The sequence below is a fragment of the Panthera leo genome, chromosome B2, assembly GCF_018350215.1.
Source record: "Panthera leo isolate Ple1 chromosome B2, P.leo_Ple1_pat1.1, whole genome shotgun sequence".
NCBI lineage: Eukaryota > Metazoa > Chordata > Mammalia > Carnivora > Felidae > Panthera > Panthera leo.
Genome location: NC_056683.1, coordinates 88,926,523 through 89,207,619, shown reverse-complemented (window position 1 = coordinate 89,207,619; position 281,097 = coordinate 88,926,523). Strand labels below are relative to the sequence as shown.

The window sequence follows — 281,097 nt, the reverse complement described above, 5'->3', positions numbered from 1 at the left end:
TTTATACATTATAACTCTTAACCATAAAAAAGGAAAAAAAATCCTTTCTGCCTACTGTATTTAAAAAGATATGATAATCTTATAAATATTTTTATATTTAACAATAGCTTCCATTTGTCTACATATTTGACCAATATTTAATAATTCATTAATTTCCCACAACACCTTTAGGAAATAGATACTATTACCACCTTTCCCATTTTGTAGGTAAGGAAACTGGGGTTGAGAGAGGTTAAGTAATTCCTCAAGGTTATGTATATTTACTAGGGTATTCTATTTTCTGTCTCAAAATCATTTTCTAATATTCACAAATATGTGTGCTTCACATATATAGTGCTGTTCTCCTCTATCTTTGAATACTGTCCTCTTCAATGGAGCCCTTGGCCTGGAAAAATTCAGCCAAATCAACCCTGGGGATGAAAGTTCTGCCAGATGTCACATGTATACCTCTATCAGTTTTTCAAACATTATCAAATAAAATCCTGCTGATGGAGGATTTATGAGGAGATTTGCTGATAAAGTCATCTTCTTCATTTCTGGTTAAGAGTTACTGTAATTTCTAAAATTCTCTATGGTTCTTCTATACAGTGAATAATATCCTAGCAAGGACTTAACAATAATACATGAAACCATAAACATGACAATATTTTTATTTCATTCCCATGATAATATATGAAAAGGAAATATAAATATTATAACTTTTTTTTTTAGATAAGTAGAAATTATCCTCAATTCTGTGGCCTCTTCAATGTGTGAAACGTTTCACAAGGGGCACCTGGGTGGCTCAGTCAGTTGAGCATCATCTGACTCTTGATTTCGGCTCAGGTCATGATCCTAAGATTGTGGGATGGAGTCCCATGTCTGGCTCCGCACTGAGCTTAAGATTCTCTCTCTCTCTCTCTGTCTCTGTCTCTCTCTCTCTCTCTCTCTCTCTCTCTCTCTGTCTCTCTCTCACTCGCTTCCTCTGCTCTTCCCCCACTCCCAGCTTGCACCCTCACTCGCTCTCTCTTTCTCTCTCTAAAAAAGAAAAAAAATGTTTCACAAGATAAAAGTTTAGTGAGAAGAGTAAGATGAGCTAGGACACCTAAAAAGATGAAAGGTTGATTGAGAATAAAGAGGATGAGAATTAAGAAGGTTAAATAATTAAGCAAACAGGTTGAATGAAGAAAATCAAGGGATCAAAAAGCAAAGGCTACAGAAAGATCAAAAGATTTAAACCTTGTGTGAAATACAAGGGAAGAGAAACTGAGCAGCTTAATAAGGCACTCATTTAGAGGAAGAATAGGAACATACATTTGAGAAAATGGAGCACTTTTTAAGCATAAGAGTTAACTAACATAATAGCACACGATGTTTAATACACTATGTGCAACAGCTTAGTTTCTCCATTTTTCATCCATTGCCTTGTTTTTTCCTCTTTGATGATTTTTTATTTTTCTAAATAAAAACAAATTAATACACTCTAAGTCCAAGTATTATAATTTCAATTCATGGAAAATTAAGCAAATAGAATCTGATTCTTAGTTTTCTTAAAAGGAAAATCAGAGGATCATCTCTTATTAAGCCATTATCTGCTTTTAACCGATTTTGTTAATACGAGGAGTGATAACAACTATTCAAAAGGTTTGTGGACTACAGAATATCCAGGATTCTATAAATGCTGACCACTGTTCTCCCTTTCTCTGTGAGTGCCTTGGAAAACATTAACCTATATACCTTTAATTTTCTTCTGGTAGCTTCAGGACTGTGCAGACAGACTTTCCCAGAACCTGTTCAGTGATTTTTATTTGCTGTATTTTTCCAAACAAGAAACACAAAGGGAAAGAGCACTGGTAGCCTGTCAATTCTGGACACTTCACCAAAAGGTCTGGCTGTCATCACAAGGATTTACCCAGCTTCCTTTCCAGGGCACCTAATCTGACCCAGAGTCACTAAAGAACCAATACCTGAGAGCCTACCAAACACCAGGGAGCAAGATCAAATATGACCAGCAGTCTGTCCTGTTACCAGAGACATTGACACAAAGGCTGGAGTCAGAAAGGATTACTTTATGGATAATTTAATGTAGAGTCTTCTCTTGAAATGGTACCTTTCAGGGCACCTGGGTGGCTCAGTCAGTTGAGTGACCGACTTCGGCTCAGGTCATGATCTCACAGTCTGTGAGTTCGAGCCCCGCGTCGGGCTCTGTGCTGACAGCTCAGAGCCTGGAGCCTGCTTCGGATTCTGTGTCTCCCTCTCTCTCTGACCCTCCCCCACTCATGCTCTGTCCCTCTCTGTCTCAGAAATAAATAAACATTAAAAAAAATTTTTTTTAATTTAAAAAGAAATGGTACCTTTCTTCAGATTCTTTTTCTTACATAACTTTCACAGATCTCCTTATGCTTTTGTCCCTTAGAAAACAGCATATATCTTTAATATTACATTATTTTTTCCAATCCATTGTGTTTAAATCCTAACAAGTTATTAAAGAGTCATGAAAGCAAATGCAATTCCAAACAACCTCAACAAACAAAATCCACATATAGAGATGTGTTTGCATACGATTTATTTTTTAATGCATATAAATATTCTAACTCCTTTTTATCTTGCATCTTTTAAATAAGCTTTTGGACCTTCGAAAAGAATATACTCTTTTTTGCATTCATTTGAACATCTTTTCTGGTTTAGAACTTGTCTCAAGGGGAAACCTTGAAAGAAAATTAAAACTTCTTTTTTAAAGCCCACAGCAATTTATTAATATTTTAAAGCTTTTCAATATAGTTGTATTCACAAATTGGATTTGTACTGTTTGATATAAAACAATTGTTTTATTCCCACTTCAAGTGCTCCACTGTTTTCAAGCTTGTTAATTAAATGTTTTATTTTTTAAAAATACTGCATAAGTTTCTCAAAACTTCATCTGCACCTGCTCCATAAATGAAAAGATGTCCTTGGAACAACTCCAGTTTATTAAGTAGAAAGCCATTATTTCACACAAGAATTCAGTCTTTTACCTGTAAGCTTTAACATGAGTTACTATGCATTGTATTCTTTCACCTTTTATCTGCTGTCAATTAATACGTGCATTTTTAGTGTGTGGAGAGGGAAAAAAGACATGTCATTTGGAATGTCACTTCCATTGCCTGACGTTCCCATGTGTATGCTCAACTGACATCTCTGTAAAGCTATTTGGTGGTTTTATCTTTCAGCCTGGCCCTTTTGGTCCTTCCCCACCATCCTTTCTCCTAACAAGATTGTGTAGTGTGATCTGATGAGATATAGGGATTGTAAGGAACAGTAAAACTGCTACAACTTCTCAGAAACATCCATAGCAGAGCCCAAATTTGTAAAATGCTTTCTAGGCATAGAAAAGAAAGGAATACACTGAATCTTATGAGACCAAAAGGACCTTATTCACTCCTGCCAGAAACATTTGAAATTGGTAAGATTAAACACCACTAAAAACAAGTCTTTGGTAATAAATGAATTATGGTCACAGATCAATTTAAGATGTCCAAATGTCACAACTACAGGATCCATCTACCCTTGCTTAGGAAAGAAAGCTTATAGTTCTTGCTGAAAGAATTGCTAGGACTCAAAAATATCAGTGATATTTTGTTAAGTGAAAAAAAAAGAGGTAGATTACAAAATCATGTAAGGTAAAGTTTCACTTGTATAAAAACCACATATGTCCATATACATGACAGAGCAGAGTCTGGGATATAATAGACCAAAGCACTGACATTGTTTTCATCAGGTAAGTAAATTTGTTAATGTGTCTTCTTTTTACCAATTTGAACTTTCTGATATTTCTGCAATAAGTACTTCTTTTCTGATTTAAAAGAGTAAGCTTTTTAAAAACATTTTTTGAAGATATGTTGGATCGGGTTATATCAAATATGAGGAGTGAATAGCACAAAAACAGCTCTTTAATCATCAACTGAATCAATAAAGTAAATCAAGAAAATTCATTTTTGGAAGATATGCATATTATTTAGCAGCTTTAAGGGACAAGCATAAGAAATTGTGTTACAAAGTTTTTAAGAGTATGAAAATATCTATGTCCACATATATTGTCTTTTTTTTTCGTGATGTCATAGGCAACTGATATTTTATAAACTGGCTTTTTTTTTAACCTGCTAACCCAGAAATCTGTAGCCAGACTGGACTTCCTATTATTTCTTAATTTCCTCCACCTCCATACAATCCACAGAAAATTGGGCCTTCTTTTTAAATATTCTATCTCAAAAGCAGATGAATATTTTTTTATCAATAAAGGGAGAGAAGATTTTCTTAAAATAAAGAAAAGAAAAATTACATGTGGTCCCCTGAACTACAATTGATAATATAGTATTCAAGGAGGTACTCTAGTACAAGGTGGGTCCAGATCCCAAGAACATACTACCCAGAAAGAGATAGGGGTTTGTTCAGTGTTGTTTTAACATGGGGTTTTTTTTGTTGTTGTTTAAAAAAAAAACCCATTAAATGAAATTTACTATATAACCAGTTTTTACTGGACTGTTCAGGAGGGTGATGTATGTTCTCATTGTTATGCAATAGATCCTCCAGAACCTTTCCATCTTGTAAAGCAGAACTCCATACCCTTTAAACAATGACTCCCCATTTTCCCTACCCCAGTCACTGGAAACCACCACTTTACTTTGTTTTTCTATGAATTTGACTACTTTACATAGCACATATATGTGGAATCATAAAGGGTTTTCCCATTTGTGCCTCGCTTATTATCTTACTTAACATATTATCCTGAACATTCAGCCATGTTATCACATGCTACAATACTTCCTTTCCTTTAAAGGCTGAATAATATTCCATTGTGTAAATATACCATATTTTATTTATGCAATCATCTGAAGATTAACACTTGTCTTCCTTCCACCTTTTTACTGTTGTGAATAATGCTGCTATAAACATGGGTTTGTAAATATCTCTTAGAGATTTTACTTTCTGTCACTTTGGCTCTGTAGATAGAATTTACGTTACCAGGTCATATGGTAGTTCCTTTTTCAATTTTTTGAAGAAATGGTTCCATAAGGGGTTGTTCCATTTTATAATCCCAGCAACATCGCAACAGGGTTTGAATTTCTGAACATCCTCGCCAATGGTTGTTATTTTCTGAGCTTTTTGATGGTAGCTATCTTAATGTGTAGAAGATGATCATGTTGGTTTTTATTTGCATTTCTCTAAAGATTAGTAATGTTGAACATCCTTTCAGATGTTTATTGGCTATTTGTACATCATCTTTAGAGAAATATCTATTCAAGTCCTTCGCTCATTTCTTAATAAGTTTATTTGGTTTTTGATGTTGTAAGAGTTCGTCATATATTCTAGATATCAAAGGAAATGTGATATCATCAGATATGTGATTTGCAAACATTTTCTCCCATTCTGTAGGTTATCTTTTAACAGTGTTGATAGTGTCCTTTGATGCACAGCAGTTTTTAGGTTTGATGTAATCTGATTTATCTATATTTGTTTTTATTGCCTATACTTTCTGTGTCATCTCTAAGAAATCATTCCCAAATCCAAAGTCAAGAAATTTTCACCTATGTTCTTCTCTAGCTTTATAGTTTTGTATCCTTAAATTTAGGTTTTTAATACATTTTGAGTTAATTTTTGTATATGATGTAACATAAGCATCCAACTTCTTCCTTTTGTATGTGGATACCCAATTGGCCAAACACTGTCTGTTGAAAGACAACACCATTCAACACTGTTAAAGAGACAGTCCTTTCACCATTGAGAGGGTTGGCACCCTTGTTGAAAATCATTTGATCACATATGCAATGGTTTATTTCTGGGCTCTCTACTCTTCTCCATTGGTATATATGTCTGTCTCTCTGTGTGGCAGTACCACACTGTTTTGAAAACTATAGTAACTTTTTATAGTATGTTTTGAAACCAGGAAGTCTGATACCTCCAACTTTGTTCTTTTTCAAGATTTTTTGAGTATTCAGGGTTCCCTTGAAGTTCCTTATGAATTTTAGGATGCATTTTTCTATTTCTGCAAAAACTGTCATTGGGATTTTGACAGGGATTGCACTGAAATGGCTTTGGGTAGTATTGACATCTTAACAATATTAAGTCCTCTAATCCATTAATTCAGCTGTCTTTCCAAATATCTGTGCCTTCTTTAATGTTTTTCATCAATGTTATCTAGTCTTCGGTGCACAAGTCTTTCACTTCTTCGGTTAGGTTTAATTCTTAGTATTGAGGGGAGAAGGTTTGATGATATCGTAAATGAAATTATTTTCCTAATCCTTTACAGATTATTCACTCAACCTAAATTTTTGTTTCTTTAAAAAGCTTCATTGTTGGTCTTGAGGGCAGGGTATGCTCCGAGCTCTCAGCCTCCCCCACAACCACCAGCCCTAGAAGGCACCTCAAGCAGCACCATGGCAGGTGGAACCACTATATCCACCACCTGAGGGCAGACCTGACTTTTCAGGACATTGGGCTATAAGGACTCCCCCTCTATCTGGGCCACTACCTCTGGGGAAACCTTTGTCAACATCATGCCAGCTAACATTGGTGTCCTTGTTGGCAAAGACCAGTCTTTTTGTTTTTATGAACGGGCTGACACTTGGGGGCCAGAAATGTTCTGTTATCCCAGACTCACTGTTGCAGGACAAGGAATTTACCAAGGATCTTCATACCAAGAGCACGGGCAGAGCTCCCACTTTGAACATCACGGTCACCATGACTGCCAAAACGCTAGCCCTGATGATGGGCAAAGGTGTCCATGGTGGCATGGTGGTGTGATCAACAAGAAATATTATGAAATGGCCACCCACCCACCTGCAGTGTTCCCAGCACTAACCTTGTCTGCCCCTTTCCCCCACCACTCCCCACTGCTTTTGCACCCCTCTTCTTCCCAGACACAACATACCACATTTTCACTTGAGGGGCCATTACCTCATACCTCTTATTGCTGCCAAAACTACATGGGCTGGGGGCTGGGGCTGGATGGACAGACACCTCCCCTTACCCATACCCAACCTGTGTGTGCTTGGAAAAATTTTTTGTTTGGGAGCTGCTGTTCGTTCTCTTTCTGAATACAAAAGATTCTACTAGCCAAAAAATAAAATAAAAAATAAAAAACTTCATCGTTTCATTAATTTATAAAATGCATCCACATTTCAGATCCTCCTGTTTCACAGATAGTTCTGGAGGCTGGCAAGTCCTAGATTATGGCACCAGCATATCTGGTGTTTGAAAGGACCCACTTCCTTGTTCATAGATGGCACCATCTCACACCTTCAAGAAATGGTGAAAGGGAAGAGAAAGGTTTTGAGACATCTGTTTATACCACCCCTACCTCCTCTTTCCCCTTAGCCACAATTTACACTAGCTGCCTCTAGAACCCTCTCTCCTCTTGTTAAGAGCAGAAACCAAGCATACATTTTGTGAATTAGTTGCTGTCCCACTTTGCAAGGCTGGCAGAAAGTCAGGAGCCAGGATGATGCATTCTATGGCCTTAATCCCACCACATTGCCTGTGGACTCCCACCCCAGAAATACCATGAATGGTAAAAATGTATGAAAGAAATGAAAAAGATCCATGTAAAGAACTTCTCTTTTTCCTCTTCAGTGAAGGCAGTATTTTGCCATATACAGTTGGCACTGATTTTTTTTTCTTTTTTTTTTTTTAATTTTTTTTGCCTTTTTCTTTTTTTTTTTATTTTATTTTTTTTTTATTTTTTAATATATGAAATTTACTGTCAAATTGGTTTCCATACAACACCCAGTGCTCATCCCAAAAGGTGCCCTCCTCAATACCCATCACCCACCCTGCCCTCCCTCCCACCCCCCATCAACCCTCAGTTTGTTCTCAGTTTTTAACAGTCTCTTATGCTTTGGCTCTCTCCCACTCTAACCTCTTTTTTTTTTTTTTCTTCCCCTCCCCCATGGGTTTCTGTTATGTTTCTCAGGATCCACATAAGAGTGAAACCATATGGTATCTGTCTTTCTCTGTATGGCTTATTTCACTTAGCATCACACTCTCCAGTTCCATCCATGTTGCTACAAAAGGCCATATTTCATTTTTTCTCATTCAGTTGGCACTGATTTTAATAAATAATAAAATATATGCTTCTCTATCTGCCCAACAGAGCCTATCTGGATGACTTCCAGGATGTAAAATAAGGCATGTGTGTAAAATAAGGCATTAAGTTGGTCATGATGATTGGTTATTGATTGGCAATAGACTACCAATATCATAAATTGATATTGCTGTATGACTGATTTTAATATATTTCTTAAAATAACTTTTATTTAAATGCTATTTAATAATTCTTTTTGTTTAATGTAATGTTGAATATTTTTCACTTTGATCACATCGTAAAATCCAATCTGCAAATTTAAAGCATTTGTTTTATCTGTCAATTTAGAGATTTGCTTTCTCTCTCACTAAATATAAAGAGATAGAGAAATATTAATATAGAGTGATAAAAAGATATAGGTTTTATAGGTATATAGATGTTGCTGAATCATGTGACAGTCGAGTGCATACATTACAACACTTCACCCCTAAACACTTTAACATGCAACTCCTAAAGAAGAGGACATCTTCCTTCATTACCTTAATACAATTAACACACTTAAACAATAACCCAACACTATTGGGGTTTTTTATATGAATAATCCATATTCAGATTCTCCTAGTCCTTTCAAAGTAGGTTTGGGGATTTTTGTGGTATGTGTGTTTGTTTCCAACCCAGGATCCAGTCAAGGATCACACATTGCTTTTAACTGTTATCTCTTTAATGCCCTTTAATCTAAAACAGGTCTTCAGCTTTTTAGTCCTTTTTAGTCTTTCATAATATTGACATTGGGAAAAACCTAAGGCAATTATTTTGAAGAATACCCCCTCAGTTTAAATTGACCTGTTTCTCGTGATCAGATTTAGACTGAACATTTTGGGCAGGAGTACCATGTGGTTGCTGTTAAGTCATTCTAAGTTTATTAAATCAGGGGACACAAGTCAGTTTGTCCCATTACTGGTATGCTAAATTGGTTATATTGGTTACAATGTCTCTGATAGATTGAAAAGACACCTAATACGTAATCTGTGGTGTGGAATTACGATTTTAACACTACCAAGTTGTAACAAACAAATCTGCCCCAAAGTTTTATAGTTTTATGCAGATACTGTGTGGCTCTTCTACTGCCCCAAGTGCCAGACTCTCAGGTAGTGTATCCTCTCCTGCCTTGTTCTGAGCCCCTCCCTGCAGTCCTCTTCCCCCTCTCCAACCCTTGGCCCATAGCTTATTCTGCTGCCTTCCTACCTCTCAGTCTTTCCTAGTTTTCCTTTTGAGCCCACATTCCTTTATCAGCAAGTCCTGAGCCTTTCAAAAGCCTTTCAAAGAGTCCCCCCCTGTACCTCCAGAGTTAACTGGCACCTAGACTTCCCACCACCCCAAGACCTAGCTCTCCTGTGGGCTCGTTCTAGTGAAGAACTCTATCCCTTCCCTTTTCTGAGGGATCCAACAACAGCATTCTCCTACCTTCTCTTGCATCCAGACAACTCCACAGCCACACAAGTCTCTGAAAGCCATGCTATATTTCTGTACCACCTTCTAAATCTCCTCATGAGTGTCATCTGTCAATCTCCAGATCTCTCCTCCCATGATCATGGCAGCTGGTTACTTTTTTTCCCCCTCTGTCTCGGATCCTTTCATCCTTCTTTGGGACCTCAATATCCTTTATGTTTAAAGTTTTCAAACCACACTTCTTTAACATTTTAAACCCTAAAGAGTTTACTTCCATTATGCAGCTGTCCACACCCATGACCACATTTTAGATCTTATCATCACCCAGAAAAGTTTCACATCTAAAATCTCAAACTCCAATATCCCCTCATCCTTCAAGCTCTGTCCCACCTGACTGTACATGCAATCTTTGACTGCATCATGCTGAGGCACTCAAATCTTTCTTCCTCTCCAAGTATACAACCTATTCAAACTCCTTCTTGAACTAGAATAACCCCTCACTCACATTCTCTTACTTGTACAGTTGCTAAGCCCGTCAGGGAAAATCAAAATCATGAAAAGCTCCTGCTTCCCTATTTCCCCAACTGCTCCTCCCCAAACCTTCCACAATTCAGCCAAAGTACTACCAGCCACCCCAGTTTGCACACCTAAAATCTAAAAGTTAACATCGATTCATCTCCTTCCTTAACCTCCAGCATGAAATCCATCTGCAAGTGCTTTAGGCCCTGTCTCTAAAACATATGTCAGCATCCAACCTCTTGTCATCATCACACTCACTGGTAACACTAGAGTCCAAGTCACCACCATCTCTCCCTTGAAATGCTCCCATCACCTCCCACATAGCTTTTCTGATTTCACTTTTGCCCCACTCCACAACAACTTCCCCACCCAATAGCCAACACAATCTTTGTATAAACCTCACTGCCCAGCCTAAAACCTACTGGCTTCCTACTGCAGTTAGAACTAAAATCACTGTCCTTACCTTCACTTGCAGAGCTATGACTAACCTCACCTCTCCCTGCTTCAGGTGCCTTGGCTCATTCCACTCTTCCCCTCATCACACTGGCCCCTTTCTTGAGAAAACCAGACTCATTGCTGGCATAAGGCATTTGCATTAGCTTTGTCCTGTGCCCTGGAGGACTTCCCTTCGATAGCCAGTGCCTGGTTCCTCTGGTCATTCAGACCTCATCTTAAATGTCACTTCCTTAGAAAGGCCCCTCTGACAATCTGATCCACAGGAGCTCCCCAGTCCCTCCCTGTCACAGCACTCAATTTTACCTGCACAGCACTTGGCCCTGGTATCATGGTCACTCATGAATTTGTTCCTGTTTGTCTGCTGCCTCCAGAATGTAAGCTCTGTGAGAGGAGGGACTTTGCTCACCACTATACTCCCTAGCACCTAAAATGTTGCCTGGCAAAAAGGCAGGGACTCAAAAGTGTTTGTTGAAAAGAAATATAGATTGGAAACAAATACAAATTTATGGCTTGCTATGTTTTCTTATAGTAAAGAATAATCTTACCTAATGTATAGGATAATTATGAGGATCAAAGTGGTTAATATGTATAAAGGGCTTAGAACAGTGTCTGGCACACTATTTGCTATAATTGTTAAATGAATGAAATAACAAAAACAAAAAGGGTTACCACTCAATAGAAAAAACTCTGCCAGAATAACAACACACTGATTCATTAATTTCATTAAAAAATATGTATTAATTGCCTACAGTCTTCCTATTGGTATGAGTGGCACTGCAGATTAAAAAGAAAACAATATGTAATTACAGTCTTTGTAGAGCTCATATTTTAGCAAAGTTCATGGATTCATAAACAAAGATTTAAAATGTGTTATGAGGCTCCTGCTTGGCTCACTGTTAGATGTCCAACTCTTGATTTCAGCTCAGGTCATGATCTCATAGTCATGAGATCAAGCCCTGCATCCAGCTCCATGCTGAGCATGGGGCCTGCTTGGAATTCTCTCTCCCTCAGCCACTCCCCCACTCGCACATGCACACTCTGTCTGTCTCTGTCTCTCTCTCTCTCTCAAAATAAATAAAAATTTTTTGAATAAAATTTTTAAAAATACAATGTGTTATAAATATTATACAGTTAGTACTGCAAGGAAAATCCAGGACATCTTCACCAAAAAGAGGACATTTGAGCTGGACCTTTCCTCCACACTGAGGAAAGAAACAATATTCTAAGCAGAAGTAACAGCATTACCAAACATCCACCCAGGCCTCAGTTCCCCTGTACCCTCACCAACCCCATTCATCTTCCCACCTATAAACCCAGTCCTACCCCTGCTCCAGTGATGAGGTGGCTCAGTGACATCATGATGTATCCAAGGTCACAATAGACCAAGTGGAACTAAGGCTACTCTCTCCGGTCACCTAGTCATTTCATGCTTAGTCAGCTGTATACATGCATGTCCTGCCTCCCAAACACTGTCTACACAAGCATGCTGAATCTCTGGGATCCCTGTGTCCTACCTTCTCACACACATGAAACAAATGAAAGCCTCCTCTATCCTACTTCGATAATAAATCTACATCGGTCACTGAGTTATAAACAGGTCACTCCTTCTTTTGCACTCCCATGGGATACTTCTGAAATCCTTATTTACCTGCCTGGGTCCTCTCCCAAACTGTATACTCTTTAACAGCTCCTGGATAGCCTTTCTGATTCCACTCTTGCCTCATTCCACAATGCCTTCTCCACTCAGCAGCGCATGTGAGCTTTTGAACATCCCTCTTTTAGCTTTTATGATTACACAGTGCCTGGCATGAACCAGGCATTCAGCAAATGTTTCAGGAATGAGTTACTGAATGAACAAAATAACCCACAAATTAATGAAAGTACACACCCCTTTTATTACTATAATACTGTATTCACATTTGCAAAAATATTGCCATCTATATATTATGCTACACGTCAATATTATTTCATGTGAAACATTGGAAAATATTAAGACAATTTAAAAAATATACTATGGTATATGATATCTGAACATACTAAATACAAAAATAAAATATTTTAGCTACCTAGCTGTAGATAGATAATACATCTATGGAAGGAGAAAAGCTAAGTGTTCCTTTTTCATTAAAAGGAAAATTATTATTCTATTATTGCTCTTGCAATGTATAGACAGTGCACATATCACCACTCGGTGCTATCACTAAATGGGAAAGGAAGCTCTGTTTTATTTTGTTCTCTTCAATTTCCTGCCTTGTTTTCAAAGGACATTTCATAAAGGAGTAAATAACCACTAAAGCCAAAGTTAATGGGGAAAAAAACATACGTGTTTATGTATCGTGTGTTATTATCTACCAATCAGAAGAGTTGCGAGTAATTAGAAATTGTTGGCTTAAAGTGACCATGTTTTTTGATCAAGAGCCACTTCTCCCTATACTGGCGGATTTCCACTTGTTTGCCTAAATTCTGTTTGCTTCCAGTGGGTCTGACAGGCAAAGAACATGGCCAGCTGGTTTCCAGAGCAATTCACTCCCTGGTCTGAGGAAGGCCTGTGAGACATGTCATAAAACAGCTGCCTCTATCTCCCCAACCAGTCAGAAATAAGCTGAGCAGAACAAAACCTTGAATAAAAAAAAAAAAAAACTCGACTTTTCATACAAGGACAAAAGGTGGTTATTAGGCATACCAGGGAGGTTCTTTTATAGCTGGTAATTACATATAAATTCAGGACATATAATAAGAAAAATCATTTCCCTCTTCATTTACTTAAAAATGTGATTTCTGCAGTCATTATATAATTACTGGTATTTTTCAGCAACATTATTAGGAATAAATGGGCTACTGTTTCTGAAATTATAAAGATAAAAATACTGAAACTTCCTTATTAGAACTGGTTGTAGAGTAGGTGGAAAAGGGAAAATGGTTTGCTTCTCTAAAATGCCAAACTGAATTTCTTCTGTGGCAAAAGGGATCAGTCTGCCATTTTTCACCTTTAAAAGTGATTTCTCCTATCTGTCACATATTTTTAAGCCTTCCTTCCACTTGCTTAATTTCTACCTTTAAACTTCTGTATCACTGCTGACCTGTATGGAAAATTCACCTAGAACCAGAATCCCACTGTTCCATGCTTCCCAGCTAACATGGTAGTGAAGAAAAGAATAGGAAGCAGAATCCTATTTTTACTTTCTAAGCTACTTTGAGGGCTTAAGCAGAGTCATCCTCAATAGAAGTAGAAAGCAGTAATTTCTCACATCTTTCAATATTTTCCTCCTCTGCCTTCTACACCCTCAACAGTCTGCATTCTTGGGAATCCCCACATAAAACCGGAACCAAGTCCCAAGTATGCATACTATCAGTACCAGTGGAAACTACCTTACCTCATCCAAGCTAACAACCTCAAGCTCTATTCCCAGCTACATCTTCCAGACCCAACTACGGAGACAAGAGGTGGTAGGCAGCCAATGATAAGATAAAATTTCTTCTAATACAATCATTCATGTGCCGGCCGTCGCTTCTCCCATTCTCACTCCCAGATAACATCGTATCTTAACCTGGTTACAATTCATAAGTCTGCACAAGGTCCTTAAGGGAGAACACCACTGTTGGGGGTGTCACCCACGATAGCCAGAAAAGATGGAAATACTTTCATCGGGCCAACCTTTCAGCTACTCTCAAATCATACTACACAAACATCAAAACTATGCCAGGGCATAAAACTGACACTGTTTATCACTGTCATTACCTTGAAAGTTTACGGCTGAGGAAGGGACAAATCTCCCTCTGAAATCCTGGTTCCAGGCTATTTCTCAAAGCGGCAGCAGAATTAGAGCAGGCAAGTTACAGCTGTGCCAAGAACTTAGCCACAGCCTGCTCCTCAGGGAAGTGTGACTGAACTGGCTAATGCAACCAGCTGCAGAGACCTAAAGGTTAAAAGATAACAGAAGAAATAACAAACGCAGACGGAATGGTAGAATTAGAAAACCATTATTTTGCACCCCTAATAAAAGAATGGATCTAAGCAGATTTCATCAGTGGCTGCCAAAACCATTCACTGAAGAGATGATGACTACATCTGAATCCAATAAGCAATCTTAGTATCACTAAAAATGGGACATGCATACATTACACGCCTCCTGATGTGATACAGTAAGATACAGCATCACCTATGAAGTATTCTTGCCCCCTCCTCCAAACAAAAACACTGAACCCAAATCTAATCAATCCACTAGATATAACTGTCAGTTTACAGAAAATAAAGGGGGTGGGGAATAGAGGAATGTGTTGAATAACACTTTGAGGAAACAATCATGCAGGAAGCAGAGCCAGAATGTGGGAAATTATAAAGAACAAATGACCTGGTTTCCTCAACAAATAAAAGTGGTGGTGGGTGGAGAGGGTGAAAGGAAGAGAACTATTATAAATGTGAAAGGACTTTAGAAACATAAATCAGTGCAATCAGTGGACCTTGTTTAGATCCCAATTCAAGCAAATGTAACTGTAAAAAGATATTTTTATGACAACTGGAGAAATTTCAACATGGACTGGGTATTAGATGATATCAAAGAATAACTGTCAATTGTGTCAAGTATAAAGAGAAGAACTGATAAAATGCTTGGAATTTAAAATACCTCTTTTGTTTAACGTCCATTTACTTTTGAAGGAGAGAGAGAGAGAGAGAGAGAGAGCGAGCACAAGTGGGAGAAGAGCATAGACAGAGGGAAACAGGGAGAGCTGTCAGCACAGAGCCCAATGTGGGGCTCGAACCCACGAGCCTTAAGATCATAACCTGAGCTGAAGTCGGACACTAAACCGATGAGCCACCCAAGAGACCCCATAAAATACATAAGCAAAAGGAAATGAAACAAGATTGGTAAAACATCAGGAGACTCATTTTTATCATTCTCTCTACTTTAGGAAATTCCAGAAATTTTCCATAGTAAAACTTTCGTGCTTGTTTTTTGTTTTGGGGGGGGGGGGGGCGGGTTTCTTCGTTTTATAAAAGTTATGGGACAGCCTTGATAACTTTATTCGGCATCTCAGCCAGGTGTTTAGGAACTGGCAGCACCAAGCAGAGGAGGGGAGGCTTGTGTGAAATCTTGGGACCTTCCACAACTGGCATGACAAAGACACCGACCCAAAGTTCCTCACCCGAAGCACAGACCTGCTGGCTGGTTTCCCACTCCTCCTTGCCAGCTGGCTGCAAGGGTCTAAAAGCCTCTGCCCTCAGCTCCCGGGAGCAGAGGACAGGAAAAAAGAAACAGCTCTACTTGCAGATGGAGCCCACCATCTCTGAGCCAGCTGTCCTCCTCCTCGGGCTCCATGCCGAGAGACCCAGAAGGCTGAGACTCACTGCCATGGCACCAGGGGCCTGGGATCCGGTCACTCTCAACAGGGAGCAATTTCACTGGACTGGGCAGACTCCTCAAGTTATTTCAGCTTTGAAAAGAAAAATGTAAATTGGAAAAATCTATGGACTGTGAACCGGACATGAGGAATTGTTAACTTTGATTATGGTTATGGAGGAAAATGTTCTTGATGCACACTAAATTATTAAAGGGTAATATGTCCTGATAACTATAATGTACTCCAAAATATATAAGCAATGAAAAATAACAAAATGTTAACAATTACTAACTAATGTCAGAGAACTACACTTGCTAAAGTGCGAGTGGGGGAGAGGGGAAACTGGGTGTTGGCCATTGAGGAGGGCACTTGTTGGGATGAGCACTGGGTGTTATATGGAAACCAATTTGACAATAAATTATAGTTTTTTAAAAAGGGCAATGTAGGGGCACCTGGGTGGCTCAGTCGGTTAAGCATGGACTTCGGCTCAGGTCATCATGGTTGGTGGGTTCAGAGCCCACGTCAGGCTCTGTGCTGACAGCTCAAAGCCTGGAGCCTGCTTCAGATTCTGGGTCTCTGGCTCTCTCTGCCCCTCCCCCACTCGTGCTCTGTCTCTCTCTCTCTCTCTCTCTCTCTCTCTCTCTCTCTCTCTCCCCCAAAAATAAACACTTAAAAAGGCAACGTAGTGCGTGTAAGAATATGTGTAAGTGCTGCACAACCACTTTCATGTTTTGCATATTACTTTCCAGTCTTTAAACAAATACATGTTTTTAAATAACTTACAATTATAATAGACAATCATTTTCATTCAAATTTTCTCACTTAATATTTTCACAAAGACTTTTCCACTGTTTTATCTTAGTAATTATTTTTAACATTGCTTCATAATATACCATAATATTGATGTTCCCTAAATAACCATGCCTTGATTTTTAGTACTTAGGTTGCTTTCTTTTAATTTCCCTTTTTTTCTTTGTTTTAAGACTTAATGCCACCGTGAAAACCCATGTGCATATAACTTTATGCTTTTGTTAATTTGCTAAATTGTTTCTCTAGAATAAATCCTCAGAAATGTGAGCTCTGAACACAAATTTATATATATAGCCCTAGCAAATTTTTCCACATTGCTGGACAAATGGTTTTAGTGACATCAGCAAACTGTACTTGCAGTGATTTCAGAATATTACTGGCATTATCTTAAATTTTTATCTAGTTTTTATATTTAAGGATATTTAACGTGCACATCTTTAATTTCTATGAGAAAGAACATGCTTGCACACCTTTGTTTACCAGCAACTTGGTTAATTCTTACCGTCTGCCATTTGGTTACTGAAATCTTGAAGACTTCTCACAAATCTTAATGAGCTATTTTTTTTTTATTTTTTATTTTTTAAGTCATCTATATGCCCAATGTGGGGCTTGACCTCACAACCCCAAGATCAAGAGTTCCATACTCTACTGACTAAGCCAGCCTGGTGGCCAATAGCCCCATGAACTACTGATATATTGCTATTATGTTGTATTAGTGGCAAAACTGGTATTTTCCTTAGACTATTATTATCTTTTGTTTTTGTGAGGGGCTAACATAAGCTTGTGTTATTTATATATGTAAATGTGTCTGACGTTTTCTTTTTTACGTTCTATTTCTCAATAAAACAGAACACCTCTAAGATCATCCTGACTTGAAGTGCATTTGCCAATAGCCCATTGACAGTGTAATACTACTGAACACGTTGTAACTGTCCTGTCATTAATACATTTAACTCCTTCCTCTTGCTCACACTCCCCTACCGGGTCACCAAATCCTATGGAAATTACCTCAAATTTAACTCTATCCTCCCTTCTCCTCTCCATCCCTATTACCACTGTCCCTAACCATCTGTCAACTGAAATGCTAAATGCAACTGACTCTTAACTGGTCTCCCTGCCTCCAGAACAGTCCTCTTACAATAAAAACTGCCTGTTAGTACCAGCTTAGCTTTCCAGGGGCCCTCCCTTTATGGCCCCTGCACAACTCTCCAGGCTCTCAAAAACAAATAGCCAGGGGGCACCTGGGTGGCTAAGTTGGTTGAGCATCAGATCCTTGATTGCAGCTCAGGTCATGATCTCATGTTGGTGAGATGGAGCCCCGAGTCAGGCTCTGCACTGATGGTGTGGAGCCCACTTGGGATTCCCACCCCCACTCTACCCCTACCCCGCTCGTTTGTGCTCTTTCTCACTCCTGCTCAAAACAAATGAATAAACTTTAAAAAATAGCCAACATGCTTTGAATGTTTTACTCTGTGCTATGCACTTTGCAAACATAACTTCAATTAACCCTCACAAGAACCTTTTAATTTAAATATAATGCCATTGTTGTTCCCATTTTACAGATGAGTACATCGAGGCATATAGTGGTTAAGTAATTCGGCCAAGTTTCCACAGCTAGGAAGATGCAGAGGCAGCATACAGACTTGGCTCTGCCTAATTCCCAAGCCCATATGCTCTTAATCACTGTACCACACTTCCTCACAGATGGTTCCTCAACTCTCAGCAACACTGCCTCCCTTCCACTCTGCCCACCAGCAACACTGTCCTGCCTAGAATTTCTCTCAAACATCCATGCTGCTTCTCTACTCAGTCTCTTCATTCGTGCTATTCTGTCTCCTGGAAATGTCCTTCCGTCTCTCTTTACCCTTGACCTACATGATTCCTACCCATCTTTTGAGACAGTGCAGGTGTCACCTTCTCTGGGAAGTGTTTTCCTATTTAACTTCCTCCCTATGCTCACTCTCCTCTCTCTGACTGAGGAGGTATCCTTCTTCTGTGCTCATCTCCATCACCCTACACAGCACATCATGCCATCAGTTTCTGTTCCTGTGTTTGCCTCTCTCCCTGGACCATGAGTAGCTTGAGACTATATTAATCATCCCACATCCTCAGCCAGTGAAATGCCTGGTATGTAGCAGGTCCTCAGTGCTTCACCATAACTTTCAGAAGAATCAGAAATTCAGAGTGTTTAATCAATTAATTCTGGAATATTTTTTAGTATCTCCATGTAAAGCATGCCAGGGATTTTTTTTTTAAGCAAATGACAACACCCAATATATGTGTTAGACAAAATAAGTGACTAATGAGTATCACAGATCACTGTGGAAGTACAGAAGAAGAAAAGACCACCTTGGACTGGGACAGTCAGGGAAGGCTACAGAGAAGAGCGGAAATTTTAAAGGGGATTGAAAGATGAATAAGGCTCAGAAAGCAAAGCTACATATCAATCATCTAAGTCTAGTGTTTAAGCAAATATCCAGACTGGGGACCTACAGCTAGCAATGGAAGGCAAAGCCAAGAAGTTGATATTCTTTCTCTTGATCTTGAGCTCTATCAGATCAGCTGTGCACTTATCTGACTGCAAAGTGCCAGATTCAAGTTTTATTCCAGAGCATTTAAGTTGTCAGTAATGAGCATCTCACCTTACCTCTGAGACGATTTCCTAGGACAAAAAATCATGGAAATGCTTCTAAATAAAAGCCTAGAGATTGTTAGATCATGAGATACACTAATAATAATAAAATGTCAGAAACATGTGCAGCCCTATGTAATGAATTCAACAACTATCCTAAGGTCAGGGAGGTCTTCCTGCAAAATACACGTCATTCTGTTTACATCAAACACAGAAAACTCATTTACAAGTGAATGTCATTTTCATCTTTGTTCCATGGCCAAGTGCATCTCATTTGCATTCGTTTGTTTCCCTACTGGAGTGCTTGCTACTGTTCTACAGCTGGTGTGGGTTATGCTCTGTACCTACTACTTACTACCATAGACCCACACCCCAGCCATCCAGTTATAATTCTGAATTATAATCCCAAAGATGATTTTACAGAAGGTACTTTAAAATTTTTTTAATGTTTATTTATTTATTTTGAGAACGAGTGTGCGAGCTGGGGCGGGGCAGAGAGAGAGACAGAGAGAGAGAGAGAGAGAGAATCCCAAGCAGGCTCCATGCTGTCATTGCAGAGCCAGATATGGGGCTCAATCTCACAAACCATGAGATAAAAAAATTACTAAAGTACTTTTATTTTTTTTTTTTTTTTTTAATTTTTTTTTTTCAACGTTTATTTATTTTTGGGACAGAGAGAGACAGAGCATGAACGGGGGAGGGACAGAGAGAGAGGGAGACACAGAATCGGAAAGAGGCTCCAGGCTCTGAGCCATCAGCCCAGAGCCTGACGCGGGGCTCGAACTCACGGACCGTGAGATCGTGACCTGGCTGAAGTCGGACGCTTAACCGACTGCGCCACCCAGGCGCCCCTAAAGTACTTTTAAATAATACACATCACAGGGAAATCAAAATTTGATGGTAATGTTCATAGAAGAGAACTTTAAAAGTTCAAATGCATGTGTACGCAAACATACATTTTCCATGTTAGCCTAACATTAGGATTTCCATGTTGTCTGACATGGAGAAGTACAGGTCTATAGCTCAGGTCTCCCAAGGATTCTCTACCAAATTCCCCACAAAACAAAAACATGGGATGAGGCCCCCAGTGTTGCCTCCCTATTGCAGAATATGGTCAAGAGCTAAGGGTGACTGAGCCTTGCAATCACAGAGGGAAGAAATGAGTTGAGCTGTCAGCCAATCATCCATCTTCTAGACATTGGCCTGATTCTGACATGATGCAGGCCAGCTCAGAGTTTTCACTGACCCCAATCCCACCTGCACCTCATCTACAAAATACCTGCACCACACCTACAAAATTCACTTAACATAAGCTATTCATTGAAGCATTATTTATAGAAAATAACCCAAGTGCCATCACCAGGAGAATTAAATAACATATGTTTGTATGCTATGCAGCTGTAAAAGAAAAAAAAAGGAGGAAGTTCTTTTTGGGCTGCTCTGGAAAGACCTTCAGATTATATGATTAAAAAAAAAAAAAAGTAAAACATGGGGCTCTGGGTGGCTCTGTCAGCTGAATGTCTGACTCTTGATTTCTGCTCCGGTCATGATCCCAGGGTCCTGGGATCAAGAGCGTGTGGGACCCCATGCTGAGCATGGAGCCTACTTGGGATTCTCTCTCTCTCTGCCCCCTCCCCCCACCTCTCTAAAAAAAATTAAAAATTAAAAACGTTTTAAATTAAAAAAATAAAACAGAAGATACAGGAAAAAAATCTTCAGCTTAAGTATATTCATTCTTGAGTGTTTATACTTAACAAAAAGAAACACCAGACTTAACAAAAAGAAACTACAATGACTGGTTACAAAGTACAGGTCCACATTTTGTAAGTTCTGAAACTCCTAGGATTTGGGAAAACTGCTTTAAGAAAAACAAGACAAAATTAGGATTAGGTCTTGGAAGAAACTTGTGCCAGTGAGCTTCAAAATAAATCTACCCCTAGCAATTACCTCTGAGTAGATAGGAGTATACAGAAATGAGAATTTAAGACTCCTAAATATAAACCTATTTATACAGTTGTTATCTTTGAACATGTGAGTATATCACCTATTTAAAAACAAAATTACATTTTTAAAAAATGCCTGTCTCCAGGCTCCAGCTGCTGAAGGTCTCATTCCTTCTCCACCTCCTTCATTCTATCAATCCCAACCCTCCTGTTCTAGTTTGATTTCATTCCTGCTGCCTTATAACTACTGGGATTCTGCCTCAGCCTGGCTCTTTCCAGATGATGTTGTGCCTGGCATTCTATTTTGATTTGGGCCCCATATTTCTCTCTTTCGGTCACCCTTGGGTGCACCATCAGCAAAGCAGTTTCAGGCCAACCCAGCCCCACCCCTGACCTTGCCTGCCTGGCCCGGACTCCCAGGAATCCAGCCTGCTACATGTGAAAAGAGTTTGGAAACTGACAACTATATCATTGGTCATCAGTCCCAAGGGATGCTAGGATCCTGGAAAATTTTTAGGTCCTAACTTGGGAATTGGGTGATTCTCTGGCAGGACCCAAATAGTCTTGAAGTTCTCAACAGAATCAAACTATCACACCTTTATTCCTGGGATCCGCAGGACCACAGGTGGAACACTTTAGACTCACCCCTATACACACGTCTTTGTGTTTAATAAGACTAAGTCAGGCTAAACTGAACCCAACCTTATAGGAATTTACCAGAATTCAAATAATTTCGAGTACATAACAGGTCAAACATGGTCTCTAATTTAACTCTGATTCCAGCTGGAAAAACCTGGGAACCCATTAATCTTTCAGCTCACCTCATCTTTCTCCTATGACAATAGGAATCAAAGTTGAATTTCTAGACACTTCCTATGTCAGTCAGATGACAGTACTTTAAAGAGGACATACAGCATGTTGAGAATGATGCTGAAGAGTCAACAGGCCTAGGGATGAATCCTGGCAATATTTCTAGCTAGCTGTGCAACACAAACCTTATTTCCCTTATCTGTAAAATAGGTTGTTACAAAGACCACATGAGATAATGAAGGTTTAATGAAATGAGTGCTATCCAGGAAACTTTAAGGCAAAGCTATTTTTTCCCTCACTTTATGAGGAGAATATTGGCCATTATGAATATCATGAAGTCCCAAACTACTAATTCAAGACAATAACACATAAACTGATTTGGGAAAGAAATGAAGGGCACAATATATGTACAAACACCTATAAATAGCAAAGACAGTACCTAGACCGCATTTCAGTGATTTAGCTTTAAATAATTCGGAAAGCCTATTCTATAAACCCCCTAATGTATTTTCTTTTCTCTACATCTTCTTGGTTGCTAAGGCATTTCTTTCTCCAGCTTGCCGAAAATCACAAATAAGCTTATAAAATGCGACATCTTCCATTGACTCATTTCTCATTGGGTTGACTTTTGGCATACCTGAAAGCATTTTGTTGCTCACACATGTGTTCTGCCACGGTCCAATGCGCTCAAGTGAGTTTAAACCTGACCTGGTCATGTCTCCATTTACCTTAAGGTGATAATTCGGGAATCGACTGCTCAGTGTCAACTATAGAATCTTATCTTTCTGCCGGTTGTCAGGCATTAAAAAAAAAAAAAAAAAAAAAAAAAACTATCTTTGACCTTCACTCTGTTCTTATGGACAGCCATCTGCTATTGCATTGCATCTCTCTTCACTATATCTCCTGTCGCATAAGACATTTCCACCTAAGGCTCTCTACACAAATCTCTGGAATTGAATGTCTCCCCGTTCAAACACAACTTGCCATGGAACGTTGAATTTTCAGTCAGTCTCAACTTACAGGAACATTACTCTACTGCCAACATTAAGAATAGGAAGTATGTGTTTGCAGCCACTTCCCACAATACCAAACTATGCAGAAGCGTGTGTGAATAGGGGGGAGAAAAATAAAAGGTAGAGAATACTCACATTTGGATATCTAACGTATTTCATTTTTAATAAAGTTTCCTTACTCTACATGAAAATGTTCCTGAATCTGTTTAATTGTAATTACAAAAATCTGTCTTTTATGCTCTCGCTTCCATAGTTTTAATACGTTCTGGTTTAGTTTTTATGTACTTACATGAAATGTTAAAACTTAAACAATTAAAAGCATATTGTCCTTGAAATAAAATCAGTGTCCTTAAAGGGCTTACATGCGTACATACAGCCCTCCCCCACCCCTCCCCCGCCGCAGCGTCGGTCCCTTTTTAGCGCCCTGGGACGGTTCGCAAGCCAAAGGCATTAACAAGTTGTCTGCCGTACAACCGGTTACACCTAATTTGAATTAAACCACAGTCGCAGATGACAGAAGCGCTCCTTTCATCTTTTGTAGGAAGGTCACCCAGCCCAGAGCGAGCGCCACGCTCCTTCTGGAACTAAACACGTTGGCCCCGCCGTCTGTTGAGTCCTCCCCTTCACAACTCACACCTGGGTGGCCAAGGGTCAAGTCTGACCTCCCGACGGCGCCAGCGCCTATGCCGCCTTCCCTTTGGGGAAGCAGCAGATGGCGAGGGCGCCGCAGCGCTGGTGCCGCTACTCCCCGCCACAGCAGGGCAGCAGCACTTAAAAATGACTCGTTAGGCGCCCGGAACTCCCTCCGCCTCCCGCCGTCCGCCGCGGCGGGGGCGGGAGGAGTCACCGCGTCTCTTTCCCCAGCCAGAGCTCCCGGACACTACACCTAAAAGCGGCGAGACTCCACACCTCTGCCCCCACTCAGAACCCGAAAACCTCTGTTCCCAGGGAGAGCGAAGCCGTGAGTCGCAAGAGCGCCGCACTCACTACCTGGCACTGCAGCACCCACGCAGGAGACGACACCGCCAGCCGGCCACGGGTTCCTGGGAGACCGCTCCTGCCCAAACCTTCGCGCGCGGCCAACCCGCCACCAATAGCAACCCTGGCTCCAAGGGGTGAGCCAATGGGAGCGCTCGGGCTAAAGCGGAGCAGCCAATCATCGCCCTCTCGTCTCCTGGGCCCAGGCACCAACACCAGCCCCCGCTCTCCTGGCGTTCCCCTGAACTGCATGCGGTTCTAACCTGGAGACGCACCGCTACTCACCTCATCCGCAGAGTCCAGCCAGTAAATGAATTTTCCCCAGAGCAGGATTTTGAGGAACTGCAGCTTTTACTGTGCCCCGTTCTCTACCCGACTCAGGAGGGGAGATGTTCATGCGCTCACCTCCGCGGCATGCTTCTGCGTAAACTCACCGCGCAGCCCAGCGTTTCAAAAATTAGCGAAAGCATGAGAGCGTTCTTCCCGTTCACTTAATCGCTATGAACCATTTGAACGGGTCAACGTCTGAGCTTAAAATAGAAGGATGACTTGATAAGGGGTCTGAGGAAGTTTCTCTTTGGCAAAAGTGTGAAAGGCCTTTACTTACCGAAGTTGGGGCATGTTTGTTGGGGGCTAGAAGTGAACCAAGGGGAGAACAGCGCTAACACTTGTAAAAGGGCGTCAACACTTACCTCGTTAGTTGGTGTCTTCAAAATAAAACCACGGAGTTGGTAGGGTTATTTTACTATTGTTTGAGAGCTTACTATGCATCAGGCTTTATGCTAAGCAGTTTACCTGCATTAACCCATTCAATCCTCACAACCTCCCTATTGCATAATTCAACTTGTTTTACAGATGAGGAAATCGAGGCAGTAGACCCTTCATAGTTACTTGTGGTCATCAGGATGAGAAGGAAGGAGGGTTGGGGGTGGGAATGGAGACAGAGATAGGAAACTGAAAGAAGTCATCTGAGAAACACTAACTCAACTGAGCCATTTAAATAAGTAGTATTAGGGGCGGCAGGGGTGGCTCAGTTAAGCATGGACTTCGGCTCAGGTCATGGTCTGGTCGTGAGTTCAAGCCCCGCATTGGGCTCTGTGCTGACAGCTCAGAGCCTGGAGCCTGCTTCGGATACCGTGTGTGTCTCTCTCTCCCTCTCTGCCCCTCCTCCGCTCATGCTCTCTCAAAAAATAAATAAATGTTTAAAATTTCTTAAATAAGTAGTAGTAATGTTACTGATTGTACATCACTGATTTGACTTCACAACTAAAATGAATAACCACATTAATTATATATGATAGTGTGCACATCCATGGACAAATATACAGGTTATGTGAGGCAACCTATGGAGAATTACAAATGACCTGCTATTAAGGACATTTTAAGTCTATATTCAACTTTCATTTTTCATATTGGAATTTATTCGAATAACCTAGTCAATATCAAAGAGGAAAAGGCAGCTAGGGAGTTTTCTGTTTTATTAAATTTTTATCAATTTAAAATGTATTTCTTTGACCAAACTGTTTTTATTTCTTGAAAACAATAAGAGTTATAGGACTAAGTAGTGAGCTAGGAAATGAAAGAAGGAAACAAAACTTTTACAACTGATAAAACTTTTTTTGTTTTAAATCTGGGCAGCCTTTCTCACTTTCCCTGAGGACTCACACAGTCTGTTTTCAGGAAAGTTTTCCAATATTTCTCTATAAGGGTGGATTTTGTTTCAAGCAATAATTGCTTCAAAGGGCAAGACTCTGATACTATGAAGGCAGTGAGAAGCCCTGGATGTCTAGAGCCCAAGCTGAATAGGCAGCTGTGTGGGTTTGCTTCCAGTTCTGTTGTCAGGGCCATCACTGAACCTCGTGGGGCAAGCCCATGGTCATCCTCTGTGGGGAGGAAAGAAGTGAAAATAGCAGTAACATAAGGATTTGGCAGAGAATAGGCTCTCAATAAATGGTAGTATCATTGTCACCATATATACATGCTACTTCACACATATTTTTTATTTCTCTTTGGGTTTTCTTTTACAAAGCAAAACATCTTCTGGTTAGCAGACACCAAAAACCTGTAATCCCCAGGATCAGTTTTCTCATAGAAAAAATCTTTTTTGCTGATCCAGCCCCCGTAAAAGTCAGATATCCTCCTCACCTCACCCCCATGCCTCTTGCTCTGATGGATTACAAAAAGTCTCTGCCAGTCATCCAGTGACATCTGCAATGTTCCCAACTGGGAGACAGCTGTGTGGGAACTGCTGCAGTACTCAGGATTCAGAAAATAAAGGTCATTTTTAACTGAGTTAAAATCATCAGGATCATATCCAGATCTTTTGGTGCCCTATAAGAATCTTCCCACCAACCTCTGGGAAGAGTACTAGAGACCTGGGCTCTTTGGGTACCTGCCCTTAGTTGAGGAGATGGCTCATCCTCCACTTCTACATAACTTCAGTGAAATGCTCCCCTGAGTACGGGGTTGGGGAGTGGCATAGGAAGGGGAGAGGGTGCTTTCCAATTTTAGCCCACAGAAATATATTCTTTACGATAGTCTTCCATTCACTAGTATTAATTTTTTATACCCATAAATGAAGTCATTGCTTCTAACTTTGTCCTTCTCATTATGGGCCTCCCAGTGACCTTGAAGTGTATATTTTCTCTTCAGGAAAATGGGACACACATCAACAGCACGAGATTATTGGAAAGAGTACATGGAGAAAAGAAAACTACACAGACGAGTAGATCAGCACCTCCAATAATATCAATCCTCTTTTAGCATTTGTTAAATGAAAACTAAAGTGTATGAATCATAAAAAGCACGGAGCAATTTTCCTTTGTTTGCTTCCCAAGGAAACCCCTGTCAAAATGGTACATAGCAAGAAACAGTGATTCTACAGTTCCATAATTCTTTTTGATGAGGAATATGCATTTTTTCTTGAAACTCATTAGCTTCTTTCCTAAACATGAAAACTCTTAGCATAATTAACACGATTTCAGAAAACAGTTACTTTGCCCGCTATCTGGGAGCATGTGAAGTACACATATTGGAAATAGTATATTTCCCTATTACAACACCACTTAACATTTACCTTATGAATAGTCAAAGTCTTCAAGTGTCCTGTGATTCATTTTATTATGGAGTCTTCTTGAAAATTGTTTTCGAATTAAACTCTTTCTTTAAAGGATCTGCTGAAATCGCTAAGTGAAGAAACTGTCATGTGTATCTTTATTTTTATTAAAGATTGCACAAACTGGAACCAAGACCAAAATACTGAATCCACTGTACATCATTCATTGTAAAACAACATACATCACATCTGTACTCTACCAAATAAGACATTTTCTTTAAAATTATATATTGCGTGCTTTTAGATTCATGCTTTAGATATTTTACATTTGTCATTACTCTTTTATAAATAATTGCAACTTGACCAATTTGCACACCTGCTACCACTATATAGTCAATGCGGGAAGGCATAGTCTTTGACACGAGAACAGATGAAATGAAAATATTTGGATAGATGGATGGATGTCACGTCTACCGAACTTTGACTACTGTTTTGCCTATTTAGTGAAATGCTAATGTAAACACACACACACACACACACACACACACACACACACACACACACACACACACAACATCGTTTCAAAAGGCACAATTTCCTCCACGTTAAAGAACAATTTAAAAATACATGGCAGTTAAAATCGACGCCCTCAAGGGCGCTGTGAAGTTCACATTAATGCGATCCTAAACCTTGAGAGCAGACCTCCTGGGTGGTTCATGGGAGAGACTACCCGCGGAGTCCAAGCGTCCACAGGGACCCGACGCGCTCCGGCTACGCAAAAAGCCAGATTTCTTTGAGCCATTTCTAAACCTTAGCTCTGAATTTCACTATAGGACCTGGGACCTCTCACTGTTCCAAATCTGGCGCACAACCAAAATAAAAACGGTTTTGTCAACCGGTTCACTCTCCAGGAGCTCCTCTCTTCTCCCAAAACAGAACCACTCGCCCCTCCCCAACTTCTTATCTCCGTTCCCGCCCCCCAAATCCACCCTTTCCCGAGAAGACTCGTTATGAGTCGCGCTCGCCGCCGCCTCCAGCCTCAGGATCGCTCTGGTCGTCCGTGAAGCAGACGTCCACATCGCTGTCGTTGTCGCTCTTGGGCTCCCCAGGCTCCGGCGGGTAGTCAGGCTCCGCGCCGGGGCCATCGCCCGCCTTGGCGAGCAGGTTTTGGCCGGGGTGGCGGGACTTGACGTGGCGCTCCAGGTCCCGGCGGCGCACCAGCACCTTGCCGCAGAACTCGCAGCGGTAGGGCGTGTTGCCCTCGGCGTGCAGCCGGATGTGCTTGTTCAGATTGCTGGGGTCGCCGAAGGGCCGCAGGCACACTTTGCACTTGAGCGGCTTGTAGCCGGTGTGCGTCCGCATGTGAATCTTGAGCCCGTACTTGCGCGAGTACAACTTGCCGCAGTAGAGACACAGGTGGCCGGTCTTGGACTTGCCGGCGCCGCCACCTACGCTGCCGCCACCCCCAGCGCCTCCCGCCGCCACGACGGCGGGTGGCAGCGTCCCCGCGTCTAGGCGGCCTCGGCTTTTCCCGGCTGCCATCTCGGACAGCTGCTGCGTGTGCATAGCGATCTCTCGGTCGATGCTAGCCAGGGAGCCGAGCTCCGCAGGGCTTAGAGCGGCAGCTGCCGCTGCTGCTGCTGCCGCCGCAGGCCCGCTGAAGTAGGAGATGGACTCCGGATACTTGAGCAGCCCGCCGAAGTGCAGTTTGAGCGGGTAATAAGCGGCGGCGGCCGGTGAGCCGTAGAGTAGCTCCCCGTTGTAGACGGTAAAAGCCGGCATGACGGCAGGTAGGTGGCTGCACTCGCCACCCGGGTAGGCTTTGAGCCCGCCCGCGTCGAGGGCCGGCAGCGCGCAGCGCTCGACGGGCAGCCCGGTCGCCGAGGGCAACTGGGCGAAACGCGCTCCCGGCAGCGCAGGCGCCGCTGGCTGGGCGCGTTCCACATGCTTGAAGGCTGACGCCTCTTCCGGGGCCCCGGGGAGCAGAGGGAAGCTGCGCAGGCCCCCCGAGCAGGGTAGGCCAGGCGGCGGCGGCGGCGGGTCCCCCGAGAGCAGGCACTTGGAATGGTGATGGTGGTGGTGCGCATGGTGGTGATGGTGGTGGCCGGCGCCGCCCGCCGCGGGGTTCTCCCCGCTTACCGGGCGTCCGCCCGCCCGGCCCCCGCCCAGCAACCTGCCTAAGGCCAAGCCGGACCCAGGCTTGCCGCCGCCCTCCTCCCGGTAGGGGTCGCCATGCGCGGCCGCAGCCGCCCTGGCCAAGCCGGCAGGCTTGAAAGCCGAGCGCACTCCGGGGTAGAAGGCCAGGCCACCGCCCCCAGCTGGGGAGCCGCCTACGATGCCGAGGAAGTGGCCGTGTCCCCGGGAGGCCCCGCTCATGTCTAGGGCGCGGTCCGGCTGCTCCTTGCTCTTCTTGGACTGCCCCCACTTGGCCGCGGGTGGCGACGTGGCCGAGGGCGCAGAGGAGGCCTCGCGCTTGATACTCTCCCGCGCTCCGCAGGCCTGGAGAGGCGGCGGGGCCTGCGAGTGGGGCCGCAGAGTGCCAGCCGGGGCGGCCGCGGCAAAGTCGGGCGCTGGGGGTTTCGGAGAGAAGGGAAGGCCATCCGCGCCCGGGGCAGCGCTTTGGCGAGCAGCGTGCTCGTGGTGCAGGTAGGTTCGGCCCCCGCCGCTGCTGAGCACGCAGTGGAAACGTAGGTGGGCCTTAAGGCTGTTGGGGTATCTAAACGTCCTCCAGCAGTACCAGCAAATGTAGCGCTCCTCCCCTGGGCGAGAAAGAGTGGGAAAGCGACCCCGTCAGAGGCGAACAAGCGAAAGAGAAAGAAAGCGCACCCAAGGCAAAGCCCAGATTTATGACCAGAGGTATGAGCGAGAGTGTTCTTGGGGCCCAGAGAGTGAGTTAGTTCGGTGGCCCCACTGTAGCAAGGACTCCGAGAAGCCCCAAATGGCCAACTTTGTCACCATCTCCATCCTCTGCGATTACTCAGAGGCCAAAGGGGTGACCTGGGCCTTTCCAACGAAGACTTCCTCCGGGCCATCCGAGCAAATCTTCCTTGGGAGGGCAGCACTCAGGCAGGCTGGCCGGGGGAAGAAACGAGCAGAGAGAGCAGCTGTTGCTTTAAATCAAGTGTTGAGGCTGTGCTGTGCCCGGGCCCATCTGTTGGCGTTTGCAGAATAGGTGGCGTATGTCAAGGAGTTTGGATAAACTGAACAAAGACCAATCTAATGGTCGTGAGCGCCTCATTACCAGGGGAGACAATATCTTGTATGTATGGGCCATATGTAATCATTCCTTTTCATACAACAATGCCTTTTATGTCCATTACCCACCCTTCCCACTGCCTCCCAGCCTTAAAACATTTTGCCTGAGGTTTCCCTGGAGCGTGACCAACTGAAGGACCACATAGGGACTATAATCTGCTATTCTTCAAAATTATTTGTATCTTTATTTCCTCTTTAACCCCATTTAATTTGATGAGAAAAAAAGAAAACGCCCTATGTCCTTATAGTCTAAAAATTGAAGGATGATGTCGTATCATGTTCTCAGTTGTTCCACCTGGTAATTAATTAACTCCTAGAAAGCTGCACCAGTCCAGGCGTAATAATAAAGTCCTTGGAAAAGATAGTTTAGTTTTTATGAAATGAATATATAGATAGATATGATAAAGATACTCAGCTTTTAGTAAGCATACAATTCTCTACGAGGAACTATATACATGTTTTTGCTGTCAAGCCTTTTTTTGTGTTTAATATTATTAACATTAGTTGTTTTTAATTTGGCCAAGGTCTGGGAACACAATCGAGGGACACAGGTATGAAACAGATTGTGATCACATGGTGGAAGTTAATTTTCACTTTAAAACGGTCTTGTTATCTCTGGACAGAAAACAGCGATCTTGCAGTTGGGTTTCTTTTTTTGGTGTTATGGTTGCTTGATAATACTGAAGAATGTCTGTGAGAAAGAAGTTAGTTGAGCCACAAGGAAGTACCCAAAGTTTGTCTTATTAAATTCAATGGAAAAATTAAATTCCTTCCCCCTTGCACACAAGCAGCTCAAACTTCTAAAGCATTACTACAAAAACAACTGAAAAAAGTTCTATATCTTCTTCCCTTCGTGTGTTTTACTTTCAGCTTTGCATAAAGCAAGTAGTCCCTCTAGATAACTAAGATGCAAGGATCAGTTCGTTCCAGCTGACGCCAAGGTAGGGCAGAAAGCAGAGTGGGGGGGCGAGGATTTACCTCCGAGAGCCTACCCTAATTGTTCATGGAAAACTTAAATAAAATCATTTCAGTATTTCTGTTAACTTGTATTGAACATCCCTGTAAAATAAATCTGGAAAAAAAGAAGAGACTTCCTGGGTTCTCTTGCTGGGTATGCTGATGTAACATCTTAAATAACCTCCCTTCTCCTAAGTTCAGAACCTCCCTCTCTGCCCCTTTTTAAAGAAGGAATTTTCAAAGGCTGCCCTGGAATGACTCTAGTCAATCAAAAAGCCAAGTAAGCTTCCTTCCTAAAACAAAGGGTCCATATTTTCCTTAAAATTACTATGGAATTGAAACCCACTGGAGTTACTCAATGGTGGAAGAATAGCAGCCTTCCCTACTTATTTTTTCATCTTTTCAAGAGTTAAGCAAATTCTCTGTTTCATTATGTTCCTTTTTCAATTTATTCTAACCAACTGATATTTTCTCCGGACTCTGAAATCCAAGTCATGCCAAAAGTGTCAAACACACTTCATGAGTGACTTTGCCTCCTCATCTTGGTGTAACCCTGAGGTTGCCAAGATTTCAAGTATATCAAAGGTGGGGCAGTCAGGGTTCAGAATAGCCCATGCATTCCCAAAAGGAAAATGGTGTTTATTCTGACATCTGTTCATAAGCTTAATTGGCTGAAATGAAAACACGAGGGCCACCACTCAAACAGGTTGCTTTTGTATGATTTGAGAGTGCCTAAGGAGGGTGTTCTGTGTAGAAATGTCTGGCCCCTAAAGGTCAGCAGCTGTTGGAATTGTCCTGTAGTGGCAGATTACAGAGTTCTCCACTACAGATCTTTTATCATGCTTCTCTTTTACTGGGAGAAGTTGACAAAAGAATTTAATATAATGTAGTATAAGGAATAAGCTACTTTAGGATAATGTTTTATGAATACTGTACACACAAGTCTACCCACAAGACAGTGATACTTTGAAGTGAAGTGATTCGTCATTCTAAATAAGCTTCATTCTGTCTTATTCATGGTTTCTTAATTCCCACATTTGTATTAATTTCTTTAACCCTATTTCTAGACAGATGAGATTTGAGCAGGCAATCTGGGAGGACAGCGTGTTAAAATGTTTCACAACATTCATTATATTGACTTTAAATATAACTGTGTCTTTAGGAGAAATTACAAACCTTAACAATTGACAAGGAAAAAAGAAAGTCATGGAAGCTTTGTGAATTAAAAGGGAGGTCTCAAGATCTGAACTCTTGTAGCACCACCCAGATTTTTTTTTCACAGACAGTGTTCTTCAGTGTTCTAGGGGAGGTTTGAAAATGTTCTTCTCTTTAGTTACTGCCCCTTATTTGCATAAATCCACTCTTGGCTTTGGAAGGGATCAAATAAATCTAAGAAGAAACTGGGATACAACCCAGATTCAATTTAAGTAGGGAGGGGGAGATGAATAAATACCATTTAAATGGAAGGGCTTCAGTACCTGCCAACAGACCAGCTGTAAGTACCGTAATGCTTCTAAAATCCCGTGGAAATACATTACTGTCCTTCAAACCAGTGAAGAGAAGCCCTTCCACCTTCTAAAAACGTTCCAGGTTTGAGTTATGCTTTTTGGAGCTCATGATGTGATTAATTATATGTTAAGGTTTCTTTATGGATTCTTAATTGAGTAAATAATTGTCTCTGGGTATGCAATAGGAAAGGATAGCCCCCATGTTCATAAAGTATTTTTTCGGTGTCGTCGCGAGCCAGATTATTGTCGCTATTGTCATTTACTGTTGATTGTAAGGTGGTAGTGGTGACGTCGTCTCTCTGCTCACACAGACAGGGAGCATGAATTCAGTTTTACATAGCTCGAGAGAAAGGCCCTGGGGTCGCGTCCAAAGAACGGAGAAGGGCTGGACTCTCACCCACCCGCGCTGGCCCGGAGGCCCTCTCGGACTCGGTACCTTTCTCGTCGTGCGTCGGAGTTGCAATTGTGGGGATGTCGAACCACTGAGCCAAGGAGTTGGAATACCACACGGTCAGCTCCTCCCCTGGCTGGACGTCTCGAAGAGCTCGGTAGAAGATCTGGGACACAAGGAACGGGACAGCTTGCTGTCATTTCCCTGGGTAATCGGTCTAAAAGCAACTAAAAGGAAAGGTTCAAATCCCCGCTCTGACGCTGTGTGACCCTGAAAAAACTATTGGACCTCTCTGAACCTCACTTCCCTCATTCTTCAAACGGGGGAAATAATAGTGTATGCCTTAGAGGGTTGTTGAGACGTTTAAATGAAACCTCCAGCTAAAGCGCTTTGTTCTTAATATTGATGGCCACCTCAGTAACGGTTAGGTAGGTAGAATTGGCAGTGGTGGGGGAAGCCCACAGTACCTGTCCTCCGGGTAAGTCTGCAATAGCTTCGAGAGTCTGTTCCTGGGGGTTCCTGGCTGCCCGGATTAACCCTATCCATTCCAGAGGGGAGCCCCCCGACTCGTCCACCAGCTCCCCTCTCACCATGCGCACCTGCAACACAAGCAGTGGTCGTTCTTCCTCGCGCCACGGCCAGGCCCACAATCCAGAGGGAAAGTTTATCCAACACCCCACCCGACTCTGAAAAATGGTTGAGTTCGCTTTGGCCAGACCTCTGTGGGCTGCTGGGAGGAAGGTAATTCCTAGGACCCTTGCTTAAGGAAGGGAGGAAGACAGGAGGCTGGCTACTATAACAATCCCCTCTCTCGTCCCACCTTGGCAACACCAAGAGCGAAAGCACCCTCCGTGAGAGGCTGGGGGGTGGTCTTGTACCAAGATGTCCGGCACCCCCGCCCCCGCTCAGTTCCTATTCTTGCGGTTCTGAGATCGGTCGTTAATATAAGAGAGACGTCAGCCCCAGAACCCAGAGTTTCCTTCACCTCCCTCTCGTGCCTCCCCAGGCTCACTGCACAGCGCCAAGATGCGGAGGTGCCTAGGAGTCCGGCAGCGAAAGTGTGTGAACGAACAACGCGGCCGCAGCATGGCCGGCTATTTAAAAGCAATTAAATCGCGTGTAAAGAAGACTTTAGACCGCGGGGAAGAGGGTGATCGCGTAGGGAGTCACATGCGGGTCCCGCTGGCCCTGCGCGGGAGCAATTTCTTACAAGAAAGCTCAAGGCAGCGACTAGGCAAAGCTAAGGTCCTCTCCCCCCCTCCCCCACCACCCCCTACCGGACTCCTGCCTTTTTTTCCCGGTAGCTGTTGGAGAACCTTTGCCGGCTGGGACGCCTCAGGGCGGAAGGGAGCCTTTAAAACGCGACTCTGCTCGGGGGTCTATACGAAGTTCGGAGAGTTAGAACTGGCGGGTCGGCCCCGACGCCTCCCAGTTGCGACCCTGGAGTCTCAAAGCCTGGCTGCAGACGCGCGGACCCGGTGCCCCAGGCGGGTGGGCACTCCTCGCCCTCAGTCGGGGCCCCAGGGGGAGCCACTACCTGGATCACTCGCCCTCCATCTACCCCAAACCCCCAGCAGACATCCGCGGGGGTGGGGATGGGGGTACGTGCTAAGAACTGAGAGTTTCCGAAAGATTGTTTTTTTCGGAGCACATGAGATTAAATTATTTTAAGGCGAATTTAAGCCTTAAATTAGCGCGTTGAAGGGAAGAAGGTAAGAAAAGTCTTCAACGCCCTGCGCGCTGTGTAACAGAGAAAGGGCGCATTTGCGGGGAGACCCGGCTCCCCCCCTCAACACACACACGCCTCTCCGAACGAGACTCGGGAGCTTCAGGGAAACCGCGGATTCTGAGTGGTCCCCTCACGTAAACAGCCCCATGCACCCCGCCCCGGCGCTGTCCCCTCTCAGCCACGTCCTTTCCCCAAAGCTCGGCCCACGTCCAGCTCTCAGTTAATGCGACTTGCGAGAAGTTACTGGAGTCCCCGGGCCACCTGGCAGCATTGGCAGGTAACGACTCAATCGCCCCTTTCTTCCGCTTGCCCTACCACTGCCAGGGCCAGGGCAAAGGGAGGCGAATGGCTGGAGGCGGAGGTCGGAATGGCTAATACCTTTTTCTTGGGCCCGGGTTCCCTGCGGTCTGACAGGTACTTGCCCAGCTTGAAGGTTCCAGGCACGGGCCCCAGGCGCAGACCGGCCGGGATGCAGCAGTCGGCGCTCACGCTCGTGGCCGGAGCGCGGGCTGTTCCGTGCATTGCTGCCGCCGCCGCCGCCAGGCAGGCGCGTGGGCGCGCTGGGTGCAGCACAGGGCTCGGGTGACAGAGCCCGAGCGGCGCTCGAGCCAGAGAGCCGCACCCCGACGTGCGTCCTCCGCCCGCGCAGTGACGCGGGCGGGCATGCACTGCGCCTTTTCAATCAGGGCGGGCGCCTTTTGGCACCGCGAGCGCAAGGGCGCGGAGTTTGGTGAGAGAGTTGCTCTGCGCAGCAGCTGCAGAGTCCCACCCGAGAGGGTCACATGGAGTAGTTCCCTCAGCCCTCTGCATAATCGAGGCCTCTGAATGGCTGGCGCACAATGGTCCAGGCGACCTTCCCATTCCTAAAAATCCAATTTGTCAAGGGCGAAGAAAAGGCGCTGGTGAATCAAAGGTCCGGCGGGACCATTAATCCTCAGCATGGGGTATTGTCCTCGAGACAGTTACGATATTTTAAGTGACAAATCCACTGTATAATTTCTCCATAAATTTTACTTCCTTTTATTGTTCGCCGACAAACCAGTTTTGGGAAATAAGTGACTACTTTAAGTCTACTTGGCTGATTCCTTTGAGCCTTGGTCTACTTCAAAGATTTTTAATTCTCTCCCCTTGGCTTTATTGTAAAGGAGATTAAACAAAGAGATGGGGACTGTTTGGAGGACTTGTTAACTTCTATTGATTTCTGGCGTGTGCCATACAGAAATTAGGCAGGTACTTGATGGGAAAACACCAGAAAATACCTACACTTTTTAAATAACGACCATATTACCATTTCAGGGGATTGGGTCCAGGCCAGTCGTCTATTTAGAACCGCTTTTTCCTTCCTTCTGTCCAGTTTCGCCCCGAAATATGAAGCGTCCCGACTAGTTTTGGTAGACGTAGGAAGTTGTACACCACCGTCCTCGGGTGCACCCCGGACCCGCACTTTCTCTAGGAAAGGGAAGCGGCCTCGGGGCCCTGGCTTTGCCGTCAATCCTGTGCCTTGTCCTCACCAGAGGGTTGAAGAGGGATGCTCAAGACTGGGTCTTTCTTATCAGGTCCCCCTCACATGCCAACCGATCGACTCAAGCCCGGATTTGCTTTTACATTTTAAAACGGGAGGGAATCCTTGGGGCTAACTTTAAAAAGAAAAAAAAAAAGAGAGACAGTCTATCAAAGGTTGCGGGAAAGAGGATGAGGCGGGCATTAGCAACACCTGCCTTTAGTCCAACTCATGAACTAGGAGAACGCGCGTGCTCCGGAATGTTAAACCAGAGTACCAGAGTGCTCCTCAGTCTTTTTTCTTTTTCTTTTTCTTTTTTTTTTTAAGGGAAGTCTCTGATTTGTGCGGAGACAGTTCTTTTCATAACATAGCGGAGTGACTGAGCTCCTCAGATGTTTGTGACAATTCTGCCTGCGCCTGCCACGCGCTGCCCATCCTGGGCGCCGCTCCCCAAATCCTATGGACCAGGATGCGGGCCATCGCGGTATTCCAGGAAAGGCCCGAGAGGCGGTGGTTTTCCGGCCTGTGTTGGAAGCCCAAACACCGTACACTCGAGCAGAGGACTCCCAACAGCCACTACACCGAATTCTCCACCCGTCTCTGCCCGCGGAAGGTGTGGTTCTGAGGTCCCTGGCAGAGGTGACTGTGGTTAACAACGGCGGCCCGACGCAAGGTGGCGACACCTGTAACTCAGCGGTTTGTCCCACCAGGCCCTCAAGAAAGCCCCGTAGCAGCCCTCGACGGAGACCTGCGTTGGCCGTACTGGACACTGCCAGGAAACTTGGGGTCCTTCAGTCTGTGCTCTGGCATTCAAGACTCAGGGAGACTTCGGTGAACCACTTCAGAACCTCATTCTTCTAATCCATAACATGGGAATGATGATGTACTCAGCTTCCACTCCGCAGTTCACTGGGGTGTGTTACGAAAGGTAACAGCAGTGATCTGTGGGTAGAGCGAATGGCGCTCCAAAACTCGAGGTTATAGGATAACGGGGGATCCAGGCCCGGTCAAGGGTCTCAGGTCCAAGCATCTCGAGTCAAACGGTGCGGCGACACATGGACGGCGGGTCTCAGGGCTAACTCCAAAGCCTGTGTAGGCGCGGCTGCTGAGGCGGAGAACAGAGACAGACACCTGGCAGGTCCTCACGGCCGCACGCTGCGGCCCCTCTGGCCGCGCAGCCACGCCGTGACCAGAACCACTTCCTGAGGGAGCTACCACCAATCTTTCCTCTTAATCCTCCAATTGCCCCTCTTAGGGCTTCGAAGGCTGCCGGCGAGGGAGAGGGAGCCTTTGATCAGGCGGCCCATGAATGGCAAAAGCCGGGGGAGGGGAGGAGGAGAGGAAGCCGCTCCGAAGTCGAGGGCAATAAATTTAAGCCATGAACATGTCCCTCTAACCTCTGGCCTGGCGACTCCGGGATGACACCCAGTTTAAATTACCAGCACCATGAGCGGGAAGGGGCGAGCTCCGGGCCTGGGTTCGGGGCTCCTCCCCGGCCCTCCTTAATGAGTGAAAAAGCGTGAACGACACGCGAACAATTTTATCAATAGGACCATGTAAAGGCCGACTGTGAGGAAAGTTATTTATTAATATAGCCAATTGTGGCTGGTTCCCAGCCCCTCGAGAAGAAAGGGACTGCGCCAGAGGCATTCACACCAGCTCGCCGAGTTTTATTCTGTCCTGTGGCTCAGAGTTGAAGTTCCCCAAGTGAAATAAATTGTCCACAAAGGAGGAAAGGAACACATTTTCTTTTATTTTTTCTCCCCTAAAAAGCAAGGGTGAAACCAATCTAATGTGCCCAGTGGAGCAAGATGGGCCGTGAAAGGCTGGGTGTTAAAAGTAAAAGCGGGCTGTGCAGCAAATGGGATGGAAAATTAAATGAAATTAAATAGCTTGAACGGCCGTATTGTCCCTTATTAAAAAGACACATTAATTACATGGTCTCAGCCTTATTCAAAGACAATGTTGAGACTCAATCAAAACATTCCACTCGGCTTTTTTATGGACTTAAAATGGGCGTCCAGGGGCCCCGTTAAGGAGAAATCCCCCCTGTACCGAGGTGCGGGACGAGGAGGGTTTGGGGGCGGCCCTGCTCGCTCCCCACAGCGGAACTGCACGGGCACCACTCCCGCCCCATAACAGGTTGCCCCTAACGAGGCCTGGGTGCTGCGAGCCAGCCGGAGCTGCTGGCTGCGGAGACCTAGTAGCTCCGCTCCCGGCGCTGCTCCAGACCCGGCAGCGTTAGGGGGGCGGTCCCCGCGCGCGCAGCGCAGCGTCCGAGTGCCGGGCTGGAAATGCTGCCGGCGCCGAGCACGTGTGACCCGGCTGGGCTCCGCCTAGAAAAAGGGGCCCCGCCGGCCGTAGGTGCCGAGTTGAGCGGCTCCTTCCGGAATATCCTTCTGCAGAGCTGCGGGTCGCCGGGGCGCAGAGCCCTTGGGCTTCGGGTCCCCGGGGGACGAGGGGGGGTGGGGAGGGCCGAGTTGGCTGCATCCGGAGACCCTCTGTCTTGAGGACCCGCGTGTTTGAGGAGTCACCAACCCCACCCCCCTCCAACCCCGGCAGAGTATCGAACCCCAGGATGGAGGGAGCTGCGCGAGGTCAGGGATCGCTGGCGAAGACGCAGGGGAGGGAGCGAGACTCGGCGGAGTTGGGGCCTGAGGTGACCAGGGCCGCGCCCCCCGAGGGTGTCCGCCCCGGCCAGGACGGCGGGTCAGCGCGGACCAGCTGCGCGGCCCCCGAGGCGCGGGTGGGACATTAAGGCCGGGTCTGAATAGGGCGGCGGCGACGGGCTCTGGGAACGCCACCAGATGACACGCAGGCGACGGGGCCATTTTCCCCTTAATTGCGAGGCCGGTGGGTGCGCCGCGGCCGGTAGGCTCCAAACGTGCGGCCAGGACGCAGCCCGGACGCTGCTGGTGGGTTTTGTGGTGCCTTTTTTGTTGTTTTTTAAGTCCCTCATTGGAAGCGGCTCAATAAAAGTATTCAGAGTGCCTCTCAAGTTGCCTTTTAACCGGAGTTCCCCCAACTTATTTCTTGGTTCTTTCGGTTGACATGGTGCAAAGAAAAGTCAGCGAGCGTGTTGCTGAATTGCAATGTCTCGGGGCACCTCCACATTCAACGCTCCTCTGCCGGCCGCTGCCGAATGAGCCCGCACTCAATTCGATTTTCCTTGCTGTTGGGCACATTTAGGAGAGCCTCTATTTGTGAAGTTCATTTCTAGGCAAATGTATTCAAGAGCTGATGGGAATGAATAGGACCGTGTGTCAGCCGCCCCTAATTGGGATTAAAGCACTTAGGAGCATATGCAGAGAGTGACAGAAATTCTCAGGTTGCATTGTGCTCAGACTTCCACCCGCTTGGATACTCCTCCTCCAGGGGAGATTTATAAAGCTTGCAGGGAGAAACTGAGGAAAGAAAAGCAAAACGGAACAGAACCGGGCTAATGGCTCACGATGGGGCTGTGGTTCAGCAAGTGGTGGTGACAGCTTCTGAGAAAAGATGCTGAGGGATAATTGAACGGAGGCGGGGGAGCTGGTCTGAACTCTTTAATCAGAAAGGCGGGGTGTTAAAAGGCGAAATAAAGATGTTCTTGAGATTCCCAGACCGGGTGTTTTTTTTTCCTTTCCTCCTCCCCCCCCCCCCCCCCCCCCCCCCCCCGCTTCTTGAAGAGTTTGGCTTTCTTCGTCTTTATCTCTGCCTCCCATCCCCACCCCTAAAGAACATACCCTCTCTTGGGGCAATCACGAGAATAATTTGGTAGTATTTGAATTAGAAAAAAAAAAGAAGTCAAAAGAAACAAAAGTATGGGGTTGTTTTTATGTTAAAGAGAACATCACACTCAAATCAGTCAATGAAAATATTTCCTGATGTGTGAAAGTGTATGTGAAATATATACCCCCTATGATAAAACACAAGCAGAATGATAAGTATTCACCTAAGTTCAGACTGTGTATGTAGATATATGGTCTCTTGTAAATCTTCACTATGAAGTGGCTGTTGGCTTTCTGAGCTGAAGCTACAAGGCCTTATAGAAGCTAGAAATTAGCCTGGAGCTCAGGCTGAGACAATTGTCTACGCAGAGAGCAGTGACAACTTCTTTCAGCTCCTGAGAGCAGAGAAGCCAGAAATGACAGATGAATACTGAACAAAAGAACGGTGAGGGAGAGAATAGATATTTCCAGAATTATCTAGGTTTCCTTGTTTATCTCTTAATTTGTTGAAATACACCTGGAAACATTGGTTCCCTGGAGGGGTGAGAGACTCCCGGTGTCTAAGCTTGGGATGGGCAGAGAATTTTTACTGCATACCTTTTGCTGTTGTTTTGGATTTGATAACATAAGAATGAATTTCCAATTAAAGTTACTTTGGAGATTTATGGGGCGCCTGGGTGGCTTGTCGGTTGGGCGTCCGACTTCGGCTCAGGTCATGATCTCACAGTCTGTGGGTTCGCGCCCTGCATCGGGCTCTGTGCTGACAGCTCAGAGCCTGGAGCCTGCTTCCGATTCTGTGTCTCCCTCTCTCTCTGGCCCTCCCCTGCCCATGTTCTGTCTCTCTCTGTCGCAAAAATAAATAAAAAATTTAAAAAATAAAGTTACTTTGGAGATTTAATTCACTTTAAAAACATGCATGGGGCAAAGGAAAAAGAGGAAAAAAAGAAAAGGAAGGTGATGTGTGGATCTGAAGAAAGCAAAATAGTGGCTTTCGTACTAGATCTCTACTCAGAGTTAGGCTCCCAAATCCAGTTATCTCTAGTGATACCTGTTGACACCACCCAATCCAGGTCCCCCACCCGCCTACCTGAGCCCCGGTGGGAAGATAGGCTCTCCAACTTCTACAAAGGAGGTTCTGGGCAGAGAAGATGATCACGTGACAGAGAGACAGTGATGAGCCAAACATTTTTTCTCTCTTTCAGTTCCTCAACAGACCTAAAAACCTTCCTCTTCAGCCTGTTCCACCTCGTGAAGAAAGAGTTTTTAAATCTGTGTTTAGGAGGCACAGAATTTTCCTTCAACCAATGACCCAGTTTTCAACTCTTGCGGAAGGTGGTACATAATGGGAGGAAGCTGTCCTGGCAGGTACCTTTATTGCCCCTAAGACAACCTGTGAGCAAAGGAAATTCATTGTATGGTCATTATGATAGCAATAGGAAACAATAAAAATATCCAGCTTATGTCAGAACTAAAACCAAATTCAGATTCATAACCAACATCTCTGAATAACAGTTAAGTTCACTAGTAGTATACCGTGTATTCACCTAATATCACCACCAATTATGTATTTATCTGATTTAAAATCCAATGCCAGGGCACCTGGGTGGCTTAGTCGGTTGAGTGTCCAGCTCTTGATTTCAGCTCAGGTCATGATCTCACGGTTAGTGAGATAGGGCTCCTCCGGGGGCTCCATGCTGACAGTGCAGAACCTGCTTGGAATTCTCTCTCTCCCTCTCTCTCTGTTTCTCCCTTACCTGCTGGTATGCGTGCACAAATGCTCTCTCTCTCTCTCTCTCCCTCCCCATCTCTCAAAATAAATAAATAAATAAAACTTTTAAAAATGCGATGCCATCACTCATGTTATTCATGTCCATAACTAAATGATGATACATTATAGTTTCCTGAAAGTATGTTTGAATTTTATATATCTTCATTTTATAGTAGGAATTCACTTTTCTATTCAGATAGCCTTTCAAATACATGCATAATCAAAACATAAAAATTAGGTAAGATTACAAAAGATGAATCTTTATGCACATGCACACTATTTTTCTTTCTTAATCAGGTTTATTGAAATATAATTCATATACCATACAATTCAATCATTTAAAAGGTACAGTTCAGTTTCTTTAAGTTATATTCACAGGGTTGTACAACAATCAACACAATCCAATCTTAGAGCATTTTCATCCCTTCTCCCCAAAAGAAAGCCCATAACCATTAGCTATCACTCTCCATTTGTTCCCAAACTTTCCAGGTCTAAGCAACCCCCAATGTACTTTCTGTCTGCAAAGGTTTGCTTATTTTGCACATTTCATATAAAAGGAGCCACACAGTATGTGGTCTATTATGACTGGATTCTTTCTTAGCATAATTTTTTAAGGTTCAGCCATGTTATAGCATGTACCAGTATGTTCCTTTTCATGGATGAATAATATTCTATGGTAGAGATACATCACATTTTACTTACCCATTCATCAGTAGATAGGCCTTTGGGTTGTTTCTTCTTCTTTGCTACTATGTATAATGCCATTATGAACATTTGCATACAAGTTTTTGTGTGTATATGTTTTAGTTCTTTTGCATATATACCTATGAGTGGGATTGCTGGATCATATAATTCTATGTTTAATTTTTTTGAGTAACTATCAAACCGTTTTCCAAAGCAGCTGCACAATTTTACAGTCCTACCAGCAGCACATGCATGTTCTAGTTCCTCCATATCCTTCAACATGTTTCATTATTTGTCTTTTTAAATTATGTCCAGCCTGGCAGGGGTGAAGTGGTACCTCATTGCAGTTTTGATTTGCATTTCCCTAAGGACTAACTGAATACTGCTCAAGCATCCTTTTATGTGCATCTTGCCATTTGTATATCTTCTTTGGAGAACTATTTATTCAAATTCTTTGCCCAGTTTTTAATTGAGTGATTTGTCTTTTAATTTTTGAGCAGCATACATTTGTTATCATTTTTTAAATACCCAACACAAAACAGATTGTTAGGTTTGATCATCATAATGACACTACGAAGTAGATTTCATTACCTTTTACAATGAGAAATGTTCAGAAGTTAAGATGCTTGCTTAGGGTCCCATGATAAATAATAGATATAAAATTCTTCCCACGCCCTTCTTTTTTTTGTTGTTTATTTAATTTTGAGAGAGAGAGAGAGAAAGCTCAAGTGGGGGAGGGGCAGAGAGACAGAGAATCCCAAGCAGCCTCCACACTGTCAGTGCAGAGCCTGATGTGGGGCTCAAACCCATGAACCATGAGACCATGACCTGAGCCCAAGCCGGATGCTTAACCGAGCCATCCAGAAGCCCCTCTTCCCACATCTGAATTCAAAGCCCAGGCCATTTTCACTTGACCACGCTGCATTCAGAAGGTTTAACATCTCTGTTGTCCTCTATGAGGATCATTAAGTGATCATGGAATGTCCCAGTGGTTGAGAGTGGGCCCTGGAGTCAGACCGCCTGGATTCATATCTTGCCTCTGAGACTTATTGGCCATATGACCTTGAACAAGGGTAACATTTTTATTCTTCAATATCCTCATCTGTAAAAATGCGGAATAAGAAGACCTACATCACAGAGTTGTTGAGGAAATTATGAGATGTTGATGCAAAGTGCTTGACATAGCACTTAGGGCATGGGATATACTCAGAAATGCACTCAGTAATAATTAATAATTCTTAGTTATTAATATTAGTGATTAATTATTAATAATAGTTATTAGTATTTTTATGATAATACTTATGCTACCACTTTCTGGGCCCTATAAGGCACTATGTATCCCAAGGCTGGAAATTGTACATCACATAGTAAATGAAGCAGGACTTCTTGACACCAGAAGCCACTTAGTCAAATAAGATACCCTTGTGTGTACCTCAGGGCAACGAATAATTGATGAGGCAAGCCTTGCTTGATAGACATAATCCAGCTAATAAACGAAGAAGGAGTTTAAAAATACAAATGTTATTGTTTGGCGGCACTTAGTGAAATAATCGATACAGGTAATAATCATCATTGATAGGTAGCATCCCAAAGAGCAAGTCAACTACATATTTTGTGCCTCTGAATGAAGTATGCAGCACTGCCTATGAAATAGTTGTGCCAAAACAAGCAAGCAAACAAACAAAATTAAACCTGAATCTGTTGCTCTGATAATAGGAAATAGGAGAGACGAACTTGATAAACAATCCATAGGCATACAACCAGAACGAATGAATGAATGAATGACACAGTAAATATCTGTGGAACCCTCTACTGAACAAATGACCTGTTTTTATACCTAACAAATAGGTTGCAAGTTCAGGGAAGAGAAGGAGGACGAACCAGAAGATTCAAAGAGACTTAAAGGATGTGGTGGTTTTATTTTTTTTATTATTTATTTATTTATTTTATTTTATTTTTTTAAGTTTGATTCCTCCAAGCTAGTTTTCATCCAGGCGCACGTGTCCCATTTTATTTATTTTATTTTATTTTATTTTATTTTATTTTTTTTAATTTTTTTAACGTTTATTTATTTTTGAGACAGAGAGACAGAGCATGAACGGGGGAGGGGCAGAGAGAGAGGGAGACACAGAACCGGAAGCAGGCTCCAGGCTCTGAGCCATCAGCCCAGAGCCCGACGCGGGGATCGAACTCACGGACCGCAAGATCGTGACCTGAGCTGAAGTCGGATGCTTAACCGACTGAGCCACCCAGGCGCCCCTGTGGTGGTTTTAAAATATGTCCACAGATTCTTTGAACCTGGGTGTGGGTCACATTTAGGGAGCTGTTTGTAACAAATAGAGTATAGCAGAAGTGACAGTGTGTGATTTTTGAGACTAAGCCATAAAAGACATTGCAGATTCCTCCTTGATTATCTCTAGAACTAGATATTTAAGAAATATCTATGACTATATATTTAAGGATACTAGGAATTAGTATTAATTTTTAGTGGAATAATTGTAGTATGTTTATTTTTATATCCATATTTTTCAAAGGTACATGCTAAAATATTTACAGATTAAATGTGAAGTCTGAGATGTGCTTAAAATGATTCTAAGATGGGATGCAGTGGGTACACTGCACTATTGAGCGCTATTGACATTTTGGACTGGATGAGTCTTTGTTGTGGGAGATGTCCTGTGCATTACAAGATATTTAGCAGCATCCCTGGGCTCTATCCACTAGGTACCGGTAGTATCCCTCCTCTAATTATGACAGCTGATATTGTCAAATTCTTTAGGGGGGCAAAATCACCCCCAATTGAGAGCCACTGGATATAGATGAAATAAAATTGGCCATAAACTGATAATTGTTTAATTCAAGTGACTGGTACATGGAGGTTAATTATACTCTTCTCTCTACTTTCTATGTGTTGGAAAACTTCCAAAATAAAACGTTATTTAAAAAGAGGATTTTTTAAAAATACAGTAGGAGAGAAGAGATCTGGACCAGGTGGTGGGTATGTATACCTTGATAATATTCCATTGAAATCTGTGAGGAAAAAAATAGGTTCTTTGGTTCCATGATCTTTTAAGAAGTTATAGCAGAGATGAGTCAGAGAGAATGTGCTGAGCTGTAGAGTCTTCAATCTAAAAGGCCATCTGGAATTCTTACATCCATAGGGATGCCCCAACAGGCCCAAGGAACCCACAGGTAGGTCCAAAGCTGTCACAATCAAAACTATGAATCCTGTGGCCTTGAATAAAACTCTCTTCCTCTTCTTAATTGGAACAGAAACCACCAAATGTGGTCTGTGCTTAAGTCAAGTATAAAAAGCTTAAATTCATTTTATTTATATAAATACCTTCCTTTTTTATTTCTTTTCTTATATAAAATTATTGTTAAATTGGTTTCCATACAACACCCAGTGCTCATCCCAACAGGTGCCCTCCTCAATGCCCATCACCCACCCTCCCCTCCCACCCTTCATCAACCCTCAGTTTATTCTCAGTTGTTTTTTTTTAATAAAATTTTTTTAACGTTTATTCATTTTTTTGATAGAGACAGATCGTGAGTGGGGGAGGGGCAGAGAGAGAGGGAAACACAGAATCTGAAGCAGGCTCCAGGCTCTGAACTGACAGCACAGAGCCCGACGCGGGGCTCGAACTCCCGGACCGTGAGATCATGACCTGAACCGAAGTCGGACGCCCAACCGACTGAGCCACTCAGGCGCCCCTATTCTCAGTTTTTAAGAGTCTCTTATGGTTTGGCTCTCTCACTCTCTAACTTTTTTTTCCTTCCCCTCCCCCACAGTCTTCTGTTAAGTTTCTCAGTTTCCAAATAAGAGTGAAAACATACGGTATCGGTCCTTCTCCATATGACTTATTTCACTTAGCATAACACTCTCCAGTCCATCCACGTTGCTACAAAAGGCCATATTTCATTCTTTCTCGTTGCCAAGTAGTATTCCAATAGCCAAGAAATTCCAATTTCTTTATCCATTCATCAGTTGATGGACATTTAGGCTCTTTCCATAATTTGGCTGTTGTTGAAAGTGCTGCTATAAACATTGAGGTACAAGTGCCCCTATGCATCAGCACTCCTGACAAATACCTTCTTTTTAAAAAATCAGTGGTGGAGGTTATTCTACATTCATTTTTTACCCTTGCAGTCTTGCATTTCTGTTTTTGAAACCAAAAGGAAAGATAGAATGCAGTGGGGACAGGGTAAGTCCTCTGCATTACTACTGAGTTTGAGATACTGCACCCCTAATTTGATGTCCCGAGACACTTGTGCATCAGTGGCAATTCTTATGTATTATGGGTTGAATTGTATACCTCCCAAATTCATATGTTGAAATCTTAATCCCAAGTACCTCAGAATGTGACCTTATTTAGAGATAGAGACTTCCCTACCAAAGAGGTAATCAAGTTAAAATGAGGTCATTAGGATGGGCCCTAACCCAATATGACTGGCATCGTTACAAGAAGAGGAAATTTGGACATAGATATGAATGTAGGGAAAACATGAACATGAGGATGGCCATCTACAAGCCAAGGAGAGGCCTACAATGGATCCTTCCTTAGATCCAAGGTTGTTCAGAAGAAACCAACTCTGCCAACACTTTGTGAGGCAATACATTTCTGTTGCTTAAGCATCTAGTTTGTGGTACTCTGTTAAGGCACCCTAGCAAACTAATCCAGGTACTAACATCAGAAACCCTCTTTTAAAGGTTGAATCAGAAAAAGATATTAGGTGGTTCTGATTCTAAGCAAATGGCAGAAAGACTGACTTGGAGGCTACACACCCTTCCAGAAAACTGCCTACACTAGACCACAGGTGGCTCCCCTGGAGATACCACAGCCACCGCACAGGACACAGACTCCACTGATTGCATTGCCAACTCTGAGCATGAACCTCTGCCACTGCTCAGGAAATTTGATATCTCTGCTACTACCATCATAAAAATGAATTCCACACAGGCATTTGTTTTTTCATATTACTTAATTCCAAATCAAAGTCTTGAGTTGTAGCATCTGATTTAAAGCATAAGCCACATTGCTATGTCCTGGATGCAAAAAGAAACATGAGAAAGTGAGCTTCTGACTTACAAACAGGCGAAAGATAAAGCCACAAGGTAGGTAGTTAATAGTTGAAGGTATAAAGTGGTCAGTTGAAGAGTCTTCATAGATTCTTGTGGCAAAAAAACAAAAACAAAAACAAAAACAAACAAACCATGATATAATTTCTCCACATTGCCTCAGTCACTGTAGCGAAGTCTTCTGTTTACTTCCCGCCTATCCATTCTCCCAATTCTCTAACAGAACCCTGACTACATTACATTACAGCTGTTTACAATGCTCTGGAACAAAGACTGTGTGTTCCAGCCTCTTTGTAACTAGATGTGGTTGGGTAAGTTCTGGTTAATATGATTTAAGCAGAATGTTTTCTGAAGCTAAGAAGACAACTTAGGCCCCTTTTGCTTTTTATCATGTCTGAATGCAGACACAATGGCTGGTAATACAGAAGCCATCTTGGTCCATGAAACACTTCCTGTATATGGAAGCCGTGGGCTGAGGATGCGAAAACAGAAAGATACAAGGAAGCAGGATACCAGATGACTTCATGGAACCACCACACCAACCCTGGCTTACCTATGTCTAGACTTCTTTCAGGTAAAAATAAACCTGGTGTCTTTGGACTGCTATTTTGAGTATGAGGGTCTTTTTACTCACAGCTAAAAGCAATTCCTAAGTAGTACTACTAACAGATGGAAGATATTGCTTTGTTTCCTTTTGGGCTTTGGCTTTGTTTGTATGTTATCAATAAATTGACTTTTTAGATTTCCTTACAATTTATGTTAATTTTTATATTGGGGAGGTTTATACACAAATAAACCTTTTAAATTGAGATACCACCAATTTTATTTTATCTAAAATACTTGGAGAATTAAAACAAAATTTCAAGTTATTACTAAAACAGGAACCATTCTCCTGAAAACTACCATTTAATTTAATTTTTATTTGTATTTATTTATTTTGAGAGAGTGAAAGCACGAGCAGGGGAGGGGAAGAGAGAGAGGGGGACAGAGGATTTGAAGCAGGCTCTGAGCTGACAGCAGAAAGCCCATTTGTAGCTCAAACTCATGAACTACAAGATCATGACCTGAGCCAAAGTGGATGCTTAACCGAATGAGCCACCTAGGAGCCCTGATTTTTTTTTTTTTTTAATAAAGATGTCCTTGGGGGGCGCCTGGGTGGCTCAATCAATTAAGTGTCTGACTTTGGCTCAGGTCATGATCTCACGGTCCGTGAGCTCAAGCCCCACATTGGTCTCTGTGCTGACAGCTCAGAGCCTGGAGCCTTCTTCAAATTCTGTGTCTTCCTCTCTCTCTGCCCCTCCCTGCTCACACTGTCTGTCTCTCTCTCTCTCAAAAATAATGAATAAATATTTAAAAATAAATAAATAAAGATGTCCTTGCAAATGACATCAGATAAAGCGTTATTATCAAAAATCTATAAATAACTTACCAAACAAATAATCCAGTGAAGAAACGGGAAGTAAACATGAATAGGCACTTTTCCAAAGAAGACATCCAAATGGCTAACACATACATGAAAAGATGTTCAACATCGCTCATCATCAGGTAAATACAAATCAAAACTACACTGAGGAGCACCTGGGTGGCTCAGTCGGTTGAATGTCCAACTTGGGCTCAGGTCATGAATTCACAGTTCATGAGTTTGAGCCTTGTGTCGGGCTCTGTGCTGACAGCTCAGGGCCTGGAGCCTGCTTCAGATTCTGTGTCCCTCTCTCTCTCTGCCCCTCCCCCACTCATGCTCTATCTGTCTCTCTCTCTCAAGAATAAATAAAACATTTTTAAAAATTAAAAAATAAATAAAAATAACAAAGCAGACAAAACTACATTGATATACCACCTCACACCAGCCAGAGTGGCTAAAATTAACAACTCAGGAAACAACAGATGTTGGCAAGGATGTGTAGAAAGGGTAACCTTCTTGCACTGTTGGTGGGAATGTAAACTGGTATAGCCACTCTGGAAAACAGTAAAGAGGGTCCTCAAAAAATTAAAAATAGAATTACCCTATGACCCAGCAATAGCACTACTAGGAATCTATCCAAAGGATACAGGAGTGCTGAGTCATAGGGGCACATGTACCCCAATGTTGGCTTTCAACAATAGCCAAATTATGGAAAGAGCCTAAATGTCCATTAGCTGATGAATGGATAAAGAAGATGTGGTTTACATATACAATGGAATACTACTCAGTGATGAAAAAGAATGAAATCTTGCCATTTGCAACAACATGGATGGAACTGGAGAGTATTATGCTAAGTGAAATAAGTCAGTCAAAGAACGACAAATATCATATGATTTCATTCATATTGAGAAACAAAACAGAAGACCAGGGTGGAAGTGAAGGAAAAAAAAACAATTACAGAGAGAGAGGGAGGCAAACCATAAGAGACTCTTAAATACAGAGAACAAACTGAGGGGAGCCAGGGAGTGGGGAAAATGGGTGATGTGCATTGGGATGAGCACTGGGTGTTGTATGTAAGTGATGAATCATGGGAATTTACTCCCGAAGCCAAGAGTACACTGTATACACTATATGTTAGCTAACTTGACAATAAATTATGTAAAAGAAAGAAAGAAAGAAAGAAAGAAAGAAAGAAAGACATTCTTTGAATCCAGTACAACACTGCTGTGTGTTCATGGATTTGTGGTCTGTGGTCTAAGTTGTAGACATTATCAGTTGACCCAAGGTTTAAGTATATTTTAGTAGGGTAGCTCTTAATAAAAATGCATTAAATTATTCACATAGCATCTATCTTCTTCAGTTTCTTATTTTTCATAACTGATGAACTTAGTATTCCTAATATTAAACAACTATGTGACATATTTTATTCTTCTCAGGGAAAAGTAACAAATGCAAAACTGTGTTAAGTGCAGGAAGAAAAAAGAGGTTCCCATCACTAAACATGAAGGAGACACTCTTACTGGTTTCCAAGATCAAACCAAAGGCCATAACAATATGGTCTTCAATTTTAGCACTGGTGGTGACAACAGAGGGCTTTATTTAATTTCAGCTGCTTAATTTTAAGTCATGTCGATAGTGGAGTTGAGAGAAAGGAATAATAAAAAAGAACTGGGTAGAGAGAAAGAGGTAATACAGGGGCAGGAGAGAGGAAAAGGAAGAGAAGGGAAGAAAAGTAAGATGCTGTTAGAATTCTTTACAACTGAACAACAGAGAAAGATGGAATGATTTGTGGATTAGCATGATTGCAAGCATTGGGGAGAGAATCCAGATACTACTGGGACAGTATCTGGATTCAAGACTTCATAAGGAAAAATATAATTCAGCAAACTGTGTTCTCTTCTCTGATGACCTAACAGACATTTCAGTGCCAACTAGCCACAAAAAAAGAGTGGTTTAACAAATGAGCAGTAATTAGAAGCTACTTACTCCATTCTTACCCCAGAGGAGGAAGGACATGTGTTTTTAGGATACGTAGCCAAGTAATTAAGTTGACAGGTTGAAGACAAGTTTCTGGTTCTTTTTAAATAACAACTTGACTTTTGTTTCTACAACCCAGTGATGCTGGGTAAAATAAGATCAATAGAGAATAAATCAGGACAAAGCTTTGTTACTTTGCACAAGAAAAACATTTAGGAATATGTTTCATTTCTTTCCTGTACCTGATTCTGTTGCCTTCATCCATACTTGAATTCAGTTTTAGATAATTAACTTATTAATTTTAAAATATATAACAAATTGTACATAGTAAAAGTTTTATCCTGCCAACTTGATTTTTGTTTGTTTTGTTTGTTTTGTTTTTTTTTAAAATATCTCACTCAGTCACATCTTGGAGAAGTTGTGTAGCATTCCAAAACGAACAGCTTTTTGATTTTCCATAATTCTTCCAGTAACTTTTCTTTTCAAGTTTCCTCCTGTGGTAAACTGTTACATAATCATCCCCATTTAATCAAACCTGCTGGTATCCATGCTCATGTGTAGTGTCCTCTCACATAGATTCTGGACTTATGTGACTTGGTCTGCTCAATGGGACATCAGCACATGTGACACCAGCAGAAACTTGATCAGTATTTGCACTTTGGGCTTGCCCTTTTTGACACACTGTCGATTACCATGTGACGAAGCCTGATCTCATCTCCATAAAGGTAAAAGATCACATGGCGAGAGAGAGAGGCCCAACCCCCAGCTGCTTACCAAAAGATTACAGAAGTGATACCAGCAAAAGATTCATACAGGTAAGCCCAGACCAAATGCAGAATAGTGAGCAAATAAATAGTTATTCTATGCCACTAAGTTTCAGAGCAGTTCATTATTTGGCAATAGACAATAGATAATACTTCCTATAAGTGAATATAATTAAATACAATAGATATAAATGGAAGGAACTGCCTTGATTCAAATGATCATCTGCCTAGACATGTGAGAGCAACTTGTTTAGATAGAAGACGGCCAACAAAATGGGAGTTTTGATTGATCACAAGTGTGGAAAACACTATTAAGATGTCCACCTAACAGCCATTGTCCCAACTTCTTTCTTGCTAATAGAACCCTGATTTTTATTTGTGTATAAAAATGGTTAATAAACTTTAAAAAGGTGGTGGTGTGTGCCCGGGTGCCTCAGTCGGTTAAGTATCTGACTCTTGATTTCAGATCAGGTCATGATCTCATGGTTCAGGGAATCGAGACCCCATGTAGGGCTCTAAGCTGAGAGCACAGAGCTTCTTTGGGATTTTCTCTCTCTCTCTCTCTCTCTCCCCACCTCCTGCTCATGCACATGTCCATGCTCTCTCTCTCTTTCTCTCAAAATGAATAAACTTTAAAAAAAATTAAGAGTTTTAGGGAATGCTAAAACCCTCTAAATCCCAGGAAGTGAATTAGTTTACATCAATCATGGCAGTTCCTTTCTTCTTGTTTGTGATTGATTTAGGAATGGATATGCGAGACAATAGTAGCCAAAAAGACATGAGGGTAAATTTTCTGGAGATACGTAGGAAAGGCTTATCCTGATCTTCAAAAGAAGTGTCTAAAAGGAAAGAATCCCAATTATTTCTGTCTTTGAATGTTGTGTGAGGATGACACTCTTAGAATAGCAATAATCAATCATGAGGGAATAAACCTGAGGATAGAAACCAAAATGCTAAGAGATTTGTCCTTGAGCCATTCTGAGCCATTGAAATTAACCAACTTTAGAACATTTCTTCCTTTAGATCCATAAATATGAGATGAAAAATGCTACAAAAAGAAAAAATCAAGATAAATAATAAGATACAGATGAAGGAAGGTGTTAATTTATATGGGACAGCTAGGAAGGGTCTCTGATAAGATGATGTTGAGACTCAAAAGAAGTGTAGAAGTCCATATGAGGTATCTGGGGCAGGTGCAAAGGTCCCAAGGTAGAAGTGTGCCTAGTAAATTCCAGGTACAGCAAGTATGACTAGAAAAGAGTGTGTGAGAGAAAGAGGGGTAGGAAATGAGATTAGAAAATAATAGGGCCTGTTCATATAGAGCTTTCTGAGTCATGTTAAGAACAATGGATTTTACTTTAGTAACATGAGAAATCAGTACAGAGTTTTGAACATGTGTAACACAATTCGAATTTTACTTTAGAAGGATCATATTGGATACAATATGGACAATAAGTTAAAAGGGACAAATGTAGAAGCAAAGACTAATTAGGAGACTATAACAATGTCCAGGAGAGAGATAGTAGTGTGGACAAAGGTGGTGGTGTTGATGAGAAGAGGCAAAACTTCTGGAGATGTTTCTAAAGCAGAGCCACCAATATTTCCTGATGGATCGGACTGGAGTATGAAAGAAAGAGGAATCAAAGACGACGTCTAGGTTTTTGGAATAAGCCAACCGTTAGTATGGATTTGTCATTTGCTAAGATGAAAAACACTAAAGGAGCAGCAAATCTGGGGAGGAACACAAGAGTTCATGTTAAATTGAGGTGTCCATTAGACATTCAAGTGGAGAAGAACATAAGTGGGAAGTTGGAATATATACATTTAGACTTTAGAGGAGCAGTCAGGCTGGAGATATAAATTAGGAAGTCATTAGCATAAAGTATATACTCAAAGTCATGGTAATGGATGAGATTGTTAAAGGAATGAGTGCAAATAGAGATGAAAAAATCCAAGGACTGAGCCTTGAGGCACTCCGGCTTTTAGAAGTCAGACAGGTAAGGAGGAACTGGCAGAGAGGACAAAAGGAACAAGCAGTAAAGTAAAAGGAGAACTAAAGGAGTAGTATCCTGGAAGTCAAGTGAGGTTTCTAGGGGGAAAAGAAAAAAAGGAATGACAATCTCTGTCATATGCTGCTGAAAGGTCAAGTAAGATGAGGATTTAAGAGTTGATCATTAAGAAGTGGTAACATGGTGGTCAATGCTGACTTTGGCAGAAGTTTCCATGGGACTGATGGAGATGAAAATCTGATAGGTGGGGTTCAAAAGAGAATGGGAAACAGGAAGTAGGGACAGTGACCATAAGCTTTGCTATAAAGGGAGCCAGAAAATAAAGGGTGGTAACTTTAGGAGGATATGAGGTCAAATTTGGAGTTTTAAAGTTTGGTCGATATTAGAGCAGGTTTGTCTGATGATGGTAATAATTCACACAAGAGGAAAATATTGATGGTGCAAAGGAGAGAAAGGGACAATTACTGAGTTAATTGAGAGTTAAATCAGTATGCTTGATAACAACATATCCCTGAAAACTTCTGGCATATTGGGAGACCAGCTCAACAATTCAATCCCTAATCCTATCCCTCATCTCTCATCAAATCACAAAACTGAAAGGCCTTAACAATCATCTAGTCCAAACCTCTCCATTTGATAAGAGGAAGCTGAGACATGGAAGGTAATCACACTTGCCAAAACCATTCAACCAGTGAGAGGGGCAGTTGGCCTTTCCACCTCACATGCATCCTCCAGTGTCCTTAAAAAGCGAGGTGAGAGAAGCAATGTCTCCTTTTCATCTTGGTCTTCTTTACTTTTATTTTCTTATGTTTTTAATTTTTTCTTTTCTTTTCATTTTTTTTTTTTTTTTTTTTTGAGAGAGAGAGAGATGGAGTGTGAGTGGGGGAGGGACAGAGAGAGAGAGGGAGACACAGGATCCAAAGCAGGCTCCAGTCTCTAAGCTGTCAGCACAGAGCCTGACACAGGGCTTGAACTCACGGATGGTGAGATCATGACCTGAGCTGAAGTCTGGTGCTTAACCAACTGAGCCACCCAAGGGCCCCTCATCTTGGTCTTCTAATGCCTCCTCTTGGAAGCCAGAGGGATTGGCCTGTCTAGCACTCCTCCATTAGAGGCAGGAAGGCTGACCTGCAGGTGTCACACCCAGCATGGCGGAAGTTCTCATGTGAGCAGCACTGGAGTCCCAGTCAATATAAGTGAGCAGGATCTTAACGAGCTTTTAGGTGGCATTCATCTAAAGAGTCTCAATGTTGGAGTCTGAAACCAAGACTAGTCTGAAACCAAGATTAGTTATAATCTGAATTGATCTCCTCCTCTGGACAACCATTTTTTTTCCCTCCCAAGCGTGGCTGAACGCTTTTAACACAGCCCTACCAAACGCCAACATAACCTAGTTACTAGACAACTCCTAAAAGTCATTTGTATTGTATCTCATGATCCAAGTATCTCAGCACCAAAGGGACATCAAGAGGCTCCAGTAAAAATACAAACATATATAGGTAAGGTGTAAGTCAAATGAAGTAAATATGACTCTTCTAGGTTGCTCAGATTAAAATAAATTCAATGGGACAACTTAACTTGATACTTACTGATACTGGACCAGGTGAACATCAAGAGATATAGATTCTTATTTCAGTTTCCCTCTTCATTCCTCTACTCTGGTCATATTTGAGGTTCCTTGGCCTCAATATTTTATGATCCAAAAACAGAGAGATACTTCCTGTCTCATTATAACAAATAAATTATAGCAAAAAATAGGGAAAATCCCACAAAGTCACCTTAAAGTCATCAAAACACAGGCATAAATTCAGGACAAGTTATTCTTCCCAATAATATCCCTCTGTAGGTATAGACTATGGGTAAACTCTCAAAACTTTGGTATGTTTAAGGACAAAGCAATTTAAAGGCAACTGAAATATTTAAAGTTATAAAAAGTGACAAAATTTTTATATAATAATGACAATACTAAAGGCATAGGCTATACTTTCTTGAAACTTATTCCATTTTAAGGAACCATAACTATTCACTCAACGCTTAAGCTCCCAGAAAGCCACTAAAGCAATTTTTTAAATTATTGATAGTGTTTAAATGCTGGATGGCATTACCATCAAAATTCTAATTTTGATTGCTTTAGATGATAAAGATGATGACAATGGAGAATTAACTAAACTCCACATAATATTCACAAGGAAAACAAAATAAATTCAGGGATGCGTGGGTGGCTCAGTCAGTTAAGCGTCTGACTTCAGCTCAGGTCATGATCTCATGTCTTGTGGGTTTGAGCCCCACATTGGGCTCTGTGCTGACAACTCAGAGCCTGAAGCCTGCTTGGGATTCTGTGTCTCCCTCTCTCTCTGCTCCTCCCCTGCTCATTCTCTGTCTCTCAAAAATAAATTTTTTTTTTAAATTTTTTTCAACGTTTTTTATTTATTTTTGGGACAGAGAGAGACAGAGCATGAACGGGGGAGGGGCAGAGAGAGAGGGAGACACAGAATCGGAAACAGGCTCCAGGCTCTGAGCCGTCAGCCCAGAGCCTGATGCGGGGCTCGAACTCACAGACCGCGAGATCGTGACCTGGCTGAAGTCGGACGCTTAACCGACTGCGCCACCCAGGCGCCCCTCAAAAATAAATTTTTTTAAATGTTAAGTAAAAACTTTAAATAATTGAGAATTGATAATTAATTAATAATTAAAAAGGAAAATAAAATAAATTCAATGGTGTGTTGGCCACGAAAACCATTCCTACTTGTTTTCATACTATCTATATAATGGTGAACTAATTCTCAAGTCTTCCTATTATTAGAATGGAAGGCTGGCAGATAACACTTGGAAAAGAAAAGTAAATATTGTTTGATATCAGAAAGAAAGTTACATCCTTTCCAAGTTGGAAATAACTTGTGAACTAAGGATGGTTGTAATTTCCTCAAGGCTCTAACCTATGGCTTTTGATTCTTGGCACTAAAGGCAATAAACATGGGAGAAAATTAAAATTAAGAACATGTCCCTTTTTTGGGGTTGCCTGGGTTGCTCAGTTGATTAGGCATCTGACTCTTGACTTTGGCTCAGGTCATGCACTCACAGGTGGTGGGATCAAACCCCACATGGGACTCTGCACTGACAGTGCAGAGCCTGCTTGAGATTCTCTCTCTCCCTCTCCCTTTCTCTCTCTCCCGGCCCCTCCCTCATTCAAGTTTGTATGCATGCAATTTTTCTAATATTTTCCCTCCTGTGCTTGCAACTTTACCTTTCAGCATTGTTTGGCCTTTTTGTTTATCTATTTGTTTTGAGAGATGGGGGGGGAGTGCAGAGAGAAAAGGAGAGAGAGAGAGAATCCCAAGCAGGCTCAACACTGTCAGCACAGAGCCCCACATGGGGCTCGATCCCACCAACCGTGAGATCATGACCTGAGCCAAAATCAAGAGTGACACGTTTAACCGACTGAGCCACCCAGGCGCCCCAGCGTTGTTTGGCCCTTTAAAAACTGGTTAGAAATTTGTAATAACATTACAACGCTACCTCCTTTTTGGAAAATAAATTCCAACAATCTATTGTACATTCTAGATATACAATACAATTCATTACAATGAATGCTAGGATCTCAAAAAGATTCCTCTTTCTGGAGCAATGCAAGTAGCCGAGTTCTCCAATGATCAAAAGGGTCATCTACAAGAAATGATTGCCCAGGGCATAAGTTTATACTTCATTGCCTCCAAGTGACGCTCAGGTGCAGAAAAGTTGCACACAGAGCTCCCTCTGACAAACACAGATGTGAGAAAGGAATGAAGTGTGACTCCAGGCGTTCCATTTGCTTCTTCAGCCCCTTCGCAAAACTGCTTGGCGTCCGCCGTCGGCGTCGGCACAAACGCAGGTGGATGGTGAGCAAGCCCCTGCAGTGAGAGGAACGCTAGGGATCTTTGCGGGTCTGGCCAAGACCCTCCCCCTGCCGCCTAAAAGGGACGTCCCAACCCTTGGGCTGGGGATTAGGACGGTACCACACCCGGCTCGGGGAAGCCGCTGCGGCGACCAGAGCCCTCGCCCCGGGACAGCAGAACTCCGGAGCTGTAGAGCTCAAGGCCTCGCCTCTGCCCCTACGCCGGGCGCGCGGAGAGGAGGAGCGCCCGGGCCTTCTCGGATCCCTCTCCCTCCCTTCCAGGGTTGGACGCACGCGTCGGTCAGGCTGATTTCCCACGGAGGTGGAGAGGAAAGGCTCGCCCCAGACCTCCGCGCAAGACCTTTGCCTCGTCCCTGTGGACATTCAGGCTGCTCTAATGCCTACTTAGTGGTTGGCTTGCGTCGCCGGGACGCACTCATAGAAAGCCGCGCGCGGCCACAGAAGCCTCTGCTGAAGTGAGCCCTCTGTGGACCCCGCCCGTCCCCTGCCCGGCACTACCACTTGCTACTCGCACTCGGTACCCGCTCCGCGCCTCCGCCCTCGGTACCCGCCCTCGCCCCCCTCGCTCCCTTGACTGGAGCGCCGCTCACTTGTAGAGGGTAGAGTGCGTGGAGCCGGGCCCTTGGGTCCCGCGGCTCCCAAATCTCCACGAACGTTGAGTCGGGGTTGGGGGGATCCGGGGTGCCGAAACCAGAGCAAGCCAGTGCCCTCACCACTGTACCAGGCTGGCGCCAGACTCCCAAGGCAAGAAGCCCTTTAAAATAATTTCATTAAATGCATTTTACTGATAAAGACTTAAATGATAACAGGAGAAGCCAGAAGTCACATTCGTTTGTTAAAGTTTGAGGAGCAGACCTCTCGGGCGTGAGCACCCTATGTTCATGCATCATTCATGCTTTCCATGAAGACGTAATGAGTGCTTATTATGGGGCAGCTGTGCTAGTGCTTGAGAAGCATTATTCTAGGCCCTTCCAGGCCCTTCACATATGATCTCCCCCCGCGTTTTCAGGAACACTGCAAGGTAACTGTAGACAGCGTTTGAAAGGTCCGCAAAGCTTGGTGATCATTGCAAATAAATATCACACACAGGAAAAAGTTGGCCAGTTCACTTTCGCGGTCCCAGGCTCATTTGGAGCCAGACGCAGGTTTTGGTGCTAGGGGAAAAAAATAGACCAAGATCAAGGACTTGGTGCGCGTCAGTTAACTTCCTCGAGCAATACCAGAGAGACTCCAAGGACTATTTTCATCATAATTATTGTTTCTTTTTTAAGAAACAGGTTTGAATGTGTAAATTAATTCCACTTAGTCAAAGAGTTACAACCACAGATGAGTAACCTGCACTCAATGTAAGTATTCATACCCTAAGGGTAAATACAGAAAATCGATGACTGTGGCTGTAAACGGTAGTGATTGTTTTCCTGTGTCCATGGTGGGCCATTTGATTTTGTATATTATGAAACACAAAGAAGGCATGCTTATCAAGAAGGAAGACTTTTGCCTTTACGAAACTTCTGCAGGTGAAAATGTTGGAATTGGCAGTTGAAATACCTGGTGAAGTCTAACATCCTTAAGTACGACACAAGTGACAGGAGGGTACAGATGCAAAAAACCTGGTGAGAGATTAATTCTTCCTTTGCTAGCCCTCCACACCCCCCCCCCCCCCCCCCGAACTTGTTAGTGCTGGTGGTGTTTGGAGACGTCAGGCACAGGTAATAGGGCTTCAGAACTCTTTGCTTCAGTGAAAAATAGTATGTTCCCTGGGCTTCCGAGGCCGGGCAGGTTGGCAAGGCTGGCTCAGGGAGGAGGAGACTCACACACCGCCCTGCGTGCTGGGCGGCTGCTGCTTCCTCGGCCAGAACCAGTGTTTCAGCCGCGCCCCGTCTTCGGGGTCTCTCGCCGCTATTCAGGGTGTAAGATACAAGAACTCCCAAGTTCTCTTTGGAATTCCGTCCGTGAGGCTGGCGCCCGGGCTCGGCGGGTTTCTCTGGCTCCAGCTAAAACCTGAGGCTTAGAGAGGAAGCACCACAGCGGCTGTTCGCCCCTTCGGACCGAGGTGAAAGCACCTCCGGGAGGACGCTGCAGCACCCTGAGCGGTGCCCGCGGGAAGCGGCGCAGGGCTGCGCAGTGCCCCAGCCACCCTCTAGGCTGCGCTTCGGGCACTTTCCCGGCTTCAAAGCCGAGTTCTGGCCTCATCCAGAGCGGAGTGGGTGAGGTCGCGAGGAAGAACTTTGGATATTTTTAACTGTTTTTGTTTTTGTTTGGAGGATTTTTTTTTTTTTTTGTTTTTTTTTGAAGCCCCGCTGCTGTTCTGGTCCGCAGCCTGCTGGAGGCGGGGGAAGGGCATCGCTCTCTGGAGTCCTGCAGGCCTGAGACTCAGCTGGGCCGACGCGGTCGACAGGTGTGTGCCGCCGAACCCTGGAGCACCGGGAGGCGTCTGGAGGCCAGAGCGGAACGCCCGGGGCTAGTCCTTCGGGAGGAATCATCTGGCGTTTAAGCCTCTCCTGGGTCTGTTCCTGGCACTGCAGATCGGTGCGCGCTGCGGGCACCAGAGGAGCGTGAACCGGGCGGAGACAGACCCTGCAGTCGCGCACGCCACCCAGCGCCGCCCTGCGCTAGTCTCAGTCCAGAGTTCCCTCTGTTAGGCAGAGCACTTCGCATCTGGTTTTGTTCACTAGTGTCGGCCTCCGAAGGAAGCGCGGTGTGTTCGTTACCTTCCTATTCCCAGCTCCTAGAGCTGTAACCCGCGCACAGAAGCGCTCTGTAAAATAATGGTTCATTCATTTAACAAGTGTTGAGTGCCCACCATGTGCCGGGCACCGATACTGACTTACTTGAACCACACAAACAAGGCATCTGGCCTCAGCACGCCTATATTCACAGTTAGTTGAATGAATGAAGAAAGAATCAGGAATCAAGAAGAGCTGTAGCAAAAATGGCAGCTCTGGGCCACCTTTCCATAGGTCACCTCAGAAAGGACAGGAAAGGAAAACAGGGTCGGGGAGATAGAACTAGAACCATCCCCTCCCTCTTTCTTGTGTCTCCAGGGAGAAAGGAATAACGTTAAGTGGTGATGGGAGGGATCTCTTGCAGAGATCGACTCTGCCCTCTCCAGGCAAACTACCTACTTTCTTATGGCATTAAGTGCTCTGGTCTGAATGTTTGAGTCCTCCCAAAATTAATATGTTGAAACCTAACGTCCAGTGTGATGGTATTAGGAGGTGGGGACTTAAGGAGGTGCTTGGGTCATGAGAGTAGCCCCCTCAGTCTCAGAAATGGGATTAGTGCTCTCGTAAGAGACCCTGGAAAGATCCTTTCCCTTTCTGCCATATTATAAAGACACAAGGAGGGGCGCCTGGGTGGCTCGGTCGGTTGAGCGTCCGACTTCGGCTCAGGTCATGATCTTACCGTCCGAGAGTTCGAGCCCCGCGTCGGGCTCTGGGCTGACGGCTCAGAGCCTGGAGCCTGCTTCCGATTCTGTGTCTCCCTCTCTCTCTGACCCTACCCCATTCATGCTCTGTCTCTCTCTGTCTCAAAAATAAATAAACGTTAAAAAAAATAAAATAAAAAAAATAAAGACACAAGGACTGTGTCTGTGAACCAGGAGGTGGGCTCTCACCAGACACCAGTCTGTGTCACGATCTTGGACTTCCCAGCCTCCAGAACTGTGAGAAATATATGTTTACTGTTATCAAGCCACCCCAGTTTATGGCATTTTGTTAAACATTCTGAATGGACTCAAATGGTCAGTATATTATATATACCAGGGAGGGAGATCTGTCTTTAAGGTCTAAATGTGACCTGCCATCCTACTCCCAGGACATATTAAGACAAAGACAATAAATTAGATGAAAAGGGGGAATGAGGAGAAAGGAGTTCAGTTTAATGACTAAAAACAAAAAGAGGGGCACCTGGGTGGCTCAGTTGGTTAAGCGTCAGACTTCAGCTCAGGTCATGATCTCACAGTCCTTGATTAGAGCCCCACGTCGGGCAGGCTCTGTGCTGACAGCTCACAGCCTGGAGCCTGCTTCTGATTCTGTGTCTCCCTCTCTCTCTGCTCCTCCCCTGCCTCAAAAATTAATATTTAAAAAAAAATTTTTTTTAACCTTTATTTATTTTTGAGACAGAGAGAGACAGAGCATGAATGGGGGAGGGGCAGAGAGAGAGGGAGACACAGAATCGGAAGCAGGCTCCAGGCTCTGAGCCGTCAGCCCAGAGCCCGACGCGGGGCTCGAACCCACGGACCGCGAGATCGTGACCTGAGCTGAAGTCGGACGCTTAACTGACTGAGCCACCCAGGCGCCCCGAAAATAAATATTAAAAAAACAAAAAGAATGGTAGATTAACATTATGCCCCATTATCCCTTACCAAAAAACATTGTGAGTTTAAGTCTTATGAATATTTTACCATCGATTAAGGACTGATAATTAAAGAAATTAGAATCACAAAATAAGTACATCCTCACCCTGACAACCACACCCTGAAGTGGAAGTCTTGATAATACTAATTACTCCACTTCCTCTTAAACTACTTTAGCCTCTAGCTTTGAAAAGATCTTCTGGGCCTGTGTTCTGTGCCTAGATCTTACTGTAAAAGGTGACTGAGTAATGACACAGAGAGGTCAATGGCATTGAAAGAAAATAAATGTTATTCGCAGTTCCCCTAGAAACAAGAGGCGTAGCTCGCCACACAAAGCTACAGGAGGAACACGAGGTTTGGGTCAGGAAGCAGAGGCTGGAGCAAGAAGTATATTTAGGTCAGAGTCTTTATTTGGGTTCCTGTGGGAAAGGTAAGGCAGGGCAGGGTGAACAGTTTAAGACTGGCTAGTTTGAATAATTTTCTTGGTTTGGGGCTATATGGGTGGTCTCTAGTTGCCTGGCACTTGGCCCTGGGATCATGATGGCAGAGGAATATTGCCTCCTGGGGCATTCTGAGCTATTCTTAGGTGTGGATCTGGATTGGTTAGTTTGCATTAAAAAAATTTTTTTAATGTTTATTTTTTGAGAGAGAGAGAGACAGAGGGTGAATGGAAGAAGGTCAGAGAAAGTGGAAGACAGAATCTGAAGCAGGTTCTGAACTGTCAGCATAGAGTCTGATGCAGGGCTTGAACTCAGAGACTTTGGAGATCATGATCTGAGCAGACAGCCCTTGGATTGGTTAATTGCATTAAAAAAATTTTTTTTTACATTTATTTATTTTTGAGAAACAGAGTGAGACAAAGCATGAGCGGGGCAGGGGCAGAGAAAGAAGGAGACACAGAATCTGAAGCAGGCTCCAGGCTCTGAGCAAACGGTCAGCCCAGAGCCTGATGCGGGGCTCGAACTCACGGACTGTGAGATCATGACCTGAGTCCGACGCCTAACCGACTGAGCCATCCAGGTGCCCCTAGTTTGCATTTTAAAGACATGCTGTGAGCTGGAACCTTTGCAATCTCTAAGAATTGGGGCTAGCTCTGGTAAAGATAGTCTCTCCCGAGCCAGAAAGATATTTTAAGATATCAAAACATGATAATATAGAGAAAATAAGAAATATGATTAATACAGCCTGGGGTAACAAAAAGGGACAGAAGTTTCCTGTGTTCTTTAAACAGAATGTCCCCGAGAGTCTAACCTCTGGGCAACATACTTTTCTTCTCCTCAGCTCTAGAAGATGGCTTTGGAAAAGAAGTTGATTAGTTTGGGTGAAGGGGTGATGGAATCAAGTGAAAAAGTCAGAAAAACAGGTTCGGAGTGAAACAGTGCAAGAATGAAGCTATTAGCCAAACTTATGGTGGAATGTTGGGGTAGATTTACACCATAATCAAGTCTGTATGGTGGGGTTGAGCTGGTTTTTTCCAAAAGAGTGGTTCCCTATCTAATGGACTTCTTTTTTGTTTTTAAGTTCATTTGTTTATTTTGAGAGAGAGCACAAGCTGGGGAGGGGCAGAGAGGAGAGACAGAATCTCAAGCAGGCTCCACACCATCAGTGCAGAGCCCCATTTGGGGCTTGAACTCACAAATTCTGAGATCATGACCTGAACAGAGATCAAGAGTTGGAAGCTTAACCAACAGCGCCACCCAGGTGCTGCTGGGCTTCTTTGAATTTGAATTTGAGACTGTAAAGCTTTTCACTTATTCAACAAATCACATTTTCCAAAGAACTCCGTATATGGTCCCAACATTGGGAAGTAGGCCCAGCAGGTATTCTTATTCTGATTTTAAAGCTGAGCCTCAGATAAATTAAGTGATTTGTCCAAAGCTGTGTGGTTAGTTAAAGAAGAACCCTTGTTAGCATCTCGGTCTGATGCTTAGCTCAGTGCTCTGCGTGCCATTGCTAAACAATATATTTATATTTCAGCAAGTACATTTTTTAAAAATGTTATTAATACATATTTATTGAGGGGTTGCTACTAATTAAATGCTCAGTACAGTGAGAGGGCATTTTGGGAGTGTGATAGTTGCTAGTCCTTAATCTATTTGATATTGACACAAAGCTGGTTTGTTCCTTCTTGGCAGTATCAGTGTGACCAAATACACAGATTGGTATTTCATCTTGGCTCCACATGCTATCTACATAGGCCTGGGCTCCTTACTTAACGTTCCAGCCTAAATTTTGTCATCCATAAAAAGAGCATAGTATCTACTTAATAGGCTTGTTAACAGGACTAAATAAAATATGTACATGTAACTGTTATTGACTATGATAATTTGATTTCATATAGATAGAAAATCAGGAATTGATCACCCAGTAACTGAATAAGGATTTCCATCGTTGATAATGTGAATTTAGAGGAGAACTCATAATAAAAGGTTTCTAACATTACTAAATTTATCATTTGTAAGGAGAGATAGTAGTAGAGCATTAACCCACCAAAGTCAAGTATTTTCTATTACAATTTGACTGAACTATGACTTTCAAATTAAACTTGTAAGTCATCTAATCCAAGACAATTGTCTTACTGACCATGGATATCTGATTCTCTTGCCTCCAGTATTGCCAACTAATCACCTCTTGTTAAATAAATAGTCCCATAAGACCATTTAAAGCCTTTCATTATGTGCTATAATCCTTGATATTGCTCCTCCTATCACATCAGAAAGAGAGAAAAGAAGAAAAGAAAACTATGATGTTTCTCAACCTTGGCACTATGGGGATTTGGGGCTGGATAATTCATTGTTGTGGGGGCTGTCCTCTGTATTGTAGAATGTTTAGTTACATCCGTGGCCTCTACCCGACAGATGCCTAGAATGCCCTCCCTACAGTTGTGACAAGCAAAAATGTCTCCAGACAATCCCAAATGGTTCCACGAAGGTCAAAATAACCCCCAGTTACAAACCATTGACGTACAGCTACAACAATCAGCAGCAGCAGAAAAAGGACTGATTTTTTTTTCCCCTCCAAATGCTACAGTTTAAGACCAAGGAAGTCCTTTCCCAGAAGTTTTCAGTGGAGTTTTCCTCTGTTGCCCAGGATTGTCACATTCCTATGCCTAACCCAACCACATGCAAGGCAAATGGGAGCCAGCACTGCCCTTAGATTCAGTTGAGTGAGATTCTGCTCCAGCCCATGTCTCACAGCCTTGTAATTTAGAATATATATATAATTTTTACAATTAACCTTTTTCGAATAATTTAAATTTATGGAAAAATTGCCAAGAGAGTACAGAAAGTTCCTGTATATCCTTTACCCCATTCTCCCTCATATTAGCTTCTCATATACCTGTGGTACTTTTGTCAAAATTAAGAGGTTAATATTGCTATTAGTATTGCAATATTACTATTAACTAAGTTCATTACTTAGTTTCTTAACTATTACTATTAATTAAGTTCCACACTTTCTTCAGATTTTTCCCACCAATGCTCTTTTTCTTTTCTTTTTTTTTTTTAATGTTTATTTATTTTTGAGACGGAGAAAGACAGAGCATGAACAGGGGAGGGTCAGAGACAGAGGGAGACACAGAATCTGAAGCAGGCTCCAGGCTCTGAGCTGTCAGCACAGAGCCCGACGCGGGGCTCGAACCCACGGACCGTGAGATCATGACCTGAGCCGAAGTCGGACGCCTAACTGACTGAGCCACCCAGGCACCCCCCAATGCTCTTTTTCTGTTCTAGACTCCCACCCAGGATACCACATTACAGTTAGTCATCAAGTCTCCTTAGTTCTCTCTGGTTACGGGGTTATGGGCCAATGGAAGGAAGTCCACAGATGTAAAGTGTTCTTCTCATAACATTATGTCAGGAATATATACTATCATTGTGATTGATCACTGCTATTGTTAATTTTAATATTTAGTTAAAGTAGTGTTTGCCAGGTATTTCCATTATAAAGTTACTGTATAAGTAACTTTGGAAGTTACTTTGGAAGCAAGCCACTACGTTCAGCTCATATTCAAGGGGACAGGGACTAAGTTCCATCTTATGACGGGGATAATATTTACATATATTGTTTGGGATTCTTCAGTTAAAAATTTTATCTCTTTTTATCCATTTATTTATTCAATTATATGTTTCTACCAGTATGGATTCAGGTATATATATTTTGTTATGTGGGTTATGTTATTACATTATTTTGTTTTGTTGCTTGCATTGTTTCAGCTTAGGCTATTGGGCTCTCTTTCAGGTCAACTCCTGTTTTTTTGTTTAATGTTTGTTTATTTATTTAGTTATTTATTTAGAGAGCACAGACGTGCACAAGCAGGGGAGGGGCAGAGAGAGGGGGGAGAGAGAATCCCAAGCAGGATCTGTGCTATCATCACGGAGCCTGATGCAGGGCTTGATATCATGGACCCATGAGATCATGACCTGAGCCAAAACAAAGAGTTGGACACTTAACTGACTGAGCCACCTAGGCGCCCCTGACTTCTGTGTTTTTTTGACACATTCCTAAAATTTCTGTGTGTTTTGAGTACTTCCTTCCTCCCTTGCTGGTAGTGTGAGTCAGGACTACCTTGTATTTTCTCTGCTTAGTCTTAGAATTAGCCATTTCTCCAAGGATCCTAGGTTCCTTTTGTTAGAGAGTGGTATTTACAAACCAGGATTTGGGTGTGAGTATGCTCATTGCAATTGGATTTCAGTGCATCCAATTCCTCTCAGCAGGTGGAGCTATGCATATGTATACAAATATATACGAACTTATGTATAATTACTTCCATACCTATCTGTGTGTATATATATATATGTGTGTGTGTGTATATATATATATATATATATATATATATATATATATATATATAAGCAGAGCTAATTCTGTAATCTCTCATTGTAATCATTACCATAGAGTTCATTATTTTTTTTCCTCGATGAGTTATAACTTCTTTCTCCCACAGTGAGAAACCTGGCCTCCATTATGTACAGAAAAGGGAGGCAGAAGAGTCAATGTGAGGGTGATGGTTTGTGAGAGTTAACTGGCATTATTAGCTTTTAGAATGATGGGGTGCATGGGTGGCTCAGTCAATTAAGTGTCTGACTTTGGCTCAGGTCATAATCTTACAGTTCAAGGGTTCAAGCCCCAAATTAGGCTCTGTCAGAGCATGGAGCCTACTTCAGATTTTGTGTCTCTCTGTCTCTCCTCCACTCTCGGTGGAGACACTCTCTGTCTCTCTCTCAAAATAAATAAATAAACCTTCAAAATAAAAAAAAAAGAAAGAAAAGAAAAGAAGAGAAAATGAAAGGGGGCATTAACTAAGGAATGTGGGCAGCCTCTGGAAACTGGGAAAGGCAAGAAAAACAGATTCTCCTCTAGAGCTTTTACAAAGGAACACAGCCCTGATGATACCTTTATTTTTTAGCTCAGTGAGACATGCACATTTAGGTCTTCTGAGCTCCAGAACTGTAAGATAAAAAAATTGTGTGTGTTGTTTTAAGCCACTAAGTTCATAGTATTTTGTTACAGCAGCCATAGGAAACTCACATAGACACTCTGTCAATCTGATCTTTCTGACTTCCATTTATATATTCTATATGTTTTCCTTTCTTACTTTCTTGTTTAAGCAAAATCACATACTTACTTAGTGTTAACCTTTGGTTGCAATCACTATCCAGACATTTCCCAGGTGGATCACCTTGACTGGATTTAAGGTGTTTACCAATTATTTGGAATTTTTTTCTTCTGGGGAATCTTCTTAGAATTGGGCCATTCTTGGGGTGCCTGGCTGGCTCAGTTGGTTAAGTGTCCATCTTCGGCTCAGGTCATGATCTTGTGGTTTGTGGATTCAAGCTCCGCCCTGCAATGGGCTCTGTGCTGACAGCACAGGGCCTGGGGCTGCTTCGGATTCTTTGTCTCCCTCTGTCTCTCTCTGCCCCTCCCCTGGTCGTGCTCTCTCTCTCTCTCTCTCTCTCTCAAAAATAAATAAATAAATAAATAAATAAATAAATAAATAAATAAATAAATGTTTACAAAATTAATTTAAGAAATGGGCCATTTTTGGGTCCTGGGAATCTTCATACAACAAGAATAGTAGGCTCGGGCTGTCAGGTTTCTTAATGATATACACTGTGTTCTCTCAAAGGCCATTCTAGACTAACTAGAAACAGGAAAGTCAATTCTGGAATCCCTAAACTATTTTGGAACTCCAGACCTAGAAGTATACAGGGAAGAAAAATGCCTCATGGCATAAATAAACTGGCACTTTGTAAATCAACATATTTGGTTATTGTTACCTGTGGAGTGCAGAGGGGTTAAAATGTCAAAGGCTAGTACTAAGAGATAGAGTACCTCTTTGTATCAAGGTACTACTATTTTTATTCTAGCTGAAAACAGAGTTCTTTATAGTCCAAATTGTAGAATCTAAACTTCTTTTAAATAATAAAAGCTAAATGGTAAGAGTTATTGTTAATACCATGTACTAGGTACTATTCTAATTTCATTTAAGGTTCATTTCTTTTTAAGTGTTTATTTATTTTTGAGAGAGAGAGAGAGAGACCCCAAAGTGTGAGTGGGTGAGGGTCAGAGAGAGAGGGAGACACAGAATCTGAAACAGGCTCCAGGCTCTGAGCTGTCAGCACAGAGCCCGATGTGGGGCTCGAACTTACAAACTGTGAGATCATGACCTGAGCTGAAGTCGGCCACTCAACCTACTGAGCCACCCAGGCATCCCCCACTTAGGGTTCATTTAAACCTCACCAGAACTCTATGATTTAGTAACTCTGATTATCCCTATTTTACAGAAGAAGAAACTGAGATTCGGTGTGATTAAGTAGCTTGACCAAGGTTATTGGCATAGACTGAATGTAAATTCATATGTGGAAGTTCTGATACCCAGGGGTATTTAGAGGTGGGGCCTTTGGGAGTTAATTAGGTTTAGATGAGATCATAAGGGTGAGGCCCTGATGATAGGATGATCCTTATCCTCGCTCTCTCTCTCTCTGCCAGGTGAGGACTCAATGAGAGGGTACCCAACTGCAAGTCAGAAAGACAGTTCTCTACAGGAACCAAATCTGCTGGCACCTTGATCTTGGACTGTGAGAAATAAATATCTGTTGCTTAAGCCACCCAGTGTGTGGTATTCTGTTACAGCAGTCTAAGCTGACTAAGATAGTTACACAACTAGTAAATGGCAGAGCTATTACTGGAACTTGATCAGTCTAGTTTAGGGACTGAGTTCTTTTTTTTTTTTTTTTTAAGTTTGTTTTTTATTTATGTTGAGAGAGAGAGAGAGAGAAAGCGCAAGCGGGAGAGGGGCAGAGAGAGAGGGAGAAAGAACCCCAAGCAGGCTCTGCATTATCAGCACAGAGCCCAGCCTGGGGCTCGATCCCACGAACTATGAGATCATGACCTGAGCTGAAATCAGGAGTCAGACACTTAACCAACTGAGCCACCCAGATGTAGAGACTGAGTTCTTAACTGGTAAGCTTTCTATAAGTTAGAGGTTTAGTCATCTTACACAAATATGGGTTCCAGAAATTAAAATAAAGGGAAACACAGTGAATGGCTAGATAGAGGAAAGCATATTTTCACAATAAAGACTATTAGTATCAAGACAAATTACAATAAAAGTTTAATTAAAAGTGAGAAGATGGTCTCCAATAATGTTTAGAAAGAGAAACTTCCACTACAAACCTGGAATATTGTGTTTATAGTAGTTTAGTCATTATAGTTTTATTGGAACTGTATGGTTGAGTGAAAAGCTCACTGCACAGGGAATCAAAAGAACTAGATTCCTGCTGTTTTGCCAGTAACCAGCTAAGTGAGCTTGAGAAAACTACATTTCTAGGCTCAAGTTTCTGAGAAATACCACTCATACTTCTGGAAAAGGCATCGTAGGAAAAAGGATAAATACTTTTTTTTATCACAGGAGAATCAATATTAACATCAAGACTATTGATCATATCCCTATTTGAAAAGTACAAGGTAAATAAAAAATTAGAAGGGACAAGACTGAATGATTCCAGTAAGTGATCAAATTAAGTAGGTGATTAAATTAGGTGAGTAGTGAGGACTGAAACAATACCAAAATTATAAAGAAAAGTTAAAAAAAAAAAAAAAACCTGTCAGTAAAATTAAGCAAACCTACATGTCTCATCATCTTTTGCATCCAGGTAAGCTCCGACAGCTAGGCATTTTAATAACTTTTGTAAATTGCTCTATTTCACCAGAGATACTATTAAATAAGTTAGCATTTGGTTCAAGTCAATTCAATTCAACCTCCATTTACAGGCTACCTTCAGAGATGATTTGCCCTGAAACAAATGAAATCTGAGCTTTATTCAGGTCCCTGACTTGCACAGCCACTGGGAGCACCGGAGCTGTTAGGAATGTGTTATTCTGGTTGGGAGGCAGAAACCAGGTTGCAGACAGAAAGCATTTCTATTTAGGTTTTGTTGTTGTTGTTGTTGTTTTGTAAATTGCCTACGAGTTCACAGAAGAAATGACCTGAATCTCCAAGGCCTTATTCATTTGTTTGATTTCTCTTTTGCATTGTAAATACTCACTTTAGAACCTAATTTTGTGTCCATAAGGTTACATTCTTTTTCTTTAAGCACCCCTCTTCCCTGCCCTCACCCAGTTATGTCAGTTTCAAATATCAGTACTGCTGTGCCTACCTTGTGTTATACCTTGAACTAACAGGGATACAAAGATGAAGGAGCTCACAGTTTTATAGGAAGAAGAATGCAGAATTAGATATGAAACGGTACTGGTCTAGTGGTAGAAACAAAGTGTAATAGAGGCACATAGAACAAAACATTTAACAATACCAATTTATCACAGTGTCCTTATCTTCCGAAAGGTATCAAACTATCAAAAACTCAGAGAGTTGAAGAAATTCTAAACCTTGTGAAGTAGCCTATGGCCTGGTATTTCTTTTCTTTATTTTTTGGGAGAGCACAAGTTGGGGAGGGGCAGAGAGAGGGGGACAGAGGATCTGAAGTAGACTGTGTGCTAACAGGCTGACAGCAGTGAGCCCAATGTGGAGCTCAAACTCACGAACTGTGAGATCATGGCCTGAGCCGAAGTCAGGCGCTCAACGAACTGAGCCATCCAGGTGCTCCTATGGCCTGGTGTTTCTTAAGCTACCACTTTATAAACTTTTTTGACTGTGATCTGCAGTGTAGTCCATGCTAGTGTTCATCAAATATGCTACATGATACCCTACATTTTTCAGCCTCCCTGGCAGTTAAGTTAGAGGCGTGTGCCTATTCTGGTCAATGGGTCACGAAAGGAAGTAATTGTATTGTTTCTGGTTCAAGTCTCTTAACACTGATTCAGTCAGTGAGAGTCCTCTGAACTTTCTCTAGAAAGATTTGAAGCCCAGAAGCAAAGAACCAAGATAGAGTAGTTGAAAGATGAAAATATGCCAGATCCTTGAAGATCTGGAGGACAACTACCAAGGTCAATATAATCCATATCAGACTTTATGGTAGCGATATGGGACATATAAAATATTTTTATGTTAAGCTACTGACATGCGTTTGACATCCTGACCATACACATACACATAATTTAATCAAAATTTAAAATTCTATTATAATACTACTTGCTATTTCTGACATACCTGATATTTTATTCCATTCAGGAAAATGTTTATCTAACAATGTCACCACCCCCTATTTCGTCTCCGCCCATAATGTGAAAAATAATGTCTTTTTTTAAAAATAGTTTTTCTTGGGGCACCTGGGTGGCTCAGTCGGTGAGGCATCCAATTCTAGATTTCGGCTCAGGTCGCCATCTCACAGTTTAGTGGTATTGAGCCATACATGGGGCTCTGTGCTGCCAGTGCCAAGTCTGCTTGGGATTCTCTCTCTCCCTCTCTTGCGGACCCTCCCCCCCATTAATAAATAAATAAATAAATAAGCTTAAAGAGTAGTTTTTCTCTAATTTTACAATTACTTTTGTTCAAATATAATTAACATACAGTATTCTGTTAGTTCAGATTTACAATATAATGATTCAACAATTCTGTACATTACTCAGTGCTCATCACTAATATGTGTACTCTTAAACCTCTTCACCTTTTTTAACCCACTCCCCCACTCACCTCCTCTCTGGAATCACCTGTTAGTTCTCTTATATATTTAAGAGTCTGTTTTTTTGGTCTCTTTTTTCTGTTTCTTAAATTCCACACGAAATGAAATCATATGGTATCTTTCTCTGACTTATTTCACTTAGTTGGAAAATAATGTCTTAAGCTACTCACAACACTGGTCTTCTGTGAACAACTTTTAGGTGTATTCAATTATTTATAAAAATAAGCTTTAATAATAAATGCAATGTCACAACATAAAAAATGAGAAATACAGATTATTTCATATTGTAAAATTAAATTATTGCATTTTGGGCTGTATGTTTCTATTTGGTACATATATATGAATACACCACATGTATATATATAATAAAGGAAAAATGTTTTTCACTGTTCTGCAAAACTGGTAGTCTCTGGCTTTGAAAAGCACTGCTGCTCCAGAAGTTTGCAATCCAGTCCAAAAGGACTCCATTAAGAACGTATTCGGCTTAATGCCATTAAATTTTGGTGGGTCCTTGAGGATAATCTTTATTTTTATTTATTTATTTATTTATTATTTATTTCTTGAGGACAAAATAATCTTTATTCCTCTTTCCAACAGCAGGTCAAAGAACTGAAGTCAGGAAATCTTATATCTTAATTAAGTGCCATAGTGGAGGCCTGTAAAATGAAATAACAAAATCCCAAACCAGCCTACTTGCCCTCTCTAATCCCCGCTCAGTGAATGGAAGTTGCTCAGAGAAAACAGCTCGCGGGTTCCAGGCCGGAACTGGTAGAAAGCTCTCGCGAGAGCCTTCCGACCGCCGCGAGTCTTCTGTGAGCACCAGTTCCCGCCCCTTCTGCGCCCACAGGCCGTCTGCTCCCCACCGGCTTCATCCGCTACGGCTACGGCGGGGCGAGCCGGAACTTTTATCCATAGGAACGGGTTTACAGTGTAGAGTGTTGCCGGCCGGCCTCAAGGAGATTAGAGTGCCATCCTCTTCCTCTCACCGTAGCCGCCGCGGAGCGGTGCCGAGCCGATCAGATCCAGGAGCGCAGTTACCGGGCGGGCTGGGTCTATGGTCGCTCCGCGGGCCGCTCCGCCGGCTGGTGCTTTTTTTTCAGGGCAAGCTGTGTTCCATGGCAGGGAACTTTTGGCAGAGCTCCCATTAGTAAGTGATCTTCCGTCTTCTCGCCCGGGGCTTCTTCTTGGGAGTCGGTGAGGACCGGGCCTGCGACTCCCCTTGGCCTGGATCCCGGCCCCTGTCCCGAGCGCCGTGGGGTCTCCCGGGAGGCGGCAGCGGCTGGAAGCGGGACGCGCTTTTCTCTGGCGACTCCCCTCTCCCCGCCCCCTGGCAGCATTTGGTTGGGGGGCGGTGGTCTGTGAGTGGGAAAGGGCGGGGGCTAAGGAGGTTCGGTCTCAGAGGAAGGAAGGAGTGTAACTTCGGATTCTTGGATAAGCTAGGCCTGGAAGAGGGGCGGGTTGGGATGGGATAGGGACAGGTATGGGAAGTGTGGCATAGTTCGGGACTGTGAGGCGGGCTCTTCAGGACAGTTATGGTTCGCTTTTGCCTGGACTCTCTTCGGGGAATCGGCATTGTAGTCTTTTGTCATTCACCTTCTGTCTTGAGTGGATTTAATATTCTGTGGAGAGAGTCAGGCTTGTTTCTGCTCTCTAACCAGTTCCTGCCATTACCTTATGCCTAGATGGAGTTGTATGTTGGTGAGGTGTAGGGCAGGTGCTCTCAAGATGTATCCATTAGTCTGTGCCTTATATTTTGTTGTAAACACGTATTTCCCAGTGACTGCTGATTTCTTTAACATATTTCATGAATTCGGTTTTGTTTTTGCTAGTGACCATGGAAGAACTAGAGTAATATTAGAAATATTTTCCCCTAAATACATTTAAGTAGGCAGAAAGGTGAGTGATGGGACTAATTGATTAGGTTTTCCACTGTACGGTTGAAAGATGAACAGAAGCTGGTGCTATTATATTTTAGTGTGTGTGTGTGTGTGTGTGTGTGTGTGTGTGTGTATATATATATATATATATATATATATATAAATGCTAAGAGAGCATTAGTAATTGTAATTTAAATTTTGATTCTGTGAAAAAAGATGAATTCCTATTCATTCTTTTTTTAGTCCTTTGTGCGAAAACAAAAATGGTTTTGGAAACCTTCTTTCAGGAAAGCAGGTTATCCTCTTGCTATGAAGTGATTCTGTGGAGATGAAATTGTGGAAGCTCTACCTCTGATCATATTTGTATTTTGCAGTTTTGCTCACTGCCATATTTGCTTGGGCAAAATTAAAATACAGAAAATTTAATTAGTGGAGAAGAGTAGTATTTTGATAAACTTTGAAAGAAAGTGAGAGAGAATTAACAGGGAGCTAGCTGTTGATTATCAAAAAGCTACAGTCATTTTTCTCAACTAAAAAAAAAAAAGATCTGCCCACCTTTTTAAAAAAAATATTTATTTAGTTTTTTGAGAGAGATAGAGCTCAAGAGGGGGAGGGGCCGAGAGAGAGGGAGACAGAATCTGAAGTAGGCTCCAGGCTTGGAGCTGTCAGCACAGAGCTTGATGCGGGGCTTGAACTCCTGAACCCCAAGATCATCACCTGAGCCAAAGTCAGAGGCTTAACAGACTGAGCCACCCAGGCACCCCTGCCCACCTTTTGATAAGTGTTAATTATGCTTTCACTTATTGTTGGCATAATGACATTTAGGGGGTAGGATCTATAACAATCGTTTCTTCACTTTTGAAATATAAAATTGTTAAAATGTTAAGTGTGCTTTTTTGGAAATGTCCTTGTCTCCCAATTCAAGTAGTCCTGCTTGAATTGGGAAAGAGCTACTCAGATCTCTTGAGAATTATGAAGTGCCTCGTCTGCAAAAGGTTACAATTAAGAAAGACAAGGCAATCAATTCTGGAAACAAAAAGATTACAAAAACCATTGTTTTAGGTGATTTTTTGAAGACGAACATCTTAACATTTCTAAAATGAGCATGGCAATTTTTTTTTCTTAGTAGCACATGAAATAATGGTGAGTCATATGAACAATGTAATCTTACGTTTTATGAAAGTTGGTATTATAAGTGTTCTTGGTTTATCCTCCGTACTATGTGCTGTGAAGAAAACTTAAGATATTTGATTGTGAAGATTATCTTTCTAAAAACACTGTGAGGATGAAATTAATGATACTAGAACAGGATGAATCACAGTATTTTCTAGGAAGTTGAACACAACACATTCTTTGACCTTACTGCATTAAAAGGAGAATGGCATTGGGGCGCCTGGGTGGCGCAGTCGGTTAAGCGTCCGACTTCAGCCAGGTCACGATCTCGCGGTCTGTGAGTTCGAGCCCCGCGTCGGGCTCTGGCCTGACGGCTCCGAGCCTGGAGCCGATTCTGTGTCTCCCTCTCTCTCTGCCCCTTCCCCGTTCATGCTCTGTCTCTGTCTCAAAAATAAACGTTAAAAAAAAATTAAAAAAAGGAGAATGGCACTAAATATTAGCTGGTTGACTGAATGAATTAATGAACAGATAACAAATACAAAAGTACAAAATCAATTCTGGATGTTATTGTATCAGAGGAAACTGAAAATACAGTTACATAATATCAAGGAAATAACTTAATGAGATCAATATATGTCCATACTTTTGGGATGTAGCCAAAGTCAAAGTTATAAACTAACATCCTGAAAAACTGAGAAAGAATAAAAATAAATCAAAATATTCTACTTAAGAATATTAAAAAGGAAACAGTGAAATAAATCCGAGGGGAAAAAAGGAAAGACTTAAAGGTAATACCGATATTAACATTTTATTTTTTTTATATTTATTTAATTTTGAGAGAGAGCGCACAGGGGAGTGGCAGAGAGAGAAGGGGACAGAGGATCCCAAGCAGGCTCTGTGCTGACAGCAGTGAACCTGATGCGAGGCTCAAACCCACAAACTGCTAGATCATGACCTGAACCAAAGTCAGATGCTTAGTCAACTGAGCCGTCCAGACGCCCCCGATATTAACATCTTGAAAGGAAAAAAGTAGTCAGAAATTAAAAGAGTTGGTTCCTTAGAAGGGAAAATCAAAACAGTAGACTAAACTGCTACTAGTTGAAGCAAGGAAAAAAGATATGATACAAAAATACAAAATTAGGAATGAGAAAAGTAAATAAATCCAGATGTACCTTTGGGTTATCTCCATGGGAATAAGTTTGAAAGCCAAAACAAATTAAGAAAGTTACCAGAGAGCTACTCCTTAAAAAATGCTCCAGGCCCACGTTATTTCATGGGTAAATGTTTTCCCATTTTCAAGAAGATCTGCTATTGAAATTATTCCAGTTCACACAGAAAGCTTTCCAGTTCTTTTTATGTGAAGTTACAATAACACTGATAAAATCTAGCAAAGGTAGCATTAAAAACAGTCTGACTTTTGAATATCGATGCAAACATCATAAAGTATTCCCAAGTAGAGTCTAACATTACATTAGAAATATAAAAAATGATAATGATTTTACTATAGAAATATAGTCAACATTTGGAAATCTGTTAATAAACAGTGAAAACGTCAAGACCGCTTTTAAAATTCAACATCTGTTCTTGACCAAAACAAATAGTATGCTTTCTTAACAGGGTAAGAACATCAAAGCATCAACAAGAGATACTTAATGGTAAAACAGGAAAATTAGGGGGCCTGTTTAACATTGTTCTGAAAATGCTACTCAATGCAGTTAATAGAATGAGATGTAAAAAATGACAAAATTACCAGTATATAGCAATAAAATTTAAGAAAATTCAGTTAATTGAGAAATTATTATAAAGTTCTCATGAGGTAACCAGTTACATAACGTAAAAATGGAAAGCTTTCTTTAAAATTTTTTTTTTTTTTAACGTTTATTTTATTTTTGAGACAGGGAGAGACAGCATGAACAGGGGAGGGTCAGAGAGAGAGGGAGACACAGAATCTGAAACAGGCTCCAGGCTCCGAGCTGTCAGCACAGAGCCTGACGCAGGGCTCGAACTCACGGACCATGAGATCATGACCTGAGCCGAAGTCGGAAGCTCAACCGACTGAGCCACCCAGGCGCCCCTGGAAAGCTTTCTTTTAAATAAATGATGGGGGAATGTGGCTCAGTAGGTTGAGCACCCAACTTCAGCTCAGGTCATGATTTCGGGGTTCCTGAGTTCGAGCCCCACATCAGACTCACTGCTGTCAATCTGTCAGCTCTCTGCAGAGAGTTGCCTTCAGATCCTCTGTCCCCCTCTTTCTGCCCCTCCCCTTTGCATTCTCAGAAATAAACATTAAAATAAACATATTTTAAAAATAAATGAGTGATAGAAAAATATAATTACAGTAGCAACAGAAAATATGAAATACACAGGAGTAAACAAACGTACAGGACCTATAGGAAGAAATTTTTAAATTTTGTAGTGGAACAAAGATTTTAATAAATGGAGTTTGAATTCTAACCTTGTAAAAATAGCATTTCTTCCGCTATTGATCTCATTAATGTAAGCCCAAACAATTTTGAATGGATTTCCTTTAAAAGTTCCTTTTGGGACTTGATAACAATGTTTTTAAAAGTTCAGGTCTCAGAATAGTAATTGTAATAGAATATCAAGCAATTTTCTGAAGAATAGTAGCAGGGGAGTATTTTCTGTACCAGATTTTAATTGTTTAGTTTTATGTTTTAAAATAGCATGGCATAGGAATAAGAAAAGAAAAAAAGGAAATTACAAAGATGATCCCAAATACAATAATAGAATTATACATCAAGAAATACTTTAGTCAACATTTGAGTAACCATTTGACAAAACATTTAGCTGGATCCCTGTTTTCTACCTTGTACAAAATATATTCCAGGTGGATCACAAATTGAAAGAAAAAAGCCATATTAGAAAATACGGGTGATTTTTTTTTTTTTTTTTTTGTAATCATTTTGTGTCAGGGGAGGCCTTTTCATTTGTGACAAACATAAAATCAAAGTAAAATATGGGTTGGTTTTAATAAGTGATCCATATTTCTGTATTACAAATATTAAGAGATCATGCTAAACTTAGGAAATGTTTAGTGTATTTGACAAATGATTTATTATCTATAATATGCAAATTATATGAGAAAAATCTCTAAAAGACCATCCCATTAGAAAAATTGTCATATTAGGATTACAATGTACAGGGGCGCCTGGGAGGCTCAGTTGGTTAAGAGTCCAACTCTTGTCTTTGACTCAGATCATGACCTCACAGTTCCTGATTTCAATCCCTGTGTCAAGCTTTGTGCTGGCAGCTTAGAGCCTCCTTGAGATTCTGTCTCCCTGTCTCTCTGCCCCTCCCCTGCTTGATCTCTATCTCCCTTTCAAAATAAATAAAAAATAAACTTAAAAAAAGAAAAGAATTACAGTATACAAAAGAAGAACTATATTTGGCCAATAGGCCCTGGAAAATGTTTAACCTCAGAAGTAAAGTAAAAACAAACAACCCCCATCCCCCCCCTCCGCCAAACAGTAAGATACTACTTTGCCTTTCAGTTCTTTCAGTTGTAAAGTATTTAAAAGCTTGGCAGTAACTCATGGGGGGGGGGGGGTAAATATTTTAAGACACCCTCATGTACTTTTTTTATTTTTTAAGATTTTAAGTTTATTTTTTTTGGGGGGGGGGGGCAGGGAGAGAAGAAGACCGAGAATTCCAAGCAGGCTCTGTGCTGACATGGGGCTTGAACTCAGGAGTCCTGAGATCCTGACCTAGGCTGAAGTCAGATGATCAGCCAACTGACCCACTCAGGCACCCACCATCATGTACTTTTCATGGGAATGGAAATTGGTGTCACATATGGACTGCAAACTGCCAATGTATAACAAAGTTATCAGTAAAACTGACCAATTAGTTCTATTTCTAGGAAACTATTTTAAATATTGGCGCGCCTGGGTGGCTCAGTCGGTTAAGCGGCCGACTTCGGCTCAGGTCATGATCTCGCGGTCCGTGAGTTTGAGCCCCGCGTCGAGCTCTGTGCTGACAGCTCAGAGCCTGGAGCCTGTTTCAGATTCTGTGTCTCCCTCTCTCTGACCCTCCCCCATTCATGCTCTGTCTCTCTCTGTATCAGAAATAAATAAACATTAAAAAAAAAAATTAACTAAATATACAGGGTGAATTACAAAGCTAGTCATTAAAGCATTATTTTTAATAGTGAAAAATTATAACCTATCTGCCTATTAATAGGAATTAATAAATAATAATACATCCATAAAGTTGTGCAGCAATTTAAAAGGATGCTGAATAACAAATCTGTTGACATAAAAAGACTTTCAGTACATACTGAATGACAAAAGCAAGTTGCAGAATAGTTTTATGGGTCGTATCAATTTCATATGTCTGGTTAAAAATAGTAGACTTGACTAGGCAGATGGAGGAGGCTATTAGTGTAATAAATCCTGAAACAGCTTTTAACATGATTGGAATTCGTGAAGTAGGGAAATTAAATACTCCAGTTACTCATGAACAACTGAGAAAAGATACTTCAAATCTAAGGTATCATCATTTGGTGTCAAATAACTTGACCATTATTTTATGTATCACTAAGAAAAAATAAATGTACTAGCAGTTAAAAGCCGAAGGCATCACTGACTGTAAGATTTCTTTTGATATCAGAGTCTTAAAACCAATGAAATGTAGTATACGGTAGAGAGAGAACGAGAGAGACTGAGAAAATTAGAGTGGAATTTTTTTCAGAACATATTTACATTCACTAGTGAGATAATTCTCTTTTCTTTAATTAATTTATTTTCAGTGGAGGAGAAAAAGAGAGCGCTAGAGATTATGGGAGGGACAGAGAGAGAGAGAGAGAGAGGGGGAGAGAGAGAGAGAATCTCAAGCAGGCTCCGAACTGTCAGCACAGAGCCTGTTTCAGGGTTCACCCACAAACCATGAGCTCATGACCTGAGCCCAAATCAGGAGTCAAATGCTAACCAACTGAGCCACCCAGGTGCCCCAATGAGATAATTCTCAGTGTTGGAATTTCAAGAAATGTGAAAAATACTATCTTCTAAGTTACTTCTTGCACTTTGTATTTCTCAGAATGTTTATAACTTGTTCAATCTTAGAATGTTTTTTTTGTGACTTTATTAGTTGATTCTCTGTAGCGTGTTTTAACATCTTTGTTTCTTTTAGTTTGCAATGGATTTTGGATAAACAAGATCTGTTGAAGGAACGCCAGAAGGACTTAAAGTTTCTCTCAGAAGAAGAGTATTGGAAATTACAAATATTTTTTACAAATGGTAAACATTTTTAAAAAATGACTGAAATAGTATAGTTGGTCACTTCTGAATTCAAACTTTTGTATAGTAATTTGTGATGAGTTGTTTTAGTCCATACTTAACATTTCTACTTTTTTTTAATTTAAAAAAAATTTTTTTAATCTTTATTTTTGAGAGACAGAGAGAGAGAGAGACAAGAGTACAAGCAGGGGAGGAACAGAGACAGAAGGAGACACAGAATCTGAAGCAGGCTCCAGGCTCCGAGCTGTCAGCACAGAGCCCGATGTGGGGCCTGAACTCACGAACAGTGAGATCATGACCCAAGCCGAGGTCGGATGCTTAACCCACTGAGCCACCAGGCACCCCGTACTTAACATTTTTATTTATACATGTATTCTTTTTATAACTTATGTTCACTTATCTTTCTTTTTAAGTGATCTAAATAAAGTCTTGTGAATCTTACATATCAGAGATACTCAAAACAGTTTGAAAGTGTTCATTGATTGCCCTAAGTCTTTATAATGCATTATTAAGCCCAATTTAGGATTGGCTAAAGCAAATATTTTGGGGATAAATGGAGTCTTTGGATTGAGATCCTATATTGGTTATTCTTATCTTACAAGTTTGCTTTGGAGGGAAGGGGATTTAGAGTCAGAAGATCCTTGCTCTGTCACATGGTAGCTTTGTTACATGATTTTTCTAACCCTCAGTGCACTGTTCTGCAAACCTGTCTCTCTGTTGTTTTAAGGATTCATTATGGACTTTTTAATAAACTTTATAAAGTGGTAGTTATAGTGAGTTTGATAGCTGTTTAATGTTTTCTTTTTATATTCTAAAGATACTATGAAAAGCATTGAGATACCTATCATTCAGAGGGAAATACCTGTCATTTAGCCTTCTTAATGTAAGAATAGTGTTTGCTCTGGGGCAATTTCTATTTTTGATTGTTTTTATGCATACCTATATATTTTTTAACAGATTTCCAAATCCTAGTACTAGTCCAGTGTGATCCAAATAGAGTTTTATAGCATATGTAGGTTTTTCTTTTTGTTAAAAATTAATATAGTCATGATTTAATCACATGGAAGTTATTATTCAATGTCAATATTATGATATCAGAAGATACATTTAAAACTTTATTTTTCTTCTAGTTATTCAAGCATTAGGTGAACATCTTAAATTAAGACAACAAGTTATTGCCACTGCTACAGTCTATTTCAAGAGATTCTATGCCAGGTAGGACTTTTATTTTGGGAATATGTTATACCTATTTGAAACTCTTATGTAATGTTGATGAACCTTAGTGTAACTAAATCATGTGTTTATCGTAGAGTTATCTTCATTTTTTTCCAGTGTGTTTTTTTGTTAATTTTTAAAAAATGTTTGTTTATTTTTGAGAGAGAGAATATGAATGGGGGAGGGGCAGACAGAGAGGGAATCTGAAGCAGGGTCCAGGCTCTGAGCTGTCAGCACAGAGCCTGAATTGGCTCAAACTCATGAACCGTGAGATCATGACCTGAGCTGAAGTCAGACGCTTAACCAACTGAGCCACCCAGGTGCCCCTCCAGTGTGTTTTTATATGAATGACATTTAACTTTATCTTATCATATTTTTAGGTATTCTCTGAAAAGTATAGATCCTGTATTAATGGCTCCTACATGTGTGTTTTTGGCATCCAAAGTAGAGGTATGAAATAGTTTTCTGTTCTTCATCAAAGTATAGTCCATGTGCATTGGTTAATCTGCCATAGGTTGCATATTACCTATATCAAAATAATGGCAAAATACTGAAATTCATACAAAGTCAAAGATACATGACTATTTATTTATTTTTTTTTAAGTTTATTTATTTTTGAGAGAGAGATGGAGAGGGTGAGCAGGGAGGGGCAGAGAGAGAAGGAGAGAGAGAATCCCAAGCAGGCTCTGTGCTGTCAGCACAGAGCCCAATGTGGGGCTTGAACTCACAAACTGAGATCATGACCTGAGACAAAAACCAAGAGTCAGACGCTTAATTGGCTTAACTGAGCCACCCAGGTGCCCCAAGATATACATGTCTTTATATATTCATTTAACAAACACTTATGTAGCACTTACTATATATACCAAGTGCTATTCTAAGTTCTTTTACAACCATAACTGACTTAATCCTCATAACAAACAATGGGGTAGTGTAATATCCTTAATTTATAAATGAGGAAACTGAGGTACATAGAGATTAAGAAATTGGCCTAAGATTGTAGACGTCATACGCGGGAGAGGTAGTATTTGTGTTGTTTTTTTGTTTTTTTTTTTTAACGTTTATTCATTTTTTGAGAGACAGAGCATGAGCAGGAGAGGGGCAGAGAGAGAGGGAGACACAGAATCTGAAGCAGGCTCCAGGCTCTGAGCTGTCAGCACAGAGCCCAGCGCGGGGCTGAAACTCATGAACTGCGAGATCATGACCTGAGCCGAAGTCAAATGCTCAACTGACTGAGCCACCCAGGCTCCCCAGCCCTGCCAGTATTGAACCCTGGGAGTCTGGCTACTGATTCCGTGCTTTTAATGGCTTTGTTCTGTATCTTCTAAGACATTTACCTTTTGGCACCAAGTAGTAGTCCATACATGCGACAAGCTGGGGACAGCTTCTCTACTATTACCTGAGTTATAGTACCTTCTCCTGTGTCCCTCCTCCATATGCTTCCTTTGTCCTACTGTCTTCCCTCCCTGCCTCCTAATAGTGACTGCCTGCCAAGCCACAGGGAAAGCAGGAGGAAAGGTAAGGATTGGGTGTGGCTCTAGTCATACAGATTCCAGTAAGGAATTGTTAGGGCATTGAGGGTAATTAGGTGAGAGAGAGAGAAGAGAGATGGGAACTTGGAGCTGAAACCAAATCTCTGCTCGTTTTATTTACCTTTTCAGTATTTTTAGACAGCACAGTTAAAATCTGAACAGTACTAGGAGATACCGACTGATTATCATTATAATACATGTGATCTTTAATGTTATGAAACTTTGTATTGTGTTTCTGAGATGTCTTTAGAATCATAACTGTATTCTTGAAAACTGAATGTAATTTAAGCCTTGTAGGTTTATATGCCTTTTGGTACTCATGTTGATTTAGTTTTGTTTTGGTCATTATTTAGGATTATTCAAGATACCTTTCCCAACTATTACCTAAAGTAATGAGAGTTGACACCATTAGAAATAATATTAAGAAAGACCTTCTAGAGGTTTATGGTTTCCTAATTATAAGTGGTAGTTTAAAGAGGCAGAACTAGTCCTGTTGTTATTACTAAATTCTATAATGGAAAAGGAAGTTGGTTTTTTTTTTTTTATAAACTATTTTTTTTCTTTTTTTAATGTTTATTTATCTTTGAGAGAGAGAGAGAGAGACAGAGTGTGAGCAGGGGAGGGGCAGAGAGAGAGGAAGACACAGAATCTAAAGCAGGCTCCAGGCTCTGAGCTGTCAGCACAAAGCCTGACAGAGGGCTCAAATTCAAGAACTGCGAAATCATGACCTGAGCTGAAGTTGGACACTGAACTGTCCCAGCCACCCAGGCGCCCATAATGTTTATTTATTTTTGAGAGAGAGAGAGCACACAAGTTGGGGAGGGGCAGAGAGGGGGATAGAGGATCCGAAGCTGGCTCTTTGCTGACAACAGTGAGCCCGATGTAGGGCTCAAACTCACAAACTATGAGATCATGACCTGAGCTGAAGTTGGCCGCTCAACTGACTAAACCACCCAGGTGCCCTTGGTGGAAAAGGAAGTGTTTATAAAAAGCCCATATTACGGGGTGGTTTTTCCAAATATCACCATGTAATTTGATGTCTCTGAAGCATAACCAGTCTGGAAAATCTAAGCAAAATCTTTATGAACTTATATTGTAGATTATCATGGGAATTTTAATTTATTTATTAAATATCTTTTGTTATTTGATTTACTATATGAAAGTTTTTACTCTAAGAATTTTGGATGAGGAATTATTCCTTGATCAGGGTACCTGGCTAGCTCAATTGATAGAGTATAGGACTCTTGATCTTGGGGTCATGAGTTCAAGCCCCTAGATTGGGTGTAGAGATTACTTAAAAAAAAAAAAAAAAAGAATTATTCCTGGGAAAAAATGTATCACTTCATATTTGGTTATAGCATTATGTTTTTTAATCTTTAACTGTGACCAGATCTTTCTGTGTTTTGTCCAGTTGTATGGGAATTGTATAGAAATGACTCTTGAGATGTCTCAGGCATTTACTTTTTTTTTTTTTTACTTTTTTTTTTTTTTAACGTTTATTCATTTTTGAGAGACAGAGTATGAGTGGGCAAGGGGCAGAGAGAGGGGGAGACACAGAATCCGAAGCAGGCTCCTAGCTCTGAGCTGTCAGCACAGAGCCCGACGCGGGGGCTCAAACTAATGAACTTTGAGATCATGACCTGAGCCGAAGTTGGACGCTCAACCGACTGAGCCACCCAGGCGCCCCTCAGGCATTTACTTTTTAGTTTTCGGTGATTATGGTTTGAGGTTTAAATGCAAATACACACACACACACACACACACACACACACACACACACACACACTTATACACACACACACACACTTATACATACCCACCCACCCCTGCCCCAAGATACAGATGTACATTGAAGGTATTTAAATAGACTCCATTTAGTTTAGCCCCCCACCCCCCTTTTTAAAGTTTATTTATTTATTTATTTTGACAGAGAGAGTGTGCATGAGTAGGGGAGGGACGGAGAGAGAGAATCCCAAGCAGGGCTGGATCTCAGGAACCCCAAGATCATGACTGGAGCCAAAATCAAGTGTTATTGGATGCTTAACTGACTGAGCCACCCAGGCCCCTGGAGTTTAGTTCCCTTCCTTGAATAAGGAACTGATTCTTGATTTTTTTGTTTTGAAATGAAGTGAAGGCTATAGTAATCAGTAATCTTATGAGGTTAATCAAATTAAATGAGACAATATAAGTGGATCACCTCATAAATTTCAGTTCTTTTTACAATGGTGGCATATTAAATTCAAAGAGGAAATGGGAACTGATACTAGAAGTATTCTACTACATCATTCTTGTTTTCCTGTTCCAAAAAGAATAATGGTTTCTGTGGTCTTTTGAATTATTTGATGATGTTAAAGTTTATCTTCTTTAGAGATTCAACTGTTTTATTACTAAATAGCATGAAGTACCTGTTTGTTAGTCCGGGTTCAATTGAATAGGAAGCATACTTAATATTTTTCTTGCAATTAAGTGTAGAATCTAAAAAATGTTTTTAGGAACTAATTTGAGTGCAGAAAGCTGGCATTCTTGCTTTAGGGCTTGGTTTCTAATTTGGTACCTCTCAATGATGTTAAGTTACAAAATTATTTAAACATTGGTCTTATTGCAGCAATATTAAGGAAAGGTAATACATTTAGAGATTTAAGTACTTCATGCCTCAAGGTGAACAGACTATAGACATGGGGGAGGTACGTGGGAAATACTTTGTTTTTAATATACGCCATATACCCTTAGGTTCATTGGGTTACTATATGCCTGATCTCATCCACTTTTATTTCTCTAGGAATTTGGAGTAGTCTCAAATACAAGATTGATTTCTGCTGCTACTTCTGTATGTAAGTGAAAAAAGTATATCCTGCTTTAAGGATATACTTCTTTAAAAAAGCTCCATAGAACAAAAATGTTTTTCAGTTTATGAGATCTGTGAGAGATTGGTGGGGTTTGTTAAATCTCCTGCAGTCACATTTATGACTAGTATATTTGGCTAAAAATAAAGTGAAAATACAAACATTTTAAAAACCATCTACGGTATTATTTCTAAGACATTACTTTTAATACTAAAAATGGGTAGTAACTATTGATCCAAAAACATCAACTCAATGACTCTTTAAATAATAAGGGTTAAGAAAAAAACTTATTTTCCAGTTTTATTATATTTTATTGCTTTGTAATGACTAGCTGTTGTGTCATTCTTGTGGGTGAAGTAAACTCTTTAGTAATTGTAGTGTATGTCTTTGATAGGAATTATTTATTTTCCCTCCATCTTGAAAAACATGGCATAGGGAAAAAAATTCTAACTATAGTAGCCAGCCCCAGTTCTGTCTAAACAGCAGCTATATAACCTTGAGCAAATTGCTTTACCTTTTGGCCTTAGTTCTTTTTCTAAAAAGATGGGGTTTAGCTGCCTCTGAGTCATGACATTAAAGGAAATAACACTGTAGACCAGTGATTTTAAAATATTGTACATAAGGTATTAACATTATGCTGTGCTCCATCTTCATAGGTTAAGCACAAAGACATCACCTAATAAAAGATAATACAGTTTTCTTTCACTTCTGTGCTCTTACACAGAAGAGGCAGAAGGTTTTTTGTGTTTTTAAGTTTGTGAACCAGACTAATTTTCATATTTTTGGGTCATTCCCTTTTTGAGACAAGTGTCATAATCTAATTCAGTCTTTTCCATGTCATATTTTACTCTTTTAAGGGAGAAGAGTAATAATCAATTTTGCATAGAATTTAATATACCAGATATATCACATTGATGGCGATACTGTCAACAGAAAGTAAAATTGAAGGCTTTCTTTCTCAACATGAGGATGATGCCAGAATTGTGTGTTAGGAAGGTGAATCTGGTAAAATAATGTAAGATGAACTGGAGGAGAATGTGAGCTGAAGTAGTCAGATTTTGAGGTTTTTCACATGCCACAACATGGATGAGCCTTGGGGCACTTGGCTGGCTCAGTAGGTAGAGCATGTGACTCTTTATCTCAGGGTTATAAGTTCGAGCCCCATATTTGGTGTAGAGATTACTTAAAAATGAAATCTTAAACAAACAAACACAGATGAACCTTGAGAACATTATGACAAGGGAAATAGACCTGTCACAAAGAGATAAATACTGTATGATTCCATTTAATATTATGAATAATTAATAGAGATAGAAAGTAGAATAGTAGCTGTTTTGGGGCTGGAGGGAGGGGGAAATGAAGAATTATTGTTGAATGAGTATGGAGTTTTCAGTTTTGCAAGATGAAAGAGTTCTAGAGCTAGATTGTGGTGATGGTTGCACAACATTGTGAATGTATTTAATATTACTGAACTGCATATTTAAAAATGGCTAAAGATGATAAATTTTATGTAATGTATATTTTACCACAACTTTAAAACAACAAAAAATATCCCTTTAAAAAACATATAAAACTGCAAACTGTAGTGAGTGCCATCACCACAGGGTGCTGTGAGAAATAAAAGCCAACAAGATTAAAGTAGAAAAAAATTATTTTGAAGTTATTGAAGTGATCCAGGTAGGTACTAGTGAAGGCCAAAAATGATGTTTTGGGAGGTGCCTGGGTGGCTCAGTCAGTTAAGTGTCCAACTTCAGTTCAGGTCATGGTCTCACATGGTCTCATGTGAGTTCAAGTCATCAGTGCAGAGCCCACTTCAGGTCCTCTGTCCCCTTCTCTCTCTGTCCCTCCCCTAGTCTTGCTCTCATGTGCGTGTGCGCTCTCTCTCTCTCTCTCTCTCTCTCTCTCTCTCTCAAAAATAAAGATTAAGAAAAAAAATTTTTAATGATGTTTTGGCCCCCATCAAGGATAACAAGCAAGCTAGATTTGCATTACAGAGTCAGCAGGACTTTAAAAAGCAAGGATTTAAGAAGAGTCAAAAACGACTTTTGAAGGGTGCCTGGGTGGCTCGTTTGGTTAAATGTCCAACTCTTGATTTTGGCTCAGGTCGTAATCTTATGGTTGGGGAGATCAAGCCCTGCTTTGGGCTCCAAACTGACAGCATAGAGCCTGCTTGTGATTCTTTCTCTCCCTCTCTCTCTCTGCCCCTTCCCCCAGCCCACTCTCAGTCTCTCTCTAAATAAATAAAGTTAAAAAAAATGATGAGATATTATTATGCCTGGTCACTGGGAATGTGAAGGTGCTACCAGAAGAGGAGAATAAGGGGGTTCTGAAAAGAGTTAAATTTTAATCTTGGACATTCTAAATGTAAATGTATCAGTGGAACATTTTAGAAATGTGAGGCCAATGATGGAAATCTGGGATGATAAATTTTAAGAAAGATAGAGTTGCATAGTGTCTTGTGCTGCATGGAAGTTGTGTACCAAAGAAAAAAAACACACCTTTGGCACCAGACCTTTGGGTTTGTGATCTTTGAGAGAGAATGTAGCTGTCATTAGACATTATGGGGTGGGGGTTGACGCCAGATTGCAAAGAATTAAGCAAGTAGGTGCTGAGAAGAGGAGAATCTATATTACAGATACATGAAACAACCTCAGTGAAGGGGGTGTGGGGACATGCTGACCAAAGTAACTTTGGGGAGAAGTATAGTCTGTAAGACTAAAGGCGAAAGGAACTGCATGTAAACACTGTACTCTAGTTGATAGATTTGATACTTAAGGTGGGTACAAGTTAACAATTCTGATACTGCTTTACTTGTGTCTGGAATTAAACAATTCCACTAGATAGATACATCCATGGTAAATGGATGGCAGATATTTAGAGCCAGGTTTCTCATTGCTGGAGTGGGAATATACATATAAGCAGAGAGGAGATTAGAATGATCCACGTGGTGATCAGAGACCTCAGTATGAACTCATGTTTACCTTAACATAAATACACATAAATATTTATAGATATGTGGACGTGTGTGTGTGTGTGTGTGTGTGTGTGTGTGTGTGTGTGTGTGCAGGCTTTGTCAGTTAAGAGAGTCTATAAGCAATGACATCCCAGTTTCAGGGAGTTCACCTAGTGCCCAGATCTTTGTTTCTAATACTATTCTCCATTAAAAGGAACTAGGGCTCTTAGGAGAAATGATTGGGACAGGAAATAAACAAGATAGACCTGGAGCATCTTATAGTACCAAAAAGTAAGGAAGTGCAAAAAACCCAAAACAAAACCTACCTTTAATGGGGATGTGTCAGAGGGACATGGAACCCAACTGAAAGAGCTCTCAGTGGATTTGAAAAGCTAGAAGAATTTGTGCAAGAAAATGTTTTTTAAAAAGTAGTATTGGATTATAACCCAAAGTATAAAATAAATATCTGTGGGTCCATACTGATATAAATAAATGATTGAATAAAAGAGAAGAGACAAATCTCTAATATGGAAGAACTTCATATAATTTATGTACCTAACTACACCCTCAAATAGGGAAAGCATAAATTTCCACTTCTTAGCTGTTGGTTGTGCATAAAGAGTTCCTTTTTCTTTTTTTTTTTTTTTTTTTAAGTTTTTAAAATTTATTTTGAGAGAGCACATGGAAGTGGGGAAGGGACAGAGAGAGGGAGAGAGAATCCCAGGCAGCTCTGTGTCGTCAGTGCAGAGTCCGTTGTGGGACTTGATCTCACGAACCTCTCATGAAACTGTGAGATCATGACCTGAGCAGAGATCAGGAGTAGGACGCTTAACTGACTGAGCCACCCAGGCATCCTGATAGTGACTTCCTTCTAATGTGTACATTGTGAAAAGGGCAGGGGGAAATAAGAGAAACCCAACAAACCCTTCCTTTGCCAGGTGATTGAGATCAGTATCAGCAGTGACAAATCACTAGGATTATGTACCTTTGATGTGATAGAATGAAATGGCACTTTCTGTCCTTCCTTCCAAAATCCCACAACACCAGTTTAAACATCAAATAAACATCAGACAAATTCCAGTAGAGGGTCAAGCAACAAAATAATACTTAATATATATATATATATATATATATATATACACACACTACTTAATATATATATATATATATATACACACACTACTTAATATATATATATATATATATATATATATATATATATACACACACACACACAGTACTCTCAAAAACTGCTAAAGTCATCAAAACAGGGAAAGTCTGGAAAACTGCCACAGCCAAATGGAATCTAAGGAGACATGACAAGTAAATGTAAAGTTGTCTCCTGGATGAGAGCCTGGAACGGAAAAAAGGACATTAGGAAAAAACTAGGAGATCTGAATAAACTACGGACTTCAGTTAATAATTATCTATTGATTCATTATTTATAACAATATACCATACTAATATAATATAAAATGTTAATAACAAGGGAAACTGGGTGGGTGAGCAGTTGTCTTAGTCTGCTCAAGCTTCTCTAACAAAATAGCATAGATTGGGTCACTTAAACAGTAGGTGTTTATTTCTCACAGTTCTGGAAGCTGGAGAGTCCAAGATCAAACAGAGTGTCTGCCTTGATCATTTCCTTGATCAGCCATTTGTTTCCTGGCAAGCAGACAACTGCCTTCTCATTGTGTTCTCACGTGACAGAGAGAGGTTACTGTTCCTCTTATAAGAATACTAATCCTAAAAAAAAAAAAAAAAATACTAATCCTTTCATGGGGACCCCACCCTCATGACCTCATCTAAACCTAATTAACTCCCTAAAGTGCCACCTGCAAATACCATCACACGGGGGTTAGGGCTTCAGGATATGAATTTGGGGGGACACAAACATTCAGCCTGTAACATGGATGATGTGGTAACTATTATCTCTTCAGTTCTGTAAACTTAAAAAATGTTCCAAAAAATAGTCTACTTTAAGAAAGCAAAGGAGGGGCGCCTGGGTGGCGCAGTCGGTTAAGCGTCCGACTTCAGCCAGGTCACGATCTCACGGTCTGTGAGTTCGAGCCCCGCGTCAGGCTCTGGGCTGATGGCTCGGAGCCTGGAGCCTGTTTCCGATTCTGTGTCTCCCTCTCTCTCTGCCCCTCCCCCGTTCATGCTCTGTCTCTCTCTCTGTCCCAAAAATAAATAAAAAACGTTGAAAAAAAAAATTAAAAAAAAAAAAGAAAGCAAAGGAATATAATTTGATAAAGGTTGTATGTACTTTTGTTTTTAAGAGAAATTTGAGCATACTAGTAAGTGATAGGACAGATTTATTGGAGGAGGACTGGTTAAAGGTCCAAAACAAAGTGTGAACTGTCAATTGAGTAGATGGAAAGCAAATGTGCAAGTGGTAGAGGTAGCGATAGAAAGGAGGGGTGCATTTTCCTCCAAGTTAGAAAAGGATTAGGAGGAGGTAGAAAACCAAAATGCAGAGCAATTTTATCATGGAGTAGGAGAGAAGTTGACAGTATCAGGTAAATCTTAGTAAGTTAGGTGTCAAGGTTTACGAGTTAGGGATGTAGATTTATTTAATGCACAGAGATAACTTTACCTTGTTGATTAGTGACCATTATGTAAATAAATACCTGTTTTATTTGTACACTTTACATCTTGTTTACATCAGAAGGATTTGTAAAACTCAGAAATAAATAATTGGTATGTTTTCAAATAAATTAAAGGAGGAAGGAAAGGAAAGCTTGAGTATACATTTCCTAATATCAATTTTAAATGGTTTAGGGTTCAAAGCTTGGCAGATGTTACCTATCTAAATTAGTTAGGATACCCAGTTTACAAAATAAAACTTTTTGAAAATAAAGTACATAGAATAAATGAAAAAAAATTTAAATCTCTGTGAGGTCTTGGGCTTTGTACAAGTGGAAGGGATCACAGAACAGATCCTCTAGAGCCTGTCGGTAATCACTTGATTTAATGAAATGTTGCATCATAATGACTTGGATACAATTTTCTCAAATAGTAGTACTTAAATGTGTACACTCATATCATTTTGAGGAGATAGAGGATTGATAGTTAATAGTTTCTTCGTTTGTATTTTCTTAGTGACAAAGGAGAGTTGTAACTGTACGTGTGTGTTTGTGTGTGGTATGAAAAAGTCGTAGGAACTTTTCACATACACTTATGGTTTTATTAAAATATATCTTTTGGTAAAGAAGTATCTATTACAGACAGTACAGATTAATAAAAATTCTTAAATCAGATGACCACTGTTAACATTCTTTGGTTATGGTATCCTTTGAACTTTTATGTATATTTAGAAATACATATATATTTGAACACATATATAACTTGTATCCCTTCTAAGCTGAATTACTGAAAAACAGAACAATATCATTCTACAGCTGAAAAGATTAAAAAAAATTTTTTAATGTTTATTTATTTTTGAGAGCGAGAGCGTGAGCAGGAGAGGAGGAGAGTAACACATTAGGTATATAATTGAAGTTCTCTAATTGTAATATAGATGGGGGCCTAGGCCTTCCTGCCACTTAGTTCTTCCCCTCGCCTGAAAACAAAACAAATATCTGGGTCCCTAAGCATCTCTAAGAGCTCTTACTAAAAATGATTTACCCCTTCTTCTAATATTCTACACTTGTTAAAGAAATATTGGTTTAATTCACTCTTTCATTTTCTAAGTCATTTTTTGTTTTCTGCAGTAAAAACTAGATTTTCATATGCCTTTCCAAAGGAATTCCCTTATAGGATGAACCATGTAAGTATATTATATAAAATAAAACTACTTGTCAAAGCTGTATATAAACTAGCTCCATTTTATGTTAGAATAAACTGAAACCTGTAAGTGGCAGTCTCGAATACTACAAGAATATAAACCTTAAATCTAAAATTAAAGCTAAATTACTTCTACCAAAAAAAAAAAAAGTATGTAATAGCAGTGGTTATCTACCCTGGATGCTCATTAAATCGCTTTGGGAACTTTTTCATAATGCTGATATCAGGGCCTCTCCAGAGACCAACTAAAACAGAATTTTCATGCTTGAGGCCTGAGGACTGGTATTTTCTAAAATCTCTCAGGTGATACTAGTGTGCATCTAGGGCTGGGAACTACTATAATGGAACAGTATGAAAACTATATTTGAAACTTTACATTAGTTTAGAAGATGAATTTCTATTAACGTTTTTAAGAGGCATGTCTTTTTTCTGCTTTGCAAGGGATTTCTTCATTCTATGTAAATTAGATTTTTTTGTTTCATTTTCAGTATTCTTTCCTTTTATTGATTTGTAATATATTAAGTAACACTTAAGTGGAGATAATTGCATTTTTGCATTTTGCATTTGTGAAGTGTATTGGAAAATCTTAAGTTTACACAGGATATTTTAAATTAAAAAAAAAAATAGATACCCTTATATGGAACTGGCTTTTCCTTATAAGGATATAATCATAATTCCATTCATTGTAGTATAGTAAAAAGGTAATTTTTGTTGCATATGTTCATTTTCATATAAGCTGCTATGTGCTTGATTTAAAAAAATTTTAGTAAAAATTTGTGGTATTACTGTAATGTATATAAATTGTTAGACTAAGTAGACTGATTTGTTTCACATTGACATTTATAATCTTTTTATTTTTAAAACAGATATTAGAATGTGAATTCTATCTTTTAGAACTAATGGTAAGTATATTACTTCCTTGTGATTAATAGAATAAAACATGTTCAAATTTAGTGAAGTCAGAAATTATTTAAAGAAATGATTTGTAGGAAGGTGCATTTTAAAACCATCCAAGTGATACATGATGGTAAAATCATAGTACCTAGTAGCATCATCACCTATATCCTCTCAGAAGCCTGTAAAATAATTTGTATAGCCCACTTAGGATGGGAAAATTTTTCTGTTCTATAGTAACTATAATAAAAGGATTACAAGCAAACTAGTCAGGACATTAAGCCACTGTAAATTATTTGCACAATTTGTGTATGTGTGTGGTGTTATTTAAAGATAGATTATGTCTTTGGCAGAATTCTCCTCCAGTTGGGAATTATGGATTTATAGGCTAATAAGAGGTTTCAGTGTGTTGCAGATGTGACACTTTGAGTCTCTAAGGGAATGGATGCTGACTGACTGCCAACCGATTTACCAAGGTATATTCCAGAGAGAGCACTGCCTTCACTATTATAGTAGAGTTTAGGGCTGCCATACTGCTTGCTTAACAGAATAAGAGGGAAGCAAGCATGAGTTAGAGAAATACATTTTGAAATACACAATTACAAATCAGTTGGGTAATGATAAGTTTTTGTGTTGTAATATATCTGTTTTTATACATACACATTTTTTAAACTGTTTCTAGGATTGTTGCTTGATAGTGTATCATCCTTATAGACCTTTGCTCCAGTATGTGCAGGACATGGGCCAAGAAGACATGTTGCTTCCCCTTGCATGGTAATTAGAACAGAAGTTATTCATAGTGTAATGTGTTATTAGCTAGGAAGGTTGACAACTGAATATGAACTTTAGTGTTTTTAAAGTAATTAAGCTGGTGTCCCAAGATATTGTATGTTGAACGAAATAATCTCCTTGTTGAATTTTAACTATATTGATATAAATGCTAAATTTGTAAGGATCTTTATTTGATTAATATTTCCATTAAAATTTGATTCTTATAAAAAACAGAGTACATAAAAATTAAGACATTATTTTTCAAATAGAATACTTCTGTTGGTATTCAACATACTTATTAGTTAATTATATAATTTCTGGTTTCCTCTTTGATTTTCTAATTTTTGAAAAATTGGAAAAATCCTTATATTGTAATTTATTGTAGGGTTTTAAGTTTTAGAATCTATTTAGCTGTAATTTTATTCATTAAAATATGCTTATGGTCATTTTCCTTGATATTTTTCACCTTTATATTTGTACTTCAGTACTATTAAAGATATAAGTATGTACAAAGATGGGAAATCTGGTCCTCTCTGGGGGGAGATGTGCAATCATATAAGATAGTTCTGATTTCAGTAATAATATGATTTACATTTCTATAGGAGGATAGTGAATGATACCTACAGAACGGATCTTTGCCTACTGTATCCTCCTTTCATGATAGCTTTAGGTATGTAAGCATGGTATACCTTTATTAGTTAAATTGTTACAAGCATATTTAGGTCATCTCAAAAGAAATTTCACGCTATTATAGTTTATGTTGTTACATTTCATGAAGTAATAGACTAATCCTTGCATGTGAACTTTCAATAATATGAAATGCAACTTTCATAAATCAGGATTATTGTCCCTCTCACCCCACTCTTTTGGTAAGTTTTTTTTTTTTAATCATTTAAAATAATTTTGACGAGTGTCTGAATAGAACATTTTTGTTTGTTTAGGAAGAAAAGTTCAGAATTAAGCCTATTAATATTACTTGTAACTTACATAGAATAACTGGGCCTTTTATTTCCTAAGCCCAACTAAGTCCTTAGAGGTTCAGTAAAGGAGCTCTGTAGTCAATGCTTTGCTGGAAGAATAAGTTAGCTACCATTTTATCTATCTGTGGAAGGCAGTGTAATGGGATAGAACACAATCTTTGGAGTTATATCGTCCTAAATTTAAACTTTGCTTACTTTACAATTGTGGGAAAAGTATTTAACCTGAGTTTGTTTTCTTAATTGCAAAATGTTGGGGATTCTAACTGCATACAGAATTGTTGCAAGAACTAAATGAACTATTAGTTGCAAGAACTAAATATCTTGTAGAGCACCTGTAATGCCTGCCATGTATTAAGCACTTACTAGTTTCTTTTTCCTATTGATTTCCATGATTCTGTCTTCTTGATTTTCCCCCTATTTTTTCACCACCTTACTTTCACAAGTTTCTCTTTTTTCAGTTATTCCTAAAATGTTAATATTTCTCAGCCTTCTTACATTGGGGGTGGCAAATAGGTTATTATATTTTTGTAGTCCTGGAGGTTCTCTGAAACCATTGCATTTGGAAGGATTCTGAAGTGGCATCTGGGTTCATTGGGAAGGAACACATGGGTAAGAAGCAAGGAATAGCAGGCCATGTCCTGCAGTTTTGCACCCCTGCTATCTTTGTTCTTCCTGAGTAGTCTCACTGGGCCCCATGGTTTCTACTATTTCTTACGGGTTGAAACGTTTCAACTCCTTATTTAACCAAGGCCTTGCTCCTGAGCAGTTCTTTATATCTATCTACCTTTTAGATAGCTCCACTTGGCGTCTCACTGGCACCTCAGACTCATGACCAGGACTGAACCTATCACTTTACCTAAGAAGATGTTCTTTTTAATGTCTTTGCTAGCTTGGTAAATAGCAGTAGTTAGTTACCTTAATTGGAAACCTGACCGTTAGACTCTTTCATCTCCCTCGATACTACATCTAGTTGGTAACCAATACCTGTTGTGCCTTCCTCTCAGTTGTCCTTTTGGTAATCTCATAGCCATCTTCTCACTTCTGTTCAGGTGACCACAGCAGTCTCCTTACTGGTTAATTGGCATCTAGTATCCCTGTTCTCAGAGAGCCAGTCTGTCTGCCACAGTTGAGATAGGCTGGTGGTTCTCAACCAGAGATAATTTTGCTCCCCAGGGGATGTATGGCAATGTTTGGAGATGGTTTTGGTTATTACAGAATAACCACTGGGGTGGATACCACTGGCATCTAGTGTGTAGAAGCCAGAGATGTTGCTAAGCATCCTACAATGTACAGGCAGTCTCAAGTATCCAGCCCACAGTGTCAGTAGCACCAAGGTTGAGAAACCCTGAGCTAGGAAGAGCTTTTTATTTTATTATTTTTATTATTTTTTAATGTTTTACTTATTTTTGAGAAAGAGTGTGCATGTGAGGGAGCATGAGTAGGGGAAGGGCAGAGAGAAAGGGAGACATAGAATCTGAAGCAGGCTCCAGGCTCTGAGCTGTCAGCACAGAGCCAGACATGGGACTTGGACTCGTGAACTGTGAGATCATGACCTAAGCCAAAGTCAGACACTTAACCAACTGAGCCACCCAGGCGCCCCAGGAAGAGCTTTTTAAAATCTTTCAGTTCTCCTCCCAGTTTCTGGATAAAATACATAGCTTCTTTTAACCTATACATACCATTTCTGCTCCCACTCTCACCTTTTTTTTAAGACTTGGCTCAGATGTCTTTAGTGACACCCTCCCCATTCCCAAACTCCCTACATCACCTCAGTCCAGGTTTAGGATGTCTTCTCTGGTTCTGATTTACTCTGTGTATGCTCTGTTATGGCATTTTCCACTGTATTTCAGTTACCTGTTACTGTAATTTCAGTCCCTTGGCCTCTCAGTCTCTCCAGGACCTACACCCCACTTTACAGCTTCGTTTGACTTGGGGCAGCCACTATGTCAGTTCCCATTTGAGTCACTGATTGCCTAAATTGACATCTTTAGCAAAATCATATGGGTAACTAAACCAGGGAATATAACTCAAGAAGCTGGTGTCTCAGGGTAGCCAAGCTGCTGGTAGGAATTATATCAGGGAAAATTGTGATGTAGATTGTTGTGTTGGGCTCTTTTACTCTCTTTGTTAGGTTATATTGTATGTAATGTGTATATGTAGTTGACCCTTGAACAACATGGATTTGAATTGTATAGGTCTACTTATACACAGGTTTGGTTTTTTTTTATAGAACTGTAAATCTATTTTCCTTATAATTGCCTTAACATTTTTTTTTCTAGCTTAGTTTATTTAAGAACAAAGTATATAATACATATACAAAATAAGTGTTAATCGACTATTTATCAGTAAGGCTTCCAGTCAATAGTAGGTTATTAGTAGTTAAGTTTTGCGGGAGTCAAAAGTTACATGCAATTTTTTTTTTTTAATATTTATTTATTTTTGGGAGAGTGCAAGCCACGGAGGGCTGGTGAGAAGGGGACAGAGGATCCTAAGTGGGTTCTTCACTGACAAGTTGACAGCAGCGAACCTCATATGGGGCTCAAACTCCCAAACCCATGAGATCATGACCTGTACCAAAGTCAGATGCTCAACCGACTGAGCCACCCAGGTGCCCCTTCATGCAGATTTTTTAACTGCAGAGGGGGTTAGTGCCCCTAAGCCCCATGTTGTTTGAAGGTCAACTGTAATTATATTGTATATGATGCATTACATTTTTTTCTAGGCTCTATTTGATTATAACACTGAGTTCTATACCTGGGTGCCTGGTGTTCACCTGACTTGATCCTATCTAATAACTTAAAACAGGCAGCACTGCTTTTAATTGAAATATTAAAACATAATTTATTGAAATATATCAGCATATTATTGTTTTTGTTGTGTTTCTCTTTAACATGTCAAACTGACTTTGGGTGTATTTTTACCACTCACCACTGTTCAGGGATCATTTCCCTGCTCTAGTTTCTTCACTGGATTTTTTCCTAACATGCCCTGACTTCACAAACAAGTATACCATGGCTGGCACACAGTAAGGAGCAGGAGATATCAAGAACCTTAATACAGTCTATTAATTTTTTCTGTTTGTGTTATATTAAATTGATGGGATGGTCACTGGTAACTATTAGATGAGTTTATGTCATTTTTAAAAGGAATATTGGAAAATGCAGATGAATATTTTAAGTGAAAATCTTACCTTTAGCCCTAAGTCCCTACATTTCATGTTTGCAGTTAAACATGGGCCTTTCTCTCATTTTCTTTCCAGCTTGTCTACATGTAGCCTGTGTTGTACAGCAGAAAGATGCCAGACAGTGGTTTGCTGAACTTTCTGTGGATATGGAGAAGGTAGTCTTTAAAATTCCCTTAATTGAATATAAGCTTGAACATTTTAAAGTTAATGTGATATTTACTTAACATGAGTCTAAAATCGTATGCTGTCCACCAGGCTAAGATGATCTTTGGTAAAAATATTAAGAAACATGTTTGGTGAGAATTGATATTGACTGTTTAGGTTATATTTGTCTTTTGGGTTTACACTTAAACAGAATGGTAAACTTTTGGTTTTCTTAGTTGCAAAGCTACCCCTCATTTCTAGGATTATTGTAAAAGCTACCTGGAGACCGCTAAATACCACTGTAAACTTTCGTAACACAGCCTGCCTGCTGACAAAGTGGGTTTTGCCCTTTTTTTCTACCTTTTCTGCTGCAATGTTGATAGCATTAGATCAATCCAAGTGAGGTCTACTCAGATGAGAAAGAAAGGGCTAATTGGGAAATTGGATACGATGGATTTTGTAGCTGCCAGTTGTAATTAACGGAGAAACAAAACGAGGACTTTGGTGCACCACCTCCCACCGAATTGTTTGAAACAATTGGTGTTACAGGAATGTACTCTGTAGTGGCATACTCTATCATGATTTAGACTTCTATTCCAGTTTCCTCACTGTTTTGTTTTGGTTTAAGATATTAGCAGATAGAAGGAAACCAACTGCAGAGATGGATAAGGATGGACAAGGTATGCATATTAAAAGATGAGAGGATTGAAGGAGAAGCCTACAGAGCAGTGTGGTAAAAATACTGCTTTCACATTTATCAGGATTATCTAATCTAACCCGAATACTTAAGGACAGAGATTCTGTCTTCACTGTTTCCTCAGGATGTGTGTTCTTTACATAGTACATGTTGCTTGATACTGCTACTGAGAACTTTTCAATATTTCCTTCTAGATTTTGGAAATAATCAGGGTTATTTTGAAACTGTATGAGCAGTGGAAGAATTTTGATGAGAGAAAAGAGATGGCAACTATTCTTAGTAAGATGCCGAAACCAAAACCTCCTCCAAACAGGTACTTTGTAGACTTTAATCATGAATTTCATTTCATTATGTATTTCATACACATTTTCATATTTTTCATAGATTATGTTGTATTGTTTTCATGAAATTTCTTCCAAAACTTCATGATACATATAACTTTTTTTCAATCTGACTTGATAGATTGACAGTGTCTCATTTAAAAAAATACATTAATCTGATCCTCTGTTAACTTCCGAATGCAATGGCAGGTCTCTTACAGGTATCCCTCAACATATTGCTATATACTGCACATAAATTTAAACAGAACTAGTTCATCTGAAATTCAGGAATAAAGAATTCTGTAGTATCCCATGTCATTTCAACTCTGCCTTTCCCCCTCACCCTCCACTATTGGCTATTACCCTGTTTCATAAATTTCCGTAGTGACCCGATATTGTAAAGATAAATAAAGAATTTTGGCTTTTGAGGGACTTGAAGAACTGTGGCACATAGTACCATAATTTTGCTAAATATGAATCACTTGTACTAAGGGTTTTTTGTTTTTTCTTTTTTTTTTGGTTGGTGTTTTTTATGGGATCTATTCATTTAATTCAGTGGTTCTCAGCTCTCACATCAGATCATTTAGAGTAGGAAAAAAGGTGAAGGGAAATAAAGCAATGCTACCCATCTTAATCATTTATCAAGAAAAATAAGTTATAGAATGTATCAAGATAGATTTGTAGATCTGATAAGTTAATGTTACCATTCGGAAAAAAATTAACTTACGCAAGGAGCTGTTTAAGGCATTCATTCAAACAGCTACCTTTGGATGCATTTTTTGCAGAAATTCCCTGAGTGATTCTCCACTAGTGGCAGGGCCTGAAGCTGCAAGATGATGATGGACAAGATAAGGCAATAATCCTATTGCCACAGTTACTGGTATTTTTCAGTTTTAGTTATTTTTAAGTATTCAGCATTTTCCAGGAAATTGCCATTTTTATTTTCTGACTCATAAATAAAAGTTTGCTGTATTTACATGTGATTTTATTACGCCTTTGGACAGTCATTTTTTCAGAAGAACACTTCTTGATTTTCATATTTGGTAGGAATAAGATTTTATATATAAGATTTAATTTTACAGGAAATTTGTTCAGAAAAAGCTCTAATCTCTATGTTGAGTGATACCTGTAATGACAGTGAAATCCCATACCCTTATTTAAATGTTTTGAATGTATGTGGACGCTAACTTCCAGAATACTTGTAATGTGTGAGGGCACCAAGTTATGGAAGAATAAAAACATAAAACCAGATGTTAGTCTTCTGTATTTTAATTTTGCAATCTGTGTCAGACAATCAGGAGTGTCTTTGTTTTGTAGAGTTTTACCATAGAGTAACTAACTTTAAAAATTAGTTGGCTTATCAGGGTGTTGAAAATGAGTCTTTTAATTGGTATAAAATCTCTTTCTTCCCCACTTGAACAGTGAAGGAGAGCAGGGTCCAAATGGAAGTCAGAACTCTAGCTACAGCCAATCTTAAAACATTCCGAAGAATTCCGTAGTGGACCAGTTGGAAATAAACCATTGGACAGATTTCAGTTATGTCTTCAATGGAACACAAATGAAAATGAATAGCTTGTTTCTGTCAAGCATATTGGGAAGTGATTTTATTTTTGCAAAATAAGTTTTACCTTACCTGATTTGATTCTAGTACATAATTGATTGAAATCTCTTGATTATAAAAGTTTGGAAAGGTTCTAAGGGGACCTACAGACAGACATACATAGACATTTCAAAATTAATAACTTTCGATTAGTATAATTTTTCTTAATTTGGATAATAGAAATTATAGCTTTTTATTAAGCCAGGAAACATGAAGCATAATTTGTCTAAAATTCTCTTTGGTCATTGAAGGACCAAAAAAAAGACATAAAAAGTCAAATATATGAGGGTTTTTTTCCCTCCTTAAGTTAAACTTTAAAACTGTATTTAAAGAATCAAATCTTACAAAATCCTGGAAGATTTTGGTAACGATATTGATAATTTCAGGGAAATTAATCAAGTACCTATTGATTTAAAAGTGTATTTTATTCGTAGTTTTAGTATCTTGCCATGGAAGATACTAGCCCAGCCTAGCAGAAAAGTGCAATATGTATAGCATACTTTGACATTTTAAAAGTTATATTAATTCCATAACCATTTTGAAATGCTGGGCAAACTTAAAAAAAAAAAAAATCCTACATGACCTTATTTGCATTTGATTCACAGTTAATCAGGCATTTTGAAAGTTAATTGGATAAAACACCGTGATATGGTTGAAATTTGGCAACATTTTAATGTTAATTTTTACTCTACTGTGAAAAGTTTTTATATGACATACACTCCCTAGTTTATTTTTGTGTCTTAGTGTGGATTTACAAATTTACTACAGGTATCCTGAGCCAGGAACACAATCAGGTTTCAGGCCAGTTTGATACTGGCCATTCTTAATTCTCATGAGTGTAGGACTTGGACAAATTGTTATGTCAGTGGGACTGTGCTGTCTGTGGAACTTAATCATTTTCTTCAGATTTGAAGGAGAGTGATGAAATTTGAAGTCATAGGATATTGATGTACAATTTAAGGATTAAGTTTTTTTATAAATCAATTGTGAACAATGGATTATTAAATTAAGTGTTGACTTCCTAGTATGAAACTTCAAGAATAAAAGTAATGTTCTCCAGTTATATGACTAATGTCTTGAATTTATCATTTTGAATCTGCCTATGTTTTCCGAGTGTCCTTCTTCCTTTAGACAAGTTTTAAAGTCTTCTGTAGTTTGTCAAGTGGGTAATTCAAATGGCTCTTAGACTGTAGAGTTTTGCTTCCTTGTGGAGAGGATCAGATAAGTTGGGGTAAAGTGGTAAAGTGGTACTGTAAAGTCAGTACCAATGATAAATGTAGGTCTTACGGGCTTACGGGCAGAATAAGAAATAAGGAAAAATGCTCTCCTCAGGTCTGAAGGAATTAAGGTTGGGTTTGAGTTGGAAGAGCGTAGTGATTATATATCACAACCACTGACTTAACCTTAATTTTTTTTTAAGCCTACCTATATTCTTTTAAAATTTTTATTTTGAAAGTTAGTACATATGACTTGTTTTGTTTTCACCCTCTTATTATAGAAAATTTAAAGCAACATATACAAGAGTAAATAAAATTCTGTAATGAACCTCCATGTATTTATTACCCAGTTTCAATAATGACCAGTTCATGGCCAATTTCGTTTCACCTAAATTTGCGTCAACTTCCCACAACATGCATATTATTTTGAAGCAAATGCAAGATACCATATTTCCTCTATAATTATTTCAATGTGTATTCCTAAAGATAATGGCTCTTAGAAAAAAATTTTATACCTAGAGAATTAGTTAAAATAATATTGTACTACCAAATAGTCATTGTTCATATTTTCAGTTATAAATACCATGAAAAATAAATAATTCTGGTCAGGATCAGCACCAGACATTGCAACTGATTGATAAATCCTTTAAGTCTTTAAAAATTCATGGATTCCTCTTGTCTTATTTTTTAAATTTTTTTTTTTTTTTCAGCGTTTTTTATTTATTTTTGGGACAGAGACAGAGCATGAACGGGGGAGGGGCAGAGAGAGAGGGAGACACAGAATCGGAAACAGGCTCCAGGCTCTGAGCCATCAGCCCAGAGCCTGACGCGGGGCTCGAACTCACGGACTGCGAGATCGTGACCTGGCTGAAGTCGGACGCTTAACCGACTGCGCCACCCAGGCGCCCCTCTTGTCTTATTTTTTAAATTCTCCTTTTTGGTTTGGTTATCTACTGAGAGTTTCCCACCATATGGATCTTACTAAATGTATCTTTGAAGTGCCATTTAACATGCTCCTTTTTCTGTATTTTCTATAAATTGGTAGTTGAATGTAAAGGCTTGATCAAGTTCAAAAAAATTTTTTTTTCGAGAGGGTAGACTACTGTTAAAGGTGTCTTCCACAGAGAGCATATCATGGCTGGTTGTTGCTTTCTGTGACTTATCACCTACTGATGATAAGTTGTTAAAAAAAGAGCTGTAGGCTGCACTGTCCAGTGTGACAGCCACTAGCTACATGTGGCTGTTGAACACTGAATATGTGGCTAGTCAGAACTGAGATGTGCTGTAAATGTAAAAATACATGTTAGATTCAATACATAATACAAAGGAATGTAAAATATCTAACATTTTAAATGACAGGACCAAATAAAACACGATTAAAATTAAATTCACCTCTTTTTAAAATGTAAGACAATTCAAAATCACATAATGGCTTTAATTGTGTTGGACTGTGCACTGTAAGACAAGGGAAATGTTAGACTCCTGACCCATTCTCCCTACTGCTTGAGCATTCCTGCCCCCCCGAGCAACTTTTAGTTATTTCTTTGCTGTTGTGTTAACTTCCACATTTACAAGTAACAAGCTTATAGCTTTTATTGAGCACTTAGGTGACAAGAATGTTCTTGGGTTTCTACATGATGAAGTCATTTAATTCTCAGAACAATTGTAGAGATGAGAAATGTCACAGGTCAAGAGTGACAAGAGCTTGAATTAGGTTCTAATTATTTTATTTTTAATTTTAAGAATGTTTATTTATTTTGAGAGAGAGAGAGAGAGAGAGAGAGAGAGAGAATCCCAAGTAGCCCCCACACTGTTAGTGCAGAGCCTGATGCAGGGCTCAAATTCACGAGCTGAAAGCAAGAGTTGGATGCTTAACCAACTGAGCTACCCAAGCACCCCAGATTAGGTTCTCTCTCTCTTTTTTTTTTTTTTAGAGAGAGAGAGAGCATACACAATTGGGGAAGGGGCAGAGGGGTGGGGGGCAGAGGATCCAAAGTGGGCTCTGTGCTGACAGCAGAGAGCCCAATGTGGGGCTCGAACCTGTGAACCATGAGATCATGACTTAAGCCAAAGTCTGGTGCTTAACCTATTGAGCCACCCAGGTGCCCCAGGTTCTAATTCTTAAAACCTGGGTAGCTACCCGACGCCCCCCGCCCCCCCCCCATGGTCTTAATTACCTTACTGCTTCCTATGTTTACCCTCCAGCTTTTTATTTTGATTTTTTTCCCAATAGTAAAATCATCTATTAACTTCCTAACTTTCCTATGGAAAATGAAGATTTCACTTTCTCACACACCTCCCTCTATTCTCTTGCTTCCTCTTCCCCACCAACCTGGTTCTACATTAAGACTTCTACTGCCATTGTCTTCCCAATTTAATTGTGTAATTTTTGTTAAATTCATACTCAGTGTATATCAAGTATATATGTATAATGTGTTCTGTAGTGTACTATGGTTACATTTCTTTTAGAATATTTTTGGCTTTCTGAAAGGTTAGTAATGCCTTCGTTGTAATTTGCTCAGTTTACTTTGTACATTTTATTAATTTGTCACCAGAATCATTTATAATTCATGTGCTCCCTAAGTCACTCATAGGGAGACATTCTTCCCTGAGTCCTTTATCTTTGTTTAGGTATCCAAGATATGAGGAATACACTTCTTTTTCTTTGCCTTTGTTTTAATGTTTTTTTTTTTCATTTTTATTAATCCTCATCAGCTGTGTCTAATCTGTTAAGCCCATCTACTGGGTTTTTAATTTCAGTTATTCTTAAATTCTAGAATTTCTATTTGATACTTTTTTGTAGTTTCCACTACTTATTACTTCCATTAATAATTTTTGTCATCTAAATTATTGAAAATACAAAGCATAGGTATTTTAAAGTCTGCGGGCAGGGGGTGCCCAGGTGGCTCAGTTGGTTAAGCATCTGACTTCAGCTCAGGTCATGATTTCACAGTTCATGGGTTCAAGCCCCACGTGGGGCCCTGGGCTGACAGCTCAGAGCCTGGAGTCTACTTCAGATTCTGTGTCTGCCTCTCCTCTGCTCTCGCTCTCTCTCTCTCTCTCTCAAAAATAACATTGAAAACAATTTGAAGTCTGTCTGAAAATGCCAACATGTCAATTATATGTAGATTTTTTTAGTTTTTTTTTTCTTATTTTTCAATTGTGAGGTCCTATTTACTGCCATTTCTAATAAATGTTATAGAATTCCGAACATTGAATATAAAGAAACGTAGAGAATATTTATGGCTCTGGCTCAGGGGTCTATAAACTATGTTTCATGGGCCAAATCTCACCTGCCGTCTAGTTTTGTCTGGCCGTTGAGCTAAGAATGTTTGCCATATTTTTAAATGGTTGAAAATAATGAAAAGAAGAATATTTGGCAACACGTGAAATAGAAAATTCGAACCTAAGTCGCCATAGTTTTGTTAGGATACAGCCACACTCATTCCTTTATGTGTTGTCTGTGGTTGCTTTGTGCTACAGTAGCAGAGTTGAATAGTTGCAACAAAGACCTTATGGCCCACAAACCTAAAAAATTCATTGCTGCCAACCCTTTGCTCTAGCTAGCTAATGATATCTTTCTCTAAGAGGGGATTTACTTCTGGTAGGCTCCTAAGATCACCTTAATTCATTCAGTGATTTAGTGGATTTGAAGCTGGTCTTACATTTTTATGAGGGTTGGACAATTTCTGGTTCACCTTTACTCCTAAGGTATAGTTTCCCAGGGGTTCCAACTAAACATCTGGTGTATTTACCCAGGGTCTTTACCCAGGTTCTTATTCCTGGGCGGGCCCAGTACTTCAACCACAGTTTCCCTTCTCTCCGAGAGATTCTCTCTCTCTTCAAATCTTCCCACCTTCATATGTTTGTCCTAGTAATATTTGTTTATATAGATCAATAAATAAGATTTATTTAAAGGGATGAAGGAATTACCGAAGCAGTGAGGCTTTGAAGAGCTATACTCCAGGGGAAAGGAAAGCTATAGAGGATGAACCAATATTGGAACGTGCCTGTGTGTGTGTTTATTTTCCACCTCTTCTAGTTCCTGCTAGAAACTAGACTGACATTATGAGAAATAGAAGTTCGAGGTGGTCACATCATTCCTACCCCAGATTTTCCAATGGCTTAATAATATCACTGAGGACAAACCAAGTCCTTATAGTTGCTTCCTAGGCCTTACATGACCTCAATGACTACATAAATGAGATTGAACATATTTGGGTCTGAAGAGGCACAGATGGAAGAAAGCACAAAATTGTTTTACCACTAGTGCACTAACAAACATAGGACTTGACATTCCAAAGGCATATATTCATTCTAGTGACAGTTATTTACATTTAATTTTTTCATATTTTCATTATTTTTAATTGAGATATAATTACAGAAAACGTATGTTTTCAAGTGTTCAATGAGTTTTGATAAATGTATTACTCTATGTACCAACACTTCAATCAAGATATAAATCATTTCCATCACCCTAGAAATTTCCCTCCTTGCTTTTTCCAGTTAATCTTCCCTCTACAGAAGCAGTCGCTATGATTTCTATTTTTATAGGTCATATTAATTAATTGAAGTTGCAAGTTATATTGCTACCATACTGGTTACAACATTGCCGTAAGTCTTTGGGTGGTGTTAATGTATTTTCATTATTCATATTTCACCTACTTTTCTAGAGCTCAGATTCTTGGTGTTTTAAGACAAAGTCTGCTTTTTTGTTTGTTTGTTTTTACTTTTATAGACCTCTGCTAGAAAACAAACATCTTCAGAGAAGAATTCCATCTATTTTATTATCTTTTTAGCATTTGGAATATTTAGCATAGGATCTCAACCAAGAAAAGGTGTTCAAGAAATGCTTACTAGCTGCTTTATATTATTCAATATTCAGTAACTATTCATCATGAGTGAAAGGTTTATCAGAAATTTTGTATATCATATTAAGACAATTTTATGAATTTTCTAAAATGGGAAAATTTACAAACTAAAATATGTTATAATCATAAAAAAAAAAAAAAAACTTGTCTAGCTCATAGACTCTTTAATGAATAGAAGCCATGCTGACACAAATGGTCCTACATTATGATTAGGTACTACAAGTAACTTGGGCTTTGAGAGTACTATTGTACTATACTAAACTAAACTAGTTCACTAAACTATTTACAAATTAATTTCTAGGATACCAGAGGCACCTGGGTGGCTCAGTTAAGTGTCTGACTTCAGCTCAGGTCATGATCTCACAGCTTGTGGGTTTGAGCCCCACGTCAGGCTCTGTGCTGACAGCTCAGAGCCTGGAGCCTGCTTCAGATTCTGTGTCTCCCTCTCTCTCTCTGCAACCCCGCCCCCTGCTCATGCTCTGTCTCTCTCCCTCTCTCATAAATAAACATTAATTTTTTTTTTTTTTTTTTTTTTTAGAATCCAACCCTTATATTTCTATGGCAAGTTACATACATTATTTCAATCCTCAAGGAAATAGGCAAGGCATTCTCAATTTACAGTTTACAGTTAAGAAAAAGGTTCAACACAGAATTGACTTACACAAAATCCCCTTCCCATTAACCAGTGATGCCAGGACTAGATTATTATTTTGTTCATTCTACTATCCTGTGCTGCATGTACAAAAGGAAAGAGCCAGCTTGTATTCCAGAATTCAATTTCCTTTTTTCTTTTCTGAAAATTCATAAGTCGCCCATTCCTTCCATCCTCCAGCATAATGTTGAACACTGAAAACACATAGCAAAGTTAATGCTGTAAACATTTTCTCCTGCTTTATAAACACAAAGTCGATAGGAACTTTAGAGATTTAGAGATACAAGGACTACTCTAGACTTTAAAACTATTTAAAAGACTTCTGAGTAGGATGAAAATACAGAGGCTCTTAGTCACTATCCTGCTATTAACACAGTGATTATAAAAATTTTTTCAGTAGACCAGTAAAAACGTCATACATATGAAACATCGCAATACACATTCTTGAATACATTTTTATACTCCATCCATGTACCTGTTAAAGCCCAGAGATACTGCTGTGTCCATAGCCTTCTTGCTTCTCACTCCGGCTAAACAAGAAAACACTAGGCTGTCAGATTGGGATGGTTTTACTTCATTGTACTTCTCTTTGAAGTCTTTTGGGTTCATCTGTAGAGCTTCACCTACCTCATCCACTGGAAGAAAATGGTAAGAATTTCAGTTAAATTTTAGATACAGTAAATTACCGAATCTATATATACTTTTGTAATGAATCAATTTAAGACACAGGTCACTTACATGGTATATTGACAGACCCGGGAATTTTCCCATACTCAACAATTTCCCATCTCTCTCTAACATCAATTAACGTAATTTGTCTGGAATTCAAGAGACTTTTAAGTTCCTTGTAAGTGACATCTTTGAAAACAGCAGTACAAAAATTGTGGCAGCTTCCTTTTATTGACTTCAAACCTGGAAAGAATAAAATAATTTAGGCACCTTCAAAGTAACGTTGCTATTAATAACCTGGAAAGCAGTTCAAAGGAAATTTTCCCCCTGGTTCCAGTCAGCTAACGATGGTTGATGTTTCTCCTTCGCTGAATTTTGCATTCAGTGTATTTTGCACACAGCCTGATGGAGCCACAGGATGCAGCCATACCCTCTTGCCCTCCATGCTTAACGGCTGGCCTTGTGCCAGCTCCATATTCTACTCTCTCCAAGCCCTTAATTAGGTAGAGCTTGTAAATACACATTCAGCATTTGGTAACAGAATTGTGCAAATAGTTTGTAAGTCAACCATAATCCAAAAATACAATGTGAAGAAAAATTTAATTTCCCCTTACAAGTGAAAATAACAAGCCATATGTTAAGATGTGGGGACGTTACATTTGAAATTACGCTTGTAAGTACTTAAAGGCACTGTTTCTGTTAAATAATTGATAGGGTGTCTGGCTGGCTCAGAAAAGCACGTGACTCTTGTTCAAGCCCCATGTTGGGTGTAAAGATTGCTTAAATAAAAACAAAAAATAATTGGTAACATAATATGGTACTGAGTAATAACTCATAAAATAAATCTATGGGTCCATAGTGATATAAGTATATAATTGAACAAATAATTGGGGAGAAGGGATTATTTCAATTGATAAATGTAGAATGAATGACAGAGAAAGTCACCATTAGGTTAACACCCCAGTAATTATTTCAGCAAGAGCCATTGATAGATGCTAGAGTTAGGGGGTGAAAGTATGAGAAACAGGATAGTATCTCCTCCAGGAGATACTAATTACAAAAGGAGACACCTGAAAGATGCCACTTTAACCAATTATTCAAAGATCATTAGTGATAAATATCGACAGCATGCAGTCTCTAAGGTTGCTCGAAGAAGAGCACATCACTTCCTTAGTATTTTTGCCAAAAATGCACACCCTGAATCAAATCAGAAGACCATCTCAGACAAATCCAATCTACAAAGTAACTAGTACTCTTAAAAGGTATCAAAGTTATGAAAACAAAGAGTGGGGGAACTGTCAGCCAACTGAAGCCAACTAAGGAGTCATGACAATGTAATACAATATAGAATCCTGGATTGGATCTGGACTATAAAAGGCATCAGTGGGGAAACTGGTGAAATTTAAAGTTTATTTATTTTGAGAGAGTGAGAGAGAATGTGAGTTGAGAGAGGCAGAGGGAGAGCGAGAGGGAGAATCCAAGTAGGCTCTGCATTATCAGCATGGAGCCCAATGTGGGGCTCAAACCCACAAACTGTTAGTTTTTTACCTGAGCCAAAATCAAGAGTTGGCCTGAGCCATCCAGGTGCCCCAAAACTTGTGAAATAAGGTCTGTGGATTAGTTAATAGTATTATGTCATATTCCTTTCCTGATTTCAATAATCATATCATGTAAGATGCTTACATTAGGGGAAGTTGAAGAAGAACGAAGGGAACTCCGTTTTACTTTTGCAACTTTTCTATAGTTCCAAACTGTTTTTTTTTAAAAAACATGAAAGAAAACCCAAAAGATTTGTTCAATAAATAAAAACAAAATTTTAATAATCATTTTACACAACAAAATGACCACTTATAAGAAAGGTAAATAATAATGCTTCAAATGTTGTTTTAAACATTGAATATATTATAAAGTGAAACTGGTTTAAATATATACTATATATAAATTACATATTTTATTATTTATTTTTGAGAGAGAGAGAGAATGATTGTGAGCAGGGGAGGGGCAGAGAGAGAAGGAGACACAAAATTCAAAGCAGGCTCCAGGCTCTTCTGTCAGCACAGAGCCCAACGAACCGTGAGATCATGACCTGAGCCGAAGTCAGATGCTTAACCGACTGAGCTACCCAGGTGCCCCAAAATTGGTTTAAATAGTATAAACTGGCATAGGAAAAGGTTTAAAGGTCTAAGTCTTGAAGCAGACATACAGTATACCATCTGTAAGAATTCAGTATTTGGTAACAGTGATATTTCAGATTAATGGGGAAATTTTATTCAATAAATATGTACAGCAACTAGTTAGACATCAGGAAGAAATTTTAAGCAGGCTATTCCCTTATTTCTTATATGTAAATTTAAATTTCAACCTAAAAAGTAATATCTTAGAAGTACTAATAGAAACACATTATATACATATGATTTATACTATAGTTTGATATATGATATACAAAAACACAATGAATAGAAAACCTGAACATCCTTCCAGAGAAGGCATACAGATGGCCAACAGACACATGAAAAGATGCTCAACATCAGTAATCATCAGGGAAATGCAAATTGAAACCATAATGAGATATCACCTCACTCCTGTTAGAATGGCTATTATCAAAAAGACAAGAAATAAGTGTTGGAGAGGATGTGGAGAAAAGGGAACCCTTGTGCACTGTTGGTGGGAATGTCAATTGGAAAAGAGTATGGACTTTCCTGAGAAAAATAAAAAATAGAGCTACTATATGATCCAGCAATTCCACTTCGGGGTATTTATCTGAAGAAAATGAAGATGCTACCTTGTAAAGATATCTGCACCCCATGTTCACTACAGCATTATTTCCAACAGCCAAACTATAGAAACAACCTAAGTGTCCACTGATGGATAAATGAATAAAGAAACTGTGGCGCGCGCACACACACACACACACACACACACCAGGAATATTATTCAGCCATAAAAAAGAATGAACTCTTGCCATTTGAGACAACATGGATGGACCTTGAGGATACACACTAAGTCAGACAGTGAAAGATAAACAAATACCATGTGATCTCATACGTGGAAACAAAAAACCCTCAAAACCCAAGCTCATAGATACAGAGAACAGATTGGTGGTCGCCTGAGGCAGGGAATGGTGGGGGGGGGGGGCGATGGAGAGAGAAATGGGTGCAGGTAAAAAAGGTAAACATTTAAAAAATTATTTTTTTAATTAAAAAATAAGAATTCTCATCTTAATAGGGAAAAGGGAGAGGGAATGTAGGCCTCTTAGGGGGAAGTAAATGATTTTTAGGGAAGATGAATGGACCCTTAGAAGAACAGATTGGAGGTAAGACAGTTTGTGATAATGCTTGTCTGGGTGTGCTGTTGAGTTCTAGTCTCCTTTCCTGTGATGAGTCATCATGGTTGATGAAACTCCTGGGGAGAGGACTTATGACAATTGAGTTCCTTTTGAAGGATCTGTCTAAAGACAGGTAAGGGGAGTTCAGAGAAAGCCTCTCTCTGCATCTGCTGTTTTTCAAATGCTTACAGCTCAAAAAAAAAACAAAAACAAAACAAAAAAAAAAACCAAAAACCTGCCAACCCAAATTTCAGTTTGAAATATGATGCCCTAAAAATATTTAAAATCACATATTACACTATACCAATTGAGGATCTAGTAAAATTCAGAATGATCTAATTCATACTGTATACATGTTTAGAAGTTAGTTTTTCTAATACAATTGTCAGGTCTTTTTAGTAAGGAGAAACCTATAGGAATGAGCTTTTTTTTCAAATAAAAAGTTAAGAAATTTAGTTATTTCTTTACATCTCTAAATTCTAGAATTATTCATTAAATTAATTTCAATTAGCTTAATGTGATTTAATTATGTGGCTAAAGAAATTATATATAGGAGTGCCTGGGTGGCTCAACTGGTTAAGTGTCCGACTTCAGCTCAGGTCATGATCTCTCAGTTTGCGAGTTTGAGCCCCATGTTGGGCTGTCTGCTCTGACAGCTCAGAGCCTGGAGCCTGCTTCAGATTCTGTGTCTCCCTCTCTCTCTGCCTCTCTCCCACTCACACTCTGTCTGTCTGTCTCTCAAAAATAAACATTAAAAAAAATTTTTTTAATAAAATAAAGAAATTATATATAGAAAAAATATACATAGGGGCACCTGGGTGGCTCATTCGGTTAAGCGGTCAGCTCAGGTCATGGTCTCACAGTTTCGTGAGTTCAGCCCCGCATCGGGCTCTGCACTAACAGAGTGGAGCCCGCTTGGGGACTCTCTCTTCTCTCTCTCTTTCTCTGCCCACCCCCCTGCTCTCTGTCTCTCTCAAAATAAATAAACTTTAATAAATAAATAAATAAACATTTAAAAAAGAAATCATATCCATGATTTGGGTTCTAAATTTATAAATTCATAATTTTTTTCATAAATTTACCTTCTTTTCTATGTTATAGTGTAGCATGGTTTTGTACTATATGTTATACTTTAAAATAATAAATTTCACTTAGAAAGAGTCTACCACTGGGGCACCTAGGTGGCTCTGTTGGTTAAGTATCTGACTTTGGCTCAGATCGTGATCTTTCAGTATGTGGGTTTGAGCCCTGCATCGGGCTCTGTGCTGACAGCTCAGAGCCTGGAGTCTGCTTTGGATTCTGTGTCTCCCTCTCTCTCTCTCTGCCTGTTCCCTGCTTGTGCTCTGTCTCTCTCTTAAAACTAAACAAACATTTAAAAAAACAAAAACAAAGAAAGAAAAGAAACAGTCTACCACTGGGGCACCTGGCTGCTTAGTCAGTTAAGTGTCTGGCTCTTCATTTCAGCTCAGGTCATGATCTCATAGTTTGTGGGATTGAGCCCTAAATCAGGCTCTGTGTGGACAGTACTTGGGATTCTCTCCCTACTTCTCTCTCTCTCTCTCTCTGTATCCCCCACCCCTGCCAAAAAAAAAAAAAAAAAAAAAAGTCTACGATTACCCCTTACTTTCTAATTAAGTTTGGCAGTCTTTTTATAATTCCAAATAAAGTTTTGATGTGAAAAATATAACTATTTGAAACATAAAAGGGGAACCTAGGTGGCTCAGTTGGTCAAGCATCTGACTCAATCTTGGCTCAGGCCATGATCTCCCATCATGGTTCATGGGTTCAAGCAAAGAGCCTGCTTGGGACTCTGTCTCTCCCTCTCTCTGCCCCTCCCCCATTTGTTCTCTCTAATAAATAAATAAACTTTAAAAAAAGAAGGAAACATAAGAGCTTTTGCTTAGTAATGATAACAATCATAATAATAGCAATTCATTCTTGCCACAGCCATAAAATAAATTCCCTAGTTCACCTATACTCTTCTGGATCTTGACACCTTAGAAAACCAATGTCAATATCTGTTGAATATTGACAATTTTTTCTAGGGACTGTGCAATGGACAATATAGACAACATGCAACCAAGAAAGAAACGATGATTGTTACTTTAGAGAGAAAACATTAGGAAGAACATCTGGTGTGCTTCCTTTTCAAATGGGTATTTGGATTTAGTGTGAACATTTTATAACTTCTAATGTAATCACTTTAATAAATATTTTCAGTTTTTTGAACCACTCACAGCAAAATGCTGAAAGCAAGTGAACAACCATCCTAGTGAGTAAAATGGTACAATGGAAATTTCTGGTAAGGCAATGCATTTTATTTCATGAAGTGATTTTAACAGGAAAGGGGAACACCCTATGTACTGACTTTCAGCTTCTTTTTTTTTTTTTAATTTTTATTTATTTATTTTTTTAATATATGAAATTTATTGTCAAATTGGTTTCCATACAACACCCAGTGCTCATCCCAAAAGGTGCCCTCCTCAATACCCATCACCCACCCTCCCCTCCCTCCCACCCCCCATCAACCCTCAGTTTGTCAGCTTCTTAAAGTTACTTGTCTTTTCAACCTTTTACTCCTCTATCACAGTACTTCCCCCTTAAATAGGCCAGCGAGCCAAGTCCTCTCAGCTGTCACCTTCCTCAAACTCCCTCCTTATTTAAGACATCTGCTGCTGGCAGCTGATTCGTATTAACTAGGGCACCTCCGTGTTTTCTGTTGTTCTTTGTAGCCCAAGGACTAGGATACCAAGTAAAGGCGTTTATGCAACCTGGTTATTACCAGGAAAGCTGCTTAGAATCTTCCAGAGGTCAGCACCCTGGAAATAGATAGGGCAAGACTGCGTAGGTGAAAGTTCACTCACTTTGTGCCACCACAAAGGTGTGTTAGCACAGTACTGAGTGGCAGTACACATGACTTAGTAGGTCCCATTTGGGATCCTGCTTCAAACCTGAGTCTAAACAGAAGCAAAAAGGAAGAACAATAAAACTAGCAGAATAATACTGGAGGGGATGGCTTCAGAGAATAAAGGTAGCCAGCAAGTTTTTGATCTCATGGAAACGTAGGAGACAAAAGTCATTTTCAGTGTAATGGGGGTCACTGATTAAGTGACAGGCACTCATATTAGCAGCCTCAAATCATTAAGAAGACAAGGATTGACAGCATTCTCTTGGGAAAGTCTTGGTTGAAAGATTAGAAACACGGGACACCTGGGTGGCTCAGTTGGTTAAGCATCCCACTTTTGATTTTGGCTCAGGTCATGATCTCAGAATTCGTGGGACAGAGCCCCGTCAGCGCAGAGCCTCTCTCTTCCTCTCTCTCAAAATAAATAAACATTAAAAAAAAAAAAAAAAAAAAAAAAAAAAAGGAAGGAAGATTAGAAACATCCTGAAATCGGAAGAAACCTAAATGTTCATTCAGGAAATGGTTAAATTATGAAGCCTATCATGCAGCACTTACAAGGAAACAGTGACTTAGGTGTCCATACTGTTAAATGAAAAAGCTTCCCCCTTTGACATCTGTATACATATAACATACTTGTGTTTTATAAATGTCCAGAAAAGCATCTGGAAGAAAACACTAAATTATTCCCGGGGAGTGAGAATGCAGAAAGAGGAGTTCTGGGACATAAATTAAAAAACAGCAACACCTGCGTATTACAAATGTAGTATTTTTAGGTGTACATTTATGTAGGCTTACAGGAAAGTGTTTAGAAGGATGTGTACCAAGCCTCACTTGCAGAGGAGAATGGAATATGGGAGGGCGTACAAAGAAGAACTTACATGGTGCTGTGTCTGTTTGAAAATAATGAGAATATAATTATGTATTACTAGAATTTTACACGAAAAGGCACCTTTTCTGTAACACCTTCTCCAACTCAGGTAGAATCATTGCTTTTGCCGTTGCAGTCTCACCGGGTTGTATATGGTGTTTACTTGTGTCTGTCTCTCCACAAAATGAAGTGAACTGAAGAGGCGATATCCCCCGCAGGAGGCCTGCCTTAGTAGGTGCTCAATAAATAAAACATTTGCATAGAAAAGCACATTTTAAGCTACCGAGGACATACCAACAGTTAAAGTGGAATAACTGGGAGGGAGAATTGGGGACACAGGGTTATGCCACAGTCTCTGTAGCTGTGTCCACAAATAAAAGTTTGTGCTAAAGGACAGGAAGTCGGCTTTGAGGAATACACCCAACACCTCCATAACCACTTTCGTTTCTCCGGCTCGTTCTGTCCTGGTGGTACCTTAATGGCTCTAACGCGTTCTAATTCAAGCAATGGGCGCGGCTTCTAGTGGGTAACAAGTGCAACTCGCAAAGCTGGGCTCGTGGTTAGTTTGTCTGGGGCAGAAGCGGGCCTCGCTCGCTCCTCTGAGCCGCGCACTGACCTTCATTGCTCAAACGCCAGTATCTTCCAAAATGCCTCCCCACGCAAGCTTCCTGGAGTAACGCTGACCTCCTTCCCTGCGTCCCCGGAGAGCGGCCCCAGACCCAAGTAGCCCGGAATCTGAAGGAACGAGAACTATCAGGAGGTGCTTCCTTCAAGCAGCGAGCACCCCCACCAATGCCATTCCTCCCCCGGGGCCCGAGGTTAGGCGCTGTCCCTTTCCCCATGGACCACAGAGCTCACCCCAGAGCACAGACTGCGCCGACCCGAGGATCGCACGGCGTGCACTCCCGAGCAGCGGCCCCGGCAGCACCATCTCCCGCTCGCGCCCACCGGGCTCCGGACCACTTCCTCCTCCGGCTTCACCACCGGTCCTCCCGGCGACCTCCGGGCTCTTGAGCGCCCCCCTCCGCCAGGCGCTGGCCGAGCCGAGGAGAGCCACGGGAAGTGATCGCTGAAGGAACCGGGCCCTAACTCAAGAAACTGAGAGCTGGGCTTTTTTTTTTTTTTTTTTTTTTTTTGGTTTTGATGATTACTTTTTACTTTTTTATTCTTTAAACCTTTTTAAAATATTTATTTATTTTTGAGAGAGAGAGAGCAACTGTGAGCAGGGGAGGGGCAGAGAGAGAGAGAGGGAGACACAGAATCCCAAGCAGGTTCCAGGCTCTGAGCTGTCAGCACAGAGCTCACCCAAGCCGTGAGATCATGACCTGAGCCCAAGTCGGAGGTTTAACCGACTGAGCCACCCAGGCGTCCCTTGATTATTATTTTTTTAAAGGAGAGACAACGTTTAAAAGTGGAAAGTAGAAAATACACCAAAGATAAAATTTAAAGATTTAAAGTAAAAATTTCCAACTTACTTTATATCCGGATTCTTGCAGATTAATTTAAACTACATGGATGCTTTCCTGGGAATTGCTCTTAAATCCAATAGCCGGTTCAACTGATGTCAATATTAAGATAATCGCATGCTGTCATCTTTCCTCTACAACTTTGATATTTGACTGTATTTGACGATAGCTTTGCCAGAGGTAGGTCCAACTAATTTGTAATATGTGTTAGTTTTCAATTGCCACTGTAACGAATTACCACAAATTTACTGGCTTCAAACAATATAAATTTGTGTACAGTTCTGTATGTCAGTACTCATACTTGGCTAAAACTGAGGTGTTCACAAACCTGTGTTGCTTCCAAAGGCTCTTGGGGAGAATTTCTTTTCTTGCCTTTTTCATCCACTAGAAGTTGCATGCATTCCTTGGCTAGTGGTCCCCTTCCCCATCTTCAAAGCCAGCCCTGGTTAGTATCTTCAAATCTCTAACTCTGACTCTGCTTGTGTTGTCACATCCACTACTCTTCTTCTGACCCTTTTTTAAAAGACCTTTGTGATAATTTTGGGGCTACTCAGATGATCCAGGATAATTTCCTTATCTCAAGATCCTCAATTTAATCACATTTGCAAAGTCCTCTTGCCTTGTGAGGTAACATGATCACAGGTTCTAGGAACTAGAACACCTTTGGGGGCAGAGGGTGTTATGCATCTTCCCACATAGAATTTATCATCACTGTGTTTAAAAAAATTTTTTTAACATTTATTCATTTTTGAGAGAGAGAGGGTGAGCAGGGGAGGGGCAGAGAGAGAGGGAGACATAGAATCTGAAGCAGGTTCCAGGCTCCAAGCTGTCAGCACAGAGCTGGATGTGGGGCTCAAACTCACGAACTGTGAGATGATGGCTGGAGCCAAAGTCAGAGGCTTAACCTACTGAGCCACCCAGGGGCCCCTATTATGACCGTGTTTTTAAATTTATTGTCAACTTGGTTCATTACCTCATTTTTAATTTATTCTCAATTTGGTTCCCAAACATAATGAAAGCTATACTTAACTGCAAATTAATTTACAATGGAAAATTAAAAAATTAATTTCTAAATAGTATTACTAAAGTATCTAAGAATAATTTCATTAAGCACTTTAAAATTATTCAGTTTCAATAATTTAATAATTAATAAAAGCACTTCAAATTTCGACACCGGTGCCATCACGTACAATTATGTTTTTCCAAATCATTTGGAGTTTAGACATAGTTTCTATATAATCTATATTGTGGATTAACTTTGAACTAACATGTCATTATATATCATAGATTCACCCACTCCCCATGACATTCCTAAGCTGTCCTGAATACTTCATAAACCAAAGGTAGTGTGAACACAGGTATGGAAACAATGAAACAATGTACTTGGTTTCAATAAATCACATCCAATTTGATTTATGCTTTTGCAAGAGCACATATTACTAAACAATTCTTTTTCCAATGTTTATGACTAATTATTTGAGAAATATTTTTCTGCAGGATTTTTTTTCCTGAAAAGATGAATAGCTCCTCCAATACCAGCACAGTGCCAAATTTAGTTTATTTAAGAGTTCTTATAGCAAAAAGTCTTGTCAAAAGAGTCTTGATCATTATTCCTGGACAAGTGTCCAAGCTCTTCTTTCAGAGTTAGGAAAGCTTAAAGTGGGATGAAAGGGAGAAAAATAGTTGGTCCTGCTGAGTTGATATGAATCATTAATTCTCAACTCATTTTATTTCTTGGCATAATGCAAGTGAAAGGCAATTGGAAAGGAGGGGATTTCCCCCATTTCTTTCTAAGTCCACATCAAGCCTCCACATATTTGACAAATCAAATGAAGAATTAGGAAATGTATTGTTTTTCATGCAACTTTTTTTTGAAAGAGTTTTTATCAAAACTTAAAATGAGTATCTGTTGACTCAGCATTTCCACTGCTAACAGTTTACTGAAGATATTTGCATAAGTAGGCAAAGATAAAGGTACATTAACAGGAATCTGGGGATAAAATGACACATCCATTCACGGGAGTTGTTAGCAAGTAGTCAAAAGAATGAGGCTAATGTGGGGTTATGTCCAAGACATACTGTCAAGTGAAAAAAATCAAGTTGTAAATAGAACATAGACTGTTAGAAATCAAGATAGCTTTGGAATTTTGTTATTTCCGAGAAAAATTACATAGTGTTCGCATAATTCCTAAATTTCTGGTTCTAATTCAGTCCCCCCCTTTTTAAACTGTAAAGTGGATTCCAGTATATGATACATTTTTTAAAATCCCATTTACTGCAGTGCAGTGTGATATGGAAATTAGATTTGCTCAAGTTTGCATATCTTTTTTTCCTCCATGTTCTGTTTTAAATCTGATGTTAAAATAAATAAAAATGTTTGAGTGTAGACAATTTTGACTTCACAATTACACCACAATACGACCTATTCTTACTTGAGGAATTTTTTTTTCCCTAAAGCAAATATTCCCTAAAGAATATTTTTCCCCTACTCCAAAACGTGATTATGTATCCCTATACCTAGCACAGTAACCGGCAGATTTACAGTTATATTTGTTGAATGAGAGGTTTCCATACATACAATGTAAAACATCTAGTAACTTTCCTTGCCAAGTTCTTTACATAGAAATAACGCTATTTCGTAAGAAATGAATGAGAGTTTTTAAGGGAAAATCAAAAATTTTTCGGCTTATCTCTGGTATCTTTTGACACTTAGTCCAAGGTTCTATCCCTAAGGCCACACCTGTCTCCTGGCTGAAGAGTTGTGGGAGATTACAAAGCTTGTAGAGCTTACCCATAACTAGTGTTGATGTTTGCATTATCATTCGGACAAAATATTTTCAAACCAACTACTTTTGACTAAACAGATGCAACGTCCAGACTACTTTAACGGATAATCGAGCTTCGAAGAAGTATAGGTGTAGGTCAAGAAAATTTCTGTGTAGTGAGTAAGTAACGACAGGTAAGCCAAAACTAATGAAAAAATGCAAGATAACATATGACAAATGTTAGATGTGACTTTATCGTACAGAAGAGGGTGATGGAGGGAAGTCGGAGGTTATCCCGTTAGGCCCTCAGCAACAAGTGGGACCTAAGTCCCCGACTCGGGGAAGGCCTGAGCTGCGCACTCCCGGACACTCGGGACGCAACCTGGAGCCAGTTGCTGTTATTCTAAGATTAGCCTGGCCTGTAGCACTCTGCAGACTTAGAGAACGCAGGCGCGACGCGAGCCGACCCCGCCCTGTCCACGCCCTACTCCCGGTGCCCGACCGCCAGAAGCGCGGCCTGGAACCCGCCCGGCTGTGGGGCGGGCACACGAGGCCACGCCCCTACCGGCGGGGAGGTCGGCTGCGCAGGCGCAGTCTCTTGAAGTTGTAGACGCGGCGTCTCGGCCCGGCGTGGTGAGTCTGGACTGCGGCGCTGGGGTTGCCGCAGTATCTCGGTCGTCGCTTCTTCGCCTCCAGCCTCTTGTGGCAGGACGGGCCTGGGAGAGAGGCGTCCTGCGCCTCCACCCCTCCCCACTTCGCGATCCCGGGGCGGGGGGGGGGGGGGGCTTTCCAGGCGGTCGCCGAGGGCCGCGTGAGTGCGGCCCGGCTGGGCGGCGGCTGGAGGAGCCGGGGTTGTTTGGGCGGGAGGGGGGCCGCGGGGAGGGGCCCGCGTCTCCGCGGGATCGCGACCGAGGCTCGGCCCGACACCCTTTTCCCGCCTCCCTCCCGCGCTCTCGCCTCACTACGCGTTTTGTCTTGAGAAAGTTGGGATGCTTTGGGTAGGAACCGGAGGAAGCAAGGCTCACCGCGGGGTTTTGGAAGCATCGCAGAGTATTAGGAGCCCTGGAGACGAGCTGCCGGGGTCCGAGTCGCCACCACTCTCTGGGTCCCGGACCTCTGCAAGTCACTTAACTTCTGTGTGTCTGTTTCCTTAAGGGTAAAATGAGGGAAGTAATAGTAACCTCTCTCAAAAGGTGATTGTTGAGAATCAAGTGTGATAGCATCTTTGAAGTGCTTAGAGCCGAGCCTGATGCACAGCAAAAGTATGCACGTGCTGTTCATGTTTTGGAGCCTGATAACTAAAAGGACAGTGTGTCCTTCCCACGCTGAAAACAACTGCCCGAGAGAGAGTCCAAGGGTAGGGAAAAATGATTTTTTTCTTTTTCTCTTGTTTTTTCTTTGAGAATATGGGCTTTTGTTTGTATAGCATCTTTTTATAAAAAAATGCAAACATCTCTAAATAACTTAGTTGCACAGCCTACAGCAGAGAAAAGACAGATGTTAGAGTAATACTGAAGTTGAAAACTGAAAAGTTTTGTTTGAGAAACCACGTGAGAAAAATGGCCAGAGCTTATTTGTGCTGAAAAGCGTTAACGCACCGGCCCAGAGGCTGCTATCCTTAGAAAGGTCTGCTTTGCAAGGCTACAACTTGTTTGGCATCTGGGAGAGAACTATGTAGTTAAGCCGGAGTTACCAGCCCCCATAAAACCCCCCTGGCCTGTGAGTCTGTTATGGGTTCCCTGACAGAAACATTGCACAGACATTGCTAGATTTTCCTTTTTGGGGTAAAGAGTGCTCTGTTTGACCCTTTCGGGGAGGGAGAGAACATAAGCCTGCGCGTGGATTCCTGCAAACTTCACTTGTGTCTTTTTGCATTATGATCCAGGCTGTAGTCCATACGACATTGCTGTAATAAAAGTTAGTTATGAGTACAACTACATGCTGAGTCCTGTGAGTCCTTCAAGTGAATCCCCAAATGTGTGGGTGGGCTTGGAACTCCCCAGATCCAATATTGGTGGTAGAAAGAACTTGAAGGTCTAGTAATTGAACTTTAATTTTACTTCTTTTTGCCTTAAAGAGGACTGAAAAGGAAAGCTATCCAGATAAGTGATTGCTAAATAGTGGGTTGCTGTCCAGAAGTAATTCTGTTTAGATATATTCCATATGTCAGAAAAATCACTGGAACTTAACTCTACTTGCCAAGTTTGAGTGTCTTTTACAGACCTTTTGCAGATTATAGGTCAAACACCTGATTTTTTTGTTGTTCTGCCAGCATTACGTGCCATTGCCTATCTAGAGTTTATCTGTGCAGTTGGGGAAAAGGTGTGACAAGTCTCTCATGGCCATTTTTCCTAGATTCTATTACTTATGCCTATATTTTGAGGACATCAAGTTGAAATATTTGGAGGTAACTGTAGGCTTGGGTGTGGAAAGATCAGATTTGCCATCTGATTCTGTCTTTTTCCCCCCTCAGTTAAGTAGAAGACTAGATACTATTTTGAGAAGTAAGTAGATGGAGGAGTGAGAGGTTTGGGAGAGTGAGAAAGGTTTCAGATGACTGTGTGAGGAGTAGGTAAGTAAGTTTTCCAGAAAGTGTAGTGGATAATGGCATGTCTTAATCCATTTGAGATTGAGACTGTGTTATGAATTTAGCAACCCAGTCTGCTTTCTTACAAGATTTTCTCCAGCCTATTTGGATGGAAACGTGGAGAAAGTAGTTAATTGGGTTCATTTAGGTTTGAATTTGTGTTAGAGGAGTGATATGGTAGTCCTTAAGGCTGTGCTTTCATACTTTGTTCTTCCTATGTACATGGTAAGGTTGCACTCTTTGTACACGTCCACCTCCCACCCCCATATGCCCCATGTCTACTTGAAGTTAAATGTGGCCCTATGACTTGCTTGTGCTGGTAAAATATGACCAGATGCGACATATGTCATTTCCCAGTGAAGCTTTTTTTTTTTTAATGTTTATTTATTTTTGAGAGAGAGAGAGAGAGAGAGAGAGAGAGAGAGAGACACAGCACAAGTGGGGGAGGGGCAGAGAGATAAAGGGAGACACAATCTGAAGCAGGCTTCAGGCTCCAAGCTACCAGCACAGAGCCCTACGCGGGGCTCAAACTCATGAGCCATGAGATCATGACCTGAGCTGAAGTCAGACGTTTAACCCACCGATCCAGCCACCCAGGCGCCCCTCTCTGAAGCTTTAAGAACCAGCACTCCATTTGCCACTTCCCCATCTCTGTGCCTTGCTGTAGTGATCATGGAAGTGCTTGGTGAGAGGCAGCCTCTTGTCAACCTGCGCATTAAAAGTGAATAAGGAGGGGCGCCTGGGTGGCTCAGTCGGTTAAGCATCAGACTTCGGCTCAGGTCATGATCTCGCGGTCCATGAGTTCGAGCCCCGCGTCGGGCTCTGGGCTGATGGCTCAGAGCCTGGAGCCTGCTTCCGATTCTGTGTCTCCCTCTCTTTCTGCCCCTCCCCCATTCATGCTGTGTCTGTCTTTGTCTCAAAAATAAATAAACGTTAAAAAAAATTAAAAAAAAAAAAAAAAGTAAATAAGGAGTGGCTGATCAGGCAAGCTGGAGGAACTTCAGTTGTGATTAGGGAACGGAATACCTGAATTAGTGATTTTGCAAGGTGGAACTGTAGGGGTAAGTGGATGAGGAAGTTTGGAGGGAAAAGGCAGTCAGAAATGAAATGGTCGGGATTCCTGGCTTGCTCTGTCAGTAGAGCATCTGACTCTTCAACTCACGATCATGAAGCCCCCATGTTGGGTGTGGAGACTAGTTGGAAGAAAAAGAAAAGAAATGGTCAGGGAACTCAGAGGCTTTGTAGATCTCCAACCCTGAAGGCCATGATTTGTTGCAACTCATTTCAAGAGTGATGACCCCTGGAGTTGAAGAAATGGCTCTTAAAATGGTAAACCCCAAAACTCCCTTTTGTGGAATATGGTAGAACTGAATCAAGATTCAGAATTTATTATTGAGTTGAAAGATTCTTCCACCTTGATCAATAAAAGCAAGGAAACAGTTATGAAAATTACAGTATAGCTTAGCCATGGAACAGATATTAGGTAGCATTTAGGCTAAGCTACTTTAACAGAGACTCCAAGTATAGTGGTTTTAAAAAATGCTTCTTTTTATCTAAAATTTTTAGAATTAACTTTGGGGTTTTAAGAAATGTAAGGGACAGAGGTAAGTAACACCATGAAGAGACAAATTAAGTGTGGTACTTTATATGATGTTGCTATTGAAAGTGTAGCAATGGGGGCGTCTGGGTGGCTCAGTCGGTTGAGCGTCTGACTTTGGCTCAGGTCATGATCTCACGGTCCGTGAGTTCGAGCCCCGCATCGGGCTCTGCGCTGACAGCTCAGAGCCTAGAGCCTGTTTCAGATTCTGTGTCTCCCTCTCTCTCTGCCCCTCCCCGTTCATGCTCTGTCTCTCTCTGTCTCAAAAATAAACGTTAAAAAAAAAAAAAATTAAAAAAAAAAAAAAAAAAGAAAGTGTAGCAATGGACTCCCAGCAATCCTTCCAACTGAGAGCTTGTTAGGCAAAACCTCAGGTCCTGTACCAGACTTGCTGAACCGAAATCCTCATTTTAACAACATCTTTAAGGTGGCTCATATGCACTGCCCTGATCTCTTAAAAAAGCTAGTGTTTAGGAAAGTATAAGATGGGAAGAACAGTTGTAGATTAAAAGATACTAACAATCAACAGGACAGAACCAATACAGAGTGCAGATCTTGACTGAATATTGATTGATTTAAAAAGAAACCGTATGGAAGATGCTTCAGCTGAAGAGGTTAGAATATGGTGGAATATCAGAATAGGGGATTACTGTTCATTTTCTTAGATGTGATGATGATGAGATTATATGGAAAAATGTTCTTAAAAGAGACGTGTTCTTTGCGACTTCCTTTAAAATAGTTGAGCAAAAACAAACATACCCACATACGTGTATATATGTCTCTCTCTATACACGCTGATGTTTAGATAAAACAAATACGGCAAAATGTTCTCCGGGTGGAATCTAGGTAGTAAATATATGGGTGCTTATTATATTGTTCTTTTAACTTTTGTGGAAGTGTAAATTTTTTCATGATAAAAAAGTGGAGAAAAAAAATACAGTAGCGTAAAACAATTTATTTCTCTCTCACTTCAGTGCTAGGTCATGTAGTGCAGGTAGGACTGGCACACGGTTTCCATCCCTGGTCTGTGCTTTTCCAGCTTTTACTATTTCCTAGCTAGTGGGATGGGAAAATGGCAAGGGGAGCACATGGTCTAGAAGCAGCACTTATTTCCTTGATCAGAACTTTAGTTTTTTCATGCACCTGAGCATCATTTTTCCAGGGAGTAGTTGGTAAAAGTCAAATGTGCATTTGTATATTGGCTTAATAAAGGTTTCTTTGGTTTCACCTGATGTTTTCTTCTCCCTCTGTTGATTTCTTAGGCCCAACTAAAATAGAAGTCATTTCAGTTTTAATATACATAAGGTACAGTAGCTAAAATTTTCATTTTGAGGATTAAAATATGTTCATCCCCCCCCCCCCCCTTCATCTTTTCAGTAACTAACAGATGCGGGTGAAAGAACCTTCCAAAGCTTTACCTGAGAAAGCAAAAAGAAGTAAAAGGCCTGCTATACCTCGTGATGAAGACTCTTCAGACGACATTGCTGGTAAATTGTGATATCTGGCATCCTTAATAGTGTTGCGGAAAATAACCATATTTGTTTTTAATTAAATCCTTTGCCCTTTATTTTCACTATTTTTTTTCTTTTTTTTTAAATTTTTTTTTTAACATTTATTTATTTTTGAGAGACTGAGAGGCAGAGCATGAGTGGGGCAGGAGCAGAGAGAGGGAGGGAGACACAGAATCCGAAGCAGGCTCCAGGCACCGAGCTGTCAGCATAGAGCCCGACACGGGGCTCAAACTCAGGAGTCGTGAGATCATGACCTGAGCCGAAGTCAGACGCTTAACTGACTGAGCCCCCCAGGGGTCCCTATTTTCACTATTTTCTACATGGACTTTAAAATCAGCTTGTCTAGTTCCAGAACATCCTGTTGATATTTTTATTGAGATTTTTGTTTTGTTTATAAAGTAACCTAGAATTGGCATCTTTTTGTTTCCTGTTCTTCATGGCCTGTTAAAACCAAGCCTTCAAGGCCGGGAGGCGTCTCTGGGAGCTGCTCGCCTTGGACTTGGTTTTCTCTTCAGCTTCATGACCTCCGTTTTGGCCTCTGAGGATTCATACTTTCTTACTAGTTCAGCTCTCCATTTAAAAAGTTGTTTAAAATTTTTTTTCTTTCTTTCTTTTTTTTAAATGTTTATTTACTTTTGAGAGAGAGAGAGAGAGACAGAGTGCAAGCAGGGGAGGGCAGAGAGAGAGGGAGACACAGAATCTGAAGCAGGCTCCAGGCTCTGAGCTGTCAGCCTAGAACCCAATGAGGAGCTCGAACCCAGGAACTGTGAGACCTTGACCTGAGCCAAAGTAAGACGCTCATCTGACTGAGCCTCCCAGACACCCCTTTTATATCCTTTTTACGTGGTTTTAACTTGGAAAGTGTTTGAGGACAGCTAGATTGCTATATTGAGGGAAGACTAAATTATATCTTTAAGCATTTGTTTTATTCTGTGGATATGATTTTTTTTCAGGGATTCTGAGTATTCTTATGTTAACTCTTCCTTGCCTGTCTTCTAGTTTCTTTTTCCTCAAATATTCTAAAACTCCTGTTTCCTTTTCATTTTGCTTGCTGTTTTCATTTTTATCTTTACAGTGTTTTCTACAGTGTCTGTTTCACCTTATGCCCTTTCCTTTTTACTTTTGCCATCATTTTTGTGGTTTATTTTTTTTTCTTCCATTTCTTTCCTGAACCCTGCTGGTCACTTCCTACTGTTTTGCCACCTCGTGCTGGAGCATTTTGCTTCTGTTTTGTATTTTTATTTCATGGCAGTTATTTCTGTGCCACTTGTTTTTCCTTTTTATTATATTGGCATAGAATTTGTGGCTTTGATTTCTCATTTCTTTCATTCTTTGAAGTAGGGTCACTTTTCTTGGGCCATTTAGTTTTGGAATATTCGTGTAAGAAGGAAGGCCAAAGCACTGTCGAGACCAACTGTAGTTTTGAGTCTGAGTGCATTGAACCTTCTTCCCACCCAACAGGATTATGCCGCCCTGGGTTATTTCAGAATCCAAAATATCCCTTCTCCCTTGCCTTAGAGAGAAGACTATTTCTGGCAAACATGGCTTGTTCTTTTGTTTCTCACTTAGTGAATGAGACGTTGCCGCCTTTTGCTTCTTATAACAAAACCGGATACAGGGGAGCTCCTGCCAGTGTGGTTGCAGCACAGAGATTTCGGTTTTGTTCTTGTCTGTGAAGCACACGTCGTTCTCTGTGAAGTCTACAGCTGCAGTGTTCTCTCTGCTTCCTTCTGTATACACTCCTATTTGGGATTTCTGGGCCTCAGTTGTCTCCTGGTTTTTCTGAAAATGAACTTGGTTTTTTTGTTTCGTGTTCTTGTTGACCTTGGGTGGTTCTGGGAAGAGAATGGGAAAGTGTTGATTTTAGACCATCATTTACAAACTGGAAGACCTCCTTGTGGAGTTTTTATTAATATTTAAGATGAAAAACATGGAGATTTTAATTGCTGCTTCTGATTTGTTAATGTGGAACAACGATAGACTTCAATACATTTGTAGATTTTCTTCAGGAATCCCTAGAGGACTTGTTTGGCAAATCAAATTTAGACAGAATTTGTCTAATTCTGTCTAATAAATTACAGAAAACTGAGGAAATCTCCTTATTAGCACAGAAAAAAAAATTTTATGTTTCCCCCCACAAGAGATTATGAATACTGTTTACTTATTTATTAAATGTTTATTTTGAGAGAGAAAGAGAGGGTGAGTATGAGTGGGGGGAGGACAGAGAGAGAGGGAGAGAATCCGAAGCAGGCTCATGCTGTCCGTGCACAGCCATGACCGTGAGATCATGACCTGAGTGGAAATCAAGAGCTGGCTGCTTCTCTGACTGAGCCACCAGATGCCCCTGTAAATACTGTTTAAACACTGGTTAGTCTTGTAGAAAAACTTTGAACTTTCAGATTTCTTTATAAAAAGTACCTATGGTTGAGGCATTTAAAAGCTAATAGAATTCATTTAGAGGCCTGGAACCTTTTTATAATGAATTTACTTATCTCTGAATTCATTAACAATTTTAGTTTTGTAAGTCTGATTTATAGAATCAGAGACTAGTAAAGTTGTCCCCTGGCCAGATCCCACCCCAGAGATGATATAGAAAGTGTATGGAATGATTTTTCCACTTAGAATTTTAAAATATAAAAACTCAAAGCAGTGATATTTGATAAACCATGTCTAGGTCCTGTTCTTGTGTGGTCATCTATCAGTCTTCCCCAGAACACCCCTTTCGTTAATGGCATGTGTCCTTTTCAAATATAGGACTTCAGAGTTACTCCTTTTGTGTCTATTCTTGTAACTTGCTCTTGGTGTACAATGAGAAGGCTTAATCTTTTATCAGATTTACACATTACTTTTGCTGAAAGTAAATTATATTTTACAACAAATCACTTGTCAGGAGTCACATTCTTAGCCTTCAGGATGAATGGGACTAACGCTTAGCCTCTCTCTAACTAATAGGGGCAAGGAGTGCTGGGCGTTTAGGAAGGGAAGTGGAGAAAGTGGAAATGCACATACTCCTGTTTCCCTCTTCAAGTTACTCAGTCTTTCCTTCGTTGTTTGGTTTTGGCAGATAGTTGTAGTTTTGGTGTTTGGGATAGTTGAAGTTGGAGAAATGGAAGTGTCATTGTGTCCTTGAGAGAAGACTATGGTTATCTGAAGAAATAAAAACATATTAGGTCATTTTGGCCATTTGTCTCCTCACGGTGCACACAGTGGGACTCTGTCATAAAGGATAATTAAGGGCTATGCGAAGTCATTTGCTATTTGAAAATATTCATTAAGGGGCACCTGGGTGGCTCGGTCAGTTAAGCGTACGACTTCGGCTCAGGTCATGATCTCACAGTCCGTGAGTTCGAGCCCTGCGTTGGGCTTTGTGCTGGCAGCTCAGAGCCTGGAGCTTGTTTCAGATTCTGTGTCTCCCTCTCTCTCTGCCCCTCCCCTGTTCATGCTCTGTCTCTCTCTGTCTCAAAAATAAACATTAAAAAAAAAATTAAAAAAAAAATTCATTAAGGACAAAACTTGTACCTGTAAATTATTCCATTGTTTGTTCCTCTCTCTCTCCTTTCTCCCAACAGTGATGAAAATAGCATCAGAGCAGAGGTAGGCTCTGTGGAAAGATTTTATGTGTGTATCGTAATGAGAAGAAAATATATTCAAAATCCTTATTAACACAGCTGCTTAGCAAATTATCTCCTTTATTTATTAAACTTTTTACTTTTGGCCTAATGTTACTTTATTTTTTTAACATTTATTTATTAAAAAAATTTTTTTTAATGTTTATTTTTGATAGAGAGAGAGAGAGACAGAGCATGAGTGGGGGAGGGACAGAGAGAGAGGGAGACACAGAATCTAAAGTAGGCTCCAGGCTCTGAGCTGTCAGCACATAGCCCGATGCAGGGCTCGAACTCACAAACCGTGAGATCATGACCTGAGCCGAAGTTGGACACTTAACTGACTGAGCCACCTGGGCGCCCCTATTTTTGACCTGATTTTAAATTAGTAGGAAGGTACAGAGAAATACACAAGGGGGTCCCATTCATTCTTCACCCAACCTCTCCTGATTTAATCTTATTTCTACAGTATGATATTAAAACCAGGAAGATGACATCACTACAATCCTTAGAGCTTCTTCTGATTTCACCAGATCTACAAGGCCTCATATGTGTGTATTTGAGTGTGTATAACTCTATACGCAGTCTAATTACATGTATAGTTTTGTAACTACCACGATTGAGATACCTGGCTGTACCATCACCATCCCAAGTGTTACCTGATGATAGGTAACCTGTCCTCCATCCATAGTTCCTGGCAGCCACAAATCTGTTTTCCAACTCTATAATTATGTTATTTCACAAGTGCTTTATAAACGAAGCCATGCAGTATGTATCCTTTTAAGTTATTTGGTTTTTTTAATCTCTTTGCTTTTTAGTTACAGCGTTTTCATGCTATTGATTTTTGCTAAATGATGATAGCACTTTGATTTAGCAAAGAAAATGTTCAGATTTTGTTATGTCTCATTCAGTAGGTTTCACTTGCCCACATGTAAGTCTTGCCATCAGTGTGAATCATGTGAAGAAAGCAATAGCTGAGAATGTGTGGTCAGTTTGCTCCGACTGTTTAAGGGAAAGAAGATTCTGTGATGGGCAGCCAGTACTTTCCTCTGACATTTGGTTGTGCCTCAAGTGTGGTTTTCAGGTGAGAAAAGTGATTTTTATCTGTGACTTTAGTCTTAAATATTTTTATTAAATGCTTATTATGAGTTGGACTATTGGTAATGTTTAGAACTTAAGATAAGTTTATTCCATGTTTGGATAGACCTTTCCAAGGCTGAACTTAGAAACTTTGTTAAGGTAAAGTAAAAGGTATGTTATCTTCAGAAAGTGATCATGTGTGATTTAGAAATACTTTGAAAGAGAAGCCAACGTACTCACAGTAGTTCTCAGGCCTGGACCTGTCTTTACCTGTTTGTATTTACTTATGAAATGAATCCAAGTTTCTTTTTACATCTTTCTAAATTAATTTTTTTCTATGAAATGATTCTTTAAAAAAAAAAAAACAAACAGATTACCTTGGGGCACCCAGGTGGCTCAGTCAGTTGAGCGGCCGACTTCGGCTCAGGTCATGATCTCATAGCTCGTGAGTTCAAGCCCCGCGTCAGGCTCTGTGCTGACAGCTCAGAGCCTGGAGCCTGCTTCAGATTCTGTGTCTCCCTTTCCCTCTGCCCCTAACCCACTCACATTCTGTCTCTGTCTCTCTCAAAAACAAATAAATAAATAAACCATTAAAACAGATTATCTTAACAGCTTAGAAGCTATTAATAAATACTGTAATAATTTTTTATTTATTATTATTATTTTTTAACATTTATTTATTTTGAGAGACAGAGACAGAGTGCAAGCAGGTGAGGGGCGGAGAGAGAGACACACACACAGAATCCAAAGCAGGCTCCAGGCTCTGAGCTGTCAGCACAGAGCCCGACGCGGGGCTCAAACCCACAAACTGTGAGATCATGACCTGAGCCGAAGTCGGACATTTAACCGACTGAGCCACCCAGGTGCCCCTTTAATAATTTTTTAAATGTTTATTTTTGAGAGAGAGAGAGAGAGAGAGAAAACGAGAACAAGTGGGGGAGGGGCAGAGAGAGAGTCAGAGGATCTGAAGCAGGCTCCGTGCTGACAACAGAGAGCCTAATGTGGGGCTGAAACTCACAAACCATGAAATCATGACTTAAGCTGAAGTCATCTAGGTGCCCCTATCATTAATAATTTTTGAATAACATATTTAAGATGTATATAATTTTACTAAAATAAGAGAATTCCTTATTATCTCTCATAGACAGTCCATAAGAGGACCACTTCAGGGTTAGTTAATTCAATGGAAAGAGCATCGAAAACTGAGATTTCTTCCATTTTTCTTCTGTGTCAATCTCAATTCATGACTTTTTATGGCCAAAGATGTTTCATGTGTTATGTATCACAGAGCAATCCCCAAAGGCCAGAAAGGGCAAAAAGGATATCCCTTTCCTGTTTGTTTTGTTTTTTAATATATAAAACTTTGCCAGAAACATCCAGCAGACTGCCCCTCATGTCTCATTGACCAGAATTGGATCTTATTTCTTTACTTGCCTGGTGAGGGAAATTACTATGATTTTGGTCTCAGTCTCATGAGTTGTCGTGGGTTTGGGTGGAGGTGTGGACAGTACTAGAAAATGTGTGTATAGGAGGGGGCACTGGTCTGCGGGGATGCTTGGTGCCCCACTGTGTAAAAGGCAGAGAGTGTATGCATTTTTAAATAATAGGGAAATTCACTTATGTCATGATTGTTTCTGGTAAATACTATATAACAAAAAGCAAGTTAGCCTCTTTGCAAGAAATTAAATTTAATGAGAATCTATATTCCTTTCTGAAACTTGTCCTTCCTGCTTGAAATTAAAAACAAAACTTTTTCAGTATACGTTTGAGTATGATTTAGGTTTTGATTAATTTGAAAGAAACGTAAATGTAAATTGTACAAATAGCATTCTGTTCATCTTTAGGGATGCGGTAGAAACTCAGAAAGCCACCATTCAGTGAAGCACTACAAGAATCAGAGAACAGAATCTCATTGTATTACAATTAGTCTGAGCACATGGATTATATGGTAAGTTAGATTTTTGTCACTGCTTGTGTCCACTACAAAAAATATCTTCTCTCCAAGCTTTACAAGGTAAAATATTTAAAGTTGTTGTACCAGCTGATGCATTTTAGCCTGAACACAATCTATAGAATACTGTAAGAAAATTAACATTACCCATGAATATAAAATTTAAATAAGAAAAAATTTAGTCATCCCTTTACTTGTCTTTAGCATTTTCTTGGTAGGGTAAAGAAACATCCTTCCTAGCTGATTTGTTGTAATGAACTTGCTAATACAGAACTCTAGAGTTCTGGAGAAGGAAGGTACTTCAGGCGGTCAAGTGGTTTGGTGATTCCCTGCAGGGAAAGGGAAAGCCTGGGCATATGTAGTTTGTAGAAACTCCAGTGATTTTACTACTTAACCCTGCTGGGAACCAAATCCAGTTCCCCCACGTTGCATAAAAATGATACTCATGTTACATCAAGTATCATTTACTTTTTTCTGGTTACAAAGTAAAAATCCAGGCACTAAAACAAGTGTTTTGATTCCCTAGTTTCTTACCAGCATAACACACTACTACAGTGGCATAAATGGATACTGTATTGAAAAGCTTTCTATATGTTTTGCAACAAAAATCTTCTAATTGGAATCTTCAGACCCCTACAAAAGTTTTCAAGTTCTCCTTGAATGAATTTCCGGAAGTTTTCAAGTTTTCTTTAACACAAAACTGTTTTAACTTTGTGTTTTCATTTCAGGGACCTAAAGTGAATATAAGGATGTTTCGGCTTATAGAAGAGTTAATCACCTTTTTTAATCCAGGGCACGGGTCAGGTGCTTGCTCCATCTGTGTTTTTGCTGTTGTTGGCCCCAAGTAACAACACTGGGGAGAATGAGGAAGGCACAGAGGCCACGTACTATGTAAACGATGCAGTGGAGCCAAGGGAGAGGAAGAGGCCGCCCTATGTGGCAGCTCAGCAGATATTTCTCTGTAATCTGAACAGAGCAGTGGTCTCAAACTATTGGCTGCATCGGAATCACCAGGAAGGTCTTGTTGAAATAGATTGCTGGTTCCCGGGCCTAAAGATTCTTCTTTCGTAGTTCTTGGGTAGCACCTAAGAATTTCTAACAAGTTCCTAGGCATTGCCAGTGCTGCTGGTCTGGGGACCCCGGTTCCAGGACCATAGGAATAGAGGAAGGTGGAGGGGGCATTGAGTGGCACCTGGTAGAATAGGCTCATTTCAAGTGAGTCTATGTCAGAACTTGTGTTATAGCTCTTAGGACCATAAAGATGGTATGAATCGTGATGTAATTTCAGGGGGAAAATAAACACCTTACCTAGCATAATGTTGTTAGTTTTAACTTAGTGATTTTATAATTTTTTATGCTTAATTGTGTAATTTTGCTTTCATAGGTAAATAGAGTTATAAGGGTGATCAATTTATTGGGTTTTGTGAGTGGAATGTTGGACTTAATATTATAATGAAAATAACTTAAGTCGCATTTGGGGAGTCTGTAAAATTATTTTCCTTTTTTAAAAAAAAATTTTTTAACTTTTATTCATTTTTGAGAGACAGAGGGCAAGCAGTGGAGGAGCAGAAAGAGAGGGAGACATAGACTTGGAAACAGGCTCCAGGTTCTGAGCTGTCACCACAGATCCCGATGTGGGGCTTGAATGCGTGAGCCATGAGATCATGACCTAAGCCGAAGTCAGATGCCTAACTGTGTGAGCCACCCAGGCGCCCCTAAAACTATTTATTTTTAAAATGATAATACATTTTGGTTGTTGTGAGGAATTAGAACATGCATGTGAAGCATTTACAACGTAGTAGATGCTCAAGTAAATGGTTTTAGTTATTTCTGATGGAAGCAAGTAGAACTAGTTTATGGTGAGCTGTCCTCTTTTCTCCAAATTCACTGCCAATATGTGGTTTTTCTTTACATTTCCTTTTTGTACCTTAAAGTTACAATATATTTTATAACACGTAAAAATTAAATAGCAATGTCAGTAAAAATTCCTTGACATTTCAGGTTTTTTTTTTTTTAATTTAGAGAGAAAGAGTGAGCAGGGGAGGGGGGGGAGAGAGAGAGAGAGAGAGAGAGAGAGAGAGAGAGAGAGAATGAACCTTAAGCAGGCTCCATGCTCAGCATGGAACTGACACAGGGCTTGATCCCACCACTCAGATCATGACCTGAGCTGAAATCAAGAGTCAGTCAGATGCTCCATTGACTGAGCCATCCAGGCACCTTGCAAATGAGCAATTTTTATTATTTTAGGCAATAGTTATATAAGTAAAATTTGAGCACATATTGTAGTGTAAGCCTGGTAACTGTAACTACATTGTTTGGATTCCATCATGGTCTATTAGAGAAGATATTTTGGGAAGGTTTTCTGTGACTTGTTTCCTTCACAGATTTATCTGTATATCTGTATGCAAGTGATAGAGTAATGTTTGTATTTTGAGTATGAGTAAATATTTGACTGCATTTTGAGTGCTATTTAGAAAAGGAACCCATACCTAGTTTATAGCCATGATCCCAGGACCACCAATAATTCAAGAATATTGTGAATATGTAAAGTGGTGTTGGTATAACATGTTTAGGAAACACTTAAAAAAAACATTTTCAATAGGTTCAAATATATTTTCTTGTTTGACCATTAGATCTTATGAAGATAAAGGAAGCAGGTAATGATAGTATATAGAAAAAACCTTTCTTAAAACTATATGCACTAATGAGTAAACTTAGTGGAGGACAATTTTCTAAAAATGAATGTGCTTTTGAAAATCTCTTTGAAAAAAAAAAGTATAAAAAAAAGAAAAAAAAAGAAAATCTCTTTGAGAGCCCTGTCTTCTGAACGAAGCCCAAACACAATAAAACTCTTATCCAGTCTTCCCCATCTCTGTAAATGGAAACTTCATCACTTAAGTATTCAAGCCAGAAGCCTAGCAGTTACTTTCTTTTCTATGTTATTTCGTTTTTTTAATTCTTTAACAAAAGTAGACAAAATGGTATAATGAAATCCTCTGTACCCATCACCCAGCTTTAAACATTCTCAACTCACAGTAAGTCTTGTTTCCTCTGGACCAGAATTTCTCAATCTCCACACTGTTGTCATTTTGGCTGATAATTCTTTGTTGTGACAGGACCATCCTGTATGTCGTAGAATGTTTAGCATTCTCTACCCAGTGGATGCCAGTAGCACTTCCCCAGTTGTGACAACCAAAATGTCTCAGAATATTACCAAATGTCCTCTGGGGGGCTGGGGGGCAAAATTGCTTCTGTTTGAGAATCACTGACATGCCCTCATCCATTTCCCCCTTTCCATGGCAGTTATTTGGATACTTCTCTGTTCCTTCCTGAAATATGTGTAAATTAAATCTGTTCATTTTTATCCAAATCCACTGCTTCTACCTTGGCCTGCTTCTATTCCCTATTCCCTCCATCTGACATTAGTCAGAGTGCTGTTTGTGAAATGTGAATTGGATCACGTCACTTCCCTGCTTACAAAACTCCTCATGACTTTCCATTACACTTAGGATAAACTACCAGAACTTTAATTTGAATGATAAGGCTGTGCCTGAACTGTCTCCTGTTTATTTCTCTAGACTTCCCTAATGCCTCACCCTAGGTATACTTTTTTGCCCCTCCTTCATTTAAGTATAAGACTCGATAAATATCAACTTTATTACCTGGTGTGCAACATTATTGAAGATGCTTTCATAATATTTGCTTACATTTTATATTTTTTCAGGTGTTACGAATGTGATGAAAAATTATCAACACACTGTAATAAGAAGGTTTTGGCTCAAACAGTTGATTTTCTCCAGAAACATGTTTCTAAAACACAAACAAGTAAGTTAAGCAATTGCTAAAGAAATTTTTATTAAAGTATGATATTTTATATTTACTTTAAAATAGATTTACTTGGGGTGCCTGGGTGGTTCAGTTGGTTAAGTGTCTGACTCTTGATTCTGACTCAGGTCATGATCTCATGGTTTGTGAGATTGAGCCCTGCATCAGGCTCCGCACTGACAGTGCTGAACCTGCTTGGGATTCTCTCTTCCTCTCTCAAATAAAGAAAGAAAATAACACTCCCCCCGCCCCCCCCCCCCCCATGCACAATTGTGTGCGCTCTCTCTCTTTCTCTCTCTCTCAAAATAAATAAACATTAAAAAAAATAATAAAATAATTTACTTTAAGGGCACCTGGGTGGCTTAGTTGGTTGAGCATCCGACTTCGTCTCAGGTCATGATCTCGAGGTTTGTAAGTTTGAGCCTTGCATCACGCTCACTGCTGTCAACCTTTTAGCACAGAGCCTACTTTGGATCCTCTGTCCCCCTCTTTCTGCCCCTCCCCCACTTGCACTCTCCCAAAAATAAATATAAAAATTTTTAAATATATATTTATATTGACTTTATGTGGGCTTTTCATATAAAGAGTTCATAAATTCATAAATAGTACCCTAGATTTTACTTTGACCTCATAGCACAAGTGCCATGCGTTCCTAAGTAGCACTCGTGTGATGTTATCTTGTGTTATATTTACGTGACTAATATGAGAGGCCAGACAGGGTAGTGACTAGATTGTGGGCTTCTGAGTGAAACAGTGCTGAGTTTGAATTCAGTCTCCACTTAAGTTACTTATTGTCCATGTGTCTTTCACTGCTTACTTTACTTTTAAAAATTAGGATGATTGGGTGCCTGGGTGGCTCATTTGGTTGGGCGTCCAACTTCGGCTCGGGTCATAATCTCACAGCTCATGAGTTCGAGCCCTACATCAGGCCCTGTGCTGACAGCTCAGAGCCTAGAGCCTGCTTCTGATTCTGTGTCTCCCCCTCTCTCTGCCCCTTCTCCACTCACACTCTGTATCTCTCAAAAAATAAACATTAAAAAAATTAGGATGGTAACTCTATTGTGTGGGGTTATTGTGAGGCTTAGAGATAATGTTTTATAAAAATTTAGAATAATGTGTGTAGAAATGCTTGCATAGTGCCCAACACATATTTGTGAGGTGACATTTGTTATGTAATCATAGTGTAGTTCTGACACTAACTCCCTGGAGTTGGCTGACCCTACAGATTAAGGGCTTAGTCCCCCCACATGATTGCCCTCACTTCAGACACCATCCTCAAGCCCAGAGGTTCTCAGGCCATTCACATTTCTGACAAACTGGCTATAAATTTAGGGGTTCCCATGATCCCTCTGAGGCTCAGTAATTTCCTAGAATGACTCAGAGAACTCAGGAAAGTGTATACTTAAAGTTAGTTTTATTATGATAGAAAAAAAAAGAGATACAAATCAGGACAGCTAAAAGAAGAGACACATAGAGCAAGTACTGGGAAAGTCCCGAACATGAATCTCTTGTATCTTCTTCCTGTGGAGTCAGGACACATCACCTTCCCGGCACATCAATGTGTAACCATACACACAGAGTATTGTTAACCAGGGAAATTATCTGGAGCTGTGGTGGTCCAGAGTTTTTATTGGTGCTCCATGGACTAGGCATCAATTGAATCATTGGCCACATGCTTGAACTCAGTCTCCAGTGCCCCTATCCTCTAATCACACATTGGTCTTTCTGGCATGGCTAGCTGTCATCCTGAGTAATCTTATTAGCATAAGCTGTCTAGGAGCTCACCAAGAATAAGAAAGACACTCCCGTCCCTCTGGAAATCCAAGGATTTAGAGAGTATTTTTCAGGAAGCTGGAGGCCAAAAGGCAGACAAATCCTTTATTATACAGTAGTAATGTATTATATATTATATACTTTGTTAACTACATATGTTGTTACCTGACATACAAATAATATATAATACATGTTAATATAAGGAAACCATCAGCAAGACTAAATGGCAACCAACAGAATGGAAGAAGTTATTTGCAAATGACATATCAGATAAAGGGTTAGTATCCAAAATCTGTAAAGAACTTCTCAAACTCAACACCCAAGAAGCAAATAATCTAGTGAAGATATGGGCAAAGACATTGAATAGACACTTCTCCAAAGAAGATATCCAGATGGCCAACCAACACATGAAAAAATGCTAAACATCTCTCATCATCAGGGAAATACAAATCAAAACCAAAATGAGATACCACCTCACACCTGCAGAATGGCTAACATTAAAACAACTCAGGCAACAGATGTTAGCGAGGATGCGGAGAAAGAGGATCGCTTTTGCATTGCTGGTGGGAATGCAAGCTGTTGCAGCCACTCTGGAAAACAGGATGGAGGTTCCTCAAAAAACTAAAAGTAGAACTACCTTGTGACCTAGCAATTACACTACTAGGCATTTATCCAAGGGATTCAGGTGTGCTGTTTCGAAGGGACACAGGCATCCCCATGTTTATAGCAGCACTATCAACAATAGCCAAAGTATGGAAAGAGCCCATACGTCCATCGATGGATGAATGGATAAAGAAGATGTGGTATATATATACAATGGAGTATTACTCGGCAATCAAAAAGAATGAAATCTTGCTATTTGCAACTGCGTGGATGGAACTGGAGAGTATTATGCTAAGTGAAATTAGAGAAAGACAAAAATCATATGACTTCACTCATATGAGGACTGTAAGACACAGAACAGATGAACATAAGGGAAGAGAAGGAAAAATAATATAAAAATACGGGGGGGAGGGGGGGAACAAAACATAAGAGACTCTTAAATATGGAGAACTAACAGGGTTACTGGAGAGGTTTTGGGAGGGGGGATGGGCTAAATGGGTAAGGGGCATTAAGGAGTCTCCTGAAATCATTGCTGCACTGTGTGCTAACTAATTTGGATGTAAATTAGAAAAATAAAATTAAAGTGATGTACAGATAAAAGTTTGCTACTCCAGTTAAGACATGTATTGGCATGCTTTCTGAGTATGGTTTTCTATTCCATGGAGCTGAATTAGCTCAGTCTGATGACTACTGTTAACCTACAAGGTGCTGCTCTCTGGTACTAATCCTGACATGCAATTAAGAGGAAGAGAGTTTTCTGGTAAAAATAAAAAATCTTCCACATTCTTCTAAAAAAACCCCACATGTTAATATAAATGAGTATATAGGGAAACAGTGTCTTCAGAAATTAAAAAAACATTTATTTTAATGTTTATGTATTTTTGAGAGAGAGAGGGAGACTCAGAATCTGAAGCAGGCTCCAAGCTCTGAGCCGTCAGCACAGAGCCCTACGTGGGGCTCAAACTCATGAACTGCAAGATCACGACCTGAGCCAAAGTTGGATGTTTAACCCACTGTAAGGAATTCAATGGTAAAGAATTTTTATTTTATTGGAAGTGTAATGGAAGCTACTAAAGTGTTTTAAGCAGGGGAGTAACAGTCATTTCAACATCTTTTAATAACATTACTCTGATTGCTGTATGGACTGTTGGAGTTAAGAGTGGAGGTGAGGAGATCATTACGAAGGTCAAGGAGGTTTCTCAGGTGAGAAACCAGTAGAGGCACTGATGGAAAGTGGGTGGATTCGATGTGAGTGAGGGAGAGTGGGAAAAATCAGGACACACCTCAGGATTTTGGGTGACTGGGTGAATGGACATGAGAATTTTGAAATGCCTTTGGCCCACAATTGAATTGCTTAGTAGGTGGCATTCAGAAACTGAAAATTTGTATTAAAATATACTAGTTGTTTGGCTGTATGTTCTGCAGCTCAATATGTAATTTTTTTTGTTAGCTATTGTTCTGAGACAACAATGTTGGAGAAATTGGTGAAGGAACTGGAGGAGGTAAACACAGGTGCCTGGACAGCTGAAGCAATGGTTATTTTTTTCACTCATTTATTTATTCAACAGACATTTATTGAAATCTTACTCTGTCCCAGGCATACTAGTTGTAGCTGTGATTCTGCTCAAATAAAGAACCGGCAAAATATGATGATGATAGACATTTAACATTTCAGGAATAGATGTGGGTCTTAATGCTGTCTCCTGAAAGCCACACATTTAATGTGTTTTTTTCTGGCCATAAGATATGTAGGGATATGATGCTGGGGCAGCCAAAGTACAATTGCAGGGATTATTTTCTCTGGATTTTTTTTTTTTTTTTAACCTTAGAGTTTCCTTGAGATGAAGAAAAAGCCAGTCTAATTTCATTTCATTTAATTTTACAGATTTCTTGAATATTTATTATCAAAAAGGATATAAGGAAGGGAGCATGGAATGATATGGTAGAAAGAACATGGGCTTTGTCAGGGGTGGGGGATCTGGCATTCAGATTTGACTCTTTCAGTCACTGGCAGGTTACTATTCATCTGAGCCTCATTTTCCTCAACAGCACCTGCCTCTTTTCCATGGTGTTTCAGGGAATAGAGATTGATAAGACAGTTCCTGTCCTAAAGAATAAAGATAAGCAGAACAGAGTTGTATTTTGACTGAAGTTCAAGCAAAGGCTTTCAGATATTCCAAAAGGGTTGTAATGTTCAATTGAAAGGAACTGAGAAAGAATCGTGAATGAGCTGGCTTTCAAGCTGACCCTTCAAGGTAGAATTTTAGATAGGTAGAGATGAGAGCAGCGATCATTACCGGTGGTGGGAAGCACAGGTGTAGCCTTTAATTGTGTTTATGGAACCATGGGTAGCACCTGGAATAATGGAAACAGGTTATTGAGGGAATTTGAGAGAGTGTGGAACCTTCACAGTTAGGGAGAGACATACTTCTGAGGTCAGGGTTTCCAGAAGTTCTAGGTCAAAATGTCATTATCTTTGTGTTTCAAGCTACAGTATCTCTCAGGTAAGTTTGATTTAAAATAAGATTCGTTGGCATTCTGGAAGTAAGTTTATTTGGGATAGTAATCTGCAGTATTTTTTGTTGCGTAAGGTTTAAGTATGTTTTTATAAAGTAGATTAAAAATCAGACATGAAAGTTGTTATTGAGGTTTGTAGGAATGCTAGATATGATTATGCAGCTATTTTAAATAATTGTGAAGACTGTAGAAATATAAAAATGTCTGCATACAGTAATTTTAAAAGAATATGAAACTATATTGTATTTTAGGTGGGAGGATAAGAATGATTTTAAAAGATTCTTTTTTGGGGCACCTGGGTGGCTCAATCTGTTAAGCGTCCAACTTCGGCTCAGGTCATGATCTCGTGGTTCTTGAGTTCAAGGCCTGCATCGGGTTCTGTGCTGATAGCTCAGAGCCTGGAACCTGCTTCAGATTCTGTGTCTCACTTGTGCTCTGTCTCTCTCTCAAAAATAAATAAATATTAAAACATTTCTTTAAAAAGATCCTTTTTATATTCTGCTCTAAGAAAAATAACTGCTGAGAGAAAAGCCTGTACCTGTACTTACACATGTAGTTAAGTTATGCAAAGCCTGATCAATTTCATGTCTAATAGATCTAACTTAGCTTCTTTACTCAGAGAATCAAAGCCAGTGCCCCATCCATTTCTAAACACTGCTAGTTCAGTAAATCTTAGCTTTTGATCTCAGTAGCCCTTTAGACTCTTAAACATTATTGAGGAATTAAAGTGCTTTGATCAGGTAGGTTATATCTATCAATATCATATGGGAAATTAAAATAAAAAATTATAGTATTTATTAAATCACTGAAAATAGCAAGAATTTCCATGACCTGTTAACACAAATTATATGTTTTTAGGAAATATAACTATTTTATAAAAGAACACAAACTTAGTAAGTGGCATTATTTAACATTTTTTTACAAATCTTTTTTTTTAATGTTTATTTGAGAGAAAGAGAGGGAGAGCAGGTGCACATGAGCCGCAGAGAGGCAGAGGGAAAGGGAGAGAGAGAAGCCCAGACAGGCTCTGCACCATCAGCATGGAGCCTGACATAGGGCTTGAACTCATGAACTATGAGATCATGACCTGAGCCAAAACCAAGAGTGGGGCACTTCACCGACTGAGCACCCAGGCGCCCCAAAACAGATTTATTTCTGTTTCTGCTATTATTGATTTTTTGGTCAAGTGAGAGATACTGACAAATCACGTGTAATTGCTTAATAATTGCTTGTTTAAGTAGGGCTGTGATAGAGCAAGTGCAGGGGACTATGAGGACACTTTGGGGTAGTATCTAATGTAGACTGTAGGAGCCAGGATGGTTTTATTTAGAGGAAGAGCCTTCTAAGCCAAGAGCTAAAGGATATGTAGAAATGAGCTAGGCACAGGGGAAAGGAGTGTGTGTTCCAGGCAGAGGAAATAGCTCATTGGTGAGGGAGCTTGATATGTTCAGGGAATTCAATGGAGCTGCAAGGTTGAATTTTGTGATATTGGAGGTTGATGAGAGGGTGAGACTAGAGGTAAGCAGGAACAGATATTGAAGGGCCGTGTAAGTTTAGAGTTTATCCTGTAGGCAGTGAGCAACCACTAATAGATTTTAAATGAAGAAGTTTTGTGTTTTAGAAGAGTCACTTAACTGTAATAAGGAGATAGATAGGAATGCCTTTGTATGTATACCTGCTTACTCATACATGTGGCAGTATCAAATTATAATGGAACTAAGATTTTTTTTAAAGTTTATTTATTTTGAGAGGGGCAGAGGACCCCACGAATCTGTGAGGTCATGACCTGAGCTGAAATCAAGAGCTGGATGCTTAACCAACTGAGCTACCCAGGCGTCCCAATATTTTTTTTCTTTTTTAAGGTTTATGTATTTATTTTTGAGAGAGAAAGCACAAATGGGGCTGGGGGAGGGTTAGAGAGAGGGAAAGAGAGAGAGAATCCCAAGCAGGTTCCATACTGTCAGCTCAGCCCAATGTGGGGCTCAAACCCATGAACCATGAGATCATGGCCTGAACTGAAGTTGGGTGCTTAACCAACTAAGCCACCCAGGTGTCCCAACTAAAGGTTTTTAAGACTAATGGTTAACTAGGAGTTAGTGGAATTTTGAGAACAGACAGGTGAAGTAATTATTATTCGCTTCCAAGGCAGAGGAATAGTGGGGCAGCAAGTTTTTTCTTTTTACTCTTTAAAGATTAAACTTTGCAGCTGCAGAAATAGGCAAATTACATTAATACTACATGACTGGCTTAGGTAATTGCATTAAGCAGCTGAGGAAACCCCAGTGCAGGTTCCCAGAAGAATACTTACAGCTGTGTAGATTTCACATCTGATGCTAGGATTTGCTTTAAAAAAAAAAAAAAAAATTCCATCCACACTTCCCCCCCAAACACATACCAGAAAACTAAAAACAACAAATAAAATCCCCATATAATAAAAAGGTCATGTATAACACAAGACTGAAAAAAAAGCAAGAAAGCTTTATTGTGAGACCCACTGAGAAATATGTATTACTAAAAAGTGGGCCACTATTCTCCGAAGGCTGATGAAATTTGTCACTTTGATAGTCTTGTAAATGTAATGTAAATATTCTGCAAACACTTACTGAATATATGTATTCCTGGTGAAATGGTATTTAATATTGGTTTGCTTTTTGTGAACTAGATGGATGATTGACAATCCCACATTCTTAATAAACTGGGCCCATAATTTTTAATACTGTTGAGATGCTATTTTTAGAGAGCCTAGAGAAAGCCGAAAATATATTCTATTAAATTAATTAAGCTTAGGCTTTTGGAATAAAAAGCCGCAAGTTATGTTGGTTCTTTTGGTTTTACTAGGAATAAATTTGCTGTATCTTTTTTTGAAATAAGAAAGTAAATGGCATATTTGGGATCTGAAATAAGTATCTGGGGATAAATAATATTGTGCCTAACAATTTGAATATAATAGTAATAGATTTTGTTTTGCTATAAAGTGACAGTCATACACCTAATTTATTTGCATTTTCAAAAATAAGTACTAAAAATAGTTATTTCCAAATGTAAACGGGGTGAGGGACAAAAAGATGCTGGGTGTTTAAAAAACATTAGGCATAGGGATTTTTTTTTTAACTTTTTAAAAAATATTTATTTTTGAGAGAGATACAGAGTGCAAGTGGGGCAGGGGCAGAGAGAGAGAGGGAGACGCAGAATCTGAAGCAGGCTCCAGGCTCTGAGCTGTCAGCACAGAGACTGATGCAGGGCTTGAACCCAGGAACCGTGAGATCATGACCTGAGCCAAAATCAAGAGTAGGACGCTTAACCGACTGAGCCACTTTGGCATCCCTGCCCATAGGGATTTGAATCCACAGTTCTCCATCCAAACTACAGAACACAGAAAATTGTTTGAGTGACTGTTCTCTCAGTTCTCCCAAAAGATGGCACTAACTAGCTGACTGTAACCTTGCAAATACATAGGGAGAAGTTAGTTGCATGAAGTGGGTGCCTAGGGCATTAGGGCTTAATTCTTTCGAGGAACCCTTTGAGAAAAGCTGCTGTAAACTTTAATAAAGATATACATTCACACCAAAGACATCCAGCAATTGATTACATCCAGCTTTTGCTAAAAGAGTAGTGGCTTTTTCTTTCATATCACCACTAGCATTTCAGTAGTGTTTTAAATTATCACACTTATTAACCTTATCATCTGTTATTATCTAGACGGTAGGTCGTAATGGTTAAGTTTGTGGATTCTGAAGCCAGACTACCTGGGTTTGAATCTTCTATCACTAACCGCGTGCCTCAATTTCGTCTTCATCTTTGCAGTGGGGACAATTACCAGAGGAAATAATGCTCTCAAACTCTGTCTTTAAATAAGCAAACTGTAAAATAAGTTTACTTTCCCTGTGCCCACAGGAAACTAGGGAATCGCCAGTGTTCCCCTTTTGGTTTAACCAAGGCAGTTCACAAATATTTTTAACTTTGAGAAAAAGGTAGATGTTTAATATTGCTTGGCAACAAATTTACTATTCACTGTTTTCAATTTTCTCCCACGAAAGCTGCATCTCTGTGTACTTCCTGTTTATTTTTGTAGGTTAATTTGTTGAAATTTCTGGTCAGTTTAGAAACACCTTGAATTTTGGTCACTGTTGCTAAACTGCCCTACAGAAAGATTATACAAAGGGTATAGTTGACAAGAATACCCATCTTTCTGTATTTAACTTTGTTTATAGTTATCAGGTGTCTTTTTTTCTTTTTTTTTCAGTAGTGAAGTTTTTAATGTCATCATTACCAGTTCCATCAGTCTTTCCTGTGAAGATTTTTTAGCCTTTTGGGCCATGCTTTGAAAGTTGTCTGAACTCCAAGATTATAAAGATATTCACCTACAATTTCTTATACATTAATTTTTTATATATGTCTGATTTAATATTTTTAAGTTTGGTTTTAAAAAAGATAATCATAGTATCTTTGTATTGGAGTCACTTTTATGGTAGGAATATTTGAGGTACTTAGGATTACTTTTTAGATACTCTTAGCCTTAGCCAAGTTGTTGAAAAAATATATCTTCTTTCTTTGCTGGTTTTCTATCTTGCAAGACCTGAGATATGTATAGAACCTACCAGGTCTATTCAGTTAGTTAACCAGCAACTCTTTGAGTACTCAGGTTATAGACTTAAAGGGAAACTACCGAGATATAAAAGAGCTTTAAAAATTTTATCTAGAATGCCTGAAGCCTTCCCTGAATGTTCTTTGCATTCTGGGGTCTATATTTTATTACATAAATGCAGTATCTGATGACAGTGCTGGTAATATAAAGGAGATAAGTAAGGTAAGATACTTATTGTGCAGTTGGGGGAGGGGCAGAGAGAGAGGGAGAATCCCAAGCAGTCTCCGTGCTTGACCTCGAACCGTGAGATCATGACCTGAGCCGAAATCAAAGATGTTCATGATAACATCTTAGCAAAACTTTTAGAAACTAAATATAGATGTACATTTGCTAAGAAACTGTCAGCTGAGAGTTTAAGATTCTAGTTTAAAAAAATGGTATCTGAATCAATCTCTCAATAACTTGACATACAAACAGGTATGTGTGTTTTAATAAAAAGCAATGTATTGGAAGTAATATACTTAGTTTCTGAAAGTTTTGTTAAGATGTTATTATGAATATAAGGTTTAATATCCCTATGCTGTTCACTGTGTATCAGTCTTTTTACTCTTAAATCGTAAGCAATTAAATATAAACAGTTACAGATAGTGGTTCCTATAGTACCTGACACACAATGGAAATTTAATATATCAATTGAATTTGAATTGTTAAATTTTATAAATGTACTACTTAGTAAAATTAAAAACTTGTACTTTAAAATGCATTTAAATAGTTGTTAGAATATGTCATTTTATTTTCTAGTTAAATGATCTGATCTATTTAATATTTAAGCCTAATAGCATAATTAATTTTGAGTATGTTCTCACAGACTTGGATGTAAAAGTCAATAAACAGACCCTTGCCACTTGTGTGAAGTGGCTATTTAACCATGAAATAAACTATTTTTATTGCCATTGCCCTGTGGATATATTCTTTCTGGCAGTGCTGTCCATATTTGGTGGCTGTGCATGGAGAGCCAGGTGGTGCTGAAAAGCATCGCACAGTGAAGCGTGGATATATCTAGGTTCGACATTTGTCATCCCTTACTGCTGAAGGGAAGGGTAAAATCTGTTTTTCCATATGTTTATGCTTTTTTTTCTTGCCCGCAGTTTTGTCCAGATGGTCTTATGAACATTGTTTACTTTAGGATGCTATCCCAGATGTTTTGAAAACTGATGGGTAAATGTGGTACAGAGATTTGCATGTTACAGTTTTAAAAAATGCTGTTTGTTCTTGTAAGAATAAAATTTATTTCTGGAAAAATAAAACATTTATTCCAAGTGAATGATAAATACTGTAAAATACAAAAACATATATGTGTATATGTATATATGTTGTATGGTTAATATAATCTATATAGTTTATTTTCCCCAACATTTTTTCATGTTAATTAGCAAAAAAACATTATGGCAATGTTAAGTATAAGAAGTACTTTTGAGGAGTCATTTTTTCAGGGTTACATACCCCTAAATATGTAAGACTCTTGCCTCCCAATCTTTTACAATTCTCATTGTGCATGAATCACTGAAGAGAAATTAGGTGGTAAAATGACAATAGATTTATAGTCAAAAGATTGTCTTTAAGACTTTGGGCAAATTACTTAACATGTTGGAGACTGAGTTTTGTAAATGTAAAATCAGAGTAACAACCTTGCCCAAAAAGATGGACTAATGCTTGGATTTAATTATTCTATCATCTTTAATCTCTTAACAATCACTATGAAGCCATCTAGTGGCAATTGCTGTTAATGAGAGCTGAAACCTGCTTTAGGTTCTGGTTGGGATCTCAGTATAATTAAGAGGTAGACTGCTCTTATTCCCAAACCCAGCCAGGATCCATATGGGGCCTCCTCTTGTTTGCGTAGTGCTTCCTTTTTTTTTTTTTTAATGTTTATTTTTGAGAGAGCACGTGTGAGCAGGGGAGGGACAGAGAGAGAGAGGGAGACACAGAATCTGAAGCAGGCTTCAGGCTCTGAGCTGTCAGCATAGACCCCAGTGCAGGGCTCGAACCCACGGACCGTGAGATCATGACCTGAGCCTAAGTCAGATGCTTAGCTGACTGAGCCACCCAGGCACCCCTTGTGTAGTGCTTCTTAACCACTGACTGGCTTTTTTCATTTGCTTTCACATTTGCTTGCAGGTTGGAATATTGTCTTTGCTTTTTTTCCTGCTTTTCCTTTTCTCCATTGGCTGGCCTCTGCATGTCAATCAATGGAGAAGTCATTGATTGTACCAGCCTTTGCCCCCAAGCTTTAGTATGGGATTTAATTCTTATCACATGTTTTAATATATGGAAGACAGGAGAAGAGATCTATCTTGCTAGTTCTTTTCTGTGTTAACCCAGAACTCTAGGGTTGTGATAAGATGTTACCACATGTTGAAAAGCCACAGTGGCGCCTGGGTGACTCAGTTGGTTAAGTGTCCGACTTTGACACAGGTCATGATCTCATGGTTTGTGCGTTCAAGCCCTGCATTGGGCTCTGTGCTGACAGTGTGGAGCCTGCTTGGGATTCTCTCTCTCTCTCTCTCTCTCTCTCTCTCTCTCTCTCTCTGTACCCCTCCCCCACTCTTTCTCTCTCTCTCAAAATAAATAAATAAATTTTAAGCAAAGAATTAGCTGAAAGAATACAATTAAGAAAAGCCAAAAAGATAGGAGAACCACAGTCAACATAAAAGGCAAGTTCATATTAGCAATTCAGAAAATCCAGTTAGAAATAAGAGATAAACTTGAAGGGGGGAAAAAACCAGGAAGTTATAGGAAATGATTAAAAGTGCGGACGTATAAACAACGGACATGAAGAATAGCTTACGAAGATCTGGATTTTGGCACAAATAACAATTCTCTGTCTTCACACACTTACATAGTGCTTACCTTGCTGGGTACTTTGCAGATAGCAGCTCTGCATTTAATCTGAAAACATTATAAAAAAATGTGTTGGGGCACCTGGGTAGCTCAGCTGGTTGAGCATCTGACTTTGGCTCAGGTCATGATCTTGCGGTTTGTCAGACTCTACTGACAGCTCAGAGCCTGGAGCCTGTTTTGGAATCTGTGTCTCCCTCTCTCTGCCCCTCCCCAATTCATGTTCTGTATGTCTGTCTCTCTCTCAAAAAATAAATATTAAAAAAAAAAAGAAAGAAAATGTGTTAATAACCCCCCTCGACTGATGCCTTTTTTTGGCAAAAGTCACAGGTGCCAAGTCAAACCTTATTTGAACCAACAGGGTGTGCATGACATCAGTCTGCCCTTACCCAAGATTAAAGTTTCTCCTTATGGTGTTTGCTGCCTGCTTCTGTCCCTGAACACAGAGCTACCTCCAGCATCTGTTCATCTCCCTCAGTGCTGTCATATAGAAGGGTAGGATGGGAGGGGATGTCTTAACTTACTCTTAAGAACTCATCAGAAGCTGGGGTGCCAGGGTGGCTCAGTCGGTTGGGCGGCCAACTACAGCTCAGGTCATGATCTCGCAGTCTGTGAGTTCGACCCCTGTGTCGGGCTCTGTGCTGAGAGCTAGGAGCCTGGAGCCCGCTTCCGATTCTGTGTCTCCCTCTCTCTCTGCCCCTTCTCTGCTTGCTCTCTGTCTCTCTCTCAAAAATAATAAACAATAAAGAAATTTAAAAAAACTCATCAGAAGCTTAGAGGGCCAAGATTCTACTGGATCTCCTGTTTAATCTGGTACATTTTTCATTTACATTAAATTTTTATTATGGATGTTCTTGCCAACATCACAGCCCTGTGGAAGAAAGAGTAGAGACGTTTTCTGATCCCCACCCATCTGGGGAGATAGCCAAATATTTAAAAGTTAATTAGCAATGCAAGACACTATATCATTATTAGATGAATAAAATGTATAATTGCGAAGAACTACAAAATCTGAAAGTTGAAAGGAATTTAAAATAATATTTCAGTTAAAACCAAAAGATTGGAGAACTTGGCAATTTCCCATCAAACTTCAAATTATATTTTGATTCAGAAAGTAATGTGCTGTTAATATGTATGATCAATCATGTCAGTTAATAAATGTTAGAAATTATTCATTTTCATATTGTTTTTAAACATGATGAATTGATATTATAATGTTCAAATCTGTATTAATTATACAAATCAGTGAGCCCAAAACATGCACTTATATGCCAAACATATAGGTGTTTTTTTTGTTTGTTTTTTTTTGCATCTAAGGCATGTCCTAGCTTTCTTAAAGAGCTGCACCACAGAGTCACTATAAAAACACAAGGGGCGCCTGGGTGGCTCAGTCGGTTGAGCGTCCGACTTCAGCTCAGGTCACGATCTCACGGTCCGTGAGTTCGAGCCCCGCGTCGGGGTCTGGGCTGATGGCCCAGAGCCTGGAGCCTGCTTCCGATTCTGTGTCTCCCTCTCTCTCTGCCCCTCCCCCGTTCATGCTCTGTCTCTTTCTGTCTCAAAAATAAAATAAAAACGTTAAAAAAAAAAAAAAAATTAAAAAAAAAAAAAAAAACACAAAAGTCCCATCAGTTTAATAATTATGAAAAACTCCAAAAATGGCAAACTGAGGGGGCAGGGAAGAGGCCCATAGGCCAGGGGCACAGGAACCCTGCTCATGGCATTTGGCCTGGCCACAGGGCCCTGGTCCCTGGTGTTTTACTTTTTTATAATATAGTTATTAATTTTTTAAACATTTTATTTTGACAGTTTCAAACTTACAGAAAAGTTGCAAGAATACAAAAAAATGCCACCATCTGGTGATTTTCCAGTTCCATCATTTCTTCTATTTATTAGTTGGCATTCTCTTGTAAGGAAAAGTTTTTCTCTTTTCCTCCCATTTAAAAAACCTATTATCCATTCAGATCCATTCTCATTTTGCTCAGTGAATAATAAACTATTAGTACCCTTCTTTATTTTGATATTCAAATTTTCCAAGATTGGACCAGTGGGAACGTACTCAAAATGGTGTGTATTTTGACATACTCATCAGTTTTTTTGAACACTTCCTTATTTTCTGGCACAGTAAAAATGTTTTAGGTTTATTTTTTTTCTTTGCTGCCCCAGTTTTAGAATCAGGAGTCTTGATTTCTTTATTATTTTTTTCAATGTTTATTTATTTTTGAGAGAGAGAGATAGAGACAGAGCATGAGTGGGAGAAGAACAGAGAGAGACATAGTATCTGAAGTAGGCTCTAGTCTCTGAGCTGTCAGCCCGGAGCCCGATGTGGGGCTCAAACCAACAAGCTGTTGAGATTATGACCTGAGCCGAAGTCAGACACTTAACTGACTGAGCCACCCAGGCACCCCAAGGAGTCTTCATTTCTTTTTGTGGGGAATGGTATTTAGGAGCCAAGATCTGGATGTTCTCTCCTTATTTTTTTACTTTATTCTTTTTTAACTTTTAATTCATCTGGAATTCATTCTTCATTATGGTATGAGGTACAGATGTGTATGTCAAAATGAAAAATTTACTAGTACGAGGATACCAACTGGAGACATTTATTTGTCCCTGACATCACTTCAGGGACAGTGATTCAAGGGGAAATGTTACTTAATTTTAAGTAATATATTTAAATTATTTTAAATGATGGTTATTGAATTTTATATCTTATGTCCCTGACATCACTTCAGGGACAGTGATTCAAGGGGAAATGTTACTTAATTTTAAGTAATATATTTAAATTATTTTAAATGATGGTTATTGAATTTTATATCTTATGTCAGTTATGTTTTCTCTAACTTAGGTGCATTCTCTAGAATCTTAAAACTTTGTGAAGAAAAATATGAAGCAGGTGAAAAAAAGAAAGGAAGAAAAGGCAACAGTGTAACACCTGTGAAAGGAATTACAAATTTAGGAAATACTTGCTTTTTCAATGCAGTCATGCAGGTAAGAGCCATCAGGAAACTTTGTAAAATGTAAAAGATTAATTTATATTTATTGGCACACCTGTAAACTAGGAAATGACAGCTAAATGTTCCCCTGGAGATTTTTCTGTTTTCTTTTTTGTTTTAGGCCATCGTTAACCATTGCTGCATAACGTATGTATGCCCCCTTTTCACACAGTGCTTCTGGAAGGCCTTCTCTGTGTTTTACTGTGATTTAATCAGTAATACTGACATTTATTAAATGTGAACATTTTTTTTGTAAACTTAAACATTTTTTTGCTATGTTAGATGACGTTTGAGAGCTTAAGAGAGTATTTATTCCATAGAATCAGAAGCATATTACAACTGAATCAGAAGACTTTACTTTTGTTTTCTTTTAGAACTTGGCACAATCTTATATTCTTTCAGAACTTATGAATGAGAGCAAAGAAAATGGTACAAAACTCAAGATTTTTCCTTCCTCAGACTCTCACCTGGTAAGAAGTATGACTATCTGGATAATAGCTCTTTTTAGATGAGCCACTGATGGTGTCAAAATCTACCTTTAGTATTTCTCCGAATGTTAACTGAAATGATGTTTTGAAAAAAATATTTTGAAAAAATCATTCAAAAGCATTTTGTGAAATAATCAGATTTTAAAATTCTAAAGTTATACATTCAAGATCTGTTAGGGTTCAAACATATCGTGGGTCAAACAATACAAAAATATTAAGGCAGCTTTCAAACAAACATACTGGAAAAAACAAAAGGCGTTTGTTTTGTTGAGCAAAATGTCTAGGACGCCTGTTTTGTAATTACTGGTAACATTTCCTTAAATATAGCATTTTAATTCTTTAAAGGTAGATTTGGTTTTAATGGTGAACATCTAAAGGTTTTTAGGAGCCTAGTCTGAAAATGGGTTTTTAAGCTAGTGAGAAAGGAAAAAACAAACAAACAAAAAACAGCGCTTAACATTCAGAAGCTGGCGTGGCACCTACAAGTTAGGCCATATTGTTCAAACAGTCTCACAGAATGCCAACCTCAGGCTAGGTTGCTCTGAGACTGACAAACTAAGACAAAGCAAGGCTACTTCATAATTTTATCTAAACACAGACAAAAGCAAAGTTCGTCTACCACTGAGAAAAATCCCAAACATCTTCTTTGACCAAAGTGAGAGACCGCTACTTCTTTACTAGTTATAGCTTTATCCTTGATTTTGTCTCCCAAAGAGACTAGAATTTAGGTTATCCTAACTCAAAGATAAGATATATCAAGATACCCAGTGATAGAATTACCCCCAGTTTCTGATGGCATTCAACTGAGAGCAGACTTCTGCTTCCTTAGACTCTCCCCTAAATTACTTATCCAAAACTCAAATCCCCTATCAGTTCTTTCCAACACCCTTTTATTGAGACACCCCATGCTTTCCCATCGTGTATGTTGTCCCCAAATGCAACAAGTAATAAACCCCTCTTGTTCAACTACCAGTGTGTTCCTGGTAGTCTTTGGCTTGAGGGAGCTGACACTAGTAATAATGTTTTTAGTTAGAAATTGTGTGTGTGTGTGTGTGTGTGTGTGTGTGTGTGTGTGTGTGTGTGTGTATTGGAGGAAGACAGTGTATATATAGCTCATGATCTGGCTTTTGAGAACACTTAAGAAAGGGGAGTTCTAAAAATTCTTAGCTCAGTGTAGTAATCTTAGATTTTTCTTTTCCCCAAGGAGGCAGATTTGAAAGACGATATTGTATTTCTTTGTTGAAAGAGCAGCCTGTAAACTTACTGCCTGTTCAACCCCTTAAAATCTTTATGGTAGGTCCTATACTCTTCTAAAGTTGAGTGAGATAGTGAAAACCATTAAATGGAAGTTGATACTTAGTCACTTGAAAAGATTTCCTATTAAATGTGATTGAATGTTAAGTATTTTACATGTAGAACTGTGTCTCAAGATTACTATAGGGCAGTTAGATACTATAACTGATCACTTTAGGTTTGCATTATTCTAAGAGGAGAGTTTCAATCTTAGATCTTAGATACATGGGACATACAGTTGACCTGAGCTGGAGGGCTGTCAGCATAGATCACTACTCTTTGAATCACCAGTTTTACTTTGCCCTTTGTAAACTGTATGCCTTTAGTTTCTTTTCCTTACCTTATTGTGCTGGCTTGAACCTCTAATAACATGTGGAATAGAAATGATGAAAGCAGGCATCCTTGCCTAAAATCCCCAAATTAGGGGGAAAGTATTCTTTCAATAACATTAGGAATGAAGTAAGTTAATTGTAGGTTTTTCATAGGTGTTCTTTTTTGTTTATTAATATCTGAAAGTTTGTACCTTTTGACCTCATTCACCCATTTTACCTACCCCCTCACTCCCTGGCTCTGGCAGCCACCAATCTCTTCTTTGTGTCTATGAGCATGTTTGTTTGTTTGTTTGTTTGTTTGTTTGTTTTTGGGGGTTTTGTTTTAAATTCTACATGTAAGTAAGTTCATATGGTATTTGTCTTTCTGTGTCTGACCTATTTCAATTAGTATGCCCACAAGGTCCATCCATGTTGTTTGCAAATGGTAGGATTTCATTCTTTCTTATGGCAGAATAACATTCCATTGTATAAGTATACTACGTATTCTTTATCCATTCATCAGTTGATGGATACTTAGGCTGCTTCTATAATTTGACTATTGTAAATAATGCTGCAATAAACATAGGGATGTGTGTATCCCTTTGAATTAGTGTTTTTATATTCTTTTTTAAAAAAATTTTTATATATTTGTTCATTTTTGAAAGACAGAGACAGAGCACAAGAGGGGTGAGGCGGAGAGAGAGGGGGGCACAGAATCTGAAGCAGGCTCCAGGCTCTGAGCTGTCAGCACAGAGCCCGACATGGGGCTCAAACGCACGGACCATGAGATCATGACCTGAGCTGAAGTCGGACGCTCAACCAACTGAGCCACCCATGAGCCCCTAAATTTTTTTTTAAATGTTTTTATTTATTTTTGAGAGAGAGAGAGAGAGAGAGAGTGAGCGAGCACGAGCAGGGAGAGGGGCAGAGAGGGAGGCACAGAATCCAAAGCAGGCTTCAGGCTCCGAGCTGTCAGCACAGAGCCTGATGCGGGGCTCAAACCCATCAACAGTGAGATCACGGCCTGAGCTGAAGTCAGATACTTAACAGACTGAGTCACCCTGGCATCCCAGTGTTTTTGCATTCTTTAGGTAAATACCCAGTTGAGTGATTACTGGATCATATGGTAGTTCTATTTTTAACTTCTTGAGGAACCTCCATACTGTCTTCCAGAGCACCTGCACCAACTTGTATTTCCACTAACAGTGCACAAGGGTTTCTTTTTCTCCACATCCTCACCAGCAGTTTTTTCTTTTCTTTTTGATTTTAGCCATTCTGACATGTGTGAGGTAATATCTCATTGTAGTTTTGATTTGCATTTCCCTGATGATGAGTGATGTTGAGCATCTTTTCATGTGTCTGTTGGCCATCTGGATGTCTTCTTTGGAGAAATGTCTGTTTATGTCTTCAACATGGCAGAGAGCACTTTTGATACTCAGAGACTATGGAAAAATTATAGCCTGTCCTTTCTGTGGTTTTAGTCAGCTGGTAGATTTAAAAAAAAAAATTTTTTTTAATGTTTATTTTTGAGAGGCGGGAGGGAGAGGGGCAGCGAGAGAGGGAGACACAGAATATGAAGCAGGATCTAGGCTCCAAGCTGTCATCACAGAGCCTGATGCAGGGCTCAAACCTATGAACCGTGAGATCATGACCTGAGCTAAAGTCAGATGCTCAACCCACTGAGCCACCCAGGTGCCCCAGATGGTAGATTTTTTTTAAGGATAGTTGGTATGAAATATGTATGTAACATGTATTTCATAAATACACGAATGAGGCAACATATTTGGTAGTTGTATTAGAAGATAACTTTCTATAATGTCCCAAGATGATATTTGGCATTTGCTTTTAATTCATTGTTTGTAAGGAGAGAGGATTACTGGTGAAGATAACATTTTAGAAAGCAAAACTTGGTGGGGGAAAAATTCTAGAATAAAATGGGTTTCTCCCTCACACAATTTTAGCTGCTTTTGTCAAGCTTTTTCTCTCCATTTTAAAAGACAGGGAATGGTGTACTAATTTTGTGACATAATTTCCCATTCCTTATTTTATTCATAAAATATTTTGGGAAAAGAAAGCTATGGAGTTTGCTGATAAATATAATTTATAATTATATTTGATAAATATAATTTATTAAATATAATTTATGATTGGAAATAAATACATAGCAAGTAGATAAGTAATTTCACTTTTAGGAAAGCACATGAAGGGACATTTATAAGCAACTAAATATTGGTGATTTAACTCTTAAACTAATACTTTCATTAAGTAAAGAGCAGAGGGTATGAGAATACCTGTGTTTTTCAAGGTAAGACACTTAATTCCATTATCCCATTTTTTTAAATATTCATTTTATATGTATGGGAATAAAGTTTTTTAATGCACTTGAGGCAATTTAGTTATCATTTAAACAAAGTATAATTCTTAGTTTTTAATAATATTTAAGTTTAAAATTGCATATTTCTGACAAAGAGTTGATCATGTTTTTAAAGGACCCATTAATGGTGGAACTTTCAAGCCCTGGACCATTGACCTCAGCCCTGTTCCTGTTTCTTCATAGCATGAAGGAGACTGAAAAAGGACCACTTTCTCCTAAAGTTCTTTTTAATCAGCTTTGTCAGAAGTGGGTGCATCTAAATTTTTGATATAAATAATTATGAGTTATAAAATTCTAATGTATCACTTAATATGGGTAGTTTCACGCTTACTATAACACTATTATTGTCTAGACTCTCAAGAGATTAGGAACTAATATTTGTTTAATTGCAGCTGTGTGCTTTATTAAAGTAAATTATATCTCATAATACTCTGAAGAAGTGCTTGTTTATCCCCATTTTATAAATAAGGAAACTGAGACTCTCAGAAGTTGAGTAGCTTACTTAGTTGTATAGTGACAAAGCCAGGATTCAAATAGAGGTCTGTCCTGATTTAGAAGCCCATGATGTAAGAACAAAGAGTAAGAAAACTATAGAATTGTAAAATCTAAAAGGTGCCATAATAGGTCATCTGAACCTAGTTTTCTTATTTTTACTTTTATTTTATTATCATTTTTAAGTACACTCAACCTGCAATATGGGGCTCAAGCTCATGACCCCAAGATCAGGACTTGCATGCTCTACCAACTGAGGCAGCCAGGTGCCTTCCTTATTTTTATCATTTTTTAAAAAATGTTTATTATTTTGAGAGAGAGAGGCAGAGAGAGGGAGAGAGAGAATCCCAAGCAGGCTCCAGGCTGTCAGCGCAGAGCCTGAAATAGGGCTTGATCTCATGAACCGTGAGATGACCACCTGAGCCAAAATCAAGAGTCAGACGCTTAACTGACTGAGCCACCCAGGTGCCCCTTTCCTTATTTTTAGAAATGAGCTTCAAGGCAAATAGAGTTTAAGTGAATTTCTCAAGATAGTACTGTATGTTCAAAAACAAAATGCTTGGGTACGTGGAAATACATACATACCATAAAGGACCTGATGCAACTTTAATGCTTTCACTTATTCCTTCATCTAAAAAAATTGAGAACTGGGGCGCCTGGGTGGCCCAGTTGGTTAAGCGTCCGACTTCAGCTCAGGTCACGATCTCACTGTTCGTGAGTTCGAGCCCCGCATCGGGCTCTGTGCTTACTGCTCAGAACCTGGAGCCTGTTTCAGATTCTGTGTCTCCCTCTCTCTCTGACCCTCCCCCGTTCATGCTCTGTCTCTCCCTGTCTCAAAAATAAATAAAACGTTAAAAAAAAAATTAAAAAAAAATTGAGAACTTATTTGTGTCAGTTACTTGCTAGATTCTAGGGATACACAGTGTATAACATATTAAAAATAGATCCTGTCATGGAGTTCATGAGCTAGTCCAGTCCACAATTACTAAAATATGTAGAAACAAAATTCTTTAAATGGGAACTTAACATTTTTTTTTTATATCTCTAGGCTTCAAAATTTCATTTTAATTTAAGCTAGTTACTTGTACCATGGCATTATATTGTATTTTATCTCATAGAATTGTACCAAGGTTAATTTTTTCAAAAATAATTGTGAAAAGAACACTTACCATGAGCTCTACCTTCTTAAATTTTTTCTTTTTTTCTCTTGAAGTTATTTATTTATTTTGAGAGAGAGAGAGGTGTGGGGGAGAGAATCTTAAGCAGGCTCTGTGCCAACAGCACAGAGCCCAACATGGGGTTTGATCCCACCAACTGTGAGATCATGACCTGCTCTATAACCAACTGAGCTACCTAATGAGCTACCCAGGCACCCCTACCATCTTAAAATTTTTAAGTATACAGGGGCACCTGGGTGACTTAGTCGATCAAGCATCCAACTTCGGCTCAGGTCATGATTTTGTGGTTTGAGAGTTCAAGCCCCATGTTGGGGGCTGTGCTGACAGCTGACAGCTCAGATCCTGGAGCCTGCTTCAGATTCTGTGTCTCCCTCTCTCTGTCCCTCCCCTGCTTGCACTCTGTCTGTCTCTCTGTCTCTGTTTCTCAAAAAATAAACAAACATAAAAAATATTAAGAAATAAATAAACATTAAAAAAAATTTAAGTGTACAAAATATTGTTGACTGTAGGTGCAATGCTGGACAGGAGATCTCTAGAGCTTGTCCATCTTGCTTGACTAAAACTTTATGCCTATTGATTATTCCTATCTATTTTTCCTTTACTCCAGGCCCTGGCAAGACAACATTGTGCTCTTTTATTTTATGAATTTGACTATTTTAGGTTCTTCATATAAATGGAATCACACTATTTGTCTTTCTGTGACTGGCTTATTTCACTTAGCATACTGTGCCATGGTATTTTGAATGTGGTCAAAAATATAGAGGGTTTATTATGTGTTTAATTTAGTAGGCAAATGCTGTTTTTCAAAACCTGAAGAACAGAAAGTCCCATAAAAGTCTCCGAGACTTTGGTGCCTCACAGAGTTCAAAAGTTTTTAGGAATTTATGTCAATTAGAAATTTGTTTTTGGATCTCCAAAAATAACTGTTTTGCATTTTTTTTTTATAAAGATTTATAAATTAAAAAAAATGTTTAAATAATAGGTGTTCATGGATAGATGTTCAAAGTAGTATTTATCTTATTTTTTTCAAAAGTGATTATGCATACACAGACATATACACAGATTGTTTGCAACTTGTTTTGCTTAATACATTTTTTACATTTTTCCATTTTAGTGCATGTGGATATGACTTACTTGATTTTACGTGTGTGTGTGCTGCACTTGTGAGAGTACATCAGTAGGATATATAGAATTACTGGATCAAACATCATTTGAAAACATTAAAAGTTGCCTTTTGTTTTTTATGTTTACTTTAAAAAGAGATGTATATTGGGTGGCTCAGTTGGTTGAGCATCCGACTTCGGCTCAGGTCATGATCTCGCGGTTCGTGGGTTTGAGCCCTGCATCAGGCTCTGTGCTGAACACTTGCTCAGAGCCTGGAGCCTGCTTCAGATTCTGTGTCTCCCTCTCTCTCTGCCCCTCCCCTGCTCACACTCTATCTCACTGTGTCTCTCAAAAATCAATAAATGTAAAAAAAATTTTTTTTTAAGAGATACATATTAAGAAAAGTAATTTTTAAAAACCTGGTGAAGATTTAAGCCATGTATGTTGAGTCTGTTTTGGGACTTTGTTCTGTTCCATTGATCTGCATGTCTGTTCTTACCCCGGTCCTCCACTGTGTCAATTACTGTAACTTTATAGTAAGTCTTGGAATTGGAGAATGAGAGTTCAAACTTTACTTTTTTTTTTTTTTAACTATTTCAGGTCCTTTGCTTTTTCACATGAATTTTACAATCAGTTTGTTAATTGGGATTGCATTTGGAGATCAGTTTAGAATGGACATCTTAACCATGTTGCGTTCCAAAGCATGATTATGACATATCTTTTCAGTTATTTAGGTATTTGATTTCTCTCATCAAGTTTTGTGATTTTCAGCTTACAAATGCTACACAATGTTGTTAGATTTATCTTTAGAATTTCATGTTTTTAAATACTATTTATTGTAAATTGGTACTTTAAAGAAATTTCAATTTCCAGTTGTATGTTTCTAATATACAGAAATATTCTTGGTTTTTGTATATTGATCTTGTTTCTTGCTGCTTTGTTTAATTCATTTACTGGTTATAATAGCTTCATGTAGATCTTTTGGGATTTCCTATGTAGACAATAATGTCATTGGTAAATAAAGACCATTTTATTTCTTCCTTTAAAATTTGTATCCTTTTAGACCTTTTTCTTACTTTATATGGCTGGCAAGGACCTCCAGTACAATGTTGGAGTGGTGAAATAGGCATCTTTGCTTTGTTTCTGATATTAGGGGAGGAACATTCAGTCTTTCACACATAAGTATAATAGCAGCTGTAGGTTTTTCATAGATGCCTTTCATCAGGTTAAGGAAATTCCCATTCCTAGTTTTTTCTGAGGATTCTCATCAAGAATAACAGTATTTGATAAACTCCCAATACCCAATTTTTCCTTAAAAAACAACAAAGCTTTATTATTTAAATAAATAAACATTATGTATTACCATTGGTATACTTTGATTCCTGGCCCAGAGAAACCATGAGATAATAAATGTTTTTTTCTTTTAAGAAAAATGCTTTTCCTGCATCTATTGAAATAATCATATGGGTTTTTAAAAATCTGTTGAAACAGTGAATCGTATTAATGGGTATTCTGAATAGTTTGTATATTTGACTTACATTAAGCTGTACATATTTAAAGCATACCATTGGATAAGTTTTGAGATACTATATATATGTATGTATAATGTATATCTACATACTTGTGACACCATTGCCACAATCAGTGTGATGAATGTTTGCATCACCCCTAAAAGTTTTCTTGGGCCCTTTTGTGATCCCTCTCTCTGGACTCTCTCCCCTAAACCCCTCCCCTCTGTACCACTTACCTGTTTTTGTCACTGTAGATTCGTTTGCATGTTTTAGATTCCTATATATAATGTGTACTCTTTTTTGTCTGGCTTCTTGCTATAATTATTTTGAGATTCATCTACATTGTGGGTATATACATTACTTGATTTTTGAAAGTTGAACCAGTCTCTTGTAGTTTCTATTATAAGAGTGATTATCAGACATTTCTACCACTGGTGAATGTTGGGAGCAAATTCTTCAACTTTCTTATGGATTCCCCACCCCCCCCAATTCTTGTTATTTTGCAGTAGTTTTAAGGATCACAAGAAGTTGAAAGAAGAGTACAGAGTTACTGTGTACCCTTTATTTAGCTTCCACCATCAATAATAACTTAAACAACAGTGCATTGTCAAAACCAGGAAATTGACATTAACACAATACTGTCAACTCTCCTACAAATCTTTCTTGGATTTCACCAGTTTCTACATGCATTCTTCCTTAAAAGGTTCAAAGATGCTCTAGAGTGATCGTTTCTTTATACTCATTTATGCCCATCTTTTGCTCTGTTTACTTCTTCACTCTTTTATGTTGGTAACTAATATTGATGTGCTGAGCTTTCTTTGGGTTTTGTCCATGAGGAAATATATATGTGTGTGTGTGTGCATGTATATATGTGTATGTGTATATATATATACAAATATGCATGTGTATGTATATGTGTATACACATATATGTATATACACACACACTACCAATATATATGTGTATACACATATACATACATATTTGTAGTTTTGTGATACTCTATGGTATGTCATGTACATTAAGGAGTGCCACCAAATTCTCAAAATACTGTTATCTTCTAATTTACTAGTTTGCCCTTCAACTGTGTATAGAATTTATCCTATCTATTGATTTTTATATCTGTAGTTTTATTTTCTTCTAATATTTTCAATTGGCTATCTTATCAATATCTACATATCCCTTAAAAAAAGTTTTTTCTTTTTGGGGCGCTGGGGTGGCTTAGTCAGTTACGCGTCTGACTTCAGTTCAGGTCATGATCTCATGGTTCATGAGTTCCAGCCCCACATCAGGCTCTGTGATGACAGCTCAGAGCCTGGAGCCTACTTCAGATTCTGTGTCGCCCTCTCTCTCTGCCCTGCCCCACTCGTGCTCTCTTTCTTTCTCAAAAATAAATAAACTTAAAAAAAAAAAAGTTTTTCTTTTTTACCTAATATCTAGGCTTTTATTGGCATGCCTTTATGTTTTTGTACATTCTCAACATATTGTAACATCTTTGGATCAGTTTTATAAAATTTATTTGAAGTGAAGTAAATGCATTTCAGTTGTTGATTTTTTAACATCAGATTTCTTTGTGTTTTATGATATTGGTTTGTAGGCTTCTTGGGAGTAGAATTTTTTTGTTTTTTCCCATTTTTTCCCCCTTTGCTTTCTTCCATTTCCTCCACCCTTCCTTGTTTCCCCTGCTGCCTTTTTCACATCCTCTCCCTTCCATAGCCTCTTTTCCTCATATCCCTCTCTTCTCTGCCTAAAAATGTCAAATTTTAAGATAGCCTTACCTCTGAACTCTGGGCTGGCCTTGGAGATTGAGGTCTTGTATTGGCTTACAGTTACTCTGCTGCCCTCATCTGGGGGAGGTGAGAAGAGTCTATAGAAGGTTTGGCCTGGTTTCAGGTCTCTAGGCCAAGTATGTGTTCTCTTGTAGCCTTAGTTAGTATTTGCCTAAGGGCTTCCTTTCAGGCTCTTGGTAAGGTCAACCATCCACATATTTGTGGGTTCATTTCTGGGTTCTCTATTCTGTTCCATTGATCTATGTGTCTGTTCCTGTGTCAGTATCATACTATCTTGATGATTACAGCTTTGGAATACATCTTGAAGTCTGGAATTGTGATACCTCCAGCTTTTGTTTTCTTTTTGAGGATTGCTTTGGCTATTCAGAGTCTTTTGTGGTTCCATACAAATTTTAGGATTGTTTGTTCTAGCTCTGTGAAGAATATTGGTGTTATTTTGATAGGGATTGCATTGAATATATAGATTGCTTTGGGTATTACAGATTCTTTAAGTCCTCTTAAATTTTTGACCCAATCCTAGGTAGAAGAAGAAAGAAAAAAAAAATCTAGGTTTGTTTGTTTATTTATTTATTTTCAAGTTAGTTAACATATATGTTGTATTGGTTCCAGGAGTAGAATTTAGTGATTCGTCATTAATTTTCTTGAATGGTTTAGAAGGCAGTAACTGGTCTGTGGATAGTTGAGATGGAGCTGTAGGCAGAGACGTGGTAGAGAAAGTTTCTCCTTTGCTCAGGAACAATTTCCTTCCTGTGCATCTGCTTTGAAAGCCACAGACTGTTCCTTCTACCTGCAACATGGCAGATGAGGATCCCTGAAGGATTCCCGTTTGCCCCTTGCAATCTTCTTCCACTTCACTGAACTTCCTTGATGCCTACAGCACAAATGTCATGTCATGCAGTTTCTGCCTTACATGGGTTTCTGCCTTACATGGATTCCAGCCATGGAAGCCCAGATAGGGGTGAGAAATGTGTCCATCTTGGTTTCTGTCCTCTTCTCTGATCTAGAAGGTGATCTATATCCACCAAATGCAGAAAGGGAAGCCCACAAGGGCAGTAAATCAAAGTTCTCAGCATCCTTTTGCTTTTGCTACTACTTAACAAGAGTGAATAAATGAAATTACGGTTCCTATTATAGGCTAGATTCACTGCTAGTTCAGATAGCTTTTTAGCACCAGGGACTCTCATTAGTGCATTACTAGAATGAATGTTTATTATGAGATAATAAAGAATAATGCTTGAAGTACTGGACTCAAGAATCAAAAGATTTGGATTTACGTCAGTGGCACACAGATTGTTCTTCAGTTTTCTCAAGTGTAAAACAGTTCATCTTAACTGATTGCTTAACAGCACTGTTGTGCATATCAAATGAGATATGTTGGACATACCACAAGGAGAACATTGTAAACTTGTACTACAATAAGATATTCTTACTATTTTATATTACTTTGACAAAATTCTTTCTTCATCTTAGAGCACTATCTAAATTTAGCACTTATTTTCATTTCATTTTAGTATTGGAATTTATTGCAGAAAATACTGTTTTTTAAAGTTAATGAAATCAACTAAATATTTGCTGTGTTGATGTCTCCATGTACAGCACCTGAACCTTTAATTAATACAAGGAAATTTAGTTGTTAAATCCTTAAAATAAATACATTCACAGAGATATCAGATTATTGTTCTTTATTTAAATATAAATAACTTCTTGTTTTTCATTTGGTTATTCAGGGTAGGAAGATAATAGATCACAGTGGCTTGGGTTTGAGTACTATATTTTTGCTTGCTGTGTGACCTTGCAAATTATTTGAATAATCCCTCTGAGCCCCCATGTATAACTGGAGAAAATAGTGCATGCCAAGCTTGTTTGAGGATTGATCTATGTAAAGCTTAACATATGTACTATGCTTGCATGTAGTAGTCACTTGATAAATGACAGCCATATTATTCTTTTTTATTTTATTTATTTATTTCAAGAGAGAGAGAGGCAGAGAGAGGGAGAGAGAGAATCCCAAGCAGGCTCCATGCTATCAGTGCAGAGCGCCATGTGGGGCTTGATCCCAAGAACCATGAGATCATGACCTGAGCCGAAATCAAGAGTCAGATACTTAACCGGCTGAACCACCCAGATGCCCTGATAACTATATTATTTTCTGTGTACTGATGATCTCATCTTAATTGGAGCAGTGATCATATCTGCTCTTTTTACCTAGTGGTAAAAGGACTATATTGAATCTTTGAATATATGTTATTTAAAAATGATTTTAGATGAGGGGCACTTGGGAGGCTCAGTTGGCTAAGCAGTTGAGGTTTGTGAGATTGAGCCATGCATTGGGCTCTGGGCTGACAGCATGGAGCCTGCTTGGGATTCTCTCCTTCTTTCTCTCTGCCCCTCCAGAGGGGCCCTGCATGCACACACATGCACACACACACACTCTCTCTCAAATACATTAATCATGTAAACATTCAAAAAAATTATTTTTGATGATAGTAATATATTGTTGATGAAATTATCTTTTTTCTTTCCTGTTTTGTTTTTAAATCATAGGGCCCCTCGATTTAAAGGTTTCCAGCAACAGGACAGTCAGGAGCTACTGCATTATCTGCTGGATGCGGTGAGAACAGAAGAAACAAAGGTCAGATTTCTTTAAATTGATTACATATACTCTTTAAGAAGAGGGTAAAAAATTGAAGGAGTTAATTTTTACCATAATTTTAATATGGATTGAGAAGTAATTTGATTTTTTCTAACTATTCTATTCCTTTATTTATTTATTTTGGCCAGTTCTTCTAAAAGATTATTTTCTTTTATCCTTTTGCACCCCCCCCCCCCTTATCCTTTATTAGTTGATACCCTTTGACTGTAAATAACAAATAAATTCAAGCCAATTTAAATAAGGAAAAGGGAATCTAAGAATCTAGGTGACAGGAGGTATGGGTAAGGATATAGGGACAGGAAGGTTCTCAAGAATCCAGAGAATATTCTCCTCATTTCTCTGGCTCTGTAGATTTTCTTTATTCATTTTCCTGCAAACTGAGTAGTTTCTCAGCTTCTGTCTCTGAGTGATAGCACATGACCTTCATATTTTGCACATGTTGCAGTTCCACGTATATAAAACCAAAACTGGCTGTTTGTGAATCCCAACTCTGAAGAGAAACTCTGTTACCTCATGTTGGATTAGGATCCACTCAGGGATGAGTCACTTGTAACTAGGGGAATGGGATCCAAGCCTCCTGGATCAGGGAATGTTTCTGAGAAAAGAAAGAGTGGCTCATGGCCTGGATAGATTTCCCCAAACAGTGTTCATTGTCATCCTGTCCCTTTATCGATTGGGTGGTAGTTGCCTGTAATATTAAATGAGTTAAATTCAACTTTTTTGGTGGGGACCTACGAATGGGATACAAGTTTTCAGAGAAAATGCAAGATATTAAAGCTGTCAAGTACACAGCACATATCCTTCATTTTTCCTCTATCACTCATAGCAGGACATTGTTAATCATTCATAACGGTTCTGCTGAGTCTGGATTCAGGCTCGGAATCATTCTCAACCTACCGCTGCAGGCATGCTATCTCAATCATAATTGTCACAATAGGTGAAATCCTGTTTTCCATTCAAGGTAAATATACTTCTTAATTTATGTTAATATGTAGCAGAGCAACCATGTGAAAATGAAGTACTCCTATGCTTGTGATAGCTGTTACTGTGATACTAGGCAAGGTGGATCCTCCTCTTTTTGTTTTGTAAAATCTTATCTTGAGGGGTGCCTGGGTGGCTTAGTCAGTTAAGCATAGGACTCTCTATCTTGGCTCGGGTCATGATTTCACGGTTCGTGGGATTGAGCCGCAAGTTGGGCTCCATGCTGACAGCACGGAGCCTGCTTCAGATCCCCCTCCCTCTCTCTCTGCCTCTCCCCCACTTGTTGTCTCTCTCTGTCTCTCTCAAAATAAATAAACTTAAAAGAATGAAAAATAATATCTCACCTCGACTTGTAGTATTGTAGTATTCTAGTTTTCCGTAAATAAATAGGGTTCTGTTATTTTCTTTTACCTTAATGAGTTAATCACTCCCACCTGCTACAGTGTTTATTATAGTTCTGTTCTTAATTGGCTATTTATTGACCTCTATGTTACATTAGTTAAATTCAGCTTTTGAAGGTGTCAGTCCTTTTCTGCCATCTCTCTACTTGATATATGTATATATTTAAGTTATATATATCTGCATTATATATATTTAAGTTTGTGTTTTAATTCCAGTTAGTTATACAGTGTTACATTAGTTAGAGATGTACAATACAGTGATTCAACAATTCCATACATCATCTGGTGCTCAACACAGCAAGTGTGCTCCCTAATCCCCATCACCTGTCTCACCCACCCCACCACTCACTTCCCCTCTGGTAATCATCAGTTTGTGCTCTGTAGTTAAGGCTCTGTTTCTTGGTTTCTCTCTCTCTATTTCCCCTTTGCTCACTTTGTTTCTTGAATTTCACACGTAAGTAAAATCATATGGTATTTTTCCTTCTCTGACTTACTTCGCTTAGTTCCCTCTCTAGTTCCATCCATGTTGTTACAAGTGGCAAGATTTCATTCTTTTCTATAGTGGAATAGTATTTCATTTTAGAAGTGTACCACATTTTTATTCATTCATTCATTAATGGACACTTGGGCTACTTCTGTAATCTGGCTATTATAAATAATATTGCAAACATAGGGGTATGTGTATCTATTTGAATTAGTGTTTTTGTATTCTTTGGGTAAAGACCCAGCAGTGCAATTGCTGGATCATAGGGTATTTTTAACTTTTTGAGGAACCTCATCCAGAGTGACTGCACCAGTTTGCATTCCCAACAGTACACAAGGGTTCCTTTTTCTCCACATTCTCGCTAATAGCTGTTGTTTCTTGTATTTTTTATTTTACCCATTCTGAGAAGTGTGAGGTGGTCTCATTGTAGTTTTGATTTGCGTTTCCCTAATGATGAATGCTGATGAGCATCTTTTCATGTGTCTGTTGGCCATGTGTATGAAGTCTTTGGAGAAATGTCTGTGTCTTTTGCCCATTTGGTAATTGGATTATTTGTTTTTTTTGGTGTTGAGTTATATCAGTTCTTTATACATTTTGGATACTAATCCTTTACTGGATATGTCATTTCCAAATACCATCTCCCATTCTGGAGGTTGCCTTTTAGTTTTGTTGATTGTTTCCTTTACTGTGCAGAAGCTTTTTATTTTTATGTAATTCCAATAGTTTATTTTTGTTTTTGTTTCTCTTGCCTCAGGAGATATATCTAGAAAGAAGTTGTTATGGCCGATGTCAAAAAAGTTACCGCCTGTGTTCTCTTCTGAGATTTTTATAGTTTCAGATTTCACATGTAGGTCTTTAATCCATTTTGAATTCATTTTTGTGTATGGTGTAACAAAGTGGTCCAGTTTCATTCTTTCGCACGTAACTGAACAACTTTTCCAACACTATTTGTTGAAGAGACAGTCTTTTTCCTATTGGATATTCTTTCCTGCTTTGTTGAGGTTTAATTGACTGTATATTTGTGGGTTCATTTCTGGGCTTTCTATTCTGTTCCACTGATCTGTGTGCCAATTTTTTTGTGCCAGTACCATACTGTCTTGATGATTATAGCTTTGTAAAACAGCTTGAAGTCTGGAATTGTGATGCCTCCAGCTTTGGTTTTCTTTTTTAAAATTGCTTTGGCTCTTCGGGACCTTTTGTAGTTCCATACAAATTTTAGCATTGTTTGTTGTAGTTCTGTGAAAATGTTGGTATTTTGATAGGGATTGTATTACATATGTAGATTGCTTTGTGTAGAGTAGACATTTTAACAATATTTACTCTTCCTATCCATGAGCATGAAATGTCTTTCCATTTCTTTCTCTTTTTTTTTAATGCTTATTCATTTTTGAGAGAGAATGTGAGTGGGGGAGGGGCAGAGAAAGAGAAGGGCAGAGGAACTGAAGCGGGCTCTGTGCTGACAGCAGCAAGCCCAATGTGGGGCCTCAAAGTCACAAACTGTGAGATCATGACCTGAGCTGAAGTCAGATGCTCAACCGAGCCACCCAGGTGCCCATTTTTCCATTTCTTTGTGTCATTGTCAGTTTCTTTCATTAGTGTTTTATAGTTTTCAGAGTACAGGTCTTTTACCTCTTTGGTTAGGTTTATTTTTAGGTATCTTATTTTTGGTGCAATTGTAAATGGGATTGTTTGCTTAATTTCTGTTTCTGCTGCCTCATTATTGATGTATAGAAATGTAATAGATTTCTCTATGTTGATTTTGTATCCTGAGACTTTACTGAATTCATTTACCAGTTCTAGCAAGTTTTTTTGATTGAGTCTTTAAGATTTTCTGTATATAATATGTCATCTGAAAATAGAGTTTTACTTCTGCCTTACCAATTTGGATGCCCTTTATTTCTTTTTGTTGTCTGATTGCTGTGACTAGGACTTCCAGTACCATGTTGAATAAAAATGGTGAAAATGGACATCCTTGTCTTGTTCCCGACCTTAGGGAAAAAGCTCTCAGTTTTTCCCCATTAAGGATGATATTAGCTGTGGGTTTTTCATATATGGCCTTTTTGATGTTGAGGTATATTCCCTCTAAACCTACTTTGTTGAGGGTTTTTTGTCATGAATGGATGTTGTATTTTGTCAAAGGCTTTTTCTGCATCCATTGAAATGATTATATGGTTCCTATCCTTTGCTTGTTGATCTGATGTACCATGTTGACTGATTTGTGAATATTGAACCATGCTTGCAACCCAGAATAAATCCCACTTGATCATGATGAATGATTTTTTTAATGTATTGTTAGATTCGGTTTGCTAATATTTTGTTGAGGATTTTTGCATGTATGTTCATCAGAGATATTGACCTGTAGTTCTGTTTTTTTGTGGTGTCTTTGTCTGGTTTTGGTATCAGGGTAATGCTGGCTTCATAGAATGAATTTGGAAATTTTCCTTCCTTTTCTGTCTTTTGGAATAGTTTGAGAAAAAGAGGTATTAACTCTTCTTTAAATGTTTGGCACAATTTGCCTGGGAAGTCATCTGGTCATGAACTTTTGTTTGTTAGGATTTTTTGATTCCTGATTCAATTTCTTTGCTGGTTTTCTGTCTAAATTTTCTATTCCTCCCTGTTTCAGTTTGGTAGTTTATATGTTTCTAGGAATTTTTTTTTTTTTTACCATTTTATTTAATTTACATCCAAATTAGTTAGCATATAGTGCAGCAATGATTTCAGGAGTAGATTTCTTAATGCCCCTTACCCATTTAGCCCATCCGCCTTCCTACAACCCCTCCAGTAACTCTCTGTTTGTTCTCTGTATTTAAGAGTCTCTTATGTTTTGTACTCCTCCTTGTTTTTATATTATTTTTTGCTTCCCTTCCCTTATGTTCACCTGTTTTTTACCTTAAAGTCCTCATATGAGTGAAGTCATATGATATCTGTCTTTCTCTGACTAATTTCACTTAGCATATGTTTCTAGGAATTTATTCATTTCTTCTAGGTTGGCCAATTTTTGGCATTTAGTTTTACATAATCTTTTATAATTGTATTTCTATGGTGTTGGTTGTTACTTCTCTCTCATTTATAATTTTATTTATTTGAGTCCTTTTCTATTTTCTTGATAAGTTTGGCTAGAGGTTTGTCAATTTTTTTTATTAAAAAAAATTTTTTTTAACGTTTATTTATTTTTGAGACAGAGAGAGACAGAGTATGAACAGGGGAGGGGCAGAAAGAGAGGGAGACACAGAATCTGAAACAGGCTCCAGGCTCTGAGCGGTCAGCACAGAGCCTGACGCGGGGCTCGAACCCACGGACCACAAGATCGTGACCTGAGCCGAAGTCGGCCGCTTAACCGACTGAGCCACCCAGGCGCCCCTAGAGGTTTGTCAATTTTATTTTATTTTTGAAGATCTAGCTCTAGGTTTCATTGATCTGTTCTTTTGTTTTTATAGTTTTATTTCTGCTCTAATCCTTATTCTTTCCTTCTAATGGTTTTAGTTTGTTGTTCTTTTCCTACCTCCTTTAGGTAAACAGTTAGGTTGTTTATTTGAGATTTTTCTTGCTTCTTGAGGTAAGCCTATATTGCTGTAAACTTCCCTCTTAGAACTGCTTTTGCTGAATCCCAATAGTTTGACTGTTGTGATTTTTTTAAATTTGTTTCTATGTACTTTTTTATTTCTTCTTTTATTTTCTGATTTAGTTTAGTAGCAGGGCATTTAACCTTCAGGTATTTGTGGTCTTTCCAGATTTTTCTTGTGGTTGATTTCTAGTTTCATAGTGTTATGGTTAGAAAAGATGCATGGTATGACTTTGATCCTCTTGAATTAGTTGAGACTTGTTTTTTGGCCTAATACATGATCTGTTCTGGAGAGTGTTCCACGAGCACCTGAAAAGAATGTGTAGTCTGCTGTTTTAGGATGGAATGTTCTGAATATGTTGGTTAAATCCATCTGGCTCAGTGTGTCATTCAGAGCCATTGTTTCCTTGTTGATTTTTTTGTTTTGATGATCTGTCTGTTGATATAAGTGGGGTGTTAAAGTCCCCTACTATTATTGTGTTGTTACCAATTAGTTCCTGTATGTTTGTTATTAACTGTTGTTTTTGTTTTTGTTTTTTACTTTTTTTAACCTTTACTTCTTTTTGAGAGACAGACAGTCTGAGCAGGGGAGGGACAGAGGGAGAGGGTGAGACAGAACCTGAAGCAGGCTCCAAGCTCTGAGCTTTCAGCACAAAGCCTGATGCAGGGCTTGAACTCATGAACTGTGAGATCATGACCTGAGCTGAAGTTGGATCCTTAAGTGACTGAGCCACGCAGGCATCCCTGTTATTAACTGTTTTATGTGTGTGGGTGCTTTCATGTGGGTGCGTAAGTATTTATAATTGTTATATCTTCTTATTGGATTGTCCCCTTTATGACTAGATAGTGTGCTTCTTTGTCTCTTGTCATAGTCTCTGTTTTAAAGTCTATTTTGTCCAATTTAAGTATTGCTACCCTGGCTTTCTTTTGACATCCATTTGCATGATAAATGTTTCTCCATCTCCTCACTTTGAATCCGCAGGTGTCTTTTGGTCTGAAATGAGTCTCCTATAGGTAGTGTATAGATGGGTCTTGTTTTTTATATCCATCCTATCATCCTATGTCTTTTGATTGGAGTGTTTAGTGCATTTACGTTCAAAGTAATTATTGATAGATATGTATTTATTCCCGTTGTATTACTTGTTTTGTGGTTGTTTGTGAAGATTTTCTCTGATCCTTTGTCTTTCTCTTTTTTATGGTTTGCTGGTTTTCTTTAGTGATGTATTTATTTAGTGATATGATTTAGTGATATGATTTCTTTCTCTTTATTCTTTGCATATTTATTAGTGGTTTTTGATTCATGGTTACCCTTAGGTTCGTATATTATATCTTCTGTGTATAGCGGTCTATATGAAATACGTGGTAGTTTAAGTTTGAACTCATTCTTTACTCCTTTTCTCTCCACGTTTTAGGTATATGATGTCATATTTTGCATCCTTTTATTTTATGAGTTCCTTGACTGATTTTTTACAGAAATACTCATTTTTACTGCTTTTGTGTTTCCTACCTTCATAGTGTCACTTTTGGTCTCTCCTTTCCACTCAGCTCACTTTAATATTTCTTGCAAAGCTGGTTTATTGGTCACAAACTCCTTTAGTTTTTGTTTGTCTGGGAGGCTCTTTATCTCTTCTTCTATTCTGTATGATAGCCTTGCTGGATATAGTATACTTGGCTGCAGATTTTATCCCATTCAGCATCTTGAATATATCACACTACTCCCTTCTGGCTTGGAAAGTGTCTGCTAAAAAAATCTCCTGATGGCCCTGTGGGGTTTCCCTTGTATGTAAAGGTCTTCTTTTCACCCTGCTGCTTTTAAAATTTTTTCTTTATCACTATATTTTGCCAATTTAATTACAGTATGTCTTGGTGTTGGCCTGCTTTTGTTCGTTTTTTGGAGCTTCTCTACTTCTTGGATCTGGATTTCCCAGATTAGGGAAGTTTTTAGCTATTATTTCTTCAAATAAATATTCTGCCCCCTTTTCTCTCTCTCCTTCCTCTGCGACTTCTGTAATACGAATGTTATGACATTAGATGGAGTCACTGAGTTCCCCAAATCTCTTATTTTGCATAATTCTTTTTTTCTCCTCTTTTGTTCAGCTTGATTACTTTCCATTACTCTGTCTTCTAGGTCATTAATTCATTCTTTTGCTTCTTCCAGCCTGCTGTACTTTGCATCAAGTCTATTTCTAATCTCTTTTATTGCACTCTTCATCTCTGATTGGTTCTTTTTAATCTCTGTGTTAGGGGGTCTCACTGATGTCTTCCACTCTTTACTCAAGTCCAGTGAATATCCTTATGATCATTGCTTTAAATACTCCATCAGGCATGTTACTTATGTCTGTTTTACTTTGATCTCTGGCCATGGCCTTGTCCTGTTCTTTCATTGGTACAAATTTCTCTATCTTCTCATTTTGTCTGAGTCTCTGGGCCTGTTTCTCTGTGTTAAGAAAATAAGCTGTGTTCCCTGTTCAATGTCCTAATGAAGAGGCAGTCTGGCAGTGCCCTGCCCCATAATGTCCCCTGTTCCCTAGGGCCTGACACTTTAGTGAACATCTCCAGTGTGTGCTGCATGCAGTCTACTGTTGGGTCCTGGCCACTTTATCCTTCAGGCCAGTCATCTGCAGAGGTGCTCTGTGTCTGTTGTGGGCAGTGTTTGGTCTCTGATCTGAAATGTGGCAAGTTTTTTTTTTAATAGTTTATTTTTTTTAGTAATCTTTACACCCAATGTGGGGCCCAAACTTAAAACCCCAAGATCAGGAGTCACATGCCCTTCCAACTGAGCCAGCCAGGTGTCTTTCGAATGTGGTGAGTTTTAACTAGGTGTGCTCTGGTCAGGGACCAGGGCTGAGACCTGTCGCCACCGCCACCAGAATTGAGGCCCTGCAAAAATCCCACATGGAGAACTGTGTGTGGGCAGGGATTGGGCTGGTCTTCTGGGAAAGGGGGCCCACGGCCCTGGGAGTAAGGCAAATATGACTGAGAAGGGCAGTTCCAACAGAGCATGGGGAAGCAGGGGTTGGTGTGAGCAAGTTAGGTAGTGAGTGTCAGTGCTATCCTGGCTCCTGCAGGTGGCCCTTAACCTTTGCTGAGAAGTGGGGGAGGAAATTGTACCTGCCAGTTCCTTTGTCCCTGGAGGGGTCTCTCTGTGAATGCTGTCTCTCTAGGATGCATTTGGAGATGAGCAAATAACCTCCCCACTGTGTTCCCAGGTGCTCTTCAGATCGCTGTTTCACTGTATGTCCATGTGATGTCTGCCTGCTTTCTCTCCAAGAGCAGCTTAGTGACCTCTCAGCTCTATCCCAACCAAGTCTTCTGACCTTTAAAATTCTAGGTTTAAGCCCCACTTGTTGCCAGAATTCACAAAATTTGGGCTTTCATGCTTTCCAAGCCATTTGCTCTGAGGATTCGTTTTCCCCATGTGCTCCCCTGTGCGCTAGTCTCTCCCCCTTCTCTGGGACTACAGCTACCTTCCCACTGCAGTGGCCATGATTTGTTTCTCTCCTAAACCAGGTCTCTGCACTTCTACCTTCTTCACTATGGCCTCTTCTCTACCTTTAGTTCTGCCAGTTCTTCAGGTTGATTCTGGGGCATGTAGGATGATTTGATAGTTATCTAGTTGTATTCGTGGGCTAAGGTGAGCCTCGGGTCCGCCTACTCCACACCATCTCCCCCTCCTGGATCTACTTTATGTGTTTTGATTATGAGCCCTATTGTCTTCTATTTGGAGTTATGTTTTTTGTCACCTCTCTGAGATTGTGATCTCCTCAAGGAATGATACTGTATATATCTCTGTATCCCATGTTCCTTGCACACAGTAGGTGCCCAGTGATTTGTTTGTTAAATAAGTTGTCTGTACTTATCCTTGAAATGGATAATTTCTGTTGAGAATTTGAATTGGGGAAAAAAACAGTTTCTTAAATAAGTTATACTACCTTGTTTCTTGGAGATTTACAGTTATTTTGAATATGTTATAATTTGAATGAACTGATAAATTGATAGGATAATACATTGTGTTTTACCTATAATTTGTTTTAAAAAAATCAATTAAGAGATTTACAATTAAGTTCTGAGGACATTAGCACAATGCTCCTGAGCTGATACTTCATCATATTTTCTTAGATTTAGAAACTGATGCCAAGAGTGGGCGGATTCAAACTTAAGTCTTTCTGACTACCAAACAAATTCTAATTCTATACAGTACTGCTTATTAAAGCATAGTTGTAATGCTTAATCATCAGTGACCAGTATAAATAATACATTTTTAACCTTGCTATTTATTCATTTATTTTTAATTTTTTAAAGTTTATTATTTTTGAGAGACAGAGAGTGCATGAGTAAGGGAGGGGGCAGAGAGAGAGAGAGAGAGAGAGAGAGAGAGAGAGAGAGCGCACAGAGCGCAGTGTGGGGCTTGAACTCACAAACTGTGAGGACCTGAGCCAAAATCAAGAGTCAGACGCTTAACTGACTAAGCCACCCAGGCACTCCTAAGCTTGCTATTTAAAATTTAACCATAATTATTTCACCATTTGAAGTAGTATTAAATGTGATTCAGTAACTATGGTATATGGACATTCTTGTTGAAGGCGTTGATAGAAGGTAGCAAGGTGGGGAGAGATACAGACAGAAATTTGTATCATGAATGATATATGCATATTGATGCTTCTGAACCTACAGATGTATAGGAGTTACTTTAACATTAATTCAGACTATCAATTTCTAGAATGATTTTTTTTTTCCACTGTGATTTGCAAGGATATGTTTACTACATGGTCGTGGATCATTGTAAATGGAATTAAAAATCAGCTCTCTACATTGTTTGTCTGTTGATATTACAAATAAAGGTATAAAATCTATCCCTGTTATTTTTTTTATTTCACTTCTATTGATGGCATTCTTTGCTATAATTAAGTTATTGTTCTGTCATAATGGTCCATCGGGATTCACAATATCTTAAAGACTGGCAGTACAGTGGGAAACGTTGCTTTTTGAAAGCTCTTATCTTCCTTCCTCTATTTGAGGGTTTCAGATGGTGTGGCAGAATTAAAATGTCATGTCTGTGGATTTATTCAGTCCTGTAAGCAAGGACAGTCGTGCCAGTCGCTTACAGTGAGTACCCGAGCGGGAGCTGCATTGTCTGGCCTGGGAACCCCCCAGGTGTTTGTTGTGCCACTGTGGTAGTTCATCACTGCCGTGTGTTTTTGATTGAAGAAAGGCTACAGCATTATGTCTGCCACCAGAATCTTTTAGTAATGATTAAAAACTACTGACCTCCTTTCAGCATGTTTCATTAAAGTTTTTTTTTTCTTATGACTCTAAAGTTGAGAGATATAACATGCTCCTGCCAAATAGAGTGCTAAAGGGGGTCATTGGTGCAAAAATTTAAATTTTTCATGGACAAAACAAATAAAAGCAAATTTACTACAAGAACTTCTTTTATAGGCAGTCTTTTCCACTTAGAAATACATGCTTCTTCACTTGCTTGAATTTGAGCTATCACCAAATTAATGCTATTATGTTTTTATTCTCAAAGATATACCACTAATACATTATTGGCTAGGATTATTTTAAAGGCAGAATATCTCCGCTGACTTAAACTATGAGTGTTCTGCATTCTTATTTTTGAAAGACGTTTATGGTGGAGATTTGAAATGGTTGAACCTTGACATTGCTAATTGATTATTGTGCTGCAGTTGTTAGCAGTGCCCTGGCCAAAGTCTTTTTTTTTAATCCTAAGTGGTTCAAAGCACAACTTTTAACAATGAGAGGCTGTAAATGGACCTAAACCCATTTGTTTTATTCAACTTGATGAATTACTTATTAATTAACTCCTTTAACAGTTTAGAGAATATAAATTTGTGGCTAAGATACAATAAAAAGCAAATGTCTAATTATTTAAAAATTAATAATGTAAACAACCTCATTGTTTTTATTTTTTAAGAGTTTGATGTTAGAGCTTACATTTTAGAAAATGGTAAAGGCTCGTTAAATCATATTGAAAGTCATATTTGAATTACTAAAATATTGAAATTATAAAATAAATTTATAGACATAATTTGAGTTAGCTTTATCTTTACTAGCTAGAGAGGCTTTTTAATTTTTTTTTTTTAACATTTATTTTTGAGACAGAGAGAGACAGAGCATGAACGGGGGAGGGTCAGAGAGAGGGAGACACAGAATCTGAAACAGGCTTCAGGCTCTGAGCTGTCAGCACAGAGCCCGACGCGGGGCTCGAACTCACGGACCGCAAGATCATGACCTGAGCTGAAGTCAGCCGCTTAACCGACTGAGCCACCCAGGCGCCCCTAGAGAGGCTTTTTATAGGTGAACATGGTATTTATTGAAATTTATTTAAGTCCATCCTCCTGAGAATGGAATTCACACAATTTGCTTATTTTAGTTCAAAAAATTCTTTTTTGAAGGTATAAAAGTCAATGTTAGCTCAGATAATATCTGAATTACATCAATTTTCAAATGTATTGAGTCTGGATTGGAGCTTATCTCAATATTTATAGCTTCTGGGACACATGTTTTATTTTGATTTTCTTCATGTATATTTCAAGACAGTATGATGTATGGATTGCTGTATGTTTACTTTTATTCCCTACTTTGTATATATTTAAGTTTTTGAATCTTGCATCAACTTTTAAAATATACTTGAAGAGAATAAAAAATTCTCTTCATAGGCCAGTTAATAAACAAAACTCAGTTTCACAATTATTGGGGGAAGGTGTTAAAAGCTTACCATGAAATGTATGCTACATACAGAAGAATGTACACAGATGTATATACAATTTAAAACAATTAGCACTCCTCCTCACCACCACACCCAGAGTTTTAAAAACCAGAATGTTTTTTAGTACCATAGAAGCTACCTGTTCCTTGTTTTCAAACATGGCTTCCTCATCAGAGGTAACCACTTTTTTTACTTTTATGGTAATCATTTCACTGCCTTTTCTTATAATTTTGACAGCTACCTATGTATGCTTGAACAATAGATAGCTTAGCTTTGCATAACTGGGTAGCAAGCACAAACCTATTGCCATTATTGGATGAAGGCTGCCAAAAGAAGTGGGATTGAGAGAGAGAGAGTTTGGAACTTAGTTTGACTTTGGCTTCCCAGAATTTCTAAGAGCTCTTTCTGGGGAAGTCAATGGGCAAGATCATGAATGTATTCTGAGCCACGCTTGTCAAAGTCAAAGCAACTGGCAGAGATATAGGAGAGACCAGGTGCTAGATGTCTTCCAGAAAGGTTAGAGGCTGCTCTGTATTTTCTGTGTCTGAGTTCGTCATGGCCCACCTCTTTGCTCTCAGGAATAGGTCAGAGCAGAACAACTCTGGGGGTAGTGTGTATCCTCTGCTGATCCACAGCACAGCACGGGGTGGAGAATAAGGACATTCGCAGCTCATTCCCCATGTATTCTGTTCTCAGACTTGAAGCATGGTGCAATAGCCGAGGGGATCTTGATGTTGACAGTATGTCTGTCTTCCTAAGTCTCATGGCTTCCGTTTGGATTTGTTGTCTTCCACACTTGATGTATAAGCATAATTCTAAAATTCTGTCTAACTGTGCTCCTGTGAATTCTCTTGCCTCTCTTGTTTGTTTATTTCGGGTGAGAGAGAGAGAGAGTGAGTGCAAGCGGGGTAGAATGGCAGAGAGAGAATCCCAGTCTCAGAGCCATCAGCATGGAGTCTGTCATGGGGCTCCATCCTACAAACAGTAAGATAATGATGTGAGCCAAAATCATGAGTCTGCTGCTTAACCAACTGAGTCCCCCAGGCACCCCTCTCTTGCCTCTCTTATGTGTTGGCCCTGTTGTTGCCTGTGAGGTTTGTTGTCTTTCTTGTTCATGCTCTCATTTGGTGGTGGTGTGTGTGTGTTTTTCTCCTTTTTTTTTTTAAGTTTATTTATTTACTTTGAGACAGAGACTGAGAGAGTGCGCACACAAGCAGGGGAGGGGTGGAGATAGAGGGAGAGAGAATCCCAAGCAGCTTCATGCTGTCAATGTGGAGCCTGATGTGGGGCTCAATAGCACAAACCATGAGATCATGACCTGAGCCGAGGCCAAGAGTTGGACGCTCAACCGACTGTGCCACACTCCTTTCTGTATTTAAAAGGTGTTCAATTTTTTCCAAATTTGTGAGTTGGCTGCTTAATCCATTTGTTATTCTTTTTAATTGATTTAAGTATTTAAGTCTGTGAATTTTCTTCTGAACAGTGGAAAGTATCTGGATTCTGATATGTAATATTTTTATTCTCTGGTAAGTCTGCAGTTTGAATTTCGTTTCTCTTTGATATAATGATTTTTTAAATAGCAGAATCAGGTATCATTTTCACGCCAGGAAGTCCAGGTCAAACAGTGGCTTCAAATATGAAAACCTATGATTAAGACTTTACTTAAAAAAAAAAAATAAATAAAATCTTCTGAAGGATAATTAACCAGCTTTCCTCTCATCGTACTTTTAATTTTTTTTTTTTAATGTTTAATTATTTTTGAGAGAGAGAAAGAAACAGAGCGTGAGCAGGAGAGGGGCAGAGAGAAAGGGAGACACAGAATCCAAAGCAGGCCCCAGGCTCCGAGCTGTCAGCACAGAGTCCAAGGCAGGGCTCAAACCCACAAACCATGAGATCATGACCTGAGCCAAAGTCGGACACTTAACCACCTGAGCCACTCAGGCGCCCCTCCCCATACTTTTAAAATGTGAATTAGAGAAGATTAAATTCATATGCTGAGTAGGGACATAATTAGCGTAAAAGATAATTTATTAGCTCAAATAAATCTTTATTCTTGGAATCTGGTTTTATTTCATTCTGAGAGTTCTCTGTGACATTGGATCTTTCCTTAAACATACACAGAGATACGGAAACATAAATGTTGCCATTTCCTAAGAGCTGCTAAAGACTTTAATACTAATAATTGTTATTGACAACTGAATTCAAATAAAATGATAACTAATCAAGATCTGAGGTAATTTTGCTGTGGAGACTATTTGATGTTCTGGACTTTGCTCATATATGTATATAAATAAAATAATATACATGAATGTCATAGTGACCAGTTTAATAGCTTCTTATATGTTAAGAGTTTCTTCAATAGATAAGAAATTTCACGTAGTCTCTTTGTTACTTTTGTCCTGATTAAAATGATACATCATTTTAGGTATGGAGTGGTGGAGTGGGAAAAAGAAGGGAAAAGAGGGAAAACTTACTCCTAACCTATAAGAGTACGTTTAAGTATAGATTATTAAATTCTTATTTGTTTTATAGAGAATACAAGCTGGCATCCTAAAAGCATTTAACAACCCAACTACTAAAACTGCTGATGATGATACTAAAAAAAAGGTCAAAGGTATGTCAATTTTTTTACTGTTAAAACTTTCTCCCTGAAGAAAAATTTAAGTTTCTTTTTAGGGGAAAGAGAACTGAGCATTATGTGAAGTAATTCTATAAAGTAGTGGCCTTAAAAGAGAGTGTACTTACTCCAGTGTCTGTGAGATAGTCTAGTGGGTCATAGAAAGAAAATGTTAGAATGCATCCATGTGAACTTTAAAAACTAAAACTAATGATCAGATGTATAGATTGGCACTGATGACCTTATTTGAGGTATCCTAAGGGAGACTTGAAAGGTGGTTGAAAGTAGCAATCTCACTTGGAAGTTCACTTTCATCATATTGTATCATTTTGCAGTTGACCTATGCTTGCATTAAGTGGATTTGTAGATATTACATAGTTTTAACTGGTCAAAATGCATAAGTGTTCCAAAGATTCCTGCAAGGAATCCATTTATTGAAGAGAATACTAACTCAAGCATACAAGTCCACTTTACTTCTAGTGTCGACTCTTCATCAGCCAAAGTATTAGCAAAACCAGTGATTATCTAACCATAGCTAATCATTTAATTATCAGTATTTAAGTGTGGGCTTATATGTCATGTTACAAGCAATTTGTCCTAACTGTATATTCTGCCTTCAGATATTAACTAATGGTACTGTGACGTCATCATTTTTAGAAGATGTTGAAAAGTATTATTTGTATTTTGTTTATTCTCTATTCTAACTTCTATTTTTTGTAGTAGTATTTGTACATAGTGCATGTCTATAATTCATAAATATACACACATTGTGATTGTACATGCCCAAACTGTGTGCAGTTAGGGTTCGAGATTTGTTTTTTAATTGAAGTATAGTTGACACACAATTATTACATTAGTTTCACGTGGAAGGTTCAAGATTTTTTAACGTGGATTCTCAAGTATGCTTTGGTTTTGTTTGTTTGTTTGAGATAGTGCCATCTAGTGCATGTTGAGAATAACTGCTCAGTTTTTCTTTCCATTTGTATAATCTTTTCCATTTTCTTTTTTTTTTTAATTTTTTTTTTAACATTTATTTATTTTTGAGACAGAGAGAGACAGAGCATGAACAGGGGAGGGGTAGAGAGAGAGGGAGACACAGAATCTGAAACAGGCTCCAGGCTCTGAGCTGTCAGGACAGAGCCCGACGCGGGGCTCGAACTCACGGACCGCGAGATCATGACCTGAGCTGAAGTCGGACGCTTAACCGACCAAGCCACCCAGGCGCCCCTCCATTTTCAATCCCCTGTACAATTTTTTCTTTCTTTCTTTTTTAAATGGTTTTATTTATTTTTGAGAGAAAGAGAGCCCGAGCGGGGTAGGGGTAGAGAGAGGGAGACAGAAGATCTGAAGCAGGCTCTGTGCTGAGAGCAGAGAGCCTGATTGAGGGCTTAGCTCACGAACTGTGAGATCATGACCTAAGCTGAAGTCAGACACTTAACTTACGAAGCCACCCAGGTGCCCCCTTTGTACAGTTTTCTTAATGAATCATCTTAGTTTACCGTAACTTCTAAATGGTTATCATATTAATAAATGTTTGTTGATATATCTAGCTATAAGTTGACTCTGTCATTCAGTGCTTCAAATAATGTTTTAAAATGATTTTAAATGTTTGTATGAAATTTGAAGTTAGACATCCAAAAAGGATAGAAGTTTGAAAGAGGAGTCAGGCTTGTTAATATATTTTTTCATCATGATTAACTATGGAGAGTTTCAAACTTCTATTAAAGTAGAGAGAATAGTATGATGAAACCTCATATACCCATCACCCTCCCTCTTAAACTATATTGAATGTGTGATATATTATGTTTTATCTATGTTCTCCCAACCCCTGATTATTTTGAAGGAAATCATAGGCATAATTTTCTTTGATTTATGAATATTTCCCAAACGGAATACTTTTATCTTTTTTTATATATAACTGAGCAGTTTATATATATAACAGTTATTAATTGCCGAGGTTAATTCTTTACACTATGCTGTGTTTACTTGTCTACTCTATCGTTTCCATAGTTATGGTCCAGGCGTTTGTAACCCTGAATGCATAATCTTCTTTCTCATCCTCTGTCTACCTCTATGTTAGGCACAGAGGCTTTAAAGGGCTTAATGGGAACAGTTGAGATATGGTATGAACACTGGTTATTGCTTTACTTGTTTTGCCTCAAATTTAACAATAGTTTATTATTTCTTGGAGACTACTCTATGATAGTCAAATTTTTCTCTATAGAATTGTAAAGGAGAAAGACATAACATCATGCAGTAAATATATTACTAATGTGATGCTGGTCATCTGTCTTATTCAGATGTCTTTTGAATCAACAGAAAAAAAAGCATGTTACATTGTTAGGTTGGTGGTTGACATTTTTTGCATTAAAAAGTATTATTTTTGCAGCATATGGAAGAGAAGGTGTGAAAATGAACTTCATAGATCGGATCTTTATTGGTGAATTAACTAGCACAGTCATGTGTGAAGAATGTGCAAATGTAGGTGCTTTGGAATTCACTTCAACATGGAATAGATTACAGTCATATAATTTTTATTGTTCTCTTTCACATATAATCATCAGCATTTATTTTTATTTGTGACAGATGACTACATAACAGTTTTTGAAAGTCTTTACAATATATCCTTCACTCCCAGAAAGGAACATAATTTATAATTTTTTTTAAGTGTTATTTTTCCTCTTGATAAACCTGTGAAGTTCTTTTAGCCTGTTTGAATGTCTTGGAACGCGTTAGCTACTTGTTTGCATTACAATGAAAGAGAAACTTCTGGGAAGGGAGTAACTATGTTATATAACTGCATTACCCTAAACCATAATTCTAATAGAAATAATGCAATAACGTAACAGGGAGATGTACCACATTTTATTTAAAATTTACATTTATATAACTTGTTGAAGTTTTTTTTAAAGTAAGCGCTCATATTTGAATTTAATGATCATTTTTATTTTGAATGCCATCTGTACTTTAACAACAACTTTAAACACATAAAAGTTTTTATGGGTTTTCAATTACTTGATAACAAATATTTCTGAAAGCATATGGTTTAGAGTATGTTAGGTGTAAACTTTTGTTACATTTTGATCATAAAATAGTTTTCCTGTCTCAGCTAATGGGGTACTTTTCTTTTCTCTCTAGTCTTATAAAATCAGTATTATATGTTACATCTCCTTCTAGCCTGTCATATTGAAGCACAGAATTTGTCAACATGATATTACTTACATTTCTAGTATATTCAACATAGAAGTTGATTTCTCTATCACAAACTAGAGAGTCTTTTTAAACAGAATTATCCTAAAAAATCTACAAAATGCAGTCAAGCTCTCTGGCTTTTTTCTTCATGGCTTAATTTTTTTTCTTTTAAATGTTTGTATTTGATTTGTGTTATGGCACAATTTCACCAAAAATATGTGTATATCTTTAGTTAATCAGTTTTATTAAACACAGTTTACTTTGAAGTTACTTTAAATATTATAGGTTAGTCATATTGGCAATATTATAAAATTCAACTGAATTGCATTTATTGAAGTGTTGGGGTATCTTGTTTTGACTAACAATATATGCTGCTATACCCAATTAAATCACAGTTTATTTCAGGGATGTTTTTTAACTTGAAATTATATTGCCTGGGAAGTTTGAGTCTTTAAAGACTTTATAAAACTACATTGTCTGTATTAGAATTCTAACCAAATGTCTCAATATGTTTTCTTTTTAAGATCTCCACAGTGAAAGATCCTTTTATTGATATTTCACTTCCTATAATAGAAGAAAGGGTAAGGAGAAAACAACTTACTAATGAGTCTTTGGTAGAGAGCATGTATTCATTCATATATTTAGACATTTGTTGGGGCACGTGGCTGGCCGTAGGGCTTGTGACCCTTGATCTTGGGGTTGTGACTTCAAGCCCCACATTGGTTGTAGAGATTACTTAAAGATAAAATCTTTAAAAAAAAAAAAAAAGACATTTGTTGAGCATATTATCACATTATCTGAGAGTCATTTTTTATATACAATAATGGAGTTCGCATAGTATATTTGATACTAAGGTTTGTGTATTTATGCATGAAATATGATATATAGTTCTTATTCTCAAAAGAATTCAAACCAATATGTTTTATATTTTGAGAATTAATGTTAAGGAAATTATTTCAAATGAGTTAGAAACTTTAAAAAGTAGTTGATATCCAGACTTTATTTGCTAAAGAAGTTTTGTGTTATGTACATGGCATCTATATAGGTTTCAAAACCTGTACTTTTGGGAAGAATGAATAAATGTAGAAGTTTACAGGCAACAGATACCGGTCAGTACAGTGACACTGTTACTATAGAAAATGTTCATCAACCCAGAGCCACCAAGAACCAGTCTTCATCTAAAGATAGGGTAAGATTATATGCATTTATGAGACATCTATTTTTTAAAACTTTTCCATAAAAACAGTGTCAAAAATATACAAAAGTAGACAAGATAGTATAATAAACTTCCATGTACCTATTTCCCAGATTCATAGTTCTCAAATCATGGCTAATCATGTCTGCATATATCCCACATTCTCACCCTCTCCATCTCCAATTATTTTGAAATAATACCCATATAGTGTATACTTCAATGTATATCTCTAAAAGATGAATACTATTTTGGGGGGCGCCTGGGTGCCTCAGTCGGGAGGCATCTGACTCATGGTTTTGGCTCTGGTCATGATCTCTCAGTTTGTGAGTTTGAGCCCCACATTGGGCTCCATGCTGACAGTGCAGAGCCTGCTTGGGATTCTCTCTCTCCCTTTCTCTTTGCCCCTTCCCTGCTCACTCTCTCTGTATCTGTCTCAAAAATAAATAAATAAGCTTAAGAAAACATGAATACTATTTTTAAAGATGTACTTGCAGTACATTATCGTATCTAAAAATATTAGTAATTTCTTAATAGTACCAACATCCAGTCATTATTTAAACGTCTGCAGTTGTCTCATAAAATACTTCATTTTGTTTTTGCTTTTTAAGGTGTGATTTAATTTAGGATCTAAAAAAAAATCTATAGATTGCAGTTGATTGCCATCTCTTAATCGCATGTCTCTTAGGTCCCTTTTAATTATAGATTTCCCCCTCCTTTTTTCCCTTGCTTTGCAATATATTTGTGGAAGAAATCGGGTCTTTTTTTTTTTTCTTTTTTCTTTTTTAGCAGTTTCTCACATTCCCACATTCAATAGTAATTTGTTTTGCTATTGCATTCCCATGGTTTTAACAGGTTCCTCTGTTTCCTTTATTTCCTCTCTAAGGCATTTTTATCTAAAGGCCTAATTAGGCTCAAGTTTTATTGTTTGATTTTTGGCAAGAAAAAATTTAACTGGTGGTGTATCCTTCCATCAAGAAGATGAACATAGGGGCGCCTGGGTGGCGCAGTCGGTTAAGCGTCCGACTTCAGCCAGGTCACGATCTCGCGGCCCGTGAGTTCGAGCCCCGCGTCAGGCTCTGGGCTGATGGCTCGGAGCCTGGAGCTTGTTTCCGATTCTGTGTCTCCCTCTCTCTCTGCCCCTCCCCCGTTCATGCTCTGTCTCTCTCTGTCCCAAAAATAAATAAAAAACGTTGAAAAAAAAAAAATTTAAAAAAAAGATGAACATATAGGTTGCCTGAGTGGCTCAGTTGGTTAAGCCTCCAACTTCAGCTCAGCTGTCATGATCTCACAGTTCGTGTGTTCAAGCCCTGCATCAGGCCCTGTGCTGACAGCTCAGAGCCTGGAGCCTGCTTTGGATTCTGTGTCTCCCTCTCTCCCTGCCCCTCCACTGCTCATGCTCTCTCTCTCAAAAATGAATAAACATTAAAAAAATTAAAAAATATATTTAAAAAAAAGAAGATGCACATTATGTTTGAAGTCTAATCTTTGATGTCACCAGTCACCAATCACCATTGTCTAGATCCTCTATTTTACCAGGAACATATCTGGTTGTTGAATTATCTCCTAAAAATTTATTTATTATTACATGCTTTTTATTTATTTTTGAGATAGCGTGAGCGGGGGAGGGACAGAGAGAGGGGGGTTAGAGGATCTGAAGCATGCTTCATGATGACAGTAGAGAGCCCGACATGGGGCTTAAACTCACAAACTACAAGGTCATGACCTGAGCCAAAGTCTTGACGTTTAACTGAGCCACTCAGGCTCCCCTACCTCATAAAAATATAATGAAATCAATCTAAATTTGCACTTCATTTTTTTTAAAAACTTTTTTTAATGCAATATGATTTGTACTAACTCAGCAAATTGATATATTATCACATTTAGGTTTTTCTGTTAGAAGACTCTTGAAGTGGCAAGACTACAGAGAGTATATACAAAGGTTTATAATAAAAAAGCCTCCCTCACAGCCCTGTTCTACAAAAGTTCTGTTTCTTTCTCCACAGATAAGTAACTGCTATTGTGGGCTTCTTGTATAAGGATGCATTTCTAAATTAGAACGATTTGTTATTGTATCTTTTATCGATTGTAGTTCAGGTAGATTTAGGAAATGGATTTCAGAGATACGAGAAAAAGTATTTGATAATTGCGGAAGGCATAAATAAGACTTACTGGCATTTATTTTCAGTAAGGTCACAAGATTCTTTTCTCTGAAAACACTGTCAACTTACAGAATCAACTAGTTCACGGCAGAAAATGTGTAAGAAAATTACCATCTGGAGAAGATAGAGTGGCCGTCATATGCCGAGAATATGAAAACCCTGGGATCAGTGGAGATTCCTCAGTGTGTGCAGGCGTCGTGAGTACTGAGGCAGTTCTGGCCGAAAGCCCTACTGATGGCAGCGAAAAAGAAGCCAGCCCTTCCGAAAGTAGTGCTGATGCTGACAGTGAGGCTTCAGAATCGGAAAGTACTTCTCAGCAGGCTGTCCCGTTGAGGTCTAGAAGTGGATGCTGTGTGCACAAGAATGGACCCCCTCCCCAGCGGCCACTCACCAAGGAGACTGGCAGCTGTGACGAGGGAGTGGCTAAAGCTATTTCTGAACTGTATTTGAGCAGCACTGTAACTGGAGATAGAGATCTTGACAGAGAAAATAAGCCACCAGACGTTCCAAATAATTTGTGTTCATCACAGGAGAAGCATGTGTTGTCTCCTAGCCCCCAAAAGGCTTTTCTTTCCCTTTCTCAGAGCTATATAACTACTTCTAAAGAATGCTCAGTTCAGTCCTGTCTCTACCAGTTTACATCTATGGAATTACTAATGGGGAATAACAAGCTTCTATGTGAGAATTGTACTGAAAAGAAACAGAAGTACCAAAAGGAAACCATTTCTGCAGGTAAATATTTAGGTTTTTGTTTTTCTTAGTATTCATGGGTTATATGATAGTCAGTGACTAGCGGGTTATAGATCCCAAATAAAGGAAACTAAGAAACTTGTCTCCATACTTAAGTTTCTTGGAGGCGGAGATTGTCTTTTTCATAGTCGTACCTCAGCACTGAAGACTGTGACTGGACTTCTAAATAGATTTTTGTTGAAATAAATTGGACAGGAAGTACCCATCTCTGCCTTGAAAATGCAAATCCATAGAATCTCATTTCAGGCGACTGGCTATCTGAAATCTTTCCGGAAAAAATTTCCCTAGAACAGACAATTGTATCACTAGTGAGATTAATGTGCTTTACAAATCACACCAATCTAGTATGGAGTCCTATCATAAGATATGAATTTGATGATTTTAAGTAATTGTATGTTACAAAGCTAGCAATTAGTAGATGTGTTTAGTTGATGGGAGAAAAGTGGAAAAAGACTTGTCAAATAATTTTTTAGTGCATCTCTAGCCATGATTAAATGGAGAGAATACTCTGATTCTTAGTGACTAGTCTGTTTCAAAATGCAGGTTTTATAATTACTCAGGGATGGTGAGGCCAACAGATCCGGAGACAGTTGCCACTGAACAGGTAGTTTGTTACGTACAGTTCTGAAGAGGAGCGAGCACACTAAGCCGTGGCAGGCAGGCCCATGGGGAAGTAGCAGGGTGGTCAGGAGGCAGAAGGAGCGAGAGAAGACATGGACAAGAGCCTTTATTGTAGTTTCCAGGGAGGGTATTGGAATCAGCAAGGTAGGATCTACAGGCTTAGAACTGATTGACTAGTTTTCAATAATTTCAGTGGGCTCTGGGGCATCGGGGCTGTCTCCACTTACGTAGTACTTGGCCCTAGTGTGATTAGGCCAGGTGGATAGTGGCGTGGCCTAGAGTATCAGAGCCCAATAAAGGAGGTGGTTGGGTATGGGCTTTGGATTGGTTTGTTTGCATATGAAAGGTATTCTTACATTGTTTATTATGTCTAGGAATTCTCTAGCTCTGTCGGAAGCCTTCCCTCTGGTGTCAGCAAGGCCCCAGGTGTCAAAGTATCAGAATAAAGACATGCTTAATACACTAGTAATTAAAGAAATGTCTAGATGGGAGAAGGAAGAAGTACCAGTTTACATTAATCCACGTTAAATATGCTGTTGGCTGTATTCAAATCCTATCCCAAGTACTGTCTAACAACCTCTTACTGAAATGCCCTGTGGTTCCCATGATATGTGATCTCCTTTTTCTGCAATGAGTAATGACCCTTTTTTTTTTTTTTTTTTTTAACTCTAGGTGTGTTTTTGGTGGTCTTTGGCTGGAGGGCTTTGACATAAGTCACTACTAGTCCATCTGCTTCCCAGCTCCCCAAATTTTGTTGCAAGTGTCACTTCCCCTATCTTTTGTCCTTGTAAGTGTGTGCTTTTAAAAAAAAAATCCCTTTTGTTTCAGTGGAGTTTTGGAAAGGAATATGGAAATATGCTGTAACCAGAGTCTAATTTCTTTTTTCATGTTTTCATAATTATGGTAGGATGCTCCTTTATAAATGTTTACTATATTATGTGGTACATGATGTATAAAATGGAATTTTATAAATAAATTATTATATTTTATACAGAAAAGAAAGCAGAAGGGGTTTATACTAATGCCAGGAAGCAATTGCTCATTTCTGCTATTCCAGCAAACCTAATTCTCCATCTTAAAAGATTCCATCAGGTAAAAGACCCTATAGTAGCACTGTAGTAACTTTATCATATGTTTCGCAGAGCCCTTCTACATCATGTAAATTGCTATCAAGGATTAGACAGTAATTTATTTAGTTCAAAATTTGTCATGTGGGATTTACCTGCTTTTTCAGTGATAATAGTTTACAAGACTTTTCTAATTAAAATTGTTTAATTCATAATACTGTATTTGGCAGTTTATGTGTTAGGAAGCTAAGGGAGTGTGTGTGTGTGTGAGAGAGAGAGAGAGAGAGAGAGAGAGAGAGAGAGAGACACAGAGAGAGAGAGACACAGAGAGAGAGAGAGAGAGAGAGGGAGAGAATGAAAAATAGGATTTATTAAGAATCATTAGAAGTAGGGAAATAGCCACGTACACATAGCTCTCTGAACTCTCATGATCCTAATGGTAGGGGTGAGTGGGCTTGGACTAAATGCAAAAAGGACTGCAAGGCAGATCTCACCTCTGTAGGGACTCTATAGTGAGAGGGAGCCTAAATGTTTTAATGTGTCAGGGTTTTCTCTGTAAGTTTTAATCCAATGCCTTGTCTTGTTTTGTTTTGCATTTGATATAATGATTTTAAAGTTTCTCTGAAAGAATAAATAAGTTAAAGTGGTAAAACAGTTTAGGAAAAGTTAGAATGGGTAGTTTTTGTGATATCAATTTAAAAATGAAACTGTGGTAATTAAAACGGTATGGTCAAAATTGTCAAATAAAACATGAGTACTATTTAAAGCTTTTTTGTTATGGTAAAGGAAGAATCTCAAATCAGTTGGGAAGCAGGTGGATTATTTCTTTTAAGTTTATTTGTAAGTAATCTCTACACCCAGTATGGGGCTCGAACTCACGACCCAGAAATTAAGAGTCACATGCTCTTCTGACTAAGCCAGCCAGGTATCCCGGGGGGTGGATTATTCAATAACAGATTTAGGGAAAATAGCTGAAATAAAAATATAAAGCTTCCCTCTATACCATATATCAATACTGTTTTCAGATAAATATTTAACTGTATAAAACAAATCATCAGAAGACCAGAAGAAAACTTAAATGAATATTAACCTGACCCCTGGGTGGACAATTTTCTAAGTATGAAACCCATGAAAAAAATCTCAAGGGAAAAGATTAGGAGCTTTGATTATGTATCTGCAACATTTCAGGTGGTCTACAGGTGGGCAGGAAGAGATTTTTCTCTACACCCCCATCTGTATCCACTGAAAGATTAAATTCTTGATTTTCTACAGCCAGGATTGTATAAACTCAGGGGAAATGAAATGGCTATGGAGAGCACAAGCAGGTGTATCAGAATGCCTTTAATGAAGAGTCTCTATGTGCAGTTACTCTGTGTGAGCAAGATAGAGGCATGTTGGATCTTAGACGCTAATTTCATGATATACCACAGTTATTTTATATTTGGTATTTGCATCTCAATTTAGGAACTTATAGAAAGAATTCATGCCCTCAAAAGGAAGTATTTATAGACTAGTGACTAGTCCAAAACTGATCTATAGGTCTTGGGCTATTCATTAGTCAAGTTTTCATAGCTATTAAAAAAATTGACTTCTAGCATTCCTCTTTTGGTTTTATTAACAAACAGTGATGTAGATGAATTAAGTTTGTTGCATTAAAAAATTGTTCTTTTGGTCTTTTTAAGGCTGGCTTGAATCTTCGAAAAGTAAACAGACATGTCGATTTTCCACTTATTCTTGACTTGGCACCATTCTGTTCTGCTACTTGTAAGGTATAGTATGTTATTAAGATGTTTAATTGACTTGCAAATAATATGCTTAAAATTATTAGGCCATTCTTTCCTCCCTTCCTCCCTTTTTATTCGTGGCCTAATGTATTAGTTTAATTGTTCTATAATTGGCTACTGAAAGCCACTTCAAGTTGGCTCCTCGTTTGACGTGACTCTGGTGGTTTCTCTCTAAATGATTATGCTGCCAACTGGAATATATTATTCACTTGTTTAATTTTTTATATTTTCATTTTAGGGATTGCTTTTAAATTTTAACTTAAATTAAAAAAATTTTTTTTAATCATTACATAAAATACATAATTCCAAAGTCAGATCAATGTATAAAACAAGGTAAATTCAAACAAGGGTAGCTTTTCTCCATGTTCATTCCACTTGTTTCTTCCCTCTCTTTATAGATAACCATTTAAAAATTATTTATTCTTCCGTAATTTTTAAAAATATAAGCAGATAGGTATGTATATGTGCACCTTCAGTCTTAAATAATCACAGCTTATGATATGTGTCCTTTTCTCTACCTTATTATTATTTTTTTTAATGAGTATTCCCAAATAGTCTGGGGCCTAGCTTTAACATTTATTTATTTTTTGAGAGAGAAACAGAGATAGAGAGAGATACAGCATGAGCAGGAAAGGGGCAGAGAGAGAGAGGGAGACACATAATCTGAAGCAGGCTCCAGGCTCTGAGCTGTCAGTACAGAGCCTGATGCGGGGCTCGAACTCAGAAACTGTGAGATCATGACCTGAGCCGAAGTCAGACGCTTAACGGACCCACGCAAGTGCCCTTTTCTACCTTATTAACATACCCCGGAGATTATTTCATAGCAGTTTTTTGAGATAGTCTGCACTGCATTTTTCAAGCAACGTAGCACTCTGTTGTGTCACTGCATCATAATTTATTCAGCCGGTCCCCAATTTAATGGGGACCCATTTATTTGGGTTTATTCCAGGTTACTTTTATTTTTTTAAGTCTTTGTTTGAAAGAGAGAGCAAGGGGAGGGACAGAAAGAGAGGAGAGAATCCCAAGCAGGCTTCACACTGTCAGCGAGCCCAAGGCCAGGCTCGATCTCACCAACTGTGAGATCATGACCTGAGGCGAAATCAAGAGTCCGATGCTTAACTGACTGAGCCACCCAGGAGTCCCCCAGTTTATTTCTAATCGAAGTGTAGTTGACATACAATATTACATTATTTTCAGGTATATAATTTAGTGGTTCAACTTTACAAAGTGATCACAATAAATCTAGCTACCTTCTGTCACCATACAAAGTTGTTACTGTGTTATTAACTATATTCCCTGTACTGTGCATTATATCCCCATGTCTCCAGTTTTGTTTTGTTTTAAAGGCAAATATCTTTTTAGAGAGCGAGTGAGCAGGGGAGAGGGGCAGAGGGAGAGAGAGAATCTTAAGCAGCCTCCATGCTGAGCTAGCATGGAGCCCAACATGGGGCTTGATCCCAAAACAGTGAGATCATGACCTGAGCTGAAATCAAGTTGGATGCTTAACTGGCTGAGCCATCCAGGTGCTCTTCCAGTTTTTTGGTATTACAAATATTCCTGCAGTTAATAGTCAAAATAATGATTAGTCAGTAACATATCTTTTTATGTTTTTCCTACGTGCTTGTGAGATAGAAACCTTTAAGAGGACTGATAAATCCAAGAGTAATGCCTTTGTGATTTCACTAGATTACAGGAAATACATCTGCATAGAGGTTGTACCCCTTTGCGTTCCACATGCAATGTGTATGAGAGCTCTTTTCCTCACAGCCTGGCCAACAGAGAATGTTGTCAGACTTTTGCATTTTGCCAATCTAATACATGTGGAAACATATCTCATTGTAGTTTTAACAATGCATTTTCCTTAGTTTAAGCAGGACATACGTTTGACTTAATTTTCCTTTTTATAATATTTCACTAGATATTACTAATTTCAGTTTTTTCTTTGTCTAAAAGAATGTAAATGTGGGAGATAAAGTTCTCTATGGTCTCTATGGCGTAGTGGAACACAGTGGCTCAATGAGAGGAGGTCACTACACGGCTTATGTGAAAGTGAGAGCACCCTCCAGGAAATTATTGGAGCATATCACTGGAAAGAAAAATGTACCCGGTATGCCATCCTAAGTTTACGTTGTTCTTAAAAACAAATGAATTTTATTCTTCCTTTCCTGGAAGAGGTAAGCTGTTTCATGGATTACCTCCAGTGGATTCGCTTTGTTAAAGTTAGGTGAGGAATATCTTTAACAGTACTTAGATAATCTTACAGAACTTTAAATATCCTAAGACTGTACCCTTCTTCAGGGTGTTAAGTCATTGTGTGTAGTGGCATTTTATTTAACACAACACAACACCAAAAGATTCTGAAGACCTACCAGGTCCTCAGAATAGAGTTGGGGTTGAAAATTTGCAGGCTTTGCTTATGGATCAGCAAACTTTCTTTGTTTTGTTTTGTTTTTTCTTTCTTTCTATTTCAGTGAGAATGATTCTTTTCCTTGAGCAAATAAATATCTAAAAGTTTAATATTTCACTAGATAAAGTGAAGTGATACTATATTAATGCTTTGAAAGTTCATTTTGGGGGCGCCTGGGTGGCTCGTCGGTTAAGCGGCCGACTTCGGCTCAGGTCACGATCTCGCGGTCCGTGAGTTCGAGCCCCGCGTCGGGCTCTGGGCTGACAGCTCAGAGCCTGGAGCCTGTTTCAGATTCTGTGTCTCCCTCTCTCTCTGCTCCTCCCCTGTTCATGCTCTGTCTCTCTCTGTCTCAAAAATAAATAAACGTTAAAAAAAAAAAAAAAAAAATTAAAAAAAAAAAAAAAAAAAAAAAGAAAGTTCATTTTGGAAGATGTTTAACACAAGAAGAAACATACACAATAAGATCTAGCGTTAGGTAAATACAGTTTGTGTGATGAATGTGTTGTTGTTTAGAATGTAGAGCAAAAACATACTTATTGTAAAATTATACTTCTTTTTGTTTCGTTAGATTTGAAAGAACCTGACAGTGAATCGGCAGACCAATGGGTCCATGTTAGTGACACTTACGTGCAAGTGGTTCCAGAATCAAGAGCACTTAGTGCACAAGCATACCTTCTTTTTTATGAAAGAATATTATAATTATTTGTTAATAATTAATGGTAATGATTATTTAGATCACTTTTGTTCAAATGCTGCAATGATAACATAATATGCAATGTGCCTTTGTAGTCTTTTCTGTAGGAATAGATGTCCCTCAAATGCCCTTGGAGATTTTTACCATTTTTGGCAAATCCTTTTAAAGTAAATTAAATTTACTCAGTGCTTTCGAATGTATATTCTTAAAATAAATGTGAACACATGTTTTTAAAGAAAAATTTGTCCTGGAAAAAAACCAGAATCTGCGGTATTAGAGGAAACCCGCTTATAATGTGGCTTATTACTATGAGAATTCAGAAATAATGCTGGCCAATCAAATTGTTCCTTAAAACAGTGTTTACCAAATGTTAGTCACATACCATTTCATCTGTATGTACTGTTTACTGGTTATTTTTAACCTTATTATTTAGCGTTACATTTTTAAACATAGCCTTGTTTTGAGCATATTCCACATTCTATGTGCTAGTTTTGTTTTTTCTAATAAGCATTAAAATAAATATATAACTACTGAAGAAAAATTGTTCATTCATGTAGCACTCCACTGAAAATCACCTCAGGGCTGTCTAGCCATGTATGTATACCACTATGTGGGAAACATTGCTATAACATACACTTACACAGTAGGCATAGTGACCTTGTCTTATTTTATGTGGTTCAACCATTTAAAGATCCCACTGTAGCTTCAGTAATAGGGGTTTACAAATAAATTCTTGATTAGCTTATTGAGGTTTTGAGAACTAGAAAAATATTGAAAGATATCAACATATTATTTGCAGCCTATTCATGATGGAGTTAAGGAAAATTTGCATATAATTAGCCAAGGTCAAAATGTAATTATTGATCATTGTAACATGCAGAATTGGTAAATAGAAGTTTTTAATCCATATGGGATCATTGGATACTTTTGAAATATAAATTACCAAATTATATTTGTAAATGATAGAGAATTATATTGTCATTATACTTGACAGGGGAATATAATACATTTTCTAGTTCTGTAGGTCAGTAAGTATTAATTGTGGTTTTGGGTTTGAGATCACTTTTCTCTGTCTTCAACAAGCATCATTAATAAATTCAAGTGAGGTTAGCTTTTATTGTAATGGGGTATAAGGTTGGCATTTCAGATTTTAAATAAACAATAGCAAAAATGCGGTAGTTCACCCTCCACCCCAGAATACAAGTTATTAAGCTGTCAAAACTTGGCATGAAAATATTACTATTACTTAGACTTAAAATTTTAAAAAGTAATGGCCACTCGGGTCTGACATTACTGAATCAAAATACATAACTGCATGGTTCAAGCATCCTAATTATTAGTGCCAACAAATCATACTACAGGCAGCTACTGGCTAAGTGCCTAGTTCTAGTTCACTCTCCTCTTGGGAAGGAAGGATAGGAATAGTAGCTGTAGATTATGTGTGGAAATATTTAACCAAGCCTCTGCCCCTTCTTAACATTTAAGTATATATAACATTATCAAGTTCACCGGTGCTGCCTTTTCATATATAAATGAGTGGAACTGTGATTAGTGTTAAAGATGGTAATAATATACAAAACTCAGAGCTTAAAAATGTCATTGCACAAATTCTATTTTTTGGGCATTGAAATTCCAGTAGTAGTATTTTCTTGATTTTTAACTTGAAATGATGGAGAAATATAGCTTTATGAATTAATCTGCAAACTCAGGTTGTGTCCTGTAAAAATCAGTTTATACTGTCTAAATTAAACAGAGTTTTATGTTTAATCGTAATCCATTAACATTGAAGTTTTCAGTACCAGAGCAGTGAATTTTTTTGTGTTAAATCTCTTTATTCAAGTTAGCCATACTGGTAATGACAATTACTATCCCTTCCCCCAAAAGTAAAGATACCATTATGAGGCATATGTTTTCCATTAGGTGGTCACTAGCTTCTTGTTTCATTGATAGAGAGATAGACAAGAGAAAAGGAGAGAAAGAAAGAAGGAAAGAAAGATGAAAAGGATAGGAAAGAAACAAGAGCGTTCTTTTCTGTTGCTTGTTGGTTTCATCCCTTACATAGCCAAGTCAGAGATGGTAAATGGTTGCCGAGGGCAAGAATCAGGGAAAGTGCCTTGTCCTCTCTTTTCGTTAATAGGATGCCAGGAAATGCACCAGTGCTGTATTTATCAAAGAGGAGACCTATTGAGCTTTATTCTGAGTACCAGTAAAGACTGACTTTTCATTGAGATACATTGTAGCTTCAGAATATTACCTGGGTACTCAAGTGCTGTGGTAGTTTTTATGCTTAACTTCACATTTAATCATTAAGTAGGTATTTTTTGAACACCTGCTATGGGTCGGGCACTGTGCTGACACTATTTTAACGTTTTAAAATGGAGAGGCCTCTGTATGTTTTAGACATTATTCCAGAAGTAACATGCAAAGACGATACTTTATTTTCATTTCATGGTAAAAGCGCTAAGTCTGAAACCTATTTTTTTATGGCCTAGAGTTTATAAATATTTTTCAGGGTCTGCTGGTAACCAAATAAATTTTATTTTGATACCTAAGAATTTCCTAAAGATAGATTTGTAATAGAGAAAGTATGTTAAGTTACACATGGGCCTACATGTTTATTCTGAAGATTCTGAATGCACATCTGCAGGGTTACTGAATTGTAAAGCTACTGTAATAACAATAGTTTCTAGATGACCTCAGGACACCATACAAATAAGTGAGAAATGTTTACAGAGTCTCAAAACAACTACCATAGTGTTTGGCCAAATGAGTGTCAGATGTAAAACAGAAATTTCATTAGCTCTATTTAGAAAATGGTTTACAGGGTATGTCTAACCCCAGTTTCCCCTGGTTTTTCCTGTTTAAAATGGTAAAATTTTGATTATGTGCCAATTATGTGAATATTTTTGACATAACCAAATATATGTCTGTATTTAAGATTTTGTTATTTAATGTTTTAAAACAGATGTGAAAACCCACCTTTCTGGGTGGCAGGAAGAGTAGTAGTTGGTGTCAGTCCTAAGAGTAGTTGATTCCTGTTTTCTTGTTTTGAATGTTCCAACAAAACTTACCAAATATGACAGCTCTTAGCTCACATGTGTGATGAAGTTAGCCAGTAATTTTAAACAATAGCTGAATAAAATTTCCTGAAGATTACTGTAGAATGTATCACCTTCATCTAATTTTTATAGTACAAAATAACATTCTGTCTACTTTTTCTAAATTCATATTCATGACTTGTCTGCATGTTACCTGATCAAATAAGCCTAAACTAAATACGTTATGTGCAATAAAATTGAGCCTTTAGATATTATCTAGTGCATTAAGAAAGACTATTTCTAGATATGAAAATATTTTGGTTCATGTAGAAATCAATTCAGATTTGTTTAAAAGATAGTTGGCTATATTTTTAATTTTGAGTAATGCTGGTTATATAGCATTCCTAGTGTTTTATCTATACTTTTTTTTGCGGTGTTTTTAGAAAATAACTATGTAACTTATTGAGCATTATTTTGATGTTACTTTATAAAAATGCATAATAAATATTAAATTCTTTATGTTTCACAATTGGTCCTGGAGTTTTTGCAGTGCACATTATCGATAATATTTTATTTATCAGCAGTGTATTTGCTAACTTAGCTATATTCAAAATATCCTTCCTACGGGACGCCTGGGTGGCTCAGTCGGTTTGAGCGTCCGACTTCAGCTCAGGTCATGATCTCGCGGTCTGTGAGTTCAAGCCCCGCGTCGGACTCAGAGCCTGGAGCCTGTTTCGGATTCTGTGTCTCCCTCTCTCTCTGCCCCTCCCCCGCTCATGCTCCGTCTCTCTCTCTCTCTCTGTCAAAAATAAGTAAACATTAAAAAAAATTAAAAAAAAATATCCTTCCTATTTTAGAAATTATTTCAGAGCAAAATCTTATTTTAGGTCATTTTCCCTCTAATTTCTATACTTACCAAGGGTGGGTCTTGATCCTTTCATATGTTTCTCAAAATGTTTGGATTATTTAGACAGGAAAATTTATTAGGATATATTTGGTTTGCCTATTTTGAATTTAAACATTTTTGGGTTATGAAACTCTTTGAGATTATGATGAAAGCAATAGACCATCTTTCATTTGTTCAATAATTTGATTATTTTTTGAATACCTTCTGTGTGGTACGCATTTGGAAATACAGCACTGAACACAAGAGACAGAAATCTGAGAAGTAAGGAAATAGACATTTTAAAGTTTATTTTGAGGGGGCGGAGAAGGGCAGAGAGATCCCAAGCAGGCCCTGTGCTGTCAGCATAGAGCCCATTGGGGCTCGATCCCACAACCATGAGATCATGATCTGAGCCCAAATCAAGAGTTGGTGGCTAAACCACTGAGCCACCCAGGTACCCCAGGAAGTAAAAGAATAAAGAAAAGATATATCAAATAATCAATGATATGGAGAAAAGTAACATTACCTACAGAGTCATATGGAAGTTAAGGTCTGTGGATGAAAGATGTTCTAGGGATATAATGTGTTATGATATTAGTCCTGATAGTCCCGAAGGGAAGCTATGAGTAGGGGGAGAAGGAAGGTTTTAATTCTGGGGCCTGTCATCATTTTTGCTAATGGCAGTGTAGGGGCTAGGAAGGGAAATCTTGACAGGTATCTCAGAAAAATATATACTGAAGATTTTTGTATGTAATTTCAGAGTTTCATGGACCTCCCTGAAGCTATTTTCATACATTTTTTAAGTTGCACTCAAGCAGAATTATCCAAAATGTTTGTGTTCCAATATGTATCAGGATAGTGTAGATTTTGCTGCAGTAACAAATAACTCCACATCCCAATGGCTTAACACAACAAAAGTTTATTTCTTCCTCACCCAAAGTCTTCCATGAATCTGGGCAATCCGCACAGGCAACTATTTTCCAACTGGTGATTAAAAAAAAAAATCTTTTTTAATGTTTATTTTTGAGAGAGAGACAGAGTGTGAGCAGGGGAGGGGCAGAGAGAAAGAAGGAGACACAGAACAAGAAGCAGGCTCCAGGCTCCAAGCTGTCAGCCAGAGCCCAATGGAAAGCAAACTCATGAGCTGCGAGATCATGACCTAAAGTGAAGTTGGACGCTTAACCGACTGAGCCACCCAGGCTCCCCTCTAACTGGTGGTTTTGTAATCCAGGCTTTTATCAGGTGGTTCTATCATTTTATTTTTTTTTTTATTTTTTTTTTTTATTTTTTTTTTTTTTAATATATGAAATTTACTGTCAAATTTGTTTCCATACAACACCCAGTGCTCATCCCAAAAGGTGCCCTCCTCAATACCCATCACCCACCCTGCCCTCCCTCCCACCCCCCATCAACCCTCAGTTTGTTCTCAGTTTTTAACAGTCTCTAATGCTTTGGCTCTCTCCCACTCTAACCTCTTTTTTTTTTTTTTTTCCTTCCCCTCCCCCATGGGTTTCTGTTATGTTTCTCAGGATCCACATAAGAGTGAAACCATATGGTATCTGTCTTTCTCTGTATGGCTTATTTCACTTAGCATCACACTCTCCAGTTCCATCCATGTTGCTACAAAAGGCCATATTTCATTTTTTCTCATTGCCACGTAGTATTCCATTGTGTATATAAACCACAATTTCTTTATCCATTCATCAGTTGATGGACATTTAGGCTCTTTCCATAATTTGGCTATTGTTGAGAGTGCCGCTATAGACATTGGGGTACAGGTGCCCCTATGCATCAGTACTCCTGTATCCCTTGGATAAATTCCTAGCAGTGCTATTGCTGGGTCATAGGGTAGGTCTATTTTTAATTTTCTGAGGAACCTCCACACTGCTTTCCAGAGCGGCTGCACCAATTTGCATTCCCACCAACAGTGCAAGAGGGTTCCTGTTTCTCCACATCCTCTCCAGCATCTATAGTCTCCTGATTTCTTCATTTTGGCCACTCTGACTGGCGTGAGGTGGTATCTGAGTGTGGTTTTGATTTGTATTTCCCTGATAAGGAGCGACGTTGAACATCTTTTCATGTGCCTGTTGGCCATCCGGATGTCTTCTTTAGAGAAGTGTCTATTCATGTTTTCTGCCCATTTCTTCACTGGGTTATTTGTTTTTCGGGTGTGGAGTTTGATGAGCTCTTTATAGATTTTGGATACTAGCCCTTTGTCCGATGTGTCATTTGCAAATATCTTTTCCCATTCCGTTGGTTGCCTTTTAGTTTTGTTGGTTGTTTCCTTTGCTGTGCAGAAGCTTTTTATCTTCATAAGGTCCCAGTAATTCACTTTTGCTTTTAATTCCCTTGCCTTTGGGGATGTGCCGAGTAAGAGATTGCTACGGCTGAGGTCAGAGAGGTCTTTTCCTGCTTTCTCCTCTAAGGTTTTGATGGTTTTCTGTCTCACATTCAGGTCCTTTATCCATTTTGAGTTTATTTTTGTGAATGGTGTGAGAAAGTGGTCTAGTTTCAACCTTCTGCATGTTGCTGTCCAGTTCTCCCAGCACCATTTGTTAAAGAGACTGTCTTTTTTCCATTGGATGTTCTTTCCTGCTTTGTCAAAGATGAGTTGGCCATACGTTTGTGGGTCTAGTTCTGGGGTTTCTATTCTATTCCATTGGTCTATGTGTCTGTTTTTATGCCAATACCATGCTGTCTTGATGATGACAGCTTTGTAGTAGAGGCTAAAGTCTGGGATTGTGATGCCTCCTGCTTTGGTCTTCTTCTTCAAAATTACTTTGGCTATTCGGGGCCTTTTGTGGTTCCATATGAATTTTAGGATTGCTTGTTCTAGTTTCGAGAAGAATGCTGGTGCAATTTTGATTGGGATTGCATTGAATGTGTAGATAGCTTTGGGTAGTATTGACATTTTGACAATATTTATTCTTCCAATCCATGAGCAGGGAATGTCTTTCCATTTCTTTATATCTTCTTCAATTACCTGCATAAGCTTTCTATAGTTTTCAGCATACAGATCTTTTACATCTTTGGTTAGATTTATTCCTAGGTATTTTATGCTTCTTGGTGCAATTGTGAATGGGATCAGTTTCTTCATTTGTCTTTCTGTTGCTTCATTGTTAGTGTATAAGAATGCAACTGATTTCTGCACATTGATTTTGTATCCTGCAACTTTGCTGAATTCATGTATCAGTTCTAGCAGACTTTTGGTGGAGTCTATCGGATTTTCCATGTATAATATCATGTCATCTGCAAAAAGCGAAAGCTTGACTTCATCTTTGCCAATTTTGATGCCTTTGATTTCCTTTTGTTGTCTGATTGCTGATGCTAGAACTTCCAGCACTATATTGAACAGCAGCGGTGACAGTGGGCATCCCTGTCGTGTTCCTGATCTCAGGGAAAAAGCTCTCAGTTTTTCCCCGTTGAGGATGATGTTAGCTGTGGGCTTTTCATAAATGGCCTTTATGATCTTTAAGTATGTTCCTTCTATCCCGACTTTCTCAAGGGTTTTTATTAAGAAAGGGTGCTGGATTTTGTCAAAGGCCTTTTCTGCATCGATTGACAGGATCATATGGTTCTTCTCTTTTTTTTTGTTAATGTGATGTATCACGTTGATCGATTTGCGAATGTTGAACCAGCCCTGCATCCCAGGAATGAATCCCACTTGATCATGGTGAATAATTCTTTTTATATGCTGTTGAATTCGATTTGCTAGTATCTTATTAAGAATTTTTGCATCCATATTCATCAGGGATATTGGCCTGTAGTTCTCTTTTTTTACTGGGTCTCTGTCTGGTTTAGGAATCAAAGTAATACTGGCTTCATAGAATGAGTCTGGAAGTTTTCCTTCCCTTTTTATTTCTTGGAATAGCTTGAGAAGGATAGGTATTATCTCTGCTTTAAATGTCTGGTAGAACTCCCCTGGGAAGCCATCTGGTCCTGGACTCTTATTTGTTGGGAGATTTTTGATAACCGATTCAATTTCTTCGCTGGTTATGGGTCTGTTCAAGCTTTCTATTTCCTCCTGATTGAGTTTTGGAAGAGTGTGGGTGTTTAGAAATTTGTCCATTTCTTCCAGGTTGTCCAATTTGCTGGCATATAATTTTTCATAGTATTCCCTGATAATTGTTTGTATCTCTGAGGGATTGGTTGTAATCATTCCATTTTCATTCATGATTTTATCTATTTGGGTCATCTCCCTTTTCTTTTTGAGAAGCCTGGCTAGAGGTTTGTCAATTTTGTTTATTTTTTCAAAAAACCAACTCTTGGTTTCGTTGATCTGCTCTACAGTTTTTTTAGATTCTATATTGTTTATTTCTGCTCTGATCTTTATTATTTCTCTTCTTCTGCTGGGTTTAGGCTGCCTTTGCTGTTCTGCTTCTATTTCCTTTAGGTGTGCTGTTAGATTTTGTATTTGGGATTTTTCTTGTTTCTTGAGATAGGCCTGGATTGCAATGTATTTTCCTCTCAGGACTGCCTTCGCTGCATCCCAAAGCGTTTGGATTGTTGTATTTTCATTTTCGTTTGTTTCCATATATGTTTTAATTTCTTCTCTAATTGCCTGGTTGACCCACTCATTCGTTAGTAGGGTGTTCTTTAACCTCCATGCTTTTGGAGGTTTTCCAGACTTTTTCCTGTGGTTGATTTCAAGCTTCATAGCATTGTGGTCTGAAAGTATGCATGGTATAATTTCAATTCTTGTAAACTTATGAAGGGCTGTTTTGTGACCCAGTATATGATCTATCTTGGAGAATGTTCCATGTGCACTCGAGAAGAAAGTATATTCTGTTGCTTTGGGATGCAGAGTTCTAAATAGATCTGTCAAGTCCATCTGATCCAATGTATCATTCAGGGCCCTTGTTTCTTTATTGACTGTGTGTCTAGATGATCTATCCATTTCTGTAAGTGGGGTGTTAAAGTCCCCTGCAATGACCACATTCTTATCAATAAGGTTGCTTATGTTTATGAGTAATTGTTTTATATATCTGGGGGCTCGGGTATTTGGCGCATAGACATTTATAATAGTTAGCTCTTCCTGGTGGATAGACCCTGTGATTATTATATAATGCCCTTCTTCATCTCTTGTTACAGCCTTTAATTTAAAGTCTAGTTTGTCTGATATAAGTATGGCTACTCCAGCTTTCTTTTGGCTTCCAGGAGCATGATAAATAGTTCTCCATCCCCTCACTTTCAATCTAAAGGTGTCCTCAGATCTAAAATGAGTCTCTTGTAGACAGCAAATAGATGGGTCTTGTTTTTTTATCCATTCTGATACCCTATGTCTTTTAGTTGGCGCATTTAATCCATTTACATTCAGTGTTATTATAGAAAGATATGGGTTTAGAGTCATTGTGATGTCTGTATGTTTTATGCTTGTAGTGATGTCTCTGGTACTTTGTCTCACAGGATCCCCCTTAGGATCTCTTGTAGGGCTGGTTTCGTGGTGACAAATTCCTTCAGTTTTTGTTTGTTTGGGAAGACCTTTATCTCTCCTTCTATTCTAAATGACAGACTTGCTGGATAAAGGATTCTCGGCTGCATATTTTTGCTGTTTAGCACACTGTAGATATCGTGCCAAGCCTTTCTGGCCTGCCAAGTTTCAAAGGAGAGATCAGTCACGAGTCTTATAGGTCTCCCTTTATATGTGAGGGCACGTTTATCCCTTGCTGCTTTCAGAATTTTCTCTTTATCCTTGTATTTTGCCAGTTTCACTATGATATGTCGTGCAGAAGATCGATTCAAGTTACGTCTGAAGGGAGTTCTCTGTGCCTCTTGGATTTCAATGCCTTTTTCCTTCCCCAGTTCAGGGAAGTTCTCAGCTATAATTTGTTCAAGTACCCCTTCAGCACCCTTCCCTCTCTCTTCCTCCTCTGGGATACCAATTATGCGTATATTATTTTTTTTTAGTGTATCACTTAGTTCTCTAATTTTCCCCTCATACTCCTGGATTTTTTTATCTCTCTTTCTTTCAGCTTCCTCTTTCTCCATAACTTTATCTTCTAGTTCACCTATTCTCTCCTCTGCCTCTTCAAGCCGAGCCATCGTGGATTCCATTTTGTTTTGCAATTCGTTTAAAGCGTTTTTCAACTCCTCGTGACTGTTCCTTAGTCCCTCGATCTTTGTGGCAAGAGATTCTCTGCTGTCCTGTATACTGTTTTCAAGCCCAGCGATTAATTTTATGACTATTATTCTAAATTCACTTTCTGTTATATTATTTAAATCCTTTTTGATCAGTTCATTAGCTGTTGTTATTTCCTGGAGATTCTTCTGAGGGGAATTCTTCCGTTTGGTCATTTTGGAGAGTCCCTGGCGTGGTGAGGACCTGCAGTGCACTTCCCCTGTGCTGTGGTGTATAACTGGAGTTGGTGGGCGGGGCCGCAGTCCGACCCGATGTCTGCCCCCAGCCCACCGCTGGGGCCACAGTCAGACTGGTGTGTGCCTTCTCTTCCCCTCTCGTAGGGGCGGGATTCACTGTGGGGAGGCGTGTCCCGTCTGGGCTACTTGCACACTGCCAGGCTTGTGTTGCTGGGGATCTGGCGTATTAGCTGGGGTGGGTAGGCAAGGTGCACGGGGGCTGGAGGGGCAGGCTTAGCTCGCTTCTCCTTAGGTGATCCACTTCAGGAGGAGCCCTGTGGCAGCGGGAGGGAGTCAGATCCGCTGCCGGAGGTTTGGCTCCGCAGAAGCACAGAGTTGGGTGTTTGCGCGGAGCGAGCAAGTTCCCTGGCAGGAACTGGTTCCCTTTGGGATTTTGGCTGGGGGATAGGCGGGGGAGATGGCGCTGGCGCCTTTGTTCCCCGCCAAGCTGAGCTCTGCCGTCAGGGGGCTCAGCAGCTCTCCCTCCCTTTGTCCTCCAGCCTTCCCGCTTTCCGAGCAGAGCTGTTAACTTATGACCTCCCAGACGCTAAGTTGCGCTTGCTGTCGGAACACAGTCTGTCCGGCCCCTCCGCTTTTGCCAGCCAGACTCGGGGGCTCTGCTTGGCCGGCGAGCCGCCCCTCCGCCCCGGCTCCCTCCCGCCAGTCCGTGGAGCGCGCACCGCCTCACCGCCCTTCCTACCCTCTACCGTGGGCCTCTCGTCTGCGCTTGACTCCGGAGACTCCCTTCTGCTAATCCTCTGGCGGTTTTCTGGGTTCTTTAGGCAGGTGTAGGTGGAATCTAAGTGATCGGCAGGACGCGCTGTGAGCCCCGCGTCCTCCTACGCCGCCATCTTCCGGACTCTCCCGGTTCTATCATTTTAACACCAGGTCTCTCCACTCTAGCAGGGGAAGAGAGCATTAAAATTCTTGCACCAGCCGTTAAATTCATCTTGGATGTGTCACTCATAGCCCATTGGCCAGAAGTAGTCACATGGCCCTGCCTAATTGCAAAGAGGGATGGGTAGGATAAGTAAGAAAGAGTAAGTCTCCCAAGGGCTGTCTTGTTTCACTTAGCATAATCTTTTCAGAGTTCACCAGTGTGGTAATATGTATCAGAGTTCCATTCCTTTCTAAAGCTAAGTAATAGTCTATTATATGTATATACCATAGCTTTAAATAATTTTATTCTTAAATGTTAAGATGGATGCTATATGGAACTTAAAGTGTTAAGTTAAAGATTCTTAAAGAACTTAAAGATTCATATCTTGAATGATAGGAATACTTCCTAATTCTGTATCTTTTCCACATCTCATTTAACTTTTCCACTTAACCTTAAGGCTAACTTGATTCCACAAGTACTAATACAAAGTACTAACATGAACATATCCTCCCTTTGAATTTTCTACTTCATATAGTGCAAACAGGGAAAATTAATTTAAAAAGTAATTTACAATGTCTGCTAATCTGTTAGTCATAAATAGCAGATTGCCAGGACTGGCAAGATGGTGGCTGCTTCAGCACTTTCTGATCAAGGTGCAGAATAACCAGACTGAAGCAGATCATATACATGACAGCTGCTCAAACAGACACTTTTTTTTATAAAAAAATTGTTAATGTTTGTTTTTGAGAGGGAGACACAGAGCATGAGCAGGGGATGGGCAGAGAGAGGGAGACACAATCTGAAGAAGACTCCAGGGTGTGAACTCTCAGCACTGATTCTGACACTGTGCTCCTACTCACAAACGGTACCTTGAGATCATGACCTGAGCTGTCGTCAGATGCTCAACCGACTGAGCCACCCAAGCACCCCTCAGACAGACACTTTAACCACAAAAATACATTCCGAGAAAGTTTGGTGTTGGAATACATATATATGTGTGTTATCTCCTTCAGGTCATAACATTACAGGGAAATCCCAAATAGTGGTGAGGGAAAGGGAAATGGGACTATGAAACTCCTTTCCTGGTTTGGCCAAAAGTGATTTGAGAGAACGTCTTAAGGTGGCACAAGGAACAAAATATGAGATATTTAATAATTATCTTTATTTGGCAATGGGTTTCCAAAATGATTGACCTATATTGGGGTTGTTCAAAATATTCGCTCATTTGACAAATTCAAGAATTCTTGTATGATAAGCAGTATGCTGACTGGCTGATTAGCAGAGATGGGGTGGGAGGAACCATACCAGAAAATTGCTTCAATTTTTAACTAGAGAAATAGATTACAGGAAGTTAAGAACATATGAAACTTTAAGTAGGGCAATGAGGTTTCATAAAGAAGTTTCTCTGATTAGAACGTTTCTCAAAGAAACAAACTTGAGTATCAGGCCCTATGCAAAAAATCTGGGTAATAAAATCAGAGCAAAAGCAGTGGTAACAACTGGTAACATGTAGTATCATGTCTTTTTTTTCTTAAGTGATTTAAAAAATCCGTAGTGTGTGTAGTCTTGTTTGTGCTAAGTGGAAATTGGGGAAAAGGGCTAAAAGAATGGAGCTTTTCTTTTGCTTCCTGTAGTATCTTCATGCACTCACATGGTGTTGCCAAGTAATTATTTGTAAGCGTTTCTTCCAAGATAAAATTTTATTTCAAAGGCCATGTGGATTCGAGGACCAGCATATCTTTAGCTATTGAGGACTTCCTTCTGCTGATCCAGGAGTATCTAGGTTTCAAGTGTTCTATTAAGGAAGACTGAGTTTCATACAAATAGTATGTATATTTCACATCTATATTTATCTTCTTTACCCATCTATATGTACATAATTTTATTTCTCTTGCAATTTGCTTTTTTTTTTTTTTTTTTTTTTTTTTTTTTTTTGCTTGCACAATTCCCAATGAAACAACTTGGTTCACTCTTGAGTCCGGCAAAAGTTTCTAGTTACTCTCTAGAAAGGCACTTTCCAAGATTTAGTTGAGAAGTAAATACTGTATCTTCGTAATACTTTCGCTTTCCTTGTGATTTTTAGCTCCTAGCCTGGAAATTGATACTTTTGATACTTTAACGTCGTTCGTATTAAAACATCGTGCAAAGTATTCTATTCGAGGAAATGCATTGCAGAAATCCTTACGGGAGGCCATCTTGTAGTCCAGAGAAATGACCAACAGGACAGAAACGGATAGCCCCACTTTTCCCTAAGGGTTACGGGTAAAGAAGGAAAATATCGGGACTAGCTGGGAGACGTATAGCTCAGCCAGTGTCGCCAGAAGGGGGCGCGAAGTTTTGAGGTTAACAAAGACCAGCCGCCGCGGGTTCAGTTAAGGTCTCTGCAGTCGCTACCATCCAGACTGGGCACTTCACTAACGGCCGGTCTGCCCGAAGCGGAACCCTCAGAGACGTTCTGTAAATACCGAAGTCTGGAGAACTCGAGAACTTCCGACCAGAGCCTGGCCAGCCTGAAGTGACGCTCTCTACGGCCGAGCAACACGCCGTAGTTGGTTCAGTTTGACCCTGACGCCCCGCCGTAGTGTGAAAGTAGCGCAGCGAATTCAGCCTCCCTTTTCCGAAGCGAAAACGTTGCTGGGAGAATATACTGCCCCTTGAAAGAGGATCCGTTGCTAAAGTAAAAAAAAAAAAAAAAAAAAAAATTCAGGGCGTTCTGTACTGAACACGTAAGCTCCTGGCTGTCTGCCCACTGTAAAGATGAAAATGAGTTGAGCCTGGCTCAATTAAGAGGTAACCTACAGGGATGTTCAGACACTTGCACGACGTTGACTAAGAAATCCCGGTGGTTTTGCCCAAAACAAAAATGGCACCGAGACAAATTAACGGGGTATAGTCACGTGCTGAAAGACCAGGATGGGGGACAACATGGCTTCAGATGACAAGCGGATGTTATTATTATTCACTTCCGGGTGCAACCAATCAGGCGCCATCTTGTCTTGTTCGTGAAGAAGTAGAAGCATCGAAAGGTTTGGAGAGGTATTACAGGAACTGTGGCGACAACGGGGTTCCGGAACCAGAGTGGGTAAGTGGTGGGAAACAATTAGGCGTGGGGACTTGCCACGCCATCACAGCCTTCTTGGTTTCCGTGGCGAAGGTAGATTAACTTAAACACGTAAGCTGCGTACGCTGCTTGGCGCGACTGCTGGAACCTCATCTCCTTAAAGAGGCGGTGTCCGCCCGATTTGGTGAATTGGATCGGTGCTCTCAGTGAAGAGGAAATGTTGTTATTAAAGAGAACACTCACGACTTCTTCCTATAACTCTTGAGAGTTTTCTCTCGGATCAGAAGGGACTAATTGTTGGGCTCCTGACCGGCCGTTAAGCACTGCGCGTGCGCAGTGAGAACCCCCTTATGGGGAGGGGGGTGCAAGGGGGCGGAGGAGGCTGGGGCCCGGACCTGGACCTTTTGCGCTGTGCAGTTCCGACTACGCAGGCGCGGTCAGGGCACATGCGTCCTGTTAACTCCAGTTAGGTTCCCTAGTTTGTATTTTTCTTGTTTTTATCCAGCGAAGGACTTTGTGTGTTAAGCTTCAAGAGGGAAAGAGTAGTATCCAACATTTCAGATGTATTGTGGTGGATATTATTGTCATCTGAACATCATGAGCACTCGAGAGTTTGGTTGTTGGTGGTTAACTTATAGAAGAGCAAAATAAACTTGGAATGTGTGACTTGAGTGCCGCAAAGCAAAAATAAAAATAAATTTGAACAGTAAAGATTCACCTGTAGGACTGTCGTGGGGCTGTAGGGATAGTAATAGTAAATCGGTTCTTTGGAGATGTTCATGAGACCATATTTTTTTAAAAAAATGAACAGATTTTATTTTTTAAAAGTTTTTGATTTACAGAAAAATTGAGCAGATAGTACTGAATTCCTATAAAAACACTCCTGCCTTATACAGTTTCTTTATTATTAATATGCATCAGTATGATGCATTTGTTAGAATTAATGGACCAATATTGACACATTATTAACATTATTATTATTGTAGTTTCTTTGTATTTCCTAAGTTTTAACCTAATGTTTTTTTCTGGCTCATGATTCCATTTAGGATACTATATGACATTTAGTTGTCATGTGTCCTCAGCCTTCTTTTAGTTGTGATAGTTTCTCAGGCTTTCTTAGTTTTTGATGACTGTAACAGGTTGAATTGTGTCCCTCCAAAGTTTATATATTGAAGTCCTAACCTCAGTATCTCAGATATAGCCATTTGTGGAAATAGGGTCTTTAAAAAAGTAAAGTGAAGTCAATAGGGTAGGCCCTAATCTATTATGACTGGTGATCTTATAAGAGGAGGTTAGGACACAGAGGGAAGACCATATAAAGACATAGAGAGAAGACAGCCAACTATAAGCCAGAGAGAGAGGCCTTCGAAATAAATCAACCCTGCTGACGTTTCCATCTTGGATTTCTAGTCTCCGGGAGGATGAGGAAATAAATTTCTGTTCTTTAAGCTACCCAGTCTATGGTACTTTGTTATGGCAGCCCTAGCAAACTGGTACCGTAAGTTGGACAGTTTTGAGGCTCACTGGTCAGGTATATAATAGAGTTCCCTCCGGTTGGAATTTGATGTTTTTCTCATGATCAGACTGATGTTAGGGGTTTTGGAAAGGAAGATTACAGAGGAGCAGTGCCTTTTTCATCACATCCTATCAAGGGTATGTAATATGAATGTGAAAAATCACCTCAGTCACCTGCTTGAGGTGGTGTTTGTCAAGTTTCTCCACTGTAAAGTTCCTCTTCCCTAACAACCCCCTCCTTTCCATACTGTACTCATTGGAAGGAAGTCCTTTTGCACAATCTGTACTTGAGGAGTGGAGAGCGATGTTCTCCCTCCTTTTTAGGATGTAGTATCCACATAATTTAGTTGGAATGCTTCTGCATGAATGATTTGTCTGTCCCTGCATATTTAATCATTTGTTTATATCAGTGTGGACACATAGATATTTGTGTCATAAGTTGTCTTAAAATCCATCGTTACTTTATTTTGTTGCTCAGATTGTTTCAGTTTTGGACATTGGGAGCTCTTTTAATTGTCTACTATGACATGCCTCCATCCTTTTTTTTTTTTTTTTTTTTTTTTTTTGGTATCTATAACCAAACTATCCAATTCTCCAATTTTTTTTGAGTGCCTCTTTTTATCTGCAAGTGGCAGAGCATTTCAGTATATCCTAAAATGCATGTCCCATCAAATAGCAAAATTTGTTTTACTAAATTTCAAATGATTACAAGGTTAGCCTCTGCTAGGGCCATTTCCACCTAACCTGAATTGAACAGATGAATTCTTTTTGGCATTGAGGTCAGTCATCTGATATGCAGTGACGTGGCAGGGGAGAAAAGGATTGTTGCATTTTGTGGTTTCTAAACTGTGTGTGTGATCTGAGAAACATTTTACCATATGCACTAAAGGATAGATGTGTTTCTATATCTCTTTGATTTTGCAATTGATGCTTAAGTACTTTAAAACAGATACTACATTTTCATTCTCATTCATCTGTTAGTTTATGAGAGGACTTTTGCAAATATTAATGACTGTCACTTAAACAAGTAATTTTAAGAATCTCAGAGCAACAAGTGTTCTAATATAGAGTTATCTAAGAAATGGAAAAGATAAACGATGCCATTTCAGGTTGTATTAGTTTCTTAGGGATACTGTAATAAATTATCATAAACTGAGTGACCTAAAACAACAGAAATTTATTCTTTCACAGTTCTCTGGGCTGGAAGTCTGAAATAAAGTTTTCTACAGGGCCGTGCTTGCTTGCTCGCTCCACCCTCAACCCTCCAACCCTGCTTTAGGGGAAGATCCTTCCTTGCCTCATCCTAGCTTCTAGTGGCTCTCAGCAATCCTAGGCTTTCCTTGGCTATAGACACATCACTTCAGTCTCCGCTTCTGTGGTCGCATGGTGTTCTCCGTGTGTATCTGTGTCTCTAATAAAAACACCAGTCACTGGATTAGGACCTACATTAAGCCAGTATGACCTCACATCTTGAATACATCTGCAGCTATCCTATTTCCAGATAAGGTCACATTGATAGTTTATGGAAGTGAGGATAGGACTAAAACATAATCTTTCTAAGGGGGCACAATTCAATCTGTAACACTGGTCATGGTCATAAACTAGATTTTTCCAGCCATATATGATAACTTGGATGCTCTGATGGCAAACCGTTGTTATTGATCTTTCTGTTTTTCCTAAATCCCAATTGTTGACAAGGAAATAACAGGTAATTTAGCCCCATGAAGGGAAAGGCTTGCAGCCTGAGATCTATAATCATATTTTCCAAATCTGAGAAGTTGAGCCTAAGGATCTTTAAAATTAAGGCTAAAGGAAGGGCAAATAAATTGGAATTGGCTTTTGATGTTATCAGAGTAGCAGTGTTAGAATGTTCTTTTCATCCTTGAATATTAGTGTTTTTACTTGATAAGAAATTTCAGTGAATGAGTAAAGTAATTTCACAACTTAATATGGGCAAAGCACTATGGAGAATTCATGTAATTGTAAGACTGCCCTCAAAAGATCTTGTACAAGCCATGAAAAAAAAAAAACAGCGAATATTCATTGTAAGTCTCTATAACATGTACACCGCATCATCTTTAGGTTATCATCATGGAAATCTTCAAACAGTGCAAAAGTAGAGTGTAGTGAACTCTAGTGTACTTATCACTCATCTTTAACAGTTATCAGTATTTTCCAAATCATTGTTAAACCAATCTGTAAATGTAATTTTTAATGGTATAAGGCAGTGTTGTTTCATTGAACCATACTGAAAGTATAGGACATCTTTTTTTATTATTGCCATATGTGCCTTCACATTCCTTACGTTTTCTAGATTTTTCATTTGTTATGTTGATTAGTTAGTAAAGAAGATTTTATGGTGAAGATGAAGAAAGTGTGGGGTTTCTAAATCCTTGCCATCAAATCACTTATAATCTTGTTCTTTAATCAGATAATTAATGAAACCCTTTATCAAGCATTGTGCCAGATGCTGAAACATATATAAAAGTTTATATTAGATATTTGAGTATACTAAGTCTTTTCTTAAAATCTGTCCCTTTACAAAATTCAGTGTAACTCTAAATTTTATTCTCATGACTGGAGAAACCCTTTTTGGACTAGATTATAGAAATTTACTCCCAAATCCTTCATAAGAAAATGAGACAGAGGTCAGGTAATTTGCCCAAAGTCTCACAGTTCTATTACATGTATAGTGCTTATTGCCTGTATATAGCTGTCATTATGGACTGTGCTGATCACCTTCCTTTGATTTTTTTTTTTTTGTATCTTTTAAAAATCTATATATGTATTTTTAAAAACACACACTATGGTAAAATAATTCAAAGAACACAGATATAAGACAATCAGAATTTCCTGATCTATTTTCACTTCCCAGAGCCTACTAGTTTTTAAGCATTTTTGTAATTTAGGGATTTTCTATACTAAATTTCATTCTTAATAAGAAAAAACCTCAAGCAGCATCATTATTCATGTTGTATCACATAATTTGTTTCACTGCTTAATATAATTTGTGTATCAATATATGTCAGCCTATAAAAGTCTATCTTACTCATTGTAATGGCTGAATAGCAGTCCACTGTATGGTTCTCTTGTATTTCACCCATTGCCCTTTGAGTGACAGTAAAAGCAGATGTTCACTGTTACAAACATGCTGCAGGGGCTGGGGTTACATGTTGAGTATACTCATCCATGGTTTAAGTCGTGGAATTGCTGGTGTTTTACCCACCCCCTCGTTCAATACTCATCTTCTGTAGCCAAGTTTTTCAACTGCAGATTTCATTGAAGCATTTTATCAAATACCTCCTAACTTCTTAATTCCTTGACTTTTATTGTCACTTTCTTTGCTGTATTTTTATGCTGTTGTGCTTCTCACAATTTCACATCTCTGTATTTTTCTAAGCCTAAGTGTATCAAACACTGTATTTGAATAGTAGCTTCCATAAAATCTTTGGGGGCAAGAAGCTTTGGAAAACATAGTAAAAGTAGAAGTGGCTGGTTTTAACAAATACAAATGGCTACAAGTAATACAAATCAAACTCTTGAAAATACACAAGTAAAAACTTTTTGTGCATGGGAAAACTGAAGTTCCTTTTTTTCTTTTTTAAAGCTTCACTCAATGATACTGTGAGAGGGAGGGACAAGAAGATTTTTTTTGAAAAAAAATTTTTTTCCGAAGATACCTCAGGTTACTTTCAAAGAAGAAAAAGAGAGTTGAGTAGAAATGGCTTGGCTTGATTGCCAACCCCTTTGCCTGCCCCCAATTGTAAACTTGAGGAGTGCTCTCAGAAATGATACTGAGATACTGAGAAAGTGTTGATGGTGGTATTAAGCTCTACTTTTTGAAGACTGCTTTGCTGAGTTTTCTTTAATATTTGTTTATTTTTGAGACAGAGAGAGAGCATGAGCGAGCAAGCACAAGGTGGGGAGGGACAGAGAGAGGGGGAGACACAATCTGAAGCAGGCTCCAGGCTCTGAGCTGTCAGCAGAGTCTGATGCAGGGCTCAAACCCCTGAACCGCAAGATCATGACCTGAGCCAGTCGGACACTTAACCAACTGAGCCACCCAGGCACCCTTGCTGAGTTTTCATGTGTTTCTCATTTAATCCTCAATGAGGTGAACACTTATTTATGTCCTCCATTTTACAGATGTGAAAACCAAGAATTAGACAGTGGTTAATTTGCCCATGTTCATACAGCTGGTGAGTGGTTTAGGTGGGCATCATGAAAAGAGCTTGTGCTCTGAAATCCAGGTTACTGGCCTTAAAAGGAGAACTGAAAAGTTGTTCATGACAACCATTAAACATGAGTAAGTGAAAGCAACTTTGATTTCTAGAGAAGTAAATCTGTGTATTGGAAATGATGGTTGGGAGTCAGCACGGATCATTTTCATCATGAAAGTGGTTTAAGGGCACATCTATTTGCAACTCTAGTAGTGAGTATATAGAGCTAGTTATGATGCCTACATTGTATGAGTTTATAACCTATGACAGAAAAATCTGTGCATTGAGTTTTCATATACCATTTACAGCTTTGGAAAACACAGCAAGCCATGCTTACAACAGCTTTTTGGTTCTCATAAATACAACAGCTTTGCTGTATTAGAAGGAGCTAGAGACTATTCAATTTTGCAGTTGGTATTTAGAGACTGATGTATGCAAAAGGCTGTCCTGTTCCTTATGGGAGATAAAAAGGTGAATAGATTTGACTTTCTATCAACTTTAAAAAGCTGTTGATCTAATGGGAATAACCTTGCTGGTGTTAATTTTAAACTTAGAATTCTATAGAAAACCTAAATTAATGCATTTTGTTACTTGTGCCATTTAAGTTAATGTCAGGTGAATGAGAGCTTTTCAAATGTTTCCTTTTTTCTCAACATATATGACAATCCCTAAATTGTTTGACATTATTTTATACTAATGAATTGTTCAAGTAAATAAAAAGATACTTATTTGAAAGGGAAAAAATTTTAAAAAGCTTTGTCATTTGTGATATACCTATTTCCCTTAACTTTAAATTGGTAGTTTCTCATTATAAAGTTAATGGGAGGAAAAGCTCCAAATTAATTTAGAGGTGATCACACTTTTATGTTGCATCTCTAGAATTTTACTAATTCTAGTAACTCTTCATAATCTAAGAGTAAACATATACTCTTTTTTTTTCCCCCCTCAGGGCATAAGTAATCTTGCTGCTATGCTTCCAAGCTGTAGTCTGAATCAACCCAAATTTTAAACAGAAGGTGAACCTCTGAGGTTAGTCAAAATAGCAGTTGGTATTTCTTCTGGGGGGTTCCTCTTTATTTATTTGTTACCTTTTAATTAAAGTTGTAAAGGATTCTAATAAGTAATTTAGCTTTTAAAATGTTTAAAGGTATAGTTGAAAAAGAGAGGGAAAAAGGAGAGAGGAAAGAAAATCTGAAGAGATTAGAAAAAGAAGCATATGCAGCTTGGAATTGATACTCAAGTCTGTTGTTGGCCTCAGGTGTGGTGCTATTTAGCATATTCTAATGATGCCATTATTATAGACTGTATTCTGTGACTAGAAGTCAAGTGCACTTGACTGTAAGGAAATCAAGGTAACAAAGGAATGCATCTTTTCTAATTTACAGTGTTCTTTACTTGAAAGGTCAGGATCTGACATTGATAGAACTATATGACATTGTGTGAATGCTGCAAACTCTTTTAAGAGACTGAATTGTAACAGCTAGTTGTCCTATTTGAGTGGGTGTCTCTTACTTCCTTCTTATCTGGCTTTCTTAGGTTTTTTTTGATCCTGCAGTGCTAAGGCTTGCTATTGTTTTATTTTTAGAATAGAGGAAAGGGTCATTCTAGAAAAATTCAGTTAGTAAAAATTTATTTAATGCCTCTATGCTAAGCCTTAGGGTACAAAAATGAAGAAACACATCCTGTTTGCCATGCATATCAATGGTTCTTAAAAGGGGTTGTATGTCAGTGTTGGATAAAGTACAGCTGTATTAGACTTGTAGGAATTTTAAACTTTTTATTATGAAAGTTTTTAAATTAGTTTAGAGAAAAGTAGACTAGTAGACTAGTGTGATGCCCCCACCCCCCGCCCTGCACATCATGTAGATTTAACAGTTATTAACACATATGCGCTCTCCCTTTCTTTTCCATGGCATTTAAATGTTAAGAAATCTGCTCTTGTAGACCTATCTGACTTTCTGGATTTGTCAAGTTGTTTCTTTTGATACTGTTTATGTCATTCTTTTGTTCCCTTTAATTTCTTTATAGTAGAATTAGATCCAAAAGCTCAGTTGGACTCCATTAAACATTTTTGGAGAAAATATTCAGAGTGATTTGGAGATATAATATTGTGTCTCATGAAGAGGCAACTAATAGTCTGTAGGGGTGGTATTTGAGCAACCTTTGAATTTGTGACTTCCCATCAACTTGTCAGATTTCCTGAATCAGTTGTTTCATTAGATTTGGCAATATAGTAATTTTCTGAATTTATTCTACTTCTGTGTTCATTAGCTCTAATTATAAGGAAGAGTTTTCCTTCAACAGCTAGAGCTGTTTGGTTACCCATTTTAGGGAGTTTTGGTTGGGAAGAGATTAAATCACTTTTTTTCTTATAATCTTTATTATTTTTTTATGTTTTATTTATTTATTTTTTGAGAGAAAGAGCGTCTGGGTGTGTGGAGGAGGGCAGAGTGGGGGAGAGAGAATCCCAAGCAGGCCCCCCCTGTCAGTGCAGCGCCATATGCAGGGCTTGATCCTACAGACTGAGATCATGACCTGAGCTGAAACCAAGAGTCAGACACTTAACCAACTAAGCCACCCAGGCGCCCCTTCGTATAATCTTTAAAATAAATAACTGTATTTCCAGAGGTCTGTATTGGGAAAAAAATAGATATTTTTCCCATCTTGTTGAGCTGAGTTGATTAGAGCCATGCTTGCCACCATTAACATTAAATTTTATACTCTTGGGGCGCCTTGGTGGCTCAGTCGGTTAAGCGTCTGACTTCGGCTCAGGTCATGATCTCGCGGTCTGTGGGTTCGAGCCCCGTGTCAGGCTCTGTGCTGACAGCTCAGAGCCTGGAGCCTGTTTCAGATTCTATGTCTCCCTCTTCCTCTGACCCTCCCCTGTTCATGCTCTCTCTCTGTCTCAAAAATAAATAAATGTTAAAAAAAAAAATTAAAAAATTTAAATTTTATACTCTTGCTTGCCAATCTAAAAATTCCACTTCCCTTTGGTAAACTACTGACCAGAATTTTAGAGCTCTGATAACATAAATGTATCATCATATAATAATTTCTGATGTGTGAGCTTTTAAAATTAACTGTGATTCTCATTTTTAAATTGTTTATTTTGTTGAAGATAGAAAATCAAATATATTTTAAAAAGTCAGGATGTGGGATCAAGGAGGACAGCCTTGGCAGCAATGGCCCTTGAACCAACAACAGTGGATGCAGTCGTTCCAGCACCAGCAAGATCCAAGTAAGGAAATCAGTTGAATTTGGAAATTGGGAAAGGGGAGATAGAGATGAGTGGGAGATAGGTGATGGGATTAAGGCAAATGGAATTGGAATTGGTTTATTGGATCGTTTTATGACCAAAATATAATTTTGTCTCATAAATAATACTGCCATAGCATACATATTAGGGAATGAATTTTTCTTTAGAAGACTTCCTCAAAGAGTAGAAAGCTTTATGAAGATTATACATTTTTAAAACTGATTTAGTTCTTATTTTTCTAAAGAAAGAGGAAAATCTTCCTTAAATGTGTTGCTTAAGTAAAGCATACTTCTGTTGTTCATTACGTAGCTCATAGTCAACTGAAGGTATGCTATATATATCATTTAAATTTTTCTTTTTATTATGGAATATTTCAAGCATATATGGATGTGGAAAAGAGTGAGGGAGCCCCTTTTTATTACTTAGCTTTCATAGTTGTTAACTCATGGCCAGTTTTGCTTCATTGATAAGACCTCTTCCACTGTCCTGCCTTTACTGGGTTAATCTGATTCTATTTCTTTTTTTAATAGCTACATAACATTCTATTATAGTACTATAAATTAGTAAATCACTTTTGGATGATTGTAGCTTTGTACTTTTTGAAATAATTATCATAATTTTGTATACATATCATTGCATTGTTACATGTCCAGTTATTTTCTGAAGAAAAAAAAATCCGGGAACTAGGTTTGTTATACCACTGTCAGCTCATTTGAAAAGTTTTGGATACACACTGCCCAGGTTCAGCTCCACATGGTTTATGCCAGCCTATGTTTCCACCAAAATGTATGAGAATACCTATTTAATCTTTCCTGCAATGTGAAAAACTGTCTTACTCTACTGTGTTTCCTTTATTAATAATATTAGATCTTAAAATGTTAAGCATAGATATTGGAGAAGGAAGAGGACCTTTAAGATAGTGAGGCAATACATTTTGAGTAAAGAATGGCTAAGAAGTTGCTAAGAAGATGTATTTTGACTAGAGAAGGGAGCCTTAGCTAAAGAGTGACTGTGAGGATGAGCAGAGATAGATAGTTGTATTCATCCTAAGTCTACAGGATCCATTGTGGGCCTGGATAGGATATGTTTGAGGAAGAAATTCGTGAGTTTGATCATTTGTTTTTATAGTAATTAAAAAAAACAAAACAAAACAAGAAGGAAAGAAGACTTTTAAAAGACTCCATAAACTAAGGTACAGGGGATAAATTTCTTATGAGTTAATATTAGAAGCCAGTTAAGAGTGATTTTGTGGCATTGTTTTCCAGAAGTCTTCTATTATTTTGTAACCTGAATGTGGGTTGTTTTCTAAGCATCCTTTCAGCCATAACCAATTTAATATTTAAAATCTGTAACATTTAAAAACTCTAGTAAGGAATAACTGAGATACTAGTTTTACATAGAGGCACTATTCTTTTAGCTCTTACATTCTGAATGGTAACTTCTGCTGTGTTCAATTGTGTTAGGTCAGATTGACTGGGCTGCATTGGCTCAAGCTTGGATTGCTCAAAGAGAAGCTTCAGGGCAGCAAAGTATGGTAGAACAACCACCAGGAATGATGCCAAATGGACAAGATATGCCTACAATGGAATCTGGTCCAAACAATCATGGGAGTTTTCAAGGGGATTCAAACTTTAACAGAATGTGGCAACCAGGTTTGTTGTTTCATGTTATCTGGATTTTAGGACTATTTTTAAAATAAAATGAGGATTAAATAAATTGTTTAATTTGCTTAGTTTTATGACTTCTTGAAATTGATGCTCCTTAAAGAATAGGCAGTTTCATTTAGATTTGACCTTGAAATTTTGTGGTTAAAATTATTCTGTACTCAATCTGCTAGCATTGTGGCACTCAGTTTGATTCTTTTCTTGGTTCTTCATTCCTAGGCTGACAGGGGCTGGGAACACTGGAAACCTCACTTGGCATCTAGGGAAGAGAGCATTCTATGTCTCTCTGTTGCAACCTCTGGCCTTTTCAGAAGCAGCACTGGCAGAGCAAAACATGTCTAGCCTCTAATTAAAGAAATATTGTGTCACTAAGTGACAAATTAGTCTGTCAAATATACTCTGCCCCTACCATCCACCCATCTTTTTCTTTCCTTTTTTTTTCCAGATAGTGAAGATCTTCCATAAGTTTTTATATGTTTTATTTTTTTGTTTGTTCATTTGCTTTTTTACTTCACAGTATGATTTAGATTTCTTGATGCTAATTCAGTTTTCCATGTCTTGTGTTATTATTTTGAATAGTCACTTGAAAATATTTATAGAGGAATCTTACATTTGAGTATGCTGATGATGAAGTTTTAACCTCCCTTTCCCTATTAATACTTCTTATTGTTTCTCAGTGTAAGAATGGAAAACTCAGGAAGTGATCCTCTAACATCACTTTTAAAAGAATAATGAATATTCTAATCTTTGATACTCTGAGGTAGTTTATTTCTAGTTTTCTTGAAGCTACACCAAATTTCCCCAAGTTTGAAAATGTTTTGGTTCCCAAGTTCTAGTTCATAAATGACTCACCCTGGCATTCCTACTCCCCAACTTTATTCTACTGGTTTTCTTTGTGACCTGGGCAGGTGATTAACCTCTGTGTGCCTCAGTTTTCCCTCCTGAAATTGGCAAAGATAATACCTGATTTCTCCCTACCTCACAGGGATGTTGTGAGGATAAATGTGTTCATGCAAGAAAGATATTATATATAAAATCTCAAGGTGTTATTTTTTATGGTATTGTTACTGGACAGAAATAGAAAAAGTCAACAAAAAAAAATGCTTTGGATTTTGTTACATTATGAAAAATAATTTTGGTCATTTGATTTCTATATGTTTAGGATATGAATTAGAGTGGAGTTAGTTCATTCGAATTATTTACTAGTTTAATTGCTTATTTTTAAGATATACAAGAGGAATTTGACCCAAGAAGTCATAAATTTTTAAATCTGTTTCTTTGCTGAAAAATCTTTCTTGAGATCTTAAAAATTTGTGATGTTGTTATAACCCCCTGTTGAATGTTTTTATGCCTAAATCCTAAATAGAATGGGGAATGCATCAGCAGCCCCCACACCCCCCTCCAGATCAGCCATGGATGCCACCAACACCAGGCCCAATGGACATTGTTCCTCCTTCCGAAGACAGCAACAGTCAGGACAGTGGGGAATTTGCCCCTGACAACAGGCATATATTTAACCAGAACAATCACAACTTTGGTGGACCACCCGATAATTTTGCAGTGGGGCCAGTGAACCAGTTTGACTATCAGGTGAAAGATATTTTGTTGCTTTAATATTGTAGATGTGCACGTAATCCATTCTTTGGAAGTGTCTCATCAAGAGTACCTAAGATCTGTGTTTCACTTTTCAGTCTTGTACAGATAAGCACATATTATGTCTCAGAAAAATTCTCAATTTTTGAGTATTAAAATCATTAGATTTTTTTTTTTTTCTGGTGTCTGATATGCTTAGCAGAATGATATAAAGGATCGTTAGGGAAAAATTTGGATAAAAAGAAAAATGTGTAAGTGCAATAGCTATATGATGTTTTGTTTTCTAATTTATAATTTCAAAATGGTATATTTAAATGTTGAATAAAGTTTAGAAAATGCACAGTAGTTGAATACATTATTTGTCAATAATAGATCATGGATAAGACATGAATAAAATACATGAAGAACATAGATCATCTTCCTAAATGCAGTTCCTTCTGCTATATAGAATTATGACTTTTTCCTTCTGCTATATAGAATTATGACTTTTTCTAGTGTTGTCATTTTTTTTCCATTCTGACATGACATGTTAATGAAATTGTACATAATTTCCTTTGTAGCATCTAATTCATTCCTAGGGACATAGAACTCTATGGGAAATAGTATCGTTATGTGGGGCTTTATTTTCTCTAATCACTCTGCCAAGGGTCCACCCTCAAATTATAGTGCTAGATAATCATTTTGAAATAACTGATTGTAGTTGTTACCTTATAAACTGAGCTATCATGATTTAAAATTTTGAAAAAACTCAGACATTATTTCACTACTTGTATTAATAATGGACATAAATTGTAAACAGTATGCACCTTGAGACAGTAATCCTCATTCATATGTATTCAGATACTTATTGTGTATACTCGTACTTAGTATACAGATATGACAGTGTTTGTTTGGTTTTGGTTTTGAAGAAATGCAGTGGCAGGGAGCTTCTACTTACACCCCATTATCTTGATAAAACCCCATGCTAACAAGACAGAGTTCTGTTGGCAATGGGCTTATTAGAAAAGCCTCTGAAAATAGGAAAATTGCAAAAAAAATTTAATGATTCCATAACTTTTATTTTGTTTAAATAGATAATATTTCTTGCAAGATTATAGAAACAACTAAAGTTCATAAGAAATAAGTTGGAATTGATTTAAAAAAACATCCTGTATTTTCTAGTTATATAAAAACTGACATTTGATTTCATGGTAGTAGAAGGATTATTTTATAAAAGGTCATATATATATCTTTTTCTATATTTATTGAAAATAGTGTATTAGCTGAATTTTAGATGACTCTTTGCATTTACATAGGCAGAACATCTTTATCTTTCTTAAGAAAAGTAAGCCTAAGTTCTTGGGGCTACAGAAATATCGGTGGATATTAGAACCATGGAATTCTTGGATTTGCTGCACACATGGATTTCTACTGTCCCAGTTCATAACACACGTGTGTCCCAGAGAGTATATTGTATTAATGTGAAGAAAAATAAACTGCAATACTCTTTCAGCATGGGGCTGCTTTTGGTCCACCGCAAGGTGGATTTCATCCTCCTTATTGGCAACCAGGACCTCCAGGACCTCCAGCACCTCCCCAGAATCGAAGAGAAAGGCCATCATCATTCAGGGATCGGCAGCGTTCACCTATTGCACTTCCTGTGAAGCAGGAGCCTCCACAAATTGGTAGCTATTTAAGTTTAGTGACCACAATTGGCATGATTTCTTGATCATGTATAAAGGATGTCTTGTTTTCTTAAATTGTTCTGACACTTCTGATATGTTAGGAATTGATAGTTTATTTATTTATTTTTTTTTTTTAATTTTTTTTTTCAACGTTTTTTTTTTTTTTTTTTTTTTTTTTTTTTTTTTTTTTTTATTTATTTTTGGGACAGAGAGAGACAGAGCATGAACGGGGGAGGGGCAGAGAGAGAGGGAGACACAGAATCGGAAACAGGCTCCAGGCTCCGAGCCATTAGCCCAGAGCCTGACACGGGGCTCGAACTCACGGACCGTGAGATCGTGACCTGGCTGAAGTCGGACGCTTAACCGACTGCGCCACCCAGGCGCCCCAGGAATTGATAGTTTAAAATCCTATCATTTTATAGTCATAACCCTTAACATTACAAAAAAGTTGATGGTCTAAAATATGAAAAGTTCTGAATATTTTTTTTAAAATAAATCATTATTTGAAACTACAGATTTTGTGATGAATAATAAATTTATCATAGCTGTTGCATTTTGATATTTTCTTCAGTGTTGGCAGTTTGGTACATTATGCCAGTATATGAACAGTTCCCCTTTTAAAACCTCTTAATTGTTCTCTGTCTCTGGTCTCTTTCCACTCTCAGTTAATCTGATATGCTGCTGCCAGATTAATTTTCCTTTGGTTATTTCACTTGCCAGAAATATTTTGGCAGAAGATATAACTTTTTTCCTTTTTCTTTTTTTTTTTTTTCCTTTTTATGAGAGAGAGAGAATGTGAGCCTGGGAGAGGGAGAGATGGAGAGAATCTTAACCAGGCTCCATGCCCAGCACGGAGCCTGACATGGGGCTTGATCCCACAACTAAGAGATGAGATTGTGATCTGAGCCGAAATCAGGAGTTGGACGCCTAGTGCTTAAACGTGGGGCTTAAACTCACAACCACGAGATCAAGAGTCGTACATTCTACCGAATGAGCCATCCAGGCGCCCTTGAAGATTTAAATTTTTAATATAGTATAACTAATTTATGTCTAATGACATGTTGTAAACTTAAACTTTGTATCTAGAAATCCAAATCCAATACTTAATATACCATAACATTTAAGTCTTTCCTTTTTATCACAAAGTAGACATGATAGGAAGATTCTAACTTCTTTTTTAACTTACGGAATCCTAGTTATTCACATGAATTCTCATTGTGAAAAATAGACTTGTGCTTTTGTTTGACTCTGTTCTGTTTTTATATTTTAAGAAGCAGTGTAGTATAAAAGTTTGGCTTGGAATTAGCCCACATCACTACTACTGGCTTTTTAATTTTGAATACATCATTAAGCTTTTTGAACTTGAGGTTTCTTATTTGTAAGAGATTGAATAATAGTAGTGATTTTTTTTTTTTTTTTTTTTTTTTTTTTAGAATTAAGTGAGATGATCGTTTAATGTGCTTTCATAGTGTCCTGGCTTGTCATAAACATTAAGACAATGTTCACAAAGGGCCTGGCTGGCTCAGTTGGTAGAATATGTGACTCTCGATCTCGCGGTTGTGAGTTTAAGCCCCACGTGGGGCGTGGAGCCTACTTTAAAAAACAAAAAAGACCGTATTCACTGCTGCTCTTAAAAATGATCTTAAAGAGAAGCATAATGGTTACTGGGTTGCCTTATCACTGTCTTACTGAAGAATGATAGTTATAAGCACTCAAATGGCACCAGAATTCTTTTATTTCATTTACTCACAAAGTTGGTAGAAATTCAAGAATAAGGAACTCATACATTTATGATTTTTATTAAACTAACTCATAAATATTGTTTTCCATGTGAAACAGATGCAGTAAAACGCAGGACTCTTCCAGCTTGGATTCGAGAAGGTCTTGAAAAAATGGAACGTGAGAAGCAGAAGAAGTTGGAGAAAGAAAGAATGGAACAACAACGTTCACAATTGTCCAAAAAAGAAAAGAAGGCCACAGAAGATGCTGAAGGAGGAGATGGCCCTCGTTTACCTCAGAGAAGTAAATTTGTAAGTGTTAGAGTCACTTGACATGGAACTCCCATGTGATTTGAATGTGAAAATTATTGAAATAAACCAGTAATTTAGTTATAAAAAAGTATTAGAATAATATTCTTGAGATTACTTTTAGTAAATATTTTGAGGATTATGGTTTTTGTTTTTTAATTTTTTTTTAATGTTTATTTTTGAGAGAGAGAGAGACAGCATGAGCGGGGGAGGGGCAGAGAGAGAGGGAGACACAGAATCAGAAACAGGCTCCAGGCTTTGAGCTGTCAGCACAGAGCCTGACACGGGGCTCACACTCACAGACCACGAGATCATGACCTGAGCCGAAGTCGGACGCTTAACCAACTGAGCCACCCAGGTGCCCTGAGGATTATGTTTTTATAGATGTTGTTATTGAGGGTAGAGTAAGGAGAAAAAGGGGGCAGTGGGTTTATAAAACGTTCTTTCCAGAGAGAAATCACTCATTAGGCTGCTAGATACGTCTTACCTTGAGAAACAAGTCCATGTTCTCTTGTTGCAGCGCAGCTGATTCCCTAGTGGTGGATTATAAAATGAAACTAAGTTAAAATGGCAAGGGAGAAGGAAATCTGCCTTTTTTGAATATTTAAGTATATGTTTATACCAGAAGATGAATAACTTTCATAGTTTTTGACATGCACGCTGAAAGTAATTAAGTTAAATCTTAAACCTTCATCAGTTAGATGGTGTGAGTGGCTTAGGAATTTTTTAATTTAGCAGTAATGTGCTCTCAGCTGACATGATAGCCATAGTACTGGCTGGTATGCAACTCTGGAAACGGGTCTGTCTCCCAATGCCATTTTATGCTTCAGAAATAAATCACAAGGGGACAGCAGGGTAACTAGATTCAAGTAGACATTGGTTTAGCTTAAATTTCATAAATGCTATATAATACTTTCAGTATTTCACAAAAGCACCATGCCAAAGATGTGTTTTTGTTGTGGGTATTATGAAGATAAGAACCAAAAGACTGTCATAATAGTTTGCCTTTTTTTTTTAAATGTAATTGTTAACTTTTAACATGAAATAGTGGATTTCCAGATTTGATAGGTTTAGGTGTCAAAAAAAGTGTTTGGAGATTATCTTCCCCCTTCTCCCAAATGCTTTTGGGCTTGTGTTACATGTATTCTTCCCCTGGTTCAGATAGTCTTTCCATAGTAGTGTTTCAATGATCACCTTATGTTTTACTTAGTAGGATTTTTAAGGGTAACTCTAGGATACTTCTTTGCCTGAAGAAGAAGCCCCTTTTTAAGGTGTGCCATCTGGATACTGAAAACCTATAGCCAGAAACAGAGACGAACTCTGGCATTTCCTACATCTGAAGTAGGAAATGATGCATTTCCTACATCTCATTTCTTATCTGTCCATTTTGTAGCAAAAAAGCACATTTTGCTAAGTTTCAAGGCCAGCTAAGATCTGGAAACTGATACAGATCTTTAATTTTAAGTGACATGATTTTAGGTAAACAAGCTTAAATTTGTAGCTATATGAAAGTAACATTGAATAATATAAATGTGGTTTATTTATCCAAAGTTCTACAAGCTACTTATTTCAAGACCATGATAGATAATGGATATTAATTGAGTCAGTCTTGGTATGATATTAATTTTGGTTATTTATACAATAAGTCAAAATTGACTAAGGAAAAAAAAAATTGAGGGGTGCCTGGGTGGCTCAGTCAGTTAAGCATCCGATTCTTGATTTTGGCTCAGGTTGTGGGATTGAGCCCTGGGTTGGGCTCTGCACAAATGGTGTGGAGCCTGCTTGGGATTCATTCATTCTCTCTCTCTCTCTCTCTCTGTCTCTCTCTTGCTGTTGCTCTCTCGCTGTCTCTGCCCCCTCCTTCTCCCTTCCCCATCCCTCCCTCCCTGTCTCTCTCTCTCTGCCTCTCTCTCTTGCTCCCTCTTGCTTTCAAAAATAAATAAATAAGCTTTTAAAAATTTTTGAAAAATAATTGATATTCCTAAGCTATCTTGTAATCTTATATTTCCTTTCAGGTAACACTTTATACTACTAAATGAAATCTATAGTACACATTTGTAATGTAATTTAGAGAGAGATTTTATTTTTATATATCTGTTTCATAGACTTTATGGTTTTAAAATAGAATGTGTAAGGTAATGATTTTACATTATAAGCATGAATTTGGGCTACCCATACTATTACTTCTTCTAGGATAGTGATGAGGAAGATGAAGACACTGAAAATGTTGAGGCTGCAAGTAGCGGAAAAGTCACCAGAAGTCCATCTCCAGTTCCTCAGGAAGAGCACAGTGAACCAGAGATGACTGAAGAAGAGAAAGAGTATCAAATGGTAGAATGTTAAATTTCTTACCATGTACAGGATTAAAAAAATATTTTTTACTGAAGTATAATTGACATAGAACATTTTGTTACAGGATTTGTTTTGTTTGGAATTTCTAAACTGTTAGTTGACTGTTTTAAACGTTTAAACTGTGAACTCATGAAACAATTGCAAAATGTATATTGATATATAGAGATGCTAGGTAATGTCTACAATTTATAATAGGAAATCGCTGCTTATGCAGCAGTTATTAAGCATGTTTCCTAATACCGGTGTTGTAAATAAACAGTGCTTTACTGTATGAGACCCAAGAGAGCATTTATTGATTTATTATTTTCTAAGGTATGTCTTTTGAATACTTAGAAACATTAAAAGACTTCATAGAAAAATAAGTTTAGGAAGCACTGAGTTGAGTACAGTTAAACATATTTCTTCATTGAAAGACTTAAAGCCTTAAATATCTATAATGTGTACTGTCATTTTCTGAGATTGGGAATATAATATGTTGCATTTCTTCTATTTAAAGACCAGTGATCTTTGGAATGTGTGTAGAAGATGCTGATATAGTGTACTTTCGTTAGCAGATAAGTAATCTGGAGCCCTGAGAGGCTGAAGAACTAATAGTTGGTGTACATTTCAAACAGTTGCTGGTAGCCAAACTAGTGCTAGAATCCAGCTTTTATTTCAAGTCACTTGTACTCTATATTTCAGTAGTCAAGAAAAAAAGGACTTGATCTAACAGAGTGGAATAGCTATCCTTTCCTTCCCCTTAAATTTCACCTTGAGCCAAGGGTTAACGTAAGTTCCTAGGTAATTTAACTAGTGTTGTGCTGCTTACTAATACTGTTATTAAATGAAGGCGTCCTCCTTTCAACTTAAAGCATCTATGGAAATTTTTATTGATAGGGGCCTTTTAAAAATATTTTGTGTATAGAATTATAATTCAATTTCTTTATTATACAGGGAAATTCATACTTTATTTCATGATTTTGAAATTTTCAAAGTTTTTGTATTTTAGAGTAATTTTCAAGATATTCGGTTCCTTGGAATGATATGATCTCTTGTTTAAAAATGTTTTATAAAATGGCTTTGCCTGTTAATTGTTTTTGAAAATATCAAACAGCATTAGTAACTATAATAATTAAATTAGGAACAATATATATAAATATATAAAATATCCTTCTGTAGATGTTGCTGACAAAAATGCTTCTGACTGAAATTCTACTGGATGTCACAGATGAAGAAATTTATTACGTAGCCAAAGATGCACACCGGAAAGCAACGAAAGGTATATTGTGGGTGTTCTTGGTTTTGTTTTTCTGGGAATATTTTGGTTTTGGTGGCTATTTTGGACTTTTTTTGGTTGTCCCTGCTGAATTCTAGCAGATATTTGAAATATTTTCTTCTTGCATGTTTTTAACTCTCTGGGAAAGGTTAGATTTGTAGGACATCATATTAAAACTATAGAAGTATTTTTCCTTTTATCCAACTTGCTTGAGCACAAATGAGCAATTATGCTATTTTTTGATGAAATGTATAGTGGAAAATTCTTGATGTTCAATTTATTTCACCTGATTTTTTTTTTTATAGATACCATAGTATTTGGTGTATAACTTTTAGTGTAGTTTAGTTTCACTAATGAATTGAATTGTGACCCTTCAGTTTTCACAGTTTACCACTTAAAATTCTTACAGAAGCAAGAGATTCACCCATCCCCACCCCCCATATTCTTGGTAACACTTAAAAAATATACTGAAAGCAAAATTTAAATTAGGGACCATACCTCAAAAATAAAAATACTGATGTACTGGTCAGTATTTTTCATCATTATAAAACAATTTCAGCTCACTTCAGCATTATAATTTCAAGGCCAGACATGCTACTGGTTTAAAATGAATGTTATGTTTTTAATGTTTCTTCTCTCCCCAAAAAGCAGCAATAGTAGTAGATTTAACAATACCATAGACTCTCATGACTATGAAATCGTGGCTATTTGTGTTAACATGTTGTTCCTGTTGTTGATGTGATACAAAGCTCCTGCAAAACAGCTGGCACAGTCCAGTGCACTGGCTTCCCTCACTGGACTCGGTAAGTGTTTTCCTTATTTGTGAGAGGGCCTTAAAGGGAAAATCACACTTACCATGTCTCTCTACATGTTCTGTTTTGAAACTGTACTATTCCTACTCAGTTTATAAACCTAGATTCTAGGGTTATTTCGGTCTCTAAAGGTTTGCCTATTTTTTTTTTTTTTTTTTTTGACTAAAGCATTCACAGGAATTATTATAAATGTGACTAATTCATAGTTTATTGGGGCGAGCTGTAATAGTTCATTACTTAGCCCTGATTATATTTAAGCTCACTTTCAAAATGATTGCATACATGCCTTAGGGAAGAACCTATCCACTAATGCTGTTAATAGGGGACTTTCATTTAGATTGTGTTGTAGCAAGTTGAGTTTTAACATAGAGGAAAGAGTTTATCTTATAATAGTGTAATAGTAATGATGTGTTCGTAATTTGCTCTTTGCATGATATATTCTCAAGTATATAAAAGCTTGAACTTGCCTTTTCCACATCATTTCAAATTAATCTTTGTGGGGATCAACAGAAATGGGTAGAGCCAAATGCCCATGTGATTTTGTTAATGATTAATTACTATTTAGATCACTTCAGGGTGGGGAGTAGTTTTAGCACATTACCATTTCTGTACCAGTGAGAATTACAGTATTCTAATTTCTTTAGGGAAAAAATACTTTGCATACTACCTGGGATTTCTGAGCTTTGAACAATTAAAGAATTAATTTTAGAAATATTTTCAGGATCATTGGTAGTTGAATTGACTGTGCTTTAGTGAGGCTCTATTAGTGCCCTGTTAAATGGTTTTGTTGGTTAGTATGGACAGTAAAACAGAACTGTTATCACGGTTCCTTTATGGTGAGAAATACAAATATTTCAGAAAGAATGAGATACTGTCAATTTTCACGAGGGTTCTATGAACTCCCTTACGAATTGGAATTATACTCCTCCCCACCCCGAATAAGCATATTCTTCCAAGAAAAGGCAATGAAAAAAAATTAGCTTTCTTCTCAGACCTTAAAAATTTTTTAGTGTCTAGAATAATTTTTCCATATGATAGACTGAACTTTATGTACACAGGTGGACTGGGTGGTTATGGATCAGGAGACAGTGAAGATGAGAGGAGTGACAGAGGCTCTGAGTCATCTGACACTGATGATGAGGAGTTACGGCACCGAATCCGGCAAAAACAGGAAGCTTTTTGGAGAAAAGAAAAAGAACAGCAGCTGTTACATGATAAACAGATGGAAGGTATATCTTTTAGACTCACTTAATTTTTGTCCAGTTTTATTTGTATTTCTTTTTATTTTTTAACCAACCTAACAATATCGAGGGTAGGCTTGAGGTTAGAATATAGATAACATGTGATGTGACTAAAACTAAGGTTTTTGGCTTATTTGCAGTTTTTATGAAACTTAAAATTAATCGTGGTATTCAAAATATGTAAAAGGTGAACTTTGTCTTGTTTTGTAAGACATTAATTTCAATAGCTATAAGTTGTCATTGAATGTATTTTTTCTTTCTAAAGTTTTCAAAATGAAAAAGAAGACTTTTGAAATGGCAGAAATGTATTTGTAAAACTATTGAAAAGTAATTTGTAGTTAGAATATTTAATGTGTAGCTAGCATATTTAAGGAAATAGAGGACTTTCTACAGAAAGTTTTTTTTTTAAACATTTATTTATTTTTGAAAGACAGAGCGTGAGCCCGGGAGGGGCAGACAGAGAGGGAGACAGAATATGAAACAGGCTCCAGGCTCTGAGCTGTCAGCACAGAGCCTGACGTGGGGCTCGAACCCACGAGCTGCAAGATCCTGACCTGAGCCAAAGACGGAAGCTCAACCAACTGAGCCACCCAGGCGCCCCTTTATAGAAGTTTTCAAATGTAAAATACTATCCATGACTGTAGTTTTTTATAGTTTACATAATGGTATTAGGAATACTGAAAGAGTGTTTTGAATTTTTTGGAAAAATCATACTTGGACAAGGAAATTATTAAGAGTTAGCAGTCGAAAATTTCCTGTCAATTACTTAACCTTTAAGTTGCCTTTTGAGACAAAAAGGAAATCTTTTCCAGTTGCTTCACATGTACCTTTCCACTTTGACACTCTTTTCTTGTATTGTCCAGGAGCATAGATAACCCTATAGGTGGTTATTGAACACTTGAAATATACCAAGTTTAAGTATGCTATAGGTATAAAATAGACTAGATTTGAAAGATTTTATATACATATATATATACATATATATATATATATACATATATATGTATGTATATATATTTGAAATGATATTTTTAATATTTTGGGTTAATAAACTATTAAAATTAAGGTCATCTGTTTTTATTTTCTTAATGTAGCCACTAGAAAAGTTTGAATACTTACGTGGCTTGTATTCTGTTTCTGTTAAACAATGCTGTTCTCCTGTTACCATTTGATAGCTTGAAATCTGATAGTTTAGGGATTTTTTGGTCATACATTTGACTTTTCATAGTATTTTTTCTTTTTCTGTTTCAGAAGAAAAGCAACAAACAGAAAGGGTTACAAAAGAGATGAATGAATTTATCCATAAAGAGCAAAATAGTTTATCACTACTAGAAGCAAGAGAAGCAGACGGTGATGTGGTTAATGAAAAGAAAAGAACTCCAAATGAAACTACGTCAGTTTTAGAACCAAAAAAAGAGCATAAAGAAAAAGAGAAACAAGGAAGGAGTAGATCAGGAAGTTCTAGTAGTGGTAGTTCCAGTAGCAATAGCAGAACTAGTAGTACTAGTAGTACTGTCTCTAGCTCTTCATATAGTTCTAGCTCAGGTAGTAGTCGCACTTCTTCTCGGTCTTCTTCTCCTAAAAGGAAAAAGAGACATAGCAGGAGTAGATCTCCAACAATTAAAGCTAGACGGAGTAGAAGTAGAAGTTACTCTCGCAGAATAAAAATAGAGAGCAATAGGGCTAGAGTCAAGATTAGAGATAGGAGAAGATCTAATAGAAATAGCATTGAGAGAGAAAGACGAAGAAATCGGAGTCCTTCTCGAGAGAGACGTAGAAGTAGAAGTCGCTCGAGGGATAGGCGAACTAATCGGTCCAGTCGCAGTAGGAGTCGAGATAGGCGTAAAATTGATGATCAGCGTGGAAATCTTAGTGGGAGCAGTCATAAGCATAAAGGTGAGGCTAAAGAACAGGAGAGAAAAAAGGAGAGGAGCCGAAGTATAGATAAAGATAGGAAAAAGAAAGACAAAGAAAGGGAACGTGAACAGGATAAGAGAAAAGAGAAACAAAAAAGGGAAGAAAAAGATTTTAAGTTCAGTAGTCAGGATGATAGGTTAAAAAGGAAACGAGAAAGCGAAAGAACATTCTCTAGGAGTGGTTCTATATCTGTTAAAATCATCCGACATGATTCTAGACAGGATAGTAAGAAAAGTACTGCCAAAGATAGTAAAAAACATTCAGGCTCTGATTCTAGTGGAAGGAGCAGTTCTGAATCTCCAGGAAGTAGCAAAGAAAAGAAGGCTAAGAAGCCTAAACATAGTCGATCGCGATCCATGGAGAAATCTCAAAGGTCTGGTAAGAAGGCAAGCCGCAAACACAAGTCTAAGTCCCGATCAAGGTAGTATACTTTTTAAAGTATTTTGTCTGATTTTTAAAAAAATTTGACTGAATTTATTCAAAGTTGAAAGTGTCCTTTCTCTCTCTCTCTTTAATAAACTCAGTTTGGTACTTGATAAATGATCATAGTCTTAAGTAACTTTAGAAATCCTATATAATAATATTTATTTAAAAATTGCAGATTCTTTAGTTTAAAATACATTTTTATTTTTAAATTTGTCTTTTCCCTTTTTTTTTCCAGATCAACAACCCCTCCCCGTCGTAAACGCTGAGGAATGATGTGGCAAGGATGCCATGATGTTTAAAAAATTCCATGAGTTTTAAGGGCTTGTCTCATTATAGAGGCACATTGTGGCTGTGTAGGTGAAACCAGAATCTTTTTTTTTTTTTTTTAAATCTGTAAATAGGTGTACTTTTTCCAAATGCTGCTCCAAGTTACTTAATAGGATTTCTTTGTATTACATTTTTTTCAAAAAATAGTGCTTAATAAGACTATAAACATGCCATTCTCTTTCAGCTGTAATGTTCTTAAAATTATTCTTGAATGTACTGTGATGTCAATAAAGCTCTTCAGTTCATTTTTGTTAACCTCTTGCACCTTAATTTTATGATTTTAATCTAAGGAACGTACTTTTATAAAAAGGCAGCTGGAATTTTGTATAACAGGTTTTAAAGGTACTTCCTCTCATCTCCCCCAAAGAAAATGGTTTTAACTTAATAGTTTGTCAAAGTTTGTAAACTGTACCCATGGATTTTTTTGTCAAATTCCAACTTTTAAGGGTGTGGAAGAGGGCCAAAAATAGATCTTTACTTTTCATTTGGAAACATTTGACAGGTTTCTAAACTTTTCTTCCTATTTTGAGGATTTTTGAGTAATATATTCTCTGTGTATAAAGTATGGTTTACTTCTGTACAGTGAAATTGCTGGAATCAATCAAGCCAGTGCACATAAGAAACAGTTGTGTTTGACCCTCATAGTCAAGTCTGGAACTCTATTCTGCAGTTATCCACTTCTGTTTTAGAAGCATATTTTAAACACTGGGTTACTACAGAAATAAGACTCACAATCCAATATATTTATTTATATTTTTAAAATATGACCTCAACTCAGTGGAGGAATGCTGTATTATGCAGGTTTGTGTCAATTTCATAACATTAAAATGGTCTGGTTTTGTCAGTTTCTTAACAATTATGATCAGTGAGTGGTCTAGCTATTTAAGACAGTCATAACTTACAAGTAAAATGAGGCTCTGCAGGCATTTAAATGCTCAACTGCTTTCAGGGTCTGTTTTACGTGATTATTCAGTTTTGCAACAATAGTCAGATACTTCTCTGAAAACAAATGCTTTTAAGTTTTAATTTAAAAAGAAAAGAGCAGGTGCAGGTCACAGGAAAGTTTTAAAGTATGCCTTCTTACCAGCAATAGTTCATTTTAAAATAAGCCAGAGTTTTGCCATGATCAGTGTTTCTTCAAAATGAAGGTAGAAATAGATTTGTAAGTGTGCTCTTGTACCTCTACATAGGTTCTTAAATAATTTTGAGCAGTTATGCATTTATCTAGAGGAAATAAATCAACTGTGAATAAATGCATGTTTACCAAAATGGTTGTTTTACAGTGCATTTAGTTCTGATATTTATAAAGTTGATATTTCACAGAATAACTTTTAAATAGTTTGGAATTCTATATAGTTTAGACATCAGTCACATGTGGAGACAAAATGAAAATGTGCAATATTTTTTATGTAGGTGAGCTAACACAGTGTACCTAATTACAGAATTAATTATCAGATTAATTTGTAATAGATAAGTTGTATAACATTTTCATATCTTAAAATGTTTTTTAGATCAATCTTCAGGTGAAATAATATTTTCAAAATAAAATTCTACAGAAAAGTTCTGTTGGCTATGATATGCACATTTTTGGGCAAGATAAATGATTAGAGCCAAAAATAGTATTTGACAGTTTTATTACTCTGCCATAATATGCAAGCTTCTTATTTAAATCTGTAGATATTTTTTAAAACACACTAATGATATATGTGATTATTAGTAGATACATCAGTGTTATAATTAGATACTTAGGTTTTTCAGATTTTTATGGATAATTTAGGGAATTCATCACTTCACTGACATATAATGAAGTATGTTTACCTTAGTGGTAAGATTTTATAAAATAGGGCTTCCGTGATTTGGGATATGAATGCTAACACACATAAGTTAACTAGATACATAATTTGGTTATGAAATCTAAAATGACACCACCACAAAATCAGTTTCAATTTTTGAGACAATCATTGGTCTGAATTGGTTAATAAAACTGTCTTGAGGTTCTCTTAAAGTATTTCTAGTGTATTAATCATACTTGTTTTTGTGGAACGGGGTAAACCACACCATCAAGTGAATAAAATGTAACTTGGAAGAGGTAATTACAAGATTTGTTTCATGAAGGCCCCAAAATATAAATAAAGACTGGTGTGGAATCACAGTGTATATGTTTTCTGCCATTGTAAAATGTCTTGTTTTAGCATCTGTTTAATGGTATAATACACAATAGGTGAACTTCCCAAACATAGTCTCTTTTTTTTTTTTTGTTTAGTGTCTAAGTCATTGTTTCTTCAAAGAAACAAATGAAGTATAATTAATCAGTAGGTGAGATTTCTTCTTTTATGTGGGAATTTTTAAAAAGGAATTGTATGAGGTCCAAAGCTCCTGTAATATTGTCTTGGAAACGTTTACATTTTAACGGATTTTTCTTCTCTTATATACATTAAAGTCTATTTTCATTTGTTGAAGTTTCTAAAATGTACTAATCATGGTTTGATGGAAATATTATTAGATCCGTTGAATTGTTCTGACTCTGCTGCTTAATTTATTTTGGACAAATCATTTAAACACAGTGGGCTTCAATTTCTTCAACTGTAGAAGGGGGGGATTAGATTATTTTTAAGGTCTTGAATACTTCTAGCTCTTAAAAGTTTTTCAGTTTTAAGTGGAATTTGGCTGTAATGTCTAATCCTGAATGAGAAAATAGGCTTTTTATTAACCCTTATAACTCGTGTGAGGAGTTTCATTTTATACCATAAAGATTTGCCAGATGTGCTCTAGAGTTTTCCTGTAAATATACAAAGATTAAATCTGCCACACTCTGATTATGGTAATGTAAGTAAAAAGGAAATTATCCTGAGTTACCAATTTATGTGTAAATATGAATATTTACCAGTTAAACTCTTGAGCTGATGCAAATTATTTCAAAGGGATAAAGTTATTAGATGTAAAGGAGTAGTACTTCACACTTAATTTGGAAGAGAGAAGTTTTTATAAAATGGAATTTCAAAATATTAAGTAAATTTTCAGTTTTTATGGTAAAATAAATTGTAGATGCTGGTTTACAACACATGGGTGAGACACCATAGCAGTGGTCTGGGAAATACCTCCAGCAATGGCCACACACCACATTACAATTGCTAGTCTTTCCAGCACAACTCTGGTTGAAGTGTCATTGGAAAAGGCTTTTCGGTATTTTCAGAAAAAAGTACTATGAGCTAGTTTTGCTTACCTGGACCAAACTGGTGGGTATTCAAGAGGTTTTTGTTTCCTGTCAGTATTAAAGGCAAATCACTGATTGCCTTTGTTGTTGAATTGAAAAGGTAGTGGGGAAGGGCCTGAAGCCCAAGGAAGTGGTACATTCAAATAAAGCATATTTAAATAAAGCTTTTAAAACTTTTAAAATCATACTTGCACTTTGCTTTTTCCTTGTATCTGTCATTCCAACAAGTATAACACATGCTAAATGTTCTTTTGTGCCAGAGCTTTGTGCTGTCATTTGGAGAGATGGTCATGTGTCCTGAGAGAGGAACTCTGAAGAGGACATAACTGAAAAATCTGCAGCCACTCTTAGGAGGAGGTCAATATTTTATTAAGAAGCCTTAAGTGAAAGACTATTACTGAGCAAATTTCTGAGTAAATTTCACTAATTCAAGGAATCCTTTACCAAATTGACCCTGCCTGTTGAAAATGTACAATGATTTTTTTTTTTTTTTTTTGCCTTGGAAATGTGTCATTGCTCTTACTCAAGGAAGAGCTTTTGTACATTTGGAAGTAAAGTGTTACTTTACTCACCGTTTTAGCTTTCAATGAAGTTTGCCTAGCTCGGGTGATTAATAGCCCTACTACATAATGTATGCCCTGTCCAGAATATTGTCAGGTCACTTGAAGAAACTATTTTCAATTTAGACTTTTAGCCCTCTGTGACATTTGAGGGCCTTGAAAGGGGAAACAATTCTACACCCTTAGGAAAGAAATGCTTCCATGCTTTTGTGATTCTAAGGGTCAGTGGCACACAATCGTCTAAATGTCTTTGGGAGACCTCTGTTAAATATGAAATAAAGCTGTACGGGAATAAAAGCTAGTTTACATAGTACGAAGTAGTGTCATGTATGACTACTTTGGCCATGAGGTTTGAGGTGGTCATATAGAAATAGGCATAATAGAGACTTGAAGTTCTTTTATAATAGAAACATTTACTATTTTATTATATAATTACTACATAATGTTTTACTATATTGCGTGCACAATTTGGATTTGAGCGTGAAGAGGAACTATCGTCCTACGTATATGTAACACCCATTAATGCAACCATGGTTTTAGAGTGGCACCAGACAGTGCGAGAGTGGGTCGGAACCTTTCTGTTGCGGATCTTTTGCGGGAGGGACCGGAAAAGAGGTGGGTCCTTTCACGCACGATGTGGGGAGGCAGCAGGCTAAGCTGCTCGGGGAATCGTTTTTTAGGAGTGGTTCTATCCAGGTACCGGGGCACACAGACTGAGTGTACTCGTTTAATCACGTCAGCAGGTGAGTGTCACTTTAACCCTGTCGGCCGGGTGGAGGTCCCTCACACATAACCCACCGGGCGGGCAGGCTGTTCTGCGCAGGCGCGGGAGAGGGCGGCGGGCTGTCGCTGAGCCCCGTGCAGGGTCACACCGCTAAGCTACTTTCGGTCCTGCGCTCTCTGTCCGTTGAACGTCCGGCCTGGGCTCTCGCCCTGCCCTTCCTACAGGTTGGGAAAACTATCTGAGGACTCGTGGTTCTGGCCAAAGAGGGCGCAGCCCCCGGGCCGCCGCCATGTGGCCAGTGACCTTTGTTTTCATTTTGGTTGAGCCCTTGCCTCCGGAGCCGGCGACCATTCCGTGCTGGCTGGAGTCTGAAGGTCGTTTGTTTTCTTCCTTTGCCGCAGCGGGAAGACACCAGCTCTGCTGTCTCATAATTCTTGATAGCGTTGTATTTTGTTTTGTATGCACGTATCTTGCCTTTTTTTTTTAGAAAGAATTTAAGGCAGCCATATTACTTTTTTTGGTTAATTCAGCAAACCTTATTGGCAAGTAAGATCAAGAAAATAACGTACTGAAACTGATGATTGTAGAAGACCCGTTTCATTATTTAACTTCCAGTGTTAACCAGAAAGTTAAGTTTATTACCCTTTACCTGAAACTCATTTAACACATACTGTGTGCCATGCACTGGGAATTTTTTTTTTTTTTTTTTTTTTTTTAATGAATGATACCTCTGAGGTCTCTTTAAGTAATGTTAGAATAAAACTAAGATTAGGATATAATGGGCAAAACGGGAAACTTCCAGGCCCACCAATAGACCTGATAAGTTGGTGCTCCAATACAATGAAAAATGGTGCAGCCAATAAAATTGATGTAAATCAATGTGTGTCCACTTGGAAAAATGATTAGGATATAGCGTTAAGAAAGTTAAGTTACAAATCAGTATGTATTATAAACTTAAGAGATATATAAATGGAACTATATATAGAGAGAATAGAGCTACATCAAAATTAGTGATTTGTGGTGGAAGTGGTAATCTATCATTTTATCATTATATATTGTCAGAATATATTTTTTCAGTAAACATATCTTTTATAATCAGAATTTCAGAAAAATACAAATATTTTCAGATTTGGGGACTGAACATAGAAGGAGCATCTAATACATATTTGGGATCAGGGAAACTTTTTAAATAAGGTATTTAGGAAGCTATCTTGAGGGAATTGGGCAATTTTAGAAGTCGTTGGAGTGGCAAAGGACCATCTTGAGTATCTTGAGATTTCTGGGAAACTGCAAAGTGTTCCTTGAAAAGGAGGGCTGGAGGTGAGGGTGGAGAGTGGCAAGGGATGAGACAGACTTTTCAGGCCATGACAAGTCAATGAAAGGCCATGTAAACCTGAGATTGACTTTATCTTGAGGACAGTGGGAAATTACTGAAAGAGCAATATAATCAGACTTGTGTTTAAGAAAGAACACTTGGCAGATGGGTAGAAAGTGAGATGGTGGCAGACAAGACTAGGCTCAAGGAGACCTTAAGAGTAATCCAGATAGTAAGTGATGATTACTGGAACTAAGATATTGGCAGAGTAGAGGTCTTACACTGTCGGTGTAGTATGTTATAGGCTTTGGGTAAATGATGTTTTGAATGAATTAAATGAAGTTTTCCTTCATTTCTTTAAAATCTCAAGTACCAGAAGGATCACAGATTCAAAGTAGAGAATGAATTGGTAGGATTCTAATTATTAATACAAATTCAGTTTCTTTCAGGTGTGGTGTGGTGGTTTTTATAGCTCTTGAGAATTCTGGCAATACTGATGACCAAGGGGCTAGTTTTACAGAAATAGGGGAGGTGAAGGGGAGGTAGGGGTCATCACTGAGTACAGAGCAGGTACTGTGTTAAAATCTCTGATGCTCAGTTGCGTAGTCATACCTTATATATTCTTATATGCATATCACAGTTTACATAATTCTCTAATACAGTATTTCATTTATCTACCCAAAGTCATAAAGGAGGTGGTATTTGAACTGGGTCTTAAAAGATAGTACGGATAGAAATGGTGGGAGAGAGAATAACATGAGGAAAGGCCTAGAAGCACAAACTTTTTTTTTTGACAATGGTGAAATGACCTTGTTCCCGGACTGTGAAGATCCTATTAAAAAACAAAATTAAAAAAACAAAAACAAAAACAAAAAAAAAACATAAAAGCTCAGGAGAAAAATATTCAGAGACTATGATAAGATAAGCCGTGAAATATAAATGACCATTTGTCTTCGTCCATTTGATTACTCTAACAAAATACCACAGACTGGATGATTTATAAACAACAGAAATTTATTTCTCACAGTTCTGGAGACTGGGAATTCCAAGATTTGGTGTCTGGTAAAAGCTCATTTCCTGGTGCTTAGATGGAGCCTTCTTCCTGTGTCCTCACATGGTAGGAGGGACAAGCTTGCTTTCTGGGGTCTTGTATGAAGACTCCATTATGAGCCCTCATCACCTCCCAAAGGCCCCATCTCCTAGTATCACTTTAGGGGTTAGGATTTCAACAAATGAATTTGGGGAGAACACAAACATTCAGATATAGCCCCGTTAAATTAAGAAGGGACATTTAACCTCATTCATGATAAATTCAAATAACACTGGGATACCTTTTTTGCGTATTGAATTAACAAAAGAAAACATTTGATAATACATTGCATGGGCTGTTGGTGTGGGGAAGGAAGCTAGCGCTAGAAACTGATATTACCCATGGGGTTGCAAACTGGTTCAACATCTATGAGTGGCAATTACAAATTTATAAATGCACATGCCATTTAACACAGTGATTCTTGGGATTTTACCTACAAGTAAGTACTCTCTAAAATATATGAAATTACCTGTGGAATTCAATCTTTTTTTAAAAAAATTTTTTTAATGTTTATTTTTGAAGGAGAGAGAGACAGAGTGTGAGTGGGGGCGGGGGGGGGGGGGGCAGAGAGAGAGGGAGACACAGAATCCGAAGCAGGCTCCAGGCTCTGAGCTGTCAGCACAGAGCCCAACGCGGGGCTCGAACCCACAAACCGCAAGATCATGACCTGAGCCGAAGTTGGATGCTCAACCGACGTGGCGCCCCATCTGTGGACTTCAGTCTTCTGTTTTGGAAATAGCAAAAACTTGTAAATAATCTGAATAAATATGCATTAATAGGGAACTGCTTAAATAAACTATGAGATAAACATATAATGGATTACTATGCAGCTCTAAAAGAAAGAGGGGGGTGCCTGGGGGGCTCACTTGGTTAAGCCTCTGACTTTGGCTCAGGTCATGATCTTACAGTTCATGAGTTTGCGCCCCACATCAGGCTCTCTGTTTCAGCACAGAGCCTGCTTTACTTCACATCTTCTGTCCCCACATCTCTCTGCCCCTCCTCCACTAGTGCACACTCTCTCCCTCTCTAAAATAAATGTTTAAAAAAAAAAAAGAAGAAAGGAAGTTCTTTATGCTCTGTTATGAAATCTCCAAGATACCATGATAGGTGGAAAAAGCAAGGTAGGCGAGGTACTTTGTAGTATACCCTTTTGTGCTTTTTAATTTTAAAATTATTTATTTTGAAATAATCTAAGACAAGAAGTTGCAAAAATAGTACAGAGAATTTCAATATGCCCTTCATTCAATTCTTCAGTGATAATATCTTACCTAACCACAATACATTGTAAAAGCCATAAAATTGACATTAGTATGATACTATTATTAAACCATAGACCTGATTTGGATTTTACCACATTTACATGCACTTGTGTGTGTGTGTGTGTGTGTGTGTGTGTGTGTGTGTGTGTTACCACATATATAGATTTGTGTAATAATCACTACAATCAGAATATGGAACTGTCCATAATCACAAAGAAATCTCCTAATACTACTCCTTTGTAGTCAGACCCTACCCTGACCTTAACCCTTGGCAATCATTAATCTGTTCGCCATTACTATAATTTTACCATTTCAAGAGTGTTGTATAAATGGAATCATACAGTATGTACCTTCTGAAATTGCCCCCCCACCCACCCATTGAATAAATACCCTTGAAATCTATCCCAAGTTCTTGTATCAGTTTTGATTTCTGATTTGTATTTCATGATATGGGTATAACACGGTTTGTTTAGCAATTCACCTATCATAGGATATTTTGGTGTTTCCAGTTTTTAGCTATTATGAATAAAGCTGCTGTGAACATTTACATACAGGTTTTTGTGTGGACATAAGTTTTCACTTCTCCAGGATAAATGTCCAAGAATGGAATTGTTGGTTTGTATGACAAGTGTATGTTTAACTTGAATAGGTTAAAGTGCTAAACTTTTAGCTTTCCTCAGTATCTGTATCATTTTACATTCCCACTAGCAATATGTAAGAGATCTAGTTGCTTCATATCCCAGTGCAGCTTTGGTTATACGAGGGTGATTAAGTTTTAGCCAACATGATAGGCATGTAGTAGCCTTCATTTGTATTCCTCTAATGGCGATTGATACTTCATGTCTCTTCATGTGCTTATTTGCATCTGTATCTTCTCTTTGATGAAATGTCTCTTCGTGTCTTTCTATACCCACTTTGTATACCCACACCCATTATATAATTGGATTCCTTTGTTTGTTGTTGTTCTTGTTTGTTTTATGAGAGTTGGGTTTTACTGTTGAGTTTAGAAAATATCCTTACATATTCCAGATACAAGTTCTTTGTGGGGTATGTGTTTTGCAAATATTTTCTCCCCGTCTGTGATTTGTCTTTTGTTTTTCTTAACAGAGTCTTTTGCAAGGCAAAAGTTTTAAAGTATTTTTTTTCAATTTTTTTAACGTTTATTTATTTTTGAGACAGAGAGAGACAGAGCATGAATGGGGGGAGGGTCAGAGAGAGAGGGAGACACAGAATCCGAAGCAGGCTCCAGGCTCAAAAGTTTTAAATTTTAAGTCCAGTTTAATCAGTATTTTCTATTATGGATTGGGCTTTTGGTGTCAGATGTAAGAACTCTCTGCCTAATCCTAAATCATGAAGATCTTCCATAGTTTCTTTTAAAAGTATTATGGTTTTACATTTAGATCAATGATCCATTTTAAGTTCATTTTTGTATAAGAAGTGAGATTTAGGTTTAAATTTTATTTTTTGGTCTATGATATCCAGTTGTTTCAACCCCATTTATTGAAATGACTATTTTCTCCATTGAACTGCTTTTGCACCATTGTCAAAAAATCATTTGAGTGAACTTTATAATGTCCCTAGTAATTTGCTCTAAGGTCTATTTTGTCTAAATGTTTATTGAACATCTGTTATGTTCGCAGCAGAGTAACTAGTTCATAAAGCAGGTCTCTATGTAAGTTTGAACATATAGACTGTATGAGTGATTATTTTAGTATGATATGTATACACACACACACACACACACACACACACACAGTGTTTCCTTTGTAAAGGGTGTTCAGCCTATGTATGAATCCATTTCATGTAGCTAACGTGACAGAATTTGAGCTAGTTTTGACAAATCTCTGAATTCATATTATCCTTGTTTTAAAAGGTCACAGTTTTGTTTTGAATATGAGTTTTTTATAATTGTGCAGCATAATGCTGGTGCAGAAACGAATGGCATGAAAAACTTTTACATATGCATTACTTTTTTTTGATAATTTACATTTCAGAAATTTCTGATTAGAGTTAGATGGCAGAATGCAAGACTTTATTTTATGTTTTAGAATAAAACCCCAGGGGCGCCTGGGTGGCTCAGTCGGTTGAGCGTCCGACTTCGGCTCAGGTCACGATCTCACGGTCTGTGAGTTCGAGCCCCGCGTCGGGCTCTGTGCTGACTGCTCAGAGCCTGGAGCCTGTTTCAGATTCTGTGTCTCCCTCTCTCTCTGACCCTCCCCCGTTCATGCTCTGTCTCTGTCTCAAAAATAAATAAACGTTAAAAAAAAAAATTAAAAAAAAAAAAAAAAGAAAGTTAAAAAAAAAAAAAAAGAATAAAACCCCAAATTAAGGGGAAAACCCTTTTGTTTATCAATTGTAATCAGTTGTGTTTATCAATTGTGTAATCCCTGCCCATCAGGGATTTATACTGTGAAATGCTTTCTCTAGACACTTAATTTTTATTTTCAGGGGTGCCTGGCTGGCTGAGTTGGTAAAGCTTGTGACTCTTGATCTTGAGATTGTGAGTTTGAGCCCCCGTTGGGCATAGAGATTATTTAATAATTTTTATTTTCAGTTTATTCAGAGAATCAGTTCAGTTGGACTCCACAGACTAAACCATGGGTTTTCAGTGAATACAGAATCATGTGGTTCAAATCCTATAGAATGACTTTTGCCTGCTTGAATAGAATAAAAATTTACAGGTAAGTTTATTCATTCCTGTGGCAAAAATTTACATAATTATGTACAATAATAGTTTAGTATTGATTGTGTTTAATAAACACTGTTAGTATGAAATAGTGTATATGGTTCGATTAAGGTATCTTTTATTTATTTAAATATTCTTATTTTTCCAACAACTTTTAAATTTGGAAAATTTCAAATCTATAGAAAAGTTATAATACAGTATGCATCTAGTGCATACCTTTCATCCATATTTAAATATGGCTTTTATTTTTAATGTAAGACTGTATTACCTAGAGATGTACTTTTTACTTCCTCATTTGTGACAATATAGAAATAATGCAGTGCTTCAAATCATGAAGGATTTGGGTACAACATAAATATGATCAGGTGGGTAATTATACAGTTTCTAGGTGGTAAGACTGAATCAAAGAATGTCTTTCTGTATTTGTATTTTATAAAGCAATTTCTAACCTTGTGAAAAATACTGCATAGAGTTAAGATATGAACTGTGTTTCCCAAGTGCATGCTCTACTTGTAAATAAGCTAGCTCCTTTGAAATTGGGTGTATGTGAAATCATTGGTAGTCAACTGACTAACCACATGCTGTTACCTATTATAAATTAGACATTGATTATTTCATGAAGCATGGAAAAAAGATGGTAAATTCATAAGACAGTATTAAAGAAGCATGATATTTAACTCTTAAAAGGATCATAAGTAATCAATATAGAATGTTCTCTATGTAGCGAAGAAAAACATGGTAAAAATTTGAAAGGAAGGCATTACTTATTCTAATGTAACAACCTTATTCTTTCTTACCCAAGAACTTCTGGAGTGTTTTCCTATTATATACTTTGACATGGAATATGGTAGAGTATCTGATCCCTATTTAGTCCCTGTGTGACCCCATTTTATTAAAAAAAATTAGGTGAATTCTATACTTTCCTGGGCCTTTTTTATTAGATTATTCATTTGACAGATGTTTCCTGAGTACCAGCTGTGTTCTAGGAACTGTGCTAATCTCTAGGAATAAAATCGTAAGTGAGACAGTCCATGTCTTGCCCTCGTAGTGCTTAGTGAGGAGACATAATCAAATTGTCACATAGCTCCATGAAAAAATACAAAGTTATATGGAGGTTAAAATATGACCCAGTTTTGAGAGTCAGGGAAGACTTCTTAGATAGCATTACATCTAAACTGAGATCCGAAGGATGAAAAGGAATTAATTAGGTATGCAGAGGAGGGAAGGGAATGTGAGAAGAATGGTCCAGGCAGAGAGAACAACATACACAAAGTATCTGAGGATGGAGCAAGTAGGGTCCCTGCAAGGAAATGACAGAAGGCCCATGCGGCTGGAATGGGGAGGATGAGTAGAGTAGTGGAAAGTGGGTTTGGGGAGGGAAGAAATTGGGGACCAAATAATTCAGAGCATTGTGGGCTGTGCTAAGGATTTTGAGTTTTTTTCCTCATGTCACTGGGAAACCATGGAAGCATTTTAAGTGGAAAAATAGCATGATTGTATTTATATTTCAGTGCACTCTGGATGCATTGTAGAGAACAGATTGGTGGGGGTGGGGGGGGTGGTGAGGTAGGAAGCAGGCAGCTTCCTAGCAGACAGCTACGACAATAAATAGTTCAAGCAAGAGACGATAGTAGCTTGGACTAGGGTGATAGCACTAGAAATGAAGAAAGATGGGGGCGCTTGGGTTCAGATCCTGGCTCTACTCTGACTTAATCTCTCTGAGCCTCCCTTTTCTTTTCTGTGTAATAGGGGTAATAATAGTATCTACCTTACAGAGTTACCAGGACAATTAAATAAGATGACATATGACATATGTGGAGTTCTTAAATAATGCCTGGCATTTAGTAAGTGCACAATAAATGACTGCTATTACTATTTCTACTTCTATTACTACTATTCCTATTTATATTATTATTATCATCATTGCTGTTACATGTGACCTAGAAGGCCAAGTTTTGTAGCATTCCATTTTTGTTGTAATTTACTTTGAAAGCAAATTAACTTTGTTTCATCTGTGAATATATATGTGTATAAATATATATGTGTATATATGTGTGTGTTTATAAATATGTGTATATTTTTTTGTAGTGTGATTATAAGAAAACTTGGTTTTAAAGCATCAAAAATGAGCAACACGTGTATTTAAAATCTAATAAATTATAAATTAGAATATCTGCCTACATAATATATCCCCTGTTACATTGTTTTAAATGTCTATTTTTGTCTGGCTCTTTATTTTGACCTCTTAGGTACCCTTGGACAAGACTGTACAGTACTTCTCGGACCACTGTAGACAGCAGTGAGGTAAAAACATTCCTGGCCCTGGCTCACAGGTGGTGGGATGAACAAGGAATATATGCACCTCTTCATTCTATGAATGACCTGAGGGTGCCATTTATTAGGTAATGTTCCAGAAACTCTTCAGTCTTTTAAAATATAATTCTTTTCAATAATGTATCTTATTTTATTTTTAAAATAAAATACATATTTTTAAAATATGTATCTTAGTTTATTTTTCTCTTGGTTTATACTTAGGTTCAAAATGCTGCATTTTAAGTTTGCTTTGGAAATTGGAGGGAGACATTCTTTTCATTGTCCATTGTTTGAAGTCATTAATTTTCTAATAACATTACCTAAAATCTAGGCTGCTTTTATTAGTTAACTTGAAGCATTTTGGACAATTTCAGGTTAATTAGAATTAAATCCTTATGAAAAGGAACTAGGATCCTATGGTATCAAGGTCATTTTATACTAACTTTGATGTTTAGACAGTCTGTTTAAAAAAATTTTTTTTTACATTTATTTATTTATTTTTAATTTTTATTTTTTTTCTTTTTTTTCAAAAAAAATTTTTTTTTTTTTAATGTTTATTTTATTTTTGAGACAGAGAGAGACAGAGCATGAACGGGGGAGGGTCAGAGAGAGAGGGAGACACAGAATCTAAGACAGGCTCCAGGCTCTGAGCAGTCAGCACAGAGCCCGACGCGGGGCTCGAACGCACATACCGAGAGATCGTGACCTGAGCCGAAGTTGGACGCTTAACCGACTGAGCCACCCAGGCGCCCCTAACATTTATTTATTTTTGAGAGACAGAGCGAAACAGAGCATGAGTGGTGGAGGGGCATAGGCGGGGGCCGGTGGTTGGGGGGGGACACAGAATCCGCAGCAGTCTCCAGGCTCTGAGCTGTCAGCACAGAGCCTGAAGCCAGGCTCGAGCTCACAGATGGCTAGATCATGACCTGAGCCAAAGTCAGACTTTTAACTGAATGAGCCACCCAGGCGCCCCTAGGCAGTCTTGATAAAGGGAATACTACTGTGACAATTCAATTCAACAAATATTTATTGAGAACTTATCTTGTACAAAGCTTGGGGGACTCTACTAAGATACTCATCATTTGAAACATAATCCATGTTCTTCAGAAACTTACAGTTTTCTGTGGGAGATAAAGACAAGGGTTAATCAGACTCCATTTATCAAGGAATTGTTAATTCGGTTTTTTGTCCATTTATTTATTTATTAGGGGCACCTGGGTGGCTCCGTCAGTTAATCGTCAGACACTTGGTTTTGGCTCAGGCCATGATCTCACTATTTGCAGGCTGCAGCCCCGCATTGGGCTCTGTGCCGACAGTGCAGAGCCTGCTTGGGATTCTCAATCTCTCTCCCTCTCTCTCTGTCCTGCTCCTCCCACCCTCTCTTTCTCTCTCAAAATAAATAAATAAACTTAAAAATTTTTAAAGAAATTTTTTGAGCACCCAGTATGAGCAAGGCACTGTTATAGACACAGAATGTCTGACTCAGATTGCCGTTAAGGAACTTCTTCATTGTTTTTTGCTGGTTCATCCAGACTCAGTGAAGCAAAAGGGATATATTATCACCTTTCTATTACCTCTGAATTAGTGCATCACTGAAACACTAAGAAAAAGGTAGAAATATCATTTTGTTAGGCTGGATCCACGGTTCTAAAGGTGTGGGTCCTGGACTAGCAACATAAGTATTACCTGGGAACTTGTGAGGAATACAAAATCCTCAGGTCTTGCCCTGGCCCTCCTGCCCTGGGGGGTTGGCAGTCTGTGTTTTAGCAACCCTTTCAGGTGATTCTGATGCACATTCCGTTTGAGAATAACTCTATTCTCTGTCTGTATTTAGACATCACACTAAAACAGATTATCCAAGGAAGTATAAGTTATGGTTAGAAATGTAGATTTTATTCTGAGCATAATTGGAAGCCATTGAAGGGGAGTGATATGATCTAAATTATAATATAAAGGAGTCATTTTAGCCCATCTGTGAAGAATGGGTTGGACTTCATTTGAAATTGATCCTCTCTGTATAACATTCTGATATTATCTACTTAACCACTGTGTAGGTTATTCTTATAAGTCAGTCAATGTTAATAGCAATAAAAGATCCTGGGGCACCTGGCTGGCTCAGTAGAGCATGCAACTCTTAATATCAGAGTTGTAAATTCAAGCCCTATGTTGAGCCTTCTTAAAAAAAAAAAAAAAAAAAAGAAAAGACAAAAAAGATATTCTAAGGTATCCTCATTAAAGTATAAATAAAATTCATATATAGTCCAACTTAAAAGTCTAGTTTACATTATGTTAGGTATATATTTGTGGGTGTATCTGTGTGTGCTTCTGTTTTTGAATGTGGTAAAGTATTACTATGATTATCTTAGAATTAAGTTAACTTGATTTGGATGCCTATTTACATGATCATGAAAACATTACTAACTTAGAAGATCAAAAGAGAATCAATTTAGAAGGGACTATAGGTAAAATCTGAAAATATAGATCACCAGTATGTTACGTCTAAGCCCTATAAAATAGCCTATTTGTTGCTGACATGAAATGGGTCTAGTTAGTACTGACAGTGTAGGTCCTCGATTCCCCAGTTGACATATTTCAAGCAGATAAAAACTAAATTGTTTTTAGTTTTCCTTTAGATTACTACTAAAGTAACAACTCATAATTATTACTGCTTTTGATAATTAAAAAAGTAATTTAATGCTGAAAATAAAAGGTCTTTTTACCCCCCAAAATCAATAATCCATTTAAAATAAGAGTTTAATGTTTCCTTGAAAATTGTACACTTTTAGGATTTTATTGACAGGGCTGCGTAGGTGGCTCAGTGGGTTAAGCGTCAGACTTCAGCGGGCGTCATGATCTCACAGTTCATGAATTGAGCCCTGTATCGGGCTCTGTGCTGCCTGCTTCCAATTCTGTGTCTCCCGCTTTCTCTGCCCTTCCCCGGCTCGCACTCTGTCTGCGTCCCTCTCTCAAAAATAAATAAACATTAAAAATTTTTTTTAAGATTTTATTGACAAAATTAATAACTTTCTTTTATATGTTTTGGATTTTAAAAAAAGAGACAATCTTTTAAAAACAGTTGCTGATCACCAGCCAGGCAAACCTTTGTCTGGGATGAAGATTCTTGATGTTGGCTGTGGTGGTGGATTATTAACTGAAGTAAGTAATTTACAACTTTCCTGCCATTTTTAACTGGGAAAGATTTTGAGAAAAAGTAGGCTTCTGACTCATTTATTTGTTTAATAAATAGTATTGTTTGTTAAAAAAAACAAAATGCATAATGTTCTTAATATTTTTACCATTGTAACATTAATACATGCTTTTTACCTTCTTAAAAAATATATATAAAATTTTCAGAAAATTATAGTAAGGATTTTTTTGGTTGTTTTTTTGTTGTTTGTTTTTGCACAAAATTGGACACTGGTCATTCAAATAGCTTTGATAATTTTTTTGTCTCTTCTAAGAGATTAGGCAGTTTCCACTGGTTTAAATGCAATGATAAGCTATTCCTTTGCATTTATTTCAGTATCAAAACCTAAGAGTATTGCCTGCTTGTGGGGTTCTCTCCTCTTCTCAGGTGCTTTAGAGTACTTGGAAGAATACTCATTCACTCCCTTTAAAAAATATTTGCTTTAACTTATATTTATGCCAGGCAGCTCTATTTTGTTGTCTGCTATCAACATAATAACTTTTTGTGCACTTTAAATATGTTAATACTGTATTATGTGCTTGTAATTGTATCTATAGAGGGGTGCCTGGCTGGCTTAATCGATAGAGCATACAACTCTTAATCTCAGGGTTGTGAGTTCAAGCCCCACATTGGGTGTGGAGCCTACTAAAATAAAATGAGTTAAAATAGAACTTTTCCCCCGGCTCCCCACTATTCTCAAATAATTCTTCATAGGTTTTTTTGTTGTGATTATTATTCACTCTTAAGCTTCTTATTATGGTAATTGTCAAATGTGTACAAACTAGAGAAAATGGTCTAATGAACTTCCATGTACCCATAAACAGTCTCCAATAATTATTCCCTCATGATTAATCTTGTTTCCTTTTTGATAAGCTTTTTATTGCCAACATGTGTTCTGTTTTCTTCCTGAGGATAACAGTTTTTTATCCAATTAGCCTCTAGGGCGGCTTGGAGCTTCAGTTACTGGAATCGATCCTGTGGATGAGAACATTAAGACAGCACAGCAGCATAAATCATTTGATCCAATCCTAGATAAGAGAATAGAGTACAGAGCATGTTCCCTGGAAGAGATTGTGGAAGAGACAACAGAAGCATTTGATGCTGTTGTAGCTTCTGAAGTTGTAGAGCATGTGATTGATCTAGAAACATTTATACAGTGCTGCTGTCAAGTGTTAAAAGTAAGACTTACTGGGTTTACTTGTTTGTTTTTTTTTTTGAGTGTGTATATGTATTCATAGCAATAAATATTTCATAATACTTGAAACCAGGAAGCTAAGATTAGGGGATAGCATCTCTGCTGGCAGTACTTCTGCTTCTCAGCTTGCACTCAATACCAGGGTTTTCCAGATACAGTATCTTGATATCCAAGAATCTTGGGAAGTGTTGGTGCTGAACATTATAATTATAAACAATAGATTTAAAGTGGTAGTTTTCCATTGGTATAATCCGGATTAAATACCTGATAGATATTGAATGAGGGGCGCCTGGGTGGCTCAGTTAGTTAAGCGTCCGACTTTAGCTCAGGTCATCATCTCACGGTTCATGAGTTCGAGCCCCGCGTCAGGCTCTGTGCTGACAGACAGCTCAGAGCCTGGAGCCTGCTTCCGATTCCGTGTCTCCCTCTCTCTCTGTCCCTCCCTAGCTCATGCTTACACTCTCTCTCTCTGTGAAAAATAAATAAACTTAAAAAAATAAAATAAAAAAATAAGATATTGAATGACAATTATTAAGAAATTGATTTGGATTAATACTTAAAAATCAATAAAAACCATTAGTAGTGTAAGTTGACTTAGCATTTCTTAAGTATCTCTGTATGTGATATATATAACAGTTTTTAGCTTATAAAAGAATACTTCATATATATGATTTCATTGATTTTCCCTACAACCAGATGAGAAAGGTAAGCAGGTACTGGTACTGGTGTGACCAGTAAGCAGGTACTGGTATTGGTACTGGTGTGACCAACTTGGACCAAAGGAGATCAATATTTGAGAGATATCAGAGTTTACTTGGTCTTTTGGGTTTTTTTAATTTAGGTACAGTTGACATACAATACTGTATTAGTTTCAGGCGTATAACATATTGATTTGCAATTATATACATTATGAAATGCTCACCACAATAAGTGTACTTCCCATCTGTCACCATAAAAAGTTATTAGAGTATTACTGTTTTCTCTATGCTGTACTTTTCATCTTCATGACTTACTTGTTCTATGACTGGAAATTTATATCTCTGAATCCCCTTCACCTATTTTGCCTGTCTCCCACCCATCTCTCTTCTGGCAATCCCCAGTTCTCTGTATTTATGAGTATGTTTCTAGTTTTTGTTTGTTCACTTGTTTTGTTTTTTAGATTTCACAGGTAAGTTAAATCATATAGTGTTTGTCTTTATCTGTCTGACTTATTTTACTTAGCATAATTCCCTCTGTGTCTATCCGTGTTGTTGCAAATAGCAAGATCTTATTTTTTTTTTTTTATCGTGAGTAATACTTGATGGTATACAATGTATTCTTTATCCATTCATGTATTGATGTACACCTACCTTGCTTCCATATCTTGGCTATTGTAAATAATGCTGCAGTAAATATAGGGGTGCATATGTGTTTCAAATTCGTGTTTGTTTTCTTCAGGTAAATATCCAGAAGTGGAATTGCTAGATTCTATGGTATTTCTATTTTAATTTTTTGAAAGAACCTCCATATTGTTTTTCATAGTGGCTGTACTAATTAACATTCCCACCACCAGTGCACAGTGTTTCTTTTCTCTCCATAGTCTCATCAACACTTGTTATTTCTTGTCTTTTTGGTACTAGTCATTCCTACAGGTGTGAGATGATATCTAATTAGAGTTTTGATTTGCATTTCCCTGATGATTAGTGATGTTGAGCACTTTTTCATGTTGGTCATCTATATTTCTTTGGAAAAATGCCTATCCACGTCTTCTACCTGTTTTTCAATCGGATTGATTTTTTTGGTGTTGAGTTGTAGCAGTTCTTTATATATTTTGGATATTAACTCCTTATCAATTATATCATTTGCAAACATCTCCCATTTAGTATGTTGCCTTTTTATTTTGTTGCTGGTTTTCTTTGCTGTGCAAAAGCTTTTTTTTTTTTTTTTTTTTTTTTTTTTTTAGTTTAATATAATCACAATTGTTTATTTTTGCTTTCCTTTCCCTTGCCTAAGAAAACAAATCCAGAGAAATATTGCTAAAGCTGATGCTTTATTTAACATGCTGCGTATGTTTTCTTTTAGGAGTTTTATGGCTTCAGGTCTTAGATTTAGGCCTTTAATCCATTTTGAGTTTATTTTTATGTATGGTGTAAGAACGTGGTCCAGTTTCACTCTTTTGCATATAGCTGTCAAGTTTTCCTAGCACCATTTTCCATTGTATGTTCTTGCCTCCTTTGTTGTAGGTTAATTGACCATATAAGCTTGGATTTATTTTTGAGTTCTCCATTCTGTTCTGTTGATATATTTTTGTGCCAGTACCATATTATTTTAATTACTGTAGTTTGTGGTATAGTTTGAAATCTTGGGTTATGTACCTCCAGCTTCATTCTTTCTCAAGATTTGGGGTCTTTTGAGGTTTCATACAAATTTTAGGATTATTTCTTCTAGTTCTTTAACCAATACTTTTGGAATTTGGTAGAGATTGCATTGAATCTATAGATTGCTTTGTGTAATGTAGACATTTTAACAATATTAATTCTTCCCATCTGTAAGCATGGTGTATCTTTCCATTTATTTGTGTTGTCTTCAGTTTCTTTCATCATTGTCTTATAATTTTCAGAGTTTAGGTCTTTCACTTCCTTGGTTAAATTAATTCCTAGGTATTTTATTCTTTTTTGAACCCGTTGTAAATGAGGTTGATTTCTCTCTCTGCTAGTTCATTATTAGTGTATAGAAATGCAACCAATTTCTCTAAATTAATTTTATATCCTGTAACTTTACTGAATTCATTTGTTAGCTCTAATAGTTTTTGGTGGAGTCTAGGGTTTTCTATATATAACATGTCATCTGCAAATAGTAACAGTTTTACTTCTTCCTTACCAATTGGAATGCCTTTTATTTCTTTACCTTGGCTGATTGCTACAGCTAGGATTTCCAGTACTACGTTGGATAAAAGTGACAAGAGTGGACATCCTTGCCTTGTTCCTTATGTTAGAGGAAAAGCTTTCAGCTTTTCATCATTGAATGTGATGTTAGCTGTGGGTTTTTCACATATGGATTTATTCTGTTGAGACATGTTCTCTCTATACCCACTTTGTTGAACATTTTTATCATAAACATGTTAAATTTGTCAAATGCTTTTTCTGCATCTATTGAGATGGTCGTATGATTTTCATTCTTCATTTTGTTAATGTCTTGTATCATGTTTGTTCATTTGCACATAGTGAACCATTCTTGCATCTCTGAAATAAATGCCACTTGATCATGGTGAGTGATCCTTTTAAAGTATTATTGAATTTGGTTATTAGGATGTTGGTCTGTAATTTTCTTTTCTTGCAGTGTTTTTGTCTGGTTTTGGTATCAGGGTCATGCTGCCCTTATACAAGAAATTTGGAAGCATTTATTCCTCTTCTACTTTTTGGAATAGTTTTGAAAAGGATAGGCTTTAACTCTTTAAATATTTGGTAAAATTCACCTATGAAGCTATCTGATCTTGGACTTTTGTTTCTTGGGGGTTTTTAAATTACTGATTCAATTTTGTTACTGGTAATTGATCAGTTCAGATTTTCTATTTCTTCCTGATTCAGGCTGGGAAGATTGTGTGCTTCTAGGTATTTACCCATTTCTACTAGGTTGTCCAGTTAGTTGGCATTGAATTTTTCATAGTTGTTCTTATAATCCTTTGCATTTCTGTAGTGCCAGTTATAACTTTTCTTCTTTCATTCTGATTTTATTTATTTGAATCCTCTCTTTTTTTCTTGATGAGTCTGGCTAAAAGTGTATCAATTTTGTTTGTGTTTTCAAAGAACCAGCTTTAAGTTTCATTGATATTTTCTTTTTCTTTTTTTTTTAGTCTCTATTTCATGTTTTTATGCTTTGATCTTTATTATTTTCTTCCTTCTATTAACTTGGGGCTTTGTTTATTCTTTTCCTGGTTCCTTTAGGTGTAAGGTTAGATTGTTTTATTTAAGATTTTTCTTGTTTCTTTAGAGTCAGTCATTGCCATAAACTTCCCTCTTAAAACAGCTTTTGCTGTGTCCCAAAGATTTTGAACCATTTTGTTTCCATTTTCATATCTCTCCAGGTATTTTTTTAAGTTTACTCCCTGATTTTTTTGTTGACCCATGGGTTGTTTTGTTGCATATTGTTTAGCCTCTATGTGTTTGTGTTTTTTCCAGTGTTTTTAGTTTATTTCTGTTGTGGTCAAAAAAGATGATATGATTTCAGTCTTCTTAAATTGATTGATTTTTGTTTTGTGGCCTGAGGAGATCTATCCTGGAGGATGTTCCATGTGCACTTGAAAAGAATGTATATTCTGCTATTAAATTTTTTTTAATGTTTTTTTAAATTTATTATTTATTTATTTATTTATTTATTTATTTATTTATTTATTTATTTATTTTTGGGACAGAGAGAGACAGAGCATGAACGGGGGAGGGGCAGAGAGAGGGGGAGACACAGAATCGGAAACAGGCTCCAGGCTCCGAGCCATCAGCCCAGAGCCTGACGCGGGGCTCGAACTCACGGACCGCGAGATCGTGACCTGGCTGAAGTCGGACGCTTAACCGACTGCGCCACCCAGGCGCCCCTTAAATTTATTTTTGAGAGAGAGAAAGAGAGAGAGAGAGAGAGAGAGAAAGCGAGCACGGGCAGGGGAGGGGCGGAGAGAGAAGGAGACACAGAATCCAAAGCAGGCTCCAGGCTCTGAGCTGTCAGCACAGAGCTTGATGCGGGGCTCGAACTCATGAACCACAAGATCGTGACCTGGACCAAAGTTGGACGCTCAACTGCCTGAGCCACCCCAGGTGCCCCTATTCTGCTATTTTTACATGAATGTTATGTATCTCCCTATTAAGTCTATCTGGTCTAATGTATAAATCAAAAGAGCTGTTCCTTTATTGATTTTCTGTCTGGATGCTCTTATCTATTGATGTATGTGGGATGGGTATTAAAGTCTCTTACTGTTATATTATTGGCAATTTCTCCATTTATGTCTGTTAATATTTGCTTTATGTGTTTAGGTCCTCTCTTGTTGGTTGTGTATATATTTACAATTGTTATATTTTCTTGTTAGATTGATTCCTTTATCATTATTAGTGCCCTTTGTCTCTTGTTATAGTCTTTGTTCTAAAGTCTATTGTCTGATGTATATATTGCTACAGCTTTCTTTTCCTTTGCTTCCATTTGCATGGATTATCTTTTTCCACCCCTTCACTTTCGGTCTTTATGCTCTTTAGGTCTGAAGCCAGTGTCTTAGAAGCAGCAAATAGATAAGTTTTGTGTTTTTATCCATTCATCACTCTGTGGCTTTTGACTGGAACATTTAGTTCATTTACATTTAAAGTAATTACTGATAGGTATGACATTATGTTAATTGTATTCTGAGGTGTTTTTTTTGTTTTTTTTTATTCTCTGTTCTTCTCTTGCTTTCTATCCTTGTGGTTGATGACTGTCTTTAGTGCTATGCTTGGATTCCTTTTCTCTTTATTTTTCATGTGTCTCTTATAGGTTTTTGGGTTTTGATTACTAGAAGGTTCATATATAACATTCTACATATATAGAAGTCTATTTTAAGTTGATGGTCACTTAAGTTTGAACACATTCTAAAAGCACTACATTTTTACTACCCCCTCTACATTTTATGACACCTTATTTTACATATTTTTATATTGTGTATTTCTTAACTAAGTTTTGTAGATATAATTGATTTTACTACTTTTGTCTTTTTTTTTTTTAATTTTTTTTAAACGTTTATTTATTTTTGAGACAGAGAGAGACAGAGCATGAACAGTGGAGGGGCAGAGAGAGAGGGAGACACAGAATCTGAAACAGGCTCCAGGCTCTGAGCTGTCAGCACAGAGCCCGACGCGGGGCTCGAACTCACGGCCCGTGAGATCATGACCTGAGCCGAAGTCCGACGCTTAACCGACCAAGCCACCCAGGCGCCCCACTACTTTTGTCTTTTAACCTTTATACTAGCTTTTGTAATGCTTGATCTACTACTTTTACTATATATATATTTGCTTTTACTAGTGAAATTTTTTACCTTTTAAAATTTTCTTACTTCTACTTATGGCTTTTTCTTTTCTGCATAAAGATATCCCTTTAACATTTCTTAGAAGGCCAGTTTAGGGTTGATGAACTTCTTTTAACTTTTGTTTGGGAAACTCTTTATCTGTCTTTCAATTCTGAATATTAACCTTGCCAGGTAGAGTATTCTTAATTGTAGGTTTTTTATTTTCATCTCTTTGAATATATCATGCCACTGCCTTCTGGCATGTCTTCATTTTTTGACATTTTAATTATTATGTATCTTGGTGTGGATATCCTTGGGTTTATCTTGTTTGGGACTGTCTGGGTGTCCCCTGTATGGGCTTTGTGCGCCCTCATGTTGTGACTGGGCTATAACTCTGCAAGTTCTGGTAGGCAGGGTTGATCCTCAGCCTAGCTGTCTGCAGTGACCAGCTGTGACTTCCGCAGGTACACTGGCATACAGGGCAGTTTCCCAGCCACGCTGGCTGAGTGGCTCAGCTGCAGTTTCTGCCCACATGCTGGTATGTGGGGCTGCCCATCCACTCCCCAGGGTAGGAGTGCTGCCACTAGGTGTGGTGGGGCAGTAGCTTTGGGTGTGGCAGGGTGGGAGTCACTTTGGAGGGTCACCTTCCAGGGCAGATAGGTCCGCAGGGGAATGCCAGGGCAGGGTGAGTGGTGGTAGCAAGATAGATGGAGAGTGTCAGAACTGGCTCCCACAAGTATCAGGCCAGCTAGGCTGAAGGAAGGTAAGAAAAATGGCACCTACCAGTACTTCCATTGCTGAAGAAAGCTCCTGCGGATTTCTGCCTTTCCAGCACATGCCCTAAAATTAGTCAATAAATCTCCTTCATGTATAACATTGGTACTTCTCAAACTGCTGTCTATGTGCTGGATGTTGGCCCGGCTGAGGTATTGTGCTAGCCCTTTAAGAATAGTCTTGGTTTCCTATAGACTTTTGCCTCTCCCAGAGTTAAACCCCTCTGAATTTCAAAGCTAGACATTATGGGGGTTCATCTTGTCAGTGTGGGTCCCTGGGGCTAGGAGTGTCCAAGGTGGGACTTGATCCCCTTGCTTCTCAAGGTAGACCTCTGAGCCTGTGATATCCCTTCCAATTTATAGGTTTCCGTGCCAAGGGTTTCGTTCCCTACCACATCTCTGCCCCTCCTACCCTTCTCAATGTGGCTTTTTCTCTATAGCTTTAGCTGTGGAAGAGCTGTTTTGCCAGGCTTCAGAATGAAATGCATTAATGTAGTTGTTGCCTTAGTGTGTTCGTGGGAAGAGATGAGCTCAGGATCCTCCAAGTCTACCATCTTACCTCAAGAATCCAGAGGTCACTTGGGCTTTATGTCAAAGTTCGCTAGGCACTTAAGTGGGGCTTAATGTCACATTTTTTGATTCCAAGTCAGGTTCTTCTCATTACATTGTTATGTTTACATAGTTTGCCACAGACATAGTCCTCTCAAGGTGGTTCCAAATTTTTTAAAAATAAATCTCCTGAAGTATTGTTGCTGTTGTTGTTGTTATTCTAACCCTGTTGTTAATGTAGAGGTAACACCCTAAAGGTCAAGATCTAAAAGAACGAAATGCTTAGCTCTTACGTAATTAGAGCTTTTTAGAAATACTCCTTTTTAAATAAGTTTGGTTTTAGAGAAGATTACAAAGATTGTACAGAATGTTCCCATATATCTGTCCCCCAGTTTCTTCTGTTAACATTTCATAGTAAGGACAGGAACTAGGGGCACAAAGCTGAAGGAGACATCCATGCCTACATGCCAGCCCTGCACTTGCCCACTCCAGAAGGTGAGTGCTTCCTTCGATTTTGTTCCTTAGGCACATCACCTGCCTCACCATAGTCCTAGCCCTATTTCTCAAAGCTGAGGAATTAACATTCACATTATACTATTAACTGCACTGCAGACCTTGTTAAAAATTTTTTTTAAAAATTTTTTTAATGTTTATTTATTTTTGAAACAGAGAGACAGAGCATGAACGGGGGAGGGGCAGAGAGAGAGGGAGACACAGAATCGGAAGCAGGCTCCAGGCTCTGAGCCATCAGCCCAGAGCCCGACGCGGGGCTCGAACTCACGGACTGCGAGATCGTGACCTGAGCTGAAGTCGGACCCTTAACCGACTGAGCCACCCAGGCGCCCCTAAACTTTTTTTTTTTAATGTTTATTCATTTTCGAGAGATAGAGCACGAGCGGGGGTGGGGCAGAGAGAGGGAGCCACAGATCAGAAGCAGGCTCCAGGTTCTGAGCTGTCAGCACAGAGCCTGACACGGGGCTCGAACGCTTGAACTGTGATATCATGACCTGAGTCGAAGTCTGACACTCAACACACTGAGCCACCCATGCACCCCCATACCTTGTTAAATTTCATTAGTGTTTCTGGTAATGCCATTTTTCTCTTCAGGATCCAATCCAGGATTCTGCATTGCATTTAGTTGCTGCGTCTCCTTAGTCTCCTTCAATCTGTTACAGTTTCTTGGTGTTTCCTCTTGAATGAGTTTTATTAGGCTTATCTTCTATCTTCCAAGCAAAACTCCTTATTTTTTGTGTTATATACCAGTCAGTATATGTGAATGGAGATTCTTTGACACGTAATAGGAATGCTGGCATTGTGGAATTTAAAACTAATTTTTGCATTAATAAAAAGCCTATTTAAAAAATGACCATTGCTTACCCCTTTTTCCTTAGAATAAGATTTTGTAGGACACAGACTAGATATTCATAAGTGATTTTTTTCCATGGCTCTACTGAGATATAATTGACATGTAAGTGATTCTTTGTTGTTGTTGTTGTTTAAAATTTATTTATTTTTGGAGAGAGAGGGCAAACGGGGGAGGGGCAGAGAGAGAGGGAGAAAGAGAATCTCAAGCAGGCTCTGTGCTTACAGCACAGAGCCCCATGTGGGGCTCAATCCCACGAACCACGAGATCATGATCTGAAGTGAAATCAAGAGTCGGACGCTTAACCAACTGAGCCACCCAGGCGTCCTAACATATAAGTGATTCTTTTTTTTTTTTTTTTAAGTTTTTTTTAATGTTTATTTATTTTGAGAGAGAGAGAGATACAGAGCACGAGCAGGGGAGGGGCAGAGGGAGAGAGAGAGAGAGACAGAATCTGAAGCAGGCTCCAAGCTGTCAGGACAGAGCCAGATGCAGGGCTCGAACTCATGAGCCATGAGAGCATGACTTGAGCCAAAGTCAGACGCTCAACCAACTGAGCCACCCAGGAGCCCCATATATAAGTGATTCTTAATAAGATATTTTAGAATATTAGAGTTTTAGATAGAAAAGTTACAATAGTATCTTATATATCTAATATCTTACATTTCAGTTTTTAATATAAAGGCACATTGCAATATTTCAGGGTCATCTTTTTTTTTTGGTTTTGGGGTGGTATTTGAGATATTTTCTCTCTCTTTATATATCTATATGCACACATATGTATAGATAATTATTTTGCAAGGAACCTTTGTGACTTTATCCCCATCGGACTAATGAGAATATGTAAAATAGGGAGGAGACATTACTGTTTGCCATTTGTGGGAATAAATATAGGAAACACCATATACAGCCGCTAAAAAATGGCAGACTAAATAGTCTCATAAATGATTTGTATTCATCTAAGTGCTTATATTGATCTCTTTGTATTCTTTACACTAATAAAATCAAAACAAAACAAAAAACTCTCGAACCTTAATCGCTAACATTTTTGTCAGAGGACCCTTGGCGTTACCTGCATGAGAGCGGGGGTGTATGCTGCACCAAACAAGTTAGACGGACTCAGAACCCAAAGAGAAAACAGTATTGTTAGTCCGTAAATGTGGACATGTAACAAGGAAGAGTAGCCTGATCTCATTTCTATATTTTTATTATAAAAATATTTGATACGTATAAAAGAAAGTATATACTATAAATATGTCACAGGAGTGTGATTTTAAGAAGTTGTAAGCACTGTTGCATAAACCCAGTGAGTACATCTGTAGTAGACTGCCTTTAATAATGAGTTTCCCAAAAGAAAAAAGAAAAGTATTTTGGTAACTTACACTTTATACTTATGTATCTTAATTGCACTTAAATTATTTGGAAGGAAGGAGGAGGTGGAGGAAGCCAAGCCTTTACCTAAATGATACTCCTGACATCTAAAATGTTACTTCTGTCCATACTTTTTTTTTTTTTTTTTTTTTAGCCTGGTGGTTCTTTATTCATTACCACAATCAACAAAACACAGCTGTCCTATGCCTTGGGAATTGTTTTTGCAGAGCAAATTGCAGGTATTGTACCAAAAGGTACTCATACATGGGAGAAGTTTGTATCACCTGAAAAGCTAGAAAGCATTTTGGAATCAAGTAAGTATTGAGAATTTTTCCAGTTTTCAAGGCCTAACTGAACTTTTCATGTACCTATAATTATTAATCACACAACCTAGCCCTTAATTAAATGGACCACTATTCCTTGGATGGTGGTTTCATCTCTTAACCAGATCATAAATTCCTTGAAGTTAGGATTAAGTATTAGATACCACTTCTGTCTTACTGGGCACACCTAACCGAGGGCCAAGCAAATCACAGATGATTAATGAATACTTTTTGGCTTGCTTAGTCCTCAGTTGTTGAAGGATCAGGTACAAATGTCTATTATTTACACATCCTTAGTTTGTCCTGTTGAGGCCCTGTGTGTATCAGCTTATCTTACATGTTATTTTTTCTGGTTCTTCCATACTCAGATATACTTTGAACTTCTTGGTCACATTTTGAGTATTTTTTGATACTTACAGCATGCCTTATATTACGGTTCTTTGGGTATTTTTAAGCCCCTGTGTGGCCTATGAAGGCAAGACTGTCCTTTTTGTACACCTTGCAGTGCTTAGCTCTGCTTTGCACATTGTGAGCTTGTGATTTACATGTGGAATTCCTGTCAAGTAAGAATATTTAGTTGGCATTTGGTATTCTATTTGAGTACTTAAACTCATGTATGTCTCGGGTTTTGTTTTCACATAACAGTATATCAAAACCGATTTTACTTGGATTATTATCAGTCCACTGTGATGTAGGAAGTTCTAAAGATTTCTGTAAGTGTATTGTTGAAAACAGGAGGAAAAAGTATTTTAAGATGCTTTATAGGAACAATCAACTTTTGGCAGATGTTTTCTAATAACAGCTTATGTTTATTAAGTACTTACCAAATTCCGAGCACTGTGCTACTTTATACACATACCTTATCTAATTCCAACAGCTCTATGAATATATGTTCTGTCCATGTGAGAAGACCGAGATTCAGAAAGGTTAAGTGACTTGCTCAGCATCACCATCTAATAGGTGCCAGGCTGGGATTTGAACCCAAGCAGTCTGCTTTAGAGTTTTATGTTCTGTGTTACAGTAAGGAATGACCTGTGTGTATTTTTTCCCGTTGAGTCAGGAATCCTTTTTAAATACAGAGTTGCATTAGAGTCTTGGCATTTGGAAGATAAATACTTATTAAATCTATTCTTTCTGATTTTATTTATTTATTTATTTATTTATTTTATTTATTTATTTATTTATTTTCAGATGGTCTGTCAGTTCAAAGTGTGGCAGGAATGCTCTACAACCCATTCTCAGGTTACTGGCATTGGAGTGAAAACACCAGTCTTAACTATGCAGCTCATGCTGTGAAATCCGGGGTACAGGATCACCCAGTGCCTGATGAGTTTGTTTTCAAGGGGGAAACAGAGGAGCTTAGAGGCCAAGACTCCACCAACGCAGGTGCTCAGGAGGAGTTGAAGAAATGAATGGTTTCTAAGTTCTGCATACTATGGCTTGAAAGTCTGGTGTTCACATTTGGAAAAAATATATAATTTCTCTTTTGTGGGAGGATCATGAAGAAAAGAAAGTCCATAAAAAGGGCTAAACCTTGGATAAAAGTTTTTGTTGTTTCATCTAGTAGCTACTTTCAAGGGATTATTTTATGATATATGGTAAAAAAAAAAAAAGTTTTGTCAAGGTATTGTATAATCTAGGCGTTTAAATTCCTCAGCCTTGGTTATATAAATAGAATGTGCATATTTTACTTCATTTTACAAATTATATATACTCATCCAGCATATATGCACACATATATATATATATATAAACATGCTGTAATGTGTTTTAATTTAAAGGAAAGGAATCTGCATTATCTGTGTTCTTTATTGGGTTTTAGCTAAAGGCATTTATGCTTCTGACTTAAGAAACCAAATATAGTTTTATGCCACTTATATTTGGGAAGAGAAAATGTATTTTTTCCTTTAAATTTTAGTTTGTTGGAAAGCAAATGGATAGTTAAATGTATGCTGGATTTGAATTCAAACATTAAAATCAAGAAATTTGGATTATGCTGGACATACTTCTATGCAGTTCCATAAATGTTTTATTGTGACTTTTTTTTTTTTTAAGTAGAAAGGACTTTTTAAGACTCAATTAAAAATTCAGTCATGGATATTTTCTTCTTTGGCTAACATTTTTATAATTAAAGGGACTGACTTGAAATATATTTTTATGCCTCTTGAAATTTGAGAGTCTCTGGCTTTTTCTGAAAGTCCCGATGCTCTATGAGGACATTCATAGAGGCTGTTGACTCAGTGTGACAAACATGGACTGAATTCATGTGACCCAGGTAGAAGGTAAGCTTTTAACTTCCCAGCATTTTTACCTTTAAGCTCATGTTTTCTATCTTCCTTTGTCACTGTTAGATTGAGCTCTCCAGGCAAACACTTCCCAGCCATCTTGGCGTGTCATTTGCTTATTCTCAAAAGTATTTTAGGGGAGAAAACTGAAATTTAAAGAATTAAAAGAGGAAATTTAATTTCACTTGCTACTGTGAAATTTTTTTAATGAAATCAGATATTTATTTACCTACCATAAGATTTTTTTAATTTAAAAAAATTTAATATTTATTTATTTTTGAGAGAGAGGGGGAGAGAGATAGAGTGAGTAGGGGAGGGGCAGAGAGAGAGACACACACAGAGTCCGAAGCAGGCTTCAGGCTCTGAGCTGTCAGCACAGAGTCTGACATGGGGCTCGAACTCACAAACCTCGAGATCGTGACCTGAGCCGAAGTCAGATGCTTAACCGACTAAGCCACCCAGGTGCCCCACACAAATGCTATTGTGTAACTAGGGTGCTAAAAATTAGGAGCTTCCATTGACCTCCATTTAAAGTTAGATTCTTAGTCTGAATTCTAGTAGTTTTATTACAAAAACAAAGCTTCCTTGTTCTTTCTCTTAGGAAAAAAAAAAAAGTGTTGGTATAAAAGATTAATCTAAGAACCATGCACTGAAATTGATTAAAAAGCAGTCTCCCAAACAAATATATTTATTTTAGAGGAAAGAAAACACTAACTTTCAGTTATTAAAAATACATTGTTAAGTGCTGGAAATTCAGGATGATTCAGTATCAGCTACTTCTGTGTTTCACTTGACTTCCAGTGGAATGAAGCGATGAAAATTTCATGCCCTCCGTGTATAACCTAATTTGATCTTTCAGGCCAATTTCAACCAAATTTCAGGAGAAATGGGCTCAAAAAGATACTACAGTTTTTTAAAATGTATATAAAATGTATATTTGTAGAGTGAGGGTTGCCCAGCTGCAAATTTTTAATTTTGAGAACTACCACCTTTTGAAAAGCAGTAATCTAGCAATTAGGCTATGCTGGGGAGTTTAATCTGCAAACCTTCCCTGAAGAACTCTGGGTTCATGAGAATGTCCTGCAAGAAAAAATGATGGAGACTTTACGACTCAGAGTCCAGCAAAAGAGACTGTAAACCTGTCTTAGAATGAAAAAGAACAAGGCTGAGAGAGTAAGAAAGTGAATTGGCAGGCAATCTTAGTTTGGGGTGAAGGGAACAACTGTGGGAAGCTAGGAAGTCACCTGGACCATGGACCACCTGTGGTCCTGGAGGGAGTCAGATTGCTCAGTGAGACTACAATGATCAAAACTATTAGACCATTTAAGGTTGGCTCAAAATGCTACAAGCACTAGGAGAACGAAACTTTCAGCACTTAGAAGTAGGTATGAATGATGGCAGGAACATGGCAAGACAGGTGGTGACAAGAGAGAGGTCAAGTGGGGCGCCTGGGTGGCTCAGTCGGTTGAGCGTCCGACTTCGGCTCAGGTCACGATCTCGCGGTCCGTGAGTTCGAGCCCCGCGTCAGGCTCTGTGCTGAGTGCTCGGAGCCTGGAGCCTGTTTCAGATTCTGTGTCTCCCTCTCTCTCTGACCCTCCCCCGTTCGTGCTCTGTCTCTCTCTGTCTCAAAAATAAATAAAACGTTAAAAAAAAAATTAAAAAAAAAAAAAAAAAAAAAAAAAAAAAAAAAAAAAAGAGAGAGGTCAAGTAGTGTCGCTTTTCCCAAAACTTGCACAAGGAGCAGTGGGATCCAGCACCCAGCACATACATGCTAAACCCCTTTGGAACCTGAAAGAGCCTTCTAGAGTCAGGATTCTAGAAACTAACGTGGTTAAGAGACTAGAATAAAAAGCAATGGCAGTTGTTACTAAAGCTTTGATTTTTCCCAAAGTTACTATGTTCTGGGGAAAATAGGTGCTATGCAGGGATGTAAAACATTGCTGTATTTGTGTGGTCTATATTTTTCCTGAGGACAAAACATAACAAAAGAATCTTCTTTAAATCTTTTAATTTATGTCTAGACGTTTGCTTGAGGCATTAGAAATGCTATCACTTTGTCCCCTAAATCATGCCTGAGTGCTCTCAAATGAAAACGTCAATATCGTTGCAACCTGTGATCTTAAGAGACTTTCTATTTTTTGATGAACGTGTTTGGATTTGGAAAACGGGAGGGGTGCCATTTGGGTACTAAGGTTGAACATTTTGTTTGATTATGATTTGTTAACAGAGTCATTTTGTAGATAGCTTCAGACTCCACAGAGAGCCATTCTTTGTAGGTATCTTGCTTTAGAAAATTTGTTCAAGGTGTTCCCACTGTTCCAGTTGATTTCACAATGGATAATTGGAAAGCTTACGGAATGATGTCTGTCCTATGTTTCCTTCCCCTCCCCAACACAGCCACACATATCAAAAGAGTTGTCTCCATTTCCTCATTCTGTAACTTCTCAGCTTACTCTGGTCTGCCTTCCTCCATTATTGTTTTATTGAAACTGTTCTCACCACAGTCACAAATTGACCAGGTGACAATACCTAGAGACCACGTTTCAGCTTTTACTCATTGACTTTGTTGATTACTTCCCTTCTTTTACCTTTCTCCTTTATTTTCAGGACTTCACCCTCTTTGACTAACTGCTCCTTATCAGCTTGAGTTCCCTTTTTTTGCTCTACCCACCTGTTGGCTTTAGTTGGATGGCTCCCTATACCCACACTTTTATAGTCTTCTGTAAACTTTTATAGTCTTCTGTAAATAAATCTTCCTCAAATTATCTTATTTCAGATGTGCCATCTGTTTCCTGTTTGGGCCCTCACTGATAAACGAACTCAATGCCAGCCTCTTCTTAAAACCCTTCAGTGGTTTTTCATTGCTCCTAAGGTAAAAGACCTAAATCCCTTAACATGGCTACCAAGTCCAGACATGATCTGGCCCTGCCTGCCTCTCAAGCTTCATTGTTTATTTTTTGACAAGTATATGCTGGATTTCAGTAACAGAAGAGTCCGTTATAGTTCTTTCGCATTATCTTAAACTTTGCATTTAAAAATAATTAAAGGGGCGCCTGGGTGGCTGAGTCGGTTAGGCATCTTCAGCTCAGGTCATGATCTCACAGTTCATGAGTTTGAGCCCTGCATCAGGCTCTGTGCTGACAGTGCAGAGCCTGCTTGGGATTCTCTCTCTCTCTCCCTGTCCCTCCCCTGCTTTCTCTTTCTCTCTCTTTCTTAATAAATAAAACTTTTTTAAAAAGTTTAAAAATAATTATAAAATAATTTGAGACTTACAAAAAAAGTTCCAAAAATAATTCAAAGTGTTCCGATATACCCTTCATTCAGCTTCCCAAATGTTATCTTTGACCACAATACAGTAAACCCAGAAAATTAACTTTGACACATTTCTAATTTGTAGATTACAACCTAATCTACAAATCTTATTGAAGTTTTATTAATTGTCCCATTAGTGTCTTTTTTAGGGGGAAACAAGATCCCACATTGCATTAAATTGTCATTTCTGAGTCTTCTTTAATTTGGGACAGTTCCTCTTTCTGTCTTTGTCATTCATGACTTTGAGACTGACAGAACACTGGACATTTGTTTAAAATGTACCTCAACTTGTTTGTTTTTCTGATTTTTCTTCACAATTAAATTCAGGTAATGTGTTTTTGGCAAGAACATCACCGAAATGATGTGCCTTTCTCAGGGCGTCCTGTCAGGAGACACATGATGTCAATATGTCTTGTTACTGGTGATGTTAAGCTTGATCATTCAGCTAAGGTGGTGTCTAGCAGATTTCTTCACCATAAGTTATATTTTTTCCCTGTATGATGTATCTCACCGTATTGTGAGATACTTTGATAATATGTAAATACTCTGTTTTTCATGCTTCTGCCCATTAGTTTTATGATCCATTGATGATTCTTGAAACACTTATGACTGTGGTGTTTGTTTAGTGGTAACTTTCATCATCTACACTTATTAATGGAATTCTGAAAGAAAGAACTGTCCCTTCTCCCCCATTTCCTCATTGATTTAATTATTTATTTTTATTAGTATGGACTCATGGACATTGTCTTATATGGGTTATAACCTATTGCTATCATTGTCATTACTTAAATTGTCCCAGATTTGGCCATTGGAAACCCTTCTCATGTCCTTTCATGTCCCTGCAATTTTTCAAGCGCTTTCTCACGTCTGGTGTCACAGGTACTCCAGGCTCAACTTGTATTTGTCCTTATCTAGCCCTGGCATTCAAGGAGTCCCAATTCCTTTTCCTGGAGAATAGTATTTAGAAACCAAGATCTGAGCACTAAGTGTCCTTATATTACTGGGTGTCATTGCTTCTAGATCCCCTCGGCAGACAGAGCTAGGTATATGAATATATATTCCTGCACACATCTATGCTTGTTTCTCTCCCCACACCCAGGAGCCCCCCCGTGTGTGTATGACTGTGAATTCATTCTGATACCTCTGATGGCAGTCCAACATCACAGGATTTATTCTAGAATTTCTTCTTTCTTTATTTTACTTATTTTCTCAATCCTAGAATACTCATCATTTCACAATTGCTAACTCATACTCCTATGAGAAACAATTTATTATTATTATTTTAATTTTAGAGTACTCGTAAGTGGGGGAGAGAGGTAGAGGAAGACAGAAAGAATCTCAAGTAGAGGAAGAGAGAGAGAATCTCAGCACAGAGCCTGACACAGGGCTTGATCCCATGACCCTGGAATCATGACCTGAGCCAAAATAAAGAGTTGGCTGCTCAACCGAGCCACCCAGGCACCCCAAGAAACAAATTTAATTTAACCTTAGTATATATAGTTAAAATACTATTTTCCAAAGTTACGTTGAGTTAGTTCTTTTCTTCCCCATCCACCTCAGTCTGGTTATGTTGTTCACTGTAATTAGTTTCTAATCATATGTATTCAGTTAGGTTCATGTGTTGCTATTTGTATTACTTTTTGGGTTCTCCCTCCCCAACATCCTGGCTGACTTAAATTATTTACTTTTAGGGTATGTGCCATTAACATGTCTCTAAAAGTCAGAACTATACAAGCAGTTCTACTCCGAGAACTGTTACTCCCCCCTGTCCTTTCTACTCCCATACCTCATACATCTCATTCTTTCCACTCTAGTCCCACTTACTCACGGCAGGTAACCAAGTGCATTATTTTTTTGGTTTGTCACATATGCGTGTACATACATGTTTTACACAAATAAACAGATACATGCATATTTTCTTACTTCCTGTCTTGCTTATAAGAAAGGTAGCCAGCCAGAGTAGGATTTCACTCTTTATCTCAAGTCTCGGTGTGGTTACATTCCACTCAGTTCTCCCTCCGCTCAAGCACATTCAAACTCCCTAACCAGCGTCCTGCCTCCCCCGCTTAGTTCATTGTACTTCTCCTTCAGGCCTCAGCCCAAGCATCACCTCCTCTCGGAAGCATCACCTCCTCTGGGAACATTCCTGACTAGGGCAGATACCCCTTTTAACATTGTAGCATTTTCCCTTTTTTTTGTAGCACTTATCACAATTATAGACTTAGATTTATTTGTGTAAATAGTTGATTAAATTCTGTTTCATATACACACTATGTGGGCTGGACCATTGTCCTGTTTCACTGTTATATGCCCTGACCCAGCTCAGTGCCTGGACCTTGATATTTGTTTGTTGAATGGGAAAATGAGTGAATGAAATGCTGGCAATATATTTCAGTGAAATTTCAATGAAGTCAAATAATTTGGATAATCCAACAGGTTATTACTGGTTATTTTTAAATGATAAGCTGTGCACATTTACTTTACGTTGGGGCTACTACTACCTTCACAAAAACCCAAATAAATAAATGCAGTTTTTCTTGAGGTTCTGTATTTAATCTGCCTCTCTTTTTAGTCTCAATTTCCCTTATCTTTTTCTAAGAATATGGTCTGTTTTCATTTCCAATGCCAGAAGAGCCTCCCTTTTTTTCTTCCCTGTGATGATTTCTCAGTGACCCTCTTTTTTATTTTAATTTTTTTGATGTTTATTTTTGAGAGAGAGAGAGAGAGAAACAGAGCACGAACAGGAGAGGAGCAGAGAGAGAGGGAGACACAGAATCTGAAGCAGGATCCGGGATCTGAGCTGTCAGCACAAAGCCCGATATGGGGCTTGAACCCATGAACTGTGAGATCACGACCTGATCTGAAGTTGGATGCTTAACCGACTGAGCCACCAGGCACCCCTCTCAGTGACCCTCTTGACCACCTGCCTCTGTTAATAGAGTTGGCCAAGGCTAGTGAGTGTCCCCTAAATCTCTTCTTCCCTCTGTAGCAACAGGACCCCTTATTTTAGCTACATTTCTTGACCTTCCCTGAAGCTAGATGTGGCCATATAACTTAATTATGGCCAATGAGATGTGAGTGGAAATGGTATGTGTAACTTCCACGAAGTGTCAGTAGGGAGAGTGCACTTTTCTTGCCTTTCCTCCCTCCAGCTGGCTGAAAGGGGACATGGTGGCTTGAGTTGGAACAATCAGCTCAGACCCAGAGCTGGGGCACCAAGTCAGAGGAGCCTGATAAGTGCATTACTGTATCAGCCTGAGGCTGTCCTCCTCCAGACTTTGATGAAAAGAGAGAGTGGAGGTAGGGAGGAAGGAAACAAGAGAGGAAAGGGGAGAGAGAGAATGAATGAATATCAGCTTGTTTAAACTACCCCTGCAAGGGGTGCCTGGGTGGCTCAGTCGGTTAAGCATCAGATGGCTCAGGTCATGATCTCATGGTTTGTGAGTTCAAGCCCCGTGTCGGGCTCTGTGCTGACAGCTCAGAACCTGGAGCCTGTTTCAGATTCTGTGTCTCCCTCTCTCTCTGACCCTCCCCCGTTCATGCTCTGTCTCTCTCTGTCTCAAAAAATAAATAAACGTTAAAAAAAATAAACTACCGCTGCTTGTGTTTTCTATCACAGCTAAATCAAATCTTAGTTTATTGTAGTTTGCCTTACCATAACATCCAAACCTAGAGTCAATATTACCATTTAGTGGGTGGGGGTAAATAACCTAAACAAATATTTATTGAAGGGAAGATCCCATGCAAAGGAAACCAGTGATTTAGGGATCCTTACAAGAGTGGCCGACTTCAGGCACAGGGAGTCAGGACTACAGGGGCACTGGGAACAAGCTAAAAGAAACTGTCCATAAGGGAAAAGTCAAATCCAAAATGTGAGACATTCTACAAGTTACCTGACCTGTACTGGGGTGTAGATTGAAAGTGATCAGTGCAATGCAAGAACTTTGATTGGATTTTGAATAGAACAGCAATCACAAAACACCTATAAAATATTTTTGAGACAATTGCATAAATTTGAACATAGACTAGATCTGAGATAACTTTATGGAATTACTATGAACTGGTTTTTTTTTTTTTTTTTTTTTTTAGAGAGAGAGCATGTGTGGACAGGGGAAGGGGCGGGGGGGGGGAGAGAGAGAGAGAGAGAGAGAGAGAGAGAGAATATCTTAAGCAGGCTCCATGCTCAGTGTGGAGCCTGATGCAGGGCTTGATCCCGTGACCCTGGACCCTAGGATCATGACCTGAGCCAAAATCAACAGTCGGACACCGACTGAACCACCCAGGTGCCCCCATTATGAACTTTCTTATGTGTGATAACATTGTGTTTTTGAAAGACAATGTCCTTTTTCTTAGGAACTGCGTATAGTAGTTGGATATGTAGGTACTGAAAAACAAGATATCTGCAACTCTCATCCAAAGGATTTAAAAATGAAGGGGTGCTTGGGTGGCTCAGTCAGTTAAGTGTCTGACTTTTGCTCAGGTCGTGATCTCACAACCCATGAGTTTGAGCCCCATGTTGGGCTCTACACTGACAGCTCAGAGCCTGGAGCCTCTTCAGATTCTGTGTCTCCCTCTATCTCTGCCCCTCCCCCACTCACAATCTCTCTCTCTCTCTCTCTCTCTCTCTCTCTCAAAAATAAATAAACATTAAAAAAATTTAAAAAAAACCAAAGGGTTTAAAAATGAAAACAGGCCATATTGTTAGAAAAGGATAAGGAGAAAATGAGAACAGTGGATAAAGACAGGTTAAATACTTTTCAGGAGTTTGGGAAAAGCTATATTTATTTAGGTTTCTGGGAGTGTGTGTGTGCTTGTGTATAAACACAGAGAAAGTATATGTAGTAACATTACCAAATGGTGAATTTTGATGAAGGGTGTACGTATAGTCATTGTACTAGTCCATCAATTTTTCTGTCATTTTGGAAGTTTCAAAATAGAGAAAATGTTAATGAATATTGTGATACTGAATTGGTCTAGCAAAGAAATTCTTCATCAACTAATGTGAATCCTGTCTCATACTGTTTTTTTAAAAAAGATCCATAAGTAATATTGGCCACTTATTGTAATCTTTTGCTTTTATGGAACACCAGACCTTGTGTGAAGGCCTCTGTGTGTATTATCTCATTTAAACTTCACAGCAGTCCCGTGAGGGAGGGACTGCTGTCCACTCCAGTTTCACAGGGCTATTAAACTGTGCTCAGCATTACACAACTATCAAGATGCAGCTAGGATCTGAACCCAGGCAGTCTGATCCCGGAGCCTGTGACCTTCACTACTTTTATACTTGTCCCTGATATCTGCGGCATTCTATGGTCATAGTAGTATGACCACACACAACTGGCTTATTATCACTTATCTGAATTGTCTGTAGGCAAGGTAACATCTTCAAGCATTTCAATCAAACAGAGCTTCACGAGGTCTGTAGTCTGGGCTATTTGCCTTAGTTCTCTTAGAGCTTTGTTACATTTCTGTGACTATAACTACAACATGCTACTAATTGCAACTTAGTAAAATGCTTTAAAGACCCAGAATAAAATTATATCCTTACTTTCTATATTATAGCTATAGGTTTTGCTACTGTATTAATAAATTGAAGAAAAGTATTAAAATACTACATATCAAAAATATCTTAGTCAAGCAAAAAGTCATAGTGTTGGACACTGTTTGGAATGTCTTTATGATGTATACTAGGGACACTCGAGAGGGTTTCCATGCTACTGTTGACCTGGAACAACATTGAGAGGCATCAGGTAGAGATTTAGGGAGACTGCTGGTAACCAGGCACAGGGGCAAGTTATGCTTACTGGAAATACTTTTCAAACTTGGACTGGTGCGGTCCCTGCAATTCCATAAAACATATCTGTATCATTATAGGCTTACAGAAATAAGTCCAAAATCTAAGAATCCTAAGAAAATATGGATGTAGAAATAAACATGGAAATAAGACCAAATGGAAGGAAGTACAACCAACATGTAATTGCTTTTATTAACTTAACAATGTGACTTTATTAGAAAGGAGATTCTTAGTTGATTATAATTAATGAGATGGAAATGCCATGCAAGCCTTCTCTGTATCAAAAAAAAAAAAAAAAAAAAAAAATCCTGACACTGAAGATTTGCATGAAAATCAAGCAAAAGAATTTATTGTGAGATCAATAAAGCCTTTGTGTCCCAGCAAGAAAAGGATGAGCACTTATAAATGAGCCACTGTTTAGGAGCTAAAAGGCACCAGTTGGACCCAAAGAAAGAAAATATGTTCTCAAGATGATGCGGCAGAGCTGAGGGGGTGGGGAGGGGGGTGCGGGTGAAGAGTTACAAGGTAAATATGGATACCAGATGTTTCCATTTTGTTAGATTTGAATTTTCGTTTCTTGTTGACAGAACCTAATGGACATAGAGCTCACTGATATCATGTGAGATCTCCATTTATTTTCCTAACTCTAAGACAGTCTCTGTGGTGTCTGAGGCCTACAGACAGGCTTCTGAGGTTCCAGAAACCACCTGAAATAGGGCACAAAATTGTGTGTGTGACGAGGGCAAGGGGGTGGCACCTGGTTGACTCAGTTGGTAGATCATACAAATTTAGATCTTTGGGTCATGAGTTCGACCCCAGTTGGGCATGGAGCCTACTTAAAAAACAGACAAACATTTGTGTTTGTGTGCATGTATTTTTCTGCCGAGGATGTTTCTATAGCCCTCATCAGAGTCTCAAAAGAATTTATGGCCACACAAAAAGGTTAAAATTTACTGTAGTAAAATACTGCAGTGGGAAACATAGCCTTTACTTGGCAGAGTATGTCAGGAAAAGAAAAATATGGTCACTCCATCTTTTGCCTGTACCTGTAAAAGTGAACATGAAGCCTGTCAAAAGTTGTGAAAGGCAAAAACTGGGATATTTAAATTGCCTCTTTTTGTTTGTTTGTTTTTTTAGTAGGCTGTATGCCCAATGTGGGGCTGGAACTCACAACTCCTAGATCAAGAGTCGTGTGCTCTACTGACTGAGCCAGCCAGGTGCCCCATTTTTGGTCATTCTTTGATATTGAATCAAAGAGATGTTCTGGGATTCTGTTTTTTAGACTTAGTTTGCCCGGATGGCATGGTGGAGGGCCAGTCTGAATTAATGAACAATCAGATTTCTGCAATATTTAAAGAATTCCGACTCATAAAAAAGATTGCTGATTTTAAATAGAGGTAAATAGATTAATAAGTAGATGGCTAGGTGGATGGATGAATGGATGAGAAACACTCATCTACATTATCAAAGAGCTTAAGGGAAGGGCTTTGATGCAGTGTGACCCCCAAGCAGCTCACCTCTCTGCCCTCAGGCACCCCACCCTCACCCGTACCACAAGGAGGCACGCAGACCCACCTCCTAGTGACAGGCCTTTGCCCTTGCAGGCCACTGTTTATTTACTTGAGCACCCACAGACCTGTCAGTTTAGGATCCAGAACTTTCCCTGAGAACCAACCAAAGGAGGCTGAAACTTAACCCTTCTAGAGGCAAATCTCTCTGTGTTCCTGAGATGACAAACTGACCTGTTCCAGCCCAGGTGTTACTGCTCCAGGGACCTGCTGGGGACAGACATTTTTAACATTCATTCTTGTAGCCCAGTAAGGGTCCCTGCTAACCACAGTCACTGCCCAGGATTTAGACACCCCATACCGAATCTTTTCTATAATCTCTACTCAAGACTGTTTCTTGAGTTCTTCTTGTCTGACTCAACCTCCCCTCTTCTACACTTCCTGCTGCAACCTCTAAGCCACCTTTCATGATTTACCAATTACCCTACTTCTCAAGCCTTCATCGAAGTTTTCTTTACCTCCTACTTTAACTGACCTCTGAGGACTTGATTTCATCTGGAGCCATTTTGAGAGGAAGTTTCCCATTCTCAGAGTTGAGAGATGGGAGTTTGTGTCCTCTTTACTCATGGCCATTACTCTGTGTCACAAAGCTCTTGTGTCTCCAAGCCTCAAGTCTAGCTTTCCTGTCCTCACTACTCTGCTGCCATTCCCCACTTCTGGTCACTCCCTTCAATCACAGCATCTTTTTTTTTTTCCTTACCCTTCCCATGTTCTCCCATTTTCCTGAGAAACTTCAATGTCTATGTGGATGGTTTGTGTCCTACCTCAGCAGCAACAGAACCTTGTCTCTAGAGGCTTCATGGACACCCCCATGGACACCTTCATGGACACCCCCAGCACTTGAAGTCACCTAATAGTATCTGAAATTGTGGACTGAAACATCCCAGTCTGAGGAGGAAGCCTGTCTAAAACTATGATAGAAAACCAAGAAGCCATAGAAGAAAAAAAAAAAAAAAAGGAAAAATAACAAGCTGGGAAAATATTTGCAAATCAATTCAGTTTTTTTTTTTCCAATTAGAAGCTCATATAAATCAATTAAAAAGTTCTTATAACCCAGTAAAAAATGAAGAGTTCACTGAAAAGTCAGTACAAATGTATTTTAAAGAAATGCACCCAACCTCACACATAACACGAGAAACATAAATTTAAAGCCAAAATGAGGGGCACCTGGGTGGCTCGGTTAGGCGTCTGACTTCAGCTCAGATCATGATCTCATGGTTCGTGAGTTCAAGCCCTGCGTTGGGCTCTGCGCTGACAGCTCAGAGGCTGGAGCTCCTTTGGATTCTGTGTCTCCCTCTGTCTCTGTCCCTCCCCTGCTCACGCTCTGTCTCTCTCAAAAATAAATAAACATTAAAATAATTTTTTTAAACCAAATGAGACACTTTTCTCACCTACCAAATTAGGAATGATCAAAGGATTTAAGAAAATGTGTGGTAAGGGGACATAGGAGGAAACAGTTTCAAAACTATTGAGAGTTTAAATTGCCCTCTATGCAGGGCAATATGGCAATATATATCATAATTAAATGCATGGCTCCTTTGACCCAGAAATTCCACTTCTAGAAATATAAACGTATGCAGAAGTGTGTGTGTATGTGCATGTATAACCACTATATTCTGTGCAACTATAGAAAAAAAGAATCAGGAAGCTTAGAAGTTCCATATTTAAGATAAAAAGGAAAAGAAAGTAATGTGCAGGAGAGGCAGTTAATGATACAAATTTGTGTAAAAATAATTTAAAACAATATATGCATATATATAGGTACATGTATGTATAGAAAATGCTTTTGTAATGCATGGAATATTTCTAGGAATAAACACAGAAGGTGATGGCTATATTTGTGTCTGGGGAGGGGAACTGGGTAACAAGAACAAAGTTAGGAGGGCGACTGTGTGTCTTAGAATCCCAGCAAGAGGGGCCCCTGAGTGGCTCAGTTGATTAAGCGTCTGACTTCAGCTCATGATCTCTCAGTTCCATCATCTCTCAGTTCAAGCCCCAGCATACTTCGGGATCCTCTGTCTCCCTCTCTCTCTGCCCTTGCTCTGGCTCACACTCTCTCTCTCTCTCTCAAAAATAAATAAACATTAAAAAAAAGAAAAGAATCCTAGCAAACAACTGAAAGCACACTTAAAGTGGGTATTTTGAAGAGGGGCAAAAAAAGGACTATTTACAAAACTGCACCCCAGGGAAGGCAGCAGCAGAAGTCATTACCATGGCTCCTGCTGAAGGTGTGTGGACTTTCCTGAAACCCACAGAAGGTGGCAGTGTAGAGGGACCTGCGTGATAGGAGCCATGGCCCTATGGTGACTACAGGAGAAGACACTATGGCTTACTCACAGCTTCCCTACTCTCCTCCTGCCTTCCAACCTCTGTCATGGGGCAAACCGTATGAGGGACGTTTCTGTGCATACAACCAAAAGCCACAGTGCAAGGAAATCATTGATGTCCTTCATGAAGTCCAGCCTCTGGGGCGAGGAGCAGGGTGGAGAAGAGAGCACATCTGGAGGCAAGGGGAGAGTCCTGGCAGAGAGATCTACCTTTCATTGCATTCTTCTTTGTAGCTGTTGAATTTTGCACTGTTTGGGTATTTATATTAAAAATAAATTACATAATCTCTTAAAGAATGGAGAAATATTTATTTCCCCCTCCAACGATCACCTTTGCTTTCCGCTTTCACGGCTAAATTCATGACGGGTGTTATCTACACTTACCTGCGTCCCTTCATTTTTCTTTTTTTTTTCTTTTTAATTTTTTTAACATTTATTCATTTTTGAGAGACAGAGGGAGAACCGAGTGTGAGTGGGGGAGGGGCACAGAGAGAGAGGGAGACACAGCATCTGAAGCAGGCTCCAGGCTCTGAGCTGTCAGCACCAAGCCCAGTGCAAGGCTCAAACCCATGAACCGTGAGATCATGACCTGAACCAAAGTTGGATGCTTAACTGACTGAGCCACCCAGGCGCCCTATCATTCCTTCATTTTTCAAACCTAGCTTCTATTCCCTTGACACTTGAATGTGCTTGGCCACCAAGGTCAGTAATGTCTGTGCTGCTGGCTAAATTTATTTTACTCTACTTTTTGGGAACATGTAACACTATTGATCCCAGTTCATACTTTCTTGAGACACCTTGGTTTTTGCAGCCCCAACACCCATCTGGCTTCCTTCCTGGCCCTTTCTCCCTCTCAATGTCCTGGATGGGTCTCTCTTCCTTAGGCCATCACTAGATGTGTTGTTTTCAGGGTTCTATCCTTGGCCCTCTCTCCTCTCACACAGCATTGAACTTCACATTCTCATATCTACTCTTTTTGCCTTTAATGACCCCCAGACATTTCGATCTTGGGCCCAAATCTCTTTTCTAAACCTCACAGTTGGAGACATCTCCACTTGAGCATTCTATGGGCTGTTATGGGCTGAATTGTGTTCCCATAAAATCCATATGTTGAGGTACCTCAAAATGCAGCTGTATTTGGAGATAGATCTTCAAAGAGGTAATTAAAGTAACATGAGGTCGTTAGGGTAGACCTAATCCAATATGCCTAGTGTTTTTATAAGAAGAGGAAATTAGGACACAGACATACAGAGGAAAGACCATATAAAGACACAGGGAGAATATGGCCATCAGAAGAAATCAACCCCACCAACACCATGATCATGGACTTCTAGCCTTTAGAACTATGAGGAAATAAATTTCTGTTGTTTAAGCCACCCAGGGTATGGTACTTTGTAATGACAGACCTAGCAAACTAATGCACAGCCCCAGCTCAAAATCTCTAAACTCTTTCCTTCTTTCTTTCCTTGTTTCCTCCTTTGTTTCTTTTCTTTTCTTTTCTTTCTTTTTTTCTTCTTTCTTTCATCTTTTTTGAGAGAGAGAGAGAAAGTGCTGGAAGTGAGTAAAGGGCAGAGAGAGGGAGAGAGAGATAGAATCCCACAAGAGGCAGAGAGAGAGAGAGAGAGAGAGAGAGAGAGAGAGAGAGAGAAGTGGGGCTCATCTGAAGTGGGGCTTGTGTTTGCCTGAAACAGGGCTCAAGCTTAGCTGATGGGGGACTTGAACTAATGAACTGTGAGATCATGACCTGAGCCAAAGTCAGATGCTTAACCAACTGAGCCACCCAGGGGCCCTCCAAACCCTTCTTGTGACCCACCTTCTCAATTGCCCATCACTCATCTGAGCCTAGTTATTATTTGCATATCTTTTCTCAGCATCAACTCCATTTTGCAGAAAATGTTTTCTAATAGTTACATAAAGATTTAGAAGATGCTCACATCCAGCCAATCAGAAAGTAGACAGGCAAAGTCATCTTATGGTGATATACTGGCTTTCAGCTTTAATGTTGAAATTTCAGCTTTAATGTTGAAGATTCAGGGTATCTGGGTAGGGTGGTATTAGATCTCTTCTCCACAAGTCAAGCCAAGAAAGCAAAAGCTTTACAATAAAATCTAGGGTAACATTATCAATTCAATTGTTTATTTTTTGAATAACATTTTAATTTTTAATATTTTAGAGATATTTTAATAAAGTGGCATCTTAAACTTTATTATGTAAGACCAGCAATAGTACCAACATCACATCCACTTATTACCCCAGCAGCAAGGCCTTAAATCTTTTAAATTATATTTTGAAACATAAAGTATCATACTTAAATGAAAATTTTTTCAAGTGTCAATGAAATTTATAAAAACAATGTATTCATTTGTTTGTGCTCTTTGTGTTGGCACCTGAAAAAGGTGCTCTGCTAATGCTAATCTCCTAGGATCCTGTCTTCTCCCCCTTTTCTCCCCTACCACTCCCCCTCACCCCCAACTCTCCTGCCCCGTGACTTCTTCTGTCACCTCATAGCACTTAGGCTAGGACCTCTCACAAGGAATATGTATTACTTTCTCTTCTAATTGCTCTTCTTGAGTCTTGATTCATTTTCTCTCCATGTCTGATTCTGCTGCATACACCCTTTTATATGTATGTCTGGTGTCCAAACTCATCATGAACTGTGACTTGATTGAGTTGGTTAAGAACATGGGTCATCCCAACAGGTGCCCTCCTCAATACCCATCACCCACCCTCCACTCCCTCCCACCCTCCATCAACCCTCAGTTTGTTCTCAGTTTTTAACCAATTTGACAATAAATTACATATTAAAAAAAAAAAAAGAAAGAAACCCTGTCACATGCTACAACATGGATGAACCTTGACATTATGCAAAGTGAAATAACGCCAATCACAGAAAAAAAAAAAAAAAGATCATGTAAAAGATATGAAATCCAAAGGAATGATATAAAATTCAATATTTTTGCTTTGGAAGTCCTATTAAACTGCTTTGGAAGTCCTATTAAACTAATATTAAAACCAAATATAAACACTTGCCAATTGAAAAAAAAAAAAAAAGAACATGGGTTGGGGTGGTCCCTTTTGGGCAGACTCTTGGATCCTCCTCATAAGCCAGTGGTCTAGACCACTGTTGTTTTTTTTTCAACATTTATTCATTTTTGAGAGTGAGAGAGACAAAGCATGAGTGGGGGAGGGGCAGAGAGAGAGAGGGAGACACAGAATCCGAAGCAGGCCCCAGGCTCTGAGCTGTCAGCACCAAGCCGGACACGGGACTTGAACTCACAGAGCCCAAGATCATGACCTGAGCTGAAGTCTGACGCTGAAGTCTGACGCTTAACCCACTGAGCCACCCAGGCGCCCCTGGTCTAGACCACTGTTAATCAAAGTATGGTTTAGTCTTACCAGGAAGATTGTTAAAAATACAGAATTTCAGACCTCACACCAGAACTACTGAGTTAGAATTTGTATGTTAAGGGACACCTGGGTGGCTTAGTTGGTTAAGTGGCAGATGCTTGATTTCAGCTCAGGTCATGATTTCATGGTTCATAAGATTGAGACCCCGTTGGGCTCTTTGATGAAGTGTGGAGCCTGCTTGGGAGTCTCTCTCTTTATCTGCCCCTCCCCTGCTTCCTCTCTCTCTCTCTCAAAATAAATAAACATTAAAAAAATAATTTGTATGTTAAAAAGATGCCATGTATTTCATATGCAAGCTAATGTTTGCACACTAATGTTGGAGAAGAACCGATCAATTGTTTCTTATTTGATCATAATGGCAGAGCTCCAGCTGATACATATACAAGTTCGGGAAGCACTGATTTACTTGTCCCTTGTCATACTGTCGTGGCGAAGCATAACATAGACATAGCAATATTGGCATAAGGAACTGTCTGAATCCACCTTTCTCAAAAGGTGACAGTATAACTGGTAGGTATTGAGGCTTTAGAACCATCAGATTTAGACATAGTCCAGAACAGAATGGTATAAAGAAGGATTGCCATGGACAGGGCACCAGCCCTGGCACTTGAGAAATACCCCAAGTGGTAGGAAGCTCAAAGAGCTCCTGGTGTGAGACACTGGGTTTGAACCTTGGCTGTATCATTACCTACCTGTGGGAATTGAACTTGTTAATTTATGTCTCTTTGCCTCACTTTTCTCATTTGTAAATGGAGATGGCAATACTTATCTAATACAGGTTGTTTTGAAAAGTTACTGAAAAAAATATCGACAGATGGGTGTTCAATAAATATTAGTCCCTTCCCTTTTCCCGTCTTGTAAAACCTCAATTAGAGTTAGTGAAACAAAGTCCTTGAGAAAGAAAAATAATAATACCCCTCTAGCGTGGAGCTTATATCCATGGTCATGACACCAAGGCAGTCAGAATTGATGGCGGTTGCGGAAGGGGTGGAGTGAAGATGTCCATCTGGCTCCCACGGTCTTCATACCATTTCTGTAGCTGAAGGAGTCCTAGGAGGGGAGCTGGAAGGCAGAATTATTTAGTTCCCTCTACCTTCACCCTGTAGGGCACGGTTCCTACACAGCCCCTGGGGATTCAGCCTGGGATCTGGCTCTACACAGGGGGTTCTGAGGGGCCATTCTTTGAAGAGTTCATCTCCTCAGCTCCTCTGTTAACCCAGTTCTGTTCAGTTCCCCTCTGGCTGTTAGTTACACCACCACCACTGCTCTGGGGCTGAGTCCCTGCCTCTGGGCCATAGTCTTCCTTCTCTTTGTGGCTGGATTGCACCCCTTTGTGGAGCAGCTTTTCCATGTAGGACTCAGTCTGATCTTGCACAAAGTTTGGCTAAGGCTTGCATGGCTGCTGTGCCTTCACAGCTATAGATGCTTTCCTTTTCCTCAGAGCCTTGTTCTCATGTTCTCATACCAAACTTTTGTCCACCTCTTGTATCTATTGACTCCTCAGAGATTCCTGCCTCCTTTCACCTTAGAGAATTAAAAACAAATTTTTTTAGGGGTGCCTGGGTGGCTCAGTCGTTTTAGTGTCCAACTTCGGCTCAGGTCATATCTCACAGTTCAAGTTCGAGCCCCGTGTCGAGCCCCGAGTCGGGCTCCGTGCTGACAGCTTGGAGCCTGGAGCCTGCTTCGGATTGTGTCTCCCTCTGTCTCTGCCTCTTCCCCCGTTTATGCTCTGTCTCTATCTCTCAAATATAAATAAACGTTAAAAAAATTTTTTTAACGTTTATTCATTTTTGAGAGACAAAGAGGGGCAGAGCATGAGTAGGGGAGGGTCAGAGAGAGTGGAGACACAGAATCCGAAGCAGGCTCCAGGCTCCGAGTTGTCAGCACAGAGCCCGATGCAGGGCTTAAAGCCTTGAAATCATGACCTGAGCCGAAGTCGGACGCTTAACTGACGGAGCCACCCAGGAGCCCCTTAAAATTTTTTTAAAGTTTATTTATTTTGAGACAGAAAGAGAGAGCATGTGCGTGTGTATGTGTGTGTGCTTGCACACACCCCCACACACAAACAGACACGCACACGTGGGGCAGGAGCAGAGAGAAGGAGAGATAGAATCCAAGGCAAGCTCTGAGTCGCCATCATGGGAGAGCCTGATTCAGGGCTCGAACTCAAGAACTGTGATATCACGACCTGAGCCAAGATCAAGAGCCCACCACTTTGTGCCACCCAGGCGCCCCTGCCTCCTTTCACTTTTATACAAGCTGAGTTTTAATAATCTTTCTTCTCTGTCACAGGTCTAAAAGCTAACTTTTAATCTGCATCAGATTAAGATTATATTCTAGTTTTTCTCACAGAATTTATTTACACATGCATCTAAAAATAGTTCACCTCATGGTGTCTCTGAAAATGTAAACCACACTTGAACCAAAGGCCACATAATGTTCAAAGAGGATCTGACAAGTCCAGGAATGTCCACAGGCCCCCAAGAGTGAGTGGGGTAGGTTGGCCTACCAGAAGAGCTGTGACAGTAAAATGCAGTAAGTGGCTCTTGGGATGAGACCATTCAACTTCGTCTGGTTTCTAACTTGTTTCCCAGACACAGATTTTGCCAGTATTGATTCTCTCTTTT

The 281,097-nt window shown here is 38.8% G+C and overlaps 6 protein-coding genes across 25 annotated transcripts; 4 read left to right on the top strand and 2 right to left on the bottom strand.

The window, feature by feature from the left end:
* Window positions 1–28,051: 28,051 nt before the first annotated feature.
* Window positions 28,052–35,405, bottom strand: PRDM13 (PR/SET domain 13). The gene is made up of 4 exons (XM_042937363.1): window positions 35,262–35,405; window positions 33,622–33,753; window positions 33,200–33,320; window positions 28,052–29,802 (listed from the first exon to the last, which is right to left on the bottom strand). The coding sequence occupies exons 1-4, from the start codon at window positions 35,403–35,405 to the stop codon at window positions 28,052–28,054; spliced, it is 2,148 nt and encodes a 715-aa protein (XP_042793297.1).
* Window positions 35,406–73,046: 37,641 nt separating this feature from the next.
* Window positions 73,047–102,324, top strand: CCNC (cyclin C). 2 transcript variants are annotated; one of them, XM_042939445.1, is made up of 12 exons: window positions 73,047–73,256; window positions 80,248–80,354; window positions 81,485–81,569; window positions 81,950–82,019; window positions 85,881–85,932; window positions 92,608–92,663; window positions 93,547–93,582; window positions 94,257–94,348; window positions 94,948–95,015; window positions 98,585–98,664; window positions 99,545–99,663; window positions 100,456–102,324. In XM_042939445.1, exons 1-12 carry the CDS (start codon window positions 73,225–73,227, stop codon window positions 100,505–100,507), a joined length of 849 nt encoding a protein of 282 aa, XP_042795379.1. In that variant the 5' UTR covers window positions 73,047–73,224; the 3' UTR covers window positions 100,508–102,324. The 2 variants fall into 2 exon arrangements, with proteins under 2 accessions (XP_042795379.1, XP_042795378.1); XM_042939444.1 differs by having other exon boundaries at window positions 73,049–73,256; window positions 101,093–102,324.
* A 5,519-nt stretch (window positions 102,325–107,843) lies between these two features.
* On the bottom strand, window positions 107,844–121,052 carry TSTD3 (thiosulfate sulfurtransferase like domain containing 3). Its single transcript, XM_042940402.1, has 8 exons — window positions 120,810–121,052; window positions 120,476–120,724; window positions 118,217–118,272; window positions 116,636–116,752; window positions 116,394–116,512; window positions 108,749–108,922; window positions 108,486–108,645; window positions 107,844–108,204 (listed from the first exon to the last, which is right to left on the bottom strand). The coding sequence occupies exons 1-8, from the start codon at window positions 121,050–121,052 to the stop codon at window positions 108,132–108,134; spliced, it is 1,191 nt and encodes a 396-aa protein (XP_042796336.1). The 3' UTR covers window positions 107,844–108,131.
* Window positions 120,579–196,870, top strand: USP45 (ubiquitin specific peptidase 45). 11 transcript variants are annotated; one of them, XM_042939436.1, is made up of 18 exons: window positions 120,579–120,641; window positions 125,570–125,679; window positions 130,220–130,392; window positions 132,233–132,336; window positions 136,064–136,164; window positions 151,383–151,525; window positions 151,905–152,000; window positions 156,112–156,242; window positions 164,616–164,703; window positions 179,418–179,499; window positions 181,892–181,983; window positions 183,219–183,275; window positions 183,740–183,883; window positions 186,120–186,780; window positions 188,414–188,511; window positions 190,169–190,255; window positions 192,224–192,377; window positions 193,246–196,870. In XM_042939436.1, exons 2-18 carry the CDS (start codon window positions 125,580–125,582, stop codon window positions 193,374–193,376), a joined length of 2,442 nt encoding a protein of 813 aa, XP_042795370.1. In that variant the 5' UTR covers window positions 120,579–120,641; window positions 125,570–125,579; the 3' UTR covers window positions 193,377–196,870. The 11 variants fall into 11 exon arrangements, 9 of the variants coding, with proteins under 9 accessions (XP_042795370.1, XP_042795372.1, XP_042795369.1 ...); XM_042939435.1 differs by lacking the exon at window positions 120,579–120,641 and adding an exon at window positions 120,929–121,365; XM_042939439.1 differs by lacking the exon at window positions 120,579–120,641 and adding an exon at window positions 120,933–121,365 and having other exon boundaries at window positions 186,633–186,780.
* A 10,641-nt stretch (window positions 196,871–207,511) lies between these two features.
* Window positions 207,512–232,115, top strand: PNISR (PNN interacting serine and arginine rich protein). Of its 6 annotated transcripts, none has more exons than XM_042939426.1 (13): window positions 207,519–207,611; window positions 214,275–214,354; window positions 216,448–216,563; window positions 218,045–218,233; window positions 219,612–219,835; window positions 221,331–221,502; window positions 223,342–223,532; window positions 225,723–225,860; window positions 227,040–227,139; window positions 227,886–227,939; window positions 229,007–229,177; window positions 230,441–231,527; window positions 231,768–232,115. In XM_042939426.1, exons 3-13 carry the CDS (start codon window positions 216,476–216,478, stop codon window positions 231,796–231,798), a joined length of 2,445 nt encoding a protein of 814 aa, XP_042795360.1. In that variant the 5' UTR covers window positions 207,519–207,611; window positions 214,275–214,354; window positions 216,448–216,475; the 3' UTR covers window positions 231,799–232,115. The 6 variants fall into 6 exon arrangements, with proteins under 6 accessions (XP_042795364.1, XP_042795360.1, XP_042795359.1 ...); XM_042939425.1 differs by having other exon boundaries at window positions 216,444–216,563; XM_042939428.1 differs by lacking the exon at window positions 207,519–207,611 and adding an exon at window positions 213,144–213,411 and having other exon boundaries at window positions 216,444–216,563.
* A 104-nt stretch (window positions 232,116–232,219) lies between these two features.
* COQ3 (coenzyme Q3, methyltransferase) lies at window positions 232,220–261,872 on the top strand. Of its 4 annotated transcripts, XM_042939431.1 has the most exons (8): window positions 232,220–234,175; window positions 235,334–236,376; window positions 242,576–242,702; window positions 244,957–245,109; window positions 248,077–248,176; window positions 249,143–249,385; window positions 259,608–259,767; window positions 260,968–261,872. In XM_042939431.1, exons 2-8 carry the CDS (start codon window positions 236,268–236,270, stop codon window positions 261,186–261,188), a joined length of 1,113 nt encoding a protein of 370 aa, XP_042795365.1. In that variant the 5' UTR covers window positions 232,220–234,175; window positions 235,334–236,267; the 3' UTR covers window positions 261,189–261,872. The 4 variants fall into 4 exon arrangements, with proteins under 4 accessions (XP_042795365.1, XP_042795366.1, XP_042795367.1 ...); XM_042939432.1 differs by lacking the exon at window positions 232,220–234,175 and having other exon boundaries at window positions 234,182–236,376; XM_042939433.1 differs by lacking the exon at window positions 232,220–234,175 and having other exon boundaries at window positions 236,285–236,581.
* The last annotated feature ends 19,225 nt before the right edge of the window (window positions 261,873–281,097 follow it).

Coding starts and splice junctions, on each gene's coding strand:
- COQ3 (XM_042939431.1), top strand. CDS start 236,268: ATGTGGGGAGGCAGCAGGCTAAGCTGCTCGGGGAATCGTTTTTTAGGA. Junction 248,177..249,142: donor GTGGTGGATTATTAACTGAA/GTAAGTAATTTA, acceptor TTATCCAATTAG/CCTCTAGGGCGGCTTGGAGC. Junction 249,386..259,607: donor GCTGCTGTCAAGTGTTAAAA/GTAAGACTTACT, acceptor TTTTTTTTTTAG/CCTGGTGGTTCTTTATTCAT.
- PRDM13 (XM_042937363.1), bottom strand. CDS start 35,405: ATGCACGGAACAGCCCGCGCTCCGGCCACGAGCGTGAGCGCCGACTGC. Junction 33,754..35,261: donor AACCCGGGCCCAAGAAAAAG/GTATTAGCCATT, acceptor CTTGTGTTGCAG/GTGCGCATGGTGAGAGGGGA. Junction 29,803..33,199: donor TCCGACGCACGACGAGAAAG/GTACCGAGTCCG, acceptor TTTCTCGCCCAG/GGGAGGAGCGCTACATTTGC.
- USP45 (XM_042939436.1), top strand. CDS start 125,580: ATGCGGGTGAAAGAACCTTCCAAAGCTTTACCTGAGAAAGCAAAAAGA. Junction 130,393..132,232: donor GCCTCAAGTGTGGTTTTCAG/GTGAGAAAAGTG, acceptor GTTCATCTTTAG/GGATGCGGTAGAAACTCAGA. Junction 164,704..179,417: donor TGAGAACAGAAGAAACAAAG/GTCAGATTTCTT, acceptor TTTGTTTTATAG/AGAATACAAGCTGGCATCCT.
- PNISR (XM_042939426.1), top strand. CDS start 216,476: ATGTGGGATCAAGGAGGACAGCCTTGGCAGCAATGGCCCTTGAACCAA. Junction 221,503..223,341: donor GCAGGAGCCTCCACAAATTG/GTAGCTATTTAA, acceptor CATGTGAAACAG/ATGCAGTAAAACGCAGGACT. Junction 227,940..229,006: donor GGCTTCCCTCACTGGACTCG/GTAAGTGTTTTC, acceptor TTATGTACACAG/GTGGACTGGGTGGTTATGGA.
- TSTD3 (XM_042940402.1), bottom strand. CDS start 121,052: ATGCTTCCAAAACCCCGCGGTGAGCCTTGCTTCCTCCGGTTCCTACCC. Junction 120,725..120,809: donor CCGCACTCACGCGGCCCTCG/GCGACCGCCTGG, acceptor CCTCTCTCCCAG/GCCCGTCCTGCCACAAGAGG. Junction 108,923..116,393: donor CTGGCGTTTGAGCAATGAAG/GTCAGTGCGCGG, acceptor TATTCTTTCCAG/GTTTGAAGTCAATAAAAGGA.
- CCNC (XM_042939444.1), top strand. CDS start 73,225: ATGGCAGGGAACTTTTGGCAGAGCTCCCATTA. Junction 80,355..81,484: donor ACAAATATTTTTTACAAATG/GTAAACATTTTT, acceptor TTTTTCTTCTAG/TTATTCAAGCATTAGGTGAA. Junction 92,664..93,546: donor TCCCTTATAGGATGAACCAT/GTAAGTATATTA, acceptor TTTTTAAAACAG/ATATTAGAATGTGAATTCTA.